Source organism: Cherax quadricarinatus, chromosome 86, assembly GCF_038502225.1.
Source record: "Cherax quadricarinatus isolate ZL_2023a chromosome 86, ASM3850222v1, whole genome shotgun sequence".
Classification (NCBI taxonomy): domain Eukaryota; kingdom Metazoa; phylum Arthropoda; class Malacostraca; order Decapoda; family Parastacidae; genus Cherax; species Cherax quadricarinatus.
In genome coordinates this window covers 11,934,250-12,176,350 of record NC_091377.1, presented here as the reverse complement: position 1 = coordinate 12,176,350, position 242,101 = coordinate 11,934,250, and the positions used below count along the sequence as shown (strand labels likewise).

General features: G+C 40.9%; 1 protein-coding gene across 13 annotated transcripts; it reads left to right on the top strand.

Annotated features, from left to right (window-relative positions):
• Positions 1-36,071: 36,071 nt before the first annotated feature.
• LOC128703016 (dnaJ homolog subfamily C member 8) lies at positions 36,072-214,116 on the top strand. 13 transcript variants are annotated; one of them, XM_053797563.2, is made up of 8 exons: positions 36,083-36,222; positions 53,690-53,800; positions 93,401-93,467; positions 99,368-99,425; positions 104,661-104,755; positions 116,242-116,481; positions 151,614-151,852; positions 213,017-214,116. In XM_053797563.2, the coding sequence occupies exons 2-7, from the start codon at positions 53,769-53,771 to the stop codon at positions 151,818-151,820; spliced, it is 699 nt and encodes a 232-aa protein (XP_053653538.1). In that variant the 5' UTR covers positions 36,083-36,222; positions 53,690-53,768; the 3' UTR covers positions 151,821-151,852; positions 213,017-214,116. The 13 variants fall into 13 exon arrangements, 9 of the variants coding, with proteins under 9 accessions (XP_053653535.1, XP_053653537.1, XP_053653533.1 ...); XM_053797564.2 differs by lacking the exon at positions 36,083-36,222 and adding an exon at positions 36,249-36,376; XR_008409189.2 differs by lacking the exons at positions 99,368-99,425; positions 151,614-151,852 and adding an exon at positions 178,935-179,420 and having other exon boundaries at positions 36,072-36,222; positions 53,690-53,848.
• Positions 214,117-242,101: the final 27,985 nt, after the last annotated feature.

The window sequence follows — 242,101 nt, the reverse complement described above, 5'->3', positions numbered from 1 at the left end:
ACACCATCCCAACACACACTACAATCCATACCCACAGCCTCCACCCAACATCGAGCTATAGAATCCCACAGTATGCCACCAGGTCTCCCACCCCCACAGGCCCCCCAAACCACAGTGTTGGAAAGGAAACTGAAGGTATGGTACACAAACGCTGATGGAATAACAAATAAGTGGGAGGAGTGGCACGAAAGAGTCAAAGAAGCATCACCGGACATCATAGCTCTTACAGAAACCAAGCTTACAGGTATGATAACAGATGCCATCTTTCCAACGGGATACCAAATCCTGAGGAAAGACAGAGGGAACAGGGGGGGGTGGAGGAGTGGCGTTGCTGATCAAAAATCGCTGGAATTTTGATGAGCTGGAGAGAGGAGATAGCGGAGAAGAAAGTGATTACATAGTGGGAACACTTCACTCTGGAGGTCCCAAGGTGGTAATAGCAGTGATGTATAACCCACCACAGAACAGCAGGAGGCCAAGGCAAGAGTATGACGAGAGCAATAGAGCGATGGTTGACACACTGGCTAGAGTGGCCAGAAGAGCTCATGCATGCAGGGCAAAGCTCCTGATCATGGGTGACTTTAACCACAAGGAGATCGATTGGGAGAACTTGGACCCACATGGGGGCCAAGATACATGGAGGGCTAAGATGATGGAGGTGGTACTGGAGAACTTCATGTACCAACACGTAAGGGACACTACAAGAGAGAGAGGAGAGGATGAACCAGCAAGGCTGGACTTAGTATTCACCTTCAGTAGTGCAGATATCGAGGACATCACATATGAAAGACCCCTTGGGGCCAGTGACCATGTGGTTTTAAGCTTCGAATACACAGTAGAGCTACAAGTGGAGGGAGAAGCAGGAAGGCCAGGACGAATGAAGCCAAACTACAAGAAAGGGGACTACACAGGAATGAGGAACTACCTGAACGGGGTTCAGTGGGACAGAGAACTGGCAGGGAAGCCAGTTAATGAGATGATGGAATATGTAGCAACAAAATGCAAGGAGGCTGAGGAGAGGTTTGTACCCAAGGGTAACAGGAGTAATGAAAAAGCCAGGATGAGCCCATGGTTTACCCAAAGGTGCAGGGAGGCAAAAACCAAGTGTGCTAGGGAATGGAAGAAATATAGAAGGCAAAGGACCCAGGAGAATAAGGAGAACAGTCGTAGAGCCAGAAACGAATATGCACAGATAAGAAGGGAGGCCCAAAGACAATATGAAAATGACATAGCAGCGAAAGCCAAATCTGACCCGAAACTGTTGTACAGCCACATCAGGAGGAAAACAACAGTCAAGGACCAGGTAATCAGGCTAAGGAAGGAAGGAGGAGAGACAACAGGAAATGACCGTGAAGTATGTGAAGAACTCAACAAGAGATTCAAAGAAGTGTTCACAGAGGAGACAGAAGGGACTCCAGAAAGACGGAGAGGTGGGGCACACCACCAAGTGCTGGACACAGTGCACACAACCGAGGAAGAAGTGAAGAGGCTTCTGAGTGAGCTAGATACCTCAAAGGCAATGGGGCCAGATAACATCTCCCCATGGGTATTGAGAGAGGGAGCAGAGGCACTATGTGTACCCCTAACAACAATATTCAATACATCTATCGAAACAGGGAGATTGCCTGAGGCATGGAAGACAGCAAATGTAGTCCCAATCTTTAAAAAAGGAGACAGACATGAAGCATTAAACTACAGACCAGTGTCACTGACATGTATAGTATGCAAAATCATGGAGAAGATTATCAGGAGAAGAGTGGTGGAACACCTAGAAAGGAATGATCTCATCAACAGCAGCCAGCATGGTTTCAGGGACGGGAAATCCTGTGTCACAAACCTACTGGAGTTCTATGACATGGTGACAGCAGTAAGACAAGAGAGAGAGGGGTGGGTGGATTGCATTTTCTTGGACTGCAAGAAGGCGTTTGACACAGTTCCACACAAGAGATTGGTGCAAAAACTGGAGGACCAAGCAGGGATAACAGGGAAGGCACTACAATGGATCAGGGAATACTTGTCAGGAAGACAGCAGCGAGTCATGGTACGTGGCGAGGTGTCAGAGTGGGCACCTGTGACCAGCGGGGTCCCGCAGGGGTCAGTCCTAGGACCAGTGCTGTTTCTGGTATTTGTGAACGACATGACGGAAGGAATAGACTCTGAGGTGTCCCTGTTTGCAGATGACGTGAAGTTGATGAGAAGAATACACTCGATCGAAGACCAGGCAGAACTACAAAGGGATCTGGACAGGCTGCAGACCTGGTCCAGCAATTGGCTCCTGGAGTTCAATCCCACCAAGTGCAAAGTCATGAAGATTGGGGAAGGGCAAAGAAGGCCGCAGACGGAGTACAGTCTAGGGGGTCAGAGACTACAAACCTCACTCAAGGAAAAAGATCTTGGGGTGAGTATAACACCAGGCACATCTCCTGAAGCGCACATCAACCAAATAACTGCTGCAGCATATGGGCGCCTAGCAAACCTCAGAACAGCATTCCGACATCTTAATAAGGAATCGTTCAGGACCCTGTACACCGTATACGTTAGGCCCATATTGGAGTATGCGGCACCAGTTTGGAACCCACACCTAGCCAAGCACGTAAAGAAACTAGAGAAAGTGCAAAGGTTTGCAACAAGACTAGTCCCAGAGCTAAGAGGTATGTCCTACGAGGAGAGGTTAAGGGAAATCAACCTGACGACACTGGAGGACAGGAGAGATAGGGGGGACATGGTAACGACATACAAAATACTGAGGGGAATTGACAAGGTGGACAAAGACAGGATGTTCCAGAGATTGGACACAGTAACAAGGGGACACAGTTGGAAGCTGAAGACACAGATGAATCACAGGGATGTTAGGAAGTATTTCTTCAGCCACAGAGTAGTCAGTAAGTGGAATAGTTTGGGAAGCGATGTAGTGGAGGCAGGATCCATACATAGCTTTAAGCAGAGGTATGATAAAGCTCACGGCTCGGGGAGAGTGACCTAGTAGCGATCAGTGAAGAGCCGGGGCCAGGAGCTCGGACTCGACCCCCGCAACCTCAACTAGGTGAGTACAACTAGGTGAGTACACCCACACACACACACACACACACACACACACACACACACACACACACACACACACACACACATGCACATATGTGGTAATGCTTTATTTACAGCTAGCAAAGTCAGGGTATTTCTCCAGAATGGTCTGCAATATACCACTGTGGATAAAATACTTAGCCATTTCTTGAACACTTCTGACTGAGTTGTTTCTAAATTCATTAATTTTATCGCACTCCAGTACATAATGACGCAGGGTGTGACAATAATCCATCTGGCAAAGTTTACATTTCGTTTGGTCTACATCTGGTGGTGGTGATTTAACCTGCCAAAGATACTTGTAACCCAGCCGGAGCCGGGCGGTAGTGACATCCAAGAGTCTGCTTATTTTGTTGGATGCACCATAGACATGTGGCTCCCTGCATGATAGAACGATGATAGATGGACTCACTGGTGTTAATCTCCCTAAGTCTTAAGTCAATAAAGTTCATTTGAAGTTCTTTTCGTATTATTGTTCTCAAAGCGTGAGGATTATTATCATTATTATTATTATTATTATTATTATTATTATTATTATTATTATTATTATTATTATTATTATTATTATTATTATTATTATTATTATTGTTGTTGTTGTTCTTCTTCTTCTTATTATTATTATTATCATTATTATATAGGAGAATTCCTTTTCCTGTTTTTGCTTTTGTTTACTGATGCACACCGTGACGGAATTGTGTTACAGGGCGTGTGAGGGAGGAACATTCAACCTTTTCTCCAACATGTGAGGGAGGAACATTCAACCTTTTCTCCAACATGTGAGGGAGGAACATTCAACCTTTTCTCCAACATGTGAGGGAGGAACATTCAACCTTTTCTCCAACATGTGAGGGAGGAACATTCAACCTTTTCTCCAACATGTGAGGGTGGAACATTCAACCTTTTCTCCAACATGTGAGGGTGGAACATTCAACCTTTTCTCCAACATGTGAGGGAGGAACATTCAACCTTTTCTCCAACATTGAGGGAGGAACATTCTCCAACATGTGAGGGAGGAACATTCAACCTTTTCTCCAACATGTGAGGGAGGAACATTCAACCTTTTCTCCAACATGTGAGGGAGGAACATTCAACCTTTTCTCCAACATGTGAGGGAGGAACATTCAACCTTTTCTCCAACATGTGAGGGAGGAACATTCAACCTTTTCTCCAACATGTGAGGGAGGAACATTCAACCTTTTCTCCAACATGTGAGGGAGGAACATTCAACCTTTTCTCCAACATGTGAGGGAGGAACATTCAACCTTTTCTCCAACATGTGAGGGTGGAACATTCAACCTTTTCTCCAACATGTGAGGGTGGAACATTCAACCTTTTCTCCAACATGTGAGGGAGGAACATTCAACCTTTTCTCCAACATGTGAGGGAGGAACATCCAACCTTTTCTCCAACATGTGAGGGTGGAACATTCAACCTTTTCTCCAACATGTGAGGGAGGAACATTCAACCTTTTCTCCAACATGTGAGGGAGGAACATTCAACCTTTTCTCCAACATGTGAGGGAGGAACATTCAACCTTTTCTCCAACATGTGAGGGAGGAACATTCAACCTTTTCTCCAACATGTGAGGGAGGAACATTCAACCTTTTCTCCAACATGTGAGGGAGGAACATTCAACCTTTTCTCCAACATGTGAAGGAGGAACATTCAACCTTTTCTCCAACATGTGAGGGAGGAACATTCAACCTTTTCTCCAACATGTGAGGGAGGAACATTCAACCTTTTCTCCAACATGTGAGGGAGGAACATTCAACCTTTTCTCCAACATGTGAGGGAGGAACATTCAACCTTTTCTCCAACATGTGAGGGAGGAACATTCAACCTTTTCTCCAACATGTGAGGGTGGAACATTCAACCTTTTCTCCAACATGTGAGGGAGGAACATTCAACCTTTTCTCCAACATGTGAGGGAGGAACATTCAACCTTTTCTCCAACATGTGAGGGTGGAACATTCAACCTTTTCTCCAACATGTGAGGGTGGAACATTCAACCTTTTCTCCAACATGTGAGGGAGGAACATTCAACCTTTTCTCCAACATGTGAGGGAGGAACATTCAACCTTTTCTCCAACATGTGAGGGTGGAACATTCAACCTTTTCTCCAACATGTGAGGGTGGAACATTCAACCTTTTCTCCAACATGTGAGGGAGGAACATTCAACCTTTTCTCCAACATGTGAGGGAGGAACATTCAACCTTTTCTCCAACATGTGAGGGAGGAACATTCAACCTTTTCTCCAACATGTGAGGGAGGAACATTCAACCTTTTCTCCAACATGTGAGGGAGGAACATTCAACCTTTTCTCCAACATGTGAGGGAGGAACATTCAACCTTTTCTCCAACATGTGAGGGAGGAACATTCAACCTTTTCTCCAACATGTGAGGGAGGAACATTCAACCTTTTCTCCAACATGTGAGGGAGGAACATTCAACCTTTTCTCCAACATGTGAGGGAGGAACATTCAACCTTTTCTCCAACATGTGAGGGAGGAACATTCAACCTTTTCTCCAACATGTGAGGGTGGAACATTCAACCTTTTCTCCAACATGTGATGGTGGACATTCAACCTTTTCTCCAACATGTGAGGGAGGAACATTCAACCTTTTCTCCAACATGTGAGGGAGGAACATTCAACCTTTTCTCCAACATGTGAGGGAGGAACATTCAACCTTTTCTCCAACATGTGAGGGAGGAACATTCAACCTTTTCTCCAACATGTGAGGGTGGAACATTCAACCTTTTCTCCAACATGTGAGGGTGGAACATTCAACCTTTTCTCCAACATGTGAGGGAGGAACATTCAACCTTTTCTCCAACATGTGAGGGAGGAACATTCAACCTTTTCTCCAACATGTGAGGGAGGAACATTCAACCTTTTCTCCAACATGTGAGGGAGGAACATTCAACCTTTTCTCCAACATGTGAGGGAGGAACATTCAACCTTTTCTCCAACATGTGAGGGAGGAACATTCAACCTTTTCTCCAACATGTGAGGGAGGAACATTCAACCTTTTCTCCAACATGTGAGGGAGGAACATTTAACCTTTTCTCCAACATGTGAGGGTGGAACATTCAACCTTTTCTCCAACATGTGAGGGTGGAACATTCAACCTTTTCTCCAACATGTGAGGGTGGAACATTCAACCTTTTCTCCAACATGTGAGGGAGGAACATTCAACCTTTTCTCCAACATGTGAGGGTGGAACATTCAACCTTTTCTCCAACATGTGAGGGTGGAACATTCAACCTTTTCTCCAACATGTGAGGGAGGAACATTCAACCTTTTCTCCAACATGTGAGGGAGGAACATTCAACCTTTTCTCCAACATGTGAGGGTGGAACATTCAACCTTTTCTCCAACATGTGAGGGAGGAACATTCAACCTTTTCTCCAACATGTGAGGGTGGAACATTCAACCTTTTCTCCAACATGTGAGGGAGGAACATTCAACCTTTTCTCCAACATGTGAGGGAGGAACATCCAACCTTTTCTCCAACATGTGAGGGAGGAACATCCAACCTTTTCTCCAACATGTGAGGGAGGAACATTCAACCTTTTCTCCAACATGTGAGGGAGGAACATTCAACCTTTTCTCCAACATGTGAGGGAGGAACATTCAACCTTTTCTCCAACATGTGAGGGAGGAACATTCAACCTTTCCAACATGTGAGGGAGGAACATCCCTTTTCTCCAACATGTGAGGGAGGAACATTCAACCTTTTCTCCAACATGTGAGGGAGGAACATTCAACCTTTTCTCCAACATGTGAGGGAGGAACATTCAACCTTTTCTCCAACATGTGAGGGAGGAACATTCAACCTTTTCTCCAACATGTGAGGGAGGAACATTCAACCTTTTCTCCAACATGTGAGGGAGGAACATTCAACCTTTTCTCCAACATGTGAGGGAGGAACATTCAACCTTTTCTCCAACATGTGAGGGAGGAACATTCAACCTTTTCTCCAACATGTGAGGGAGGAACATTCAACCTTTTCTCCAACATGTGAGGGAGGAACATTCAACCTTTTCTCCAACATGTGAGGGAGGAACATTCAACCTTTTCTCCAACATGTGAGGGAGGAACATTCAACCTTTTCTCCAACATGTGAGGGAGGAACATTCAACCTTTTCTCCAACATGTGAGGGAGTGAGGGTGGAACATTCAACCTTTTCTCCAACATGTGAGGGAGGAACATTCAACCTTTTCTCCAACATGTGAGGGAGGAACATTCAACCTTTTCTCCAACATGTGAGGGAGGAACATTCAACCTTTTCTCCAACATGTGAGGGAGGAACATTCAACCTTTTCTCCAACATGTGAGGGAGGAACATTCAACCTTTTCTCCAACATGTGAGGGAGGAACATTCAACCTTTTCTCCAACATGTGAGGGAGGAACATTCAACCTTTTCTCCAACATGTGAGGGAGGAACATTCAACCTTTTCTCCAACATGTGAGGGAGGAACATTCAACCTTTTCTCCAACATGTGAGGGAGGAACATTCAACCTTTTCTCCAACATGTGAGGGAGGAACATTCAACCTTTTCTCCAACATGTGAGGGAGGAACATTCAACCTTTTCTCCAACATGTGAGGGAGGAACATTCAACCTTTTCTCCAACATGTGAGGGAGGAACATTCAACCTTTTCTCCAACATGTGAGGGAGGAACATTCAACCTTTTCTCCAACATGTGAGGGTGGAACATTCAACCTTTTCTCCAACATGTGAGGGAGGAACATTCAACCTTTTCTCCAACATGTGAGGGAGGAACATTCAACCTTTTCTCCAACATGTGAGGGTGGAACATTCAACCTTTTCTCCAACATGTGAGGGTGGAACATTCAACCTTTTCTCCAACATGTGAGGGAGGAACATTCAACCTTTTCTCCAACATGTGAGGGAGGAACATTCAACCTTTTCTCCAACATGTGAGGGTGGAACATTCAACCTTTTCTCCAACATGTGAGGGAGTGGAACATTCAACCTTTTCTCCAACATGTGAGGGAACATTCAACCTTTTCTCCAACATGTGAGGGAGGAACATTCAACCTTTTCTCCAACATGTGAACATTCAACCTTTTCTCCAACATGTGAGGGAGGAACATTCAACCTTTTCTCCAACATGTGAGGGAGGAACATTCAACCTTTTCTCCAACATGTGAGGGAGGAACATTCAACCTTTTCTCCAACATGTGAGGGAGGAACATTCAACCTTTTCTCCAACATGTGAGGGAGGAACATTCAACCTTTTCTCCAACATGTGAGGGAGGAACATTCAACCTTTTCTCCAACATGTGAGGGAGGAACATTCAACCTTTTCTCCAACATGTGAGGGAGGAACATTCAACCTTTTCTCCAACATGTGAGGGAGGAACATTCAACCTTTTCTCCAACATGTGAGGGAGGAACATTCAACCTTTTCTCCAACATGTGAGGGTGGAACATTCAACCTTTTCTCCAACATGTGAGGGAGGAACATTCAACCTTTTCTCCAACATGTGAGGGAGGAACATTCAACCTTTTCTCCAACATGTGAGGGAGGAACATTCAACCTTTTCTCCAACATGTGAGGGAGGAACATTCAACCTTTTCTCCAACATGTGAGGGAGGAACATTCAACCTTTTCTCCAACATGTGAGGGAGGAACATTCAACCTTTTCTCCAACATGTGAGGGAGGAACATTTAACCTTTTCTCCAACATGTGAGGGTGGAACATTCAACCTTTTCTCCAACATGTGAGGGAGGAACATTCAACCTTTTCTCCAACATGTGAGGGTGGAACATTCAACCTTTTCTCCAACATGTGAGGGAGGAACATTCAACCTTTTCTCCAACATGTGAGGGAGGAACATTCAACCTTTTCTCCAACATGTGAGGGTGGAACATTCAACCTTTTCTCCAACATGTGAGGGAGGAACATTCAACCTTTTCTCCAACATGTGAGGGAGGAACATTCAACCTTTTCTCCAACATGTGAGGGAGGAACATTCAACCTTTTCTCCAACATGTGAGGGAGGAACATTCAACCTTTTCTCCAACATGTGAGGGAGGAACATTCAACCTTTTCTCCAACATGTGAGGGAGGAACATTCAACCTTTTCTCCAACATGTGAGGGAGGAACATTCAACCTTTTCTCCAACATGTGAGGGAGGAACATTCAACCTTTTCTCCAACATGTGAGGGAGGAACATTCAACCTTTTCTCCAACATGTGAGGGAGGAACATTCAACCTTTTCTCCAACATGTGAGGGAGGAACATTCAACCTTTTCTCCAACATGTGAGGGAGGAACATACAACCTTTTCTCAACCATTTTTTCTCCTACATGTGAGGGAGGAACTTTCAACCTTTTCTCCAACATGTGAGGGAGGAACATTCAACCTTTTCTCCAACATGTGAGGGAGGAACATTCAACCTTTTCTCCAACATGTGAGGGAGGAACATTCAACCTTTTCTCCAACATGTGAGGGAGGAACATTCAACCTTTTCTCCAACATGTGAGGGAGGAACATTCAACCTTTTCTCCAACATGTGAGGGTGGAACATTCAACCTTTTCTCCAACATGTGAGGGAGGAACATTCAACCTTTTCTCCAACATGTGAGGGAGGAACATTCAACCTTTTCTCCAACATGTGAGGGAGGAACATTCAACCTTTTCTCCAACATGTGAGGGAGGAACATTCAACCTTTTCTCCAACATGTGAGGGAGGAACATTCAACCTTTTCTCCAACATGTGAGGGAGGAACATTCAACCTTTTCTCCAACATGTGAGGGAGGAACATTCAACCTTTTCTCCAACATGTGAGGGAGGAACATTCAACCTTTTCTCCAACATGTGAGGGAGGAACATTCAACCTTTTCTCCAACATGTGAGGGTGGAACATTCAACCTTTTCTCCAACATGTGAGGGTGGAACATTCAACCTTTTCTCCAACATGTGAGGGAGGAACATTCAACCTTTTCTCCAACATGTGAGGGAGGAACATTCAACCTTTTCTCCAACATGGAACATTCAACCTTTTCTCCAACATGTGAGGGAGGAACATCCAACCTTTTCTCCAACATGGAACATTCAACCTTTTCTCCAACATGTGAGGGAGGAACATTCAACCTTTTCTCCAACATGTGAGGGAGGAACATTCAACCTTTTCTCCAACATGTGAGGGTGGAACATTCAACCTTTTCTCCAACATGTGAGGGAGGAACATTCAACCTTTTCTCCAACATGTGAGGGTGGAACATTCAACCTTTTCTCCCACATGTGAGGGTGGAACATTCAACCTTTTCTCCAACATGTGAGGAAGGAACATTCAACCTTTTCTCCAACATGTGAGGGAGGAACATCCAACCTTTTCTCCCACATGTGAGGGAGGAACATCCAACCTTTTCTCCAACATGTGAGGGAGGAACATCCAACCTTTTCTCCAACATGTGAGGGAGGAACATCCAACCTTTTCTCCAACATGTGAGGGAGGAACATCCAACCTTTTCTCCAACATGTGAGGGAGGAACATTCAACCTTTTCTCCAACATGTGAGGGAGGAACATCCAACCTTTTCTCCAACATGTGAGGGAGGAACATTCAACCTTTTCTCCAACATGTGAGGGAGGAACATTCAACCTTTTCTCCAACATGTGAGGGAGGAACATTCAACCTTTTCTCCAACATGTGAGGGAGGAACATTCAACCTTTTCTCCAACATGTGAGGGAGGAACATTCAACCTTTTCTCCAACATGTGAGGGAGGAACATTCAACCTTTTCTCCAACATGTGAGGGAGGAACATTCAACCTTTTCTCCAACATGTGAGGGAGGAACATTCAACCTTTTCTCCAACATGTGAGGGAGGAACATTCAACCTTTTCTCCAACATGTGAGGGTGGAACATTCAACCTTTTCTCCAACATGTGAGGGTGGAACATTCAACCTTTTCTCCAACATGTGAGGGACGAACATTCAACCTTTTCTCCAACATGTGAGGGTGGAACATTCAACCTTTTCTCCAACATGTGAGGGAGGAACATTCAACCTTTTCTCCAACATGTGAGGGAGGAACATCCAACCTTTTCTCCAACATGTGAGGGAGGAACATCCAACCTTTTCTCCAACATGTGAGGGAGGAACATCCAACCTTTTCTCCAACATGTGAGGGAGGAACATTCAACCTTTTCTCCAACATGTGAGGGAGGAACATCCAACCTTTTCTCCAACATGTGAGGGAGGAACATTCAACCTTTTCTCCAACATGTGAGGGAGGAACATTCAACCTTTTCTCCAACATGTGAGGGAGGAACATTCAACCTTTTCTCCAACATGTGAGGGAGGAACATTCAACCTTTTCTCCAACATGTGAGGGAGGAACATTCAACCTTTTCTCCAACATGTGAAGGAGGAACATTCAACCTTTTCTCCAACATGTGAGGGAGGAACATTCAACCTTTTCTCCAACATGTGAGGGAGGAACATTCAACCTTTTCTCCAACATGTGAGGGAGGAACATTCAACCTTTTCTCCAACATGTGAGGGAGGAACATTCAACCTTTTCTCCAACATGTGAGGGAGGAACATTCAACCTTTTCTCCAACATGTGAGGGTGGAACATTCAACCTTTTCTCCAACATGTGAGGGAGGAACATTCAACCTTTTCTCCAACATGTGAGGGAGGAACATTCAACCTTTTCTCCAACATGTGAGGGAGGAACATCCAACCTTTTCTCCAACATGTGAGGGAGGAACATCCAACCTTTTCTCCAACATGTGAGGGAGGAACATTCAACCTTTTCTCCAACATGTGAGGGAGGAACATCCAACCTTTTCTCCAACATGTGAGGGAGGAACATCCAACCTTTTCTCCAACATGTGAGGGAGGAACATCCAACCTTTTCTCCAACATGTGAGGGAGGAACATCCAACCTTTTCTCCAACATGTGAGGGAGGAACATCCAACCTTTTCTCCAACATGTGAGGGAGGAACATCCAACCTTTTCTCCAGCATGTGAGGGAGGAACATCCAACCTTTTCTCCATCATGTGAGGGAGGAACATCCAACCTTTTCTCCAGCATGTGAGGGAGGAACATCCAACCTTTTCTCCAACATGTGAGGGAGGAACATCCAACCTTTTCTCCAAAATGTGAGGGAGGAACATTCAACCTTTTCTCCAGCATGTGAGGGAGGAACATTCAACCTTTTCTCCAACATGTGAGGGAGGAACATTCAACCTTTTCTCCAACATGTGAGGGAGGAACATTCAACCTTTTCTCCAACATGTGAGGGAGGAACATTCAACCTTTTCTCCAACATGTGAGGGAGGAACATTCAACCTGTTCTCCAACATGTGAGGGAGGAACATTCAACCTTTTCTCCAACATGTGAGGGAGGAACATTCAACCTTTTCTCCAACATGTGAGGGAGGAACATTCAACCTTTTCTCCAACATGTGAGGGAGGAACATTCAACCTTTTCTCCAACATGTGAGGGAGGAACATTCAACCTGTTCTCCAACATGTGAGGGAGGAACATTCAACCTTTTCTCCAACATGTGAGGGTGGAACATTCAACCTTTTCTCCAACATGTCAGGGTGGAACATTCAACCTTTTCTCCAACATGTGAGGGTGGAACATTCAACCTTTTCTCCAAATTGTGAGGGTGGAACATTCAACCTTTTCTCCGACATGTGAGGGAGGAACATTCAACCTTTTCTCCAACATGTGAGGGAGGAACATTCAACCATTTCCCCAACATGTGAGGGTGGAACATTCAACCTTTTCTCCAACATGTGAGGGTGGAACATTCAACCTTTTCTCCAACATGTGAGGGTGGAACATTCAACCTTTTCTCCAACATGTGAGAGTGGAACATTCAACCTTTTCTCCAACATGTGAGGGAGGAACATTCAACCTTTTCTCCAACATGTGAGGGTGGAACATTCAACCTTTTCTCCAACATGTGAGAGTCGAACATTCAACCTTTTCTCCAACATGTGAGGGTGGAACATTCAACCTTTTCTCCAACATGTGAGGGAGGAACATTCAACCTTTTCTCCAACATGTGAGGGTGGAACATTCAACCTTTTCTCCAACATGTGAGGGAGGAACATTCAACCTTTTCTCCAACATGTGAGGGTGGAACATTCAACCTTTTCTCCAACATGTGAGGGTGGAACACTCAACCTTTTCTCCAACATATGAGGGTGGAACATTCAACCTTTTCTCCAACATGTGAGGGTGGAACATTCAACCTTTTCTCCAACATGTGAGGTTGGAACATTCAACCTTTTCTCCAACATGTGAGGGTGGAACATTCAACCTTTTCTCCAACATGTGAGGGTGGAACATTCAACCTTTTCTCCAACATGTGAGGGTGGAACATTCAATCTTTTCTCCAACATGTGAGGGTGGAACATTCAACCTTTTCTCCAACATGTGAGGGTGGAACATTCAACCTTTTTTCCAACATGTGAGGGTGGAACATTCAACCTTTTCTCCAACATGTGAGGGTGGAACACTCAACCTTCTCTCCAACATATGAGGGTGGAACATTCAACCTTTTCTATAACATGTGAGGGTGGAACATTCAACCTTTTCTCCAACATGTGAGGGTGGAACATTCAACCTTTTCTCCAACATGTGAGAGTGGAACATTCAACATTTTCTCCAACATGTGAAGGTGGAACATTCAACCTTTTCTCCAACATGTGAGGGTGGAACATTCAATCTTTTCTCCAACATGTGAGGGTGGAACATTCAACCTTTTCTCCAACATGTGAGGGTGGAACATTCAACCTTTTCTCCAACATGTGAGGGTGGAACATTCAACCTTTTCTCCAACATGTGAGGGAGGATCATCCAACCTTTTCTCCAACATGTGATTGTGGAACATTCAACTTTTTCTCCAACATGTGAGGGAGGAACATCCAACCTTTTCTCCAACATGTGAGGGTGGAACATTCAACCTTTTCTCCAACATGTGAGGGTGGAACATTCAACCTTTTCTCCAACATGTGAGGGAGGAACATTCAACCTTTTCTCCAACATGTGAGGGTGGAACATTCAACCTTTTCTCCAACATGTGAGGGAGGAACATCCAACCTTTTCTCCAACATGTGAGGGTGGAACATTCAACGTCTTCTCCAACATGTGAGGGTGGAACATTCAATCTTCTCTCCAACATGTGAGGGTGGAACACTCAACCTTTTCTCCAACATGTGAGGGTGGAACATTCAACCTTTTCTCCAACATGTGAGGGTGGAACATTCAACCTTTTCTCCAACATGTGAGGGAGGAACATTCAACCTTTTCTCCAACATGTGAGGGTGGAACATTCAACCTTTTCTCCAACATGTGATGGAGGAACATCCAACCTTTTCTCCCACATGTGAGGGTGGAACATTCAACCTTTTCTCCAACATGTGAGGGAGGAACATTCAACCTTTTCTCCAACATGTGAGGGAGGAACATCCAACCTTTTCTCCAACATGTGTGGGAGGAACATCCAACCTTTTCTCCAACATGAGAGGGTGGAACATTCAACCTTTTCTCCAAATTGTGAGGGTGGAACATTCAACCTTATCTCCAACATGTGAGGGAGGAACATTCAACCTTTTCTCCAACATGTGAGGGAGGAACATTCAACCTTTTCTCCAACATGTGAGGGAGGAATATTCAACCTTTTCACCAACATGTGAGGGAGGAACATTCAACCTTTTCTCCAACATGTGAGGGTGGAACATTCAACCTTTTCTCCAACATGTGAGGGAAGAACATTCAACCTTTTCTCCAACATGTGAGGGAGGAACATCCACCCTTTTCTCCAACATGTGATGGTGGAACATTCAACCTTTTCTCCAACATGTGAGGGAGGAACATTCAACCTTTTCTCCAACATGTGAGGGAGGAACATTCAACCTTTTCTCCAACATGTGAGGGAGGAACATTCAACCTTTTCTCCAACATGTGAGGGAGGAACATTCAACCTTTTCTCCAACATATAAGGGAGGAACATTCAACCTTTTCTCCAACATGTGAGGGAGGAACATTCAACCTTTTCTCCAACATGTGAGGGAGGAACATTCAACCTTTTCTCCAACATGTGAGGGAGGAACATTCAACCTTTTCTCCAACATGTGAGGGTGGAACATTCAACCTTTTCTCCAACATGTGAGGGTGGAACATTCAACCTTTTCTCCAACATGTGAGGGTGGAACACTCAACCTTTTCTCCAACATATGAGGGTGGAACATTCAACCTTTTCTCCAACATGTGACGGTGGAACATTCAACCTTTTCTCCAACATGTGAGGGTGGAACATTCAACCTTTTCTCCAACATGTGAGGGTGGAACATTCAACCTTTTCTCCAACATGTGAAGGTGGAACATTCAACCTTTTCTCCAACATGTGAGGGTGGAACATTCAATCTTTTCTCCAACATGTGAGGGTGGAACATTCAACCTTTTCTCCAACATGTGAGGGTGGAACATTCAACCTTTTCTCCAACATGTGAGGGTGGAACATTCAACCTTTTCTCCAACATGTGGGGGAGGAACATCCAACCTTTTCTCCAACATGTGAGGGTGGAACATTCAACTTTTTCTCCAACATGTGAGGGAGGAACATCCAACCTTTTCTCCAACATGTGAGGGAGGAACATCCAACCTTTTCTCCAACATGTGAGGGTGGAACATTCAACCTTCTCTCCAACATGTGAGGGTGGAACATTCAACCTTTTCTCCAACATGTGAGGGAGGAACATTCAACCTTTTCTCCAACATGTGAGGGTGGAACATTCAACCTTTTCTCCAACATGTGAGGGAGGAACATCCAACCTTTTCTCCAACATGTGAGGGTGGAACATTCAACCTCCTCTCCAACATGTGAGGGTGGAACATTCAATCTTCTCTCCAACATGTGAGGGTGGAACACTCAACCTTTTCTCCAACATGTGAGGGTGGAACATTCAATCTTTTCTCCAACATGTGAGGGTGGAACATTCAACCTTTTCTCCAACATGTGAGGGAGGAACATTCAACCTTTTCTCCAACAAGTGAGGGTGGAACATTCAACCTTTTCTCCAACATGTGAGGGAGGAACATCCAACCTTTTCTCCAACATGTGAGGGTGGAACATTCAACCTTTTCTCCAACATGTGAGGGAGGAACATTCAACCTTTTCTCCAACATGTGAGGGAGGAACATCCAACCTTTTCTCCAACATGTGAGGGAGGAACATCCAACCTTTTCTCCAACATGAGAGGGTGGAACATTCAACTTTTTCTCCAACATGTGAGGGTGGAACATTCAACCTTTTCTCCAACATGTGAGGGAGGAACATTCAACCTTTTCTCCAACAAGTGAGGGAGGAACATCCAACCTTTTCTCCAACATGTCAGGGAGGAATATTCAACCTTTTCACCAACATGTGAGGGAGGAACATTCAACCTTTTCTCCAACATGTGAGGGTGGAACATTCAACCTTTTCTCCAACATGTGAGGGTGGAACATTCAACCTTTTCTCCAACATGTGAGGGTGGAACATTCAACCTTTTCTCCAACATGTGAGGGAGGAACATCCAACCTTTTCTACAACATATAAGGGTGGAACATTCAACCTTTTCTCCAACATGTGAGAGAGGAACATCCAACCTTTTCTCCAACATGTGAGGGAGGAACATCCAACCTTTTCTCCAACATGTGAGGGTGGAACATTCAACCTTTTCTCCAACATGTGAGGGTGGAACATTCAACCTTTTCTCCAACATGTGAGGGAGGAATATTCAACCTTTTCTCCAACATCTGAGGGTGGAACATTCAACCTTTTCTCCAACATGTGAGGGAGGAACATCCAACCGTTTCTCCAACATGTGAGGGTGGAACATTCAACCTTTTCTCCAACATGTGAGGGTGGAACATTCATCCTTTTCTCCAACATGTGAGGGAGGAACATCCAACCTTTTCTCCAACATGTGAGGGAGGAATATTCAACCTTTTCTCCAACATGTGAGGGTGGAACATTCAACCTTTTCTCCAACATGTGAGGGTGGAACATTCAACCTTTTCTCCAACATGTGAGGGAGGAACATCCAACCGTTTCTCCAACATGTGAGGGAGGAACATTCAACCTTTTCTCCAACATGTGAGGGAGGAACATCCAACCGTTTCTCCAACATGTGAGGGTGGAACATTCAACCTTTTCTCCAACATGTGAGGGTGAAACATTCATCCTTTTCTCCAGCATGTGAGGGAGGAACATTCAACCTTTTCTCCAACATGTGAGGGAGGAACATTCAACCTTTTCTCCAACATGTGAGGGAAGAACATCCAACCTTTTCTCCAACATGTGAGGGAGGAACATCCAACCTTTTCTCCAACATGTGAGTGAGGAATATGCAACCTCTTCTCCACCATGTGAGGGAGGAGCATCCAACCTCTTCTCCATCACCACCACCACCTCCACCTCCTTCAACAACAATAACGACAACAACAGCGAATCATAACATATGTTAATCCTTCATTCAAAACTGGAATTAGCAAGAACTCAGACTTTGTAACTCAGGCTGCTGGAAGACTAGACCTTGTACTCAGACTGCTGGAAGACTAGACCTTGTACTCAGACTGCTGCAAGACTAGGCCTTGTACTCAAACTGCTGGAAGACTAGACCTTGTACTCAGACTGCTGGAAGACTAGACCTTGTACTCAGACTGCTGGAAGACTAGACCTTGTACTCAGACTGCTGGAAGACTAGACCTTGTACTCCAGACTGCTAGAAGACTAGACCTTGTACTCAGACTGCTGGAAGACTAGACCTTGTACTCAGACTGCTGGAAGACTAGACCTTGTACTCAGACTGCTGGAAGACTAGACCTTGTACTCAGACTGCTGGAAGACTAGACCTTGTACTCCAGACTGCTAGAAGACTAGACCTTGTACTCAGACCGCTGGAAGACTAGACCTTGTACTCAGACTGCTGGAAGACTAGACCTTGTACTCAGACTGCTGGAAGACTAGACCTTGTACTCAGACTGCTGGAAGACTAGACCTTGTACTCAGACTGCTGGAAGACTAGGCCTTGTACTCAAACTGCTGGAAGACTAGACCTTGTACTCAGACTGCTGGAAGACTAGACCTTGTACTCCAGACTGCTAGAAGACTAGACCTTGTACTTAGACTGCTGGAAGACTAGACCTTGTACTCAGACTGCTGGAATACTAGACCTTGTACTCAGACTGCTGGAAGACTAGACCTTGTACTCAGACTGCTGGAAGACAAGACCTTGTACTCAGACTGCTGGAAGACTAGACCTTGTACTCAGACTGCTGGAAGACTAGGCCTTGTACTCAAACTGCTGGAAGACTAGACCTTGTACTCAGACTGCTGGAAGACTAGACCTTGTACTCAGACTGCTGGAAGACTAGACCTTGTACTCAGACTGCTGGAAGACTAGACCTTGTACTCCAGACTGCTAGAAGACTAGACCTTGTACTCAGACTGCTGGAAGACAAGACCTTGTACTCAGACTGCTGGAAGACTAGACCTTGTACTCAGACTGCTGGAAGACTAGGCCTTGTACTCAAACTGCTGGAAGACTAGACCTTGTACTCAGACTGTTGGAAGACTAGACCTTGTACTCAGACTGCTGGAAGACTAGACCTTGTACTCAGACTGCTGGAAGACTAGACCTTGTACTCCAGACTGCTGGAAGACTAGACCTTGTACTCAGACTGCTGGAAGACTAGACCTTGTACTCGAGACTGCTGGAAGACTAGACCTTGTACTCAGACTGCTGGAAGACTAGACCTTGTACTCAGACTGCTGGAAGACTAGACCTTGTACTCAGACTGCTGGAAGACTAGACCTTGTACTCGAGACTGCTGGAAGACTAGACCTTGTACTCAGACTGCTGGAAGACTAGACCTTGTACTCGAGACTGCTGGAAGACTAGACCTTGTACTCAGACTGCTGGAAGACTAGACCTTGTACTCAGACTGCTGGAAGACTAGACCTTGTACTCAGACTGCTGGAAGACTAGACCTTGTACTCGAGACTGCTGGAAGACTAGACCTTGTACTCAGACTGCTGGAAGACTAGACCTTGTACTCAAACTGCTGGAAGACTAGACCTTGTACTCAGACTGCTGGAAGACTAGACCTTGTACTCAGACTGCTGGAAGACTAGACCTTGTACTCAGACTGCTGGAAGACTAGACCTTGTACTCAGACTGCTGGAAGACTAGACCTTGCACTCAGACTGCTGGAAGACTAGACCTTGTACTCAGACTGCTGGAAGACTAGACCTTGTACTCCAGACTGCTAGAAGACTAGACCTTGTACTCAGACTGCTGGAAGACTAGACCTTGTACTCAGACTGCTGGAAGACTAGACCTTGTACTCAGACTGCAGGAAGACTAGACCTTGTACTCAGACTGCTGGAAGACTAGACCTTGTACTCAGACTGCTGGAAGACTAGACCTTGTACTCCAGACTGCTAGAAGACTAGACCTTGTACTCAGACTGCTGGAAGACTAGACCTTGTACTCAGACAGCTGGAAGACTAGACCTTGTACTCAGACTGCTAGAAGACTAGACCTTGTACTCAGACTGCTGGAAGACTAGACCTTGTACTCCAGACTGCTGGAAGACTAGACCTTGTACTCCAGACTGCTAGAAGACTAGACCTTGTACTCAGACTGCTAGAAGACTAGACCTTGTACTCCAGACTGCTAGAAGACTAGACCTTGTACTCCAGACTGCTAGAAGACTAGACCTTGTACTCCAGACTGCTAGAAGACTAGACCTTGTACTCAGACTGCTGGAAGACTAGACCTTGTACTCAGGCTGCTGGAAGACTAGACCTTGTACTCCAGACTGCTGGAAGACTAGACCTTGTACTCCAGACTGCTAGAAGACTAGAACTTGTACTCCAGACTGCTGGAAGACTAGACCTTGTACTCCAGACTGCTAGAAGGCTAGACCTTGTACTCAGACTGCTGGAAGACTAGACCTTGTACTCCAGACTGCTGGAAGACTAGACCTTGTACTCCAGACTGCTGGAAGACTAGACCTTGTACTCCAGACTGCTAGAAGACTAGACCTTGTTCTCAGACTGCTGGAAGACTAGACCTTGTACTCCAGACTGCTGGAAGACTAGACCTTGTATTCCAGACTGCTGGAAGACTAGACCTTGTACTCCAGACTGCTGGAAGACTAGACCTTGTACTCCAGACTGCTGGAAGACTAGACCTTGTACTCCAGACTGCTAGAAGACTAGACCTTGTACTCCAGACTGCTAGAAGACTAGATCTTGTACTCCAGACTGCTGGAAGACTAGACCTTGTACTCCAGACTGCTAGAAGACTAGGCCTTGTACTCCAGACTGCTGGAAGACTAGACCTTGTACTCCAGACTGCTGGAAGACTAGACCTTGTACTCCAGACTGCTGGAAGACTAGACCTTGTACTCCAGACTGCTGGAAGACTAGACCTTGTACTCCAGACTGCTGGAAGACTAGACCTTGTACTCCAGACTGCTGGAAGACTAGACCTTGTACTCCAGACTGCTACAAGACTAGACCTTGTACTCAGACTGCTAGAAGACTAGACCTTGTACTCCAGACTGCTAGAAGACTAGGTCTTGTACTCCAGACTGCTGGAAGACTAGACCTTGTACTCCAGACTGCTAGAAGACTAGGCCTTGTACTCCAGACTGCTGCAAGACTAGACCTTGTACTCAGACTGCTAGAAGACTAGACCTTGTACTCCAGACTGCTAGAAGACTAGACCTTGTACTCAGACTGCTAGAAGACTAGACCTTGTACTCCAGACTGCTAGAAGACTAGACCTTGTACTCCAGACTGCTAGAAGACTAGACCTTGTACTCCAGACTGCTAGAAGACTAGACCTTGTACTCAGACTGCTGGAAGACTAGACCTTGTACTCAGACTGCTGGAAGACTAGGCCTTGTACTCAAACTGCTGGAAGACTAGACCTTGTACTCAGACTGCTGGAAGACTAGACCTTGTACTCAGACTGCTGGAAGACTAGACCTTGTACTCAGACTGCTGGAAGACTAGACCTTGTACTCCAGACTGCTGGAAGACTAGACCTTGTACTCAGACTGCTGGAAGACTAGACCTTGTACTCGAGACTGCTGGAAGACTAGACCTTGTACTCAGACTGCTGGAAGACTAGACCTTGTACTCAGACTGCTGGAAGACTAGACCTTGTACTCAGACTGCTGGAAGACTAGACCTTGTACTCCAGACTGCTAGAAGACTAGACCTTGTACTCAGACTGCTGGAAGACTAGACCTTGTACTCAGACAGCTGGAAGACTAGACCTTGTACTCAGACTGCTAGAAGACTAGACCTTGTACTCAGACTGCTGGAAGACTAGACCTTGTACTCCAGACTGCTGGAAGACTAGACCTTGTACTCCAGACTGCTAGAAGACTAGACCTTGTACTCAGACTGCTAGAAGACTAGACCTTGTACTCCAGACTGCTAGAAGACTAGACCTTGTACTCCAGACTGCTAGAAGACTAGACCTTGTACTCCAGACTGCTAGAAGACTAGACCTTGTACTCAGACTGCTGGAAGACTAGACCTTGTACTCAGGCTGCTGGAAGACTAGACCTTGTACTCCAGACTGCTGGAAGACTAGACCTTGTACTCCAGACTGATAGAAGACTAGAACTTGTACTCCAGACTGCTGGAAGACTAGACCTTGTACTCCAGACTGCTAGAAGGCTAGACCTTGTACTCAGACTGCTGGAAGACTAGACCTTGTACTCCAGACTGCTGGAAGACTAGACCTTGTACTCCAGACTGCTGGAAGACTAGACCTTGTACTCCAGACTGCTAGAAGACTAGACCTTGTTCTCAGACTGCTGGAAGACTAGACCTTGTACTCCAGACTGCTGGAAGACTAGACCTTGTATTCCAGACTGCTGGAAGACTAGACCTTGTACTCCAGACTGCTGGAAGACTAGACCTTGTACTCCAGACTGCTGGAAGACTAGACCTTGTACTCCAGACTGCTAGAAGACTAGACCTTGTACTCCAGACTGCTAGAAGACTAGATCTTGTACTCCAGACTGCTGGAAGACTAGACCTTGTACTCCAGACTGCTAGAAGACTAGGCCTTGTACTCCAGACTGCTGGAAGACTAGACCTTGTACTCCAGACTGCTGGAAGACTAGACCTTGTACTCCAGACTGCTGGAAGACTAGACCTTGTACTCCAGACTGTTGGAAGACTAGACCTTGTACTCCAGACTGCTGGAAGACTAGACCTTGTACTCCAGACTGCTGGAAGACTAGACCTTGTACTCCAGACTGCTACAAGACTAGACCTTGTACTCAGACTGCTAGAAGACTAGACCTTGTACTCCAGACTGCTAGAAGACTAGGCCTTGTACTCCAGACTGCTGGAAGACTAGACCTTGTACTCCAGACTGCTAGAAGACTAGGCCTTGTACTCCAGACTGCTGCAAGACTAGACCTTGTACTCAGACTGCTAGAAGACTAGACCTTGTACTCCAGACTGCTAGAAGACTAGACCTTGTACTCAGACTGCTAGAAGACTAGACCTTGTACTCCAGACTGCTAGAAGACTAGACCTTGTACTCCAGACTGCTAGAAGACTAGACCTTGTACTCCAGACTGCTAGAAGACTAGACCTTGTACTCAGACTGCTGGAAGACTAGACCTTGTACTCAGGCTGCTGGAAGACTAGACCTTGTACTCCAGACTGCTGGAAGACTAGACATTGTACTCCAGACTGCTAGAAGACTAGAACTTGTACTCCAGACTGCTGGAAGACTAGACCTTGTACTCCAGACTGCTAGAAGACTAGACCTTGTACTCAGTCTGCTGGAAGACTAGACCTTGTACTCCAGACTGCTGGAAGACTAGATCTTGTACTCCAGACTGCTGGAAGACTAGACCTTGTACTCCAGACTGCTAGAAGACTAGACCTTGTACTCAGACTGCTGGAAGACTAGACCTTGTACTCCAGACTGCTGGAAGACTAGACCTTGTACTCCAGACTGCTGGAAGACTAGACCTTGTACTCCAGACTGCTGGAAGACTAGACCTTGTACTCCAGACTGCTGGAAGACTAGACCTTGTACTCCAGACTGCTAGAAGACTAGACCTTGTACTCCAGACTGCTAGAAGACTAGACCTTGTACTCCAGACTGCTGGAAGACTAGACCTTGTACTCAGACTGCTGGAAGACTAGACCTTGTACTCCAGACTCCTGGAAGACTAGACCTTGTACTCCAGACTGCTGGAAGACTAGACCTTGTACTCCAGACTGCTGGAAGACTAGACCTTGTACTCCAGACTGCTAGAAGACTAGGCCTTGTACTCCAGACTGCTGGAAGACTAGACCTTGTACTCCAGACTGCTAGAAGACTAGGCCTTGTACTCCAGACTGCTAGAAGACTAGACCTTGTACTCCAGACTGCTAGAAGACTAGATCTTGTACTCCAGACTGCTGGAAGACTAGACCTTGTACTCCAGACTGCTAGAAGACTAGGCCTTGTACTCCAGACTGCTGGAAGACTAGACCTTGTACTCCAGACTGCTGGAAGACTAGACCTTGTACTCCAGACTGCTGGAAGACTAGACCTTGTACTCCAGACTGCTGGAAGACTAGACCTTGTACTCCAGACTGCTGGAAGACTAGACCTTGTACGACAGACTGCTGGAAGACTAGACCTTGTACTCCAGACTGCTACAAGACTAGACCTTGTACTCAGACTGCTAGAAGACTAGACCTTGTACTCCAGACTGCTAGAAGACTAGGCCTTGTACTCCAGACTGCTGGAAGACTAGACCTTGTACTCCAGACTGCTAGAAGACTAGGCCTTGTACTCCAGACTGCTGCAAGACTAGACCTTGTACTCCAGACTGCTGGAAGACTAGACCTTGTACTCCAGACTGCTGGAAGACTAGACCTTGTACTCCAGACTGCTGGAAGACTAGACCTTGTACTCCAGACTGCTGGAAGACTAGACCTTGTACTCCAGACTGCTACAAGACTAGACCTTGTACTCAGAGTGCTAGAAGACTAGACCTTGTACTCCAGACTGCTAGAAGACTAGGCCTTGTACTCCAGACTGCTGGAAGACTAGACCTTGTACTCCAGACTGCTAGAAGACTAGGCCTTGTACTCCAGACTGCTGCAAGACTAGACCTTGTACTCAGACTGCTAGAAGACTAGACCTTGTACTCCAGACTGCTGGAAGACTAGACCTTGTACTCCAGACTGCTGGAAGACTAGACCTTGTACTCCAGACTGCTAGAAGACTAGACCTTGTACTCAGACTGTTAGAAGACTAGACCTTGTACTCCAGACTGCTGGAAGACTAGACCTTGTACTCCAGACTGCTGGAAGACTAGACCTTGTACTCCAGACTGCTAGAAGACTAGACCTTGTACTCAGACTGCTGGAAGACTAGACCTTGTACTCCAGACTGCTAGAAGACTAGACCTTACACTCCAGACTGCTAGAAGACTAGACCTTGTACTCCAGAATGCTAGAAGACTAGACCTTGTACTCCAGACTGCTGGAAGACTAGACCTTGTACTCGAGACTGCTGGAAGACTAGACCTTGTACTCCAGACTGCTAGAAGACTAGACCTTGTACTCAGACTGCTGGAAGACTAGACCTTGTACTCCAGACTGCTAGAAGACTAGACCTTGTACTCCAAACTGCTAGAAGACTAGACCTTGTACTCCATACTGCTAGAAGACTAGACCTTGTACTCAGACTGCTGGAAGACTAGACCTTGTACTCCAGACTGCTGGAAGACTAGACCTTGTACTCCAGACTGCTAGAAGACTAGACCTTGTACTCCAGACTGCTAGAAGACTAGACCTTGTACTCCAGGCTGCTAGAAGACTAGACCTTGTACTCCAGACTGCTAGAAGACTAGGCCTTGTACTCAGACTGCTGGAAGAATAGACCTTGTACTCCAGACTGCTGGAAGACTAGACCTTGTACTCCAGACTGCTGGAAGACTAGACCTTGTACTCCAGACTGCTACAAGACTAGACCTTGTACTCAGACTGCTAGAAGACTAGGCCTTGTACTCCAGACTGCTGGAAAACTAGACCTTGTACTCCAGACTGCTGGAAGACTAGACCTTGTACTCCAGACTGCTGGAAGACTAGGCCTTGTACTCCAGACTGCTGGAAGACTAGACCTTGTACTCCAGACTGCTGGAAGACTAGACCTTGTACTCCAGACTGCTGGAAGACTAGGCCTTGTACCTGGAGTTTACCTGGAGAGAGTTCCGGGGGTCAACGCCCCCGCGGCCCGGTCTGTGACCAGGCCTCCTGGTGGATCAAGCCTGATCAACCAGGCTGTTGCTGCTGGCTGCACGCAAACCAACGTTCGAGCCACGGCCAGGCTGGTCAGGAACCGACTTTAGGTGCTTGTCCAGTGCCAGCTTGAAGACTGCCAGGGGTCTGTTGGTAATCCCCCTTATGTATGCTGGGAGGCAGTTGAACAGTCTCGGGCCCCTGACACTTATTGTATGGTCTCTTAACGTGCTAGTGACACCCCTGCTTTTCATTGGGGGGATGTTGCATCGTCTGCCAAGACTTTTGCTTTCGTAGTGAGTGATTTTCGTGTGCAAGTTCGGTACTAGTCCCTCTAGGATTTTCCAGGTGTATATAATCATGTATCTCTCCCTCCTGCGTTCCAGGGAATACAGGTTTAGGAACCTCAAGTGCTCCCAGTAATTGAGGTGTTTTATCTCCGTTATGCGTGCCGTGAAGGTTCTTTGTACATTTTCTAGGTCAGCAATTTCACCTGCCTTGAAAGGTGCTGTTAGTGTGCAGCAATATTCCAGCCTAGATAGAACAAGTGACCTGAAGAGTGTCATCATGGGCTTGGCCTCCCTAGTTTTGAAGGTTCTCATTATCCATCCTGTCATTTTTCTAGCAGATGCGATTAATACAATGTTATGGTCCTTGAAGGTGAGATCCTCCGACATGATCACTCCCAGGTCTTTGACGTTACTGTTTCGCTCTATTTTGTGGCCAGAATTTGTTTTGTACTCTGATGAAGATTTAATTTCCTCGTGTTTACCATATCTGAGTAATTGAAATTTCTCATCGTTGAACTTCATATTGTTTTCTGCAGCCCAGTGAAAGATTTGGTTGATGTCCGCCTGGAGCCTTGCAGTGTCTGCAATGGAAGACACTGTCATGCAGATTCGGGTGTCATCTGCAAAGGAAGACACGGTGCTGTGGCTGACATCCTTGTCTATGTCGGATATGAGGATGAGGAACAAGATGGGAGCGAGTACTGTGCCTTGTGGAACAGAGCTTTTCACCGTAGCTGCCTCGGACTTTACTCTGTTGACGACTACTCTCTGTGTTCGACTACTCTCTGTGTTCTGTTAGTGAGGAAATTATAGATCCATCGACCGACTTTTCCTGTTATTCCTTTAGCACGCATTTTGTGCGCTATTACGCCATGGTCACACTTGTCGAAGGCTTTTGCAAAGTCTGTATATATTACATCTGCATTCTTTTTATCTTCTAGTGCATTTAGGACCTTGTCGTAGTGATCCAATAGTTGAGACAGACAGGAGCGACCTGTTCTAAACCCATGTTGCCCTGGGTTGTGTAACTGATGGGTTTCTAGATGGGTGGTGATCTTGCTTCTTAGGACCCTTTCAAAGATTTTTATGATATGGGATGTTAGTGCTATCGGTCTGTAGTTCTTTACTGTTGCTTTACTGCCCCCTTTGTGGAGTGGGGCTATGTCTGTTGTTTTTAGTAACTGTGGGACGACCCCCGTGTCCATGCTCCCTCTCCATAGGATGGAAAAGGCTCGTGATAGGGGCTTCTTGCAGTTCTTGATGAACACGGAGTTCCATGAGTCTGGCCCTGGGGCAGAGTGCATGGGCATGTCATTTATCGCCTGTTCGAAGTCATTTGGCTGCTGGAATACTAGGCCTTGTACTCCAGACTGCTGGAAGACTAGACCTTGTACTCCACGCTGCTGGAAGACTAGGCCTTGTACTCAGACTGCTGGAAGACTAGGCCTTGTACTCAGACTGCTGGAGGACTAGACCTTGTACTCAGACTGCTGGAAGACTAGGCCTTGTACTCAGACTGCTGGAAGACTAGGCCTTGTACTCAGACTGCTGGAGGACTAGACCTTGTACTCAGACTGCTGGAAGACTAGGCCTTGTACTCAGACTGCTGGAAGACTAGACCTTGTACTCAGACTGCTGGAAGACTAGACCTTGTACTCAGACTGCTGGAAGACTAGACCTTGTACTCAGGCTGCTGGTGGACTAGATCTTGTTCTCAGACTGCTGGAAGACTAGGCCTTGTACTCAAACTGCTGGAAGACTAGACCTTGTACTCAGACTGCTGGAAGACTAGGTCTTGTACTCCAGACTGCTGGAAGACTAGACCTTGTACTCAAGACTGCTGGAAGACTAGGCCTTGTACTCCAGACTGCTGGAAGACTAGGCCTTGTACTCCAGACTGCTAGAAGACCAGACCTTGTACTCAGACTGCTGGAAGACTAGGCCTTGTACTCCAGACTGCTGGAAGACTAGGCCTTGTACACAGACTGCTGGAAGACTAGACCTTGTACTCAGACTGCTGGAAGACTAGGCCTTGTACTCCAGACTGCTAGAAGACCAGACCTTGTACTCAAACTGCTGGAAGACTAGGCCTTGTACTCCAGACTGCTGGAAGACTAGGCCTTGTACACAGACTGCTGGAAGACTAGACCTTGTACTCAGACTGCTGGAAGACTAGGCCTTGTACTCAGACTGCTGGAAGACTAGGCCTTGTAGTCAGACTGCTGGAGGACTAGACCTTGTACTCAGACTGCTGCAGGACTAGACCTTGTACTCAAACTGCTGGAAGACTAGGCCTTGTACTCAGATTGCTGGAAGACTGGACCTTGTACTCAGACTGCTTGAATACTAGGCCTTGTACTCAGACTGCTCGAAAACTAGTCCTTGTACTCAGATTGCTGAAAGACTAGACCTTGCACTCAGACTGCTGGAAGACTAGGCCTTGTACTCAGACTGCTGGAAGACTAGGCCTTGTACTCAGACTGCTGGAGGACTAGACCTTGTACTCAGACTGCTGGAAGACTAGACCTTGTACTCAGACTGCTGGAAGACTAGGCCTTGTATTCAGACTGCTGGAAGACTAGGCCTTCTACTCAGACTGCTGGAAGACTAGGCCTTGTACTCAGACTGCTGTAAGACTAGGCCTTGTACTCAGACTGCTGGAAGACTAGACCTTGTACTCAGACTGCTGCAGGACTAGACCTTGTACTCAGACTGCTGGAAGACTAGGCCTTGTACTCAGATTGCTGGAAGACTGGACCTTGTACTCAGACTGCTTGAATACTAGGCCTTGTACTCAGACTGCTCGAAGACTAGTCCTTGTACTCAGACTGCTCGAAGACTAGTCCTTGTACTCAGATTGCTGAAAGACTAGACCTTGCACTCAGACTGCTGGAAGACTAGGCCTTGTACTCAGATTGCTGGAAGACTGGACCTTGTACTCAGACTGCTTGAATACTAGGCCTTGTACTCAGACTGCTCGAAGACTAGTCCTTGTACTCAGACTGCTGGAGGACTAGACCTTGTACTCCAGACTGCTGGAAGACTAGGCCTTGTACTCAGACTGCTGGAAGACTAGGCCTTGTACTCAGACTGCTGGAAGACTAGGCCTTGTACTCAGACTGCTGAAAGACTAGACCTTGTACTCAGACTGCTGGAAGACTAGGCCTTGTACTCAGACTGCTGGAAGACTAGGCCTAGCATACACTCCCTGATGCCAGGGAGTGTATGGCAGAACTTCCGTAAACAGAGACGGAGGATCGAGCCTTCACCACGTCTTGTGCTGAATAACCGTCATGGGTTGAGCGCTTAACAATAATTAAAAGAAAAGTCAGTAAACAGACTCGGTAATGTCAAAGCTGGTATGGTGACCCGTAGCTGGGTTGGTAGCGCACTCAGTTCAAACATTGAGTGTTCGATCCCCTGTACGAGCGGGAATATTAGGACGTGTTTCCTTAAGGCACCTGCTGGCTGTCTATGTTCATCTAGCAGTAAGTAAGTACATGGATGTTAGTAACCTTACACTTCCTTTCCCTGTTCACCTAGCAGTAAAATAGGTACCTGAGTGTTAGTCGACTGGTGTGGGTCGCATCCTGGGGACAGTATTAACCTAAATTGCGGGAAATGCTCTACATAACCAGGGACTTTCTATATAGTATATCACTGATGTCAGCTATGGTCTGTATAAGTTGTATCATGTACTTGTAGAAATAAAAATTATTATTATTATTATTATTGTTGTTGTTGTTGTTATCAATTATTATTATTATTATTGTTATTATTACTATTATTATTATTATTATTATTGTTGTTGTTGTTGTTGTTGTTGTTGTTGTTGTTGTTGTTGTTGTTGTTGTTGCTAATTATTATTGTTAAATGTAAACTTTTGTTAATAAGTTAACAAAATAAATAATCTTGGGAAGCTTAACAACCTGGAGTACCTGGAGTTTACCTGGAGAGAGTTCCGGGGGTCAACGCCCCCGCGGCCCGGTCTGTGACCAGGCCTCCTGGTGGATCAGAGCCTGATCGACCAGGCTGTTACTGCTGGCTGCACGCAAACCAACGTACGAGCCACAGCCCGGCAGGTCAGGAACCGACTTTAGGTGCTTGTCCAGTGCCAGCTTGAAGACTGCCAGGGGTCTGTTGGTAATCCCCCTTATGTATGCTGGGAGGCAGTTGAACAGTCTCGGGCCCCTGACACTTATTGTATGGTCTCTTAACGTGCTAGTGACACCCCTGCTTTTCATTGGGGGGATGTTGCATCGTCTGCCAAGTCTTTTGCTATCGTAGTGAGTGATTTTCGTGTGCAAGTTCGGTACTAGTCCCTCTAGGATTTTCCAGGTGTATATAATCATGTATCTCTCCCTCCTGCGTTCCAGGGAATACAGGTTTAGGAACCTCAAGCGCTCCCAGTAATTGAAGTGTTTTATCTCCGTTATGCGCGCCGTGAAAGTTCTCTGTACATTTTCTAGGTCAGCAATTTCACCTGCCTTGAAAGGTGCTGTTAGTGTGCAGCAATATTCCAGCCTAGATAGAACAAGTGACCTGAAGAGTGTCATCATGGGCTTGGCCTCCCTAGTTTTGAAGGTTCTCATTATCCATCCTGTCATTTTTCTAGCAGATGCGATTGATACAATGTTATGGTCCTTGAAGGTGAGATCCTCCGACATGATCACTCCCAGGTCTTTGCCGTTGGTGTTTCGCTCTATTTTGTGGCCAGAATTTGTTTTGTACTCTGATGAAGATTTAATTTCCTCATGTTTACCATATCTGAGTAATTGAAATTTCTCATCGTTGAACTTCATATTGTTTTCTGCAGCCCAGTGAAAGATTTGGTTGATGTCCGCCTGGAGCCTTGCAGTGTCTGCAATGGAAGACACTGTCATGCAGATTCGGGTGTCATCTGCAAAGGAAGACACGGTGCTGTGGCTGACATCCTTGTCTATGTCGGATATGAGGATGAGGAACAAGATGGGAGCGAGTACTGTGCCTTGTGGAACAGAGCTTTTCACCGTAGCTGCCTCGGACTTTACTCTGTTGACGACTACTCTCTGTGTTCTGTTAGTGAGGAAATTATAGATCCATCGACCGACTTTTCCTGTTATTCCTTTAGCACGCATTTTGTGCGCTATTACGCCATGGTCACACTTGTCGAAGGCTTTTGCAAAGTCTGTATATTTTACATCTGCATTCTTTTTGTCTTCTAGTGCATTTAGGACCTTGTCGTAGTGATCCAATAGTTGAGACAGACAGGAGCGACCTGTTCTAAACCCATGTTACCCTGGGTTGTGTAACTGATGGGTTTCTAGATGGGTGGTGATCTTGCTTCTTAGGACCCTTTCAAAGATTTTTATGATATGGGATGTTAGTGCTATTGGTCTGTAGTTCTTTGCTGTTGCTTTACTGCCCCCTTTGTGGAGTGGGGCTATGTCTGTTGTTTTTAGTAACTGTGGGACGACCCCCGTGTCCATGCTCCCTCTCCATAGGATGGAAAAGGCTCGTGATAGGGGCTTCTTGCAGTTCTTGATGAACACAGAGTTCCATGAGTCTGGCCCTGGGGCAGAGTGCATGGGCATGTCATTTATCGCCTGTTCGAAGTCATTTGGCGTCAGGATAACATCGGACAGGCTTGTGTTAATCAAATTTTGTGGCTCTCTCATAAAAAATTCATTTTGATCTTCGACTCTCAGTCTGGTTAGCGGCTTGCTAAAAACTGAGTCATATTGGGACTTGAGTAGCTCACTCATTTCCTTGCTGTCATCTGTGTAGGACCCATCTTGTTTTTAGTAGGGGCCCAATACTGGACGTTGTTCTCGATTTTGATTTGGCATAGGAGAAGAAATACTTTGGGTTTCTTTCGATTTCATTTATGGCTTTTAGTTCTTCCCGCGATTCCTGACTCCTAAAGGATTCTTTTAGCTTAAGTTCGATGCTTGCTATTTCTCTGACCAGTGTCTCCCTACGCATTTCAGATATATTGACCTCTTTTAGCCGCTCTGTTATTCTTTTCCGTCGCCTGTAAAGGGAGCGCCTGTCTCTTTCTCTTTTACATCTACTCCTCCTTTTTCTTAGAGGAATAAGCCTTGTGCAAACATCGAGTGCCACCGAGTTAATCTGTTCTAGGCATAAGTTGGGGTCTGTGTTGCTTAGTATATCTTCCCAGCTTATATCGGTTAGGAATTGGTTTACTTGGTCCCACTTTATGTTTTTGTTATTGAAGTTGAATTTGGTGAATGCTTCCTCGTGACTAGTCTCATTATGTCGGTCTGGGGCTCCACGCATACATGTCTGAACCTCAATTATGTTGTGATCTGAGTATATTGTTTTTGATATGGTGACATTTCTTATCAGATCATCATTGTTAGTGTAGATGAGGTCTAGTGTATTCTCCAGTCTAGTAGGCTCTATTATTTGCTGGTTTAAATTGAATTTTGTGCAGAGATTTAAAAGCTCGTGTGAGTGTGAGTTTTCACCAGAGCTGCCTCCTGGTGTTATTACTGCAACAATATTATTTGCTATATTCCTCCATTTTAGGTGCCTTAAGTTGAAATCCCCCAGGAGCAAGATGTTGGGTGCAGGAGCTGGAAGATTTTCCAGACAGTGGTCAATTTTTAACAGCTGTTCCTGGAATTGCTGGGATGTTGCATCCGGAGGCTTGTAGACTACCACAATGACTAGGTTTTGGTTCTCGACCTTTACTGCTAAAACTTCCACTACATCATTTGAGGCATTAAGCAGTTCTGTGCAAACAAGTGACTCTGCAATGTACAGGCCAACCCCCCCCCCCTTTTGCTTGTTCACTCTGTCACATCTGTATAGGTTGTAACTTGGGATCCATATTTCGTTGTCCAAGTGATCCTTTATGTGGGTCTCAGTGAAAGCCGCGAACATTCCCTTTGCCTCTGCAAGCAGTCCACGGATGAAAGGTATTTTGTTGTTTGTTGCTGGCTTTAGACCCTGTATATTTGCAAAGAAGAATGTTATCGGACTGGTGGTATTGTTGGTACTGGGGGGATTTTTTTTTCCGGCATTAGTATCTGTATCTGTTGGTTTGGAGTGGAGGCCATCGACTGTGGTTCCACTCCAGGAATGACTGGATTTGGTGTACGATTTCTGCCGTTTCCTGCCAGTTTTTTTTCCTTCCTGGCACTAAAGAACCTCTCCCTCTTGAGTGGCTGTGGCTACCCAGGTTTTCCCATGGCCTGGATGTTTTGTATCTTTTTGTCCCCTTTAGATGGTATGCCTGGCAATTTAAGTTATAGCACAGTCTTTCCTGTACTGAAGAGGTACACAGTTCAGGGTGAAAAAGCTTACAGGAAGGGAGTTTGCATTTTCCTGTTGTCATATGGGCATGGCATTTTCTAGGGTGGTCATAGTTGCACGTCCCATCTGTTTTTCCAGATTTCCCATGCCAGCAGATACCAAGTGCATAGTATGTGCACAGGCTTGGTTTCCGTTTGCCTTGGGTTTCTGTGACTGTATTCCCTGTTGGTGTATGTTTCCCTGTCTTACTTCTATCCTCCCTAGCACCAACAATGGAGCTCCCACCAGTTGTTTTTGGAAATATATCCTCACTATTGCTATTGGAGTCCTCTTGTTTGCTATTTCCTGCGGTATTTCTAGTTTGCTATTAATATTGGTTTTATCTTATCTTTGACTACACTTGTTTCCCTACAATGGCTCCTGTCCCCTATGAGGTCATTTATATGTATTCCTTCCTGCGTATAGTTCCCGACTACCTGGACAAAATCTCCAGCTTCACCATTTCTGTCTCCCAGGACAGCATCTCCAGCTTCACCATTACTGTCTCCCAGGACAGCACCTCCAGCTTCACCATTACTGTCTCCCAGGACAGCACCTCCAGCTTCACCATTACTGTCTCCCAGGACAGCACCTCCAGCTTCACTATTACTGTCTCCCAGGACAGCACTATCAGCCCCACATTTACTGACTACCAGGACTTCATCTCCAGCCTTACAGTTTCTGACTACATGGCCAGTATCAAGGGCAGTACCATTCAGCCCAGACTTTTTATGTTCCCATCTGTTGTAGAAAGCTTCCAGGTTTTCTATGAAAGCAGCTTTGATGTTGTCCTCTTTTAATACCCTTGTGATTTTAGTCCACAGATTTATCTCATTTAGGCATACCCAAAAACATTTCCCTGTTTTAACACTGCTTGTAGCTAGTTCTTGGATATCTGCACAAGGGGCGTGACACCAATTTCCACACAAATGACAATTTATCCATGTGGAAGCCCGTTTGTTTGACTGACCACAGACTACACACAGCTTCATAATGATTTGAATGGTTGATTTACTGCAATTCTACTAGCAACCTCTTGAATATTCTATTAATAACCCCCTTAAATGAAGCTCTAGCTATTTGTATTTATTTATTCCCTGAATTATATTACAGTATTATAAGCTATAATTAATAATAATAATCTTTAATTAATGCTTATTGGTTGTAATAATATATATGTTTGTAAATGTCAAGTCATACCTCAGCAACAGAAGCCAATATGTGTACGCAAATGGGGCAAGCTCTTCCGTTCAACCAATTACAGTTGGTGTCCCACAGGGAAGTGTCCTTGGCCCTCTTCTCTTTCTCCTATACATAAATGACCTACCAAATGCTTCGCAATTACTCAAACCCACACTTTTTTCAGATGACACTACATACGTCTTCTCTCACCCGAGCCCAGTCACGCTAGCCAATACTGTAAATACCGAATTACAGAAAATATCTACCTGGATGAGGACTAACAAACTTACAATAAACATTGACAAAACCTACTTCATTCAGTTTGGTAACAGAGCTACAGATGTCCCTCTTAACATAATGATAAACGGATCACCTATCACAAAGCTAACAGAGGGAAAATTCTTAGGAATCCACCTTGATAATAGACTCAAATTTCATACACATATACAACAAATTTCTAAGAAAATTTCCAAGACTGTAGGCATACTATCGAAGATACGGTACTATGTTCCACAGTCAGCCCTCCTGGCCCTGTATCACTCTCTTATTTACCCCTATCTCACCTATGGAATTTGTGCATGGGGCTCAACAACAAGTAACCATCTCAGACCACTAATTACTCAACAAAAGGCTGCAGTTAGAATGATAACAAATTCTCACTACAGGCAGCACACTCCACCAATATTCAATACACTAAACCTACTCACCATACAAAACATCCATAATTATTACTGCACCTATTACATACATAGAACACTTAACTCTGATATTAACCCTCCCCTCAAACATCTCCTTGCCAACCTCAACAGAACACATGACCATAACACAAGGCACAGATCACTCTTTGATGTTCCTCGTGTCCATCTCACACTATGCAAAAACTCAATGCACATAAAAGGCCCTAAAATCTGGAATTCATTACCTGTAAATATAAAAGAAACACTGTCTGTTTATAAATTCAAGTCTCTTCTCAAAGATCACTTACTCACCCAAAACCAAATAAATACTGAATAACTGAACCTTATAAATTGTATATCCTAAATGTTACTCACAATTATATCACACAAATGTTAAACCTAAAACCCAATCTAACTTTGTTATTTTTTTAAATACACTACCTAACAGAATACTCCATCCTACTGAATGTACAACAATGCATGCAACCATATGACCTGTCTTTGTAATACTCATTTGTGCTTTATAGTTATCTGTTTACAATAATGTTTTATCACTGATTTCATCATTGCTTAGTTAATCTTAAGTTAATTTTAAGCCAGCCCGTAATGCTATGCATACAAGTGGCTTTGGCATGCTGCTCTTACCTGTATTTTTTTGTACCTCTGTATGTATGCTAAAATTATAAAATAAATAAATAAATAAATAAATGTGATGCATTGTATTGGCATCCCAAGAGAAATATAAATTTTAGCACTGATGGATTATCTTGGGTAAAATGTTAAATAAGTTAATTTAGGTAGAGGTACACATAAGTACAATTATTATATAAGGTGTAAATTACCTTAATAACCCCCAAAAAATGTGATTGGGGTCCTGTGTCGCTATTGATTAAATATATGTAAGATGAGTCAAATATTAGTTAATGTCTATGTAGGTAGTTTTATATGTGCTGTGAAATGTATATTTAAGGTTAAGATGAATGTATATACATGAAAAATGCAAACAAATCATGTATATGGGTATTGGGTGCATAATGAAGAATTAAACTAAAAAAAAAACTAAGGACTCCAGTGGAAATAAGTCACTGACTTTTTAGAGGGGTTATTTTAGGTAATTTACACACATGTTACCACATATGATAATTGTACATATGTGAAGTGTGGGTACATAAGTTACTAATGTTATATAGGTGGTCCCTGTGCTAGGGTTGTCACTACACTGATGCTCCCTCAACCAGAATCTGTAAACAAGGTGTGATGGCGTCCCCTATGTTCAAGCCCATCGGCTCGAATTCCGGTGGTGTCTCGGGCGAAGGCGACAACAAGTTTGATGTCTTCTACAAGGACGTTAGTATAGACTTCGTAGAGTGTTATAATGGGTGTGTAGAGGAGGTAGAAGGAGTTACTAATGTAAGAGATGTGATGTTCGGAAGTCACCGCTTGACACCTGACTTGTCTACACAAGAAAATAACTTCATTTCAATGGAAATATGTACCAAAGGTTGGAGATTAGTGTTTAATAACAGCTGTGGAGTTATTTATGTGTGAACTGCATCAGGAGTTGAATTGCTGGTATAGTGGAAATTCACAGCACTTAAGCATATATAAATAATAACACGATAAATGATAAACTATTTCTGTAGATAATGATTTATAATTGGTACGGAAAAGGTGATATTATTGACATAGTTTATAGAGAGCTCCTGGTTATGTAGAGCATTATAGTTGGTGGAAAACCCCAATGGAAATAAGCCACACTGACTTAATTGGCTTATCAGTAAGTAAATAAGTTTATTTAGTTACAGGTACACTTAAGTACAATTATCATTCATAGTTTATCATATGTGTAAATTACTTGTGATAACCCAAAAAAGCAAAACAAAGTAACATATTTCCATAACATCACTAGTGTGTTAATGAATAACTCTAATGGAAATAAGTAATTTTTTCTAACTTTTTGGGGTTATCCTAGGTAATCTACACATATGCTGCTATGTATGATCATTTATGTAAGTATTTAAGTGTACCTGTACCTGAATAAACTTACTTACCTGTGTGTGTACCTCTTTATATTAATACCTATGTACATTAATACTACCAATGTATACTTATGACAGTTATGGTTAAAGCATTCAAAATAAAAATTTATAAAAGTAGTCTGTAAAAAAACTATTTAATCTGAATGTCATTTATTTTATTGTATTTATAATAAATGATAATGAATTTTTGTTTAGGTATTGAATTCATTATTTTTTAACATTCTTGGAGTGCATACAATACACATTATGGACATATAAGAAAGAAATTTTCAAGTTAGGTTGTTTGTATGTGTGTGGGTATTTATTTTTTTATTAACACACTGGCCAATTCCCACCAAGGCAGGGTGGCCCGAAAAAGAAAAACTTTCACCATCATTCACTCCATCACTGTCTTGCCAGAAGGGTGCTTTACACTACAGTTTTTAAACTGCAACATTAACACCCCTCCTTCAGAGTGCAGGCACTGTACTTCCCATCTCCAGGACTCAAGTCCGGCCTGCCGGTTTCCCTGAATCCCTTCATAAATGTTACTTTGCTCACACTCCAACAGCATGTCAAGTATTAAAAACCATTTGTCTCCATTCACTCCTATCAAACGCGCTCACGCATGCCTGCTGGAAGTCCAAGCCCCTCGCACACAAAACCTCCTTTACCCCCTCCCTCCAACCTTTCCTAGGCCGACCCCTACCCCGCCTTCCTTCCACTACAGACTGTTACACTCTTGAAGTCATTCTGTTTCGCTCCATTCTCTCTACATGTCCGAACCACCTCAACAACCCTTCCTCAGCCCTCTGGACAACAGTTTTGGTAATCCCGCACCTCCTCCTAACTTCTAAACTACGAATTCTCTGCATTATATTCACACCACACATTGCCCTCAAACATGACATCTCCACTGCCTCCAGCCTTCTCCTCGCTGCAACATTCATCACCCATGCTTCACACCCATATAAGAGCATTGGTAAAACTATACTCTCATACATTCCCCTCTTTGCCTCCAAGGACAAAGTTCTTTGTCTCCACAGACTCCTAAGTGCACCCTCACCCTTTTCCCCTCATCAATTTTATGATTCACCTCATCTTTCATAGACCCATCCGCTGACGCGTCCACTTCCAAATATCTGAATACATTCACCTCCTCCATACTCTCTCCCTCCAATCTGATATCCAATCTTTCATCACCTAATCTTTTTGTTATCCTCATAACCTTACTCTTTCCTGTATTCACTTTTAATTTTCTTCTTTTGCATACCCTACCAAATTCATCCACCAACCTCTGCAACTTCTCTTCAGAATCTCCCAAGAGCACAGTGTCATCAGCAAAGAGCAACTGTGACAACTCCCACTTTATGTGTGATTCTTTATCTTTTAACTCGCCTCTTGCCAAGACCCTCGCATTTACTTCTCTTACAACCCCATCTATAAATATATTAAACAACCACGGTGACATCACACATCCTTGTCTAAGGCCTACTTTTACTGAGAAATAATCTCCCTTTTTCCTACATACTCTAACTTGATCCTCACTATCCTCGTAAAAACTCTTCACTGCTTTCAGTAACCTACCTCCTACACCATACACCTGCAACATCTGCCACATTGCCCCCCTATCCACTCTGTCATAAATGCCAAATCCATAAATGCCATAAAAACCTCTTTAGCCTTTTCTAAATACTGTTCACTTACATGTTTCACTGTAAACACCTGGTCCACACACACCCTACCTTTCCTAAAGCCTCCTTGTTCATCTGCTATCCTATTCTCTGTCTTACTCTTAATTCTTTCAATAATAACTCTACCATACACTTTGCCAGGTATGCTCAACAGACTTATCCCCCTATAATTTTTTGCACTCTCTTTTGTCCCCTTTGCCTTTATACAAAGGAACTATGCATGCTCTCTGCCAATCCCTAGGTACCTTACCCTCTTCCATACATTTATTAAATAATTGCACCAACCACTCCAAAACTATATCCCCACCTGCTTTTAACATTTCTATCTTTATCCCATCAATCCTGGCTGCCTTACCCCCTTTCATTTTACCTACTGCCTCACGAACTTCCCCCACACTCACAACTGGCTCTTCCTCACTCCTACAAGATGTTATTCCTCCTTGTCCTATAATACTAACAATAAGAAAGAAGGGATTGTGAATGTTAAACTTGAAGTCAGAGTGAGAGGGAAGGAGTGAGAGAATTTCAGTGGGGGAAGTAAATGATAAAGATAAAACGATGAAGATTTATTACTTTGTAAAGGTTACAATATGGAATTACAATTTTGGTTTGCGAAGCACAAAGAAAGCCACTGTCATGCTGGAGCATTTCGGGCAGGATTAAAATGACTATATCTGCTAGAACTAGAGCTAAATAATAGGCATTAGTATAATTATTATTATAATCAAAACCTAGTGCTAAACCTGTAAGGGGTCATACAACTCTGCAGGGTAGGATGTGCTGAGAAGTAATATGTGAAGGTCGAAGATCAGTGAGGGGTTAGGAGTGTGCAAGAGACAGAGTTAACAATGGTAATGGGGAGTTCTAAAAGGAAAGCATAATAAAAGTGAGTGTAATGAGGAAGTTGCTGACAAAAAAGTAAAAAAGGAACTGCAATAAATTCAAGATTTATGTTGATTACAATAAAGGTGGATGTGAGAAGTGGGTTATATTAAATGTTTATGCAAATAGAGAGAGAGTTCATCTTTCCTCTAGTGTCATCAATTTGAATTTTCTAATCTTTCCTCATTGAACATACCCCTTAGCTCAGGGACTTGTCTTGTTGCATACCTGTGCACTTTATCCAGTTTCTTGGTGTACTTCACCAGTTGTGGGTTCCACACTGGTGCTGCATACTCCACTATATGCCTTACATACATCGTATACAGTTTCATGAATGACTTCTTATTTTAGAGTTCTGAAAGCTAGTCTCTGATTTACCATAAGGATAGGTACTGAAACAGTTATTTGGTTGATGTGCACCTCAGGTGATATGCTTGGTGCAGTACTCACCTCAAGATCCTACTCCTTGGATGAGGTTTGCAGCGTATGCTCCCCAGAGCCTGTACTCTGTCTGGTCTTCTATGCCCTTCCCCATACTTCATAACTTTGCACTTGGTGGGGCTAAATTCCAGTAAGAACATAACATAAGAAAGAGGGAACACTGCAACAGGCCTACTGACCCATGCGGAGCAGGTCCATGTCCCCCCCGGATTAGACCAATGACCCACCCCCCGGATTATCCCAATGACCCACCCAGTCTGGTCATCCCCACTCAAGGATGGAGCACTGTACCAGACCCAGCAGCACAAAATAGTCAGGTCCAACTCACACCCACCCACACCCACTCGTGTATTTATCTAACCTATTTTTAAAACTACACAACGTTTTACCCTCAATAGCTGTACTCGGGAGCTTGTTCCACTCATCCACAACTCTATTACCAAACCAGTGCTTTCCTATATCCTTCCTGTGTCTGAATTTTTCCAACTTGAAACCATTGTTGCGAGTCCTGTCTTGGCTGGAAATTTTCAGCACACTATTTACATCCCCTTTATTTATTCCTGTTTTCCATTTATACACCTCGATCATATCCCCCCTAATTCTACACCTTTCAAGAGAGTGCAGATTCAGGGCCCTCAGTCTATCCTCATAGGGAAGATTTCTGATACATGGGATCATCTTTGTCATCCTCCTTTGTACGTTTTCCAGAGCATTTATATCCATTCTGTAATACGGTGACCAGAACTGAGCAGCATAGTCTAAATGAGGCCTAACCAAGGATATATAGAGTTGAAGAACAACCTGAGGACTTCTATTATTTATACTTCTAGATATGAAGCCAAGAATTCTGTTAGCTTTATTGCGAACACTAATGCACTGTTGTCTTGGTTTTAGATTACTGCTAACCAGAACTCCTAAATCCTTTATGCAATCGGTAGTATTAAGATCTACATTATTTAGTTTATATGTGGCATGGTTATTTAACTGTCCAACATTTAGAACTTTGCATTTGTCAATATTAAACTGCATCTGCCACTTCTCCGACCATTGCGTCAGTCTATTCAAATCATCCTGGAGTGCTCTAATGTCCTCATTAGAATGAATTGGATGGCCTATTTTGGTGTTGTCAGCAAATTTGCTTATGTCGCTATTTATTCCCTCATCTATGTCGTTTATGTAAATTGTGAACAACAACGGGCCCAACACTGACCCCTGAGGAACACCACTTGTGACGTGCCCCCATTCTGATTTCTCCCCATTTATGTAAACTCTCTGCTGTCTATTTGTCAGCCATGCCTCTACCCAGGAAAAAATTTCTCCTCCTATTCCATGTGCCCTAAGTTTCCTCAATAGCCTCTGGTGTGGAACTATATCGAAAGCCTTTCTGAAGTCCATGTTCACAATATCATATTCATTACCATGATCTACCTCCTCAAACACCTCAGTGAAAAAAGTTAGTAAATTCGTAAGACAGGAACGCCCCTTTGTAAAACCGTGTTGAGATTCATTAATCAATGTGCCTGTCAAGATGGCTACGAATTGCTTCGGCAATTATTGATTCCATAAATTTTCCCACTGTGGAGGTAAGGCTTATTGGTCTATAGTTTGAAGCCAAGGACCTGTCACCTGCCTTGTAAATAGGTACATATTACATTTGCCATTTTCCACTTATCAGGCACTATGCCAGTTTGTAGTGATATGTTAAAAAGATTAGCCAAAGATATGCTAAGTTCCTCGTTACATTCCTTTAACACCCTTGCAAACAGTTCATCAGGACCTGGGGATTTGTTAGGTTTTAGTTTCTCTATTTGTCTGAGGGCCATGTCACTAGTTACCGCAATCGTACATAGTTTATTATCATCCTGTTCTACGTAATCCATTATTTCAGGAATATCGCTAGTATTTTCCTGGGTGAAAACTGAGAGGAAGTAGGTATTTAGAATTTCACACACATCCTTATCACTGTCAGTGATATGACCAGAGTTACTCTTAAGTGGGCCAATCTTGTCCCTAATCTTACTTCTGTATACCTGAAAGAACCCCTTTGGGTTAGTCTTTGAATCCCTTGCGACCTTAGCCTCATAATCCCTTTTTGCTTTTCTTATTCCCTTTTTTATTTCTCTCTTTAATTGAATATATTGATTTCTTAACTGCCCATCCCCTCTTTTGATACGCCTATATATGCCTCTCTTTTGACCAGTGAGATGTTTTAATCTATTGTTCATCCATTTGGGATAATTTTTGTTAGATCTAATTTCCCTACTCGGAACAAAAGTTGTCTGGGCAGCTAGAACTGTGCTCAGACCAGACCTACAGCCTGTCCAAATTTTCTTGTATTTTTTTCCTGGTCCTCATCTGTCTACCATTAGTGCAAACACTGTTAGGTGCTATTGATATACTTAGTCTTAATAAATCATTATTTTTTATTACTAATCATGCAATTTGTTTATGGTGTTATTACTTGCCTAAATTTTGTGCTTAAAGTCAAATCTTACTATTTAAATTTTATTTAAGACCTTTTTTACTATCTTATTAACTTTATACTTTTTGTATTATTATTACTTGTTTATTATCTGTGCAATATGTAGAATAGTTCTTCTGCTACCTACACTTTGTACTGCTTGTATAAGCTCTCATATCACGTCCAGTGCAATATAATAGTTATCTTTATACTATTTATACATTGTTAAACTTGTATTAGTCATATGATTGCAAACATCGATTCTGATATTAACCTTTTATTAAATGACACATATGATCCTAACAACAGTTGCTTTTATTACACTGCTGGTCAGGCAAAGACATTGCTCAGTGCCAACAATAACATAACAGTATTCATTCAGTATTCATTCTTAGGTAGTAGGTTGGTAGACAGCAACCACCCAGGGAGGTACTACCGTCCTGCCAAGTGAGTGTAAAACGAAAGCCTGTGATTGTTTTACATGATGGTAGGATTGCTGATGTCTTTTCTCTGTCTCATAAATATGCAAGATTACAGGTATGTCTTGCTACTTCTACTTACACTTAGGTCACACTACACATACATGTACACATTTATTTATACACACTCATCTGAGTTTTCTTTGATTTTATCTTAATAGTTCTTGGTCTTATTACTTTTCCTTTTATATCCATGGGGAAGTGGAATAAGAATCTTTCCTCCGTAAGCCATGCGTGTTGTAAAAGTCAACTAAAATGCCGGGAACAATGGGCTAGTAACCCCTTTTCCTGTAAAGATTACTAAAAAGAATAATAAGAAGAAAATTGTCAAAGTGGGAAGTCTGAATGTGCGTGGATGTTGTGCAGATGATAAGAAAGAGATGATTGTGGATGTTATGAATGAGAAGAAGCTGGATGTCCTGGCTTTAAGTGAAACAAAGCTGAAGGGGGTGGGAGAGTTTCAGTGGAGAGGAATAAATGGGATTAGGTCAGGGGTTTCAAATAGAGTTAGAGCTAAAGAAGGAGTAGCAATAATGTTGAAGGATAAGCTATGGCAGGAAAAGAGGGACTATAAATGTATTAATTCAAGGATTATGTGGAGTAAAATAAAGATTGGATGTGAAAAGTGGGTTATAATAAGCGTGTATGCACCTGGAGAAGAGAGAAGTGTAGAGGAGAGAGAGAGAGATTTTGGGAAATGTTGAGTGAATGCGTGGGGAGTTTTGAATCAAGTGTGAGAGTAATGGTGGTTGGGGATTTCAATGCTAAAGTGGGTAAAAATGTTATGGAGGGAGTAGTAGGTAAATTTGGGGTGCCAGGGGTAAATGTAAATGGGGAGCCTTTAATTGAGCTATGTGTAGAAAGAGATTTGGTAATAAGTAATACATATTTTATGACAAAGAGGATAAATAAATATACAAGGTATGATGTAGCACGTAATGAAAGTAGTTTATTAGATTATGTATTGGTGGATAAAAGGTTGATGGGTAGGCTCCAGGATGTACATGTTTATAGAGGGGCAACTGATATATCGGATCATTATTTAGTTGTAGCTACAGTTAGAGTAAGAGGTAGATGGGAAAAGAGGAAGGTGGCAACAACAAGTAAGAGGGAGGTGAAAGTGTATAAACTAAGGGAGGAGGAAGTTCGGGTGAGATATAAGCGACTATTGGCAGAAAGGTGGGTTAGTGCAAAGATGAGTAGTGGGGGGGTTGAAGAGGGTTGGAATAGTTTTAAAAATGCAGTATTAGAATGTGGGGCAGAAGTTTGTGGTTATAGGAGGGTGGGGGCAGGAGGAAAGAGGAGTGATTGGTGGAATGATGAAGTAAAGGGTGTGATAAAAGAGAAAAAGATAGCTTATGAGAGGTTTTTACAAAGCAGAAGTGTTATAAGAAGAGCAGAGTATATGGAGAGTAAAAGAAAGGTAAAGAGAGTGGTGAGAGAGTGCAAAAGGAGAGCAGATGATAGAGTGGGAGAGGCACTGTCAAGAAATTTTAATGAAAATAAGAAAAAATTTTGGAGTGAGTTAAACAAGTTAAGAAAGCCTAGGGAAAGTATGGATTTGTCAGTTAAAAACAGAGTAGGGGAGTTAGTAGATGGGGAGATGGAGGTATTAGGTAGATGGCGAGAATATTTTGAGGAACTTTTAAATGTTAAGGAAGAAACAAAGGCAGTAATTTCATGCACTGGTCAGGGAGGTATACCATCTTTTAGGAGTGAAGAAGAGCAGAATGTAAGTGTGGGGGAGGTACGTGAGGCATTACGTAAAATGAAAGGGGGTAAAGCAGCTGGAACTGATGGGATCATGACAGAAATGTTAAAAGCAGGGGGGATATAGTGTTGGAGTTGTTGGTACTTTTGTTTAATAAATGTATGAAAGAGGGGAAGGTACCTAGGGATTGGCGGAGAGCATGTATAGTCCCTTTATATAAAGGGAAAGGGGACAAAAGAGACTGTAAAAATTATAGAGGAATAAGTTTACTGAGTATACCAGGAAAAGTATACGGTAGGGTTATAATTGAAAGAATTAGAGGTAAGACAGAATGTAGGATTGCAGATGAGCAAGGAGGTTTCAGAGTGGGTAGGAGATGTGTAGATCAAGTGTTTACATTGAAGCATATATGTGAACACTATTTAGATAAAGGTAGGGAAGTTTTTATTGCATTTATGGATTTAGAAAAGGCATATGATAGAGTGGATAGAGGAGCAATGTGGCAGATGTTGCAAGTATATGGAATAGGTGGTAAGTTATTAAATGCTGTAAAGAGTTTTTATGAGGATAGTGAGGCTCAGGTTAGGGTGTGTAGAAGAGAGGGAGACTACTTCCCGGTAAAAGTAGGTCTTAGACAGGGATGTGTAATGTCACCATGGTTGTTTAATATATTTATAGATGGGGTTGTAAAGGAAGTAAGTGCTAGGGTGTTCGGGAGAGGGGTGGGATTAAATTTTGGGGAATCAAATTCAAAATGGGAATTGACACAGTTACTTTTTGCTGATGATACTGTGCTTATGGGAGATTCTAAAGAAAAATTGCAAAGGTTAGTGGATGAGCTTGGGAATGTGTGTAAAGGTAGAAAGTTGAAAGTGAACATAGAAAAGAGTAAGGTGATGAGGGTGTCAAATGATTTAGATAAATAAAAATTGGATATCAAATTGGGGAGGAGGAGTATGGAAGAAGTGAATGTTTTCAGATACTACTTGGGAGTTGACGTGTCGGCGGATGGATTTATGAAGGATGAGGTTAATCATAGAATTGATGAGGGAAAAAAGGTGAGTGGTGCGTTGAGGTATATGTGGAGTCAAAAAACGTTATCTATGGAGGCAAAGAAAGAAATGTATGAAAGTATAGTAGTACCAACACTCTTATATGGGTGTGAAGCTTGGGTGGTAAATGCAGCAGCGAGGAGACGGTTGGAGGCAGTGGAGATGTCCTGTTTAAGGGCAATGTGTGGTGTAAATATTATGCAGAAAATTCGGAGTGTGGAAATTAGGAAAAGGTGTGGAGTTAATAAAATTATTAGTCAGAGGGCAGAAGAGGGGTTGTTGAGGTGGTTTGGTCATTTAGAGAGAATGGATCAAAGTAGAATGACATGGAAATCATATAAATCTATAGGGGAAGGAAGGCAGGGTAGGGGTCATCCTCAAAAGGGTTGGAGAGAGGGGGTAAAGGAGGTTTTGTGGGCAAGGGGCTTGGACTTCCAGCAAGCGTGCGTGAGCGTGTTAGATAGGAGTGAATGGAGACGAATGGTACTTGGGACCTGACGATCTGTTGGAGTGTGAGCAGGGTAATATTTAGTGAAGGGATTCAGGGAAACCGGTTATTTTCATATAGTCGGACTTGAGTCCTGGAAATGGGAAGTACAATGCCTGCACTTTAAAGGAGGGGTTTGGGATATTGGCAGTTTGGAGGGATATGTTGTGTATCTTTATATGTGTATGCTTCTAAACTGTTGTATTCTGAGCACCTCTGCCAAAAGTGATAATGTGTGAGTGTGGTGAAAGTGTTGAATGATGATGAAAGTATTTTCTTTTTGGGGATTTTCTTTCTTTTTTGGGTCACCCTGCCTCGGTGGGAGACGGCCGACTTGTTGAAAAAAAAAAAATTCATTTATAATGTCAGATCACTAAGCAAGCCCTCCAGGCACTACTGAATTCTTTAAATGTCAGTATGTCTATCATTACTCTCACTGAAGCATGGCTAAAACATGATGTTACAAACATCTATTCCATACCTGGCTACACAGTCATACACAATTGTAGGCCAGATCAATTAGGAGGTGGAACAGCTATATACTACTCTGATAAACTAAAATGGATAAATTCTACTTGCACAAGGGATGAGCATGGTGAATATACCTTTGCTAAATTTAAATCTAAAGACCTTACAAAGCCTCTAACAGTCAGAGCAATTTATAGAGTTCCTCACTCCAATATTTACTCTTTTAGTGAAAAACTAAGAAGCATAATAACTAGCACTGAAATGAATAAACACCACCTAATACTTACAGGGGACTTCAACATAAATCTCATCCATAACCATGACCCACAAGTGACTGAATTCACAAACACTATGAACAGCTGCTTGCTTCTACCAACAATAACTAAACCTACAAGAATCACTGATATAAATGCCTCATTACTAGACCATATCTGGACAAACACTATACCCCCGTTAAAAGCAGACAAAATCACAAATAACACCACTGACCACTATCCCATCTTTCTCATAACCAACTTGCGTAAAGTGCCCCAGGACACAACTAAAATCACATTCCGACTACATGACAAGTCATCTGTTAATAACTTTATTTCAGCATTTAGTGACATTGACTGGCAAAACAAGCTAGCAGACAACTTAAGTACATATTGATGAATGTGTTAATATTTAAAAAAAAAAAAAAAAAATCTATAACATGCATTGCCCAATAAAAACTAAGCAGATCACAGCAAAAAGACTAAACAGCCCCTGGCTTACAAACAACATCCTCAAATCTATTAATAAAAAACATCTATACAAAAAACAGTACAGAATGGGTCTAATAACAAAGGTTCTCACAAAACCTTACTCGTCAGTACTAACCGATCTAATAAGGAGGTCCAAAAACTGTATTATGAAAACAGATTTCATGATATAAAAGGTGATATGAAAAAGACCTGGAAAACCTTATCTGAAATTCTAGGATCAAAAACGCTGTCATGGAACAGGATGATTACCTTAACTAAACCAGACAAACCTCTCCTTCAGCCAACCGATACTGCCAACAAACTTAATGTCTTTTTCTCTACCGTAGGAACAAAACTAGCAAGTAAAATCCCAAGCACAAACATTCAACCAAAAGACTACTTCACTGGCAACTACCCAAATACTCAATTTTTAGCCCCAACAAACCCTACTGAAATCTCGCTTATCATCAAAACACTAAAGAACAAGACAGAAGTCCTAAATAACTTACCGCCACTCATGTATATAAAAGCTTCTCATGTGTTGTCACCAATTATTGCAACTCTTTTTAACAGATCCATTGAATCTTCCACCTTCCCATCCATACTCGAGACAGCAAGGGTCACCCTGATCCTTAAAGGAGGTGATCCAACTGAATTGAACAATTATGGGCTTATATCAAGCCTACCTCTACTATCTAAAATCTTCGAAAAATTAATTCACAAATAAGTCTACTCCTACTTCGTATTCCACAACATACCCAGCCCTTGTCAGTTTGGGTTCAGACCAAAAAACAGTACTAATGATGCTATTATTCATATGCTTGAACTAATATATTCTGCACTTAAGAAAAATGAATTTCCCCTGGGACTTGTCATAGACTTATGAAAAGCTTTTGATACTGTTGACCATGACCTTTTGCACTAAACACTCGAACATTATGAGGTCAGAGAACACTCTCATTTACCTAAAATCTTATCTTAACAATAAAAAGCAGTATGTATACACAAATGTGAGCCAGCTCCACTACACAACCTGTTCTTGTTGGAGTCTCACAGGGTTGCATTCTTGGCCCACTTCTCTTTCTCATTTACATCAGTGACCTACCAAATGCATCTAATCTCCTTAAACCCATTTTATTTGCAGATGACACAACTTATGTCTTTTCTCACCCAAACCCAACCATACTAACAGACACAGTAAATGCTGAACTCCTAAAAATATCTGCTTGGATGATTACCAACAAACTTACTCTCAATATAGACAAAACCTCCTTCATGCTTTTTGGAAACAGAGCTTCAAATGTACAGCTAAACATATTGATAAATGGTTCACCTATTTCAAGACAGGCAGAGGGTAAATTTCTAGGTCTCCACCTTGACTGCAGTCTCAAATTTCAGACATACATATAGCAAATTTCCAAGAAAGTCTCCAAAACAGTAGGCATCCTTTCAAAGATACAGTACTATGTACCCCAATTGGCTCTTCTAGCTTTGTACCACTCTCTCATTTACCCTTACCTCACCTATGGTATTTGTGCATGGGGCTCAGCAACAGCAAATCACTTTAAGCCTTTAACCCCTTCAGGGTCCAAGGCCCAAATCTGAAGTGGTGCCCCAGTGTCCAAGAATTTAAAAAAAAAAAATTGTTATTTTTTCTTATGAAATGGTAGAGAATCTTTTTGTGAAGGTATTAAAACAAAAAGTACGAAATTTGATGGAAAATTGATGAAATTATGCTCGCGAATTTTTATGTGTCAGCGATATTTACGAATCGGCGATTTTGACGACTTTGACTCCCATTTTAGGCCAATTACATTATTCCAGTCAACCAAATTCTTAGCTATTTCACTAGTATTACTTCTATTCTATCGATTGAGCACAAGAAATCGCCAAGTCAACTGTTTCAAGTACAAATTAAAGTGATCGGAAATTGTTAATTTGGCCAATTTAACACAAAGTTCAAAATACAGTGGACCCCCGCTTAACGATCACCTCCAAATGCGACCAATTATGTAAGTGTATTTATGTAAGTGCGTTTGTACGTGTATGTTTGGGGGTCTGAAATGGACTAATCTACTTCACAATATTCCTTATGGGAAAAAATTCGGTCAGTACTGGCACCTGAACATACTAATGGAATGAAAAAAGTTCGTTAACCGGGGGTCCACTGTATTCCAATTTCAAAATAGGGTCCAGAATAAACAATGCAGGTATTCCTGGAACTAAACTAACATTTCCTCTGTTCATTAGTTATATTTTGAGGCTTTACAAATAAATTCCATTTTGCTTTTTTATTCACATAATGAATTTTTATTCACACCAAAAAATAGAAGATTTACCATTATGCAATACTGTAATAATTGTATAAATATCATCACCATATTTGTGAATGTATATTAGACCCACCAGCTGGCGTGTATTAGACGTGTGAATTTGTTTGTTTACTCTTGAATATCGTCAAAAATTTAACATTTCTGCTACTTTGAGCTCAGTTTCAAGCCATTTCCAGTGCTTAAACCAATCAAAATCATCTCTATTTCTGTAATATGTCTTCCATTCTATCAAATGAGACCAAGAAATCGCAAATACAACTATAAAAAACATACGAAAAACAATGCAAAGTCGCTGTTTTAATCGAAAAATCATGATTTCAGTTTTTTTCTCTCATTATACACAGTGTGCTGCAGGATCTGTTTTATGTGGTGCACACATACCACATAGACGTATTCTCTCCTATCTAGGCCCAAATGTACCACTCACAGTTTATCAGAGTGAGCTGAGCTCATGACGTAGATCTACGGTTTGGACCCTGAACGTAAAGCCGTAGATCTACGGGACGGACCCTGAAAGGGTTAATAACCCAGCAAAAAGCTGCTGTGCGTTTGATTACTAACTCCTGCATTAGGCAACACACTCCATCTCTTTTCAAGAGTCTTAACTTGCTAAATATACACAACATCCACACTTATTATTGTGCCTACTACATACACAGAACACTATACTCTAATGTAAACCCTCCTCTCAAACTCCTCCTTGATAACTGTAACAGAATACACAACCATAATACAAGACACAGATCACTCTTTGATATCCCTCGTGTTCATCTCTCCCTATACAAGAATGCTACGCAAGTAAAAGGCCCGAAGATCTGGAATTCATTGCCAGAACACACTAAAGGACCACTGTCTGCAAACCAGTTTAAGGCACTAATAAGAAATCACCTCACCACCTAAAATTAACCAGACAAACCATACCTAATCACTTCTAGTTTCTCAAAAGCTACTCATATTGTACTGATGAAAGCTCAACCACTTACTATTTCAAAATTAGGATGCCTGTTTTTTCATTGTTTCAAATAGTAGTAGATTGTAATACTGTACATCATAATGTAAATTGTTCCATTGTAATAACAAATTTCATTGTTTTAAATAGTACTAGGCTGTAATACATCATATTGTAAATTGTTTTAAATTGTTACATTGTAATATTGTAATCTCTATTAACTGATTCAATAGTGTAATAACTCTCTACTAGACTTATCAGAACCATGTAGCAGTACCTGATAAATTATTCAGTTCTCCTGTACTCACTGTAACTCATCTAATGACCATATGAACTATGTATTATTGCCTTACTAATCTTAAGTTAATCTTTAAGTTTGCCCGAAATGCTCTGCATACAAAGGGGCTTTTGGCATGTACACCCAACTATTATATTCCTCTGTACAACCATGTAATTTGTCAAAATAAATATCTTAATCTTAATTGGTTTCATATCATTTGCAAACGGGCGCCTCTGACTGTCTCCTCCATCATGTCATTCACACATACAAAAAAATAGTACCAGCCCTAGTACTGATGCTTGTGGAACCCCACTCATCACATGTACCCACTCTTAATTGGTTTCATATCATTTGCAAACGGGCGCCTCTGACTGTCTCTTCCATCATGTCATTCAAACATACAAAAAAATAGTACCAGCCCTAGTACTGATGCTTGTGGAACCCCACTCATCACATGTACCCAATCTTAATTGGTTTCATATCATTTGCAAATGGGCGCCTCTGACTGTCTCTTCCATCATGTCATTCAAACATACAAAAAAATAGTACCAGCCCTAGTACTGATGCTTGTGGAACCCCACTCATCACATGTACCCACTCCGATACCTCTTCTTGAACAATCACTCGTTAGGTATGCTTTGATATATTGTAATGCTTTTGCCTTTATTCTTCCTTGCTCCTCTAGCTTTTGTACCAGTTTCTTATGTGGTACTCTGTCAAAAGCCTTCCTACATTCCAAGAAGATGCAATCTATCCCTCTCTTTCCTGCCTTACTTTTGTTACCTTATTATAGAACTCCAGTAGGATTGTGAGACCAGATTTACCCTTTCCTAAGCCATGCTGGTTGTCATGTATGAACTCCACCCCATTCTAGGTGCTCCACCACTTTTCTGAATCTTCTCCATAACCTTCAGTGCTATGCATGCCAGTGACATGAGTCTGTAGCTTAACTCTACCTATCTGTCTCCTTTTTTTAAAGATTGGAATCACATTTGCTGTTTTCTACACCTCCAGCAGTTGCTCTATGTCAATTTAGAAAGGATATAAAAAGCATAAGTTTGGTAATAGAGCTGTGGATAAGTACACTATCTTCACCAGATGCCAGATCAGCCTGGCTGTGATGATGTGTGTGTCAGCAGACCACCACCAGCAACATCTGGTTGATTGGGCAAGCACCAAATGAGCATAGCCTATGGCCAGGCTCTGGGAGTAGAAAAACTCTTAGAACTCATCAAAGGTAAAGGTGAATGGAACAGACTCCTATAGGCCTGCAGCAATGCTCCTTCTTAAGTGGGTGTGACTTGGACCTGCCTAGCATGGGCCAATAGGCCTGCTGCAGTGCTCCTCCTTTCTTATGTTCTTATGATTGACTTGTTGAAAATTTTTGCAAGTGGCACACACACTACCTCTGTTCCCTCTCTCAGGACCCATGGACAGATATTATCTGGCCCCACTGCCTTCCCGGTATCTGGCTCACACAATAACTTCTTCACTTCTTCCCAGTTGTATGTATTGTGTCCAGCACTTGGTGGTGCAGTCTGCTGCTGCTTTTCTGTGGTAGCTTTCCTGTCTCTTCTGAGAATACCTCACTAAATTTCTTGCTGAGTGTTAAGAGATGGTTCAGGGAGCCGACAAGTTGATGAATTAGACACACACACACATGCAACACTTGGTACCTTTATTGAGGAAATGTTTTGCCATGCAGTGGCTTCATCAGTGCTAAACAAAGAAGAATGGTGAAGATCAGTCCCTCAGCCTGGAGTCAATGTAATGAGATGTAACAGACTTCCTAGCCATTACTTGTGAGTGTGTGTGTGCGTTTATGTGTTCCCATGCGTTTATGTGCTTATGGGGAGTAGGGAGTGTGTGGGTGGGGTGGAGAGAGAGAGAGAAAAAATTTATATGAATGGTGGATATGGGAACAAATTGGCAGATATTGCAAATGTATAGAATAGGTGTAGTCCCTAAGGGTTTATTCCACACAATGAAAAATAATAGCTAATAATAATAATAATAATAATTTTTATGTGGATAGTGAGGTGCAGGTTAGGGTATACAGGAGAAAGGGGGAATATTTTTAAATAAAAGTAAGCCATTGACAGGGATGTGTGATGTCGCAATGGTTGTTTAACATATTTATAGATGGGGTTCTGAAAGAAGTGATTGCTAAGGTGTTGAGGTCAGGTAAGGGATTAAAATATATGTTTGATACAAAATGGAAGATATCACAGTTGCTTTTTTATGATGATGATGACACTTCTTTTGACAGATTTTGGAGAAGTTGCAACATTTGATGGAGGAATTTGGGAGGGTATGTAAAAGAAGGAAATTGAAAATGATCATAGGAAAGAGCAAGGTAGGAGTGGAGACAGAGAAGCTGTCTCCCACACCTTTTCTACTTTCCTCTCACAAATGCTCTCTCTCTCTCCCTCCCTCCCTCTGTCTTCCCTGTCTCCCAACATAAACAGGTAGTTAATAACAACAGAAAACCATTATCAGTCAGACACTGTAAAACTGTTAAAGATGAGCACATGACTACCAAGACAGAGGACACTAAGATGATTGCTATTGTTTGTTCAAGTATTATACAGTAAAATATGCTTAGCTTATTTTTTATTTTTGGGTGCATGGCTGTAGATCCACGACTGAATTCTCTTTACATTTCACTCTTCCTTTCCCAAATTGTCTGCAGTTCAGTGTTTTGGTATCCAAACTGGCAAGTCTGAGTGATACTTGATAATCCTGATACTGAATGAGGCTGGTCAAGCAAGCACTCGCTATACTATTCACTGTACGTTTTATTTTATGATTAACTCCTCTTTTTAATTTTCCAGCTTAAAGAAACTGAAAAGAGAGATTCTGTGTTAACGTCAAAGCAGCAGATTGATCGTCTCTTACGACCTGGAGCATCATATGCCAATCTCAATCCATTTGAAGTGTTGCAGGTAGATCCCAAGACTCCCATTGATGAAATCAAGAAAAAATTTAGGAGGGTATGTAAATCAACAGTATTTTAGTTTTACTTATAAGTCTGGAAAACTTATGATTGAGAAAAGGTACAGTATTTGGTAGTGAATAATTTAGTTGATTTTTGCTTTATTAATTTATATTATTTTCACACAGGCCGATTCCCACCAAGGCAGGGTGGCCCGAAAAAGAAAAACTTTGACCATCATTCACTCCATCACTGTCTTGCCAGAAGGGTGCTTTACACTACAGTTTTTAAACTGCAACATTAACACCCCTCCTTCAGAGTGCAGGCACTGTACTTCCCATCTCCAGGACTCAAGTCCGGCCTGCCGGTTTCCCTGAACCCCTTCATAAATGTTACTTTGCTCACACTCCAACAGCACGTCAAGTATTAGAAACCATTTGTCTCCATTCACTCCTATCAAACACGCTCACGCATGCCTGCTGGAAGTCCAAGCCCCTCGCACACAAAACCTCCTTTACCCCCTCCCTCCAACCTTTCCTAGGCCGACTCCTACCCCGCCTTCCTTCCACTACAGACTGATACACTCTTGAAGTCATTCTGTTTCGCTCCATTCTCTCTACATGTCCGAACCACCTCAACAACCCTTCCTCAGCCCTCTGGACAACAGTTTTGGTAATCCCGCACCTCCTCCTAACTTCCAAACTACGAATTCTCTGCATTATATTCACACCACACATTGCCCTCAGACATGACATCTCCACTGCCTCCAGCTTTAATACCCATAAAATAAGGTCAGCCTTTATTGGGCATTTTTATTGTTTATTTTTTGTGGTTACAGGAAAGTGGGTGCGGGAGGGAAGAGGAGCGATTGGTGGAATGATGATGTAGAGAGAGTAGTAAGGGAGAAGAAGTTAGCATATGAGAAGTTTTTACGAAGTAGAAGTGATGCAAGGAGGGAAGAGTATTTGGAGAAAAAGAGAGAGGTTAAGAGAGTGGTGAAGCAATGTAAAAAGAGACCAAATGAGAGAGTGGGTGAGATGTTATCAACAAATTTTGTTGAAAATAAGAAAAAGTTTTGGAGTGAGATTAACAAGTTAAGGAAGCCTAGAAAACAAATGGATTTGTCAGTTAAAAATAGGAGAGGAGAGTTATTAAATGGAGAGTTAGAGGTATTGGGAAGATGGAGGGAATATTTTGAGGAATTGTTAAATGTTGATGAAGATAGAGAAGCTGTGATTTCGTGTTTAGGGCAAGGAGGAATAACATCTTGTAGGAGTGAGGAAGAGCCAGTTGTGAGTGTGGGGGAAGTTCGTTAGGCAGTAGGTAAAATGAAAGGGGGTAAGGCAGCCGGGATTGATGAGATAAAGATAGAAAAGTTAAAAGCAGGTGGGGATATAGTTTTGGAGTGGTTGGTGCAATTATTTAATAAATGTATGGAAGAGGGTAAGGTACCTAGGGATTGGCAGAGAGCATGCATAGTTCCTTTGTATAAAGGCAAAGGGGACAAAAGAGAGTGCAAAAATTATAGGGGGATAAGTCTGCTGAGTATACCTGGTAAAGTGTATGGTAGAGTTATTATTGAAAGAATTAAGAGTAAGACGGAGAATAGGATAGCAGATGAACAAGGAGGCTTTAGGAAAGGTAGGGGGTGTGTGGACCAGGTGTTTACAGTGAAACATATAAGCGAACAGTATTTAGATAAGGCTAAATAGGTCTTTGTGGCATTTATGGATTTGGAAAAGGCGTATGACAAGGTGGATAGGGGGGCAATGTGGCAGATGTTGCAGGTGTATGGTGTAGGAGGTAGGTTACTGAGAGCAGTGAAGAGTTTTTACGAGGATAATGAGACTCAAGTTAGAGTATGTAGGAAAGAGGGAAATTATTTCCCAGTAAAAGAGGCCTTAGACAAGGATGTGTGATGTCACCGTGGTTGTTTAATATATTTGTAGATGGGGTTGTAAGAGAAGTAAATGCGAGTGTCTTGGCAAGAGGCGTGGAGTTAAAAGATAAAGAATCACACATAAAGTGGGAGTTGTCACAGTTGCTCTTTGCTGATGACACTGTGCTCTTGGGAGATTCTGAAGAGAAGTTGCAGAGATTGGTGGATGAATTTGGTAGGGTATGCAAAAGAAGAAAATTAAAAGTGAATACAGGAAAGAGTAAGGTTATGAGGATAACAAAAAGATTAGGTGATGAAAGACTGGATATCAGATTGGAGGGAGAGAGTATGGAGGAGGTGAATGTATTCAGATATTTGGGAGTGGACGTGTCAGCAGATGGGTCTATGAAAGATGAGGTGAATCATAGAATTGATGAGGGGAAAAGGGTGAGTGGTGCACTTAGAAGTCTGTGGAGGCAAAGAACTTTGTCCTTGGAGGCAAAAAGGGGAATGTATGAGAGTATAGTTTTACCAACGCTCTTATGCGAGTGTGAAGCATGGGTGATGAATGTTGTAGCGAAGAGAAGGCTGGAGGCAGTGGAGATGTCATGTCTGAGGGCAATGTGTGGTGTGAATATAATGCAGAGAATTCGTAGTTTGGAAGTTAGGAGGAGGTGCGGGATTACCAAAACTATTGTCCAGAGGGCTGAGGAAGGGTTGTTGAGGTGGTTCAGACATGTAGAGAGAATGGAGCGAAACAGAATGACTTCAAGAGTGTATCAGTCTGTAGTGGAAGGAAGGCGGGGTAGGGGTCGGCCTAGGAAAGGTTGGAGGGAGGGGGTAAAGGAGGTTTTGTGTGCGAGGGGCTTGGACTTCCAGCAGGCAAGCATGAGCGTGTTTGATAGGAGTGAATGGAGACAAATGGTTTTTAATACTTGACGTGCTGTTGGAGTGTGAGCAAAGTAACATTTATGAAGGGGTTCAGGGAAACCGGCAGGCCGGACTTGAGTCCTGGAGATGGGAAGTACAGTGCCTGCACTCTGAAGGAGGGGTGTTAATGTTGCAGTTTAAAAACTGTAGTGTAAAGCACCCTTCTGGCAAGACAGTGATGGAGTGAATGATGGTGAAAGTTTTTCTTTTTCGGGCCACCCTGCCTTGGTGGGAATCGGCCAGTGTGATAATAAAAATTAATAATAATAATTTTTTTTTAGCATATACAGTAATTAAAACTTTTGCATTTAATGCCAGGAGATAGCATTTACTTTTAGTTTTTCAACCTACAGTATTTCTAAAAAATTAAATGTCACAATACTGTGACTAAAACAATGCTTAGAAGAAAACTTAGATGACGTTTTGGTTCAACTTCTGTCCAAGTTGGACCAAAACATCATCATAAGTTTCTTTCTGTGCAGGATATTTGTGTAGAGTACTTGTAAGGTGCTCCCACACATGGTGGTGTCTGTTATAATTTCTTTATTCAGAACAGTATTATAGTTAGTATCTTCAGCTGACATGGTAGTGTACATTAAAAGTTTTCAGTTTCGTAACTATAGTTCTGTGTACATGATCATTGTCATCTCAAAGTTTAAAGTAAAAGAATTGAAACAAATGGGATATTTTCTGTAATTCTCACTGGTGCAAAATATGGATTGTACCATAATAGCAAATAATAAACAAAAAATGATCCTGATTGTGATCAGTGATTACACAGTGGATGAAAATATATGGACAGAAGGAGTTTGTAAACAAGTACATACAGTAAAATGTAGTAATCTCTACAAACTGCTTAGCGATCAAGTTAGTGCTGGCAGTGAGATTAGCAGAGATTACGTCACACCTTGTAGGGGTGATGGCAGATTTGCCTTCCCTTCAAGAACAATAGGGCACAGTACTGTGACTGCAACAGTGTGCTGGTTATTTGTATATTACCTTCCTTGTTCCAGCTGAGGAGGCTGTGTGATGTATCACAGTGGTACTGGTTCTTTGTCCTTCTTAATAGTGTTTTAAAAATTGTGAAGTTACATGTAAAGCAATTTCAGTACTTTACCTGTATACACTATAACCATTGATTATTTATATAAAAAACACAAAAATTTTGGATAAATTCTGTGTAAAAATTAATAGATGAAGTTTTAAAATCTGTGTTGGATTAATACAAATTTGTGTAATATCGCTTTAGAATTTTAATATACAACAGGAAATCTACTTGTTTGAATGTTGTAGGATATGTAGTATATCTACATAGGTTGTTGATTCCAAAAGTCATTGCTCCTGCAGCCTGGTCCCAAACCATGCCTCCTGGTTTCATGGCCTGATCCATTAGGCTGTGGGTACTAGCAGCATACTGTCCATTTGAAAATGTTGCTACTCGTGGGGTTGGAAATACTGCAAAAAAATTTCTGTATCTCTATGTACTGTACAATTTTTATACTGTTTTTACACGAAACATTTAGTGTAATGGTAATGTAATTTCAGCATCATATAAATTATGTTAAATAAAACACATTTTCTATGGTTTAATGTTTATTTGTATGAAATTGTATATTTCATTAAATTTTGACAACCCAGGATATATAGCTCAACCAAGTGTGTGTATAACAATACACTTTAAACAAACCAAGGTATGGGTGAAGCTTGAACTCATGGCAAGTGAGTCATAAAACATCAGGCTAGTGTATAAGTCACTGTCCCAGCTGACTTACACACTGGCCTGGAGTTTTACGACTCACTTTCCCGTGAGTTTGAGCCCCACCCGTACCATGGTTTGTTTGCGATCATGTTATTAAGATTTTGTGAGTTATAATACACTTTGTTGGGTGAATTTTAATAGGCCATCATGGTACAGTGGTTAGTGCACTGGCCTGCTAGTTTTAGAACTGACTTGCAATGGATTTCAACTCCATCTGTTCTGCGAGTTGTTTTCAATTATGCTATTATGATTTCATGAATTTGGTAGCAGTTTTGAAGGTACTTGGGCTAGTTTGCCACAGCTGTCTTGGTGGGAGATTTGTCATTAAAAATTAGCATTTGTGGTGACTGGTGCCTATGCTAACCTGCCTAGTGTATAGAGAGATACAACTAGGTAGATAATTTATGTTTGGCCAACTTGGTACAGTGGTTAGCGTACTAGCCAGCAAGTTTTAGGACAGGCTCGCTTTGGGCTTGAACCCCACTCATTCTGTAAGTTGTTTGCAGTCATATTTTGTGAGTGTTAAGGATGAATAGAAGTTGTTATTAATATTCAAGGTGTCTTTGTATTAATATTAATTATAATTAAATTACCAAAACTATTATCCAGAGGGCTGAGGAGGGGTTATTGAGAAGGCTTGTACTTGTAGAGAGGATGGAACGAAATAGAATGACTTCGAGAATGTATAAATCTGTAGTGGAGGGAAGGTGGGGTAGGGGTTGGCCTAAGAAAGATTGGAGGGAGGGGGTAAAGGAGGTTTTGTGTGCAAGGGGCTTGGACTTCCAGCAAGCATGAATGAGTGTGTTAGATAGGAACAAATGGAGACAAATGGTCTTTAGGACTTGACGTACTGTTGGAATGTAAGCAAGGTAACATTTATGAAGGGATTCAGAGAAACTGACAGGGAAGACTTGAGTTTTGGAGATGGAAAGTGCAGTGCCAGCACTCTGAAGGAGGGGTGGTAGTAAATAATTATTGTTTCTGATTTGGGCTTATTTTGTTGACAGTGTAAGAGAATATATGAGTGGAAGTGAGTTTTGGGTAAGAACCGACTAGTATTGGTTGGTAGGTCTATGGCAGAACCCCTTTATTATTGTAAGAACATAGAAAATAGAAAAATGATTCAGTAAGCATACTGACCCATTTTAGGCAGGTCCTCAAACCTAACCCTTCCCACTCATGTTTGTCTAACTCGTTTTTAAATGTAACCAAAGCACTAGCTTCAGTAACAATACTGTACTTGTCAATTCCACCTCATTCATTCATGTTTATATTATACATTCCTGAATCCTTCCTTCAGGAGCACTGTGCATGTTTACATTATACAGTGGAACCTCAGCTTACGAACGCCCCACCATGCGAATTTTTCAGAATATGAACCGTCATTCGGTTGATTTTTTTGCTTCTGGATATGAATGAAATTTCAAGATGCGAACTTACCCCTCGAGGGAGGTTCCTTAACTAGGATTTTTTTAGTGCATGAGCCATCTCCCACCGAGGTAGGGTAACCTAAAAAGAAAAACTTTTTTTTTTTACATGTAGTAATTTATTCAGAAGGAGTTAATAATCCTTTACCCCTGACAGTTTAGTCACCTCTTACGACATGCATGGCTTAAAGAGGAAGGATTCTTTTCTTCTACCCCATGGAGAAATTTAAGATTTACTCACTTTAAATCCATTGCATGATAGTAGCTCTCTTTGCACTGCAGCTCATTATTGTAACTACAGAATCTCAGTGTAAACTTGCAAAGAAATAAAAATTGTATTGTCGTGTGTTCTACTTGGCAGTTTGTTCCATTCATCCACTGTTAGGGATCTCATTAATAGATTTTGACTATTTTGGACAAAAATTGGCCAGACAAATGTTGGAAACTTTGGATAAAATAGACAAAAGTCTATAATTTCAGATTTTGTCTGTAGCGATAGTGTCTGGTTGTCTTCTAACTCATCGGACCAAGTCCAGTGAATCTAATGTGTGTCTGGTATGGGCCAGAGTGGCCACATCCAGGACCTCTCTGTTGTTCTCTGAATCATAGGCCTTCCACCAGTTTATTGTTTGTTTTCACTCACACACACACTTGTCATTCAGTCTCCAATTTTCCATGAATTTACAGTGTTTTGTGTAACTTTATTAACACAATAAGTAAAGTGCAATTAAGAATGCCTTCTTAAGCAAGTGGTGGTGGCAAGAGGAAATACGTAGCTCTCAGTGTTAAGCAGAAACTCGAACTAGTAAAGAAGTTTGAATCTGACGTCTCAGTGGTACGGATATGTGAGGAATATGGTGCTAGGAAACAAACGGTGTCTGATATTCATGGAAGCAAGGACAAACTTTCAGCCTATGCTCTAGTGCTGTAGTGCTAGTCAAAAATATGAAAACAGCCCATGATAAAAACCTTGAAGAAGCAGTGCACAAATGGCATGCTCATCAACATTCTGTTGGTGTTATTGTTCTGGGTATTGATTTTTGCTCTGCTGCTCAGAGGCTAGCAAAGTAAATGAGCAGCTTTCTACAGTATTTTCAATAGTAGAGCTTTACAGCTCATCTGACTCAGTTTACACCTCATCACTCCACTATATAAAGGTAAGTAACATTACTGTACATTATGAAGTGCTATAAAATTAGTATACAATACAGTACTATCTTAGCACTATAGGTTACAATATTTACGTTCTTAGTATCTGGTTGTCTTCTGAACCAAAGGGCTAAATCCAGAAAACTGGATGATCATGAAAAATTAGTTTCACAATTCAAATGGTTTGAACACTCCTACCCCGAATTAGTCCATTAATCAGAGGTTTCATGGAACCTGTATATTGCCAAACCAGCAGTTTCATACATCCTTTACAATTATGAATTTTCTTCTTCTTTTATCAAACTGGCCATATCCCAGCAAAGCAGGGTGGCCCAAATAGAAAAACGAAAATTAGTTATGAATTTTCCAATTTAAATCCATTGTTTTGAGTTCTCTCAGTTAGATGTCCTAAGTATCCAGGACTTAGTGGTTTTGAAGAGGCAGTGTTGCATTAACCATTTTATATTCATTGTGCAGGTTGACCCCTAGTTTTACAAACAAAAATTTGAGTATTAAAACTGCTTGCCTGCAAAAAATTTAAGGTAAATAAAAGGTCCTCCATACTAAAATGCATTCACATGAAATTCTGAAAAAACTGTTTTATCAAGATATTTGTGACTACTTTTAGTAGTCACAAATACATCTTGATATAAAATTATTTCTTTGTAAAGTATCCACTGCTTGTTGTATAAAATGTACATTAGCAGTCAGTATGGGGTGAAATCAATGGGTGGCACTTGTTGATGCCACTTGCTGCACATGATGTTACTAGCCACAACCTTCCAGACTTACAGTGCCTAATATTTCTAACTAACTGGGCACTCCTTTCTGCATTCACTGCTGGGCTCAGGAATGTACAGTGGTCCCTCGATAATAGTCGGGCTCGATAGTTGTCCTTTTCGGAAATCGTCGCGTTATTTTAGTCCAAACATAAGCTCGCAAATGGTTGGTTAACTCGCTAATCGTCGTTCGTCCTGGACACATACTCACGGCTCTGAGCCACGTCGGCCTCCCTTCCCAGTCAGTGTGCCACTGTTTACCAGTGAGCACACTTGTTCATACGAAATATTTCATATTCCTTTCATTTTAGTGCTTGCATGTGCTAAATAAGCTACCATGGCTACAAAGAAAGCTTCTAGTGCCAAGCCTTTGGTAAAGAAGGTGAGAAATACAATTGAATTTAAGAAAAACATCATTGAACAATATGAAAGTGGTGTACATGTGGCCAAACTGGCCAGGATGTATAACAAACCCCGTACAACCATATCTTCCATCGTGGTCAAGAAAAACGAAATCAAGGAAGCTGTTGTTGCAAACGGGGTAAATATGCTGACAAAAATGAGATCACCAGTACTCGAAGAGGTTGAGAAGTTATTATTGTTGTGGATAAACGAGAAACAATTATTACGTATTATTATTAACGCACTGGCCGATTCCCACCAAGGCAGGGTGGCCTGAAAAAGAAAAACTTTCACCATCATTCACTCATCACTGTCTTGCCAGAAGGGTGCTTTACACTACAGTTTTTAAACTGCAACATTAACACCCCTCCTTCAGAGTGCAGGCACTGTACTTCCCATCTCCAGGACTCAAGTCCGGCCAGCCGGTTTCCCTGAATCCCTTCATAAATGTTACTTTGCTCACACTCCAACAGCACGTCAAATGTTAAAAACCATTTGTCTCCATTCACTCCTATCAAACACGCTCACGTTTGCCCGCTGGAAGTCCAAGCCCCTCGCACACAAAACCTCCTTTACCCCCTCCCTCCAACCTTTCCTAGGCCGACCCCTACCCCGCCTTCCCTCCACTACAGACTGATACACTTTTGAAGTCATTCTGTTTCGCTCCATTCTCTCTACATGTCTGAACCACCTCAACAACCCTTTCTCAGCCCTCTGGACAATAGTTTTGGCAATCCCGCACCTCCTCCTAACTTCCAAACTACAAACTCTCTGCATTATATTCACACCACACATTGCCCTCAGACATGACATCTCCACTGCCTCCAGCCTTCTCTTCGCTGCAACATTCATCACCCATGCTTCACGCCCATATAAGAGCGTTGGTAAAACTATACTCTCATACATTCCCCTCTGCCTCCAAGGACAAAGTTCTTTGTCTCCACAGACTCCTAAGTGCACCGCTAACCCTTTTCCCCTCATCAATTCTATAATTCTCCTCATCTTTCATAGTCCCATCCGCAGACACGTCCACTCCCAAATATCTGAATACATTCACCTCCTCCATACTCTCTCCCTCCAATCTGATATCCAATCTTCCATCACCTAATCTTTGTGTTATCCTCATAACCTTAGTCTTTCCTGTATTCACTTTTAATTTTCTTCTTTTGCATACCCTACCAAATTCATCCACCAACCTCTGCAACTTCTCTTCAGAATCTCCCAAGAGCACAGTGTCATCAGCAAAGAGCAACTGTGACAACTCCCACTTTATGTGTGATTCTTTATCTTTTAACTCCATGCCTCTTGGCAAGACCCTCGCATTTACTTCTCTTACAACTCCATCTATAAATATATTAAACAACCACGGTGACATCAAACATCCTTGTCTAAGGCCTACTTTTACTGGGAAATAATCTCCCTCTTTCCTACATACTCTAACTTGAGCCTCACTATCCTCGTAAAAACTCTTCACTGCTTTCAGTAACCTACCTCCTACACCATACACCTGCAACATCTGCCACATTGCCCCCCTATCCACCCTGTCATATGCCTTTTCCAAATCCATAAATGCCACAAAAACCTCTTTAGCCTTATCTACATACTGTTCACTTATATGTCTCACTGTAAACACCTGGTCCACACACCCCCTACCTTTCCTAAAGCCTCCTTGTTCATCTGCTATCCTATTCTCCGTCTTATTCTTAATTCTTTCAATAATAACTCTACCATACACTTTACCAGGTATACTCAACAGACTTATCCCCCTATAATTTTTGCACTCTCTTTTGTCCCCTTTGCCTTTATACAAAGGAACTATGCATGCTCTCTGCCAATCCCTAGGTACCTTACAATTAGCAGGAGATAATCTTATGACGTCGATTATTTGTGAAAAGGCTAGACAGTTGCATGACGATCTGGTAAAGAAATTGCCTGCAACGAGTACTGATATTTGTGAATTTAAGGCCAGCAAAAGTTGGTTTGAGAGATTTAAGAACCGTAGTGGCATACACAGTGTGATAAGGCATGGTGAGGCTGCCAGTTCAGACAAAATTGCAGCTACAAAATTCATAAGTGAATTCAATGAGTACATAGAGGCTGAAGGACTGAAACCTGTAAAAGTGTTCAATTGTGACGAAACAGGCCTCTTTTGGAAGAAAATGCCAAAGAGGACCTACATTACTCAGGAGGAAAAGGGACTGCCAGGGCACAAGCCTATGAAAGACAGGCTGACGCTCATGTTCTCTGCTAATGCTAGTGGGGATTTCAAAGTGAAGCTGTTACTAGTGTACTATTCTGAAAATCCCAGAGTGTTAAAAAAAAAAAGTTACGAAGAGTAAATTGTGTGTTTTGGAGATCTAATAAAAAGCCATGGGTCACGAGAGAAATTTTCGTCGAGTGGTTCAATGAAGTGTTTGGCCCTAGTGTGAAGGAGTATCTCCTGGAAAAGAAATTGGATCTCAAGTGCATGCTAGTAATGGACAATGCACCTGCTCATCCTCCAAACTTGGATGACCTAATTCTGAAGGAGTTTGGGTTCATCACAGTAAAGTTCTTGTCCCCGAATACCACTTCTCTCCTCCAGCCAATGGACAAGCAGGTCATTTCAAACTTTAAAAAACTCTACACCAAAGCAATTTTTCAAAGGTGCTTTAATGTGACCTCAGACATTCACTTGACCCTAAGAGTGATTTAGAAAGAACACTTCAGTATCCTCCTTTGCATAAGCCTTACAGGTAAGGTTTGGGAGGGAGTGACTACCAGGACTTTGAATTCTGCTTGGAGAAAATTGTGGCCAGATTGTGTCCACAAGAGGGATATTGAAGGGTTTGTGGCTGACCCTGATGAGCCTATGTCAGTTGTGAACTCTATTATGGCACTGGGGAGTTCCATGGGGTTGGATGTGAGTTTGGAGGATGTGGAAGAGTTGGTGGAGAACCACAATGAAGAGCTAACCACTGAGGAGCTGCAAGAGCTTCAGCAGGAACAGCAACAGATCGCAGCTCAGAATCTTGCTGCAGAGGAGGAGGAGGAAGAGAGATGGAAGAAGGTGCTTTCTTCAGAAATTAAGGAGATTTTTGAAATGTGGGGTAGGATGGAAAGATTTATGGAGAAACATCACCCTGAGAAGGATGTTGCAAGCCATATCGGCAGCTTGTACCGTGACAGAGTCTTGGCCCATTTTAGGGAAGTTTTAAAGAGATGCCAGAAACAGAGCTCTCTGGACACTTTTTTTGTGAGACAGGACTCCAGTGACTCTCAAGTGCTGGTCCCAGTGGCATTAAGAAACAGAGAAGAAAAGTAACCCCAGAAAAGGACTTGGTACCTAAGGTGTTGATGGAATGGGATTCCCCTTCCAAACAGTAACTAATCCTATCTCTCTCCTCCTCCAGTCTTCCATACACTAAGAAGAATCGCCAATAAAGGTAAATGTTATCCTTTTAATGTTTCATTCATCATGTCCCATTGTATTGTTTATGTACTACAGGTCCTCCATCACAAATCTGGCATCAATGGGACCTGTCGTGTGCCGGATTACTGAGTTTGCCGAATTACAGAGTGGTTAAGTTAGAATACACTTAATAAAATTAACCAACTTGACTTGCACAGTTCATTGAACATCGGAAAAAATCGAACATTTCCGCTACTTTGAGCTCAATTTCAAGGTACTTTTCGTCATGAAAGCAATCAAAATCATGTCTATTTCTGTAATATATCTTCCATTCTATCAAATGAGTCCAAAAAATGAGAATACAACCATAAAAACCGTACGAAAATATACTGCAAAGAGGCGGCTAATGGCTGAGAAGTGAACTCCCTTATTTATCGTCTGTCTTTTTTATTTTTGTTGTATGTTAAGAAGCATCTTTCCATCATACATTGCCCAAGTTTCAATGAGATAGCCCAACAAACAACCGAGAAAAAAAAATATTTACCAAAAATCATATATGGCAAGCCCAAGCCAGGTACTGGAAATAAGTCACTTTGTCTGACTTTTCTGGGTTATCCTAGGTTCTCTATACATACACTACTATGTATGATAATCTGTGTAACTGTATTTGTGTATACCTGAATAAACTTATTTACTTCTAGTCTGTCAACTGAGTACAAGAAACCGCCCATTCACTTATTTCAACTACCCAATAAAGTGGTCAGAAATTGGCAATTTGGCCGATTTCACACAAATTTCAACAGATGCCAATTTCAAAATAGGGTCCAGAATAAACAATGCAGACATTCCTGTCACTAAAATAACATTTTCTCTGTTCATTAGTCACAGCTACAGGCCCCTCTTATATTACTCTTGCTTACCATTTGGAATTTTTATTCACAAAAAAAAAAAAATAAAAGATTTACTGTTATGCAGACTACTGCATAATAATTGTATAAATAATGTCAATCCATTCTTGACTCCGTACTGGAATTTAGACTGGCAGGCGGACAGGTATTTGTTTACTCTTGAGCTTCGCTAAAAAATAGAACATTTTCGCTACTGTGAGCGCAATTTCAAGGTACTTTTCGTCATGAAAGCAATCAAAATCATATCTATTTCTGTAATATATCTTTCATTCTGTCAAATGAGACCGAAAAAATGAGAATATAACCATAACAACCTTACAAAAAATACAGTGGTCCCCCGCTTTTCGTAGTTCCCGGCAATCGTAAAATTCGCCAATCATAGGGGTATTTTCGTATAAACATGGACTCGCTTTTCATAGGTTGACTCGCGAGTCATAGTTCGTCCGGGACGCGTACCCACAGCGTGAGCCAGGGCGGCAGCCAGTCTGGCATTGTTTACCAGTGAGCGAAGGTCCCCTCACGTGCTCCAGCGAAATATTTCATAATATTCCATTTATTTTAGTGCTTGCAAGTACTAAATAAGCTACCATGGCTCCAAAGAAAGCTCCTAGTGCCAAGCCTGTGGTAAAGAAGGTGAAAAATACGATTGAATTTAAGAAAACCATCATTGAACAATATGAAAGTGGTACAAGTGTGGCCGAACTGTCCAGGATGTATAAGAAACCCTACACAACCTTGTGTTCCATAGTGGCCAAGAAAAATGAAATAAAGGATGCTTTTGTTGCAAAGGGAGTAACTATGCTGACAAAAATGAGATCACCAGTACTGGAAGAGGTTGAGAAGTTATTATTGGTGTGGATAAATGAGAAACAATTAGCAGGAGATACTCTTATGACTTCGTTTATTTGTGAAAAGGCTAGGCAGTTGCATGAAGATTTGGTAAAGAAATTGCCTGCAAATAGTGGTGAAGTGAGTGAATTTAAGTCCAGCAAAGGCTGGTTTGAGAGATTTAAGAACCATACTGGCGTACACAGTGTGGTAAGGCATGGTGAGGCTGCCAGTTCGGACCACAAGGCGGCTGAAAAATATGTGCATGAATTCCAGGAGTACATAAACAGTGAAGGACTGAAACCTGAACAGGTGTTCAATTGTGACGAAACAGGCCTCTTTTGGAAGAAAATGCCAAAGAGGACCTTCATTACACAAGAGGAAAAGGCAATGCCAGGACACAAGCCTATGAAAGACAGGCTGGCGCTAATGTTCTGTGCTAATGCTAGTGGGGATTTCAAAGTGAAGCCATTACTAGTGTACCATTCTGAAAATCCCAGAGTGTTCAGGAAAAACAATGTTATGAAGAGTAAATTGTGTGTGTTTTGGAAATCTAATAGTAAGGCATGGGTCACGAGAGAAATTTTCGTCGAGTGGTTCAATGAAGTGTTTGGCCCTAGTGTGAAGGAGTATCTCCTGGAAAAGAAATTGGATCTCAAGTGCCTGCTAGTAATGGACAATGCACCTGCTCATCCTCCAAACTTGGATGACCTAATTTTCGAGGAGTTTGGGTTCATCACAGTAAAGTTCTTGCCCCCGAATACCACTCCTCTCCTCCAACCCATGGACCAGCAGGTTATTGCAAACTTTAAAAAACTCTACACAAAAGCAATGTTTCACAGGTGCTTGACTGTGACCACAGACACTCACTTGACCCTAAGGGAATTTTGGAGAGAACATCAAAATGGTATACAATACCGACAGGTTGTTAGGTAAGACACATATGCAACAGTTAGACAACTTTATTCCGAAACGTTTCGCCTACACAGTAGGCTTCTTCAGTCGAATACAGAAAGTAGGCAGGAACAGTAGAGATGTGAAGACGATGTAATCAGTCCATCACCCTTAAAGTCGTAGAATTTGAGGTTGTCAGTCCCTCGGCCTGGAAAAGTTCAGTTCCATAGTCAGGAACTATCTGAAGATCAAGCGACAGTGCGGAGACTTAAATACTGTCGGAAGGAGAGGTGCAGGGTAGTAGTAGTAGTAGTAGTAGTAGTAGTGAGAGGCAACTGAGAGGTCATGTCCCTCTCAGATCCAACCCTTCTCACTTGAAAAGCTTGTCCAAGGTGTTTTCTGTACCAAGATGCCACGTGTTGCAGTGTCTGACAAGATGAACATCAAAATGGTATACAATACCGACAGGTTGTTAGGTAAGACACATATGCAACAGTTAGACAACTTTATTCCGAAACGTTTCGCCTACACAGTAGGCTTCTTCAGTCGAATACAGAAAGTAGGCAGGAACCTGTCGGTATTGTATACCATTTTGATGTTCATCTTGTCAGACACTGCAACACGTGGCATCTTGGTACAGAAAACACCTTGGACAAGCTTTTCAAGTGAGAAGGGTTGGATCTGAGAGGGACATGACCTCTCAGTTGCCTCTCACTACTACTACTACTACTACTACTACTACCCTGCACCTCTCCTTCCGACAGTATTTAAGTCTCCGCACTGTCGCTTGATCTTCAGATAGTTCCTGACTATGGAACTGAACTTTTCCAGGCCGAGGGACTGACAACCTCAAATTCTACGACTTTAAGGGTGATGGACTGATTACATCGTCTTCACATCTCTACTGTTCCTGCCTACTTTCTGTATTCGACTGAAGAAGCCTACTGTGTAGGCGAAACGTTTCGGAATAAAGTTGTCTAACTGTTGCATATGTGTCTTACCTAACAATTTGGAGAGAACACTTCAGCATCCTCCACTGCATAACCCTTATAGGTATGGCTTGGGAGGGAGTGACTACCATGACTTTGAACTCTGCCTGGAGAAAATTGTGGCCAGATTGTGTCGACAAGAGGGATTTTGAAGGATTTGGGACTGACCCTAATGAGCCTATGTCTGTTGTAAAATCAATTGTGGCACTGGGGAGTTCCATGGGGTTGGATGTGAGTTTGGAGGATGTGGAAGAATTGGTGGAAGACCACAATGAAGAGCTCACCACTGAGGAGCTGCAAGAACTTCAGCAGGAAGAGCAACACATCACAGATCAGAATCTTGCTGCAGAGGAGGAGGAAGAGAGATGGAAGAAGGTGCCTTCTTCAGAAATTAAAGAGATTTTTACTATGTGGGGTAAGATGGAAAGCTTTATGGAGAAACATCACCCTAACAAGGTTGTTGCAAGCCAGGTTGGCAACATGTACAGTGACAAAGTCTTGGGCCATTTTAGGGAAGTGTTAAAGAGACGCCAGAAACAGAGCTCTCTCCACAGTTATTTTGTGAGACAGGACTCCAGTGACTCTCAAGGTGGTCCTAGTGGCATTAAGAAACAGAGAAGAGAAGCAACCCCAGAAAAGCAAATGGTACCTGAGGTGTTGATGGAAGGGGATTCCCCTTCCAAACTATAAACAATCCACTCTCTCTCCTCCTCCAGTCTCCCATACACTAAGAAGAATCTCCAATAAAGGTAAGTGTTATGCTGTTAATGTTTCATTCATCATTTCCCATTGTATTGTTTATGTACTACATGTATATTTCATGTTAAAAAATTTTTTGTTTTAATACTTCTGGGTGTCAGGAACGGATTAATTGTTATTATTTTTATTATCACACTGGCCGATTCCCACCAAGGCAGGGTGGCCCGAAAAAGAAAAACTTTCACCATCATTCACTCCATCACTGTCTTGCCAGAAGGGTGCTTTACACTACAGGTTTTAAACTGCAACATTAAACGGATTAATTGTATTTACATTATTTCTTATGGGGAAAATTGATTCGTAAATTGTAAATTTCGTTTATAGTAACGGTTCCAGGAACGGATTAATTACGAACAATGAGGGACCACTGTATACCGCTAAGCGGCCGCTATTGGCTGAGAAGTGAACTCCGCTATTTATGGTCTGATTTCTTTCACTTTTGGTGTACGTGAAGAAGTATCTTTCCATCATACATTGCCCAAGTTTGAATAAGATAACCCAACAAACAACTGAGAAAATAATAATAATAATATAATAATAATAATAATAATAATAATAATATATTTACTACACGTACATGTACAAGGTATACAGGCCTAGCTGACATCAGTGACATACTACTGTATAGAAAGGCACTTGTAATGCTGAGTATTTCAAGAAAATTAGGTCAGTGTCCCAGGATAACACCCACACTAGTCGACTAACACCCAGGTACCCATTTACTGATGGGTAAACATAGACAACAGGTGTAAAGAAACACACCTAATGTTTCTACCCAGGCTGGGAATCGAATATTTACCAAAAATCATATATGGCTAACCCAAGTCAGGTACTAAAAATAAGCCACATAGACTTTTTTTGGGTTATCCTAGGTTCCCTACACATATGCTGCTATGTGTGATAATCTATAGAGAGAAAATAACTTTTTTGTTTCATGTTTATGGTGGAGTACAAGTGTATATCACAGTTAGCCCTGTGCTACACTCCTTTTTCTCTAATATAACCCACCAAGACAAGGATAGGAGAATGATATTTGTATACCATATCCTCTTCATACCTCCGTCGAACTGCTCGGTGTTATGCCAAATATTATTTATTTTGGAGTATTTAACATGTTTTATGTTATTTATATTGTTTCTTATGTCATATTAGATCAATTGTGATAGGCAAATAAGCTGTAGTGTTGATATTAGCATAATAAAGCATATTCTCCTGCATCATGAGACTGAGCTCATGACAATTGACAGTGGCTTCAAAGCCACCTTATCATTAATGGATAATGTACTGTGTAGGTGCTTTACATAATGAGAAGCATTTCTTTTATTCATTGGAACCATGGCTAGGGCTAAAAGCAAACAGGTTATAACAATAAATGGAGAAAAAGAAATTAGAATAACTTGTGCAGCAGGTAGCGCCACCAAACAGTACCAGCAGGTTGGTGTCGTGATCCTGGAAATTTGAAATTATGCTAGCCAAAATTATTGCCGAATAACTGATTGCCGGATTTGTGATGGCGAACCTGTACATCTATATTTCATGTAAAAAATTTTTTTGTTTTAATACTTCTGGGTGTCAGGAATGGATTAATTGTATTTACATTATTTCTTATGGGGAAAATTGATTAAAAAAATCTTCTTTTTCGATAATCGTCGCACTTTCAGGAACGGATTAACGACGATAAATGAGGGACTACTGTATAATGTAAACATGCACAGTGTGCCTGAAAGATTCAGGTTTGTACAGTGGAACCTCGGCTCACGAATTTAATCCATTTCGTGGACTTGTTCATATCCTGATTTGTTCGTATGCTGGGTCAATTTTTCTCATTTGAATTAATTGAAATGCAATTAATTTGTTCCAGCTGAATTCCTGCCCTCAGGAGGCATGACAAAATAACCCTAATATCAACTCTGCGGCTTATTTATCTGTCATAATTCATCTAATATGGCATAATAAACAATATAAATAATATAGAAACCTGATATACACACTAGAATGAATAAAATATGTCATTACGTGGACGGCTGAGGAAGGAGGATTGTGGTTGCGAGAGTGGTTGTGCATACTCCCCATGAAAACGTCAGAGGTGTTATTATAAGAGAAAACGGAGTTTGTGAGGCTAACTGAATTAGATCTGGTGTACATACGACATTTACATACCTTGGAGAAGAAATGCAGAGCAGCATATCCTGTCAGGAGTTCACACTTTTCTTAAGAACTACAATGTACTATGTACAAGTTTTACGTTTATCTCACTACACTATGTATCTCCTGTGAGCTGTTTCTCCATCAACCATGTCAACAGCAGCTTTACTGTAATGCCCTTTGCTGGCACTATAGCCTTTATAGACTCCTTCTACTTCAGTATTGCACATATAGTAGATTATTGTTATTATTATTATTGTTATTATAATCATAGGGAAATGCTAAACCCATAGGTACATATAGTAGAGGGGCTAAGCTTGTACTCACTTGCCAAGTACTCAACCCTTGTACCTAGTCTGTGCTTATTAATCATTTATTTAATTCCATGCAAATCACCGTCTTTTTCTTCTCGGCACTGTCCTTTGCACTTGCTTTCTTAGGACCCATGGTTAGAAGAAAGAAATCTGGTGAATTAACTGCATGAGACGTAAGGAAATCACGAAAATTCCTTGCATCGCGAGGATAGCTCCGTAAGCACATGTGCACTGGTGAGCATTGTGGTGGTGTTGTTAAACTAAATTATACTCAGTATGTACATACTATTGTTATTATAATTATTATTATTGTACTATTGCGCATTATTATATATTATTATTATACAGTAGGGCTCCATTTATACGGCGGGTTGGGTTCCAGGCTGTCGCCAGAAAGCAGACATCACCGGAAGGCAGAACGCCATTTTTTCCATTTATAAATGCATAAAAATGCCAGACAACAGGTTTACACTAAATTATATTAAGTTAGTAATAGAACTAGGCATTAAAAACACACAAAGTAAAATACATTCACAGTACATTCATTACTTATCTTAAAGTATTTGTAATCTTAATGTAGGGAGAGAGGTGAGTAGTACAGTGGACCCCCGGTTAACGATATTTTTTCACTCCAGAAGTATGTTCAGGTGCCAGTACCGACCGAATTTCTTCCCATAAGAAATATTGTGAAGTAGATTAGTCCATTTCAGACCCCCAAACATACACGTACAAACGCACTTACATAAATACACTTACATAATTGGTCACATTCGGAGGTAATCGTTATGCGGGGGTCCACTGTACTTATTTGTAGGAAGTCAGGTGTAGGTAGCCCTGGCTCCCCGTCTCGTACTTAATATACGATATTTAAAACATCCCACACAGTTAAAATACACATACAGTACACTCACTATTTACCTTAAAATATGTGTAGTCTTAATATTGGAAGAGAGGTGAGTAGTATTTATTTGTAGGAAGTCAGTGTAGGTAGCCGGTAGGTGTAGCCCGCCTGGGCTACACCTACCGGCTACTTACACTGTGGCTCAGAGCCATATTATTAACATCAACATACCTTGTTCACTGAATTTAAATGTTTCTAACAATTACCTTTAGATGCCATCATAAATGAAGGGAGAGGTAATGAATAATTCATGCCGAAAATTGGAGTGGGGGAGTGGCTGGGCCAAACGCAGATTCATACACGTTTTCTCTGATGGCTGAGCAGAGAAAACGTAATGTTGTCCCTCCGCCCGGCTACCACACAGCTCCACAAGTATTATTATCAGAGCACATATAAAATATGCAATAAATGCCAGACAACAAGTTTGTACTAACTTATATTAAGTTAGCAATAGAAATAGGCATTAAAAACACAATGAAAGGTAAGATACACACAGAATGCACTTATTACTTACCTTAAAATATTAATATTAATGTGTGAAAGGTGAGTGGCAGGGTGTTTATTGAATAAAATCAGAATGGCACACCATCATTCTCTAACTTGGCACTTAAGGCAAGAGTCTTATAACTCCTTTTTTTATCACAGCTAAGCTTAGACGCTATCGTCAGTGAGAGCCAACTAGTTAACGAAAGAGTAAATGAGATAGAGAACGAGATACAGAGTTCAGACAATGTAAGAGCACAAACTGAACAGGTAGTGGGCGATCACTTGGTAAGGCGAAGTAAATGCATATTAATATGTGTGTACTTTTAGTTCATTCACGTACATTTGTAAGAGTTTGTAAAACATTTACCTCAATATTTTTTTTATTATAATAACCTCACAATACAAATACTCTTACATTGTGTACAAGTTGTACAAGTTAGTACAGAATAAACAAACAGCAACACACCATTTTTAGAGCGAATGAAGATTATTTTTTTTTTATTATTATCACACCGGCCGATTCCCACCAAGGCAGGGTGGCCCGAAAAAGAAAAACTTTCACCATCATTCACTCCATCACTGTCTTGCCAGAAGGGTACTTTACACTACAGTTTTTAAACTGCAACATTAACACCCCTCCTTCAGAGTGCAGGCACTGTACTTCCCTTCTCCAGGACTCAAGTCCGGCCTGCCGGTTTCCCTGAATCCCTTCATAAATGTTACTTTGCTCACACTCCAACAGCACGTCAAGTATTAAAAACCATTTGTCTCCATTCACTCCTATCAAACACGCTCACGCATGCCTGCTGGAAGTCCAAGCCCCTCGCACACAAAACCTCCTTTACCCCCTCCCTCCAACCCTTCCTAGGCCGACCCCTACCCCGCCTTCCTTCCACTACAGACTGATACACTCTTGAAGTCATTCTGTTTCGCTCCATTCTCTCTACATGTCCGAACCACCTCAACAACCCTTCCTCAGCCCTCTGGACAACAGTTTTGGTAATCCCGCACCTCCTCCTAACTTCCAAACTACGAATTCTCTGCATTATATTCACACCACACATTGCCCTCAGACATGACATCTCCACTGCCTCCAGCCTTCTCCTCGCTGCAACATTCATCACCCACGCTTCACACCCATATAAGAGCGTTGGTAAAACTATACTCTCATACATTCCCCTCTTTGCCTCCAAGGACAAAGTTCTTTGTCTCCACAGACTCCTAAGTGCACCACTCACTCTTTTTCCCTCATCAATTCTATGATTCACCTCATCTTTCATAGACCCATCCGCTGACACGTCCACTCCCAAATATCTGAATATGTTCACCTCCTCCATACTCTCTCCCTCCAATCTGATATTCAATCTTTCATCACCTAATCTTTTTGTTATCCTCATAACCTTACTCTTTCCTGTATTCACCTTTAATTTTCTTCTTTTGCACACCCTACCAAATTCATCCACCAATCTCTGCAACTTCTCTTCAGAATCTCCCAAGAGCACAGTGTCATCAGCAAAGAGCAGCTGTGACACCTCCCACTTTGTGTGTGATTCTTTATCTTTTAACTCCACGCCTCTTGCCAAGACCCTCGCATTTACTTCTCTTACAACCCCATCTATAAATATATTAAACAACCACGGTGACATCACACATCCTTGTCTAAGGCCTACTTTTACTGGGAAAAAATTTCCCTCTTTCCTACATACTCTAACTTGAGCCTCACTATCCTCGTAAAAACTCTTCACTGCTTTCAGTAACCTACCTCCTACACCATACACTTGCAACATCTGCCACATTGCCCCCCTATCCACCCTGTCATACGCCTTTTCCAAATCCATAAATGCCACAAAGACCTCTTTAGCCTTATCTAAATACTGTTCACTTATATGTTTCACTGTAAACACCTGGTCCACACACCCCCTACCTTTCCTAAAGCCTCCTTGTTCATCTGCTATCCTATTCTCCGTCTTACTCTTAATTCTTTCAATTATAACTCTACCATACACTTTACCAGGTACACTCAACAGACTTATCCCCCTATAATTTTTGCACTCTCTTTTATCCCCTTTGCCTTTATACTCAGTGGTCAGTCGTCAGTACTCAGTGGTCAGTCGTCACGTGAGGTCACAGACCCTGAGCTGCCTTGGGGATTAGTGTGGGCGGTTACAAAGCATGGCTTGCTTCTGCAGTGTTTTAAAAATTGAGGTTGGAGAGTTGAAGGAGGAGGTCTTGCTTCTCCAGGAGGAGATTAGGAGGCTGAAGGTCCACCTCAATGGGTCTGGGAGAGAGTGTGAGGTGGCTGGAGTTGTGGGGAATGAGGCTTCTAGCAGCGAGGTGCAGTCTGTCTCTCGCTGTGAGGAGGCTGTAGTTGGGGAGGCAGCAACGGCTACCAGCAGTGAGGTGCAGCCCAGCACCTGCTACAAGTGGCGAGTAGTTCACAGTAATGGAAGGCGCATCAGAGTAAGGAAAGTTAAGAGTGAAGATCTGAAGGTAGGAAATCGCTTCTCTGTTCTTCAGGATGAATGTACTTCAGTGGCCAGTGAAGGTAAGGGTACTACTGCCCCTGCTAATGGAGGTAAGCGCATTCTTGTGGTTGGTGACTCTCAGGTAAGATACATTGACCGTGCTTTTTGTAATAGGAATAAGAAGATGAGAGATAGAGTGTGCTTCCCTGGAGCTGGTGTTGGGGACATTGTCAACAGGCTGGATAATATCATGTCAGGTAATGGGAGCAAGCCCATTATCTGTCTCAGTGCTGGTGGAAATGATATTGGGAAGGGTAGGAGAGAAGAGCTGCTAGATAAGTACAGGTCAGCTATAGATTTCATTAAGTCTAAGGGAGGGATCCCAATCATATGTAGCATCTTGCCTAGAAGGGGAGTAGGAAATGAATGGTTGTCTAGGGCAATTGGTGTAAATTGCTGGCTAGACAGATACTGCAAGGAACTTGCAATCCCATTCATTGACAACTGGAACAACTTTTATGGCAAACATGATATGTATGCAAGGGATAGGGTACATCTCTCTGGGGCTGGGGTGGTAGCACTTGCAGACTCGATTGAGAAGGCCATTGGTGAAATGCCTATGATTTTAAACTGATGGAAGATAGAGGTATGGGTGTGTGTGGGAAACAAGCAGGTTGCAACACTTGGGTTGGAAACAGTAAATGTATAAAAGGCATTCAGCATGAAGTTATAAATAAAGACAATAGATCAGGTCAGCAAACAAAGGGGGACAGCAGAGGGCAGCAAGGGACTAGCTCCCTTAAGGTTTACTATACTAATAGCAGGAGTGTAAGAAATAAGATAGATGAGCTAAGATTAATTGCAAGTGCAGGAGACATAGATATTATTGCTATAACAGAGACCTGGCTCAATCTGAAAGATAGAGAGATGCCCTCTGAATGTCACATACAAGGCTATAAATTATTCCACACTGACAGGGTCAACAGGAAAGGTGGTGGAGTAGCGATGTATGTCAGAGACAATTTAAATTGTTGTGTTAGACAAGATATTAAATTAGAAGCGTCAGCCACTGAATCTGTTTGGTTACAGCTTCTCGAGGGCCGAGAAAAACTAATTTTGGGTGTGATTTACAGGGCCCCAAATCTTGATAGGGAGTGCAGTAAACTTCTATGGGACGAAATTCGTAAGGCATCTACATACGAAAATGTTGTGCTAATGGGAGATTTCAACTATAGACAGATTGACTGGAGCAATTTGACAGGAAATTTAGAGTCAGGTGACTTTCTTGATACGATCCAGGATTGTTTTTTAAAACAGTTTGTGACAGAGCCAACTAGGGGAAATAACCTCCTTGACTTGGTTCTTGCCAGTAGGGAAACACCAATTAATAATCTTGAGGTTAATGATGAGCTTGGGGAAAGTGATCACAAATCACTCAGTTTTAATATATCATGGAATTCCCCTAATAATGGCAATCAAGTCTCCGTCCCTGACTTTCGCTTGGCTGATTTCATAGGACTGAAAAATTACTTAGGTGGGCTGAACTGGAATGACCTGACTAAGGGTCAGGTAGGTGGTGATGGTTGCCGATATGATGCTTTCCAGGGCATAGTTCTAGCTGCTCAGTCAAATTATGTTCCAAATAGGGAAATCAGATCAAACAAAAATGATCCTAAATGGATGAACAATAGATTAAAATATCTGATTGGTCAAAAGAGAGGCATATATAGGCAAATCAAAAGAGGAGAGGGGCAATTGAGAAATCGATATATTCAGTTAAAGAGAGAAATAAAAAAGGGAATTAGAAAAGCAAAAAGAGATTATGAGGTTAAAGTTGCAAGAGAATCGAAGACTAACCCAAAAGGATTCTTTCAGGTATACAGAAGTAAGATCAGGGACAAGATAGGCCCACTCAAAAGTTCCTCGGGTCAGCTCACTGACAGTGATAAGGAAATGTGTAGAATTTTTAACACATACTTCCTCTCAGTTTTTACACAGGAGGATACCAGCGATATTCCAGTAATGATAAATTATGTAGAACAGGACGATAATAAACTGTGTACTATTAGGGTCACAAGTGACATGGTCCTTAGGCAAATAGATAAATTAAAACCTAACAAATCCCCAGGCCCTGATGAACTGTATGCAAGGGTTCTAAAGGAATGTAAAGAGGAGCTTAGCACACCTTTGGCTAATCTTTTCAACATATCACTACAAACTGGCATGGTGCCAGATAAGTGGAAAATGGCAAATGTGATACCTATTTTCAAAACAGGTGACAGGTCCTTAGCTTCGAACTATAGACCAATAAGCCTAACCTCCATAGTGGGAAAATTTATGGAATCAATAATTGCCGAGGCAGTTCGTAGCCACCTTGAAAAGCATAAATTAATCAACGAATCTCAGCATGGTTTTACAAAGGGGCGTTCCTGCCTTACGAATTTATTAACTTTTTTCACTAAGGTATTTGAGGAGGTAGATCATGGTAATGAATATGATATTGTGTATATGGACTTCAGTAAGGCTTTTGACAGGGTCCCACATCAGAGACTATTGAGGAAAATTAAAGCACATGGAATAGGAGGAGAAATTTTTTCCTGGATAGAGGCATGGTTGACAAATAGGCAGCAGAGAGTTTGCATAAATGGGGAGAAATCAGAGTGGGGAAGTGTCACGAGCGGTGTTCCACAGGGGTCAGTGTTGGGCCCCCTGCTGTTCACAATCTACATAAACGACATAGATGAGGGCATAAAGAGCGACATCGGCAAGTTTGCCGATGACACCAAAATAGGCCGTCGAATTCATTCTGACGAGGACATTCGAGCACTCCAGGAAGATTTGAATAGACTGATGCAGTGGTCGGAGAAGTGGCAGATGCAGTTTAATATAGACAAATGCAAAGTTCTAAATGTTGGACAGGACAATAACCATGCCACATATAAACTAAATAATGTAGATCTTAATATTACGGATTGCGAAAAAGATTTAGGAGTTCTGGTTAGCAGTAATCTGAAACCAAGACAACAGTGCATAAGTGTTCGCAATAAAGCTAATAGAATCCTTGGCTTCATATCAAGAAGCATAAATAATAGGAGTCCTCAGGTTGTTCTTCAACTCTATACATCCTTGGTTAGGCCTCATTTAGATTATGCTGCACAGTTTTGGTCACCTTATTACAGAATGGATATAAATTCTCTGGAAAATGTACAAAGGAGGATGACAAAGTTGATCCCATGTATCAGAAACCTTCCCTATGAGGATAGACTAAGGGCCCTGAATCTGCACTCTCTAGAAAGACGTAGAATTAGGGGGGATATGATTGAGGTGTATAAATGGAAGACAGGAATAAATAAAGGGGATGTAAATAGTGTGCTGAAAATATCTAGCCTAGACAGGACTCGCAGCAATGGTTTTAAGTTGGAAAAATTCAGATTCAGGAAGGATATAGGAAAGTACTGGTTTGGTAATAGAGTTGTGGATGAGTGGAACAAACTCCCAAGTACCGTTATAGAGGCCAGAACGTTGTGTAGCTTTAAAAATAGGTTGGATAAATACATGAGTGGATGTGGGTGGGTGTGAGTTAGACCTGATAGCTTGTGCTACCAGGTCGGTTGCCGTGTTCCTCCCTTAAGTCAATGTGACCTGACCTGACTAGGTTGGGTGCATTGGCTTAAGCCGGTAGGAGACTTGGACCTGCCTCGCATGGGCCAGTAGGCCTTCTGCAGTGTTCCTTCGTTCTTATGTTCTTATGTTCTTATACAAAGGAACTATGCATGCTCTCTGCCAATCCCTAGGTACCTTACCCTCTTCCATACATTTATTAAATAATTGCACCAACCACTCCAAAACTATATCCCCACCTGCTTTTAACATTTCTATCTTTATCCCATCAATCCCGGCTGCCTTACCCCCTTTCATTTTACCTACTGCCTCACGAACTTCCCCCACACTCACAACTGGCTCTTCCTCACTCCTACAAGATGTTATTCCTCCTTGCCCTATACACGAAATCACAGCTTCCCTATCTTCATCAACATTTAACAATTCCTCAAAATATTCCTTCCATCTTCCCAATACCTCTAACTCTCCATTTAATAACTCTCCTCTCCTATTTTTAACTGACAAATCCATTTGTTCTCTAGGCTTTCTTAACTTGTTAATCTCACTCCAAAACTTTTTCTTATTTTCAACAAAATTTGTTGATAACATCTCACCCACTCTCTCATTTGCTCTCTTTTTACATTGCTTCACCACTCTCTTAACCTCTCTCTTTTTCTCCATATACTCTTCCCTCCTTGCATCACTTCTACTTTGTAAAAACTTCTCATATGCTAACTTTTTCTCCCTTACTACTCTCTTTACATCATCATTCCACCAATCGCTCCTCTTCCCTCCTGCACCCACTTTCCTGTAACCACAAACTTCTGCTGAACACTCTAACACTACATTTTTAAACCTACCCCATACCTCTTCGACCCCATTGCCTATGCTCTCATTAGCCCATCTATCCTCCAATAGCTGTTTATATCTTACCCTAACTGCCTCCTCTTTTAGTTTATAAACCTTCACCTCTCTCTTCCCTGATGCTTCTATTCTCCTTGTATCCCATCTACCTTTTACTCTCAGTGTAGCTACAACTAGAAAGTGATCTGATATATCTGTGGCCCCTCTATAAACATGTACATCCTGAAGTCTACTCAACAGTCTTTTATCTACCAATACATAATCCAACAAACTACTGTCATTTCGCCCTACATCATATCGTGTATACTTATTTATCCTCTTTTTCTTAAAATATGTATTACCTATAACTAAACCCCTTTCTATACAAAGTTCAATCAAAGGGCTCCCATTATCATTTACACCTGGCACCCCAAACTTACCTACCACACCCTCTCTAAAAGTTTCTCCTACTTTAGCATTCAAGTCCCCTACCACAATTACTCTCTCACTTGGTTCAAAGGCTCCTATACATTCACTTAACATCTCCCATTATTATTATTATTATTTTTCTTTCTTTCAACACACCGGCCATATCCCACCAAGGTGGGGTGGCCCAAAAGGAAAAACGAAAGTTTCTCCTTTTACATTTAGTAATATGTACAGAAGGGGTTACTAGTCCCTTGCTCCCGGCATTTTAGTCGCCTCTTACAACACGCATGGCTTACGGAGGAAGAATTCTGTTCCACTTCCCCATGGAGATAAGAGGAAATAAACAAGAACAAGAACTAGAAAGAAAATAGAAGAAAACCCAAAGGGGTGTGTATATATATGCTTGTACATGTATGTGTAGAGTGACCTAAGTGTAAGCAGAAGTAGCAAGATGTACCTGAAATCTTGCATGTGTATGAGACAGAAAAGAAAAAGACACCAGCAATCCTACCATCGTGTAAAACACTTACAGGCTTCAGTTTTACACTCACTTGGCAGGACGGTAGTACCTCCCTTGGCGGTTGCTGTCTACCAACCTACTACCTAGCATTATTATTATTATCATAATATTATTATTATTATTATGATAAAAAACACTAAACCCACAAGGGTCGTGAATTGCTATATATAGAGTGAAGGCATATGAAAAGAATATTTTTCTACAGTTACCCTTCCCAGTTTGACTAGAGAAAACGTAATTCTTCCGACATAACCTACACAGCCGCTTTGTAAACAAATCTCATATTTAAGTCAATTTTTATTCTGTGAGTGTATGTACATGTATTATGTTTATATGCTATGTAGCGAGTTTCATATATAATTTTGAGGAAAATATCATAGATGGATTAATGAAAATGCCAATGTTAATGTAAAATAAGTCATTTAACCCCTTGAATGTCGCAACCCCCAATCATAAGAACATAAGAAAGGAGGAACACTGCAGCAGGTCTGTTGGCCCATACTAGGCAAGTCCTTTACAATTCATCCCACTAACAAAACATTTGCCCAACCCAATTTTCAATGCTACCCAAGAAATAAGCTCTGATGTGCAAGTCCCACTCAAATCCAACCCCTAACTCAAATCCAACTCCTGAAGTGTTTCCTGGTGTCGCAAAATTTAAAAAAAAAAATTATTTTTTCTTATGAAATGATAGAGAATGTTTTCCCGATTGTAATGACACCAAAAACACGAAATTTGATGGAAAACTGACGGAATTACGCTCTTGCAAAGTTAGCGACCTCGGCGTTATTTACAAATTAGCAAGTTCACGCACTTTGAGCCCTATTTTCGGCTAATTCCATTGTTCCAGTCGACCAAACTCATAGCTATTTCTTTAGAACTTCATTTTTTTCTATTGATTGAGTACAAAAAACTGCCCATTTACCAATTTCAACTACCCAATAATGTGGTCAGAAATTTGCAATTTGGCCAATTTCACGAAAACTAAAAAATATGACAATTTCAAAATAAGGTCCAGAATGAACGATGCAGACATTCCTGGCTCTAAAATAACATTTTCTTTGCTCATCAGTCATGTCTCCAAGCCCCTCTGATATTACTCTTGCTTTCTATTTTGAATTTTTATTCAAACAAAAAATAGAAGACTTACTATTATGCAGACTACTGCAATGCTGTAATAATTGTATAAATAACATCAACCCATTCATGACTGCATATTAGAATGGCTAGTTGGGCATTTATTGGACAATGACATCATTTGTTTACTTTTGAACATCGGCAAAAATCAAACATTTCCCCTACTTTGAGCTCCATTTCCAGGTTCTTTTTATAGTAAAATCAATCAAAATCACCAATATTTCTATAATATATTTACCATTCTATCAAATGAGACCAGGAAAAGGAGAATACAACCATAAATACTATACGAAAATAGACCACAAAGTCGGCATTTTAATTAAAAAAAACCGGTCGGAGTTTTTTTTCCTCATTATGCACTGCATGCTCCAGGATTTTTTTTATATGGTGCACACTGACCACACAGACCCATTCTCTCACATGTGGGCCTACCAGGTTTCTCCTGCTTGATTTGAAGCCGCTAGAATTTATGAGTATATATACGTCAAACACGGTACCTCGTAAGACGTATATATACGACCTCGACAGTCAAAGGGTTAATGTGCCGAAGAGTGATTATTATTATGTAGTATTGGCGTCATGAGTAGAGAGACTTAGTAATTTTAACCCTTTCAGAGTCCAGAGGCCAAATTTCAAAGTGTGCACTAGTGTTCAAGAATTTTCAAAAAATAATTTTATTTTTTCTTATGAAATATTAGAGAATCTTTTTCTGAAGGTAATAAAATAAAAAGTACAAAATTTGATGGAAAATTGACGAAATTATGCTCGCGAATTTTGATGTCAGTGATATTTACGCATCAGCGATTTTGCCGACTTTGACTCCCATTTTAGGCCAATTACATTATTCCAGTCAACCAAATTCTTAGCTATGTCACTAGTATTACTTCTGTTTTATAGACTGAGCACAAGAATTTGCCAAATCAAGTGTTTCAACTACCAAAAAAAGTGATCGAAAATTGGTAATTTGGCCAATTTAATGCAAAGTTCAAAATACTCCAATTTCAAAATAGGGCCCAGAAGAAACAATGCAGGTATTCCTGGCACTACACTAACATTTCCTCTGTTCATTAGCTACATTTTCAGGCTTTACTAATGAATTCCATTTTTATTTTTTATTCACATAATGAATTTTTATTCAAACCAAAAAATATAAGATTTACTGTTATGCAATATTGCAATAATTGTATAATAATATCACCACATTTGTGAACGTATATTAGACCCACCAGCAGGTGTGTATTAGACGTGTGAGGTCATTTGGTTACTCTTGAACATCGGCAAAAATTTAACATTTCCGCTACTTTGAGCTTAGTTTCAAGCCATTTCCAGTAATAAAACCAATCAAAATCATCTCTGTTTCTGTAATATATCTTCCATTCTATCAAAGTGAGACCAAGAAATCGCAAATACATGTACAACTATAAAAAACATACAAAAAACACTGCAAAGTCGCTGTTTTAATCGAAAATTGTCTCGGTTATTTTTCTCTCATTATGCACTATGTGCTGCAGGATTTGTTTTATGTGGTGCACACATACCACATAGATGTATTCTCTCACATCTAGGCCAAAATTTACCGCTCACAGCTTATCAGAGTGAGCTGAGCTCATGACGTAGATCTACGGTTTGGACCCTCAACGTAAAGCTGTATATCTACGGCACGGACCCTCAAAGGGTTAATGTGTACCTGCACACCAGCACAGTGTATAAGTATATTTAGGTACAGGTACACATAAGTATAATTATCAGAGCACACATAAAATACGCAGTAGCTTTAAAACACTTGAAATTTTGGAAAGTTTCCTGACATAATAGATGTGGTCATGAAGAATGTAAACAAACTGGGTGGGGCATGTTGTATTTGAAAGACCGCTTGCTGTATAGCAAATTTTGGTCATAATTTGACATCGCCGTATTAGCGGAATGCCGTAAAGCGGGGCCCTACTGTATAGTATTATATAGTTATTATATTATTCGTTATTATGTATTATTATCATTATTATTAGTACTTATGTGTTATTATAATAATTATTATTATTATTATTATTAATTTCGGGACCTGGAGCACAGATCCAATTCCCTAGATCAAGAGCCCCTCACCACGTACGTACTACTACTACTACTACTAATAATAATAATAATCATTATTATTGTAATAATAATAATACAATATAATAGTAATAATAATAACAGTAAGGAGAAACTTCAAAAGGCTGCCAGTAGTTGGCGCCACCATCAGCGAAACATCGGTAATCACTACTAGTACACTTTTCACCTGTCTAGACTTAAGTAGTCTATTAGTATTAGGTTAAGTCTGCCCAAAATGCCTCGGCATGATGGTGGCTTATTTTGCTCCAATCATATTATGATATGTAAACACATTGTAACCTTTGCAAAGAAATAAATATTTTATTTATTTAAGGAACCTCCCTCGAGGGGAAAGTTCGCATCCTGAAATTTCATTCATATCCAGAAGCAAAAAAAATCAACGTAATGACGGTTCATATTCTGAAAAATTTGCATGGTGGGGCGTTCGTAAGCCGAGGTTCCACTGTATAATGTAAACATGCACAGTGTTCCTGAAGGAAGGATTCAGGAAAGTATAATATAAACATGCATGTCGTGCCTGAAAAATTCAGGAATTTTAAGCTTGTAACTTTATTTTTTATTCATTCGTATGTTCTTATATGAGTATGTACTTCAGACTCTCTCTGTCCTTCTTTGAAGGAAAGGCAGAAATTCTGTTTGGTGTTTGTAAGAACACGACATAAATTTCTCATTTTGTTCGGAGCTTTCTGCTTGTCTTGAATATATTGGAGATGCCTATACACCACAGGTGTTTATTATAGGTGAAAATTAGTTTTTTCCTTTCGAGTTTTAATAGTTATGTAAACTGAACACTAACACTTTCTGTTGGTAACTGGACTTCTCACCATCACTCACATTTATCCAAAATTCTGTCGCACTTTCCCACAAATCCAGGACATGAAATATTTTGACTTGCGTATGTGGTTATATACTCATTCCTATTTGGTGAGTGTTTTTAACCCTTGAACTACATAGATCATAAATCTGCAATTCACTCTAAAATCTATATACCATATAAGTCATACATCTCCAGTGATCGCCAATTTTTTTAACATCCATTACTGTACGCTAACAGGCCAAAGACTAGGAGGTAATATTTCATTCCAGTAGGTGCTGCCACCTACCACCCAGAGTGAAGACTTTCCGTACATTCCTCGCATAGTTTAATGAGTTATACTGTGAACAGCATAAGACATGGCTACTGTAACATTAAGACTACTTATGTCATGTCATATTCATGTTATGAATTTCCCTACTCTCACAGCCTGACTTCAAGCCAAGCTTTTCTGTTCAACCAGGCAGTGTAAAATGCCTACTGAATAGTGAAATAATTTTATAGTTTATTCAGTTTAGATGGATAAATGATGATTTAACTGTACAAACTTTTTTTATAAGCTTACTCTTTGCAGGTAACACTGCAGATAGAGATGAACCCAATACAGTATAAAATCTGTGGAAGCAAATTTGTGTTTTTACATATTTGAAATAAGTAGGTCATTGAAAATCTGTCCCAAATTATTGATTTTTTAACCCCTAAACGGTCCAAATGTATATGTACGTTCTCTCGCGTAGTGCCCCAAATATTTTGAGAAAAAAAAAAACTTTTTTTTATAGGAAAAAAGAGCATGTGGTACCCAGGCATCCCCAATTTTTTTCATATGGCACACACTGAGTGCACACACCTAGGCGACTCAGGCCTATCGTGCCAATGCTGAATGACAAATGAAACATATACGTTTGGGGCACTACTCGAGAAAACGTATATATACGTTTGGACCGTTTAAGGGTTAAACAATAAAAGGACTAAATGAAAGAATATTTCAGGAATGCTTTCAGATATGCAGTAATTCAGATTTGTCATTATAAAACAGTATACTCAAAGTTGTAATAAACATACCTTCTGTTTATTATTGACAGTTGTTTATTACACTTTAATTCAAGTTCATAGATTATGTGACCTTGATGGGAGTAAGAAAATATATGCTGTTAAAGCTCTTGGACTGAGGGAAGGAGTTCATTTGGGTTACATTTGGTGCCTCTGTTGGAATAATACAGTAAGTATTAGTCCTGGATCTTTCCTATTAGATGCCTGGATAGACAAGATGGTAGACTGTTGGACTGTTAATTTACAGACCGCAGTTCAAGTCCCTCATCCACCTTTCTATTTATTCATAAAAAATGTGTATCAAAATAATCAGCAAATTACTTTTTTAGTTATACTACTGCTATTTTTTTAACATTCCAGCCGTCTCGAGGCAAGGTGACCTGAAAAAAGAAACACTTTCATAAAGTTTTTGTTCTTTTTACATTTAGTAGTTTATACAGGAGAAGGGGTTACTAGCCCCTACTACTATATATTCCTATTAGAAAGTAATGTTGAAGCTCATTTTAACACTTTCTTTTCATGGAGAAATGACACTTTTGGTAACTACCCGGGTGACACATGACACAGTGGAAAAGTTTAACAACTTTTGTACTATGCTTATTTGTATATTTAGGTTCGAATACTTTCCTTTCCGGAACCATTTTTTCCCCCCATAGGTTTAATATACTTCGTTGAATGCTGCCCTCGTAACCTTCTCAGATATTGGGACCAACCCCGAACGTTCACTGAGGTTTGCCTGTACTGTACTTCACTGTTATCAAGATCATCATGAACATAGGTGAGAGGGCAGTTGCTGTTTCTACTTTTCGCTTTTGTTACTTCAGTCTTCAGCTCTTCCAAGTGATCCTTTGATGATGGAGAGCTTTCCTTAAGCATTATTTGACTTCCAGTCATGTCATCAAAGCTTGGTTAGAGTGCTCTCTGAGGACTAAGCTTCCACACACATCTGTTTGGTTAATATTTACCGTAACTCTGGCTTATCAGATGTCTCTGAAATAAGCAATGTCCGCAGTTAAATTGATCCTAATAGCAGATATTAATCTGCAAAATGACCTTTCAGTTGATAGAGCTCTATGAGGTGTATGAATGACACTGCAAGCACAGATGAACCAACTTGTGTAACTCTGAATGGGAACCCGACCTGGTGTCATTAAGGTTATTACCCATGTGTAATCCAAACCTGTCAAGTCAAATATTACTTACTGACTCTTGTGATAACAGAGGAGGACCAGGATGAGTGTGGGATTGCGCTTCCATTGGTCTGTAAAACATGTTAATAATTTCAAGTTTAACGTTAACAGCATTTGTAAGCATTTTTCCATTCATATATCAGAAGTTTTATTTTGTAGTTGCCAGTGTAGCAAATGAATTTCTTGTAATTTCAGTTGTATGGCTATTACTGACAAAGTTTTGTCAGTGATGACACCCACATGCTTCTACATATGATGCAATTAATATTTTATTTGCTCTTTATTCTTCATCTGGCTTCTTAGTCCTTTCTTTTATTTCCATTATGACACTTATCTGTATTAAATTTGACCGTTATCTACTATTTTATCTTCTCATTATGAATAAAATCTTTGTGTCACCTAACAACATATTTACCTTCACTTGCCATAGTACTTATTCTTTTACACAAGTGATTTATATCAAAAACATCATAGCAAACACCAATCCTTGGGGCATCCCACTAATGACATTTTTCCCAATGAGAACATTTTTCTGCTTTCATATGTGCATTTTCCTCTCCTTCATTATTTTTAAAAGTGCTTTTCAGTCAGAAACCCCTAGTGTCATTTTTTAAATACTTGCACAGTGTTCTGCAATTTTCATTTGTCTGCTAGATTACTACCGGTAAAATACCACAAATTTTGAAAGCAGGTAGTTTAGTTTTTCAGCCTATTCTTTTAACATCTATTGAGCTATCCTGTATGATCCTAGATCTCTATTCTCTTGTCAGCATCTGATAGTAACTTCTGATAGTAACATCTGATAGTAACTTCTGATAGTAACATTCTTCCTTGAAAATTTCACTGTTATCCACTTTATTTGGCTAGCCGTTGGTCCAAGTCAGACCGAAGCATCACATAAGTTTTTTTCTCTTATGTGCAGGTTATTTGTGTATTGTTCCAGTCATGGTATTGTGACATTTTATTCTTTGAAGTGTCCTCCTTTGTAAATGCTCTCTATAATGTCATATTTGTGTATTATCTTGCACATTTCCTCCTCCACCTTAGTGGTTATTTTGTCATTCTTTCATTTTTGTATTTTGTCTTTCATATGGAGTGTGCTTGCTAGAAAATTTTCACTGTCTCTTCATTGTATTTTTTCTTCCCTCATTCCATTCATATTGGTATTCATTGCAATCATAGCAATATTCATTTTGATCATATTGGTATTCATTTCAATCATATCAGTATTCATTTCATTCATATCACTATTCATTTCAATCATATCAGTATTCATTTCATTCATATCAGTATTCATTTCATTCATATCACTATTCATTTCAATCATATCAGTATTCATTTCAATCATATCAGTATTCATTTCATTCATATCGGCATTCATGTCATTCATATCGGCATTCATTTCATTCATATCAGTACTCATTTCTAGCTTGTTTGGATCTCTGATAAATCTCTTGGCTGGCAGACTTTTTGTTTTGGTGACTAAGTTTTCTCTGTCACAGATCATTAGCAATGTTTGTTAAACTATACTTTATTACTTTGGGACATCACTAAGCTCTTCATTAGCTTACCTAAATACACCAACATAGAAATTGGCATGTATAACTTCATCTTGGAAGCATTCTTGCCCTATATTAGAATTGTGACCAGGAGGTAATGCTTCCATATATCAGAGAAGGTGCCAGAGTGCCAGCCTGCATTAAGATCCTTATAATCATGTACATGATGTGACCCAGCTGTATATAGAAACACTGTAAACAATGAACTGCTAAAGATATTTATATACTTGAATGATGACCAACAAACTCACTCTCGACATAGACAAAACATACTTAATGCTGTTTGGCAACAGAGCCTTAAATATCCAACTTAACATATTGTTAGGTGGTTCCCCTATATCAAGACACAAGGAGGGCAAAAAGCTGCTGTGCAGGTGATAACCAGCTCCTGTGCTAGACAGCACACCCCATCACTTTTCAAAAGACTCAACTTGCTAAATATACAAGACATACACTCTTATTATTGTGCCTACTACATAGTATACAGAACATTAAACTCCACTGTAAACCCTCCCCTATAACTACTCCTTGACAGTTACATCAGAATGCACAGTCACAATACAAGGCATAAGGCACTTTTTAACATCCCTTGAGTCACTCTCTCACTATGCAAGAACGCTATGCACATAAAGGGCCCGAAGCTCTGGAACTCGCTACCGGAACAGGTCAGGAATCCCCTGACAGCTTATAAATTTAGGACTTTGCTAAAAAAGTATCTTATCTCACAATATTAACCAAATCAACCAAAACATCTGCTAACTAGTTTTATTATGTGACCTCTAGGCTCTTAATTCTGCCAATCCATAAAATCATCATTTTTTTTATTTATTTAACAAATCAGCCAAAACATCTGCTAATTAGTTTTATTATGTGACCTCCTGGCTTTTAATTCTGCCAATCCATAAAATATTACCACCTGCACCATTACTTGTAAGGTAGATTTTGTGTGCAATTTCAAAATTATTTTACCAAACCCTACTCCACCTTACTACCTCTCACTTGTATTAAGTTTAAATAAGATTGTAAAACAGTTAACCACTACTATTTGTCTAGTTTAAAGTATAGTTACTATGTACTGTTATCCAGTTTTAATTAGTTACTATGTACCTGTATTAGGATTAGTTTGCCCAAAATGCCTCGGCATGATAGTGGCCATCTTTGTACTTAGCAAATCAAAATTGCAATTACACATTGCAACCTTTACAAAGAAATAAACTTTACTAAGTTAAGCTTAAGTTTGGCCAAAATGCTCTGCATAGCTATAAGCTTTCAACATACTCTCAAGTGTCACCCATTTCTGTATAAACAATGTTTCATGTTGAAATAAACTTGTACTCTATTGTACTGTATAAGACTGTATTACTGTAGTGAAGGTAGAAGTGAAGAAGGGGGGAAGGAATGGAAGGGATTGCCAAGAGGCTGGGAGAGAACATGCTCCAATTTATTGGGGGCAAAGCCACTCCATGAATTGAGAGAACTTTGCTCCTACTTTAGCTGGTGTCAGCTACAAGGTGGATTATGTGGTATTCAGGCACCAGTACCTGTAATGGAGGTGGTGGAGTGAAGGCTGACTTTGAAGTTTGCCAAGAGTTCCACTGTCATGAGAGATGAGAGTAGCTCTGCATCAGCTCCCTGTACGGAGAAGTACTCAGTCTTGTCCTGACCAAACATGAATGGAAGAAGTATATACCAGGCATAGCTCGAAGTGCAGGAGTGGCATGGCTGGCTGGCCGAGGTAAAAAAAAAAAGAAAAAAAGCTGCATTCATGGCTGACCGAGATTCAAAAAATATGAATAAATAGTTTAGAAAATTGATTAATAAGACACTTGTACAGCATTTGGGTATCTTTATGGTGAAAACGTTTTGCCAGCCAGTGGCTTCTTCAGTCCATTGCAAAGAAAGGTGAAAGATGAGGAGAGGTTTGAGGTAATCAGTCCCTGGAGTTGACATGTTCAGTCCATCAATCTTGATAAAAGTGCAGCATATTCACAGAGATGAGGCTTATATACTGCTGACAGATGAGGTGGAGCAATAGTAGGCAGAGTCACTAGTGGAAGTAGGTCATGCCTATAGGTTAGACAAGTTTTGAAGAAGTTCTTACATCAGGATCCCAAGATGTTGCTGTGTCTGACAGTGAATAATCTAAGGCAAAAGAAAAATTTTAGACATGGCTGTCTGAGGTGCAAAAGAATATGGAAGAGTAGGAGAACTCAGGCTGTTTGACAGCAAGGATATGGCTCTTTGGGCACATTGCACTGACCTCCCCGTAGATCAGTTGATGAGGATGAGTGAGTTTCATTAATGAGGTTGTCACTGAGGTTTGTTTATGATTGTGAGGGGGAATTTCACATATTACTCCGGTTCTAAATTATGAATAAAATCTTAGTGTTTAGAGATTTGTATACTGCACAGATATTGTCATTGTGTTTTGCTAGTGATATGGCATCATAATTTAATATTGATACATTTTTTGTTGTTACAAAGAACATTTTTAGTAAGATTTGCAGCACTACAGCTTTTAGAATCATGATGGGTACTTTAATGACTTTTGCTTATAGTATTAAATGATAATAGATTTAATTCTAGATCTTGTAGCCACACACAGGTAAGTACAAATAGGTGACTTGGCAAGGTTCTAGTTTGTGATCAAGGGGTAATTCCTGAGTCACATTGAAAATACTCGAGTAATCCTAGAATCCCTTCACTTTTGCCCGCTTTTTATGTCATTTAATTTACCAGCTAAAAGCTGCTATCATTTTTAATGCTCTGTCCTATATGTTTTATATTGCTGCATTCCTAACCTAGGATGCAACCTGCAACAGTCGGCTAGCATTTGGATACCAATTTACTATTAGGTGAACATGGGTGACGGGTGAAAGGAATATACAGTAGGACCCCCGTATCCACACGGGATACGTTTCAAGGACGTGCTTTGGATGCCAAAACTGCGGATAGTAATGAACCCTATATATAAATCTATACACACCTACTACAGTGGACCCCCGGTTTACGATATTATTTCATTCCAGAAGTATGTTCAGGTGCCAGTACTGAACGAATTTGTTCCCATAAGGAATATTGTGAATTAGATTAGTCCATTTCAGACCCCCATACATACATGTACAAACGCACTTACATAAATACACTTACATAATTGGTCGCATTGGGAGCTGATCATAAAGCGGGGGTCCACTGTATAAAGTTTAATTGATAAATTATGCAAAATAAGTGGAGAATTATCACTTTTTCGTGGCTTCTCTTTGGCTTTGAGGAACTTCCACCATCACTACTTTTGTACTTTGAGGCCATTATTAAGCAAAATTAAGGGTTATTTTTGGGTCACAGTAAACCCCAGATAACTGAAACCATGGATACCAGACCTGTGGATACAAGGGTCCTACTATACTCAACATCTCCACCTGTCTCAGGATCAAACATAGGTTCAATTTTTGGGAACCAAAGTGCTGAGCTATGAGCCATGTAATTTCAACAACTGTTGAAATCATTTAATAATTTTATTTATTTAAAATAATCACTGTGAAACTAAATCATTATCTCTTTTTTGTATATTTGCTGCAATACAATAATGGATTACAGATGCTGTAACATAACCAGTTAGATTTTCAGTGACTTGTTAATTATTCTTATACTGTACTGCACTTTGTATATGTAAAATACAGTTGTATAAATTTTTGTCTCTGATTTTTAAATGTACAGTGGAACCCCAAGTTTCAGCCAGAATTTGTTCCGGAAGGCTGTTTGAGTGCCCATTACCGAACGAATTTGTTCCCATAAGGAATAATGTAAATTAGATTAGTCTATTTCAGACCCCCAGAAATACACTTACAACAGCACTTACAATAATCGTTCGAGTTGGGAGGTGGCCGAAACTCGGGGTACCACTGTACGTATATGTACAGTACCATCGTATAAATTTTTGTCTCTGATTTTCAGATGTCCATTCTTGTCCATCCAGACAAAAACCAGGATGATTCAGAAAGAGCTCAGAAAGCATTTGATGGTAAGTAAAAATGTATTTTCTATAAAATTAAGCTTTCTTTTTATGACAAAGGGTATGATAAATTGAGATACCCACGAGTTAGCAAGCTATACGTCTACCTGTGTATATCCCAGTGCTTTTTTTGGAAGGAACTCCTCAGAGTTTGGTAGAATAATCTGCAGATGCTCCTTTCTGCACATTCCCTTGAGACTGGTTCTATTCTAGGCCCTTCAGAGGAGACTGGTTCTATTCTGGGCCCTTCAGAGGAGACTTGTTCTATTCTGAGCCCTTCAGAGGAGACTGGTTCTATTCTGAACCCTTCAGAGGCAACTGGTCCTATTCTGAGCCCTTCAGAGGAAACTGGTTCTATTCTGAGCCCTTCAGAGGAAACTGGTCCTATTCTGAACCCTTCAGAGGAGACTGGTTCTATTCTGAGCCATTCAGAGGAGACTAGTTCCATTCTGAACCCTTCAGAGGGAATGCTGGGTAAAGCACTCTTGATTCAAGGAATTGGAACTGTCTTCCCTTTCTTTGGATTAAGCCTAATTCTCTCTCCTTTCCCAGGCATGCATGTCTCCTGATGGTGTAGCATTTCTCCACAAATTTGAATAATAATATTCACTGTAGCTTACTACCATCTGCTCTCTCTGACAGACTGAGACTCAGACCTTTGATATATTTTACCTGCAGTAATTACACACTTGACTTGTACTGATGTGCTACAGCAGTGACTGACGTGCTACAACAGTGACTGACGTGCTACAACAGTGACTGACGTGCTACAACAGTGACTGACGTGCTACAGCAGCGACTGATGTGCTACAGCAGTGACTGACGTGCTACAGCAGTGACTGACATGCTACAGCAGCGACTGATGTGCTACAGCAGTGACTGATGTGGTACATCTGTGCCTTCCCTCCCCACTCTGCCTCTCACTCTCTCTACCTCAGTCTGTCTGCCATATCTCTCACCCTTGTCATGTAGTGCTGAATGACTCAACCAGGTTTAGCCCTCTCTGTGAGTGTATTTTATTGTGTTCTCCCACTGTACGTTTACAGGCTGTTCTCTTAATGCACTTTGTGCTGTTTTTATTTTATTTTTGAACATTAAGAATCTCAAAGAGTTTGGTTATTTACAGTTAAGATAATTGAGAAGCCCCCCTTATGCATAGTATTTTGGACATTATTTTAGATAATTATAATATTAATGATAATAATAATAAATATTGTACTGTTGTATTTTTTTATCAAAAAAGCTTACTTTTTTTTTTTTTTTTTTTAAAGTCCTGGCAGAAAAGCAGACTTAAACTAGAACTAAAACCTTTAATACTAAAAGAAGATACATGGTTGTGGAGCTGCATTTAGCTTTTGAATTTAGTACAAAGTAATAACAGGCATGATGGAAAAATATTTATACAGTACCTAAGTTGTGGTCACAATTTTACAACGAAATAAAAATGGTAATGTGATTTATTTTTGTACAAGTTAAAATTAATAATTGGATGGGCAGGATTATTATCATAATGCAGTAGAATGAAAAAAAGAATACACCTCTAATAATAATGATTTTAAAAAGTTACAAGATACAGTCAAAAAGTTAATATCTTTGGGCGGACTTAAAGAAAGACAGGGATACATGGCATAAGTAAGCCATGCATGTCATAAGAGGGGACTAAAATACAGGGAGAAAGTGGCTAGTAATCCCTTCTTCTGTATACATTACTAAATTTAAAAAGAGATACTTTCGTCTTTCTTTTTAGGTCGCCCTGCCTTGGTGGGATATGGCCAGTTTGTTGAAAAAAAAAAATTAAGAAATTTGCTTTAGCAAATTTAACAGAATAATGTGACTGGGATCGTTTTATCACATAGAGCTTGTTTTAGATTTGATGTTGATTAACTTCGTATATTGGGTACATGGTGGAGTATGAAGCTTAGCGGTGTATGCAGTGTGTATATCTTCATAATGGAAGTTGTTCTGTTACTGGAATATTGCTAATACTTTATGAAACTTTTTTGGCTAGTCAAAGTAAAATTTACAAACTACCAAATTCATTGTCATTTTGTAAATTTGAGTGTATTGTTAGGTGATAAATATATATAAAAGGGGTACCTTCTAAGTGGTACATTTTAACTAAAATATAATTATTAATAACAGTGCTGAAGCTAATATATATTTAAAATGAAATGACAGATGTAATTATTAATTAGCTAGTTATGGTATTTTTCCAGTGACTGGACATCCCACCAAGGCAAGGTGACCTAAGAAGAAAAACAAAAGTTTTTTAAATTTAGTAATTTATACAGAAGAGATTAGTTATGGTAATATTGTTAAGAAATTTCATTAAAAGTGCTATAGTATATACTAAATTTGCAACTATAAAATTAGTTGCTTTTGGGAATTAGTACCTATATGGACGTAAATATTTGACAGCGATAGATTGCAATGTACACTATAGTGTCATTATTAAGTATAGTAAGCCCTCTTAGAGGTGTTTTTTATTGTGAGGTTTTACTTTGTGTAAGCAAATTTTATAGCATAGTAATTTCTTGACATAATGCAGTTGAGCCTGAAGTAAAAATCCAAGTCAACCTGGGAATCTCGCTTCAAGCTAGTACCATACTTCAGTCACTCCATCTTATCTAAAATAAAGCTGTCAAGAAAAAGTCAATATAGAAACACTACAATTCTTTCAGAAAAGATTAGTTATTACCGGTATACAGTGGACCTTCGGCTAACGAACGCATCGCATAATGTTAAATCCACCTAACGAAGCGTTTGAGCGTAAAAAATTTGGCCCGCCTAATGATAAAAAGCTCGCCTAACGTGATTCGTCCCGAATCTGTCCGTCCAGCCTGAGCACCTCAGCTTCCCTGCCGTCATTGTTTACAAGCCAGGGTGGCTGGTTTCGTGCATACATTCAATACATTTTGTATTATTCCATTGTTTATAGTGCTTGTAACTGCTAAATAAGCCAAAAAAAAAAGCTTCTAGTGCCAACCCTGTGGTAAAAAGGGTGAGAAATACTATCGAAATACTATCATACCACGGTCAGCTGCTGCTGCACCACTGTCAGCTGTTGCTGCACCACCGTCAGCTGTACTACTTGAAGATGTGGAGAGACTGTTGTTGGTGTGGCTTAACGAGAAACAATTACCGAGAAACAATTTACCCCTAGAGGGTTAGCCCCCCAGGATAACCCAAGAAAGTCAGTGAGTCATCGAGGACTGTCTAACTTATTTCCATTGGGGTCCTTAATTTTGTCCCCCAGGATGCGACCCACACCAGTCGACTAACACCCAGGTGAACAGGGAAAAATGCCTGGAATTAGTGCTCATATTGGTGAATTTAAGGCCAGCAAAGGTTGGTTTGAGAGATTTAAATTAAGAATTATAGTGGCACATACACAGTGTGAGAAGGCATGGCGAAGCTGAAAAATTCCAACCCCAACAAGTTTTCAATTGTGACGAAACAAGCCTGTTCTGGAAGAAAATGCCAAATAGGACCTACATTACTCAGGAGGAAAAAGCACTCCCAGGACACAAGCCTGTGAAAGACAGGCTACCTTTCTTGTTTTGTTGTAATGCTAGTGGAGATTGCAAAGTGAAGCCTTTACTCATGTATCACTGAAAATCCCAACAGTGTCTCATCACTCATCAATACTCTTCAATAAAGGTAAGTGTCATTTTAACATTAAAATTAAAAGTGAATACAGGAAAGAGTAAGGTTATGAGGATAAAAAGATTAGGTGATGAAAGATTGGATATCAGATTAGAGGGAGAGAGTATGGAGGAGGTGAATGTATTCAGATATTTGGGAGTGGACGTGTCAGCGGATGGATCTATGAAAGATGAGGTGAATCATAGAATTGATGAGGGGAAAAGGGTGAGCGGTGCACTTAGGAGTCTGTGGAGACAAAGAACTTTGTCCTTGGAGGCAAAGAGGGGAATGTATGAGAGTATAGTTTTACCAATGCTCTTATATGGGTGTGAAGCATGGGTGATGAATGTTGCAGCGAGGAGAAGGCTGGAGGCAGTGGAGATGTCATGTCTGAGGGCAATGTGTGGTGTGAATATAATGCAGAGAATTCGTAGTTTGGAAGTTAAGAGGAGGTGCGGGATTACCAAAACTGTTGTCCAGAGGGCTGAGGAAGGGTTGTTGAGGTGGTTCGGACATGTAGAGAAAATGGAGCGAAACAGAATGACTTCGAGAGTGTATCAGCCTGTAGTGGAAAGAAGGCGGGGTAGGGGTCGGCCTAGGAAAGGTTGGAGGGAGGGGGTAAAGGAGGTTTTGTGTGCGAGGGGCTTGGACTTCCAGTGGGCATGCATGAGCGTGTTTGATAGGAGTGAATGGAGACAAACGGTTTTTAATACTTGACGTGCTGTTGGAGTGTGAGCAAAGTAACATTTATGAAGGGATTCAGGGAAACCGGCAGGCCGGACTTGAGTCCTGGAGATGGGAAGTACGTACAGTGCCTGCACTCTGAAGGAGGGGTGTTAATGTTGCAGTTTAAAACCTGTAGTGTAAAATACCCTTCTGGCAAGACAGTGATGGAGTGAATGATGGTGAAAGTTTTTCGTTTTCGGGCCACCCTGCCTTGGTGGGAATTGGCCAGTGTGTTAATAATAATAATAGTTATTGTGCATGTCTCATTGTTTTCTTTGTAGGGAAATGTATATTTCATGAAAAAAAAAATTATTTTTTTTAATACTTATGGCTGTCTGGAACGGATTAATTGGATTTCCATTGTTTCTTATGGGGAAAATTAATTTGGCTAACGATAATTTTGTCTAATGATGAGCTCTCAGGAACGGATTAATATCGTTAGCCGAGGGTCCACTGTATCAAGTTACAATAAAAGGCAGTGAAGGTGGTACTAGTGGCAATATATACTGTACAGTATAACATATATTATAATCTGAAGAAGACAGCAAATAATGGGTATATAATGAGCAGAAAGATGCAGTGTCCACCCCATGTGTACTCTTATAATGAGCACCAGGAATGATGTCTTAACACGGGTCTTAATCAAATGACAACACCACTCTTTGACTCCTGAAGAAAAGTAAATGATATATTAATGATTATGGCATTATGACTGAGGCATGGAAAGTCTTGTTATACAAAAGTGGTGTAACCATTGAGTTACTGGCAGAGATGTGTAGCTTGAGTTCTGATTCTGATGGACATGATGGGTCAGTTCCTGGGGTGACTCCATGTCAACCTACTGTTGTACAAGTTGGTACAAAGTCACTTTTCTTTAAAAAGAGTGGTTTTAATGATATGATCAGGTGGCACACTTTAATTGCTCCATACTTTTTTGAGAGAAGCATTTAACACATTACATATACAGACAATGCAAATTTGATTCATTTGACAAATGCATGATAGGAACATCAGTGTGCTGTAATTTAATTACATAGCATCAAGAAGTATAATAACTCATACTGAAACATATAAAATGTTTATTATCCTTTGAGTACAGTGTAAATAATTCAGTACCTGTAGGAAACAAAAAATATTTTTATATTTTTATTTATTTTGTCATAACCACTTATCAGCAAGGAAGGGTGGCCCAAGGAAACACATTCATTATCATTTATTCAATAGCTGCTTTGTAAAAAGTGTATAAGCATCACAATTCACATGACCTTCTGAACTGCTTCATCCCCACCCATCCCTCAGAATGCAGCCACTGTACTTCTTACCTCCAGAGTTCAAATTCACTTAACTAGTTTTCCCTGAATCCCTTTATAGGTATTACTATGTTCACACTCCAGCAGCACATAGAATCCCCAAAACCACTTGTCTCCACTCAGTCTTCTCTAACATGCTCACATATGCTTGCTGAATGCTCAAGCCTCTATCATTCAAAACCTCCTTCACTGTATTATAATATAATAAATATTTGGGTGCTGTGCAAGAGTTCATCAGCCTGTGCCACGAGGCCTAAGGACTTCAAGATCTTCACTTCATGGAAAGGTAATTTGTTCATAATTTTTATATTTCCATTTTGTAACCAATTTTACATTCTTCATACTTGGGCTGGCAGGGTTCCTCACCATGCATAGTTCTGCATAATCTATATCTGCTATTTTAATTGGAGAGATAATACATTCTCCTTTTGATATAGTCATGGACCCGGGTAGTTGTATATGACTTTGTGTCTGTTTATAAACATATATTTTGTAATGCATTTACAATAATTATTGGATTTTTTTCACACTGCCATTCTTGAGGTAACCACAAGATTTGTTTTTGGTTTATGTGGTAAAGCATGTCTTATTTACAGTATGATATTACTGTATATTATTGGTATCTAACCCTGACAAGTAGATGAGCAAGTCTGGAGACAGTAATGGAGAGGTAAATATGAGGTTATCAGTCCCTCAGCTTTGATAAGTGTAATTTCATGGTCTTGATCAGTGTGAAGCTGAAGCATGAGAATGTAGCCTTTTTTTACGCTGGAACCAGAAATGAGGTGTGGAAGTGGATATGGCATCACATGACGCAGAGCCTAATAGTTGGAGTAAAAATGTAAGAATTGAGAAGTACTGCAGCAGGCCTGTTGTCCATGCAAGGAAGGGCCTTCTCAACTCCAACTCTTCTCACTCAGTGGTTGAGCAGTAAGGTTGATGTCCTTTGTACCAAGACACCATAGAGTTGCTGTGTCAGACAAGTATTATATTGGATGATTAAGACACATACAACAATGGGGTATCTCTATTATTGGAAATGTTTGCCTGTTCAGCAGGTCTTCAGTCAAATACAGAAGTGACATAAATAATGGAGACAGCAGCAGCAGCAGCAATGGAGATGTAAATATTGCTCAAGGCTATGGAGCTGAATACCTATCAAGACTGAGGGATCTGACCACCTCAGTTACTACCACTTTAAAGATGAGTGATTGATCACCTCATACTTACCTCTATTGCTTCTGCTGTCTCCAATATTGAAGTCACTTTTGTACTTGGCTGAAAAAAAAGCCTGCTGAGTGGATCAGATATTTCGGTAGTAAAAATGCCCAACTGTTGGCCATGGGTTTTACTTAACTACTCTCTTACATTATGTTTGTGTTAACATGGCTGCTATGTGTTAGAGTAGCAAAACTGGAAAATGCCATAATCACATTTAACACAAAGAAATGAAACTATGACATGACTCCTGAGTCGTCATTGAAGCTAACACCTTAACCAATTTTAAAAATAGGTTAGATAAGTACATGAGTGGATGTAAATTGGACCTGGCCAGTAGATTTGCAGCAGTGCAGTGCTCCTTCCTTCTTTAATGGGTGTGACTTGGACCTGCCTAGCATGGGCCAGTGGGCCTGTTGCAGTGCTCCTATCTTAAGTTCTTATGATGCACATTATTACCTGTAGTGGCAGTATTAAGCCACAAGGTGAGAATAAGCACTGGCTGAGTGGCAGCCACAGTGAAGGTTAAAAAAAAGCACATAGGGTATCAGAAATAGACTACATATTTCAACTACAGGAGGGCCTTGCTTATATGGCATATTAGGTTCTGGGCTATTGCTGTAAAGTGAAACATAGCTTTTTTTCACTTTCAAATTAATATAGAAACCTGATAACATTTTTACACTATCATATACAGTGGAACCTCTACTTATGAGTGCCCCAATGTGAGAGTTTTTTAAGATACAAGCAGTTGCTCGGTCAATTTTTTGCTACCAGATGCGAGCGAAATTTCAAGATGCGAGCGGGCCTCAAGGGAGGTTCCTTGACGCTGGTGAGGGGCTCTTGCTTGTGATCTAGGGAATTGGATCTCATTTGTTTGTTGGACTTTCTTATTGAAACTTGGGCACTGTATGATGGAAAGATGCTTCTTAACGTACACCAAAATTGAAAGAAATCAGACCATAAATAACGGAGTTCACTTCTCAGTCATTAGCCGCCCCTTAGTGGATGCACACCCTTCAACAGGTTTGGTAGCTGACATTTAATATTTATATTTTTTTTTTTTTTCAACAAACTGGCTGTATCCCACCAAGGCAGGGTGGCCCAAAAAGAAAAACAAAAGTTTCTCTTTTAAATTTACTAATTTATACAAGAGAAGGGGTTACTAGCCCTTTGCCCCGGCATTTTAGTTGCCTCTTACAACATGCATAGCTTACGGAGGAAGAATTCTGTTCCACTCTCCCGTGGAGATAAGAGGAAATAAACAAGAACGAGAACTAGAAAGAAAAGAGCAGAAAACCCAGAGGGGTGTGTATATATATGCTTGTACATGTATGTGTAGTGTGACCTAAATGTAAGTAGAAGTAGCAAGACATACCTGAAATCTTGCATGTTCATGAGACAGAAAAAAAGACACCAGCAATCCTACCATCATGTAAAACAATTACAGGCTTTCGTTTTACACTCACTTGGCAGGACGGTAGTACCTCCCTGGGTGGTTGCTGTCTACCAGCCTACTACCTAAATACATGTATTATTATTATTATTATTATTATTATTATTATTATTATTATTATTATTATTATTACCATTTGGAATTTTTATTCACAAAAAAAATAGAAGATTTACTGTTATGCAGTCTACTGCATTATTGTAATAATAGTATAATAATATAATAATAATAATAATAATAATAATAATAATATATTTATAATAATAATACTTGTATAATAATAGTGTACTATAATAATTATAATAACAGGATGCTTCAAAAGGCCATCACTAGATGGCAGTGAATACCACAATAATGTGGGAGTGCTTATGGCTGCCTCCACTTGTCACACAATGACATATTTTATTCATTCTAGAGTATATATCAGGTTTCTATGTTATTTATATTGTTTATTATGTCATATTAGATGAATTGTGATAGATAAATAAGCCATAGAGATGATATTAGGGAAATATTGAAGTATTTTGTCATGCCTGGAATTCCACTGGAATGGATTAATTCCAATTTATTTAACCCTTTGACTGTTTCGGTCGTATATATACGTCTTACGAGCCAATGTGTTTGATGTATATACTCAAAAATTCTACCGGTTTGAACTCAAGCAGGAGAAAGCTGGTAGGCCCACATGTGAGAGAATGGGTCTGTGTGGTCAGTGTGTGCAGTTTAAAAAAAATCCTGCAGCAAGCCATGCATAATGAGAAAAAAAAAACTCCAACTGTGTTTTTGGATTAAAATGCTGACTTTGAGGTGTATTTTCATATAGTTTTTATGGTTATATTCTCGTTTTCGTAGTCACATTTGATAGAATGGAAAACATATTATAGAAATGGAGGTGATTTTGATTGGTTTTACTATGAAAAGGACCTTGAAATGGAGCTCATAGGAGGGGAAATGTTTGATTTTTGCCGATGTTCAAGAGTAAACAAATGACATTGTCCAATAAATGTCCAACTAGCCATTCTAATATGCAGTCATGAATGGGTTGACATTATTTATACAATTATTACAATATTGCAGTAGTCTGCATAACAGTAAATCTTCTATTTTTTGTTTGAATAAAAATTCAAAATAAAAAGCAAGAGTAATATCAGAGAGGCCTGGAGACATGACTGATGAACAAAGAAAATGTTATTTTAGATCCAGGAATGACTGCATTGTTCATTCTGAACCCTCTTTTGAAATTGGCATATTTTTTAATTTGCGTGAAAAACTTCGCGAGAGTGTAATTCCGTGAGTTTCCATCAAATTTCGTACTTTTGGTGTCATTACCATTGGGAAAAGATTCTCTATCATTTCATAATTTTGTTTTTTTTTTTTTTTTTTTTTTTTTTTTTTTTTTTTTTTTTTTTTTGGTGACACCAGGAGACACCTCAGGATTTGGGGTTGCGACAGTCAAAGGGTTAATTTAAATGAGGAAAATTGACTCAAACGAGCAAATCGAGATGTGAGCAAGGTCACGGAATGGATTAAACACGTAAGTAGAGGTTCCACTGTATTAAGTGAGCAATATAGCGAAGCCTAAAAAATGCATATACAGTACACAAATATATTTGTCCTTTGCTTATAGTGAGTAGTGAACATATTTATTGTAGGAAGTCTGAATAAATGAAGAATGATTAACAAAATGTTATAAAGTGAAGCACTGTGAAGTGGGGCCCACTTGTACAAGCAAGCACTGGTAAGATAAAAATATTGATGACTGGCTATGTCATGCTATTCAGGGCACAAAAACTTAATTTGTTACTAGTTATTACCATTACACAACCAGGAACACCTTTCTGGGATATGCCATGTAGGTCAAGCAAAATTGACACAAATGCAAAATTTCCTCAAAATATGCTCTAGAAGCTGCTAGTATCTATGCAGTATTGGTCACTACATTACCTCATTACACATTCACTCGCTGCACTCACCTTAGTTACCTGTTAACTTCAAAACCAAGTCTGGCCCTTCCTCAGGAAAATTGCCACAGATTTAATACATATTTCTATCAGCTCTTTTTCAAGTTACTTCCAGTCTGAAAGCAACTAAAATTGTCTCGATTTCAAATAATAAAAAACACCTCAAACTCGCTATTATTTTAAACCAAACACATGCACTGTGTGGGGCAGGGTTTTTTAACACGGTGCACACTCACCATGCAAACCTAATCTCTCATGTCTAGGCCAAAATTCACAGCTCACGGCATATTTGAGAGAGCTGTGCTCGAGACATAGATCCTCATGAGCGACACTGGCATCAGTGATGTAGATCTAAGTATGAGACAGTGAAAGGATTAATGATCCTTACATAATCAATAAACATTAAACATAACAAAGCCAGTGTTAGGTTGATAACAGCACTGCTTCAGAACATGTACAAATAGAAATCAGAGTACCATGGCAGAACAACTGGCAAATAACCTGTACTCAGAGATGAAATTTAACTATTACCAGTATGGTGTTATTATCTCTTGCTTGTTTACAGAAAAAACTTTATATATCAGAGGCTTTTGTTGCCCATACTAAAAGAATTAATATTAGCTGAGTAAGCACATCAGCAAATCAAGGGATTATAAAATATGAGGGAGATTTGTGTTTAAAACAGTAATCACAAAGAAAATAAATAAAAGCACTATGTCATGGATAGTATGTAAATTTATTATTTTTTTTTAAATTTTATTTGAAAAATAATGAGTAATTTTCATAAAGTGATTGGAAAGAAGATTCATTAACATGTTATGACATGGGTTATATTAAACATGCTTTTCATTGTATATTTTTTATTCTAAATCTACTAAGTAATTTTCAGAATTGACTAAAGCCTGGAGATGTCTGGAGAACGAAAGCACACGTCAGAAATGCTTGGATATAGTGGAAGAAGCCGAGGCCATAGTAACTAAGAGGGTAGGTTTCAGTAGTCTTTATGTATGGTTGAATTATTGTGCATGGTACTCCTTACACGGGGTGGTTGAAGACCTCTTGATCCAAGGAATTGGAGCTATTCTATCCTCAAGGGAGGTTCTGTGACATCAGTGAAGGACTATTTATCTAAGGAACTGGACTTATTAAGTTAGTTTTGTTGCCAAATAAACAATGAGCATATCTTAATCTTCAGGTGATTCATACGATCTAAATTATTTTGTCAAAAGTAAAGTAGAGGAGAGTGATGAGAGACTTGTCTCTCTGGGGCCATGAAACACAGAACCGTCACTGTGCTCAGTCAGGATATTACTCAGTGGTATGATAGCACCTGTCATCTGCAGTTGCCTTTCCCTCTCTTGAATCAAACCCCATCACTCGGATGCTGTACAACTCTGAACAGATTTAATGCTTCTCCTTGAATATACAGAGAGGTGTAATTTTTTTTTTTTTTTTTTTTTTTTTTCCAACAGCCATCTCCCACCAAAGCAGCATCACCCAGAGAAAGGAAACACACTCCCCTGAATATTATAACAATAAAATAATAATTATAGAATTTTTTTTTTTTTTTTTAACAAGTCGGCCATCTCTCACTGAGGCAGGGTGACCCATAAAAGAAAGAAAATCCCCAAAAAGAAAATACTTTCATCATCATTTAACACTTTCACCTCACTCACACATAAATTCAAATTCAAAGTTTGTTCTCTATAAGGATTACAATGCTGAGTTTACAGAATTTGGTTATTGTGTGGTTTACATGTAGTAAAATAATAATTACAGAGTGTACCACTAGAACACCTAGCATGGCTAGGCATTTTGGGCAGACTTAAATTAAATCTTAAGTTTAAAATATTACAAAATTATGAGGTAAGTTGGTATTATGGCTAAGTGACTAAATACTAGTTTGTGAGTATAGCAATGTGAATGGTTTTGTTTTGGCACTATACATAGTTTCAGTATTGGAGTATCACTGGCCAACTTATGACTAGTTAAGATTCATTATTTTGAGATTGAGATTGATATTTCTGTTTATGGTCAAATGGGTGAGTGAGTGTAAGTGTTAACCACCAGGTGGTATTCGTGTAATTAGTTGACAGGGTGTATCAGGGAGATAAGATGTTTTCTGATGGTAGTTTTGAAGGTGATGAATGTGTCTGCAGTTTTAGAATTTTCAGGTAGGGTGTTCCAGATTTTAGGGCCTTTGACATACATTGAATTTTTGTAAAGGTTTAGTCGGACACGGGGAATGTCATAGAGATGTTTGTGTCTGGTGTTGTGCCTGTGGGTTCTGTCGCAACTATCAAGAAAGCGTTTTAGGTCAAGGTTAATATTGGAATTTAAGGTCCTGTAGATGTAGATTGCACAGTAGTAAGTGTGGATGTACTGAACAGGGAGTAAGTGTAGATCTATGAAGAGTGGGGGGGGGGGGGTGTTGCCAGGGATGGGATTTAGTGATTTTTCTTACTGCGGCTTTTTGTTGGGTTATTATTGGCTTTAGGTGTGTTGCTGCAGTTGAACCCCAAGCACAGATAGCATAGGTGAGGTATGGATATATAAGTGAGTGGTATAGTGTGAGAAGGGCAGTTTGCGGCACGAGGTATCGTATCTTGGAGAGGATCCCAACCGTTTTGGATACTTTTTTGGTTATGTGTTAGATATGGGTGCTGAAGTTCAGGTTGTTGTCGAGGTATAGGCCTAGGAATTTGCCCTCATTATGCCTGGCAATTAGTGTTGTCGGTCTTAATGTTAATTTGCACATCTCCTGCTCTGCTACCAAACGTAATGTAGTAGGTTTTGTCAGTGTTAAGCGTAAGTTTATTGGCTGTCATCACTTTTTGCAGAGGTGCTTAGAACACAACAGTTTAGAAGCATATACATATAAAGATACACAACATATCCCTCCAAACTGCCAATATCCCGAACCCCTCCTTTAGAGTGCAGGCATTGTACTTCCCATTTCCAGGACTCAAGTCCGGCGTTATAAAAATAACCGGTTTCTCTGAATCCCTTCACTAAATATTACCCTGCTCACACTCCAACAGATCGTCAGGTCCCAAATACCATTCGTCTCCATTCACTCCTATCTAACATGCTCACGCACTCTTGCTGGAAGTCCAAGCCCCTCGCCCACAAAACCTCCTTTACCCCCTCCCTCCAACCTTTTCGAGGACAACCCCTACCCCGCCTTCCTTCCCCTACAGATTTATACGCTCTCCATGTCATTCTACTTTGATCCATTCTCTCTAAATGACCAAACCACCTCAACAACCCCTCTTCAGCCCTCTGACTAATACTTTTATTAACTCCACACCTTCTCCGAATTTTCTGCATAATATTTACACACATTGCCCTTAGAGAGGACATCTCCACTGCCTCCAACCGCCTTCTCGCTGCTGCATTCACAACCCAAGCTTCACACCCAATAAGAGTGTTGGTACTACTATACTTTCATACATTCCCTTCTTTGCCTCCATAGATAACGTTTTTTGTCTCCACATGTACCTCAATGCCCCACTCACCTTTTTTCCCTCATCAATTCTATGATTAACCTCATCCTTCATAAATCCATCTGCCGACACATCAACTCCCAAGTATCTGAAAACATTCACTTCTTCTATACTCCTCCTCCCCAGTGCCTCTCCCACTCTATCATCTGCTCTCCTTTTGCACTCTCTTACCACTCTTCACCTTTCTTTTACTCTCCATATACTCTACTCTTCTTATAACACTTCTGCTTTGTAAAAACCTCTCATAAGCTAACTTTTTCACTTTTATCACACCCTTTACTTCATCATTCCACCAATCACTCACTCCTCCTGCACCCACCCTCCTATAACCACAAACTTCTGCCCCACATTCTAATACTGCATTTTTAAAACTATTCCAACCCTCTTCAACCCCTCCCCCCCCCCACTACTCATACTTGCACCAGCAGACCTTTCTGCCAATAGTTGCTTATATCTCACTTGAACTTCCTCCTTCCTTAGTTTATACACTTTCACCTCCCTCTTGCTTGTTGTTGCCATTTTCCTCTTTTCCCCACCTACCTCTTACTCTAACTGTAGCTACAACTAAATAATGATCCGATATATCAGTTGCCCCTCTATAAATGTGTACATCCTGGAGCCTACCCATCAACCTTTTATCCACCAATACATACTCTAACAAACTACTTTGATTACGTGCTATATCATATCTTGTATATTTATTTATCCTCTTCTTCATAAAATATGTATTACTTATTACCAAACCTCTTTCTACACATAGCTCAATTAATTAAAGGCTCCCCATTTTCATTTACCCCTGGCACCCCAAAATTACCTACTACTCCCTCTCCAACATTTTTGCCCACTTTAGCATTGAAATCCCCAACCACCATTACTCTCACACTTGGTTCAAAACTCCCCACGCATTCACTCAACATTTCCCAAAATCTCTCTCTCTCTCTCTCTCTCTACACTTCTTTCTTCTCCAGGTGCATATACACTTACTATAACCCACTTTTCACATCCAACCTTTATTTTACTCCACATAATCCTTGAATTAATACATTTATAGTCCATCTTTTCCTGCCATAACTTATCCTTCAACATTATTGCTACTCCTTCTTTAGCTCTAACTCTATTTGAAACCCCTGACCTAATCCCATTTATTCCTCTCCACTGAAACTCTCCCAACCCCTTCAGCTTTGTTTCACTTAAAGCCAGGACATCCAGCTTCTTTTCATTCATAACATCCACAATCATCTCTTTCTTATCATTTGCACAACATCCACGCACATTCAGACTTCCCACTTTGACAATTTTCTTCTCATTCTTTTTAGTAATTTTTACAGGAAAAGGGGTTACTAGCCCATTGTTCCCGGCATTTTAGTTGACTTTTACAACACGCCTGGCTTACAGAGAAAAGATTCTGATTCCACTTCCCCATGGATATAAAAGGAAAAGTAATAAGACCAAGAACTATTAAAATCATAGAAAACTCAGATGAATGTGTATAAATAAACATGTACATGTATGTATAGTGTGACCTAAGTGTAAGTAGAAGTAGCAAGACGTACCTGTAATCTTGCATATTTATGAGACAGACAAAAGACACCAGCAATCCTACCATCATGTAAAACAATTACAGACTTTCGTTTCACACTCACTTGGCAGGACGGTAGTACCCCCCTGTGTGGTTGCTATCTACCAACCTACTACCTATAATACCTACTATAATACTACCTATATACTACCTACCTTTTTACATTAAGTAATTAATACAGCAGAAGGGATTACTAGCCTCTTGCTCCTGGCATTTTATTTGCCTCTTACAACATGAATGGCTTATCGAGGAAGGATTCTTTTTCATGTGAAACATGGGTTGTGAATGTTGCAGTGAGGAGGGTTCTAGAGGCAGTGGACATGTCATTTTAAAGGGCAATGTGTGGTGTGAATATTATGCAGAGAATTCATAGTTTGGAAATTAGGAGGAGGTGTGGGGTTACTAAAAGTATTATCTAAAGCAGGGGTTGGCAAACTTTTCATTGCAGGGGCCACATTCAGAAATTCACAATTTTCAAGGGCCACATAGTATATTAAGTAAATTAATATTTAAAATAACCTAAATAAAAGGTTTTTAAAGAAAAGTAATTAATTTTTTAAAGTAGAAACTTCACATGATCTTGGTAGGCCACATGAAAACCTCTGGCCGGCCACATGCAGCCCACGGGCCGTAGTTTGCCCACCATTGATCCAGAGGGCTGAGGAGAGGTTGTGAGATGGTTTGGACATTCAGAGTGGATGGAATAAAATATGATGACTTGGAGGGTGTATAAATCTGTAGTGGAGGGCAAGCAGGGAAGGGGGATGGAGGGAGGAGGCAAAGGAGGTTTTGTATGTAAGGGAAGTTTGGATATCCAACATGCATGTGTGAATGTATAAGATAGGAGTGAGTGTAGGCAAGTGGTTTTTGTGACTTTAATGTACTGTTGGAGTGTAACCAAGGTTAACATTTATAAAGGGATTTAGGGAAACCAGTTAGCCAGGCCAGAGTCCTGGAGGTGGGAAATACAGTGCTTGCACTCTGAAGGAGAGGTGGGGATGCTACAGATTAGAGGTGGATCTGAATTGTTGTATCTGTGCACCTCTAGCAAAACAGGGATGGGCTGAGTAATGGTGTAAGTGTTTCTTCCTTTTCAGATCACCCTACCTCTGTGGGAGATGGCTGGTGTGTTAAAAAATCAATTTTTTTTTTTTTTTAACAAGTCGGCTGTCTCCCATCGAGGCAGGGTGACCCAAAAAGAAAAAATCCCCAAAAAGAAAATACTTTCATCATCATTCAACACTTTCACCTCACTCACACATAATCACTGTTTTTGCAAAGGTGCTCAGGGCACAACAGTTTAGAAGCATATACATATAAAGAGACACAACATATCCCTCCAAACTGCTAATATCCCAAAACCCCTCCTTTAGGGTGCAGGCTTTGTACTTCCCATTTCTAGAACTCAAGTCCGGCTATATAAAAATAACTGGTTTCCCTGAATCCCTTCACTAAATATTACCCTGCTCACACTACAACAGCTCGTCAGGTCCCAAATACCATTCACTCCTATCGAACACGCTCGTGCACGCCTGCTGGAAGTCCAAGCCCCTCGCCCACAAAACCTCCCTTACCCCTTCCAACCTTTTCGAGGACAACCCCTACCCCGCCTTCCTTCCCCTACAGATTTAAATGCTCTCCATGTCATTCTACTTTGATCCATTCTCTCTAAATGACCAAACCACCTCAACAACCCCTCTTCAGCCCTCTGACTAATACTTTTATTAACTCCACACCTTTTCCTAATTTCCACTCTCCGAATTTTCTGCATAATATTTACACCACACATTGCCCTTAGACAGGACATCTCCATTGCCTCCAACCGCCTCCTCGCTGCTGCATTCACAACCCAAGCTTCACACCTGTATAAGAGTGTTGGTACTACTATACTTTCATACGTTCCCTTCTTTGCATCCATAGATAATGTTTTTTGTCTCCACATTTATCTCAACACACCACTCACCTTTTTTTTCCTAATCAAATCTATGATTAACCTCATCCTTCATAAATCCATCCACTGACACGTCAACTTCCAAGTATCTGAAAACATTCACTTCTTCCATACTCCCCCTCCCCAATTTGATATCCAATTTTTCTTTATCTAAATTTACATTTGATACCCTCATCACCTTAATCTTTTCTATGTTCACTTTCAACTTTCTACCTTTACACACACCCCCAACTTCGTCCACTAACCTTTGCAATTTTTCTTTAGAATCTCCCATAAGCATAGTATCATCAGCAAAAAGCAACTGTGTCAGTTCCCATTTTGTATTTGATTCCCCATAATTTAATCCCACCCCTCTCCTGAGCACCCTAGCATTTACTTCTTTTACAACCCCATCCATAAATATATTAAACAACCATGGTGACATTACACATCCCTGTCTAAGACCTACTTTTACTGGGAAGTAGTCTCCCTCTCTTCTACACACCCTAACCTGAGCCTCACTATCCTCATAAAAACTCTTTACAGCATTTAGTAACTTACCACCTATTCCATAAACTTGCAACATCTGCCACATTTCTCCTCTATCCACTCTATCATATGCCTTTTCTAAATCCATAAATCCAATAAAAACTTCCCTACCTTTATCTAAATACTGTTCACATATATGCTTCAATGTAAACACTTGATCTTCACATCCCCTACCCACTCTGAAAACTTGCTCATCCACAATCCTACATTCTGTCTTACCTCTAATTCTTTCAATCATAACCCTACCATACACTTTTCCTGGTATACTCAGTAAACTTATTCCTCTATAATTTTTATGATCTCTTTTGTCCTCCTTCCCTTTATATAAAGGGACTATACATGCTCTCTGCCAGTCTCTAGGTACCTTCCCCTCTTTCATACATTTATTAAACAAAAATACCAACCACTCCAACACTATATCCCCCCCTACTTTTAACATTTCTGTCATGATCCCATCAGTTCCAGCTGCTTTACCCCCTTTCATTCTACGTAATGCCTCACGCACCTCCCCCACACTCACATCCTGTTCTTCTTCACTCCTAAAAGATGGTATACCTCCCTGGCCAGTACATGAAATTACCACTTCCCTTTCTTCATTGACATTTAAAAGTTCCTCAAAATATTCTCACCATCTACCCAAAACCTCCATCTCCCCATCTACTAACTCCCCTACTCTTTTTAACTGACAAATCCATTCGTTCTCTAGGCTTTCTCAACTTGTTTAACTCCAAAAATTTTTCTTATTTTCATTAAAATTTCTTGACATTGCCTCTCCCACTCTATCATCTGCTCTCCTTTTCCACTCGCTCACCACTCTCTTTACCTTTCTTTTACTCTCCATATACTCTACTCTTCTTATAATACTTCTGCTTTGTAAAAACCTCTCATAGCTTACTTTTTCTCTTTTATCACACCCTTTACTTCATCATTCCACCAATCACTCCTCTTTCCACCTGCCCCCACCCTCCTATAACCACAAACTTCTGCCCCACATTCTAATACTGCATTTTTAAAACTATTCCAACCCTCTTCAACCCCCCCCCCCCCCCACTACTCATACTTGCACCAGCCCACCTTTCTGCCAATACGTAGTTGCTTATATCTCACCCGAACTTCCTCCTCCCTTAGTTTATACACTTTCACCTCCCTCTTACTTGTTGTCGCCATTTTCCTCTTTTCCCATCTACCTCTTACTCTAACTGTACCTACAACTAGATAATGATCCAATATATCAGTTGCCCCTCTATAAAAATGTACATCCTGGAGCCTACCCATCAACCTTTTATTCACCAATACATAATCTAACAAACTACTTTCATTACGTGCTATATCATACCTTGTATATTTATTTATCCTCTTCTTCATAAAATATGTATTACTTATTACCAAACCTCTTTCTACACATAGCTCAATTAAAGGCTTCCCATTTTCATTTACTCCTGGCACCCCAAATTTACCTACTACTCCCTCCACCATATTTTTGCCCACTTTAGCATTGAAATCCCCAACCACCATTACTCTCACACTTGGTTCAAAACTCCCCACGCATTCACTCAACATTTCCCAAAATCTTTCTCTCTCTCCTCTACACTTCTCTCTTCTCCAGGTGCATATACACTTACTATAACCCACTTTTCACATCCAACCTTTATTTTACTCCACATAATCCTTGAATTAATACATTTATAGCCCCTCTTTTCCTGCCATAACTTATCCTTCAACATTAGTGCTACTCCTTCTTTAGCTCTAACTCTATTTGAAACCCCTGACCTAACCCCATTTATTCCTCTCCACTGAAACTCTCCCACCCCCTTCAGCTTTGTTTCACTTAAAACCAGGACATCCTACCTCTTCTCATTCATAACATCCACAATCATCTCTTTCTTATCATTTGCACAACATCCACGCACATTCAGACTTCCCACTTTGACAATTTTCTTCTTCTTATTCTTTTTAGTAATTATTAAAGGAAAAGGGGTTACTAGCCCATTGTTCCCAGCATTTTAGTTGACTTTTACAACATGCACGGCTAACGGAGAAAAGATTCTTATTCCACTTCCCCCATGGATATAAAAGGAAAAGTAATAAGACCAAGAACTTTCTTTCTTTCAGCGCACCAACCATATCCCACTGAGGTGGGGTGGCCCAAAAGGAAAAACAAAAGTTTCGCCTTTTAAATTTAGTAATATATTCAGGAGAAGGGGTTACTAGCCCCTTGCTCCCGGCATTTTAGTCGCCTCTTACGACACGCATGGCTTACGGAGGAAGAATTCTGTTCCACTTCCCCATGGAGATTAGAGGAAATAGACAAGAACAAGAACTAGAAAGAAAATAGAAGAAAACCCAGAGGGGTATGTATATACTTTATGATTGTACATGTATGTGCAGTGTGACCTAAGTGTAAGTAGAAGTAGCAAGACGTACCTGTAATCTTGCATATTTATGAGACAGACAAAAGACACCAGCAATCCTACCATCATGTAAAACAATTACAGACTTTCGTTTCACACTCACTTGGCAGGATGGTAGTACCCCTCTGGGTGGCTGCTTTCTACAACCTACTACATATTAAAAAATCATATTCATTCTAAATAACAAATATATTATTCAGTAAAACACATTATTGTATTCTTGTGATTGAGAATGCTGTTGCTGTAGATTCTGGTGAATTTTTTTTTTGTTTTAGCCACTGCAAACATATCACTTACTAATCCATTATGTTATCCTTCACAAAAATTAGACACACTCCTATGTACACTTCGATATTCAATGTATATTTGCGAATGTTCAAATAATGTATTCCTGTAAAGTGTCAAATGTGCAGTGTTTTTGTACTTGCCTTATTAAAATTATGCTTTGCTAGGTATTTTGTCTGTTATATTATTGCCTTTGCACTTTCAGTACCACCAGCAATATTCTTGGGTGCCATTATTAATGTGCAGTGATTGGAAAAGTATGTACAGCGCTAGTCACAGCATTATGCCAGGTGAGCGCCCGGCATAATGCCGTGACGAAAATCAAAGGCCTGCCATACAGGGGGGTGTTTTTTCATCAGTGCATTATGTCGGGTAGCAGCTGTTAGCATGACGTCATGGCCTGCCGCCACACTCCACAGAGACTCCTCAGTGCTCATGTGGCTGCCGTGGTGAGAGGAAGTGTTGCACTTTTGTCTCTCATCCACCCCATCTTTTGTCCGGTGTTCCCTTTGGTTTTGGGGCTATACATGTTTGATTATGGATAAAAGGAAGTCTTTAACACCTGAAACTATAGCTCAAATCATAGGGCTTCACAAAGCTGGGCACCCCAGATGAAAGAAATAGTGGAGAATGTTGGTGTGTGTGAACGTTTAGTGAGGAACTGGGTGCAGCATTTCAAGGCTGGTGGCGGTGTCAAGTTACTGTCTGCCAAACCTCGGCCTGGCTCCTCAAAGAAGACATCATTTTCTCTCAGAGGTGTCTGTAAGAACTGTTAACAGATGTGTGTGTCAGAACTGGGCTACAGTAGTCACTGCCAGGTTAAGAATCCAATCCTCTCTAAGCCACAGAAGAAATGTAGGCTGGATTATGCCAAAAAAAACATCTTCACTGGAATCCTCAACAGTGGTCTGAAGTACTTTCGAGTGATGAAGCAACCGTCACCTGTAACCGTGCGGGACATGTACCAGCCCAGGGGTAGTGACCTGCTAGACCCACGCTACACCTGTGGGACCACCAAACACCCAGACTCGCTCATGGTTTGGGGTGTTTCAGTGCTCAGAGTGCTGGTGAACTCATTGTGCTTCCCAAAAACTGTATATAAACCAGTATAATTATGTACTTGGAGTTATTGTGTAACAATTTACCTGAGGCATTTGACAAGTGTGGGGCTACAGTTTTTATACAGGATGGTACACTGTGTCATACTGCCAAATCTGTAGTTCATTGGCTTAAGGACTGTGAAGTGAGGTTCTTTAATGACTGGCCAGGCTATTCTCCAGACCTAAACCACATTGAGAACCTCTGGTCAATAGTGGAACGAAGTTTACTTGGCAAGGATATTAGTTCCATCCCACAGCTGGAGGCTGCTCTACATGAGGCATGGAATATTATACCTCCTCAAACCCTCAAGGATTTGTGTGAGTGTCTTCCTACATGGCTGAGGGACATGATTAAGCATAAAGGACACAGCACCAAGTATTAAAACCTCAGTAAGTGTGCAAATATGTGTTATAATCTTTCATGGTATGTGTTTGTGTTTGGTACGTGTGTGGGGGAGGGGGCGGCATAATGCCATGACTAGCACTGTAGGTAAGTGAAGAAATGCCCTACAAATATTTTTTATTAGGTGTGCAGTATTATTTCACTCCAGACCTGAATGTACACTATCTATTAATGCACATGATTTAAGGCCACTGTGTTTAACCTGAGTGGGTATTGTTAATTTAAATTTTCTTCTTTGTTTCACTGGTTGCAAATTATTTTTTTATCTCTCTGGTTGTATCTGATACCCTGCTGTGTCAGAGAGTTGGTTTAGCTTGTATGCAAATGGTTAGGTAAGTGCTTAGCTAATTTACCAAATGAGTCACCAGTCATTGAAAGTTTACCAAACTCATGGCTCCCAAAGGGGCTGCAGCCTAATATTTGAGAATCACTAAGTTGAAGGCACTGAAAATAATATAGAGAAGACAACAGAGTTTAAGATTTACTCTGGTCATGGCTTCCAAGGGCCCATAGCCTAATGTTTGAGAATAATTAAGCCGAACTCAATGAAAAGAACATATACAAGTTTGCAAGACTACAGAGTTTCAATGTATGTTAATTATAAGGTAATAAGTAGATTAGATGTTTGTAACAAAGTCAACTAAAATGAATAAGTGTCTTATGGTAAAGTATTTATTAATTGTTACCAGTTAATTGTTTTCCTGTAGACTGAGGAGCGTAAGAAACAGTTGAAGCGTGAGGGCAAGGATACCCGGGTTGATGAAGATGACCCTGAAAAATTAAAGCGCGCTGTATATGTTCAAACGATGAAACTCTTTGCTGATATGGAGAGAAAACGTCGACAACAAGAAACTCGCGACCAAGAAGAAAGAAAAAGAAAGAGAGATTTAGAGATAGAAGAGGAAGAACAGAGGAAAGCAGAAAAGGAATGGCAAAAAAATTTTGAGGTAAATAATTTATTTGATAGCATTTCATTATGATAACCACAATATTCCTTTATATACTCTACTAGTTTCTCACAGTAAGTACGTATAAGGAAATATAATGTATCTTTTAGTCTTTAAAACAATTAGCAATGCATTAACGCATCTTCGCTGTTCATTTTTTCCCATGCATAATGCAGGAGATGTGAGCAAGTTGCCCTTTATTACATTTGTATCTCAGTAACTTTTCCTATTTTAATAGTTAAAAGTGACCAGAGTAATTACTAATGGATCATTTAATCAAACTTCACAGTGACCACTAAAAGGATTTGTCAGATGATATTCCCACTCTTATATATAGTGCCTGATTGAATAACAAAAAGGCACAATACCGTGACTGGAACACTGCACGTAATCCACACATAGGAGAAAGAAACTTAGGTTGATATTTTTGTCCAATTTAGACCATTAACTAATGGTCCAAGTTGGACCAAAAAGTTGTCATAAGTTTCTGCCATGTGCAGGATATTTGTGCATAGTGCCTGGTTGTATATTTCAGCACTGATGTATGCTTAACTCTTTCAGTGTCGAGACCCCTGATCTCTCTCTGTATCGAAAATTTTTCAAAAAAACAAATTATTTTTCTTATCAAATGATAGAGAGTCTTTTCCTGATGGTAATGACACCAAAAGTACGAAATTTGATGGAAAACTTGTGAAATTACGTTCTCGCGAAGTTAGCAATCTCGGCGATATTTACGCATAGGCGATTTTGCCCACTTTGAGCCCTATTTTCGGCCAATTCCATTGTTCCAGTTGAGTAAAATCATACCCAATTTGCTAGAACTCCATTCGTTCTATCAATTGAGTACAAGAAACCACCCATTTACCGATTTCAACTACCCAATAAAGTGGTCAGAAATTGGCAATTTGGCTAATTTCACACAGATTTCAAAAGATGCCAATTTCAATATAGAGTCCAGAATAAACAAGGCAGACATTCCTGGCACTAAAATAATATTTTCTCTGTTCATTAGTCATGTCTCCAGCCCCTCTTATATTACTCTTCTTTTCCATTTTGAATTTTTATTGTCACAAAAAATAGAAGATTTACTGTTATGCAGACTACTTCATTATTATAATAATTGTATAAATAATGTCAACTTTTTAGATTGGCCAGTTGAACACATACTGGACAGTGACATCATTTATTTACTCTTGAGCATCAAAAACCAAACATTTCTGCTACTTTGAGCTCAATTTCAAGGTGCTTTTCATTGTGAAACCAATCAACATCATCTCCATTACTGTAATATATCTTCCATTCTATCAAATGAGACCAAGAAAATGAGAATACAACCATAAATACCATACGAAAATGCACTGCAAAGTCACTGTTTTAAACCAAAAACACAGTCAGAGTTTTTTTTTTCTCTTTATGCACTGAGTTCAGTAGGATTTTTTTTATACTGTGCACACTGACCATGCAGACCCATTCTTTCATATGTAGGCCTACCAGCTTTCTTCCACCAGATTTGAAGGAGCTAGAATTTTGGCGTAGTATTACAGGACTGACACTGGCTCTCAAGCCATAATATTATGGGACCGACACTGAAAGGGTTAATTAGCTATGGTAGGTCCCTGACTTGTGATGTTACACTCTTACAATGTTGGTGCTTTGAAACCAATTACAGTGGAACCTTGATTTTCGTATGCTCTAGTCTGTATGTAAAACTATAGTTTTTTTTTTTTTTTTTTTTTTTTTTTTTTTTTTTTTTTTTTTTTTTTTCTCTCTCAACAAGTCGGCCGTCTCCCACCAAGGCAGGGTGACCCAAAAAAGAAAGAAAATCCCCAAAAAGAAAATACTTTCATCATCATTCAACACTTTCACCACACACACATTATCACTGTTTTTGCAGAGGTGCTCAGAATACAACAGTTTAGAAGCATATACATATAAAGATACACAACATATCCCTCCAAACTGCTAATATCCCAAACCCCTCCTTTAAAGTGCAGACATTGTACTTCCCATTTTCAGGACTCAAGTCCGGTTATATAAAATAACCGGTTTCCCTGAATCCCTTCACTAAATATTACCCTGCTCACACTCCAACAGATTGTCAGGTCCCAAATACCATTCGTCTCCATTCACTCCTATCTAACACGCTCACGCACGCTTGCTGGAAGTCCAAGCCCCTCGCCCACAAAACCTCCTTTACCCCCTCTCTCCAACCTTTTCGAGGACGACCCCTACCCCTCCTTCCTTTCCCTATAGATTTATATGCTTTCCATGTCATTGTACTTTGATCCATTCTCTCTAAATGACCAAACCACCTCAACAAACCCTCTTCAGCCCTCTTGACTAATACTTTTATTAATTCCACACCTTTTCCTAATTTCCACACTCCGAATTTTCTGCATAATATTTGCACCACACATTGCCCTTAGACAGGACATCTCCACTGCCTCCAACCGCCTCCTCGCTGCTATAACTATAGTTATTCTCTATAAAATGTACTTTTTGTTAATATTTCCCATAAGAAATAATGTAAATCCAATTAATCCGTTCCAGACACCCAAAAATATTACCAAAAAATACATTTTATAGAGAATACGAAAACTGATGTTCCACTGTAGTACATAAAAATGTTTCACTAATTTTTAAAATTAAAATATGAAAAGCTAGTTAAAATCTACAAGTTAGGCAACTTTACTTGAAACTGATGGCTCAAAAGCATTAATGACTTACAAACACTGACCAGCAGTTGTGATCATGGCAAATATTCAAAGAGTAAGTGTCAATAAATAGTTTTCTTGACTTTTTTTTTCACCAAATGCATTCATATTTTTCATTTGTTCATATTATGTGGAGAGCTTATGTTAGTTTATTAGTCAAGAACTGTAGAGTCAACGGTTATGATTGTTTAAGCTATATTCATTATTTTAAATTAATATTTTTCACCACATTCATTGATATTTTGTGTGTGTGTGTTATTCATATGTGGTGCACTTCCATTTGTTTGGTAAAGATTGGTCAAGAACATTATATACACTGTAATAAAAAAATTATTTTAAGATTGGCCAAGAATGTTAGTTTTTTTTTTTTTTTTCAACAAGTCGGCCGTCTCCCACCGAGGCAGGGTGACCCAAAAAGAAAGAAAATCCCCAAAAAGAAAATACTTTCATCATCATTCAACTCTTTCACCTCACTCACACATAATCACTGTTTTTGCAGAGGTGCCCAGAATACAACAGTTTAGAAGTTTTTTTTTTTTTTTTTTTTTTATCACACTGGCCGATTCCCACCAAGGCAGGGTGGCCCGAAAAAGAAAAACTTTCACCATCATTCACTCCATCACTGTCTTGCCAGAAGGGTGCTTTACACTACAGTTTTTAAACTGCAACATTAACACCCCTCCTTCAGAGTGCAGGCACTGTACTTCCCATCTCCAGGACTCAAGTCCGGCCTGCCGGTTTCCCTGAATCCCTTCATAAATGTTACTTTGCTCACACTCCAACAGCACGTCAAGTATTAAAAACCATTTGTCTCCATTCACTCCTATCAAACACGCTCACGCATGCCTGCTGGAAGTCCAAGCCCCTCGCACACAAAACCTCCTTTACCCCCTCCCTCCAACCCTTCCTAGGCCGACCCCTACCCCGCCTTCCTTCCACTACAGACTGATACACTCTTGAAGTTATTCTGTTTCGCTCCATTCTCTCTACATGTCCGAACCACCTCAACAACCCTTCCTCAGCCCTCTGGACAACAGTTTTGGTAATCCCGCACCTCCTCCTAACTTCCAAACTACGAATTCTCTGCATTATATTCACACCACACATTGCCCTCAGACATGACATCTCCACTGCCTCCAGCCTTCTCCTCGCTGCAACATTCATCACCCATGCTTCACACCCATATAAGAGCGTTGGTAAAACTATACTCTCATACATTCCCCTCTTTGCCTCCAAGGACAAAGTTCTCTGTCTCCACAGACTCCTAAGTGCACCACTCACTCTTTTTCCCTCATCAATTCTATGATTCACCTCATCTTTCATAGACCCATCCGCTGACACGTCCACTCCCAAATATCTGAATACGTTCACCTCCTCCATACTCTCTCCCTCCAATCTGATATTCAATCTTTCATCACCTAATCTTTTTGTTATCCTCATAACCTTACTCTTTCCTGTATTCACCTTTAATTTTCTTCTTTTGCACACCCTACCAAATTCAAGTTTAGAAGTATATACGTATAAAAATACATAATATATCCCTCCAAACTGCCAATATCTCAAACCCCTCCTTTAGAGTGCAGGCATTGTACTTCCCATTTCCAGGACTCAAGTCCATTTATATAAAATAACCGGTTTCCCTGAATCCCTTCACTAAATATTACCCTGCTCACACTCCAACAGCTCATCATGTCTCAAATACCATTTGTCTCCATTCACTCCTATCTAACACGCTCACGCACGCTTGCTGGAAGTCCAAATCCCTCGCCCACAACACCTCCTTTACCCCTCCCTCCAACCTTTTCGAGGATGACCCCTACCCTGCCTTCCTTCCCCTACAGATTTATACGCTCTCCATGACATTCTACTTTGATCCATTTTCTCTAAATGACCAAACCACTTCAACAAACCCTCTTCAGCCCTCTGACTAATACTTTTATTAACTCCACACCTTCTCTTAATTTCCACACTCTGAATTTTCTGCATATTTACACCACACATTGACCTTAGACAGGACATCTCCACTGCCTCCAACTGCCTCCTCGCTGCAGCATTTACAACCCAAGCTTCACACTCGTATAAGAGTGTTGGTACTACTATACTTTCATACATTCCCTTGTTTTCCTCCATAGATAACATTTTTTGCCTCCATATATACCTCAATGCACCACTCATCTTTTTTCCTTCATCAATTCTATGATTAACCTCATCCTTCATAAATCCATCCGCCGACACGTCAACTCCCAAATATCTGAAAACATTCACTTCTTCCATACTTCTCTACAATTTGATATCCAATTTTTCTTTATCTAAATCATTTGATACCCTCATCACCTTACTCTTTTCTATGTTCACTTTCAACTTTTTACCTTTACACACACTCCCATATTCATCCACTAACATTTGCAATTTTTCTTTAGAATCTCCCATAAGCACAGTATCATCAGCAAAAAGTAATTGTGACACTTCCCATTTTGTATTTAATTCCCCATAATTTAATCCCACCCCTCTCTCAAACACCCTAGCATTTACTTCTTTTACAACCCCAGCTATAAATATATTAAACAACCATGGTGACATTACACATCCCTGTCTAAGACTTACATTTACCGGGAAATAGTCTCCCTCTCTTCTACACACCCTAACCTGAGCCTCACTATCCTCATTAAAGCTCTTACAGCATTTAGTAACTTACCACCTATTCCATATACAGGAGGGCCCCGCTTTACGGCGTTTCACTTTACGGCGTTCTGCTAATACGGTCATTTCAAATTATGACCAAAACTCGCTTTACGGCTCCCCCACCTGACTTTCTAATATGGTCACCGCGCCCCACCCTGTTTGTTTACATTCTTCGTGAGCTCAGTAAGCACTAAATCTCTCCATTTTGTCTGGAAACTCCAAAATTTCAAATGTTTTTAAAAGTTATTTCATGTTTTATATATACTCTGATAATTATACTTATGTATACCTGTACTTAAATAAACTTACATACTGTGCTGGCATGCAGGTACACATTCAAATCAGTAAGAGTGTCTTATGTCTCCAGATGTCATATTAGTAATGATAATAATAATCATCGAGTCTCATTTAAATGTCGTATATTACGTTAAATACACATTTTCATTAATCCATCTATGATATTTTTTCAAAATTATATAATAAACACGATACATAACATAAAAACATGATAAATACACCCCACAATAGAATAAATAAACATAAATGTGAGATGTGGTAGCAGATGACTTGCACAAGTGACGCCATATTAGAAATTATAATAATAATAATCACCGAGTCTCATTAAATGTTGTATATTACGTTAATATACACATTTTCATTAATCCATCCATGATATTTTTTTCAAAATTATATAATAAACACGATACATAACATAAAAAGATGATAAATACACCTTACAATGGAATAAATAAACATAAATATGAGATGTGGTAGCCAGATAACTTGTACAAGTGATGCCAAGAATAACATTTTCTCTAATCTAACATAAGAGAAAATGTGTTACTGGGGGTAACTGTAGAAAATTATTCCTTTTGTATGTATGTAAGTAAGTTTATTCAGGTATACACAAATACAGTTACATAAATTATCATACATAACAACATATGTGTAGAGAACCTAGGATAACCCAAAAAAGTCAGAGTGACTTATTTCCATTGCCTTCACTCAGAGCATCATTTCTTCTCAAAATGATGTTACATGAGAATGGGAGTGTTCTTTATTTATTCTACCGTATCAATGTAGAGACAACCTGTACACAATGTAACTTGTACACAAACCAGACGTGTACACTTCGTTTACAAAACTTACGTTCGCCTGGTTTGTTTACATAACTCTGCGCCTGTCCTCTCTCATGCACTCATTCTTTCTCTCATTTATTCGTTTTATCTCATTTACTTACTCCTGACCCTACATTAAGACTACAAATATTTTAAGGTAAGTAATGAGTGAACTGTATATACATTTTATCGCTCTGGGATGCTTAAATGTAATAGAATATTATGTGTAGGTGGGTTGGCCTGGTATGGTAGCCCGGCTGACTACCATACATACCACACTTGATTTTTTACAATAAATACTACTCATCTCACCCTATATTTTAAGGTAAGTAATGAGTGAACTGTATATGCATTTTATCGCTCTGGGATGCTTAAATATCATAGAATTGTATGTGTGGGTGGGGTGGCCTGGTATGGTAGCCTGGCTGACTACCATACATACTACACTTGATTTCTTACAATAAATACTACTTGTCTCACCCTAGATTAAGACTATAAATATTTTAAGGTAAGTAATGAGTGCACTATGTGTGTATTGTACTTTTTTATTGTTTTTTGATGCCTGGTTCTATTGCTAACATAATATATGTTAGTGTAAACTTGTTATCTAGTGTTTGTATGCACTTGTAAGTGGAAAAAAAGGGTGTTCCACTTTACGGCGGTTTCCGCTTTACGGCGGTAGCCTGGAACCTAACCAGCCGTATAAGTGGGGCCTTCCTGTACTTGTAACATCTGCCACATTGCTTCCCTATCCACTCTATCATATGCCTTTTCTAAATCCATAAATACAATAAAAACTTCCCTACTTTTATCTAAATACTGCTCACATATATGCTTCAATGTAAACACTTGATCTACACATCCCCTACCCACTTTAAAACCTCCTTGCTCATCCGCAATTCTACATTCTGTCTTCCCTCTAATTCTTTCAATAATAACCCTACTGTACACTTTTCCTGGTATACTCAGTAAACTTATTCCTCTATAACTTTTACAATCACTTTTGTCCTCTTCCCTTTATATAAAGGGACTATACATGCTCTCTGTCAATCCCTAGGTACCTTCCCCTCTTTCATACTTTTTTTTTTTTTTTTTTTTTTTTTCAACAAGTCGGCCGTCTTCCACCGAGGCAGGGTGACCCAAAAAAGAAAGAAAATTCCCAAAAAGAAAATGCTTTCATCATCATTCAACACTTTCACCACACTCACACATAATCACTGTTTTTGCAGAGGTGCTCAGAATACAACAGTTTAGAAGCATATACGTATAAAGATACACAACATATCTCTCCAAACTGCCAGTATCCCAAACTCCTCCTTTAAAGTGCAGGCATTGTACTTCCCATTTCCAGGACTCAAGTCCGACTATATGAAAATAACCGGTTTCCCTGAATCCCTTCACTAAATATTACCCTGCTCACACTCCAACAGATCGTCACGTCCCAAATACCATTTGTCTCCATTCACTCCTATCTAACATGCTCACGCATGCTTGCTGGAAGTCGAAATCCCTCGCCCACAACACCTCCTTTACCCCTCCCTCCAACCTTTTCGAGGATGACCCCTACCCTGCCTTCCTTCCCCTACAGATTTATACGCTCTCCATGACATTCTACTTTGATCCATTTTCTCTAAATGACCAAACCACTTCAACAAACCCTCTTCAGCCCTCTGACTAATACTTTTATTAACTCCACACCTTCTCCTAATTTCCACACTCTGAATTTTCTGCATATTTACACCACACATTACCCTTAGACAGGATATCTCCACTGCCTCCAACCGCCTCCTCGCTGCAGCATATACAACCCAAGCTTCACACTCGTATAAGAGTGTTGGTACTACTATACTTTCATACATTCCCTTGTTTTCCTCCATAGATAACATTTTTTGCCTCCATATATACCTCAATGCACCACTCACCTTTTTTCCCTCATCAATTTTATGATTAACCTCATCCTTCATAAATCCATCCGCCGATACGTCAACTCCCAAGTATCTGAAAACATTCACTTCTTCCATACTCCTCCTCCCTAATTTGATATCCAATTTTTCTTTATCTAAATCATTTGATGCCCTCATCACCTTACTCTTTTCTATTTTCACTTTCAACTTTCTACCTTTACACACATTCCCAAACTCATCCACTAACCTTTGCAATTTTTCTTTAGAATCTCCCATAAGCACAGTATCATCAGCAAAAAGTAACTGTGTTAATTCCCATTTTGAATTTGATTCCCCGTAATTTAATCCCACCCCTCTCCCGAACACCCTAGCATTTACTTCTTTTACAACCCCATCTATAAATATATTAAACAACCATGGTGACATTACACATCCCTGTCTAAGACCTACTTTTACCGGGAAGTAGTCTCCCTCTCTTCTACACACCCTAACCTGAGCCTCACTATCCTCATAAAAACTCTTTACAGCATTTAGTAACTTACCACCTATTCCATATACTTGTAACATCTGCCACATTGCTTCCCTATCCACTCTATCATATGCCTTTTCTAAATCCATAAATACAATAAAACTTCCCTACCTTTATCTAAATACTGTTCACATATATGCTTCAATGTAAACACTTGATCTCCACATCCCCTACCCACTCTGAAACCTCCTTGCTCATCCGCAATCCTACATTCTGTCTTACCTCTAATTCTTTCAATTATAACCCTACCGTACACTTTTCCTGGTATACTCAATAAACTTATTCCTCTATAATTTTTACAATCTCTTTTGTCCCCTTTCCCTTTATATAAAGGGACTATACATGCTCTCTGCCAATCCCTAGGTACCTTCCCCTCTTTCATACATTTATTAAACAAAAGTACCAACCACTCCAACACTATATCCCCCCCTGCTTTTAACATTTCTGTCATGATCCCATCAGTTCCAGCTGCTTTACCCCCTTTCATTCTACGTAATGCCTCGCGTACCTCCCCCACACTTACATTCTGCTCTTCTTCACTCCTAAAAGATGGTATACCTCCCTGACCAGTGCATGAAATTACCGCCTCCCTTTCTTCCTCAACATTTAAAAGTTCCTCAAAATATTCTCGCCATCTACCTAATACCTCCCTCTCCCCATCTACTAACTCCCCTACTCTGTTTTTAACTGACAAATCCATACTTTCCCTAGGCTTTCTTAACTTGTTCATCTCACTCCAAATTTTTTTCTTATTTTCATTAAAATTTCTTGACAGTGCCTCTCTCACTCTATCATCTGCTCTCCTTTTGCACTCTCTCACCACTCTCTTCACCTTTCTTTTACTCTCCATATACTCTGCTTTTCTTAAAACACTTCTGCTTTGTAAAAACCTCTCATAAGCTAACTTTTTCTCTTTTATCACACCCTTTACTTCATCATTCCACCAATCACTCCTCTTTCCACCTGCCCCCACCCTCCTGTAACCACAAACTTCTGCCCCACATTCTAATACTGCATTTTTAAAACTATTCCAACCCTCTTCAACCCCCCCCCCCCCCCACTACTCATCTTTGCACTAGCCCACCTTTCTGCCAACAGTCGCTTATATCTCCCCTGAACTTCCTCCTCCCTTAGTTTATACACTTTCACCTCCCTCTTACTTGTTGTTGCCACCTTCCTCTTTTCCCATCTACCTCTTACTCTAACTGTAGCTACAACTAAATAATGATCCGATATATCAGTTGCCCCTCTATAAACATGTACATCCTGGAGCCTACCCATCAACCTTTTATCCACCAATACATAATCTAACAAACTACTTTCATTACGTGTTACATCATACCTTGTATATTTATTTATCCTCTTTTTCATAAAATATGTATTACTTATTAAACAAAAATACCAACCATTCCAACACTGTGTCCCCCCCCCCATCCCGTTTTAACATTTCTGTCATCATCCCGTCAGTTCCAGCTGCTTTACCCCCTTTTGTTCTACGTAATGGCTCACGCACTTCCCCCACACTCACATCCTGCTATTCTTCACTCCTAAAAGATGGTATACCTCCCTGGCCAGTGCATGAAATTACCGCCTCCCTTTCTTTGTCGACATTTAAAAGTTCCTCAAAATATTCACGCCATCTACCCAAAATCTCCATCTCCCCATCTACTAACTCCCCTACTCTGTTTTTAACTGACAAATCCATTTGTTCCCTAGGCTTTCTTAACTTGTTTAACTCACTCCAAAATTTGTTCTTATTTTCATTAAAATTTCTTGACAGTACCTCTCCCACTCTATCATCCGCTCTCCTTTTGCACTCTCTTCACCTTTCTTTTACTCTCCATATACTCTGCTCTTCTTATAACACTTCTGCTTTGTAAATACCTCTCATAAGCTACCTTTTTCTTCTTTATCACACCCTTTACTTCATCATTCCACCGATCACTCCTCTTTCCTCCTGCACCCACCCTCCTATAACCACAAACTTCTGCCCCACATTCTAATACTGCGTTTTTAAAACTATTCCAACCCTCTTTAACCCTCCTCCCCCACTACTCATACCTGCACCAGCCCACCTTTCTGCCAATAGTTGCTTATATTTCACCCGAACTTCCTCCTCCCTTAGTTTATACACTTTAACCTCCCTCTTACTTGTTGTTGCCATTTTCCTCTTATCCCATCTACCTCTTACTCTAACTGTAGCTACAAATAAATAATGATCCGATATATCAGTTGCCCCTCTATAAACGTGTACATCCTGGAGCCTACCCATCAACCTTTTATCCACCAATACATAATCTAACAAACTACTTTCGTTACATGCTACATCATACCTTGTATATTTATTTATCCTGTTTTTCATAAAATATGTATTACTTATTACCAAACCTCTTTCTACACATAGCTCAATTAAAGGCTCCCCATTTTCATTTACCCCTGGCACCCCAAATTTAACTACTACTCCCTCCACAACATTTTTACCCACTTTTATCATTAAAATCCCCAACCACAAGTACTCTTACACTTGGTTCAAAACTCCCCAAGCATTCTCTCAACATTTCCCAAAATCTCTCTCTCTCCTTCAGACTTCTCTCTTCCCCAGGTGTGTATACACTTACTATAACCCACTTCTTACATCCAACCTTTATTTTACTCCACATAATCCTTAAATTAATACATTTATAGTCCCTCTTTTCCTGCCATAGCTTACCCTTCAACATTATTGTTACTCCTTCTTTAGTTCTAACTCTATTAGAAACCCCTGACCTAATCCCATTTATTCCTCTCCACTGAAACTCACCCACCCCCTTCAGCTTTGTTTCACTTAAAGCCAGGACATCCAGCTTCTTCTCATTCATAACATCCACAATCATCTCTTTCTTATCATTTGCACAACATCCACGCACATTCAGACTTCCCACTTTGACAATTTTCTTCTTCTTATTCTTTTTAATAATTTTTACAGGAAAAGGGGTTACTAGCCCATTGTTCCCGGCATTTTAGTTGACTTTTGCAACACGCATGGCTTACGGAGGAAAGATTCTTATTCCACTTCCCCATGGATATAAAAGAAAAAGTAATTAGAAGAAGAACTAAGATAAAATCAAAGAAAACTCAGATGAGTGTGTATAAATGAACGTGTAGTGTTGCCTAAGTGTAAGTAGAAGTAGCAAGACGTACCTGTAATCTTGAATATTTATGAGACAGACAAAAGACACCAGCAATCCTTCCATTATATAAAACAATTACAGGCTTTCCTTTTACACTCACTTGGCAGAACGGTAGTACCCCCCGGGTGGTTGCTGTCTACCAACATACTACCTACAGAATGTTAGATACACTGGAATAATTTTTTCTGTATTTTGGAGGGCTGTGTGTGTTCATATGTAGTACATGGTTAGTGCATGAAACACCGCTCTGTTTCACCACCACCATCCCTCCTTCCTCCTTCCCTCCTTCTTTCCATCCCTCCCTCCCTCCCTCCTTCCCTCCCTCTTTCCATACCTCCCAGGCAAACAGTAACCACCTCACCATATATCCTGGCACCTCATTCCCTCACTTTAACTGTGAATGGTGTTGGAAAAGGGTTGGAGTGTATGGCATGCATATTTCAATGATGCAGAACAATTTAAAGGATTTTTCTGACATTCTTCATTTTTTAGCTGGACTTGAATCCTGGAGGTGGGAAGTACGTTGCCTGCACTTGAAAGGAGGGGTTTGAGATATTGGCTGTTTGGAGTGACATCTAAACTGTCATATCTGGGCACCTCTGCAAAGACTGTGATAATGTGTGAATGATGGTGAAAGTGTTTCTTTTTTTGGGTCACCCTGCCTCGGTAGGAGATGGCTGGCATATTGAAAAAAAAAAATAAGTTAATTATCAAACTTTTTATTGAAACTGCTGCTGCAATTGCATTTTATGGAGAAAGGGGTGCTAGAGGTGGAGTACAGTGTGGAACTGTAGTAATGTGGGTGTGGTGTGGGGGTAGAATACAATGTGGGAGAGGTGTGGAGGGCATAGTACATTTGTGAGAGGTGGAGTACCATGAAAAATGTAGTGCGGTATGGGGATGGTGTAGATGGGAACAGTGTGAGGGCGGAGTACAATGTTTTAGTGCAGTACAGTAAAGGGATGGAATATGGTGTGAGACTGGAATACAGTGGAAGGAAGAATCAACACAGGCGAGGTCACCTGTGTCAGCAGGTAAGGGGCATGAGACTGATACTGATGGTTACATATGGCAGCCATTGACCCCAGCTTACACTTGAACTGGGTGAGGTCATGGATGTCCAATCACATAACATAGCATCACACTGGTATTACAGACATTACCATAAATTAGTGCAGTAAATACATGATAACATCTTGTGACATCAGGTGATATTCTTCTGTTCTATTCACAGAAAGATTATCAAATATTTTTTTTTTAAACACACCAAGGAAGCGTAACCCAAAAAGGAAGAAACACTTTCACCATCATTCACTCTATCACCGTCTTGTCCAAGGCGTGCTGATACTGCAGTTCAGATACCCTTCCAGACTGCAGATATCCCCACCCCTCCTTGAGAGTGCCCCTCACCACAATAGCAAATAATAATAATAATAATAATAATAATAATAATAATGATAATAATAACAATAATAATAATAATAATAATAATGAGACTCCTCACTTAATGACCGAGTTAGGTTCCTAAGAGTAGGTTGGTAAGTGAATTGGTTGTTAAACAAGGGGCTGGCCTTTACTGAATTTGAAGCATGTTGTACTGGTAGTGTGTTTGTGTTGACCATCTTTGGATATTGTTTTAATGGCACCTTTGCACCATTTATAACATTTTTAGTGTGTTAAAAATAGAACTAGGCATTAAAAAGAATGAAAAAATGAAATATACAGTACACACATTACTTAACTTAAAATATTTGTAGTCCTAATGTAGGGTGAGAAGTGATTATTTATTGCAGAAAGAGGAAGAAGAAGAAGAAGGGCAAAGAATGGAAGAAGTACAAAGAAGTTCACTGTAAAGGGGTTAGCATACATGAACCAACCATAGTACTATGGCTTACAAGCCAGTGTTGGTGCCGTAGTACTACGCCAAAATTCTACCGGCTGCAAATCTAGTGGGAGAAAGCTGGTAGACCTAGATATGAGAGAATGGGTCTGAGAGGTCAGTGTGTACAGTATCAACAAAAATCCCGCAGCATGCAGTGCATAATGAGAAAAAAAACTCTGACTGTGTTTTTGGTTTAAAACATTGACTTTGTGTTGTATTTTCATATGGTATTTATAGCCATTTTCTTGGTTTCAATCAATAGAATGGAAGATATATTACAGAAATAGAGATGACTTTGAATAGTTATTGGACTAAAAGTACCTTGAAATTGAGCTCAAAGTAGCAGAAATGTTCGTTTATTGCCGATGTTCAATTGTAAATAAATCACACCACACATCCAATACACATCAGCTGGTGAGTCTAATAGTCTTTCACAAGAGCACTGATATTATTTATACCATTTTTACAATAATGCAGTAGTCTGCATAACAGTATATCTTCTATTTTTTGTGTGAATAAAAATTCAAAATGAAGAGCAAGCGTAATATAAGAGGGGCCTGGAAATGTAACTAATGAACAGAGAAGATGTTATTTTAGTGCTAGGAGTGACTGCATTGCTCATTCTGGCCCCTATTTTGAAATTGTCCTTACTTGAATTGTGTATGAAATTGGCCAAATTACCATTTTCTGACCACTTTATTGGGTAGTTGAAATTAGTAAATGAGTAGTTTCTTGTACTCAATCAGTAGAACAAATGGAGTTCTAGCGCAGTAGCTATGATTTTAGTCGTCTTGAACAATGGAATTGGCCGAAAATAGGGCTCAAAGTGGGCAAAATAGCCGATATGTAAATATCGCCAAGATCGTTAACTTCGCGAGAGCATAATTCCATAAGTTATCCATCAAATTTCTTACTTTTGGTGTCATTACCATTGGGAAAAGATTCTCTATCATTTCACGAGATTTTTTTTTTTTGACATAGCGAGTGTTTAGAATCGGGTCCCAACAGTGGAAAATTTAATACACATTTGTCTGTCTTTATACTCCCAGCATCTCTCTCCTCTCTCTTGTTTACTTGTTTTTTTTTTTTTTTTTTTTTTTAAACAAGTCGGCCGTCTCCCACCGAGGCAGGGTGACCCAAAAAAGAAAGAAAATCCCCAAAAAGAAAATACTTTCATCATCATTCAACACTTTCACCACACTCGCACATTATCACTGTTTTTGCAGAGGTGCTCAGAATACAACAGTCTAGAAGCATAAACATATAAAGATACACAACATATCCCTCCAAACTGCCAATATCCCAAACCCCTCCTTTAAAGTGCAGGCATTGTACTTCCCATTTCCAGGACTCAAGTCCGACTATATGAAAATAACCGGTTTCCCTGAATCCCTTCACTAAATATTACCCTGCTCACACTCCAACAGATCGTCAGGTCCCAAGTACCATTCGTCTCCATTCACTCCTATCTAACACGCTCACGCACGCTTGCTGGAAGTCCAAGCCCCTTACCCACAAAACCTCCTTTACCCCCCTCTCTCCAACCCTTTCGAGGACGACCCCTACCCCGCCTTCCTTCCCCTATAGATTTATATGCTTTCCATGTCATTCTACTGTGATCCATTCTCTCTAAATGACCAAACCACCTCAACAACCCCTCTTCTGCCCTCTGACTAATACTTTTATTAACTCCACACCTTCTCCTAATTTCCACACTCCGAATTTTCTGCATAATATTTACACCACACATTGCCCTTAAACAGGACATCTCCGCTGCCTCCAACCGTCTCCTCGCTGCTGCATTTACCACCCAAGCTTCACACCCATATAAGAGTGTTGGTACTACTATACTTTCATACATTCCCTTCTTTGCCTCCATAGATAACGTTTTTTGACTCCACATATACCTCAACGCACCACTCACCTTTTTTCCCTCATCAATTCTATGATTAACCTCATCCTTCATAAATCCATCCGCCGACACGTCAACTCCCAAGTATCTGAAAACATTCACTTCTTCCATACTCCTCCTCCCCAATTTGATATCCAATTTTTCTTTATCTAAATCATTTGACACCCTCATCACCTTACTCTTTTCTATGTTCACTTTCAACTTTCTACCTTTACACACATTCCCAAACTCATCCACTAACCTTTGCAATTTTTCTTTAGAATCTCCCATAAGCACAGTATCATCAGCAAAAAGTAACTGTGTCAATTCCCATTTTGAATTTGATTCCCCATAATTTAATCCCACCCCTCTCCCAAACACCCTAGCATTTACTTCCTTTACAACCCCATCTATAAATATATTAAACAACCATGGTGACATTACACATCCCTGTCTAAGACCTACTTTTACCGGGAAGTAGTCTCCCTCTCTTCTACACACCCTAACCTGAGCCTCACTATCCTCATAAAAACTCTTTACAGCATTTAATAACTTACCACCTATTCCATATACTTGCAACATCTGCCACATTGCTCCTCTATCCACTCTATCATATGCCTTTTCTAAATCCATAAATGCAATAAAAACTTCCCTATCTTTATCTAAATACTGTTCACATATATGCTTCAATGTAAACACCTGATCTACACATCCCCTACCCACTCTAAAACCTCCTTGCTCATCCGCAATCCTACATTCTGTCTTACCTCTAATTCTTTCAATTATAACCCTACCGTACACTTTTCCTGGTATACTCAGTAAGCTTATTCCTCTATAATTTTTACAGTCTCTTTTGTCCCCTTTCCCTTTATATAAAGGGACTATACATGCTCTCTGCCAATCCCTAGGTACCTTCCCCTCTTTCATACATTTATTAAACAAAAGTACCAACCACTCCAACACTATATCCCCCCCTGCTTTTAACATTTCTGTCATGATCCCATCAGTTCCAGCTGCTTTACCCCCTTTCATTTTACGTAATGCCTCACGTACCTCCCCCACACTTACATTCTGCTCTTCTTCACTCCTAAAAGATGGTATACCTCCCTGACCAGTGCATGAAATTACTGCCTCTGTTTCTTCCTTAACATTTAAAAGTTCCTCAAAATATTCTCGCCATCTACCCAATACCTCCATCTCCCCATCTACTAACTCCCCTACTCTGTTTTTAACTGACAAATCCATATTTTCCCTAGGCTTTCTTAACTTGTTTAACTCACTCCAAAATTTTTTCTTATTTTCATTAAAATTTCTTGACAGTGCCTCTCCCACTCTATCATCTGCTCTCCTTTTGCACTCTCTCACCACTCTCTTTACCTTTCTTTTACTCTCCATATACTCTGCTCTTCTTATAACACTTCTGCTTTGTAAAAACCTCTCATAAGCTACCTTTTTCTCTTTTATCACACCCTTTACTTCATCATTCCACCAATCACTCCTCTTTCCTCCTGCCCCCACCCTCCTATAACCACAAACTTCTGCCCCACATTCTAATACTGCATTTTTAAAACTATTCCAACCCTCTTCAACCCCCCCACTACTCATCTTTGCACTAGCCCACCTTTCTGCCAATAGTCGCTTATATCTCACCCGAACTTCCTCCTCCCTTAGTTTATACACTTTCACCTCCCTCTTACTTGTTGTTGCCACCTTCCTCTTTTCCCATCTACCTCTTACTCTAACTGTAGCTACAACTAAATAATGATCCGATATATCAGTTGCCCCTCTATAAACATGTACATCCTGGAGCCTACCCATCAACCTTTTATCCACCAATACATAATCTAATAAACTACTTTCATTACGTGCTACATCATACCTTGTATATTTATTTATCCTCTTTTTCATAAAATATGTATTACTTATTACCAAATTTCTTTCTACACATAGCTCAATTAAAGGCTCCCCATTTACATTTACCCCTGGCACCCCAAATTTACCTACTACTCCCTCCATAACATTTTTACCCACTTTAGCATTAAAATCCCCAACCACCATTACTCTCACACTTGATTCAAAACTCCCCACGCATTCACTCAACATTTCCCAAAATCTCTCTCTCTCCTCTACACTTCTCTCTTCTCCAGGTGCATACACGCTTATTATAACCCACTTTTCACATCCAATCTTTATTTTACTCCACATAATCCTTGAATTAATACATTTATAGTCCCTCTTTTCCTGCCATAGCTTATCCTTCAACATTATTGCTACTCCTTCTTTAGCTCTAACTCTATTTGAAACCCCTGACCTAATCCCATTTATTCCTCTCCACTGAAACTCTCCCACCCCCTTCAGCTTTGTTTCACTTAAAGCCAGGACATCCAGCTTCTTCTCATTCATAACATCCACAATCATCTCTTTCTTATCATCTGCACAACATCCACGCACATTCAGACTTCCCACTTTGACAATTTTCTTCTTCTTATTCTTTTTAGTAATCTTTACAGGAAAAGGGGTTACTAGCCCATTGTTCCCGGCATTTTAGTTGACTTTTACAACACGCATGGCTTACGGAGGAAAGATTCTTATTCCACTTCCCCATGGATATAAAAGGAAAATTAATAAGACCAAGAACTATTAAGATAAAATCAAAGAAAACTCAGATGAGTGTGTATAAATAAATGTGTACATGTATGTGTAGTGTGACCTAAGTGTAAGTAGAAGTACTTGTTCTATGATTAAATTCAGTGAACAAAGTATGTTGATGTTAATAATAAAAATAATTGCTCTGGGGCGCTCTAAATGACATATATTTTATGTAGGTGGGGCATCTAGACCAGCTACCCCACCTGTGCGACATTTAAATCGTCTATTATGTATACAGCTCTAATATACATTACTTAGGTTTGTATATTGTAAATACAGGTAATCGTTTTTATTTGTTTTGAATGAAGAAAAAGTCATCAGCATCATCATTGGAGTTATCAGCAGGGTTATCAGGAGCCGTACAGGACCCAGGTAAGGGAGATGACGGTGAGGAAATGGAAGGACTTGCAGGGCTAGGAGGCCTGGATGTAACTTTCCACGAGAATCCCATTATGCGCATGTTTACCTGAATAAACTGACTGGCTGACGTGTTTGGCTGGCTGGCCGGCTGGCCAACTTGTCCTTCAAGAACTATATACCAAGCAAACATAATTGCTTGAATGACAAAGCAAAATCAAGGACTAAGTTTGTTTGGGCACAGGTACACATAAATACAGTTTTCATACATAGAGTAAATTACTTAGGATAACCAAAAATAAAAAAGGCAAAGTTCTCTTCTGTGTTGTAGATATAAGGCATAAGTATGGCTATGGCAGCTGTGGCAAGCAATATGCATTTCTATTAGCTCAGAAGTGTGTAACGTGTGTAATGCATGTTCTGCTGGCTGGCTCTCTCTCTCTCTCTCTCTCTCTCTCTCTCTCTCTCTCTCTCTCTCTCTCTCTCTCGCTCCCCCTCTCTCTCTCCCCCTCTCTCTCTCTCTCTCTCCCTCTCTCTCCTCCCTCCCTCTCTCCCCCTCTCCCTCTCCCCCTCCCACTCCCCCTCTCCCCCCTCTCTCCCCTCCCCCCTCACTCCCCTCTCCCCCCTCTCGCCCCTCTCCCCCCCTCTCCCCCTTTCTCTCTCTCTCCCCCCCTCCCTCCCTCCCTCCCCCTCCCTCCCTCCCTCCCTCCCTCCCCCTCTCTCCCCCTCTCTCCCTCCCTCCCCCTCTCTCCCCCTCTCTCCCCCTCTCTCCCCCTCTCTCCCCCTCTCTCCCCCTCTCCCCCCCTCTCCCCCCCTTTCTCCCCCCCTCTCCCCCCCTTTCCCCCCTCTACCCCCATCTCTTCCCCCTCTCTCTCCCTCTCTCTATCTCTCTTTTTTTTTCAGGATTTGACAAGGTTAAGGATCCCTAGCTTTATTGACAGCTATTTACAGGTTAAGGATTCCTAACTTTATTGGCAAGCTAAGAGCTGTTACCTACATCAGCTCATTTGAAAGCATTTTTGTTGTTATGAGACATACAAGTAGGGAACAGGATGAAGTTGGAGCCATCTGTGGGCCAGCATTTTCATTTAATCAACTGACTTTATCTTGTTGACATCATTATGCTGTACGAATGTGTTCCATACTCGAGTCATCCTGGGTATATATGATCTCAGATGGAGTGATGTTCTGGAGAAGGGTACAGCCAGAGTGAAGTTGCTGCTTTCTGCCCGTCTTGTGGCATAAAAGCTTGTTTCACGCTGTCCTCGAAGTGGATCCAAGTGTGGTATTTTGACAATATTGGCCTTGTACATAACAGTAAGGCCACCCACATCCCTCCTATGTTGAAGGCTCTGCTGAAATGACAGATCTATCCAGGATGGGTCCAGGCGAGAGATGAGACGTCTTGCTCTGTTCTCTACTCTGTCAAGCAGTCGCAGATAAGAGGGGGGGCAGGCAAACCAAGAAAGTGGAGCATACTCAAGGTGCGAGCGTACTTGTGCCTCGTACAGGATCTTGCAACCCCTACTGTCAAGCAGATGGGAGATACGGCGAAGTGCTGTAAGCTTCCTGGCTGCCTTATTTGCAAGATTTACAACATGGTTCTTCATGGTTAGTTTGGAGTCAGATTTCACCCCAAGGATATCAACTTCTTCTCCAGGTGCCAACATCCTCCAATTCATCCTTACTACTGCACCAGCATTACCATCATGGTGCCTAGAGACGATCATCATTTGCATTTTCTCAGGTGCAAATGTTACTTGCCATCTATTTCCCCAAGCTGATATAGCTCTCAGCTAGTGATTGATGTAGCTTAGAGCAGCTGGCATTTCTTCTCTTGGATAAGTGAATGTCAGTGTACAGTCGTCTGCATATGCATGTGATTCTGGGATGAGATGAAAAAGGTCGTTGAAGTAGACATTCCATAACAATGGACCCAGCACGCTTCCTTGTGGAACACTTGCCCGAATAGGATGTCTTGCTGATTCCGTTCCATTGAGAACTACACTTAGAGATCTACCATGAAGGTAATCACTGAGGAGACATAGCGTAGAGCCTGCAATTCCCAGTGCTTGAAGTTTTGCTAAGAGGCCCTGGTGCCACACCCGGTCGAAAGCGCCAGCAATGTCCAGTGCTACCACACAGCTGACTTTGGATTCATCCAGTGACTGGTGCCACTTAGTGGAGAGGTTTAACAACAGATCAGCAGCAGAGTAACCTTTCCTGAAGCCGTATTGACGATCACAAAGTAGTGAGTGGTAGTCAAAAAACTCTGTCATTTGTCTTGAGATTATTGTCTCAAGTATCTTACCAGTGATTGACAGGAGTGACACTGGTCTGTAGTTGCTGATTTCTGCTCTGCTCTTCTTTTTGTGAACAGGGACTACATTTGCCTCTTTCCATAGAGAGGGCCATTTACATTGTACTAGGCAGTGCTGAAAGATGCGAGTTAGAGCTGCTGCTAGCTGGTCTGCACATCTTCTCAACAATCTTGGGCTCAAGTTGTCTGGGCCCACAGCCTTTTCTTGGTCAAGCGATTTAAGTAGGAAATGCACCTCCTCCTGCCTTATTGTCACCACTGACAGTTTTGACACAGTTCTTGCAGCTAGCCAAGGAGGGTCCCTTGCTGGATCAGGAACTTGCATTTTGGTAGCAAAGTGTTCAGCAAAGAGGTCCGCCTTCTCTTGACTACTAGTAGAGGTGGTCCCATCCTGTCGATTTAGAGGTGGAATAAGTTCATCAGGCAGATAACCTTGTCTGTCCTTGACCAGGGACCACCAGGTTTTGGAGCCTACCCTACCTGATGCTAACTTTCTTTTAGTGTCCACCTCCCATTTATCAATGGCCCACTTTTGAACATCACCCATATGCCTACAGGCTTGCATGTGCAAGTTCCTGTTATAGGTGGTAGGATGTCTCTTATACCTTCGCCATGCTTTGTACTTAGCAGTAGCAGCCTCTCTACAACGAAAGGTAAACCAAGGCTGATCTGTAGGCTTCGTCACATATTGCCGGTGAGGAATGTGTTCTTGTTGTAGATTAAGGATGTGTCCAGTGAAGGCTTTCACTTGGTTGTCAACATCCCCTTGGAGAAGAACATTCCAGTCGGTGGTGGGGGGCTCAGAGCAAAGGACTGGCCAATTACCTCTTTCCCATAGCCAGGTTGTGCGTGTGGACTCCTCACCTCGTTCTGTTTGGATCTTAAGTGTGGTAAAAACAGCCTTGTGGTCAGACGATCCAACGTAGCCGAGGGGTTGACAAGTGACTATGCCTTCTGCCAGATCACTCACTACTGGGTCAAGGGAGTAGCCAGAGATATGAATAGGGAAATCAACAGTTTCTCACGTCAAACACTGCAAGAAGGTCATCAGAGTCCCTCTGTATAAGGTGCTGGTTGAGGTCACCAACAATTATAATATGTTGACAGCTGTGTTGTAGCAGAAGGGAGTCAATATTTTCCATTAGGAAGTTGATAGGGTCTGCATGTTGCCACTGAGGTCTGTACATTGCACATGCTAGTACAGAGGTACTAGCGTTTATACAGAGCTTGAAGAACATCATTTCAAGATGTGTAGGGGTGGCAACATCAATGTGCTGGGCATGAACACTTTTAGAGAAGCACACAGCAACACCTCCTTGCCCTTGCCTGTCTCTTCTCATCCATGAGGTGTAGCCAGCAATTCTTGCAAAATATTCTGGAATCCTGTCATCCAAAAATGCTTCAACAACAGCTATCATGTCGGGACGTCGAGTGTTCACAAAACTATGTGTGAGCTCTCCCACATTAGTAATGAAACCTCTAATGTTGGCCGACAGGATGCTGATAGACTGGCTCCTCATGATGAAGTGGTCAGCTTGAGGTGGTGGCTGATTTTTGATACCGTCCTCATCTTATCAGTTAATACCTCCTTGAATCTAATGCGCGGTTGCTTGCTTGTCTCAGTCGTCTTCTGTGAAAGCTCCTTTCCATCAGCTTATTACTTTTTTTAGGTGCCTGCCCTTGAGAGAGGTAGGGTTCTGAGGCAGCTGCAGGGATGTAGGTCTGTGGTCTTGTATAAGGCACAATCCCACCTGCTGGACTGGGATAGGAGTAGCTAAGTGGGTGACGTGTGAGAGTGTTCACCAATTCAGAGATCGTGCTGGTTTGTTCTGAGAACAGGTCTCTAAACAGGTGGCCCTGTCTGTCAAGTTCCTTTTTCTTCTGACACTGGTCCTCCTTATGTCCTTTCTTGTAGCAGAAATTACACCTGGTATCTCGCAGGCAGTTGTTGGCAGTGTGCCCCTTCCGGTGACAGCGAGAGCACAGCCTAGGTGCCTGGGAGGGTGGACTAGGATTTGTTGCACCTCCTGTGTTTTGCAGATTTGTCCTCAGATTCTGCCGCTGGAACTGTGTTAGTGGAGGGTGAGACGGCTGTAGATGTCTTCCTCCTCCACGTCCTCCTCCACGTCCTCTGCCCCGTCCTCTACCAGTTCTGACAGATGTGTCCCTGCTGTTCGTACTTCGGTGCAGTAGGTGATCAGGTGCAGTGATAGTTCCCTGATCATTAACTGCACCGTTCTCTGGTGGAGAAACTCCTGGCTCAGAACTTGCTGACGAAGCACTGCTACCAGATTCTAGAATAGTGTCGGCAGGTGTGCTGACAGGTGTAGGATCAGAGATGGTGTGTACACTGTCAAGTAGACTGGCAGTGGCTGAAGCAGAGATGTCAGGTGTAGGAGAATTAACAGATCCAAGGCTTCCCTCGTTGCTGGGAAGAGGATTTGTTCCCTCTGTGGTGGTCAGAGGAATTGTTAGAATTCCCAAAGGTATAGTGTTTTGAACTCTGTCAGTCTGTGGGACCTTAGCGATGACAGAATTCCACCAGTTGTTTACCCCTGAGTTAAGCTCAGTGTGGGACTTCCAGTCTTTGTCAATAGTGTCACCATCAACTGAGCAGCTTACGTCACTTGATGCAGGCTTGCACTGGCCTTCTACAATAGCTTGTAGGTTATCTAATGATTTGAGGAGCTCATGAAGTGCTTCCCTGTGATGGATTATCTTAGCTGCAACTTTATAACACAGCCCAAGAGGGCAGTCTTGATCTTTGGACAGGAGTCCCTGAGGTAGGACTGCTGAACCTTCCTCCTGTAGCTCCAGGCTTGTATCCACATATACCACAGGATTATGGATATCCTTAAGTTTTCTGAAATTTTCAACCTGGCTGCAACAAAATTTTTCTGGAATGTAATCTGTGTGGCAGTAGTTGGAACAAGTAGGCTCCTTACATCTAAGAAGAATTTTGTCCCTTGTGGTATACCCACAAACACTGCAGTAACTACTGGGACAATAGCCAGATAGCGTAGATATTCTTGCTATTTTGCGGTGTGAAGTCATCCCAGAGGAGGCTTGTAGGTTTGAAGTTCACAGGAGAGAGAGTGGGTGGGTGGGGTGGAGTATCGTGGGTGGGGGTGTTTATAGCTGGGTGGGTAGTGAGGGCGGGCGGGAGTGGGCCACTAGCTGGAAGTGTTGCCTTCTCACTATCACTTAATAAACACTGTTTATGCTATCCACTTTTCCACTAAAGGAAGATGTTGCACAAATCACTATGTTGCATTGTACCAGCCACGTTGTTATAAAGCACCAGATGCTAGTACATAGCACAAAACACACATAATATTATAATATTAGATGCTCACTCTGAAGGCAATAGTGAAGTCACTGTCACTGTCCCCTCACTCACACCATGTCTTCACCATAATATCACTGATATTGCTTATATTCACTTCAGTGGAGGAGTTGGCTTACTTGTACTAATGTGTTGTAAGTAGTACTACGTCACTGAACAGTTTTTATCCTCACCAACCCTCGTATTTAAGTAATATTAAGAAAGTTTGTGGAGCACACTGTGACACGTCTTCACCCTCTCTCTCTCTCCCCATCTCTCTCTCTCCCCATCTCTCTCTCTCCCCATCTCTCTCTCTCCCTCTCTCTCTCTCCCTCTCTCTCTCCCCCTCTCTCTCTCCCCCTCTCTCTCTCCCCCTCTCTCTCTCCCCCTCTCTCCCCCTCTCTCTCTCCCCCTCTCTCTCCCCCTCTCTCTCTCTCCCCCTCTCTCTCTCTCCCTCTCTATCTCTCTCCTCTATCTCTCCCTCTCTCCCTCTCTCTCTCTCTCTCTCTCTCTCTCTCCCCTCCCTCTCCTCTCTCTCTCCCCCTCTCTCTCTCCCCCCTCTCTCCTCTCCCCTCTCTCTCTCCCCCTCTCTCCTCTCCCCTCTCTCCCCCTCTCTCTCTCTCTCTCCCCTCTCTCTCCCCCTCCCCCTCTCCCCCCTCTCCCCCTCTCTCCCCCTCTCCCCCTCTCTCTCTCTGTGTCTCTCTCTCCCCCTCTCTCTCTCCCCCTCCCCCTCTCCCCCTCTCCCCCCTCTCTCTCTCCCCCCTCCCCCTCTCTCTCTCCCCCCTCTCCCTCTCTCTCTCTCCTCTCTCCCCTCTCTCTCTCTCTCTCTCCCCCTCTCTCTCCCTCTCTCTCTCCCCCGCTCTCTCTCGCCCGCTCTCTCTCCCCCTCTCTCTCTCCCCTCTCTCTCTCTCTCCCCCTCTCTCTCTCTCTCTCTCTCTCTCCCCTCTCTCTCTCCCCCTCTCTCTCTCCCCTCTCTCTCTCTCTCTCCCCTCTCTCTCTCTCTCCCTCCTCTCTCCCCCTCTCTCTCTCTCTCTCTCTCCCCCTCTCTCTCACCCCCTCTCTCTCCCCCACTCTCCCCCTCTCCCCCTCTCTCCCCTCTCCCCCTCTCTCCCCCTCTCCCCCTCTCTCTCTCTCTCTCTCTCTCTCCCCCTCTCTCCCCCTCCCCTCTCTCTCTCCCCCCTCTCTCCCCCTCTCTCTCTCCGTCTCTCTCTCCCCGTCTCTCTCTCCCCGTCTCTCTCTCCCCTCTCTCTCTCCCCCTCTCTCCCCCTCTCTCTCCCCCTCCCCCTCTCTCTCTCTCTCCCCCTCTCTCTCTCTCTCTCTCTCCCCCTCCCCCCTCTCTCCCCCTCCCCCCTCTCTCCCCCCTCTCCCCCCTCCCCCCTCTCTCTCCCCCTCTCTCCCCTCTCTCTCTCTCTCTCTCTCCCCTCTCTCTCCCCCTCTCCCCCTCCTCTCCCCTCTCCCCTCTCTCTCTCTCTCTCTCTCTCTCTCTCTCCCCCTCTCTCTCTCTCTCTCTCTCTCTCTCTCTCTCTCTCTCTCTCTCTCTCTCTCTCTCTCTCTCTCTCTCTCTCTCTCTCTCTCTCTCATGTAATAGGGTTTGACAAGGTTGAAGGATCCCTACCTTTATTGACAGCTATTTACAGGTTAAGGATTCCCTAACTTTGATTGGCAAGCTAAGAGCTGTTACCTACATCAGCTCATTTGAAAGCATTTTTATTGTTATGAGACATTCAAGTAGGGAACAGGATGAAGTTGGAGCCATCTGTGGGCCAGCATTTTTATTTGATCAACTGACTTTATCTCGTTGACATCATTATGCTGTACGAATGTGTTCCATACTCGAGTCATCCTGGGTATGTATGATCTCAGGTGGAGTGATGTTCTGGAGAAGGTACAGCCAGAGTGAAGTTGCTGCTTTCTGCCCGTCTTGTGGCATAAAAGCTTGTTTCACGCTGTCCTCTAAGGGATCCAAGTGTGGTATTTTGACAATATTGGCCTTGTACATAACAGTAAGGCCACCCACATCCCTCCTATGTTGAAGGCTCTGCTGAAATGACAGATCTATCCAGGATGGGTCCAGGCGAGAGATGGGGACGTCTTGCTCTGTTCTCTACTCTGTCAAGCAGTCGCAGATGAGAGGGGGGCAGGCAAACCAAGAAAGTGGAGCATACTCAAGGTGTTAGCGTACTTGTGCCTCGTACAGGATCTTGCAACCCCTACTGTCAAGCAGATGCGAGATATGGCGAAGTGCTGTAAGCTTCCTGGCTGCCTTGTTTGCAAGATTTACAACATGGTTCTTCATGGTTAGTTTAGAGTCAAATTTCACCCTAAGGATATCAACTTCTTCTCCAGGTGCCAACATCCTCCCATTCATCCTTACTACTGCACCAGCATTACCATCATGGTGCCTAGAGACGATCATCATTTGCGTTTTCTCAGGTGCAAATGTTACTTGCCATCTATTTCCCCAAGCTGATATAGCTCTCAGCTGGTGATTGATGTAGCTTAGAGCAGCTGGCATTTCTTCTCTTGGATAAGTGAATGTCAGTGTACAGTCGTCTGCATATGCATGTGATTCTGGGATGAGATGTAGAAGGTCATTGAAGTAGACATTCCATAACAATGGCCCCAGCACGCTTCCTTGTGGAACAGTTGCCCCAATAGGATGCCTTGCTGATTCTGTTCCATTGAGGACTACACTTAGAGATCTACCATGAAGGTAATCACTGAGGAGACATAGCGTAGAGCCTGCAATTCCCAGTGCTTGAAGTTTTGCTAAGAGGCCCTGGTGCCACACCCGGTCGAAAGCGCCAGCAATGTCCAGTGCTACCACACAGCTGACTTTGGATTCATCCAGTGACTGGTGCCACTTATTGGAGAGGTTTAACAACAGATCAGCAGCAGAGTAACCTTTCCTGAAGCCATATTGACGATCACAAAGTAGTGAGTGGTAGTCAAAAAACTTTGTCATTTGTCTTGAGATTATTGTCTCAAGGATCTTACTAGTGATTGACATGAGTGACACTGGTCTGTAGTTGCTGATTTCTGCTCTGCTCTTCTTTTTGTGAACAGGGACTACATTTGCCTCTTTCCATAGAGAGGGCCATTTACACTGTACTAGGCAGTGCTGAAAGATGCGAGTTAGAGGTGCTGCTAGCTGGTCTGCACATCTTCTCAACAATTTTGGGCTCAACTTGTCTGGGCCACTGGCCTTCCTTCTTGGTCAAGCGATTTAAGAAGGAAATGCACCTCCTCCTGCCTTATTGTCACCACTGACAGTTTTGACACAGTTCTTGCAGCTAGCCAAGGAGGGTCCCTTGCTGGATCAGGAACTTGCATTTTGGTAGCAAAGTGTTCAGCAAAGAGGTCCGCATTCTCTTGACTACTAGTAGAGGTGGTCCCATCCTGTCGATTTAGAGGTGGAATAAGTTCATCAGGCAGATAACCTTGTCTGTCCTTGACCAGGGACCACCAGGTTTTGGAGGGGCCTACCCTACCTGATGCTAACTTTCTTTTAGTGCCCACCTCCCATTTAGCAATGGCCCACTTTTGAACATCACCCATATGCCTACAGGCTTGCATGTGCAAGTTCCTGTTATAGGTGGTAGGATGTCTCTTATACCTTCGCCATGCTTTGTACTTAGCAGTAGCAGCCTCTCTACAACGAAAGCCAAACCAAGGCTGATCTGTAGGCTTGTCACATATTGCGGTGAGGAATGTGTTCTTGTTGTAGATTAAGGATGTGTCCAGTGAAGGCTTTCACTTGGTTGTCAACATCCCCTTGGAGAAGAGCATTCCAATCGGTGGTGGCGAGCTCAGAGCAAAGGGCTGGCCAATTACCTCTTTCCCATAGCCAGGTTGTGCGTGTGGTCTCCTCACCTCGTTCTGTTTGGATCTTAAGTGTGGTAAAAACAGCCTTGTGGTCAGACGATCCAACGTAGCCGAGGGGTTGACAAGTGACTATGCCTTCTGCCAGATCACTCACTACTGGGTCGGGAGGGAGGCCAGAGATATGAGTAGGGAAATCAACAAAGTTTCTCATGTCAAACACTGCAAGAAGGTCATCAAAGTCCCTCTGTATAAGGTGCTGGTTGAGGTCACCAACAATTATAATATGTTGACAATTGTGTTGTAGCAGAAGGGAGTCAATATTTTCCATTAGGAAGTTGATAGGGTCACCATGTTGCCACTGAGGTCTGTACATTGCACATGCTAGTACAGAGGTACTAGTGTTTATACAGAGCTTGAAGAACATCATTTCAAGATGTGTAGGGGTGGCAACATCAATGTGCTGGGCATGAACACTTTTAGAGAAGCACACAGCAACACCTCCTTGCCCTTGCCTGTCTCTTCTCATCCATGAGGTGTAGCCAGCAATTCTTGCAAAATTTTCAGGAGTCCTGTCATCCAAAAATGTTTCAACAACAGCTATCATGTCGGGACGTCGAGTGTTCACAAAACTATGTGTGAGCTCTCCAACATTAGTAATGAAACCTCTAATGTTTGCCGACAGGATGCTGATAGACTGGCTCCTCATGATGAAGTGGTCAGCTTGAGGTGGTGGGTGTGTAGGGAATGTAAGGTGCCTGCCCTTGAGAGAGGTAGGGTACTGAGGCAGCTGCAGGGATGTAGGTCTGAGGTCTTGTATAAGGCACAATCCCACCCGCTGGGCTGGGATAGGAGTAGCTAAGTGGGTTACATGTGAGTGTTCACCAATTCAGAGATCCTGCTTGTTTGTTCTGAGAACAGGTCTCTAAACAGGTGGCCCTGTCTGTCAAGTTCCTTTTTCTTCCGACACTGGTCCTCCTGATGTGCTTTTCTTGTAGCAGTAATTACACCTGGTATCTCGCAGGCAGTTGTTGGCAGTGTGCCCCTTCCGGTGACATCGAGAGCACAGCCTAGGTGCCTGGGAGGGTGGACGAGAATTTGTTGCACCTCCTGTGTTTTGCAGATTTGTCCTCAGATTCTGCCGCTGGAACTGTATTAGTGGAGTGCGAGACGGCTGTAGATGTCTTCCTCCTCCACGTCCTCTTCCACGTCCTCTGCCCCGTCCTCTACCAGTTCTGACAGATGTGTCCCTGCTGTTCGTACTTTGGCGCAGTAGGTGATCAGGTGCAGTGATAGTTCCCTGATCATTAACTTCACCAATCTCTGGTAGAGAAACTCCTGGCTCAGAACTTGCTGATGAAGCACTGCTACCAGATTCTGGAATAGTGTCGGCAGGTGTGCTGACAGGTGTAGGATCAGAGATGGTATGTGCTCTGTCAAGTGGACTGGCAGTGGCTGAAGCAGAGATGTCAGGTGTAGGAGAATTAACAGATCCAAGGCTTCCCTCGTTGGTGGGAAGAGGATTTGTTCCCTCTGTGGTGGTCAGAGGAATTGTGTTAGAATTCCCAAAGGTAGTGTTTTGAACTCTGTCAGTCTGTGGGACCTTAGCGATGACAGAATTCCACCAGTTGTTTACCCCTGAGTTAAGCTCAGTGTGGGACTTCCAGTCCTTGTCAATAGTGTCACCATCAGCTGAGCAGCTTACGTCACTTGATGTAGGCTTGCACTGGCCTTCTACAATAGCTTGTAGGTTATCTAATGATTTGAGGAGCTCATGAAGTGCTTCCCTGTGATGGATTATCTTAGCTGCAACTTTACAAAACACTCTCTTCCTCTCTCTCTCTCTCTCTTCCTCTCTCTTCCTCTCTCTCTCTCTCTCTCTCTCTCTCTCTCTCTCTCTCTCTCTCTCTCTCTCTCTCTTCCTCTCTCTCTCTCTCTTCCTCTCTCTCTCTCTCTCTCTTCCTCTCTCTCTCTCTCTCTCTCTCTCTCTCTCTCTCTCTCTCTCTCTCTCTCTCTCTCTCTCTCTCTCTCTCTCTCTCTCTCTCTTCCTCTCTCTCTCTCTCTCTCTCTCTCTCTCTCTCTCTCTCTCTCTCTCTCTCTCTCTCTCTCTCTCTCTCTCTCTCTCTCTCTCTCTCTCTCTCTCTCTTCCTCTCTCTCTGACTCTCTCTCTCTCTCTCTCTCTCTCTCTCTCTCTCTCTCTCTCTCTCTCTCTCTCTCTCTCTCTCTCTCTCTCTCTCTCTCTACACAGGGTTTGACAAGGTTAAGGATCCCTAGCTTTATTGACAGCTATTTATGTGAGTGTGGACTCCTCACCTCGTTCTGTTGGGATCTTAAGTGTGGTAAAAACAGCCTTGTGGTCAGACGATCCAACATAGCCGAGGGGTTGACAAGTGACTATGCCTTCTGCCAGATCACTCACTACTGGGTCAAGGGAGGAGCCAGAGATATGAGTAGGGAAATCAACAAAGTTTCTCATGTCAAACACTGCAAGAAGGTCATCAAAGTCCCTCTGTATAAGATGCTGGTTGAGGTCACCAACAATTATAATATGTTGACAGTTGTGTTGTAGCAGAAGGGAGTCAATATTTTCCATTAGGAAGTTGATAGGGTCTGCGTATTGCCACTGAGGTCTGTACATTGCACATGCTAGTACAGAGGTACTAGTGTTTATACAGAGCTTGAAGAACATCATTTCAAGATGTGTAGGGGTGGCAACATCTATGTGCTGGGCATGAACACTTTTAGAGAAGCACACAGCAACACCACCTCCTTGCCCTTGCCTGTCTCTTCTCATTCATGAGGTGTAGCCAGCAATTCTTGCAAAATTTTCTGGAGTCCTGTCATCCAAAAATGTTTCAACAACAGCTATCATGTCGGGACGTCGAGTGTTCTCTTCCTCTCTCTCTCTTCCTCTCTCTCTCTTCCTCTCTCTCTCTCTCTTCCTCTCTCTCTCTCTCTCTCTCTCTCTCTCTCTCTCTCTCTCTCTCTCTCTCTCTCTCTCTCTCTCTCTCTCTCTCTCTCTCTCTCTCTCTCTCTCTCTCTCTCTCTCTCTCTCTCTCTCTCTCTCTCTCTCTCTCTCTCTCTCTCTCTCTCTCTCTCTCTCTCTCTCTCTCTGTCTCTCTCTCTCTCTCTCTCTCTCTCTCTCTACCTCTCTCTTCCTCTCTCTCTCTCTCTCTCTCTCTCTCTCTCTCTCTCTCTCTCTCTCTCTCTCTCTCTCTCTCTCTCTCTCTCTCTCTCTCTCTCTCTCTCTCTCTCTCTCTCTCTCTCTCTCTCTCTCTCTCTCTCCCTCTCTTCCTCTCTCTCTCTCTCTCTCTCTCTCTCTCTCTCTCTCTCTCTCTCTCTCTCTCTCTCTCTCTCTCTCTCTCTCTCTCTCTCTATCTCTCTTCCTCTCTCTCTTCCTCTCTCTCTCTTCCTCTCTCTCTCTCTCTTCCTCTCTCTCTCTCTTCCTCTCTCTCTCTCTCTTCCTCTCTCTCTCTCTCTTCCTCTCTCTCTCTCTTCCTCTCTCTCTTCCTCTCTCTCTCTCTTCCTCTCTCTCTCTCTTCCTCTCTCTCTTCCTCTCTCTCTCTCTTCCTCTCTCTCTCTCTTCCTCTCTCTCTCTCTTCCTCTCTCTCTCTCTTACTCTGTGTGTGTGTGTGTGTGTGTGTGTGTGTGTGTGTGTGTATGTCTGTCCCAGAGCTGCTCATGAACCAGAATCAAGGACTAAGTCAGTTTATTTAGGCACAGACACACATAAGTACAGTTATCATACATTGTGTAAATTACCTAGGATGACCCCAAAAAAAAGTCAAAGTGCTATATTATACTTATAGATATAAGGCATAATAAGCATTAATGTTGCAAATAATGCACATTTCGGCCACAGTTGTACCTTTCCACTTGTGCAGACATGACGATTCTCCAATGTGTGTAATACCTGTTCGGCTAGTTTACAATAATTGGTCTGTACATGCGTGTCCCATGTGATTCTCAGGTATGTTTGTTATTAACTTAGTTGATTCCTGAATACCAGTCAATACATGCAGTGTTTACATAAGCTGCTATGTATAATAATTTAACTGTTTTTTTGTGTATGTTTACTTGAATAAACAGACTGACTGACTTGGCTTAATGACTTACTGATTGGACTGACTTACTTATTGGACTGACTTACTGATTGGATTGACTGACTTACTGATTGGATTGACTGACTTACTGATTGGACTGATTGACTTACTGATTGGACTGATTGACCTGCTGATTGACTGTACTGACTGACTGTAGTGCACAAATAACCCACACTTTGAAGAGAGGAGCTTTTGACGACATTTCAGTCTGACTTGGACCATTTACAAAGTCACACATTGTAAATGGTCCAAATCAGACCGAAACGTCACCATAAGCTCCTCTCTTCTATGTGCGGGTTATTTGTGTATTGTTCCAGTCATGGTATTGTGCCTTCCTTTTTTGTTATCGGCTATAGTGACTTGGCTGACTGACTGATTTTAGTGACTTACTGACTTGACTGACTGACTGTAGCAAATACCAACCAATTAAAGGAATGAGATTGAGAAAGGGTGATGTGAGATGAGATGCTTGATGCTGAGACGCACTGCCATTTCCACAACCAAAGTTCTAGTACAGCTTAAAATACTGATTGGTTGGAGAGCTGGTCGTAAGTCCATGTGGTCGTTAAACAGGTAGGTCGTTAAGTGAGGAGTACCTGTACTACAGTTATGTCATAAAATAATAGTACAAGTTTATACAGTTTATGTTATTTATGCTCAAGCACTGCTCTGTGTCCTTGGAAGTCCAGGACACTCAAAACCACCCAACAAAGATTGTCATGTCATCTTGAGAGTCCAGTATCTCTTAATGAGTTGTCTTGTTCATCAGAGAGCATGGTAATTTAATTTCTGATGTCTTCTTTGAATCCCTGACATTTTACTTTGCCCACCCTTCTCTGTCAGTCCCACCTTTCTTGCAGAAATTCACCATGATTTCTTAACTGACCCCTCTCCTTTCAGTTGTTTTTCCCCTCAGTACCTTCCCCCAGTTTTCCCCAACCATCTTTCTCGTCTCTGCCATGTAGTGCCTAATAACCCTCATAGGTTTAGTGTTACATATATTTAATGCTTTGTTTTTCATATGCTTTGTTTGCTTTTGGTTATAATGTTCAAGGTAACTAATCCCTGATGTGAAAGTGTGCTAGATCACTTGGGAAAGCTGTTGACTAGAATGTCAATATTCAAGGTATCTTAAGTGTCATATGAAAGTGTGCTAGTGCTCTTAACCCTTAAAATGTCCAAACGTAGATCTACGTTTTTTCAACATTTGAAAATATGTAAAAAAGTAATTTTTTTTTTCTTTTTTACATTTGAAAGCGTTTAAAAAAAGCTTTTTTTTTTTTTTTTAATATATAAAAAACGTAGATCTACTTTTGGAGCGCTACACTTGTGAACGTAGATCTATGTTTGGACAGTTTAAGGGTTAAGAAAGTTATTGACTAGAAGGTGGTGGTAGTGGATGGAGTCTGCTTGTAAACTAAGCTCTAAGGGTACACACTGAGTTCATCAAGTTCCTTTGGACAAAATAATAAGGAAATATGATCAAGACTCATGAAATCATAACACGACTGCAGACAAACTATAAGTGGTTAATGCATTGGCCTGTAAGTTTTGGGACTCACTTTCTATGAGTTCAACCCCCACTCATTCCATTGTTTGAAATTAAGTCAATTCTACTCATCATGATTTTTTTTTCAACAAACCAGCTATATTCCACTGATGCAGGGTAACCTAAAAAGAAAAATCAGAGTTTTTCTTTTTAAATTTAGCAATTCAAACAGAAGAGGTTATTAGCCCTTTGCTCCCAGCATTTAAGTCACCTCTTACTAGACACATGGCTTACAGAGGAAGAATTCTGTTCCACTTCCTCATTGAGAATTCATCATAAATGTTGTGTTTATTTTCAGAAGATACATATAGTGTGGATTTGGAATTTTAGTTTCTATATGTACATAAAACGGCTGTGTATCTCGTTTAGAAGAACCAAAAAAAAATAAAAAATAAAATTATATACTGTATAAGGTTAGAGTTACATTACTTAAGAAGTTCATGTAAATATATAATGGTTGCCTAACTATGAGTAGCAGTAGTAATAGTGATGAGAAGAATGTTAGTATTAGTGTTAATAAAGCATAATGAATATAAGGTATGGGATACTGAACAGAAATTAAGCTAAAACTGAAATAGATATTATAAACATTGGAGTTGAACACTATGTTAATATTTGAATCTTAGTGAAGTAATGTTATAAGTGCTGCATACTGGGTATATTTTACTTGTAAAAGTTAGACTTTGGGAGAACTATTGGTACTGAGATTTGGAGACTGGCTTCAAACCATGTCATGTTCTTCTCCAGTGCTTCCTTGCCTGTCCATTTTCACCTGCCTCTTTTCCTGGGCCAGCCTGTGTTCTTTGCCTTTGACAGTCAGTTATGTATTTGCTCTTTGAAGATAGTTCACTGCCTTTGTTGCAGATACAATGTACCCTTCCTCTTCCCCTTTCCTCTCTCTCTCTTAGGAGGACCCTCTTTTCCTCTAGAATATTGATGCTGTCATGGAGGTGCAACACTTCCTCACCAAACAGGCCTTGGAAGACAACAAGAGTCTACTTTGCCCTCCATCTCCGAGAACCTGCCTGCTCTCCAGGCTGACATACTCTCACCTGCTCTCCAGGCTGACATACTCCCACCTGTTCTACAGGCTGACATACTCCCACCTGCTCTACAGGCTGACCTTCATGCATCTTTGCTTGCTTTGGATCCCATCAGTCATCGTACTTGGAATGCACTGGAGTGTGCCTTCACTAACCCACATGAGGTAATGTGGGTTCTCCATTCTTCCCTGTTCTCTAAGGCCTGCGTGGATGGAGGGTTCAAGCAGATGGGCCGGGATGCCAGCTCGAGCATCGAGATGTCGCTCGTCCTTCCTGGCTAAGGGTACCATGCTCTCAGGCATCGTTGAGCTGGGTAAGTGGAAGGTGATATGTTAGGAGGCTTGTGCCTCCATGCTTGTTTCCTCATGTCTCTATGGAAAAATTTGGGCCCATTTCTGAGGAGCTGACCAGTGTGTAGATCTTCACTTATTTACTCTCATACAATTGGGAGGACTTAATGTGGTTGGAGACTTTATAAATCTTGTCCCTACTTAGTCAGTATGATTCAGCAGAGATGGAGACAGTCTCACTTGATTGCTTTCTCTTTTGTTTTTTCTCTACCCATTTTTTCCCTATGGTGCCTCAACTGCTTTTAGCTTGAGCACACCAGTCTGTCTTGTGTCAGTAAGATTAGATGCTCCAACTGTAACAGGTTTTAATTCTTTAAGTCACTGTTGGGTCTTTCAACTGCCATATCTTATGTTACTTTTATTCCAGGAGCTGTCATATATACTCCCCCTCTACTCAGCGTAATGCCAAATACTTGCCACAATCAAGCAAGTGGTAGTGTCCTCCTTTTGCTCTCAGAGTGTGACAGTTGCTTTGTGTCATGATTTTCTCTTCAGGATGTTGTCCATTTGCCTTTCTTTCTCCTCCTTTCCCTGCTGCTAGGTTGCCAGCCTTCCTAGTGTCTGAAGGGTTGGTGGTAAATGTGGCATGAAACTGGTATGGTATGTTTCACTGCCTCTTCTTGTGGATGAAGATGACCCAACTTGTCCACCATTTCAACATCAGTACTGATGCTCTTTCACCTTTGTGTTCCTGTGCTCACAGTGTACACAGACTCTTCATTATTGGGACATTGCTGTGCCTGCCCCTCAACAGGACCTGGTATTGGATGTAGAGCCATTGGAGATCATGCCCTGCTTACTTGCCTACAGTTTCCCATTCAGTACCCATTTCCATTTTATGTGGCCCTTTGTGCCCTGGAGTGGTTATACTGACCTGCCTGGTCTCTTCCTCCCATGTTCTTTCTGTTTCTCTTCCCTTTAGCCACTTTAGTCTTCCTTCTGCCCTCTAAGGTTGCTACTGCTTCCTTTTGTTCCACTCTTCTGGGCAGTTTGTGTTTGTCTTTGGCTGGTACATTTCAAGGGAGACATTCATTTTCCTCACAGGTAGTTAGTTGTTCTGAGATTTGGCTGCATTCTAGCTACACATCTTGGGTGCTTGAGTATACTCTGCAACACACTTGGACTGAAAAATATTGGGAGGAGGAGGAGGAGGAGGCTACCATTTTGGTGAACGGCTGGCTTTATTCCAGTCAGCAGGATTGGGGTGGGATCATGGAGACTTTTAAGGAGCATAGTGTCCTTCATACCCAGTACATTCACAGCCTAATCATGGGTTTATGTGGTATTTGTCCATTACTTTAGCTGGCTCCTTATCTAGTGCTCATCGTAGGAAACTACCTCACCTTTTATAAGAGACACCCCCTTCCTACTGGGGTGGCTAATACCATCATTCTTTGACTTTCTCCTTACCCTGGGTGACTTTTGTAGTGGAGCAGATCATTACCTCCACTGAGGTGTTCAGAACCATTCATGGCTGATAATCATCTTCTGGTCCTCCTATGCTTAGGGGCCTTTCCTTCTTGTGGTCTGGGTCGCCTGGTGCTCACCTGCTGAAAGACGACAGTCAGATGGAAAAACTTTGGGAGAAGAGGCTTGCTTAGGTTACAGTCCCTTCTGGGATTATTGAGTAGCCTTCTTGGTACCCCTTTCTCCAGCTTAAACTCCTTCATGGGAAGGGGTGGCCTTGAAGCTGGTGAGGGGCTCTTGATCCAAGGAATTGGAGCTACCCATGCCTTCCTCGGATCAAACCTGATTTCTCAGGTGCTATATGACAATATGGGCTTAGTGCTTGCCCATAAATTTAATGATAGCACTTCTCTGTTATAATAATAAAAATCCAACTTGACGAGTGTTATTTCTGTTTAAGCCATGACACTGTCTTCTTTGTTTCCTTATTTTAATTGCCCATTTATGTAATTTCAACATTGTCAATTATGCATAAGTATGTTTACAAATGACCATTCATGGAGGCTGAGGGTACTAACTTCAAACACTGCCAGTCAGGTGTATGTACCTAACTAATCAGATAGGTAGGAAAATAATATGAAGGTGACTGCCACAGCTTAATTAGACTCTTAATCCTAGTTCATTCTTAATATCCTGAGTGACAAGTAATCATGAGCAGTGTTAATCTACCAACCATACATAATAACAATCAAAAGCAGATATTGTGGTATTTACTAAGCCTGAACACAGAGAACTGGTATATTTGTCTAATTTATTTTAAGAACTGTGTAATAGTAGATCAAGTTAAATATAATGACCACCAAATTATAGGCTCATGTATAGAACTGTAATACCTGGCCAGCATTCAAAATGTATAGAATTGTTCTGTCTAGTGAATATAGAAATAAAAGTTACAAAAAAATACTGAATCAAAATATAACTGAAAACAATTAATTCATATTTGATAAATTAAAATTTGAAAATTAATGAAGGATGCTGCTTGTCATAAATGAGTGGAATAAATTAATATATGGCATCACTGAAGCAAATACTTTGGATTGCTTTCCCTCGATGTCAGTGGAGGGCTCTTGATCCAAGGAAATGAAGCTAACCTCCCCTTGGATAGTGTCTGATTGCCTCCCATTGTCCAGGTGCTGTATGACTCCTATGGGTCAAGCTCTCCCCTACAAATATAATACAGTATATGGGGAAGTGGAGCAGAATTCTTCCTCCGTAAGCCATGCATATCGTAAGAGGCGACTAAAATGCCGGGAAAAGGGGGCTAGTAACCCCCTTCTCCTTTATAAATTACTAAATTTAAAAAGAGAAGCTTTTGTTTTTCTTTTCAGGTCACCTTGCCTTGGTGGGATATGGCATGTTTGTTGAAAAAAAAAGTAGGGTTATTTCAAGAAGAGTTGGACAGATGTGTGGAAATGGTTGGATGAGAGTTAGACCTAACTAGTATGGTCCAGTGGGTCTGTTGCAGTGCTCCTCTATTCTTGTTACGATAGATTAAAGTACTGACTCACGAAATCGTAATGACACGATTGCAAACAAACCATACCACAGGTGGGGATTGAACTCGTGGCGAGTGAGTCATAAAACTCTAGGCCAGTGTGTAAACCACTGGCCCAGTGGCTTACATGCTAGCCTGGAATTTTACAATTCATTCGCCACAAGTTCAAGCCCTGCCCATGGTATAGTTTATGAAAATACTGATTTGGCAATACAGTATAGATATGTCTAGCATGGTTCAGTAAGCCTACTGTAGTGCCCTAATGTTCTTGAATAGGAATTAAAATATTCGTTTGGTTGTAGTTGTAGATGAGGGAATGCCTTAAATTCTTTGATATGTACTCACTGGAGCAGAGGAGAGATGCCCAATAATTATTTACAGTATTTTATTAATGCATCGGCCGTGTCCCACCAAGGTAGGATGGCCTGAAAAAGAAAAACTTTCATCGTCATTCACTCCATCACTCTCTTGCCTGAGGTGCACTTACATTACAGTTATAAAACTGCAACATTAACACATGATAATATATACCTGGAAAGTACTTGAGATCCTGGTCTCAAATCTGCACGCTGCCATAACATACTGGAGTGAGAGATTCCGGAGGAAGTGCAAAATAAACCCAGTGAAAAGCAGAGGTATGGTGGGCACAATAAGGGAGCACTGTATCAACATCTGTGGCTCCAGGTTATTCAACATCTTACCAGAAGATATCAGAAACACTGCTGGAACAAGTGTAGAAGTCTTCAAGAGGAAGCTGGACAAGTATCTTCAATCATGTGCCAGATCAACCAGGCTGTGATGGATATGTGAGGCAGTGGTCCACCAGCAGCAACAGCCTGGTTGACCAGGCTATCACCAGACAAGCCTAGCCCATGGCCAAGCCCTGGGAGTAGAAAGACTCTTGAAACTCCTCAAAAGTACACGTATATCAAAGGAAGGTAATGTGCTGGTAAGCAGGACCTTCTTTTGTGAATAAGACACAAATGTGGTACTAGGATTTATATTAAGGAGACTTCACCAGCCAAAGGTATTATTAATCCAATACAGAGAACCAAAGATTATGCTGTATACATATACATCAGGTCAAAGTCTAGTGTTGTATGTGGGGGAAAGGGCTAAATGACAGCTATGTCTGGTTTGAGCTAAATGATAGCTGTGTCTGGTGACAGCATCTGAAATTATAAAAGTACCAGCATTCTGGGGGATGGCATTTTTCTCCCACCAAGGCAGTATAACCCAAAGAACAAAACATTTACCATCATTCATTTATTTGCCTTCTTTCCAAAGGTAAGCTGATTTTGACATCACAAACAGATTACCCTTCTGCCTGCTTTTTCAGCATCCAAGACTCAAGTCTGGCTAACCATTATCCCTGAATCCCTTCATAAAAGTTATCTTGCTCATGCTCCAACAGCACATCCTTTAAATAACCGCTTGTCTCCATTCACTCTTCTCTAACATGCTATTGGTAGTTGCAATAAGAGCAGATTCTAACAATGTCTATGATGCTGATCGGTTTCTTTGATGACTGATTTGGTGTATCTGCAGCCAGCAGTAACAGCCTGGTTGCTTAGACCCTTATCCACCACATGGCCTGGTCTCAGACCGGGCTGCGGGGGCATTCATCCCTGAAACCCTCTCCAGGTATCTCCAGGTAATGGTAGTGTCAGTGTATAGATGCATCATGTGTTCCTGGTTGAATTGTGCCAAGCTTCTTGAAGTCTTTCCAGTGTATAGTTTGTCACACTCCCCACATGGGATGGTATAGACGGTCTGTGTTTCTCTTTGGTACCAAGTCCAGTGATTCATTCTTTTCAGATATTTTAATTTTGTATGCAAAACAAATTAATTATACAGCTTTTATACTGTATCAGGTTTGTTTATCTGTGTTGTTATATAGAGAAAACAATCACAAAAAATAACATTGCATGTACTGTGCTGTTCTGTACAACAGTACATCATTATTCTGTCATTCAAGGTGAATAAATTAACAATTTCTTTTTACTATTTTATGGATGCTTTTGTACCTGTACAATATATTATGTGTGCAACAGACATTATATCAGTTATCTATATGTTATAGTACAGTATCCAAATCTTAGGTTATTTATGGTAAGGTTTAGAAGGAATTGTGTGGTCTTGGAGCTTGCAAGTCTTACACACTTGCTAAACTGAAATTTCGCTTCCTATTCTGAAAAGTAGGTTTAGCGCTTCATTTTTTATAATAATAATAATAATAATAATAATAATAATAATAATAATAATAATAATTTGGAAAGTCAAAGAACAATGTGGGATGTTCAAAAAAGATTTTTGTTGGTCAGAATGAAATTGCAGCTTCTGAGGTCAGAGATACACCATTTGGTTTTGGAATTGCAATCTTAGCTATGAAAATATTCATTAATTAATAAATATTTATTATGTATGATGTAGAAATAGTTTTCATATCTACCAATTAATGTTTTAATTTGTTATATACCCAGAAATAATAATCCTGTGGGTGTGGAAATTTAAAAAAAATATTTTCTTACAATTTGAAGATTCATTTTCTACATGCAATAAAAGAAAAATATAAATATTGGATGATGATCAAATTTATGGGGTGTTCAAGTTGATGAAAAATTATCACTTTGGCAACAGCAATATAAGTGCTCTGAAGATTATTTTTTTTTTTTCAACACACCGGCCATCTCCTACCGAGGCAGTGTGACCCAAAAAAGAAGCACTTTAAAAATCACTGTCCTTCAGAGTTTTACAATTTATTGATGCCTAATTATGTTTGGTTTTCAAATACAGTGGTACCTCAAGTTACGGACTTAATTCATTCCAGAAGGCTGTTCGAGTGCTGATATCGAATGAATTTGTTCCCATAAGGAATAATGTAAATTAGATTAGTCCATTTCAGACCCTCGAAAATACACTTACATAATTGTTCGAGTTGGGAGCTGTTCAGAACTCGAGGTACCACTGTATTTTTTTTTTTTTTTAATGTCTAGCACTAGTTTCTTATGATCTTAGAAATACTTCAGGGAGTTATAGTATTCAAAACTCTGGGATACATATTCCAACAAAACCCCACTTGGAATAAATAATATAAATTGGTATGTATGATGGTTTTTCTTATTTATTTATGATTGTTTTGGTTTTTAATTTTAACAGTGTACAAGGAAATTCTGTATGACAATTGTTTCAAGGTGTGATTCTCATCAAAACATGGAAATACAGTGGAACCTTGGTTTTTGTATGCCTTAGTCTGTATGTAAAACTATAGTTATTCTGTATAAAATGTATTTTTTTTTTAATATTTCCCATAAGAAATAATGTAAATCCAATTAATCCATTCCAGACACCCAAAAATATTAACAAAAAATACATTTTATAGAGAATAACTATAGTTTTACATACAGACTAAGGCATATGAAAACCAAGGTTCCACTGTACATCACATTGTTTGGATTTCTTGGGTTATCCTAAATACATGTACATAGTGTGCTTTATTGTTGAATTCCACTGTAGTATCACAAAATTGCAATAAACTTGGAACAAACAAGGCATTTTCCTGCCTACTTCACACACTTTCAAAGTGCAGTAGTACTCAAAATATGGAAATAAGTCACTGTTGGGTTGGACTTTATTGGGTTATCTAAGGATAAAAATCTACACACAGTAGTGTGCTTTTTGACTGAATTCCACTGTTAGTACCATAAACTTGTAATAAAATTAGAAGAAATAAGGCATACTCTTGCCAGTTCCACACCCTGTTTGCTGGGAGGGAAGCTGGTTGTGTCAAGACTGGTTGCATTATTTACGTCTGCTACTGAGGCAGCATTTCCCATGATGCATTGTATTGACCTGCCTGGTCTTAGATTTTTCCAGGTGCAGGGAAGTGATAGGCACCTTAAACTGTTAAGTTGAGTAGGCCAAGTTGAAGCCATAAAAATATTGTGTTCTAGTACGTCGAACACAGTCTGGCCGTCTGTACTAGTACAGTGAACCCCCGCATAACGATTACCTCCGAATGCGACCAATTATGTAAGTGTATTTATGTAAGTGCGTTTGTACGTGTATGTTTGGGGGTCTGAAATGGACTAATCTACTTCACAATATTCCTTATGGGAATAAATTCGGTCAGTACTGGCACCTGAACATACTTATGGAGTGAAAAAATATCGTTAACCAGGGGTCCACTGTACTGTACATCATATGCAATTTAAGGGTAAAGATAGTGAAAATATGTTAATTTGTAATAGGTATTTCTAATAATTCAGTTAAGGATGTTACAAGATATATGATTTAGTTAAATTGCTGTATATTTTACCTTTATTTATTTGTCTTCATATATATAAGATGTATATTTTTAGTGTTCTTTCTTTGGGAATAATTTATTTTTTGTTGTGTGGTACCTCTCAAGCTTTACATAACTTAGGGCCTCAGGATGCTATACAGTATCATAATCCAGCCCTACTTGGAGACATTTGCTATGGGGAAAGGGCTCTAGGACTCGACTCTACCGAGCTCCCTTCGTCAAATATTCCTCCCCACTCCAGGTCATGACAATCCCTGAGCTTCACTTGTGAGGGGTCGCTCAACGGACCCCATCTCCTCTTGGGAGTTACACCCACGGGCCATACTCCAAGTGACAGCACATACATTACCGGTAACTGAACTCTTACCTGTTTCCTTGCCACATCCTCAACTAGCACTACTCTTCACACTTTTCCTACTGACTCGTCATTCTTCTCAATCTCAATGACTGAATCAGCCTCTCACATCATGCCTGCATTATCAAGAGACAAAGACACCTAGCCACTCATTGCAGCTTTCTTCATATATGATCAGAGAACTATCCTAGGTAAACAATAAAATGGCACAGTACTGTGACTGGAACAATACACAAATGACCCGTATGTAGGAGAGAAAAGCTTACGATGCCATTTTGATCCTACTTGGATCATTTACCAAAACATCATTGTAAGCTTCTCTCTGCTATATGTGGGTTATTTGTGTACTATCCCAGGCACGTTAGCATGGGCCCCACTGTGACGACAAATGCAAGTATCCCAGACAAGTTCATATCTCATAGGTAGAGGTTCCAACCATTCTCAGTGGTTTTTCAGCATAGAAGTGGCACATTACATGATCACAAACTATTCTCGGGTAAGTTCTTTACCAAGTAGGAGTTCCAGTGTGGCTATGAGCATACAAACAAACAAACTTTATTCCATTTTGCAATATTACAAAATGTAGTTTACATGTAATAAAAATTGTTGAGCAGAAAAGTGAGGTAGCTAAGTGAACAGTAGTACAATTTTTACAATAGCATGGAGTCTACTGTAACCTTTAACTCGGCCAGTTACAAAATTGTATACATGTACAGAGCATACATTAGAGCATGTAGAGTATGCTTTAGAGCTCACAATGGTGCTTGTCCCTGGTCCTTTTATAACAGCCTGGTAACCTGGTGCTGTTGTAGACAGTGGCAGGAAGCTGGCCATTATGAAGGATTGGTGTTTTCCCAAATCATGGAAGATTAGCAGGCTCACTCAGTGACATGTAGCTGTGCAACACACAAGGTAACATACCCTGGCACAAAGCTTGGTAAATACTAAGTTTGGCCCTAGATTCTGAGACACACTTGGCAGATTGAGATGTTCTGTATTCTCAGCAGTACTCAGGGTTCAGGGCGACTGATAAATGAGACATTTGTACAGCATTTGGATATCTTTATTCTGGAAATGTTTTGCCAGTCAGTGGTTTCTTCAGTCCAGTGCAGAGAAAGGTGGAAGTTGAGGAGTTTGAGATAGTCAGTCTCTCAGCCTAGGGTCAATGTATTCACATCGACTCCAGACTGAGGGACTGATTACCTCAAACTCTTCCTCATCTTCCACTTCTTTCTTCATTGGACTGAAGAAATAACTGACTTGTTAAATGTTTCCAGAATAAAGATACCCATATGTTGCACAAGTGTCTCATTTATCAACTTGTGAGTTTTCTAAACCATTTATTCAAATTCAGAGGGCTGTTGCATTTGTAGTGGCCTTCCATTACTAGTTACATAACTCTTATGTTATAAGACATTAATTCCTTTAAAATAATTTGTCTCATCCATGTTTATGAGTCTTGGGGAAGTTTTCACCTTAAATTTAGAAGAGTTATATAAGTATACTTTGAACATTTTGTTTACATAAATAACCCGCACATAGAAGAGAGGGGCTTACAACGACGTTTCGGTCTGATTTGGACCATTTACAAAGTCACACTAACGAAAAGGAGAGGAGGGAGTATATATAGGCAGGAGGTGGTAGTGGTAGTAGTGGAGGTAGAAGGTAGTATGGAGGAGGAGGAGGAGCTAGTCAGATACTGAGAAAGAGGAGCACTGCAAGGGAGCTAGGTGCCCACAGAGGGTAAGAGTAAGAACGCATGTGCGGGTTATTTGTGCATTGTTCCAGTCATGGTATTGTGCCTTTTTTTTTGTTAACATTTGGTTTGTTTACAAATGTTGTTATGAATCTAAGAAAGTTTTTTTTTTTACCTCCGGACTATTGCATTTTTAAGAATTCGAACAAACTTCATATTGGTACAGAATTATGAGAAACAGGGTGAGAATGCACTTGCAGACTAGATTTGAAATGTGGACGTGTCAAACTTGCAGTATACAAGGAGCCAGCTTGTCCGCATATTGTACAGGTCCACATCCCTTTTTCCGAAATTCTGAAATTCGAAAAGTTCCAAACACCAAAGTTTTTTAGTGGAGTGCGGAGTGTCAGTCATCTCCGTGCCGGGTCATGCTGCCACGTGGCGGCTTTGAGAATCATTTTGAAATTCGAAACAATACAGGCCCCAAGGGTTTTGGATAAAGGGATGTGCACCTGTATCTGGTTTATTATCCAGGTGATTTTACACACCAGGTACTAAATATCTCCCCAACTTATAACAAAAATGTCTTTTTAGAGTTTCCTGTTTTCTTTTACGCTTTTGGCATTGCACTAACTAAGCAAGAACTCTAGTTAATAAAAGGCACGCATGATTAACCAGCTAGTTCTCAAACCACAGCGGATATACAGTGGAACCTCGGTACTCGAACAATTTGATATTAGAGCGCTTTGTTCGGTAAACTAATCACTCAGTAGTCGACCATTTGCTTGGCACTCAGCCAAAGAAACACGCTCTGCCAGAACTTTGCTGTAAACTATTTCATGTTTCTTTGCATTTTTATTTTTTTTTATTAACACACTGGCCAATTCCCACCAAGGCAGAGTGGCCCGAAAAAGAAAAACTTTCACCATCATTCACTCCATCACCGTCTTGCCAGAAGGGTGCTTTACACTACAGTTTTTAAACTGCAACATTAACACCCCTCCTTCAGAGTGCAGGCACTGTACTTCCCGTCTCCAGGACTCAAGTCCGGCCTGCCGGTTTCCCTGAACCCCTTCATAAATGTTACTTTGCTCACACTCCAACAGCACGTCAAGTATTAAAAACTATTTTTCTCCATTCACTCCTATCAAACACACTCACGCATGCCTGCTGGAAGTCCAAGCCCCTCGCACACAAAACCTCCTTTACCCCCTCCCTTCAACCTTTCCTAGGCCGACCCCTACCCCGCCTTCCTTCCACTACAGACTGATACACTCTTGAAGTCATTCTGTTTCGCTCCATTCTCTCTACATGTCCAAACCACCTCAACAACCCTTCGTCAGCCCTCTGGACAACAGTTTTGGTAATCCCGCACCTCTTCCTAACTTCCAAACTACGAATTCTCTGCATTATATTCACACCACACATTGCCCTCAGACATGACATCTCCGCTGCCTCCAGCCTTCGCCTCGCTGCAACATTCATCACCCATGCTTCACACCCATATAAGAGCGTTGGTAAAACTATACTCTCATACATTTCCCTCTTTGCCTCCAAGGACAGAGCTCTTTGTCTCCACAGACTCCTAAGTGCACCGCTCACCCTTTTCCCCTCATCAATTCTATGATTCACCTCATCTTTCATAGTCCCATCCACTGACACGTCCACTCCCAAATATCTGAATACATTCACCTCCTCCATCCTCTTCAAGGGGGGCTCCTTGGCGTGGTGAAGAGGCTCTTGGTCTGAGGAATTAGACCTGTCGGTCTCCTTCCCCAGACCGAACCTAATTACCCCCCCAATCCCCTGTTCCCTATCCCATCCTCCCCTTTTTCCTTTCCTTCTCCTCACCCCTCCCTTTTGCCCTTCCTTTTTGGCCTTTTTTTTTTTTTTTTTTTTTTTTTTTTTACCACAGGCACGCTAGTTCCTAGGTAGGGGAAAGGGTACCGGGGTCCATCCCATTCCGTTGAGGTTCTTGGCGGTGGCATAGTTTGCCGTGGAATCTGGATTGCCTGGGGATGTCCCGATCCCTCTCCGGTATCCCGGAGGGTGGCTTTGGGTGTCTCTCGGGCGACGGGTGTATCTCTGGAAGCCACCTTTCGGATTCCAGGGGTGGTGGCCGAAGGAGGTATGCTTTGTGGTGGATTTCCGGCCGCCCTCTCTTTTGTCCACTGAGGTAGCTCGGCAGATGTGAGGTTGCTATCCCGGATTGCCGGTTTACTGGCATGATGGGTAGGGTATGGCACGGGTTCCATGCTGCATCTGCGCTACTTGTGGTGCTGAGGTCCTCTTGGGCGCGGAGGGAGATTTCTGGCCCTTTCATTCCTCCTAGGAACTATCCCTCCCCGGTCCCCCCTTTTTTTATTCTTTTTTTTATTTTTATTTTCTTTTCTTCTTTCTTTTTTTTTTCTTAAAAACAAAAAGAAAGAAGTAACTTAACCATGGCAGCCCTAGTCCATGAACCTGCTACCCCCGGGCCCCTTCATGATACCGCACCCCGTTCTGACCCCGCCTCGTCTTTGGACCACTCTTCGGACACTCCTCATGCCTCTGTACCTCTTGCCGGTGCTGTTTCCTCACCCGCTTCAGGTACTGAGGCCTCGACTGACTCCTTCGATTTATCTGACCTTCGCTCTCCTCTGACTATGCTTCCGGCCTCTCCTCCTACGGTGCGGCAATTTTCGAATCGCCGACCCATTTCACGTCGGACCAACTCTGGTCCCACGCCTAAACGCCAGTGACAATTACCTGCTGAGGATACTTCTCCACCTTCTCGTTCTTCTCAGAAAAGATCGACACGTCCTTCACTACCTTTCCACACTCAGTTTCAGACTGCACAATCGACTAAATTCTTCACTTTACGACCGACTTCCTCTACTGCCTATCTTTCTGACCACAGTATTGGCAAGGCACTCCTACGCTATGTTGGTAAAGATATTTCTTTTCATTCTCTTAAGAGCGGTACGCGCATCATCACCGTACAGAATGCTACCCAGGCTCATGAGCTTTCTCGTCTTTCCCATATTGATACTGTTCCTGTCACTTTCGAAAAACATCATTCCCTCAATTCTTGTAGTGGTACCGTCATTCTGCCCCATACCATAGTTCAACAAAACTTCCAGACATGTGGCACTGACATTCTTGAACAGCTGGAACTCCAAGATCTCCCAATCCTCAAGGTAGACACTTACGTTCTTCCTGCCCACGGGCGGAGACGATACCCTAGCAATGTGGCTCGTTTAACTTTTGACAGCCGTGAACTCCCATCCTCAGTTTATGTAGCAGGACATCGGTTACAAGTTCGAAAGGTGATCCCTACACCGCAACAGTGTAGAAATTGCTGGCGATTTGGCCATCCAGCAAAATATTGCAGATCTATCGCCGAATGCCCAGTCTGTGGTGCCGATGACCATTCTAATACGTCTTGCAATCGACCTCCCTCTTGCCTTAATTGTCATGAGGCTCACCCTTCGTACTCTCGCCATTGTCAAGTCTACTTAAACGAACGGGAAATCCGTTACCTCAAAGAGGCAGAAGGTCTCCCTTATGCCATGGCAGTTTCTCATCTCCGCCTTCAAGGGAGACTACCTCGTGTTTCTTATTCCCGTGTTTCAAAACGTACCCCACTTCTGGTATCCCATCTTCTGCACCCACCTCTGTGGTTACCTCTCCCATAGTCACTCCTGTATCTAATTCTTTTGCTGTCCTCGGCTCAGACATCCCTACTTCAACGCCTCAGTCTGATCTCGCTTCTTCGTGTTCTCTCTCACAAGCCTCAGTAGCGATGAGATCTCGTATGACACCTCCTCCCAATCGTCCCTCTACTTCTCAAAGGTCATAAAAACGTTCGTTAACACCTCCTACCCATCTTCCACCTCCTCATTTTACCTTCCCTGTCTCTGTACCTGGTTCTCCCCCTCTCACTGGCTCTGTTACAAGTGTAGAGGTTCACCCTCCTCCTCGTACTGTACCTTCCTCCCCTGTTCCCTCCCAAGTTTCTTCCTCTTCTGCCACCTCCCAGGTTTCTGCCTCTTCTGTCCCCTTCCATGCTTCTTCAGTTCCCTCCACCTTTTCGCCCCCCCCCCCTACCTTGGTAGAGTCCAATACAGTTCCAATCTTTACTCATCCTCCCCCTACCATTTCCAATATTGTCTCCCATACGACGTCTCTGAATTCCGAAACACTTGAAGCAATCTCTGAATATATTGCAGAGACCAAACCATCAATGGACACTGATCCACCCTCTGCTCCTTCTCTCTCCTCTGCTCCATCTGTGCAACTCCTTTCTTCACAGCGCACCGTTCCTTCACTGCTTGAACGTTTTCCACTACCTCCGCATGTGGACTTTTCTAACCCCTCTAGTCCGTAGGAACCCTTACCTGCGAATTTCAGGTATCTTTATCATTGCCTATCATGGCCTATTTACAGTGGAATATACGCGGCCTCAGGGGCAATCGGGGTGAGCTTCAGATGTTACTCTCCCAGTTTTCCCCTGTTGGTGTTTGCTTACAGGAACCAAAATTACACTCTGCTGTTATCTCTCCCATCTCAGGCTATAATTTATTGTATTCTTCAGATCCTTTTCCTGATGGGACCTTTAATGAAAGTGCCCTTCTTCTACGCACTGATATTCCATACCATCAGCTATTTGTTCGTACTTCGCTGCATTACACAGCAGCCCGTATCCACTTGCATAGGTGGTATACGCTCTGTTCTTTATATCTCTCTCCTCGGGCATTATCTATTCCGGATATTGCTTTTCTTGTTTCGTTATTACCGCCACTGATTCTGTTACTTGGTGATTTTAATGCCCACCATTTCCTCTGGGGGGGTCTCACTGTGATTCCCATGGCATTCAGTTAGAGGCTTTTCTTGCCACCCACCCCCTCCATGTTTTAAATACAGGTACTCGCACCCATTTTGATCCTCGGACTCACACTCTCTCTTGCATCGATCTCTCAGTCTGCTCTTCCTCCGCCGCATTAGTCTTCACTTGGTCTGTTCTCCCGGACTTACATGACAGCGATCATTTCCCAATCATTCTTACTTCCCCTTCATATTCACCACCTCTTCGCATCCCACGCTGGCAATTTGATCAGGCAACCTTTACTCACACCTAACTGTTTTTAGAGAGGTTCCTTCTTCGTCCTCCATCGATGAGCTTTTACACCTCTTCTCGTCCTTTGTTTTAACCACAGCTTCTCATTCTATACACCAAACTTCAGGCAGGCATTCTCAGAAATGCGTGCCTTGGTGGTCTCCTGCTTGTGCTCGTGCAGTACGTTTGAAACGCGCTGCATGGGGCAGGTATCGGTACAGTAGAACCACAGAGAGACTTCTTGATTTTAAGCAGAAGCATGCGATTGCTCGCTGTGTCATCTGTGACGCTAAACGCACTTGCTGGCGAGATTATGTCTCCACCATCACCTCTGCTTCCTCTATGAGTGCAGTCTGGAAAAAAGTACGAAAACCGAGTGGTAAATATTCTCCTGACCCGGCTCCTGTTCTGCGGGTTGCCGGTGTTGAAATAGCAAACCCACTAGATGTTGCCAATGAAATTGGCAATCATCTGGTCTGTATTTCTCAGGGACTCCATCTATGCCCCTCATTTCTTTCCTCAAAGTCTGCCAGAGAGTTAGCACCCTTGGACTTTTCTTCTCTCAGAGAAGAACAGTATAATGTGCCTTTTACACTTCAAGAACTGGAGGCAACACTCTCAGCTTGCCGATCATCGGCAGCTGGGCCCGACGACATTCATATTCGTATGCTACAACATTTACATCAGTCAGCCCTTGCAGTCCTATTACGCCTTTACAATCTTATTTGGTCACAAGGAGTTCTTCCACAGCTGTGGAAATCCGCCATTGTTCTCCCTTTCCGCAAACCAGGCACTACGGGACATGAAACCTCCCACTATCGTCCCATTGCTCTTACCAGTGCAGTTTGCAAAGTGATGGAACGCCTAGTAAATAGACGTTTAGTGTGGTATTTAGAGACACACAACAGTCTCTCCACTCGTCAATATGGCTTTCGTAAGGGACGTTCTACCATAGACCCCTTACTACGCTTGGATACGTATGTTCGTAATGCCTTTGTGAATAACCACTCAGTTATTGCCATATTTTTTGACCTTGAGAAGGCATATGACACAACTTGGAGGTATAATATTTTAGCCCAAGCCCACTCCTTAGGCCTTCGAGGCAATCTACCATCCTTCCTTAAGAACTTTTTAACTGACAGGCATTTCCGTGTTCGGGTTAATACTGTGCTCTCCCTGGACTTTATCCAAGCTGAAGGTGTCCCCCAGGGATGTGTTCTAAGCACAACACTTTTTCTCCTTGCTATTAATGATTTGGCCTCTAGTCTTCCATCAAATATTTGGTCATCACTCTATGTTGATGACTTCGCTATTGCCTGTGCAGGCGCTGACTGTCACCTCATTACTGTTTCTCTCCGGCATGCAGTCGACTGTGTTTCCAATTGGGCCACCACACGTGGGTTTAAATTTTCCAGCACTAAAACCCACCAAATTACTTTCACTAGACGCTCTGTCATCTCCGATCATCCTTTGTACCTCTATGGCTCCCGTATCCCTGAACGTGATAGTCAAGTTTCTGGGCCTCCTCTTTGATCGTAGGTTATCCTGGAAACCTCACATTACCTCTCTGAAGGCAACTTGTCACAGCCGGCTGAACCTTCTTAAAACCCTTGCTCATCTTTCATGGGGAGCTGATCGTCGAAGCCTCCTTTGCCTACATTCCACCCTTATTTTATCGAAACTTGATTATGGTGACCAGATCTATTCAGCGGCATCTCCTGCTACTCTCTCTAGCCCTAACCCCATTCATCACCAAGGATTACGTTTATGCCTTGGTGCTTTTCGCTCTTCCCCTGTCGAGAGCCTCTATGCAGAAGCGAACGTTCCATCCTTATCCGATCGCCGTGATGCCCATTGCCTGCGCTACTATGTACTCTCTCATGATCTCCGCAATCCTTCCATTTATAGAATAGTCACTGATATTAGTAGACATTCTTTATTTGTTCGCCGCCCCTGTTTACTCCGTCCCTTCTCTCTTCGCCTTCATTCGCTCTTGTCTTCTCTTCAATTACCACCTTTCTATGTTCATGTATCATCTCACTTTTCCTTACCCCCTGGGAAGTTCCAGCTGTTCGAGTCTGTTCTTTCTCTCTCCCTTGCTCGAAAGCCCAACTGTCTACGATCGCTTCCCGCTCTTTTTCTTGACCACTTTCACTCTCATTCTCATGCCATTGCTGTGTACACAGATGGCTCTAAGTCTTCTGGCGGCGTAGGATTCGCAGCAGTGTTTCCAGACAGCGTCGTACGAGGGCATTTACTATCTTCGGCTAGTATTTTTACTGCTGAATTGTATGCCATCCTTGCAGCACTTATCCGTATTGCATCTATGCCTGTGTCATCATTTGTGGTTGTCTCAGACTCCCTTAGTGCTTTACAGGCTATACAGAAATTTGATACACCTCACCCCATAGTCCTCCGTATCCAACTTTGGCTACGCCGCATCTTTACCAAACATACCTCTTCAAGGGGGGCTCCTTGGCGTGGTGAAGAGGCTCTTGGTCTGAGGAATTAGCCCTGTCGGTCTTCTTCCTCAGACCGAACCTAATTACCCCCCATTCTCCCCTCCCCTATCCCATCCTCCCCATCCTCCCCTTTTTCCATTCCTCCTCCTCCTCCTCACCCCTCCCTTTTGCCCTTCCTCTTTTTAGCCTTCGTGATTTCTCCCACAGGCGTGCTAGTTCCTAGGTAGGGGAAAGGACACCGGGGTCGATCCCATTCCGTTGAGGTTTCTTGGCGGTGGCGTAGTTTGCCGTGGAATCTGGATTGCCTAGGGATGTCCCGATCCCTCTCCGGTATCCCGGAGTAGCTTTGGGTGTCTTTTGGGCGACGGGTGTATCTCTGGAAGCCACCTTTCGGATTCCGGGGGTGGTGGCTGAAGGAGGTATGCTTTGTGGCGGATATCCGGCCGCCCTCTCTTTTGTCCACCGAGGTAGCTCGGCAGATGTGAGGTTGCTATCCCGGATTGCTGGTTTACTGGCATGAAGGGTAGGGTATGGCACGGGTTCCATGCTGCATCTGCGCTACTAGCGGTGTCGAGTCCTCTTGGGCGCGGAGGGAGATTTCCGGCCCTTTCATTCCTCCTGGGAACTATTCCTCCCCGCTCCCCCCTTTTTTTATTCTTTTTTTTGTTTTTATTTTCTTTTCTTCTTTCTTTTTTTTTCTTAAAAACAAAAAGCAAAGGAGTAACCTAACCATGGCAGCCCTAGTCCATGAAACCACTACCCCCGGGCCCCTTCTTGATACCGCACCCCATTCTGACCCTGCCTTGTGTTTAGACCACTCTTCGGACACTCCTGATGCCCCTGTACCTCTTGCTGGTGCTGTTTCCTCACCCGCTTCAGGTACCGGGGCTTCGACTGACTCCTTCGATTTGTCTGAACTCCGCTCTCCTTTGACTATGCTTCCGGCTTCTCCCTCTACGGTACGGCAATTTTCGAATCGCCCACCCATTTCATGCCGGACCAACTCCGGTCCTACTCCTAAACGCCAACGTCAATCTCCTGATGATGCTCCGTCGTTACCTTCCCATTCTACTCGGAAACGACCGACACGTCAAGCACTCCCTCTCCACGCTCAGTTTCGGACCACACAATGGACTAAATTCTTTACTTTAAGACCAACTTCTTCTTCTGCCTACCTTTCTGACCATAGTATTGCCAAAGCGCTCCTGCGTCATGTTGGCAGAGATATTTCATTTCACGCTCTCAAGAGCGGTACGCGCATCGTCACTGTCCAGAATGCTACCCAAGCTCATGATCTTTCTCTCCTTTCGAATATCGATACTACTCCTATCACTATTGAAAAACATCTTTCTCTCAATTCTTGTAGTGGTACTGTCATTCTGCCCCATACCATAGTCCAACAGAATTTCCAGTCATGTGGCAATGACATTTTTGAACAGCTGGAACTCCAGGATCTCCCAATCCTCAAAGTAGACACTTATGTCCTTCCTGCCCGGGGGCGGAGACGTTACCCTTGCAATGTGGCTCGTTTAACTTTTGACAGCCGAGAACTCCCGTCCTCTGTATATGTCGCGGGACATCGGTTACAAGTTCGAAAGGTGATACCTACACCGCAACAATGTAGAAATTGCTGGCGTTTTGGTCACCCAGCGAAATATTGCAGATCTATGGCCGAATGCCCAGTCTGTGGTGCCGACAACCATTCTAATACATCTTGCAGTCAACCTCCATCTTGCCTTAATTGTAATGAAGCTCACCCTTCGTACTCCCGCCGTTGCCAGGTCTACTTAAATGAACGTGAAATCCGTTGCCTCAAAGAGGCAGAAGGTCTCCCTTATGCTATGGCAGTTACTCATCTCCGCCTCCAAGGGAGACTACCCCGTGTTTCTTATTCTCGTGTTTCCAAACATCCCCCCACTTCTGGGGTCCCATCTTCTGCAGCCTCCTCTGTTGTTACCCCTCCCATAGCCATTACGGCATCTAATCCTTTTGCTGTCCTTGGCTCTGACGTCCCGACTACAACTCAGTCTGTTCTCACATCTTCGCGTCCTTCCTCACAAGCCCCAGTATCGACAAGACCTCGTACGACACCTAATACCAATCGCCCCTCTACTCAGAAGTCCAAAAAATCCACATTGCTCAAATCTTCTTTGCCCCTTCCTTCCCTTCTTCCACCTCCACACGTTACCTTTCCAGTCTCTGTACCTAGTTCTTCCCCTCTCTCTGGCTCTATTACAAGTGTGGAGATTCACCCTCCTCCTCGTACTATGCCTTCCACCCCCGTCCCCTCCCAAGTTTCTCCCTCTTCTGTCACCTCCCAGGTTTCTACCTCTTCTGTCCCCCCCCACACTTCATCTCCAGTCCCTTACACTTTTCCCTCCCCCTCTACTTTGGTACAGTCCATTACTGTCCCAATCTTTACTCACCCTCCTCCTCCTATCTCCAATATGGTTTCCCATACATCTTTGAATTCAGAAACACTTGAAGCCATTTCAGAATATATTGCAGAGACTAAACCTTCAATGGACACTGATTCACTTCCTGTTCCTTCTCTTCCCTCTCCTCCATCTTCACAACCCCATTCTTCGCAACGCTCCGTTCCTTCGCTACTTGAACATCTTCCAATGCCACCACACGTTGACTTTTCTAACCCCTCTAGTCCGTAGGTGCCTTTACCTACAGATTCCTGATATTTTCTTCATCGCCAATCATGGCCTATTTACAGTGGAATATCCGCGGCCTCAGGGGTAATCGGGGTGAGCTTCAGATGTTGCTTTCCAGGTTTTCCCCTGTTGGTGCTTGCTTACAAGAACCAAAATTACACTCGGCTGTTTTCCAACCTATCTCAGGCTATAATTTATTGTATTCTTCGGATCCTTTCTCAGATGGGACCTTTAATGAAAGTGCCCTTCTTCTACGCAATGATATTCCGTACTGTCAACTATTTGTCCATACCTCGCTGCATTACACTGCAGCCCGTATCCACTTGAATAAGTGGTTTACAATATGTTCTTTATATCTCTCTCCTTCTCGAGCATTTTCTATCCCAGACTTTGCCTTTCTTGTTTCATCCTTACCACCACCACTTCTGTTACTTGGTGATTTTAATGCCCACCATTTCCTCTGGGGGGGGTCTCATTGTGACTCACGTGGCATTCAGTTGGAGGCTTTTCTTGCCTCTCACCCCCTCCATGTTTTAAATACGGGTACTCCCACCCATTTTGATCCTCGTACTCATACTCTCTCTTGCATCGATCTATCAGTCTGCTCTTCCTCCACAGCACTAGACTTCACCTGGTCTGTTCTACCAGACTTACATGACAGCGATCATTTTCCGATCATTCTTACTTCTCCTTCCTATTCACCACCTTCCCGTAGCCCTCGCTGGCAATTTGATCGGGCAAATTGGGATCTTTACTCACACCTCACTGCTTTTAGTGAGGTTCCTTCTTCATCCTCCATTGATGAGCTCCTACACATCTTCTCGACATCAGTTTATACCGCAGCTTCTCATTCTATACCCCACACCTCAGGCAGGCATTCTCAGAAGTGCGTGCCTTGGTGGTCTCCTGCTTGTGCTCGTGCAGTACGTTTGAAACGTGCTGCATGGGGCAGGTACCGGTACAATAGAACCGCTGAGAGACTTGTTGATTTTAAGCAGAAGCGTGCGATCGCTCGCCGTGTCATCCGTGAAGCTAAACGCACTTGTTGGCGAGACTATGTTTCCACCATCACCTCTGCTTCTTCTATGAGTGCAGTCTGGAAAAAAGTGAGGAAATTGAGTGGTAAATACTCTCCTGACCCGGCTCCTGTTCTACGGGTCACTGGTGTTGATATAGCAAACCCTCTCGACGTTGCCATTGAACTTGGCACACATCTGGTCCGTATTTCCCGAGGGCTCCATCTATGCCCCTCGTTTCTTTCCTCAAAGTCTGCCAGAGAGTTAGTACCCTTGGACTTTTCTTCTCTCGGAGAAGAACAGTATAATGTGCCTTTTACACTTCAAGAACTGGAGGCAACGCTCTCAGCTTGCCGATCATCGGCAGCTGGGCCTGATGACATTCATATTCGTATGTTACAACATTTACATCGGTCAGCCCTTGTAGTCCTCTTACACCTCTTCAATCTTATTTGGGCACAAGGAGTTCTTCCCCAGCTGTGGAAATCTGCCATTGTTCTCCCTTTCCGCAAACCGGGTACTACAGGACATGATGCCTCCCACTATCGCCCCATCGCTCTTACAAGTGCAGTTTGCAAAGTGATGGAACGCCTCGTAAATCGACGTTTAATGTGGTATTTAGAGACTCACAACAGTCTCTCCGCTAGTCAATATGGCTTTCGTAAGGGTCGTTCTACCATAGACCCCTTACTACGCTTGGATACGTATGTTCGTAATGCCTTTGCGAATAATCACTCAGTTATTGCCATATTTTTTGACCTTGAGAAGGCATATGACACAACTTGGAGGTATAATATTTTGGCCCAGGCCCATTCCTTAGGCCTCCGAGGCAATCTACCATCCTTCCTTAAGAACTTTTTAACTGACAGACATTTCCGTGTTCGAGTCAATAATGTTCTTTCCCCGGACTTCGTCCAAGCTGAAGGTGTCCCTCAGGGATGTGTTCTAAGCACAACACTTTTTCTCCTTGCTATAAATGATTTGGCCTCTGTTCTTCCACCCAATATTTGGTCATCACTCTATGTTGATGACTTCGCTATTGCTTGTGCAGGCGCTGACTGTCACCTTATTGCAGTTTCTCTCCAGCATGCGGTCGACCGTGTTTCCACTTGGGCCACCACACATGGGTTTAAATTTTCAAGTACCAAAACTCACCAAATTACTTTCACTAGACGCTCTGTTATCTCCGATCATCCTTTGTATCTCTATGGCTCCCGTATCCCCGAACGTGATACAGTCAGGTTTCTAGGCCTTCTCTTTGACCGTCGGTTAACCTGGAAACCTCACATTACCTCTCTGAAGGCAACTTGTCACAGCCGGCTAAACCTTCTTAAAACCCTTGCTCATCTTTCCTGGGGAGCTGATCGTCGAACTCTGCTTCGCCTACATTCAGCCCTCGTTTTATCGAAACTCGATTATGGTGACCAGATTTATTCCGCGGCCTCTCCTGCTACTCTCTCTAGCCTTAACTCTATCCATCACCAAGGCTTACGTTTGTGCCTTGGTGCTTTTCGCTCTTCCCCTGTTGAGAGCCTCTATACAGAAGCAAATGTTCCATCCTTGTCTGATCGCCGTGATGCCCATTGCCTTCGTTACTATGTACGCTCTCACGATCTACACAATCCTTCCATTTATAGAATGGTCACCGATATTAGTAGACATTCTTTATTCGTTCGCCGCCCCTGTTTGCTCCGTCCCTTTTCTCTTCGCCTACTTTCACTCTTGTCTTCCCTTCAGTTACCACCTTTATATGTTCATGTAGCATCTCACTTTTCCCTACCCCCCTGGGAAGTTCCAGCTGTTCGGGTCTGTTCTTTCTCACTCCCTTGCTCGAAAGCTCAACTGCCTACGGTGGCTTCCCGCTCTCTTTTTCTTGATCACTTCCACTCTCATTCTCATGCCACCGCTGTGTACACAGATGGCTCTAAGTCTTCAGACGGCGTCGGATTCGCAGCAGTGTTTCCGGACAGCGTCGTACGAGGGCATTTACTATCTTCAGCTAGCATTTTTACTGCTGAACTGTATGCCATTCTTGCAGCACTTATTCGTATCGCATCTATGCCTGTGTCATCATTTGTAGTAGTCTCAGACTCCCTTAGTGCTCTACAGGCTATACGAAAATTTGATACATCTCATCCCCTAGTTCTCCGTATCCAACTTTGGCTACGCCGTATCTCTACCAAACATAAAGATATTGTTTTTTGTTGGGTCCCTGGTCATGTCGACGTACAGGGCAATGAACAGGCAGACACTGCTGCGCGGTCAGCAGTATATGACCTACCAATTTCCTATCGAGGTGTTCCATTTCTAGACTATTTTGCTGCAATAGCTACCCACCTTCGCACCCGTTGGCAACAACGTTGGTCAACTCTGCTCGGTAACAAACTTCATTCTATTAAACCGAGCATAGGTTACTGGCCGTCTTCTTGTCATCAGTGCCGAGGTTGGGAGACCACTCTCTCCCGCCTTCGCATTGGCCACACTCGTCTTACTCATGGGTATCTCATGGAGAGGCACCCTGTTCCTCTCTGTGAGCAGTGTCAAGTTCCAGTATCGATTAGCCACATTCTGTTAGACTGCCCTCTCTATCAACGAGCACGCAGAATTTACCTCCAACGTCGTCTTCGTTCTCCTACTCTCTCTTTACCTTCCCTTCTTGCTGATGGACCCTCCTTTAATCCTGACTCTCTCATTGACTTCTTGACAACGACTGATTTACTCCACAAACTCTGATGATACTTTTCACACTCCCCTCAGCCCTTTCTGGTTCAGTCTCTTGCTGCCCTTTACCCTTTCACCATCCACTGCCCCGCTGTTATCCGTAACCTGTTGCTCATCCATCTCCCTTTTGCCACCTGATGCCCTCGCTTCCTTCCTGCCCTGCAGCGCTGTATAGTCCTTGTGGCTTAGCGCTTCTTTTTGATTATAATAATAATAATAATCTCCCGTCTTCGCATTGGCCATACTCGTCTTACTCATGGATATCTCATGGAGAGGCGTCTTGCTCCTCTCTGTGAGAATTGCCAAGCTCCATTATCAGTCAGCCACATTCTGTTGGACTGCCCACTTTATCAACGAGCACGCAGAATTTACCTCTGTCGTCGTCTTCGCCCCGCTGCTCTCTCTTTACCTTCCCTTCTCGCTGATGGACCCACCTTTCATCCGGACTCTCTCATTGACTTTTTGACAACGACTGACTTACTTCACAAATTCTGATACTTTCAGCCCTTTCTACTTGAATCTCTTGCTACCCTCTACCCCCGCACTATCCCCTGCCCCGCTGTTTTCTGTAACCTACTGATCATCCCTCCCTTCTGCCGCCCAATACCCTCGCTTCCTTCCCTACCCTGCAGCGCTGTATAGCCCTTGTGGCTTAGCGCTTCTTTTTTTATTATAATCACCTCCTCCATACTCTCTCCCTCCAATCTGATATTCAATCTTTCATCACCTAATCTTTTTGTTATCCTCATAACCTTACTCTTTCCTGTATTCACCTTTAATTTTCTTCTTTTGCACACCCTACCAAATCCATCCACCAATCTCTGCAACTTCTCTTCAGAATCTCCCAAGAGCACAGTGTCATCAGCAAAGAGCAACTGTGACAACTCCCACTTTATGTGTGATTCTTTATCTTTTAACTCCACGCCTCTTGCCAAGACCCTCGCATTTACTTCTCTTACAACCCCATCTATAAATACATTAAACAACCACGATGACATCACGCATCCTTGTCTAAGGCCTACTTTTACTGGGAAATAGTCTCCCTCTTTTTTACATACTCTAACTTGAGCCTCGCTATCCTTGTAAAAACTCTTCACTGCTTTCAGTAACCTACCTCCTACACCATACACCTGCAACATCTGCCACATTGCCCCCCTATCCACCCTGTCATACGCCTTTTCCAAATCCATAAATGCCACAAAGACCTCTTTAGCCTTATCTAAATACTGTTCACTTGTATGTTTCACTGTAAACACCTGGTCCACACACCCCCTACCTTTCTTAAAGCCTCCTTGTTCATCTGCTATCCTATTCTCCGTCTTACTCTTAATTCTTTCAATAATAACTCTACCATACACTTTACCAGGTATACTCAACAGACTTATCCCCCTATAATTTTTGCACTCTCTTTTGTCCCCTTTGCCTTTATACAAAGGAACTATGCATGCTCTCTGCCAATCCCTAGGTACCTTACCCTCTTCCATACATTTATTAAATAATTGCACCAACCACCATGGGGCCCAAGAGGATTAGTGATAACAGCCAACCAAAAAGAAAATTGGTTGGGAAAAATTCGTTCTGTACTTGAACAGATCGGAAAGCAAACAGCCTTCTGGAACCAATTACAGTAGACCCCTGGTTATCGTAATTAATCCATTCCAGAGAGTGTGACTAAAGCCGAATTCGACGATATCCAAATTCATTTTCCCCTTAAGAAATAATGTAAATCCAGTTAATTCATTCCAGACACCCAAAAGTATTAGCAAAAATTATTTTTTTATAGATAAAATATAGATTTACATACAGAAAAGAATGAGAAATCGAGTATAAAACAATATCACACCTTTATTGAAGACTCTTGTTGGTGTATGGAAGATGAGAGGAGGTGAGAGGGTTAGGGTGGTGTTCCTCCACAAATGTTTGCACCTCACTCCACTTTGCACAAATGTCCTTAATCTTTGAAGTAGGCACTTTCTTCCCTCTCTCTTTCTCCTCTGAAGCAATTTCTTCAGCTGGTGTACATAAGAACATAAAGCAGGAACACTGTAGCAGGCCTGTTGGCCCATACTAGACAGGTCCTTCACAAACCATCCCACTAACAGAATTGTATTTGCCCAACCCAGTTTTCAATGCTTTCCAAGCAATAAGCTTCGGTAATTCTATTCACTCATGCATAAGTCCCACTCAAATCAAATTGTGTGTGTGGGGAAGTGCCCTGGCTGGTGTGTGTGTGTGTGGGGAAGTACCCTGGCTGATGTACATAAGAAAGCAGGAACACTGCAGCAGACCTGTTGGCCCATACTAGGAAGGTCCTTCACAAACCATCCCTCTATCAGTTTATTTGCCCAACCCAATTTTCAGTGCTTCCCAAGCAATAACCTTCGATAATTCTATTCACTCATGTGCAAATCAAATCATGTGTGTGGGGAAGTACCCTGGCTGGTGTGTTCTTTCTTGAATTCTATCACGTTTATCACCGCCTTTACCAAAGGGCTGGCACTAGGCGCTTTCTTTTGGCCCATGGTGGCTTATTTAGCAGTTGCAAGCACTAGAACGAATGGGATATTATGAAATGTATCGTATGAACATGTAGAATCGTGCTCATTGGCTGATAAACAATGGCACACTAACTGTAAATGGTGTGTCGGGCCACTCGGACACGTTCGGGACAAATGACTATTACCGAGCTAAATGACAGTCACTGAGCCAATATTTTGATGAAAAAAGTTACAATTACCAAATATTACGAAATCCAACAACTGATATCCAGGGGTCCACTGTAAGTTCAAGTGCCGAGGTTCCACTGTACATTAACAGGTATAATTTGCCTGAAGTTTTAATGTCCTTTACTTGTGCTCCTTTCTCCTAAAATAAGAGACAAATTAATTGAAAAGGAAAAACATGTGATGATAGTATTTTGCCTCCATAGCAGTATTTACCAGGCAGGCAACTAACATGACATAATTTGACTTACTTTCAGAGATTAATGAGATTGAGTGATCATTGTTTATATCCAAATTTTGGGTGCTCAGATAGACAACTTGCCAGTACCATCCATAGTATAAACTATTAATGAAGAACCAAGTCAAAAGAAATTTAGTTGGCTACCAGTTGTATTGGCACTGTCCTGTGCTGTTATACTAGAAGAAATAGTTTTCTCTTTCTCAATATTTATACAAATGGTAGCTATTTGACAGCAAGAAACCCGGTTTTGTCTTTCTCAATATTTATACAAATGGTAGCTGTTTGAGAGCAGGAAGCCCAGTTTTGTACAAAGTGAAAATTTCTATTTTGCTAATTTAATGAAAATAAACTCAGATACTACTGTACTTAGAATATTTGATACAAGTGTGCACCTTTCGATGAAGGCATTGTTCAGAGAAAGGCACTTGTACATAGCTGTGTGTGTTGGCCTCACCAAGACACTACATTGAACCTAAGAGTATTTGGTCAAGTCATTTTGTCAGCCAAGTATCACCAAGCACATCTTACAGCACTGCAATTCACCAGGGAACTCTTGATACAAAATATACATTAATTTTGCAAGTCAGTATGAAAGTACAATGATTGTAACAGTTGTTAAAGATCACAGCAAGTGCTTTGATTCACATTTTTGTCAACTAATAGTACCAGCAGTAATGAACTTATATCATGCATTTACCACATGGTATAATGCCTTATGTGTTGTTATCCCAAAGTGGCATAACATATTTTAGTCAAGAATTCTGGACTTCTGCATTTATAATAATATTAAACACATTTTCAGTGGCCTCTATCACACAAGAAGCAATGGCCTGGGACAAACAGCTATACAAATACTCAAAAACAGAAGTACGCGACCACAGTTCTCTACAACAACAGCTGGACACTCATCAGCAGGACTTTTCATTAAAAAAAATTTGTCCAGATGATTGTTATGTGCATCATGGCAGAAAATGGAATACCACAGGAACAAGCTGTGCAGTTAAGGAATGCAATGAAGGAGTCTCAGTGTGGAGAGTGAATTTTGCTGACATTGTACAGAGTTTTGATTGGGTAACAGCAGTCCTGTAACATATTTTTTATCCTGTGTACTTCAGTGTGATCAAGGATGGTCATGTGTGAAGGATAAACACATTAACATTTCCAAAAACTTTCAATGTGGTGTGGAAGATATCACATTGCCAGTGGTGCCTTTGCTATGATAGGTCCTCCGGAAGACCTCTTGCACAAAACATTACAAAGGTCTTGCTGATGACCAACATACCCACAGGTCAGACTTTCCTGTATATGGCACCTGCACCCTTTCCCCTATACCCAGTCGTGTGTTATTCCTTCAGAATCAAAATTTTGAGGTATGTTCTCTGTGAGCCCTGTAAATCTGGTAGACATTGGAAAGCACCTGATTGACTGAAATAAGAATATATCGTACTCGTATATCTTTTTTTTTTTTTTTTTTACAAGTCGGCCGTCTCCCACCGAGGCAGGGGGTGACCCAAAAAAGAAAGAAAATCCCCAAAAAGAAAAAAATTTCATCATCATTCAACACTTTCACCTCACTCACACATAATCACTGTTTTTGCAGAGGTGCTCAGAACACAACAGCGTAGAAGCATATACCAATAAAGATACACAACATATCCCTCCAAACTGTTAATATCCTGAACCCCTCCTTTAGAGTGCAGGCATTGTACTTCCCATTTCCAGGACTCAAATCCGGTTATATAAAAATAACCGGTTTCCCTGAATCCCTTCACTAAATATTACCCTGCTCACACTCCAACAGATTGTCAGGTCCCAAATACCATTCGTCTCCATTCACTCCTATCTAACACGCTCATGCACGTAATACTTTATTTCAGCATGATACAATGTACAAAGGTGAATGACATTTGGGTGTACATGCAGAGAGTCCCTATATATGCAGAGCATTTTTGGCAAATTTAAAACTAACTTAAGATTAATAATTCGATAACAATATGAGTACAGTAGGACCCTGCTTTACGGCATTTCCCCTTACAGTGTTCCGCTAATACAGATATTTCAAATTATGACCAAAATTTGCTATACGGCTCTGCCCCACCTGATTTCTAGTATGGTCACCGTGCCCCACCTGGTTTGTTTACATTCTCCATGAGCACCATGTCTCCATTATGTCTGAAAACTTTCCAAAATTTCAAGTGTTTTAAAGTTATTTCATATTTTATATATAGTAAGTACTTAGATAATTATACTTACGTGTACCTGTACCTAAATAAACTTACACACTGTGCTGGCATGCACGTACACATTAAAATCACTAAGAGTGTCTTACTAGTCTTGAGGATGCCATATTCATAGTGATAATAATAATACAGCCTCTCCTCACTTAACAACGGAGTTCCATTCCTAACACCTTGTTAAACGAATTCGTCGCTAAGTGAGGAGTATACCATACATGTAATGGTAGTGAGTTTGTGTCAACCATCTTTGATGTTTTAATGTCACCTTTGCTCCATTTATAACATTTCTAGTATATTTTTAAATGTTTATGCAGTAATGTACTGTATATTGAAATAAACAGAATAGAGGAAATCAGCTCTATTATACATTATTTAGGTATGAATGCCAGTGAGAGAGCCTGTCGTAAGTCCAAGGCGTTGGTAAACGAGTACGTCACTAAGTAAGGAGAAACTGTAATACGCAATAATAATAATATAAACATTTATAATATAAACATTTTCTTTAATCCATCAATGATATTTTTCTCAAGGTTATGTAATAAACAGGCTACATAACATATACACATGATAAATACACCTCCACAATAGAATAAATTAATATGAGATGTTACGTGTATGAACCAAAACCAGACATGTTCGTCTGCTTGCTTACATAACTCCGCATCTCTCTCCTCTCTCATTTACTTATTCTCTCTCATTTATTCATTTTACCTCGTTTACTCCCCTCTCACCCTACATTAAGACTACAGATATTTTAAGATAAGTAATGAGTACTGTATGTGCATTTTATCGCTTTAGGCTGCTTTAACCCTTTCAGGGTCCGTCCCGTAGATCTACCAGCTTTACGTTCAGGGTCCGTCCCGTAGATCTACGGCTTTACGTTCAGGGTCCAAACCGTAGATCTACGCCATGAGCTCAGCTCACTCTGATAAACTGTGAGTGGTACATTTGGGCCTAGATATGAGAGAATACATCTATGTGGTATGTGTGCACCACATAAAACAAATCCTGCAGCACACTGTGTATAATGAGAGAAAAAGAAACCGAGACCATGATTTTCGATTAAAACAGCGACTTTGCAGTGTTTTTTCGTATGTTTTTTATAGTTGTATTTGTGATTTCTTGGTCTCATTTGATAGAATGGAAGACGTATTACAGAAATAGAGATGATTTTTATTGGTTTTAGCACTGGAAATGGCTTGAAACTGAGCTCAAAATAGCGGGAATGTTAAATTTTTGCCGATGTTCAAGAGTAAACAAACGACCTCACATGTCTAATACACACCAGCTGGTGGGTCTAATATACATTCACAAATGTGGTAATGATATTTATACAGTTATTACAATATTGCATAACAGTAAATCTTTTATTTTTTGGTGTGAATAAAAATTCATTATGTGAATAAAAAATCAAAGTGGAATTTATTTATAAAGCCTCAAAAGATAACTAATGAATGGAGGAAATGTTAGGTTAGTGCCAGGAATACATACATTGTTTATTCTGGACCCTATTTTGAAATTGGAATATTTTGAACTTTTTGTTAAATTGGCCATATTACCAATTTCCAATCACTTTATTTTGTAATTGAAACAGTTGACTTGGTGATTTCTTGTGCTCAATCGATAGAATAGAAGTAATACTAGTGAAACAGCTAAGAATTTGGTCGACTGGAATAATGTAATTGGCCTAAAATGGGAGTCAAAGTTGGCAAAATCACCGATTCGTAAATATCACTTGACACATCAAAATTCGTGAGAGTATAATTTCGTCAATTTTCCATCAAATTTTGTACTTTTTGTTTTATTACCTTCACAAAAAGATTCTCTACCATTTCATAAGAAAAAATAACAAATATTTTTTTTGAAAATTCTTGGACACTGGGGCACCACTTCAGATTTTGGCCTTGGACCCTGAAGGGGTTAAATATCGTAGTATATTACGTGTGGGTGTTGTGGCCTGGCTGGCTACCATACCTGACTTCTTACAATGGCTACTACTCACCTTTTGCCCTACATTAAGACTACAAATATTTTAAGGTAAGTAATGAGTGCACTGTGTATATTTTACTTTTTATTGTTTTTGATGTCTAGTTCTATTGCTAACTTAATATATCTTAGTGTAAACTTGTTATCTGCCATTTATATGCATTTATAAGTGGAAAAAATGCTGTTCTGCTTTCAAGCGATGTCCGCTTTCCGGTGGTAGCCTGGAACCTAACCTGCCGTGTAAGTGGGACCCTACTCTATACAGTGGACCTTCAGATATCGGGCGTTCCTGATATCTCCCAAATCAGATTTGGCCGCTTTTTTTTTTGCCAAAATTCTATCCTGGACTTCGGCTGTCAACTCGAGAATCGGCCATATTGGGCACATAATAATAAAATCACTCTTGGGCACATTAAATGTCTTATTTTAGGTTAATATAGACATTTTCATTAATCCATCTATGATATTTTCTCCAAAATTATACAAGGAACACGTTACATAGTAGTATATATAAAAACATGCAATGTTATATGTGATGTATCTTTAATAATAATCACTCTTGGGCACATTAAATGCCTTATTTTAGGTTAATATAATTTTCATTAATCCGTCTATGATGTTTCTTCAAAATTGTATAAGAAACAAGTTGTATAGCATATAAACATAAAATGTTTATATGCTATTGAGTGGTGAGTACCGGCAAATCGAGGAGGAGGAGGGTGGAGGGTAAAATTACGTTTTCTCTGGTTCAGCATTAGAGAAAACTGTGAATCTGGCGTTTGGCCCAGTCACTGCCCTTCATACTCGTTTGTTTACAATTCTCGGCATGAATTATTCATTACTTCAGTGCATTAGTGTTCCCAGTAAAGCTAACAGAATTCGTGGCTTCATATCTAGAAGTATAAATAATAGAAGTCCTCAGGTTGTTCTTCAACTCTATATATCCTTGGTTAGGCCTCATTTAGACTATGCTGCTCAGTTCTGGTCACCGTATTATAGAATGGATATAAATGCTCTGAAAAACGTACAGAGGAGGATGACAAAGATGATCCCATGTATCAGAAATCTTCCCTATGAGGATAGACTGAGGACCCTGAATCTGCACTCTCTCGAAAGGCGTAGAATTAGGGGGGATATGATCGAGGTGTATAAATGGAAAACAGGAATAAATAAAGGGGATGTAAATAGCGTGCTGAAAATTTCCAGCCAAGACAGGACTCGCAGCAATGGTTTCAAGTTGGAAAAATTCAGATTCAGAAAGGATATAGGAAAGCACTGGTTTGGTAATAGAGTTGTGGATGAGTGGAACAAACTCCCGAGTACAGTTATTCAGGCTAAAACGTTGTGTAGTTTTAAAAATAGGTTAGATAAATACATGAGTGGGTGTGGGTGGGTGTGAGTTGGACTTGACTAGCTTGCGCTGCCGGGTCTGGTGCAGTGCTCCATCCTTGAGTGGAGATGATCAGACTGGGTGGGTCATTGGGCTAATCCGGGGGTGGGGGGTCATTGGTCTAATCTGGGGGGGGAACGTGAACCTGCTCCGCATGGGTCAGTAGGCCTGCTGCAGTGTTCCTTCTTTCTTATGTTCTCCCTTTATTTATGATGGCATCTAAAGGTAGTTGTTAGAAATGATTAAACTCTGAACATGGTTTTTTGATGTAATAATATGGGTGTGTAGTGTAGCCCGGGGGAGCCTACATATATGTGCACCTACATGTACCGCTGCCTACACTGACTTCCTACAAATAAATGCTACTGACCCCTCCCCCTACATTAAGACTACAAATATTTTAAGGTAAGTAATGAATGTACTGTGGCAGTAAATGACAAAGTAGGGAAGTAACCCTAGAGAGGGGTTTGATACATTCAGTCCTTATGGAGAGGCATTCCCAACTCCGTCCCCCGTCCTCGCCTTCTTCAATACGCCAACAAGAGTATTCAATAAAGGTATGTAATATTCATTTATCATTAAAATTTGTGCTTTATATTTATTTCTCTTTGTTTTATGTATGTAAAACTAGAGTTAATCTTTAAAAAATGTCTTTTTTGTTAATATTTTTGGGTGTCTGGAATGGATTAATTGTAGTTACATTTATTCTTCTGGGAAATTTTACTTTAGTTTTCAGATTTAGGCTGACCTTCTGAAATGGATTACAGCTGATAACTGAGGGTTCACTATATGACTGTAAGGAATCTGCTAAATGTTGTCTGAAAATTGTCGCAGTTTAAAAACTGTAGTGTAAAGCACCTTTCTGGCAAGACAGTGATGGAGTGAATGATGGTGAAAGTTTTTCTTTTTCGGGCCACCCTGCCTTGGTGGGAATCGGCCAGTGTGATAATAAAAAAATAATTGTATACAGTGGACCCCCGCATAACGATTACCTCCAAATGCGACCAATTATGTAAGTGTATTTATGTAAGTGCGTTTGTACGTGTATGTTTGGGGGTCTGAAATGGACTAATCTACTTCACAATATTCCTTATGGGAATAAATTCGGTCAGTACTGGCACCTGAACATACTTATGGAGTGAAAAAATATCGTTAACCGGGGGTCCACTGTAGTTCACTAGACATTTGGCTTAGCGCTTCTTTTTGATTATAATAATAATAATCACTAGACATTTACATGAGAAAAGAGGTTAACTTGTTCTTAGTCATCTTCAGTAAAGTTTTATACTGTATTTTGTTTCTTCTCTCTACCAAGAACTAAACAAAATGTATTTTTTTTTTATTAAAGAGAAGCTATAAATTTTCATTCCAGTTAAGCTTGTCCCATTATCTGTTTTGTGTGTGGAGAGAGTAAGTGAGAGTGTGTGTGTGAGTGTGTGTGTGTGTGTGAGTGTGTGTGAGAGTGTGAGTGAGTGAGAACGTGTGTGTGTGTGTGAGAGAGAACGTGTGTGAGTGTGTGTGTGAGAGCGTGTGTTAGTGTGTGTGTGAGTGAGTGAGAGTGTGTGTGAGTGTGTGTGAGTGAGTGTGTGTGTGTGTGTGTGAGTGAGTGTGTGTGTGTGTGTGAGTGACAGTGTGTGTGAGTGAGTGTGTGTGTGTACTCACCTAATTGTACTCACCTAATTGTGGTTGCAGGGGTAGAGACTCAGCTCCTGGCCCCGCCTCTTCACTGATCGCTACTGGATCCTCTCTCTCTCTGCTTCCTGAGCTTTGTCATACCTCTTCTTAAAACTATGTATGGTTCCTGCCTCCACTACTTCACTTGCTAGGCTATTCCACTTGCTGACAACTCTATGACTGAAGAAATACTTCCTAACGTCCCTGTGACTCGTCTGAGTCTTCAGCTTCCAGTTGTGACCCCTTGTCCCTGTGTCCCCTCTCTGGAACATCCTATCTCTGTCCACCTTGTCTATTCCCCGCAGTATCTTGTATGTCGTTATCATGTCTCCCCTGACCCTTCTGTCCTCCAGTGTCGTCAGTCCGATTTCCCTTAACCTTTCCTCGTACGACATTCCCTTGAGCTCTGGGACTAGCCTTGTTGCAAACCTTTGTACTTTCTCTAACTTCTTGACGTGCTTGACCAGGTGTGGGTTCCAGACTGGTGCTGCATACTCCAGTATGGGCCTAACATACACAGTGTACAGTGTCTTGAACGATTCCTTATTAAGGTATCGGAACGCTATTCTCAGGTTTGCCAGGCGCCCATATGCTGCAGCGGTTATTTGGTTGATGTGTGCCTCCGGTGATGTGCTCGGTGTTATGGTCACCCCAAGGTCTTTCTCCCTGAGTGAGGTCTGTAGTCTTTGTCCACCTAGCCTATACTCTGTCTGCGGTCTTCTTTGCCCCTCCCCAATCTTCATGACTTTGCATTTGGCTGGATTGAATTCGAGAAGCCAGTTACTGGACCACATGTCCAGCCTCTCCAGGTCTGTTTGCAGTCCTGCCTCATCCTCGTCTGATTTAATTCTTCTCATCAACTTCACGTCATCTGCGAACAGGGACACTTCAGAGTCTATTTCTTCCATCATGTCGTTCACATATATCAAAAATAGCACTGGTCCTAGAACTGACCCCTGTGGGACCCCGCTCGTAACAGGCGCCCACTGTGATACCTCTTCACGTACCATGACTCGTTGCTGCCTCCCTGTCAGGTATTCCCTTATCCATTGCAGTGCCCTTCCTTTTACGTGTGCCTGATCCTCCAGCTTCTGCACTAATCTCTTGTGGGGAACTGTGTCAAAGGCCTTCCTGCAGTCTAGGAAAACGCAATCTACCCAACCCTCTCTCTCGTGTCTTACTTCTGTTACCTTGTCATAAAACTCCAGGAGGTTTGTGATACAAGATTTGCCTTCCATGAACCCATGCTGGTTTTCATTTATAATCTTGTTCCTTTCCAGGTGTTCGACCACTCTCCTCCTGATAATCTTCTCCATGACTTTGCACACAATACATGTCAGAGACACAGGTCTGTAGTTTAGTGCCTCATTTCTGTTTCCTTTCTTAAATATGGGGACTACATTAGCTGTCTTCCATTTCTTAGGTAGTTGCCCAGTTTCAAGGGATGTGTTGAAGATTGTGGTTAGAGGCACACACAGCATCTCTGCTCCTTCTCTAAGGACCCATGGGGAGATGTTGTCCGGTCCCATCGCCTTTGAGGTGTCAAGGTCACTTAAGAGCTTCTTCACCTCCTCCTCAGTTGTTCGTATGTCATCCAACACCTGTTGGTATATTCCCTCTTGATGTTCCCTTCTGTGCTGTCTTCCCACAGCCCTTCCTGTCTCTACTGTAAAAACTTCCTTAAATCTCCTGTTCAGCTCCTCACATACCTCCTGATCATTTCTTGTGAGTTCTCCACCTTCTGTCCTTAATCTGATCACCTGGTCTTTGACTGTTGTCTTCCTCCTGATGTGGCTATACAACAGTTTCGGGTCAGTCTTGATTCTCGATGCTATGTCATTTTCATACTGTCGCTGGGCCTCCCTCCTTACCTGTGCGTACTCATTCCTGGCTCTGCGACTGATCTCCCTATTTTCGTGTGTTCTCTGCCTTCTGTACTTTTTCCATTCTCTATTGCACTTTGTTTTTGCCTCCTTACACCGTCGGGTAAACCAGGGGCTTGTTCTGGTCTTCCCGTTGTTACTGTTGCCCTTGGGTGAGTGAGTGTGAGTGTGTGAGTGAGTGTGTGAGTGACAGTGAGTGTGAGTGAGTGTGTGTGAGTGAGTGTGTGTGTGTGTGTGTGTGTGTGTGTGTGTGTGTGTGTGTGTGTGTGTGTGTGTGTGTGTGTGTGTGTGTGTGTGAGTGTGTGTGTGTGTGAGTGACAGTGTGTGTGTGTGTGTGTGTGTGTGTGAGAGAGAGAGAGTGTGTGTGAGAGAGAGAGAGTGTGTGTGTGTGTGTGAGTGAGAGTGTGAGTGAGAGAGTGTGTGTGAGTGAGAGTGTGTGTGAGTGAGTGTGAGTGTGTGAGTGAGTGTGTGTGTGTGAGTGAGTGTGTGTGTGTGCGAGAGTAAGTGTGTGTGTGAGTGAGAGTGTGTGTGAGTGAGAGTGTGTTGTGTGAGTGAGAGCGTGTGGCTGAGTGTGTGTGAGTGTGTGTATAAGTGAGTGTGTATGAGTAAGTGTGTGTGTGTGTGTGTGTGTGTGTGTCTGTGCATGTGTGCGTGTGTGTGTGTGTGAGAGAGTGCGTGTACTCACCTAATTCACCTAATTGTGGTTGCAGGGGTTGAGACTCAGCTCCTGGCCCCGCCTCTTCACCGACCACTACTAGGTCCTCTCTCCCCCTGCTCCATGAGCTTCATCATGCCTCATCTTAAAACAATTTATAGTTCCTGCCTCCACTACATCGCTTGCCAAACTATTCCACTTCCTGAGTACAGTAGGGCCCCACTTATACGGCAGGTTAGGTTCCAGGCTGTCGCCGGAAAGCAGACATCGCCGGAAGGCAGAACGCCATTTTTTTCCATTTATAAATGCATATAAATGCCAGACAACAAGTTTACGCTAAATTATATTAGGTCAGTAAAATACATTCACAGTAAATTCATTACTTATCTTAAGGTATTTGTAATCTTAATGTAGGGAGAGAGGTGAGTAGTACTTATTTGTAGGAAGTCAGGTGCAGGTAGCCCAGGTGTAGGTAGCACTGGCTCCCCATCTCATACTTAATATACGATATTTAAAACATCCCAGAGAGGTAAAATACACATACAGTATACTCATTATTTACCTTAAAATATGTGTAGTCTTAATATAGGAAGAGAGGTGAGTAGTATTTATTTGTAGGAAGTCAGTGTAGGTAGCTGGTAGGTGTAGCCCGCCTGGGCTACACCTACCAGCTACCTACACTGTGGCCCAGAGCCATATTATTAACATCGACATACCGTGTTCACTGAATTTAATCATTTCTACCAACTACCTTTAGATGCCATCATAAACGAAGGTAGAAGTAATGTATAATTCATGCCGAAAATTGTAAACAAAAGCGGAGTGAGGGAGTGGCTGAGCCAAACGCAGATTCATACACGTTTTCTCTGATGGCTGAGCAGAGAAAACGTAATGTTGTCCCTCCACCCAGCTACCACACAGCTCCACAAGTATTATTATCAGAGCATATAAAATATGCAATAAATGCCAGACAACAAGTTTACACTAACTTATATTAAGTTATCAATAGAAATAGGCATTAAAAACACAATAAAAGGTAAGATACACATAGAGTACACTTATTACTTACCTTAAAATATTAATATTAATGTGTGAGAGGTGACTGGCAGGGTGTTTATTGAATAAAATCGAATGGCACACCATCATCCTCTAACTTGGCACTTAAAGCAAGAGGCTTATGACTTCTCTTTTTATCACAGTTAACCTTAGACGCCATCATCAATGAGAGCCAACTAGTTAACGAAAGAGTAAACGAGAGAGAGAACAAGATACAGAGTTGAGACAATGTAAGAACACAAACTGAACAGGTAGTGGACGATCACTTGGTCAGGCGAAATAAATGAGTATTAATGTGTGTGTACTTTTAGTTCATTCACGTAGGTTTGTAAGAGTTTGTAAAACATTTACCTCAATATTTTCTTATTATAATAATAATTACCTCACAATACAAATACTCTTACATTGTGTACAAGTTGTACAAGTTAGTTCAGAATAAACAAACAGCAACACACCATTTTTAGAGTGAATGAAGATAATAATATTAATAATAATAATAATATTATTATTATCATTATTATTATAAAAAGCACTAAACCCACAAGGGTCGTGAATAGCTATACATAGAGTAAAGGCATACAAAAAGAATATTTTTCTACAGTTACCCCCCCCCCCCCCAGTGTTTGACTAGAGAAAATGTAATTCTTCCGACACTACCTACACAGCTGCTTTGTAAACAAATCGCATATTTACATCAATTTTTATTCTGAGTGTATGTATCATGTTTATATGCTATGTAATGGGTTTCATATATAATTTTGAGGAAAATATCATAGATGGATTAATGAAAATGCCTATATTGATGTAAAATAAGTCATTTAGTGTGCCCAAGAGTGATTATTATTATGTAGTATTGGCGTCATGAGTAGAGAGAGACTTAGCGATTTTAATGTGTACCTGCACACCAGCACAGTGTGTAAGTATATTTAGGTACAGGTACACATAAGTATAATTATCAGAGCACATATAAAATATGCAGTAACTTTAAAACACTTGAAATTTTGGAAAGTTTCCTGACATAATAGATGTGGTCACAGAAAATGTAAACAAACTGGGTGGGGGCGCCGTATTTGAAAGACGCTTGCTGTATAGCAAATTTTGGTCATAATTTGACATCGCCATATTAGCGGAACGCCGTAAGGTGAAACGCCATAAAGCGGGGCCTTACTATACTCTATGACTGAAGAAATACTTCCTAACATCCCTTTGACTCATCTGAGTCTTCAGCTTCCAATTGTGACCCCTTGTTTCTGTGTCCCATCTCTGGAACATCCTGTCTCTGTCCACCTTGTCTATTCCACGCAGTATTTTGTATGTCGTTATCATGTCTCCCCTGACCCTCCTGTCCTCCAGTGTTGTCAGACCGATTTCCCTTAACCTTCCTTCATAGGACATTCCCCTTAGCTCTGGAAGTAGCCTTGTTACAAACCTTTGCACTTTCTCTAATTTCTTGACGTGTTTGACCAGGTGTGGGTTCCAAACTGGTGCTGCGTACTCTAGTATGGGCCTGACGTACATAGTGTATAAAGTCTTGAACAATTCCTTACTGAGGTACCGGAACGCCATTCTCAGGTTTGCCAAGCGCCCATATGCCGCAGCAGTTATCTGGTTAATGTGTGCTTCTGGCGATGTACTCGGTATTATACTCACTCCTAGGTCTTTCTCCTTGAGTGAGGTTTGCAGCCTTTGGCCACCTAGCCTATACTCTGTCTCTGGTCTTCTTTGCCCTCCTCCGATCTTCATGACTTTGCATTTGGCGGGGTTAAATTCTAGGAGCCAGTTTCTGGACCACACATCCAGCCTGTCCAGGTCGTTTACATATACCAAGAATAGCAGTGGTCCCAGGACTGACCCCTGTGGGACCCCGCTCGTCACTGGCGCCCACTGTGATACCTCATCACGGATCATGACTCGCTGTTGCCTCCCTGTTAGGTATTCTCTTGATCCATTGCAGTGTCCTTCCTGTTATATGTGCCTGTTCCTTTAGCTTCTGTACTAATGTCTTGTGAGGAACTGTGTCAAAGGCCTTCTTGCAGTCCAAGAAAATGCAGTCGACCCACCCCTCCCTCTCATTTCTTACTTCAGTTTTTACCTTGTCATAAAACTCTAGTAGGTTTGTGACACAGGATTTGCCTTCCATGAATCCATGCTGGCTGTCGTTTATAATCTTGTTTCGCTCCAGGTGCTCCACCACTCTCCTCCTGATAATCTTTTCCAAGACTTTGCATACTATACATGTCAGTGACACTGGTCTATAATTTAGTGCTTCATTTCTGTCTCCCTTCTTAAAGATGGGGACTACATTTGCCTTCTTCCATACTTCAGGTAGTTGCCCAGTTTCAAGGGAAGGGTTGAAGATTTTGGTGAGTGGCACACGTAGTGTCCCTGCTCCCTCTCTAAGGACCCACGGAGAGATGTCCGGTCCCACCCCCTTTGAGGTATCAAGGTCACTTAGGAGCTTCTCCACCTCCTCCTCAGTTGTGTGTAATTCATCCAACACTTGTTGGTATATCCCTTGTTGCTGTACGCCACTGTTTTGTCTTTCCGTTGCCCCTTCAGCCTCCATTGTAAATACTTCTTGAAATCTCATGTTGAGCTCCTCACTTACCTCATGGTCATTTCTTGTGAGCTCCCCACCTTCTTTCCTCAGCCTGATTACCTGGTCCTTGACTGTTGTCTTCCTCCTGATGTGGCTGTAGAGTAGTTTCGGGTCAGACTTGACTTTCGATGCTATGTCATTTTCATACTGCCGCTGCGCCTCCCTCCTTATCTGTGCATACTTGTTTCTGGCTTGTCGACTAATGTCTTTATTCTCCTGAGTCCTTTGCCTTCTGTAATTTTTCCATTCTCTAGAGCATTTAGTTTTTGCCTCCCTGCACCTTCGGGTAAACCAAGGGCTCGTTCTGTCCTTCCCATTATTTCTGTTACCCTTGGGAACAAACCTTTTCTCTGCCTCCTTGAATTTTGTTGTTACAAAGTCCATCATTTTGTTTACTGATTTTCCTACCAACTCCTGTTCCCACTGAACCTCCTGCAGGAAGGTCCTCATTCCTGTGTAGTCCCCCCTTTTATAGTTTAGCTTTTCCCTTTCTACTCCTGTTACCCTCTCCACTTTTAGCTCCATGATGTATTCAAAGCTCATAACTACATGGTCACTGGCTCCAAGGGGCCTTTCATATGTGATGTACTCAATGTCTGAGCTACTTAGGGTGAACACGAGGTCCAGTCTTGCTGGCTCATCCTCCCCTCTCTCTCTGATAGTATTCCTAACATGTTGGTGCATGAGATTTGCCAGCACCACATCCATCATCTTGGCTCTCCATGTTTCAGGACCCCCATGTGGCTCCAGGTTTTCCCAATCAATCTCCCTGTGATTGAAGTCACCCATGACCAGTAACTTCGCTCTACTTGAGTGGGCCCTTCTTGCCACCTCAGCTAGAGTGTCCACCATTGCTCTGTTGCACTCATCATATTCCTCTCTTGGCCTCCTGCAGTTCTGTGGTGGGTTATACATATCTGCAATGACTGCCTTCTGTTCCCCTGACTGAGCTATACCTACTATGTAATCCCTTTCTCCAATCTCATCCATACCTTCGATTTCTTGATAACCCCACCGGTTTTTTATTAGTAGTGCAACCCCTCCTCCCCTCCTGCTCCTTCTATCCTTCCTCAGGATCTGATATCCGGGTGGGAAGATTGCATCTGTTATTATCTCAGTGAGTTTCGTTTCTGTAACCGCTACGATGTCTGGGGACAACTCCTTGATTCTTTCATGCCACTCCTCACATTTATTCGTTATTCCATCCGTGGTCATGTACCAAACCTTCAACTTCTTTTCAATAACTGTGGTCTGGGGAGAGAGGTGGGTTAGGGGGAGCAGGGGCCTATAAGGGGTTGGTGTGGGGGTGGGGTCTGTGGTGTGGGGTGTGGAGGCAGAGGGCCTATGGGGGGTTTCAGTGGGGGTGGTGGTGAGGGGGATGGGGGAAGAGGGCCTATGGGGGGTTACAATGGGGGAGGGGGTTGTGGTGAGGGGGATGGCAATAGAGGGTACAGTGTGTGAGTTGCTGTGGGTTACTGTGAGGGTGGGGTTTGTGGTGAGGGGGATGGGGGGAGAGGGTACATTGTGTGGGTTACTGTGGGTTTCTGTGGGGGTGGGGTTTGAGCTGAGGGGATGTATGGGTTACTGTGGGGGTGGGGTTTATGCAGAGGGGGATGTGTGGGTTACTGTGGGTTTCTGTGGGGGTGGGGTTTGTGCTGAGGGGGATGGGGGCAGAGGGTGCAGTGAGTGGGTTTTGGGTTAGGTCGTTTGATTGCTTTGGGATTGCCATGGTTGTGTTCCTTCTGTGGGTGGTACTGGAGAGGGTTGTGTTTGTTCTTCCACGTGGGTCTGATTTCTCCTGCTTTCCACCATCCTTGCCTCCCATTCCTCCTTGCGACGTTGCATCCTCTCTTTCAGTGTCATCCTTTCTTCTTGTGTTCTGTCTCGGTTGAGGTGCACACTCCGGAACACTTGATTGTCCCTTAGGCGTGCTTTCTCCTGCAGGATCCGGTTTCGAGCTGACTTTGCCTTGAAAATCACTTTGACTGGATGCTTTTTTCCCCTCGCAAACCACCCAATTCTCCGAAAATTTGTCAGCTGAGTCATGTCGTCCTCTCCTATTGCTTTCATGATGCTTTCAATTGTTTTTTTCTCCTCCTGTTTCCTTGCCTCATAAGTTTCCCCATCTACTTCTTGGACAGCATAGACAAAAATGGCCCTCTCCCTTTCATCCTCCCACTGTGCTTCCCTGAGCATCCTCTGATTCAAATTAGTTCCTGCCATTGACGTGATGCTTCTTACTGTCTCTTCCCTATCTGGTGTCCCTCTGCTTATCTGTTCCTGGACATGGCAGTTGTCTGTTAGAGCCTCTGTGTATAGCTTAGCTCCTTCATTGACTTTAGTTCCCTCATTAGTTCTTGCTGTTCTCCCTGCCTTTTCCCAGGCCCCTCTTGGGTCCGATGGGGTCATCGCATACAGTATATCTCCTTTGTCCCCTACTGTCCCCTCATCGGTGACTGATGTAGTAGCTCTTGGTGTCATGGCTGTACTGTCCTTTGGTTTTTTAGGCTGTTTCAGACTTTAGTTCTTCTACTAAGCTCTGTATCTTAGCTTCAGCTGCTGTGATTTGTAATTCCCATTTCCTGCTCTTCTCAGCTATTTTCTCTTCCATTTTCTTGCTGATGTCTTCCAGCCTCCTCCCCCACTCCTCCTCTCTTTGTGGGAGCTCTGCCTCCCAGTCCTCCCAGTGTGTGTGTGTGTGTGTGTGTGTGTGTGTGTGTGTGTGTACACTCTCCTATTTGTACTCACCTATTTGTGGTTGCAGGGGTCGAGTCACAGCTCCTGGTCCCGCCTCTTCGCTGATTGTTACTAGGTTTTCTCTCTCCCTGCCCCATGAGCTCTATCATACCTCGCCTTAAAACTATGTATGGTTCCCGCCTCCACTACGTAACTTTCTAGGCTATTCCATGGCCTGACTACTCTATGACTGAAGAAATACTTCTTAACATCCCTTTGATTCATCCGAGTCTTCAACTTCCAATTGTGACCTCTTGTGTCTGTGTCCCTTCTCTGGAACATCCCGTCTTTGTCCACCTTGTCTATTCCGCGCAGTATTTTATATGTCGTTATCATGTCTCCCCTGACCCTCCTGTCCTCCAGTGTCGTCAGGACAATTTCCCTCAACCTTTCTTCGTAGGACAATCCCCGTAGCTCTGGGACTAGTCTTGTTGCAAACCTTTGCACTTTCTCTAATTTCTTGACGTGCTTGACTAGGTGTGGATTCCAAACTGGTGCTGCATACTCCAGTATGGGCCTGACGTAAATGGTATACAGAGTCTTAAACGAATCCTTACTGAGGTATCGGAACGCTATCCGTAGGTTTGCCAGGCGCCCGTATGCTGCAGCAGTTATCTGATTGATGTGCGCCTCAGGAGATATGCTCGGTGTTATACTCACCCCCAGATCTTTTTCCTTGAGTGAGGTTTGCAATCTTTGGCCATCTAAACTATATTGTGTCTGCGGTCTTCTTTGCCCTTCCCCAATCTTCATGACTTTGCATTTGGCAGGGTTAAATTCAAGGAGCCAGTTGCTGGACCAGGCTTGTAGCCTGTCCAGGTCTCTTTGTAGTCCTACCTGATCCTCATCCGATTTGATTCTTCTCATTAACTTCGCATCATCTGCAAACAAGGACACTTCTGAGTCTATGCCTTCCGTTATGTCGTTCACATATACCAAGAACAGCACAGGTCCTAGGACTGACCCCTGTGGAACCCCGCTTGTCACAGGCGCCCACTCTGACACCTCGTCGCGTACCATGACTCGTTATTGCCTCCCTGTCAGGTATTCTCTGATCCATTGCAGTGCCTTTCTTGTTATGTGTGCCTGATCCTCTAGCTTTTGCAGTAGCCTCTTGTGAGGAACTGTGTCGAAGGCCTTCTTGCAGTCCAAAAATATGCAGTCGATCCACCCCTCTCTCTCTTGTCTTACTTCTGTCACCTTGTCATAAAACTCTAGTAGGTTTGTGACACAGGATTTTCCTTCCCTGAAACCATGCTGGTTGTCAATTATACACTTGTTTCTTTCCAGGTGCTCCACCATTCTCCTCCTGATGATCTTCTCCATGACCTTGCATACTATACACGTTAGTGATACAGGTCTGTAGTTTAGTGCCTCATGTCTGTCTCCCTTTTTAAAAATTGGGACTACATTTGCCATTTTCCATACCTCAGGGAGTTGCCCAATTTCAAATGATGTATTGAAGATCTTTGTTAATGGCTCACACAATATCTCTGCTCCCTCTTTAAGGACCCATGGAGAGATGTTGTTTGGTCCCACCGCCTTTGAGGTGTCAAGTTTGCATAGCAGCTTCTTCACCTCCTCCTTGGTTATATGTACCTCATCCAGCACTTGCTGGTGTGCCCCCTGTTCTGATTTCATGGAGTCCTACTGGTTTCCACTGTAAATACCTCTTTAACCCTTTGACTGTCGCGGCCGTATATATACGTCTTACGAGGTACCGTGTTTGACGTATATATACTCATAAATTCTAGCGACTTCAAATCAAGCAGGAGAAAGCTGGTAGGCCCACATGTGAGAGAATGGGTCTGTGTGGTCAGTGTGCACCATATAAAAAAAAATCCTGGAGCACGCAGTGCATAATGAGAAAAAAAAAACTGACCGTTTTTTTAATTAAAATGCCGACTTTGTGGTCTATTTTCGCATAGTATTTATGGTTGTATTCTCGTTTTCTTGGTCTCATTTGATAGAATGGAAAACATATTATAGAAATATTGGTGATTTTGATTCATTTTACTATAAAAAGAACCTAGAAATGGAGCTCAAAGTAGGGGAAATGTTTGATTTTTGCCAATGTTCAAAAGTAAACAAATGATGCCATTGTCCAATAAATGTCCAACTAGCCATTCTAATATGCAGTCATGAATGGGTTGATGTTATTTATACAGTTATTACAGTATTGCAGTAGTCTGCATAATAGTAAGTCTTCTATTTTTTGTTTGAGTAAAAATTCAAAATAGAAAGCAAGAGTAATATCAGAGGGGCCTGGAGACATGACTGATGAGCAAAGAAAAATGTTATTTTAGAGCCAGGAATGTCTGCATTGTTCATTCTGGACCTTATTTTGAAATTGTCATATTTTTTTAGTTTTTGTGAAATTGGCCAAATTGCAAATTTCTGACCACATTATTAGGTAGTTGAAATCGGTAAATGGGCAGTTTCTTGTACTCAATCGATAGAAAAAATGGAGTTCTAAAGAAATAGCTATGAGTTTGGGCGACTGGAACAATGGAATTAGCCGAAAATAGGGCTGAAAGTGGGCGAAATCGCCGATTTGTAAACAGCGCCGAGGTCGCTAACTTCGCAAGAGCATAATTCCATCAGTTTTCCATCAAATTTCGTTTTTTTGGTGTCATTACAATCGGGAAAAGATTCTCTATCATTTCATAAGAAAAAAATAATTTTTTTTTTTTTAAATTTTGCAACACCAGGAGACACCTCAGGATTGGGGGTTGTGACAGTCAAAGGGTTAAATCTTGTGTTGAGCTCCTGACATACCTCTCAGTCGTTTCTTGTGAATTCCCCATTGAGCTCCTGACATACCTCTCAGTCGTTTCTTGTGAATTCCCCATCACCCTTCCTCAGTCTGATTACCTGGTCCTTGACTGTTGTTTTCCTCCTGATGTGGCTGTACAACAGCTTCGGGTCAGTCTTTACTTTTGATGCTATGTCATTTTCATATTGTCTCTGAGCCTCCCTTCTTATCTGTGCATATTCGTTTCTGGCTCTTCAGCTAATCTCTCTATTTTCCTGAGTTCTCTGTCTTCTGTACCTTTTCCATTCTCTAGTACACCTACTTTTTGCCTCCCTACACCTTTGGGTGAACCAAGGACTCGTTCTGTTCTTCCCATTATTTCTGTTTCCCTTGGGAACAAACCTCTCCTCTGCCTCCTTGCATTTTGTTGCCACATAGTCCATCATTTCTTGTATTGGTTTTCCTGTCAGTTCCCTCTCCCACTGAATGTCTTGAAGGAAGTTCCTCATGCCTGAGTAGTTCCCCCTTTTGTAGTTTGGTTTTCCCAGCCTATTCCTGCTACTCTCTCCACTTGGAGCTCAACTATGTAGTCAAAGCACAGAACCACATGATCACTAGCTCCCAGGGGCCTTTCATACATGATACCCTCGATGTCCGAACTACTCAGGGTGAATACAAGGTCCAGTCTTGCTGGTCCATCCTCTCCTCTCTCTCTGGTAGTGTCTCTAACATGTTGATGCATGAGGTTTTCCAGTACCACATCCATCATCTTGGCTCTCCATGTTTCGGGACCCCCATGGGGCTCCAGGTTTTCCCAGTCAATCTCCTTGTGATTGAAATCACCCATAACTAGTAACTTTGCTCCCCCCATGTGTGCTCTCCTGGCCACCTCGGCTAGTGTGTCGATCATTGCTCTGTTGCTTTCATCATATTCTTCTCTTGGCCTCCTGCAGTTCTGTGGTGGGTTGTACATTACTGCAATTATCACCTTATGTCCCTCAGACTGGATTGTTCCTGCTAAGTAGTCCCTTTTGCCCATGCCATCCATTCCTTCCATTTTCTCAAAACCCCACTGGTTTTTAATGAGCAGTGCAACTCCTCCTCCCCCTCTCCTCCCTCTGTCTTTCCTGAGGATTTGATATCCAGATGGAAAGATTGAATCTGTTATTATTCTGGTGAGTTTTGTTTCTGTGAGTGCTATTATGTCTGGGGATGTCTCCTTGATTCTTTCGTGCCACTCCTCATACTGTTTGTTATTCCATCTGCATTTGTATACCACACCTTCAACTTCTTTTCTAAGACTGTGGTCTGGGAGGTGTATTGGGGTTGGGGAAGTGGGAGACCTGGTAAGGAACTATGGGTTGTTGCTGTGGGGGTGGAGTTTGTAATGTAGTGGGTGGGGGCATTGGATGTGGAATGGGTGTTTTGATTTAGAGTGTTTGGTTGCACTGGGGTTGACCTAGTTGGGAGGCTTCTATAGAAAGTTGTGAGGGAGGCTGTATTTGATCTTCTTCCTGGGTCTGGGATCTCCTGTCTGTCTTCTCCATCCCCTCTCTTTCCTCCTTTCGCCTTTGTACCATCTCTCTCAGTTTCTGCCTTTCTTCTTGTGTTCTGTCGCGGTCGAGATACACCTTCCTGTATGCCGGCATGTCCCTTAATCGTGCTTTCTCCTGCAGGATCCTGTTCCGAGTCACTTCTGCCTTGAAGGTCACTTTCACTGGCCAGTTTCTTTTTTTTACAAACCCCCCTATTCTTTGAAAATTTTCCAGCTGGGTCATGTCGTCTTCTCCTATTGCTTTCATGATGCTTTCAATTGCTTATTTTTCCTTGTTTTCTTGCTTCATATGTTTCCCCTTCAACTTCCTGTAGCCCATACACAAAGACTGACCTCACCCTTTCATTCTCCCACTGCATATCCCTGTGTATCCCCTCATTTAATTTTGTTTCCTCCACTGCAGCTTTCCTTTCTTCAGTTTCACTAGCTAATGTACTTGGGCTCAGTGGCCTGTCATTTTCCCTTCTCGGCTTTCCTTGGGCTCTGTTGTTGTCTGTTAGGGCCTCCACATAAAGCTTAGCTCTTTCATGAAAACTTCCTTACCTTTATGTAAATACTATTTTTTTTTTTTAGCAAGTTGGCCGTCTCCCACCGAGGCAGGGTGACCCAAAAAGAAAGAAAATCCCCAAAAAGAAAATACTTTCATCATCATTCAACACTTTCACCTCACTCACACATAATCACTGTTTTTGCAGAGGTGCCCAGAATACAACAGTTTAGAAGTATATACATATAAAGATGCACATTATATCCCTCCAACCTCTCAAGGAAGGTTCCTTGATGTTGGTGAGGGGCTCTTGATTTAGGGAATTGGATCTGTGCTCCAGTTCCCAGAATTAAGCCTGAATGCCTTCCACATCCCCCCCCCAGGCGCTGTATAATCCTCCAGGTTTAGCGCTTCCCCCTTGATTATAATAATAATAATATATCCCTCCAAACTGCCAGTATCCCAAACCCCTCCTTTAAAGCACGGGCATTGTACTTCCCATTTCCAGGACTCAAGTCTGGCTATATAAAATAACCGGTTTCCCTGAATCCCTTCACTGAATATTACCCTGCTTACACTCCAACAGCTCGTCGTGTCCCAAATACCATTCGTCTCCATTCACTCCTATCTAACACGCTCACGCACGCTTGTTGGAAGCCCAAGCCCCTCGCCCACAAAACCTCCTTTACCCCCTCCCTCCAACCTTTTTGAGGATGACCCCTACCCCGCCTTCCTTCCCCTACAGATTTATACGCTCCCCTTGTCATTCTACTTTGATCCATTCTCTCTAAATGACCAAACCACCTCAACAACCCCTCTTCAGCACTCTGACTAATACTTTTATTAACTCCACACCTTCTCCTAATTTCCACACTCCGAATTTTCTGCATAATATTTACACCACACACATTGCCCTTAGACAGGACATCTCCACTGCCTTCAACCGCCTCCTCGCTGCAGCATTTACAACCCAAGCTTCACACCTATATAAGAGTGTTGGTACTACTATACTTTCATACATTCCCTTCTTTGCCTCCATAGATAACATTTTTTTATCTCCACATATACCTAAATGCACCACTCATCTTTTTTCCTTCATCAATTCTATGATTAACCTCATCCTTCATAGATCCATCCGCTGACACATCAGCTCCCAAATATCCGAAAACATTCACTTCTTCCATACTCCTCCTCCCCAATTTGATATCCAATTTTTCTTTATCTAAATCATTTGATACCCTCATCATGTTACCCTTTTCTATGTTCACTTTCAACTTTCTACCTTTACACACACTCCCAAATTCGTCCACTAACCTTTGCAATTTTTCTTTAGAATCTCCCATAAGCACAGTATCATCAGCAAAAAGTAACTGTAACACTTCCCATTTTGTATTTGATTCCCTATAATTTAATCCCACCCCTCTCCCCAACACCCTAGCATTTACTTCTTTTACGACCCCATCTATAAATATATTAACCCTTTCAGGGTCGACAGGCCCTCTCAGAGACCTGTTCTCAGGGTCGCCCAAATTTCAAAAAAAAAAAATTATTTTTTCCTATGAAAAGATAGAGAATCTTTTCCTGATCATAATGACACCAAAAGTATGAAATTTGATGGAAAACTTACGGAATTATGCTCTCGCGAAGTTAGCGGTCTCGACGATGTTTACGCATCGGCGATTTTGCCCACTTTGATCCCTATTTTCGGCCAATTCCACTGTACTAGTCGACAAAAATCATGAATATGTATTTCGCTAGAACTCTATTTTTTCTATCAAATGAGTGCAAGAAACCACCCATTTACTGATTTCAACTATCCAATACAGTGGTCAGAATTTAGCAATTTTGCCAATTTCACACAAATTTCAAAAGATGCCAATTTCCAAATAGGGTCCAGAATAAACAAGAAAGACATTCCTGGCACTAAAATGACATTTCCTCTGTTCATTAGTCACGTCCCAATGCCCCTCTTACATTCTTTTGCTTTCCACTTTGAATTTTTATTCTCACAAAAAATAGAAGATTTACTGTTATGCAGACTACTGCATTAGTGTAAAAAATGGTATAAATAATATCAGCGCACTTGTGAAAGAATAGTAGACTCACCAGTTGACGTGTATTGGACACTTAGCATGATTTGTTTACTTTTCAACTTTGTTAAAAATCGAACATTTCTGCTACTTTGAGCTCAATTTCAAGGTACTTTTCATTGTAAAATCAGTAGAAAATCATCTCAATATCTGTAATATGTCTTCCATTCTATAGAATAAGACCAGGAAAACTAGAATACAACAATAAATACTATACGAAAATACAGTGCAAAGTCGCTGTTTTAATCCAAAAACATGGTCAAAGTTTTTTTCTCATTACGCACTGTGTGCTGCAGGATTTTTTTTATACTGCGCGCACTGACTAAATAGACCCATTCTTTCATATGTAAGCTTACCAGCTTTCTCTCACTAGATTTGAGTGTGCTAGAATTTAGACGTACTAGTACGTCAAAAACCCTGGTGCATAAGCCGTACTAGTACGGCCAAAACCCTGAAAGGGTTAACCCTTTGACTGCCGCAGGCCCCTTTCTGAAACTATCATTCTATGTTGATAAGTTTTTTGGAAAAAAAAAAATTATTTGTTCTTAAGAAATGATAGAGAATCTTTTCCCAATGGTGATGACACCAAAAGTACGAAATTTGGTTGAAAACTCACGGAATTACGCTCCTGCGAAGTTAGTGGTCTCGCCAACATATACGCATTGGCAACTTCGCCGATATTTAGCCCTGATTTTGGCCAATTCCGTTGTTCCAGTTGACTAAAGTCATAGCTATTTCTTTAGAACTCCATTTTTTCTATCAGTCGAGTTCAAGAAACCGCCCGTTTACCGATTTGAACTACTCAGTAAAGTGGTCAGAAATTGGCAATTTGGCCAATTTCACGCAAATTAAAAGAATGCCAATTTCAAAATAGGGTCCAGAATATACAATGTAGATATTCTTGACACTAAAATAACACATCCTCTGTTCATTAGTCACGTCTCTAGGCCCCTCTTATATTACCATTGCTTTCTATTTTTATTTTTTATTCATACAAAAAAAAAAAATACAAAATTTACTGTTATGCAGACTACTGCATTATTGTAAAAATGGTATAAATAATATCAGTGCACTAGTGAAAGAATATTAGACTCCCCAGTTGAAGTGTATTGGACGTGTGGTGTGATTTGCTTACTCCTGAACATTGGTAAAAATCGAACATTTCCGCTACTTTGAGCTCAATTTCAAGGTCGTTTTCATCGTGAAAGTAATCAAAATCGTATCTATTTCTGTAATATGTTTTCCATTTTATCACCTGAGACCATGAAAACGAGAATAAAACGATAAGTATTATATGAAAATACACCTCAAACTCGGTGTTTTAATCCAAAAAAAGTCAGTTTTTTTTTTCCTCATTACGCACTGCGTGCTGCAGGATTTTTTTTTATGTGATGCACACTGACCACACAGACCCATTCTCTCACATGTGGGCCTACCAGCTTTCTCCTGCTTGATTTGAAGCCGCTAGAATTCACGCGTATAAATACATCAGAAACAGTGGCGCGTAAGACGTATATATACGACCAAAACAGTCAAAGGGTTAAACAACCATGGTGACATTACACATCCCTGTCTAAGACCTACTTTTACTGGGAAGTAGTCTCCCTCTCTTCTACACACCCTAACCTGAGCCTCACTGTCCTCATAAACACTCTTAACAGCATTTAGTAACTTACCACCTATTCCATATACTTGCAGCATCTGCCACATTGCTCCCCTATCCACTCTATCATATACCTTTTCTAAATCCATAAATGCAATAAAAACTTCTCTACCTTTATCTAAATACTGTTCCCATTCTAAAACCTTGCTCATCCGCAATTCTACATTCTGTCTTACCTCTGATTCTTTCAATAATAACCCTACCATACACTTTTCCTGGTATACTCAGTAAACTTATTCCTCTATAATTTTTACAATCTTTTTTGTCCCCCTTCCCTTTATATAAAGGGACTACACATGCTCTCTGCCAATTCCTAGGTACCTTCCCCTCTTTCATACATTTTTTAAACAAAAATACCAACCATTCCAACACTATATCCCCCCCTGCTTTTAGCATTTCTGTCATGATCCCATCAGTTCCAGCTGCTTTACCGCCGTTCATTCTACATAATGCCTCACACACCTCCCCCACACTCACATCCTGCTCTTCTTCACTCCTAAAAGATGGTATACCTCCCTGGCCAGTGCATGAAATTACCGCCTCCCTTTCTTTGTCGACATTTAAAAGTTCCTCAAAATATTCTCCCCATCTACTAACTCCCCTATTCTGTTTTTAACTGACAAATCCATTCGTTTCCTAGGCTTCCTTAACTTGTTTAACTCCAAAAAATTTTCTTATTTTCATTAAAATTTCTTGACAGAGCCTCTCCCAATCTATCATCTGCTCTCCTTTTGCACTCTCTCACCACTCTCTTCATGTTTATTTTACTCTCCATATACTCTACTCTTCTTATAACACTTCTGCTTTGTAAAAACTTATCATAAGCTATCTTTTTCTCTTTTATCACACCCTTTACTTCATCATTCCACCAATCACTCCTGTTTCCTCCTGCACCCACCCTCCTATAACCACAAACTTCTGACCCACATTCTAATACTGCATTTTTAAAACTTTTCCAACCCTCTTCAACCCCCCTTCCCCCCTCACTACTCATACTTGCACCAGCCCACCTTTCTGCCAATAGTTGCTCATATCTCACCCGAACTTCCTCTTTTAGTTTATACACTTTCACCTCCCTCTTACTTGTTGTTGCCATTTTCCTCTTGTCCCATCTACCTCTTATTGTAACTGTAGCTACAGCTAGATAATGATCCGATATATCAGTTGCCCCTCTATAAACATGTACATCCTGGAGCCTACCCATCAACCTTTTATCCACCAATACATAATCTAATAAACTACTTTCATTACGTGCTGTATCATACCTTGTATATGTATTTATCCTCTTTTTTTTCATAAAATATGTATTACATATTACCAAACCACCTCCTACACATAGCTCAATTAAAGGCTCCCCATTTTCATTTACCCCTGGCACCCCAAATTTACCTACTACTCCCTCCACAACATTTTTACCCACTTTAGCATCGAAATCCCCAACCACAAGTACTCTCACACTTGGTTCAAAACTCCCCATGCATTCACTCAGCATTTCCCAAAATCTCTCTCTCTCCTCTACACTTCTCTCTTCTCCAGGTGCCATATACACTTACTATAATGCACTTTTCACATCCAACCTTTATTTTACTCCACATAATCCTTGAATTAATGTATTTATAGTTCATCTTTTCCTGCCATAGTTTATCCTTCAACATTATTGCTACTCCTTCTTTAGCTCTAACTCTATTTGAAACCACTGACCTAATCCCATTTATTCCTCTCCATTGAAACTCTCCCACCCCCTTCAGCTTTGTTTCACTTAAAGCCAGGACATCCAGTTTCTTCTCACTCATAACATCCACAATCATCTCTTTCTTATCATCCGCACAACATCCACACACATTCAGACATCCCACTTTGACAGTTTTCTTTTTCTTATTCTTATTAGTAATTTTTACAGGAAAAGGGGTTACTAGCCCATTGTTCCTGGCATTTTAGATGACTTTTACAACACGCATGGCTTACGTAGGAAAGATTCTTATTCCACTTCCCCCATGGACATAAAAGGAAAAGTAATAACAAGAACTATTAAGATAAAGTCAAAGAAAACTCAGATGAGTGTGTATAAATAAATGTGTACATGTATGTTTAGTGTGACCTAAGTGTAAGTAGAAGTAGCAAGACGTACCTGTAATCTTGTATATTTATGAGACAGACAAAAGACACCAGCAATCCTAGTCTCATGTAAAACAATTACAGGCTTTCATTTTACACTCACTGGGTAGGAAGGTAGTACCTCCCTGGGTAGTTACTGTCTACCAACCTACTACCAATATTATTATTATTATTATTATATTATGAGAAGGTGTGGAGTTAAAAGTATTAGAGGGCTGAAGAGGGGTTGTTGAGGTGGTTTAGTCATTTAGAGAGAATGGATCAAAGTAGAATGACATGGAGAGCATATAAATCTGTAGGGGAAGGAAGGCTGGGTAGAGGTCGTCCTCGATAAGGTTGGAGGGAGGGGGTAAAGGAGGTTTTGTGGGCGAGGGGCTTGGGCTTCCAGCAAGCATGCGTGAGTGTGTTAGATAGGAGGGAATGGAGACGGATGGTATTTGGGACACGATGAGCTGTTGGAGTGTGAGCAGGGTAATATTTAGTGAAGGGATTCAGGGAAACCGGTTATTTTTATATAGCCGGACTTGAGTCCTGGAAATGGGAAGTACAGTGCCTGCACTTTAAAGGAGGGGTTTGGGATATTGGCAGTTTGGAGGGGTATGTTATATATGCTGATTATGTGTGAGTGAGGTGAAAGTGTTGAATGATGATGAAAGTATTTTCTTTTTGGGGATTTTCTTTCTTTTTGGGTCACCCTGCCTTGGTGGGAGACGGCTGACTTTTTGAAAAAAAAAAGTTAATTATATTATTGTCCTTAGCTTATAGCAAGTGGTGAATATGTTTACTGTAGGAAGTCTGAATAAATGAAGAATGGGCATAACTGAAAACTGCAGCATTAGCAAAACACTCTAAAGTGCAGCCTGCATTTACTTAATAAAAATAAACTTTGTTAAAAAAGTTTTAACTGAATTGCTAATGAGAGATATATTCATGTAATAAAATTGTCATTTAATATGGCAAAACATTGGTGTATCTGTTTTCCAAATCTGAATTTTTTTTTTAGTCCGTTTGAGTGACATATAAACTTCATATCTGAGCGCCTCAGCAAAGGCAGTGATTATGTATGAATAATGGTGAAAGTGTTGAATGATGACAAAAGTTTTTTCTTTCTGTTTTGGGTCACCCTGCCTTGGTGGGAAATGGCAGACATGTCAAAAAAATTAAATACATAAAAATATAAAAAATTTCCTGAATTTGTTTTCTTGCAGTACTGATGCTTTGAAACCTATATTTAAGGAGTTGGGATATTTGCAGTTTTGAACTGTAGTATCAAGAAGCCTGTGGCAAGAGAGTGATGGATTGAATGATGATGAAAATGTTTCTTCTTTTTTGGGTCATCGTACCTTGGTGGGAGATGGCCAGTGTGTTAAAAAAATTGTGATACAAGGTGATTTTGGCTGTAAATGATTGAAAGTATAGTTTGGAACTTCTGTGTCAACCTTTATTGAGTATGGATGTCTCACTTTGCCCTTGCCTTGAACATCAGTGATGAATTTCCTATATTCTCCTTGGGATGTTCATCCTCACCACTCAGCCTTCTGGGTAACTGGTTGGGGGTGCCATACATCTGCTCTTACAGGCTTAGGGAAAACCTGTTAACTGGGGGTAGGGTGTAGGTGTCTGGCTCTGGACATTTGTACAGTACATTTGAGTATTGGTGGTGTTGAAACATTAATTACCTCTTAAATGCTCCATTAATTGCTGGAAATGTTTGTAACTTAGTGTAATTGTAAGCTAGGCCACTGATATTGGTGAAGGACTAATGATCCAAGGAATTAGAGCTACTCTCTTCTTCCTCAGGTCAAGGTTGACTGCCTCTTATTCTCAAGGTGCTGAATGATCCATGTAAATTTATTGGATAGACCATGAAACAGATGGGGTTAGAACCCTTGGCAAGTGAGTCGTAGAACTCCAGGCCTGGAGCTTTATGATTCACTTGCCATTTGTTCAGTCCCTGCCCATTCTGTGATCTGTTATACAATTTTGTGACTCAAATTTAGCAGTTTTCTGCTAGATGTTATACAGCCTGTGTTATGGTGGGTCAAAAAATAAAGTTGAAAATTGATTTCTCCACAAGGCTGTCCATGAAAATTGAAAACTGTTTTCTCCACAAGGCTGTCCATGACCAGTAATGGTAAGTCCCTTCTTATGGTGAAACATGAAGCTCCTGATTATGGCCAAATTAGTCACCAGTCCTGAGCCCTGAACATCTTAATGAGGTTTCCATGGAGCCAAATAGCTGGAAGCTTCTCGCCATTGGCAGTGCCATGCTGTTTAGGCTTTTATATCTGAAAATTAAAAAAAATGTGATACACTGACCCGAGACTGACAAACAACTTTCACATAAAACAATAAGCAATTAAAAGTTCATACAACAGTTGCTCGTTATTTTCTCAGTTCACTGTCTTGCAGTTGTTGTCCTCTGAATAAATAAACAGGATAAATATTTTCTAAGCACTATTGACCTTAGTTCATACAATGTTCTGACAAGTCCAAGAGCAGGTAATGAAAAAATGGACTATCCTGATAGAATCTTTGTGTATATTGAACTCTGAAGCTCTATAATCTTGTAGTTTTAAATGTACTACATAGGCTTCCTGGTTATCATAATTCCCACTACGTACTTAATTGAGCAGAAATTTCTCTCCACATGATAAGCAAACCTTGCTTCCAGTCTAGAACATGAATTTACCCCCGGCAATATCGGCCAGCCAATAAACATCGGAGCTCATAAGATATCATCAGTTCATTATTGTACCACTCTGCCACAATTAATGACATCTGTGCAAAATTTGTTTGCAGTAGAAGTCCCAGAAACACTTGGCAAATTCTCAGTGGCAGTTCGTTTCTATTTCTACGTTTGATTTGTATTTACATTATCCTACATAGGAAACATGAAACTAGCTTCAGACTTCCCATTCATTTTAATGTAATTTTGAACACTATGTTTATAAATGTATTCCCCCCTCCCTCCCCCCCTCCAAAAAAAAAAGGTAATTGAAATAAAAAAATATTACATTGTGTAAACAGTATGCTACCTAGTGAATTAATAATATTCATTCTGCACAAATCTGATCTGTGCATGTATATACAGTGAACCTGCTACATGTATACAGTGGACCCCCGACATTCGATAAATCCGACATTCGATAAATCCGACATTCGATGCATTTTAACACAAAAATTTCGCCTCGACATTCGATGGAAAACCCGACATTCGATACGATTCGTACAAGACGTGTCCATGTGTGGCCTGAACTGCACTGTGTGTGCCAGTGTTTACAAGCCAGCCAGTATGCGCGCATCTAAGGATACATTCAGTACATTCCATATTATCCATATTATCACTGTTTTTGGTGCTTGTTTCTGCAAAATAAGTAACCATGGGCCCCAAGAAAGCTTCTAGTGCCAACCCTTCGAGAAAAAAGGTGCTAATGACTATTGAAATGAAGAAAGAGATGATTGCAAAGTACGAAAGTGAAGTGCGTGTGTTGGAGTGCATGATGATTTGGTAAAGAAATTGCCTGCAACTAGTGGTGATGTGAGTGAATTTAAGGCCAGCAAAGGTTCGTTTGAAAGATTTAAGAATCGTAGTGGCATACACAGTGTGGTAAGGCATGGTGAGGCTGCCAGTTCAAGTCCTAATGGAAGGGGAGTCCCCTTCTAAACACTAACACCATCCACACACTCCCCTCCTCCCATCCCATCAATCATCACCAGATCTTCATTAAAGGTAAGTGTCAATTATTCTATTATTAATCTATTGTTATTGTTATTGTAATTATTCTATTGCATTAAACTTAATATTTCATGTGGTAAAAAATTTTTTCATACTTTTGGGTGTCTTGCACAGATTAATTTGATTTCCATTATTTCTTATGGGGAAAATTAATTCAACTTTCGATATTTTCGACATTCGATGGCTCTTAGGAACGGATTAATATCGAATGTCGGGGGTCCACTGTATAGGTAATATTTGATTTGATGGTTGGGTCACTTTTGCAACACTTTGGTATCTTTATTGTGGAAACATGTCACCAACCAGTGGCTTCCTCAGTCCAGTACAGATGAATGATGGAAGATGAGGAGTATTTTGAGATAATCAGTCCCTCAGCCTTGAGTTGATGTGTTCAATCTATCAGTCTTGATCAAAGTGCATCATATGCATGGCCAAAATGCCTAGCCATGCTAGGTGTTCTAGTGGTACACTCTGTAATTATTATTTTACTACATGTAAACCACACAATAACCAAATTCTGTAAACTCAGCATTGTAATCCTTATAGAGAATAAACTTTGAATATACTGCAGGCAGGTGAGTTGAACAAGTCGTAGGTGGTGTCACCATGGACGAATCCACAGGTAGAAGTGGGTTATGTCTGTAGGTTAGACAAGCATAGACTTCCCTGTATCAAGATCCCAAGATGTTGCTGTGTTTGACAGGAATTATAGATAAATGGTTCAGAGAACCAACAAAGATACCCAACTGTTGCATAAGTATCTCAGTCATCAGATTATTGGTTCTGTGAATCATTTATCTACAAAATTTTATTTATACCTCAGACTTAGGGTAACTCAGTGTTTTTTAAATTACTGGATACCTCACCCACCATAGAAGTGACAAATGGTAGCTACCTCTGTCATGTTTTGATCTGTCTGATTTTTGATAAACAGACTTATTTTGAGGTAAAACAAGGACAGTCTTATGTATAGATGAAATGCATTAGGGCCAGTGCTTGGCCAGCACTATATTGTGATGGTGCATTTTCCTAGTTTTAAAGTTTCTGTAAGGATATGACTATAAGGCATGACTGTGGGCTGGTTTGGTGTAAAACTTAATTACTTTGCTCTTTGGCCACACAACTCTAGTCTCTTCTAACTATTTCTAGATGCTCATAACAATTTTGCTCTTTCCATTAAATTCAAAGCTGAATGGGAATCTCTCTGCTTCCTTTCCTGGAATTACATGTCCATTGCTTGGCTACAAGCTTTTCTTTTTCTGTTTATCGCACACCAACGCACAGTGGTATGTATATTCACTACTTTTCTTGTCATGCTCCCTCTGTCAAGAAATAGGGCCATATCCGTACTGGGACCCAGTTAGGAACTGAAATTCCAAAATCTAGCAAGACAGTATTTTTCTTTAAATGGCCTCAGTTAGTATCCCACATCTCCAGTTACTTCCTTTGGTTCATCTTGTGAAAATCAGTGTTAATGTGTTATAGCCATTTTGAAGGAAATGTGGAGGATTTTCCTCTTATGAGTTCTATTCACAATGCTTTCCGAATAGCATTCACTGAGGGCACACAAAGTGAAGCATTCTGGCAGTCTCACTGGTTCATCAAATACTGTAGTAACAGTGGCTGTGTAGTGAGTATCTACAGGTGCTCCTCAGCTTACAATGGGGTTACTTTCCAACAAAATCATCGTAAGTCAAATACAAATATGATAAATAAATAACTACTGTCACTGTATAAGTAAATAAAATAATTACTGTAACTAAATACCAGTATTGAAAAGTAAATAAATGAATGCAAGTTACGGACTTACTACCTTGATGTTGGGTAATTATCATAAGTCGAACCATCATAAGTCAAGGAGTACCTGTAGTCTTTTCTCACATTCCAGGCCACCCTATTGGAAGCACCTAGATATTATGTTCATTTGTTCATCTAGAGAACTGTAAGGACCTGTTCATTAAGTGATTGATTAAATGAAATCATTCCCTAAAGTATCCTTAAAAGCTGATGAAAATTATGCTAAATGAGCAGTTGCTAAAAAGAGAATTACTGAAGTAGCCACAATATTGGATTGGTCAGGACTGCAAATGTTTACATATATGCATGAGCGTGTTTGATAGGAGTGAATGGAGATGAATGGTATTTGGGACCTGACGATCTGTTGGAGTGTGAGCAGGGTAATATTTAGTGAAGGGATTCAGGGAAACCGGTTATTTTTATATAGCCGGACTTGTATCCTGGAAATGGGAAGTACAATGCCTGCACTCTAAAGGAGGTGTTTGGGATATTAGCAGTTTGGAGGGATATACAAATAACCCGCACATAAAAGAGAGAAGCTTACGACGACGTTTCGGTCCGACTTGGACCATTGACAAAGTCACAGTGTGACTTTGTCAGTGGTCCAAGTCGGACCGAAACGTCATCGTAAGCTTCTCTCTTTTATGTGCGGGTTATTTGTGTATCGTTCCAGTCACGGTATTGTGCCTTTTTTTTATTTTTGGAGGGATATGTTGTGTATCTTTATACGTATATGCTTCTAAACTGTTGTGTTCTGAGCGCCTCTGCAAAAACAGTGATTATGTGTGAGTGAGGTGAAAGTGTTGAATGATGATGAAAGTATTTTCTTTTTGGGGATTTTCTTTCTTTTTGGGTCACCCTGCCTCGGTGGGAGACGGCCGACTTGTTGAAAAAAAAAAATTTATGATGTTGCTTTAGAGCAGATGTTTAGTGTATGATATTGCTTTAGGGCAAATTTTTAGTGTATAATATTGCTTTAAGGCAGATGATTAGTGTATGATGTTGGTTTAGAGCAGATATTTAGTGTATGATGTTGCCAAGATATTGTTATTGTTACAAGTTTAGTGCTTAATTTTACTATTATAATAATTATCTCTTTATCCACAGTTATCCCTTTATTTACAAGTCTTTTATTTTTTTAATCTGTATTTTTCCCCACATTGGCTGTTCCCCACTAAGGATGAGTAACTCAGAGAAGGAAGTTTGTTCACCATCCCTCATTCAAATGGTGTCTTGCAAAGACATGTTCAGGCATCGCTCCCCAAATGACTTCCCAACCGCATCATCTCCACCCATTCTTCCCACCTCCAGAGCTCAAATTTAGCTGTATTATAAACCATGGAACAGGTGGGGTTTTACCCATGGTGAGCGAGTCATAAAACAACTCGCTTGCCATGGATTCAAACCCCACCCGTTCTGTGGTTTGTTTGCAATCATGTTGTTACAATTTCGTGAGTCATGTTGGCTGTATTATATTTGTGTATATACAAATAATCCCAAGTAAAGAATTCTACCCTTAGATTTTTGGTAATTTAATGCAAAATAGGTTGTGTTTAGCCCTTAGTTTTGATTGTAAGAATTATGATAATGCAGAATAGGGAGTAACCAGCCCCTCTTCCTTATACCTTGGTAATGTAGTTGCTTTTTGTGATACAGTTACAAAGGAAATACTCTACTGTATTCTAACTTGCTTGTCCCAAGGGGTTGAAGTGAGAAGTTACAAAAGCCTGAGAAATTGATTCCAGAAAGTAAAGTGATAAATTTTGAAAAATAGATTTAAATGCACACATCTGCCAGTTACATTCAATGCCAGAAGTCCTTATGTTGGTGGAGGACTTGTGTTTAGATGAAACTGTGAATGAGAGAGTGCTTCTTGGGGGTAACCCAGCCTGGAGAACAAGATCCCTGACTTGCATATACAAGTACTGGTAAATAGAAGCAAGTTGTACATACTAGTAGATAGCTGGAAAGGAGAATAAGGCCCCAAAGTTATATACAGTATACAGGTAGATAAATTGATGGTAAGGTATCAGAAAATCAAGGTTCAGAGTTGTACATACTGATATGGATAGCTGGAATGGTGAAGGATCAGAAAATCAAGGCTCCAGAATTGTACATACAGTGGACCCCCGGTTTACGATCAGCTCCCAATGCGACCAATTATGTAAGTGTATTTATGTAAGTGTGTTTGTACGTGTAGGTTTGGGGGTCTGAAATGGACTAATCTGATTCACAATATTCCTTATGGGAACAAGTTCGTTCAGTAATGGCACCTGAACATACTTCTGGAATGAAATAATATCGTAAGCCGGGGGTCCACTGTACTAGGTAGATGGAATGGTGAAGGATCAGAAAATTGAGTTACCAGAGATGTACATGTAGATGGAATGTTGAAGGGAGATAAAACAGCATAATCTCTTGTTCTTTTTCAACTAATAAGCCCATTTTTTTATTTTCTCCATTACAGGAATCGAGAGTAAACCGTGTTAATAGCTGGAAGGACTTCCAGAAGGGAAAATCTGCGAAAAAATTCAAAGGGTTCAAGCCCCCAAAGCATAAGGCCGAGGCAAGAGATTAGCAAGATATGTTAGGAACTTTCCTGTGTTAAGCTTTCGTTCTTGACTTGGTGGTGTGAATCCAAGAAAGTCATTACAAATATCAGTATCACCAACATACTGTTATGAGCTGCTCTTGGGTGTGACGTACATTATAAGTATTTAACATTAATATTAGTGAAGATTGTACTTTTCCAGTGTTCCAGTGGTGACTTTTTAATTCATTTTCATGGTTTACTATTATTAATGAAAGAGTCAATAAAGTATTGAACAAACACCATTGGGGAGAAATTGTTTTAATTATAAATTTTCACAAGGAACTTAATGATAATACGAAAATCAATAAACATTAATTTGTTGCGTTAGAGTCCACTCGCTCAATAAATTCTAATTACTGTACCATAATTAGAAATGGTATAGGAAATTTTCTTAGACCTTTTTTATACAAAAATGCTAGTTTAAATCGTGCGATGTTATTTGCCAATTTAAATTAGCAATTAATAACTTATCTGATACCTTCCAATAACAAAATATTTTGTGTGTGAAACATTCTCTTTTCATCGAAGATAATTCTTCGACGTTCTCAGCAGTTGGGAAGCTAAGACAGCAAGACATCTCGTTTTATCTTTCTTATGCAACCAAATTCTGTTTCATAATTGGCAAACTATGTATGTATAATAAATTTTGCTTGTTTTGTGAGACCAGTTGTTTTATAGTTTTATTTTATATTGAGCAAGACCACAGAAATATGCTTAGCATTTAAGGTCTTGTTTTGATTTTCCCCATTAACAAATTTTTTTGTACCTTAATATTGAAATAGCAGGTACAGTACCTACATTTGTGTACAGATATTTGAATTATCCAGTGCAAAATTGTAAAGATAACACAAAGGTATTTTTGTACATATATATATATATATATATACAGTATATATATACATAGGAAACTGTGTCATTTGATAATTGATTATGCGAAATTAATTAAAATTTGAGAAAGATTGAGTTATTCAAAAGTTATTATATTTGATTTACTCCTATAAGAACTTGTAAATATTTTTTTTACACATATGTTTTGGTTTGAGCATGGCAGTTAAATGTTTTAAAGTAGTGTTTAAGAAATCAGTTTCTCTGGATTTTATGAACTATTTATAAGACTAAACATCTGTTGTTAAACCTCCTATTACACTAGTTAATCTATCACTTTTTGCCCAGTAAGTTATTTGTTATCTTAGAGTACCTGTACACCTTTGCTGTCACCTTTACTGACTTCACAGACCACCTCACCTTCAGTCCCTATAGCCTAACGAGGAGCAGCTGACATGGGGAGGTGGCAGGCACTCTGCTTCATGGAAAACCCCACAGAAATTTGTTTTTCATATTGGTCTGATTCACTGAACCATTTATAAGAATCCTGCCATCTTTATTAAATGTTAAGGAGGAAGCAGTTGAAGGTATTAAATAGGAAACTAAGTGCAGTGACACTTAAACAGGAAACTTGATCTGTAGTATGGACAGTTTCAGAAAAGAAAATTGCTAGACAAACATATTGGTGTGGATAAAAGCAGGGGGTTAGAAATATTTGGTATTTGGAGTGACATCTAAACTGTTGCATTTACATGCCTCTGGCAAGACAGTGATAGTGTGAATGATGATGAAAGTGTTTCTTTTGCAGGTCACCCTGCCTTGGTGGGAGATGGCCAGCATGATTAAAAGCAAAAACAAAACAAGTAGAAAATCTCATTATGAGCCCTGAGCAAATCTCTGAATCCTGAGTTAGGAATTGGCTTAAGCTTGAAAAAATCCTGATTACAGTAATCATACATACACGAAGAACAGATATATAACATCACAAGCAACCTTTTGAAATAAAGTACATCAACCAGGAACTCAAACTTCTCTGTGGAGAACTAATATCAGGATTTAGAGACCCATCTGACTTAAGCTTTGTGGTTTGGAAAACAGTTGTCTAGGCAACTTACTCTTCCCTCAATTTTTTGCTAATGTGAGCTATAAGCTGTGACTATAACAACGTCAAAATGGAATACCATGACATTCTTTTCACAGTCTAGGTTGCACCAGATCAGATGCCCAGAGGATCAGTCTGTCATCTTTCCTTGCTAAGCCAGTGCTCATCTTAATCCAATGAAGGATCCGGGGAAGGGGGGGGACATGGACCTGCTCCGCATGGGTCAGTGGGCCTGTTGCAGTGTTCCTTCTTTCTTATGTTTTTCTTAAAAGGACAATCATTGCTTCCTAATAAATTTTGATATCTGAGTGATGAAACATCCAACCCTTCCCTCTAAATAAATGTCCTTAGTGCAAAGCATCAGAGGTCCTAGTGAACACTGAAGAGTCAAGTACCTTAAATAATGGGATGTTGATCACCCAGGGTGACAAGTTGAGAGGTGTGTTACCATAATGATGTAAGAAGATTGTTGTACTTGTATTCTTCATGCCCTCCATCCCCTCAAGGAAGGTTCCTTGATGCTGGTGAGGGGCTCTTGATCTAGGGAATTGAATCTGTGCTCCAGTTCCCTGATTTGCACCTGAATGCCTTCCATCCCCCCCCCCCTCAGGCACTGTATAATCCCAGTGGGTTTAGTGCTTCTCCTATAATAATAATCAAGCCCACCATGAGCTCCAGAACATTATTATTATTATTATTATTATTATGGGGAGCACTAAACCCATAGGGATTATACAGCACTTGGCCTAATTCAGGGAAATGAAGCACAGATCCAATTCCCTAGATCAGGAGCTCCTCACCAACATCAAGGAACCTTCCTAGAGGAGTCTAGAGGAACATAAGCAGCCAGTGCCAGAGACCCAGGCACTGGTGTATGCCAGTATTATACCCAGGAAGATACGAGTCTAGAGATAGTATTCAGACCTCAGGCAGGGTTAGTGAAGAGATTCCTCTGTAGTGTTTCTTGGCCATAGCTTGGACAGGAGAGAGATTCCTGTAAAGTTGTCAATAGCCAGAAGAAATACCACTTTTTGTGTAAGGTATGCATTCTATATTTTAAGAAAAAACTGATGACTCCATGAATAAGAATTTGCACAGTTTATAACTGTACTGATTGTAATAAGAGAATTTCCTGAGAAGGAAGGGGTATTTATTTTTTTTTTTTTTTAACAAGTCCGCCGTCTCCCACCGAGGCAGGGTGACCCAAAAAGAAAAAAATCTCCAAAAAGAAAATACTTTCATCATCATTCAACTCTTTCACCTCACTCACACATAATCACTGTTTTTGCAGAGGTGCTCAGAACACAACAGCTTAGAAGCATATACGTATAAAGATACACAACATATCCCTCCAAACTGCCAATATCCCGAACCCCTCCTTTAGAGTGCAGGCACTTTACTTCCCATTTCCAGGACTCAAGTCCAGCTATATAAAAATAACCGGTTTCCCTGAATCCCTTCACTAAATATTACCCTGCTCACACTCCAACAGATTGTCAGGTCCCAAATACCATTCGTCTCCATTCACTCCTATCTAACACGCTCACGCACGCCTGCTGGAAGTCCAAGCCCCTCGCCCACAAAACCTCCCTTACCCCTTCCAACTTTTTCGAGGACGACCCCTACCCCGCCTTCCTTCCCCTACAGATTTAAATGCTCTCCATGTCATTCTACTTTGAGGTATGTTTCCTATAAACAATAATTTGAAACACTGCTGAGTGACTGACAAGGCTAGAAGATCTTTCAAGATTATCCAAGCATATCCTTGGTAGTATGTCATTAATATGTTATGATCCCCATTTTTTAAGTACGCACACTAGTAAGTAACATCACTATAAGGAATCATCCTTTCAGTAAGATGCACCAGCTTTTAAAGATTAATTCATTTGAAAAGAAACACACTCAAATTATCACATAGAAAAAATACCCTATAATTTGCTAAATAAAATTGGCACAGAGACGTGATAACACCTGTGTTGATAGTTTGAAGCCAATCAAGAGAGATGTTCTTTAGCTCACACAAAACACTAGGAGCTTGAAAGAAGCAACAAACTCCCACAACCACTGTAGGCTTCTCTTTGTTGGAGATACCTACCATAATAAATAATTATTCTTTAATGTAAGCTAGGTATATGCTTATTTAAAACTCAGAATTGACAAGGAAGATATCGATGCCGGCTTGATGCTGAGTGATTAATTATGAGGTAGGCCTATGACTAAGCAATAATTTTTATAGAATCATATTGTCCGTGAACTGTGTGGTAGAAATGTAAGGTTGTGTTGTAAGACTATGAGAAACACTATTCTTCAAAGTTGATATATCAGTAAGTAATGGAAGAATTTTTTAGTGCTGCATCAACCACCAAATCAACAATATGCATGCTCATAGGAATTCACATCTCTGCTGAAGTTCTGTTTCAGCTAAGCACGCTAGACAACTTCTTCCTCTCACTCAAATGAAAGAAATGAAACCAAAATTATGAAAGTAAAAAAATTTCCTCAGGAGTATTGGGGATCACACTGTTATGGCTTAGTAATGGTTCGGTCCCCAATACTCCTTACATGATTTATTAATATCCGCCATTATGGAGGAGCAATTAGAATGGCTACATAATCAAGTAATGTTCTTCATACTTTTAGTGAAGTTTTTATAGAAGGGAAGTAGCAAAGGAACACTGGAGGTATACAGATGATTTTCTGGGCAAAAAAAGTGGTAATAGTCTCTATTTACTGGCATATTAGGTGGTCTATAAACAGGGTGCCATTCCTGTAAATGTTCATGGAATCTGACTACAAGATAGGTTTATAAAATTTTAGTCCAGTAGGTTCCCAACATTTTTTATATTGAAAGGTTACTGTGAAACAGGAAAAAAATCAAATTGTACAAAATTAAGTTGTAATAATGATAATGAATATACTGTATTAAGAGTTATTGGAGATATACTGTGTTCACTTTTTCTGTTTGCATACAAGTGAGCAATTTTCAAAGATGTTTACTGTATGTGACAGTTGCTTGTTTCTTTCACTACAAACCTTGATTAGTGAGATCTTAATTTTTATTTAAACCTTGTTATCTCTGAAATTTCTGGAGGCTCTAGGAAGGGTAGGGGATGTGTAGACCTAGTGTTTACAGTGAAACATATAGGTGAACAGTTTAGATAAGGGTAAAGAAGTTTTTGTTGCATTTATGGATTTAGAAAAGGCATATAATAGGGTGGATAGGGGGGCAGTGTGGCAGATATTGCAAATGTATGGAATAGGAGATAGGTTATTGCGAGCATTAAAGAGTTTTTATGAGGATAGGGAGGCTCAGGTTAGAGTATGTAGGAGAGAGGGAGATCATTTCCCAGTAAAAGTAGGCCTTAGACAGGGATGCATGATGTCACCATGGTGGTTCAATATATTTATAGATGGAGTAGTAAGAGAAGTGAATGCTCAGGTGTTGGCAAGAGGTGTGGGGTTAAAAGATAAATAATCTAACAGAAAGTGGGAGCTGTCACAGTTGCTTTTTGCTGATGACACTGTGCTTTTAGGAGATTCTGAAGGAAGTTGCAGAGGTTGATTGATGAGTTTGGTAGGGTATGTAAAAGAAGGAAGTTAAAAGTGAATATAGGAAAGAGTAAGGTGATGATAACAAAAAAAATTAGGTAATGGAAGATTGTATATCAGATTGGAGGGAGAGAATATTGAGGAGGTGAATGTGTTCAGATATTGGGAGTGGATGTGTCGGTAGATGGGTCTGTGAAGGATGAGGTGAATCATAGAATTGACGAGGGGAAAAAGGTGAGTGGTGCATTGAGGAGTCTGTGGAGACCAAAAACTTTATTCATGAAAACAAAGAGGGGAATGTATGAGTATAGTTATACCAGTGCTCTTGTATGGATGTGAGGCATGGGTTGTGAATGTTGCAACAAGGAGAAGGCTGGAGGCATTGGAGATGTCATGTCTGAGGGCAATGTGTGGTGTTAATATAATGGAGAGAATCCATAGTTTGGAGATTAGGAGGTGTGGAATTACCAAAACTGTTATCCAGAGGGATGAGGAGGGGTTATTGAGATGGTTTGGACGTGTAGAGAGGATGAAACGAAATAGAATGATTTCGAGAGTATACAAATCCGTAGTGGTGGGAAGGCGGGGTAGGGATCGGCGTAGGAAAGGTTGGAGGGAGGGGGTAAAGGAGGTTTTGTGTGCGAGGGGCTTGGACTTCCAGCAAGCGTGTTAGACAGGAGCGAATGGAGACAAATGGTTCTTAGGACTTGACTTGATGTGCTGTTGGAGTGTAAGCAAGGTAACATTTATGAAGGGATTCAGGAAAACCGGCAGGCCGGACTTGATTTTTGGAGATGGAAAGTACAGTGCCAGCACTCTGAAGGAGGGGTGTTAATGTTGCAGTTTTATAGCTGTAGTGTAGGCATGCCTCTGGCAAGACAGTGATGGAGTGAATGATGATGAAAGTTTTTCCTTTCAGGCCACCCTGCCTTGGTGGGAAATGGCCAATGTGTTAACAATAATAATACTGTTATTATTTTTTTATTATTATTAACACACTGGCCGATTCCCACCAAGGCAGGGTGGCCCGAAAAAGAAAAACTTTCACCATCATTCACTCCATCACTGTCTTGCCAGAAGGGTGTTTTACACTACAGTTTTTAAACTGCAACATTAACACCCCTCCTTCAGAGTGCAGGCACTGTACTTATTATTATTACAGTATTATTATTATTATTATTACTCTCATTTTTTTAGCATGCTGGCCGTCTTCCACCAAGGCGGGGTGACCCAAAAAAAGAAACTGTTTCACCATCATTCACATATAATCACTGACTATGCAGAGGCATACAGATACAACAGTTTGGATGTCACTCAGAACAGCATATATCCCAAACTCCTTTAAAGTGTAGATATTGTACTTCCCACCTCCAGAACTCAAGTTGTTACACACAAGGTATATTGACAAATGTGTAAAAAAGATAGTTATGCAACACGACATAACTTTATTATGGAAATGTTCCGCTACCAGGAGGTTTATCAGTCCAGCACATAGACACTAAACATACAAACACGTACCCATAGTATCATGCAGTTCACCTACAATGTAGATGGGATGCACAAAATGGTAGCGACCTGACAGTAATGTCCTGATGGGCTGCTGTTCATATGTTGGATTGCATGCAGCCAGCAGTAATAGCCTGGTTGATCAGGTCCTGATCCACTGTGAGGCCTGGTCATGGACTGGGCCTCAGAGGCATTGACCCCCGGACCACCCTCCAGGTAGACTTCTTGATATTTCTGTGCTTTTATGTATCTATTGGATTGATAAGCCCTGATGAACAAAACTTTTCCATAATGTTACCTCACAGTACATAAATGTCACTCCTTTATTATTTATATTTAATCAAGTTGTAAAGATACCTTTGAGGAGTATGAAGCTGAATTACTTGTAAAGATACTCTAGAAGAGTATGAAGCTGAATTTACTTGTAAAGATCCTCTAGAAGAGTATGAAGCTGAATTTACTTGTAAAGATCCTCTAGAAGAGTATGAAGCTGAATTACTTGTAAAGATACTCTAGAAGAGTATGAAGCTGAATTACTTGTAAAGATACTCTAGAAGAGTATGAAGCTGAATTTACTTGTAAAGATCCTCTAGAAGAGTATGAAGCTGAATTTACTTGTAAAGATACTCTAGAGGAGTATGAAGCTGAATTTACTTATACTCAATAGGAATACAAAGCTGGAGAAATTACAGTAAATAGTAATGTTGAAATGTGGGAGACTAGGATGAGGAGAAAGCAATGTAAACTAAATAAGTGAAGTAAGAGAAATAAGGAGTAATTTCTTCAGCATGAAAGTAGAGAAACAACCTGGGGAAGAAAGTAGTTGAGGTACATTACATATTGTACACAGTATGAAGAATGGTTATAATTATAACCTTAATTTTTAAAGAAGTGGAGGGGTAAGTCAGCAGAAAATCTTGATCAGATAACCAAAAGCTCCAGCAGCTGGTCATCATATGACTAAAACCAGCGACAGGAAACACTGTTTCCTGATGAATCTGACTTAACCTAATAGTCCAGTACAACTTCAAATTTAGATACGGGGAAACCTTCAGGGTTTGGAATGTATCACATTTGTTAATCAGTGATTAACCCTTTGACTGTCGCGGCGGTATATATACATCTTACGAGGTACCGTGTTTGACGTATATATACTCATAAATTCTAGCGGCTTCAAATCAAGCAGGAGAAACCTGGTAGGCCCACATGTGAGAGAATGGGTCTGTGTGGTCAGTGTGCACTATATAAAAAAATCCTGGAGCACGCAGTGCATAATGAGAAAACAAAAACTCCGACCGTTTTTTTTTTAATTAAAATGCCGACTTTGTGGTCTATTTTCGTATAGTATTTATGGTTGTATTCTCGTTTTCTTGGTCTCATTTGATAGAATGGAAAACATATTATAGAAATAGAGGTGATTTTGATTGATTTTACTATAAAAAGAACCTAGAAATGGAGCTCAAAGTAGGGGAAATGTTTGATTTTTGCCAATGTTCAAAAGTAAACAAATGATGCCATTGTCCAATAAATGTCCAACTAGCCATTCTAATATGCAGTCATGAATGGGTTGATGTTATTTATACAATTATTACAGTATTGCAGTAGTCTGCATAATAGTAAGTCTTCTATTTTTTGTTTGAATAAAAATTCAAAATAGAAAGCAAGAGTAATATCAGAGAGGCCTGGAGACATGACTGATGAACAACGAAAATGTTATTTTAGAGCCAGGAATGTCTGCATTGTTCATTCTGGACCTTATTTTGAAATTGTCATATTTTTTATTTTTCGTGAAATTGGCCAAATTGCAAATTTCTGACCACATTATTAGGTAGTTGAAATCGGTAAATGGGCAGTTTCTTGTACTCAATCGATAGAAAAAATGGAGTTCTAAAGAAATAGCTATGAGTTTGGGAGACTGGAACAATGGAATTAGCCGAAAATAGGGCTCAAAGTGGGCGAAATCGCCGATTTGTAAACAGAGCTGAGGTCGCTAACTTCACGAGAGCATAATTCCATCAGTTTTCCATCAAATTTCGCTTTTTTGGTGTCATTACAATCGGGAAAAGATTCTCTATCATTTCATAAGAAAAAATAATTTTTTTTTTTTAAATTTTGCGACACCAGGAGACACCTCAGGATTGGGGGTTGCAACAGTCAAAGGGTTAAGAGGCAAGGTCCAGGAGCTGGAACTTCATTCTCACAAAGAAAGGTGAGTATACATAAGTAATTCATTATAAATTGTGTGACTTGTTTTATTTAATAACATAATTTGTATGTACAGTATTAGAAGACATACACTGGTAAAGGAATATGGTTTAAAACCTCTATTTTAATGAATAAAAGTCTTTATTATTTTGAAGTCCAAAACAATAAAAAAATTATGGACTGTTTATAATATAAATTCCTTGAAATGTTACACATAGGGATGTGCCAAAGTATTGGTATCGGTATTGGTGTGTACTGTTGGTTAATTTTGATGGTATCGATATTGGCCTAAAATTGAGTACACAAATAACCTGCACATAGGAGAGAGGAGCTTACCACGACATAAGCTCCTCTCTCCTATATGCCGGTTATTTGTGTATTGTTCCAGTCAAGATATTGTGCCTTTTTGTTATTTAAAATTGGGTACATATACCATTATCAGTACTAGTGGGTAACAGCCAGTTTTGATGGTATCATCACCTGTATCAGTGGTTTGATAGTACGTATCAGTATCAGCCTAAAACTGAGTGGTCGGTATCAGCAGAGATATTGGTATCATCCCATTCTTAGTTATACAGTACAGTGTATTCAATGCAGTAGATTCGCTACCTTCAAACATTATTTTTCTTGTATGATTTAAAATACCATCATGTACACTCAGGTTCACATCTTCCACTGTACATGTCTTCTCACCTGCCAGTGGTAATTCCTCATCACAACTGCTATGAATTTCTGAAGAATCTTATATTTTTGTTAAGTGTTAAATATGGAAAGTAGTCACCAGTTCTATAGTTAAAAAAAAAAGTTTTTTGAAAAGAATAAATTATTCATATTGGAAATGATTATGTATTAAAATACATTACTGTTTTTTAGTGTACAAAATATACCACATACATAATCTTGTGTATTTCCACAAAAAAAATCAAAATTGAGTACAGGTATTTATCAGAATTTATTTACAAAAATTTCTTTGATAAGAAGACTGATTATGAGATAACCAAAATTGAGTACAGGTATTTATCAGAATTTATTTATAAAAAATCTTTTGATAAGAATGATTTTAAGATAAAGCTAATAAATTATACAATTGTATCAATATCTGATATGCCATTTCTCTTTCAGCTTGATTTTATTTTTATAATGTCCCCAAGGACTGATTCCTTGACATGGTGGTGATCACAACCAAGGACTGATTCCTTGACATGGTGGTGATCACAACCAAGGACTGATTCCTTGACATGGTGGTGATCACAACCAAGGACTGATTCTTTGACATGGTGGTGATCACAACCAAGGACTGATTCCTTGACATGGTGGTGATCACAACCAAGGACTGATTCCTTGACATGGTGGTGATCACAACCAAGGACTGATTCCTTGACATGGTGGTGATCACAACCAAGGACTGGTTCCTTGACATGGTGGTGATCACAACCAAGGACTGGTTCTTTGACATCGTGGTGATCACAACCAAGGACTGGTTCTTTGACATGGTGGTGATCACAACCAAGGACTGGTTCTTTGAAATGGTGGAGGATCGCAACCAAGGACTGATTCTTTGAAATGGTGATCCCCCACTATGTCAAAGAATCAATCCTTGACATGGTGAGGATCACAATCTTCATCAATTCCTATGGCCTAGTACCGTATAAGCTGAAAGTTTCCTTGCCAGAGGGGCTGTGGATTGCAAAGATTAATTACCATACATTTACCGTGCATGGAGATCCGTATACCTCTTGCTTCCACTCACCTGGAAGTTGGGTAGAAACAACTGCAACTGCAACAATTTTGTGGGCAACAACACTTCTCTTTTGGCCAGACAGAAGTGAAACGGGAAGATTGTCAACTCTTCTGAATCACTCACCTCGTTATACATCACTCCTTCAGTCTCAGGGTGGGTTTTGTAGTTACTTATTTTTATTTTGTAGTGCTCCATTTTCATTAATTACCAGGAGCAATGGGCTAGTAACCCCCTTTTCCTGAATTGCTTACTAAAACTAAAAAGAAGAAAACCTTTAAGTTGAGATGTTTGAATGTGTGTGGATGTAGTGTGAATGACAAGAAAGAGATGATTGTGGATGTTATGAATGAAAGGAAGCTGGATATTCTAGCTCTAAGTGAAACAAAGCTGAAGGGGGTAGGAAAGTTTCAATGGGGAGAAATAAATGGAATTAGGTCAGGGGTTTCTAATAGAGCTAAGGAAGGAGTAGCAATAATGTTGAAAGATCAGTTATGGCAGGAAAAAAAGGAATATAAATGTATAAATTCAAGGATTATGTGGAGTAAAATAAGGGTGGGATGTGAAAAGTGGGTTATAGTAAGTGTATATGCACCTGGAGAAGAAAGAAGTGTAGAGGAGAAAGAGATTTTGGGAGATGCTGAGTGAGTGCATGGAGAGTTTTGAACTTGTGGTGAGGGACCTAAATGCTAAAGTGGGTATAACTGTTGTGGAGGTAGTAGTAGGTAAGTTTGGGGTGCCAGGGAAAAATGAAAACAGGGGGCCTTTACTTGAATTATATATAGAAACAGGTTTGGTAATAAGTAATACATATTTTAAGAAAAAGAGGATATGTTCCTACTACACTACTGTGCAATACCTTGAACTTTCCCTCACTAGCTAATTTCAACTACCTTAAATAATATTCCTATAGTGATATTAATTGCTCAGACTTTATGCTATAAGGCAAATCCTACTCTCAGATTATTTTCATATCTTAGTGACTATATTGTGTGTGCAATTAGTGTGTATTTCAATTACATTATTGTTCAAGGCCCAAAACTATCTTTTGCTGCTACTACCAACTACCTCATATTTTTTTTACTTTTTATAGTAAAATAAATTGCTCAACTTATTATATATAACAAATCAGATCTTACTCCCAAATCAATATCATATCATAGTGACTATCTGCCAATTTAACTTTGTTTACCATTATTTAATTTAGTCCCTTATATATTTTCTCCTTTATTTTAGCTTTACATAACAACCTTAGTTCATATATTCACAATTGTTAAAATAATCAAGGTGCTATTCTCAGGTGCTAAAGTGTAATAAGTTCACTATTTTACCATTATATTCCCTAGCTCATTTATTTGATTACCACTTTATTTGTTCACCACAAATCCTTTTTAGTCCCTTTTATATTGTCTCCATTATTTTAGCTTTAAAGAACTACCTTCAGGTGCTATTTTATAGCTTTAGAATATTTACTTTGTCTTATACATAATTCTAACTATAGATTCACTATAAATCTTATGATAACAAGCATTGATCCTGATACCAACCTTTTATTGAATGACTTAAATGAATCAAACAGTAACTGTAATTACTACACAGCAGAACAATCAAAGGCACTTCTCAGAGCCAACAACAACATAACTGTCTTTAACTACAATATCAGATCTTTAAGTAAACATTACGATGACCTCATAGCATTACTAAATTCCCTGCATGCCAGTATATCCATCATTACTCTCACCGAAACCTGGCTAAAGCCTGATACTACAGATGTCTATTCCATTCCTGGTTACACAGCCATACACAACTGTAGGCCAGATCAACAAGGGGATGGCACAGCTATGTACTACTCAGACCAACTAGAATGTATCACTAATACTTGCACAAGGGATGAACATGGGGAATATATAATAGCTAAATTCAAATCCAAATACCTACAAAAACCTCTCACAGTGATAAACATCTACAGAGTACCACAGTCAAACATTAGCCGTTTTAGTGAAAACCTAGGAAGTATGATAACTGATGCACGCATGAACAAAGATCACTTACTACTCTCAAGTGACTTCAATATAAATCTCCTGCAAGACCAGGACCCACAAGTTACTGAATTCACAAACACTATGAGTAACTGCATGTTGCTACCAACAGTAACAAAACCTACAAGAGTTACAGAGACTAGTGTTTCCCTACTAGACCACATCTGGACCAACACCATATCTCCTTTAAAATCAGGCATAATCACAGATAATACCACAGATCACTACCCTACCTTCCTCATAACAAATCTTGGCAAATTACCCCAAGACACTACTAAAGTCACTTTCAGACTTCACAATGAGGCAGCCATTAATAACTTCACAGCAGCAGTGACAAACATTGACTGGCACACTGAGCTAGAAATCTATACAGATACACCTACCATCCGACTTACGACCGAGTTCGGTTCCGAGAAACCGGTCGTAAGTCGAAATGGTCGTAAGTCAAACTTTACTACTGAATATCAACAAAACATTTTTGTAATGACTTTATTTTATTGTTTTATTTTGGTATTTCATGTTTTACTTTACTTTTTATGTTGTTAGTACTGTATTTTATACTGTAAGGTTTAGGATAAACACTGTGTACAACACAAATAGTTGTTTATTTCCCAGAAATTTGGCATAAAAAACACGGTTGTAAGTCGAGTGGTCGTAAGTCGAGCAGGTCGTAAGTCAGATGGTAGGTGTATTGACGAATGTATTAATAATTTTCTAAAAAAGCCCCAATACCTCTATAACAAGCACTGCCCCCAAAAAACTAAACAGATGACAGCTAAGAGACTGAACAGTCCCTGGCTAACACCCAGCATCCTCAAATTCATAAATACAAAGCACCTATACGAAAAACAGTACCGAATGGGTCACATAACCAGAGACCAAACAAAACGTTACTCGTCAATCCTAACCAGCCTGATAAGAAGGGCTAAAAAATTGTATTATGAGAACAGATTATCCAACTTACGAGGTGATATAAAAAAGACCTGGAAAACCCTATCAGAAATTCTAGGAACAAAAAAGATATCACGAAATAGCAAAATTGAATTAAAGCCAGATGAACCCCAACTCCCACCAACTGAAACAGCAGACAGACTCAATAATTTCTTCTCCACTATAGGAAAAAACCTTGCCAATAAAATCCCAAGCTCAGATACTCCACCCAATGACTACCTCACTGGCAACTACCCGAACACACTGTTCCTAGCTCCGACTAACCCTACTGAAGTCTCCCTTATTATCAACTCATTAAAAAACAAGACAGGAGATTTAAATACCTTACCACCCTTTATATACAAAAAAGCATCACAAGTGCTATCACCAATTATTGCAATACTCTTTAACAAATCCATAGAATCCTCTACCTTTCCTACAGTTCTCAAAATAGCAAGGGTCACCCCAATCCATAAAGGAGGAGACCAAACAGACTTGAATAACTATAGGCCAATATCCAACTTACACCCTCTCTCTAAAATCTTCGAAAAATTAATTCATAAGCGAATCTATTCCTACCTCATCTCCCACAACATACTCAACCCCTGTCAATTTGGATTCAGGCCTAATAAAAATACTAATGATGTTATTATACACATACTAGAACACATATACACTTCAATAGAGAAAAAAGAAGTCCCACTGGGGATCTTCATTGACTTACATAAAGCTTTTGATACAGTTGACCACGACTTGCTCCATATAAAATTGTCGCACTATGGTATAAGAGGGCACTCCCTCAACTACCTAAAGTCTTACCTCAGCAACAGAAGCCAATATGTGTACACAAACACGGCAAACTCTTCCGCACAGCCAATTACAGTTGGAGTCCCACAGGGAAGTGCCCTAGGCCCTCTTCTCTTTCTCATATACATAAATGACCTACCAAATGCATCACAACTACTCAAACCCACACTATTTGCAGATGACACTACATACGTCTTCTCTCACCCGAGCCCAGTCACACTAGCCAATACTGTAAATACCGAATTACAGAAAATATCTACCTGGATGAGGACTAACAAACTTACACTAAACATTGACAAAACCTACTTCATTCAGTTTGGTAACAGAGCTACAGATGTCCCTCTTAACATAATGATAAACGGATCACCTATCACGAAACTCACAGAGGGGAAATTCTTAGGAATCCACCTTGATAATAGACTCAAATTTCAAACACACATACAACAAATTTCCCAAAAAATTTCCAAGACCGTAGGCATACTATCGAAGATACAGTACTATGTTCCACAGTCAGCCCTCCTGGCCCTATATCACTCACTTATTTACCCCTATCTCACCTATGAAATTTGTGCATGGGGCTCAACAACAATAAACCATCTCAGACCATTAATTACCCAACAAAAGGCTGCAGTCATAATGATAACAAATTCCCACTACAGGCAGCACACTCCACCAATATTCAGAACTCTAAACCTACTCACCGTACAAAACATCCATACTTATTACTGCACCTATTACATACATAGAACACTTAACTCTGATATTAACCCTCCCCTCAAACATCTCCTTGCCAACCTCAACAGAACACATGACCATAACACAAGGCACAGATCATTCTTTGATGTTCCTCGTGTCCACCTCACGCTAGGCAAAAACTCAATGCACATAAAAGGCCCTAAAATCTGGAATTCATTACCTGTGAATATAAAAGAAACACTGTCTGTTTATAAATTCAAGTCTCTTCTCAAAAATCACTTACTCACCCACAACTAAATAAATACTGAATAATTGTAGTATCTCATAAATGTCTAACCTGTGACCCAATCAAACTTTGTTATTTTTTAATTACATTACCTAACAGAATACTCCATTCTATTGAATGCACAGCAACACAGTAAGTGACCATATGACCTGTCTTTGTAATACTCATTTGTGCTAAATTGTTATGTTTACAATAATGTTTTTACCACTGAATATATCATTGCTTAGTTAATCTTAAGTTAATTTTAAGCCTGCCCATAATGCTCTGCATACAAGGGGCTTTGGCATGTTGCACTTTAATAACTGTATTCCTTTGTACTTCTCTGTATCATGTTCAAATTAATAAATAAATAAATAAATGAGTATACACCTACCATCCGACTTACGACCTGCTCAACTTACAACCACTCGACTTACGACCGTGTTTTTTGTGCCAAATTTCTGGGAAATAAACAACTATTTGTGTTGTACACAGTGTTTATCCTAAACCTTACAGTATAAAATACAGTACTAACAACATAAAAAGTAAAGTAAAACATGAAATACCAAAATAAAACAATAAAATAAAGTCATTACAAAAATGTTTTGTTGATATTCAGTAGTAAAGTTCGACTTACGACCATTTCAACTTACGACCTGTTTCTTGGAACCGAACTCGGTCGTAAGTCGGATGGTAGGTGTACAAGATATGATATAGCGTATAATGAATGTAACTTGTTAGATTATGTATTGGTGGATAAAAGGTTGATGGGTAGACTTCAGGATGTGCATGTTTATAGAGGGAATTTAAGTCCTGGAAATGGGAAGTACAATGCCTGTACTTTAAAGGAGGGGTTTGGTATATTGGCAGTTTGGAGGGACGTCTAAACTGTTGTATCTTAGTGCCTCTGCAAAGACAGTGATTATGTATGAATGATGGTGAAAGTATTGAATGATGATGAAATTTTTTTCTTTTTTTTTCTGGGTCACCCTGCCTTGGTGGGAAGTGGCTGACATGTTGAAAAAAAAAAACTGATATATTGGATCATTATTTAGTTGTATCTACAGTTAGAATAAGAGGTAGATGGAACTAAAGGAAAAGGGCAACAGCAAGTAAGAGAGAGGTGCAAACTTATAAGCTAAAGGAGGAGGAGGAAGTTAGGGTGAGATATAAGCAACTACAGTGGACCTTCGGGTAACGATTTTAATCCGTTCCAGAGAGTTTGTTGTTAGCCAATTTAATTTTCCCAATAAGAAATAATGGAAATCCAATTAATCCATTCCAGACACCCAAAAGTATTAAAAAAAAAAAATTCACATGAAATATACAATTTCCTACACAGAAAACAATGATACATGCAGAATAAATACTACATGCAGAATAAATACTACATGAAGAATAAATGACACTTATCTTTATTGAAGAGTTATTGATGAGTGATGAGATAGAGGAGGGGAGATGATGGAGGTGTATTATTGTTTGGAAGGGGAATCCCCTTCCATAAGTACTTTAGGTAACAAGTCCTTTTCTGGGGTTACTTCCCTTCTTTTTCTAATGCCACTGGGAACAATTTGACAGTCACTGGACCTCTGCCGCACCAAAAATCTGTCCATAGAGCTCTGTATCTGGTGTTCCTTTGAGATTTTCCTAAAATGGGCCACAACATTGTCATTGTAAAAGTCACCAGCACGGCTTGCAATAGCTGTGTCAGGGTGATGTTCTTCCATAAAGGCTTGCACCTTTGTCCACATTGTACAAATGCCTTTAATTGTTGAAGAAGGCAACTTCCTCCATCTCTCTCTCTCCCCTCCTCTGAAGCAATTTCCTCAGTTGTGGTCTCTTGCTGTTGCAGATGGTCTTGCAGCTCATCAGTGGTTAGTTCCTCATTGTCATCCTCCACCAACTCTTCCACATCCTCCCCACTAACCTCCAACCCCTTGGACTTCCCCAATGACACAATAGATTCCACAACTGGTATAGGCTCCTCAGGGTTAGCCCCAAACCCTTCAAAATCCCTCTCTTGTACACATTGTGGCCACAATTTCCTCCAAGCAGAGTTCAAAGTCCTGTTAGTCACTCCCTCCCAAGCCTTACCTATAATGTTTATGCAACTGAGGATACTAAAGTGATCTTTCCAAAACTCTCTTAGGGTCAATTCAGTGTCTGAGGTCACTTCAAAGCACTTTTGAAACATTGCTTTGGTGTACAGTTTTTTGAAATTTGAAATGACCTGCTGGTCCATGGGCTGGAGGAGAGGAGTGGTATTAGGAGGCAAAAACTTCACTTTGATAGAGCTCAATTCCTCCACAATTCGCTCTGGCAAGTCTGGATGATTACAGGAGCATTGTCTACTACCAGGAGGCACTTGAGGTCCAATTTATTTTCCAGGAGGTAATTTTTCACAGTGGGGCCAAACACATGATAGAACCAATCATGGAAAATGTCCCTAGTGACTCATGCCTTACTGTTTGCCTACCACATCACACACAAATTAGCCTTGACAACATTGTTTTTCTTGAACACTCTGGGAGTTTCAGAGTGATACACCAGTAGAGGCTTCACTTTGCAATCCCCACTAGCATTACTACAAAACATTAGAGTTAGCCTGTCTTTCATAGGCTTGTGTCCTGGCAGTGCTTTTTCCTCCTGTGTAATGTAGGTCTTTGGCATTTTCTTCCAAAACAGGCCTGTTTCATCACAATTAAACACTTGCTGGGGTTTTAATTTTTCAGTGTCTATGTACTCCTTGAATTCCTGCACATATTTTTCAGCCGCTTTTTGGTCACAACTGGCAGCTTCACCATGCCTTATCACACTGTGTATGCCACTACAATTCTTAAATCTCTCAAACCAACCTTTGCTGGCCTTAAATTCACTAACATAACCACTAGTTCCAGGCATTTTTTTAATTAAATCATCATGCAGCTGCCTTGCCTTTTCACATATGATTGACTGTGAAACACTATCTCCTGATAATTGTTTGTCATTGATCCACACCAATAACAGTCTCTCCACATCTTATAGTATTTGCAATCTCTGTTTTGTAAGCATACTTGCACCTTTTGCAACAGCAGCTTCCTTGATTGCCTTTCTGTTGACCAAGAGAGTAGCGATGGTTGATTGGGGTTTGTTGTACAACTGGGCCAGCTCGGAGCCACGCACTCCACTTTCACACTTTGTGATTATCTCTTTCTTCAATTTAATTGTACACCTCACCCTTTTTACCACAGGGTTGGCACTAGAAGCTTTCTTGGGGCCCATGGTGGCTTATTTAGCAGTTACAAGCACTAAAAACATTGGAATAATACAAAATGTATTGAATGTATGCGTGGAACTGTCCGCACTGGCTTGTAAACAATGGCACACTAGCTGAAGGCAGGGCAGCTGAGATGTGCTCAGGCCAGACGGACAGGCAGACACGTTCGGAACGATTGTCCTTAACTGGGTTTTTCATCATTGGCCAAGCCAATATTTTTACGCTAAAATGCATCTTTAGCTGATTTTATCGCTAGCCGATGTCATCGTTACCCAAGGGTCCACTGTATAGGGAGAAAGGTGGGATAATGAGAGTATAGGTAGTATGGGGGTTGAAGGGTGGGATAGTTTTAAAAAGGCAGTGTTAGAAGGGAGAGCAGAAGTTTGTTTTAGCTTTATATAACTACCCTAGCTTATACATTCACAATTGTTAAAATAATCAAGGTGCTATTCTCAGGTGCTAAAGTAGAACAAGTTCACAATTTTGGCATTATATTCCAAAGCTCATTTATTTTATAGTACTACCTACTATCATATTCCCAAGCTCCATTATTTGATCATCACTTTATTTGTACTAGTCCCTTTTATATTGTCTCCTTTATTTTAGCTTAAAAAAAAAAAAAAAAAAAAAAAAAAAAATACCTTAGCCCATTATTTTACATTTGTTAAATAATTCAGGTGCTATTTTTTAGCTTAAGACTATTTACTTTGTTTTATACTTAATTCTAACTATAGATTCACTACAAATCTTATGATTACAAGCATTGATCCAGATACCAACCTCTTATTTAATGACTTAAATGAATCAAACAGTTACTGTAATTACTACACTGCAGAACAATCAAAGGCACTTCTCAGTGCCAACAACAACATAACTATCTTTAACTACAATATCAGATCTTTAAGCAAGCATTACGATGACCTCATAGCATTACTAAATTCCTTACATGCCAATATGTCCATCATTACACTAACTGAAACCTGGCTAAAGCCTGATACTACAGATGTCTATACCATTCCTGGTTACACAGCCATACACAACTGTAGGCCAGACCAACAAGGGGGTGGCACAGCCATATACTACTCAGACCAACTAGAATGTATCACTAATACTTGCACAAGAGATGAACATGGGGAATATATAATAGCCAAATTCAAATCCAAATACCTACAAAAACCTCTCACATTGATAAACATCTACAGAGTTCCACAGTCAAACATTAGCCAATTTAGTCAAAACCTAGGAAGTATGATAACTGATGCACGCATGAACAAAGATCACTTACTACTCTCAGGTGACTTCAATATAAATCTCCTGCAAGACCAGGACCCACACGTTACTGAATTCACAAACACAATGAGTAACTGTATGTTGCTACCAACAGTAACAAAACCTACAAGAGTTACAGAGACTAGTGTTTCCCTACTTGACCACATCTGGACCAACACCATATCCCCTTTAAAATCAGGCATAATTACAGATAATACCACAGACCACTACCCTACTTTCCTCATAACAACTCTTGGTAAATTACCCCAAGACACTACTAAAGTCACCTTCAGACTTCACAATGAGGCAGCCATTAATAACTTCACAACAGCATTAGCAAACATTGATTGGCACACTGAGCTAGAAATCAATACAGATATTGACGAATGTATTAATAATTTTCTAAAAAAGACTCAATACCTCTATAACAAGCACTGCCCTAAAAAAACTAAGCAGATGACAGCTAAGAGACTGAACAGTCCCTGGCTAACACCCAGCATTCTCAAATCCATAAATACAAAACACCAATATGAAAAACAGTACAGAATGGGTCACATAACCAGAGACCAAACAAAACGTTACTCGTCAATCCTAACCAGCCTGATAAGAAGGGCAAAAAAATTGTATTATGAGAACAGATTATCCAACTTACGAGGTGATATAAAAAAGACCTGGAAAACCCTATCAGAAATTCTGGGAACAAAAAAGATATCACGAAATAGCGAAATAAAATTAGCAAAATCAGATGAACCCCAACTCCCACCAACAGAAACAGCAAACAGACTCAATGATTTCTTCTCCACTATAGGACAAAACCTTGCCAATAAAATCCCAAGCTCAGATACCCCACCAAATGACTACCTCACCGGCAACTACCCGAACACACTGTTCCTAGCTCCGACTAACCCATACGAAGTCTCCCTTATTATCAACGCACTAAAAAACAAGGCAGGAGATTTAAATACCTTACCACCCTTTATATACAAAAAAGTGTCACAAGTGCTATCACCAATTATTGCAACACTCTTTAACAAATCCATTGAATCCTCCACCTTCCCTACAGTACTCAAAATAGCAAGGGTCACCCCGATCCACAAAGGAGGAGACCAAACAGAGTTGAATAACTATAGGCCAATATCCAACTTACACCCTCTCTCAAAAATCTTCGAAAAATTAATTCATAAACGAATCTACTCCTACCTTATCTCCCAAAACATACTCAACCCCTGCCAATTTGGATTCAGGCCTAATAAAAATACTAATGATGCTATTATACACATGCTAGAACATATATACACTGCAATAGAGAAAAAAGAAGTCCCACTGGGGATCTTCATTGACTTACGTAAAGCTTTTGATACAGTTGACCATGACTTGCTCCACGTAAAATTATCACACTATGGTATAAGAGGGCACTCCCTCAACTACCTCAAGTCATACCTCAGCAACAGAAGCCAATATGTGTACGCAAATGGGGCAAACTCTTCTGCACAACCAAATACAGTTGGTGTCCCACAGGGAAGTGTCCTTGGCCCTCTTCTCTTTCTCCTATACATAAATGACCTACCAAATGCTTCTCAATTACTCAAACCCACACTATTTGCTGATGACACAACATACGTCTTCTCCCACCCGAGCCCAGTCAAGCTAGCCAATACTGTAAATACCGAATTACAGAAAATATCTACCTGGATGAGTACTAACAAACTTACACTAAACATTGACAAAACCTACTTCATTCAGTTTGGTAACAGAGCTACAGATGTCCCTCTTAACATAATGATAAACGGATCACCTATCACAAAGCTAACAGAGGGAAAATTCTTAGGAATCCACCTTGATAATAGACTCAAATTTCATACACATATACAACAAATTTCTAAGAAAATTTCCAAGACTGTAGGCATACTATCGAAGATACGGTACTATGCTCCACAGTCAGCCCTCCTGGCCCTATATCACTCTCTTATTTACCCCTATCTCACCTATGGAATTTGTGCATGGGGCTCAACAACAAGTAACCATCTCAGACCACTAATTACCCAACAAAAGGCTGCAGTTAGAATGATAACAAATTCTCACTACAGGCAGCACACTCCACCAATATTCAATACACTCAACCTACTCACCATACAAAACATCCATACTTATTACTGCACCTATTACATACATAGAACACTCAACTCTGATATTAACCCTCCCCTCAAACATCTCCTTGCCAACCTCAACAGAACACATGACCATAACACAAGGCACAGATCACTCTTTGATATTCCTCGTGTCCATCTCACGCTATGCAAAAACTCAATGCACATAAAAGGCCCTAAAATCTGGAATTCATTACCTGTTAATATAAAAGAAACACTACCTGTTTATAAATTCAAGTCTCTTCTCAAAGATCACTTACTCACCCAAAACCAAATAAATACTGAATAACTGAACCTTATAAATTGTATATCTTAAATGTTTCTCACAATTATATCACATAAATGTTAAACCTAAAACCCAATCTAACTTTATTATTTTTTAAATTCACTACCTAACAGAATACTCCATTCTACTGAATTTACAACAATGCATGCAACCATATGACCTGTCTTTGTAATACTCACTTGTGCTTTATAGTAATCAGTTTACATTAATGTTTTTCACTGATTTCATCATTGCTTAGTTAATCTTAAGTTAATTTTAAGCCAGCCCGTAATGCTATGCATAGTATAAGTGGCTTTGGCATGCTGCTCTTATCTGTATTTTTTTTTGTACCTCTGTAAGTGTGCTCAAATTATAAATAAATAAATAAATAAATAAATAAATAAATAAGAGGGTGGGTGCAGGAGGAAAGAGGGGTGATTGGTGGGAAGATGAGATAAAGGGTGTGATAAAATAGAATAAGGTCACGTACGAGAGATTTTTACAGAACAGAAGTAATATAAGAAGGGTGGAGTATACAGAGAGCAAAAGAGAGTGGTGAGCAAATGACAGAGTGCATGAGGTGCTGTCAACAAATTTTGCTGAGAATAGGAAAAAATTCTGGAGTGAAATAAACAGGTTAAGAAAGCCTAGGGAATAAATGGATTTGTCACTTAAAAACAGAGTAGGGAAGTTAGTAGATGGGGAGTTGGAAATGATGGGAAGATGGCAGGAATATTCTGAAGAACTTTTAAATGTTTATGAAGAAAGGGAGGCAGTAATTTCATGCACTGGCCAAAAGTGAAGAAGAGCCGGATGTGAGTGTGGGGGAGGTGTGTGAGGCATTATCAATAAATGGTTCACCCATTACAAGACACACTGAGGGCAAATTTCTAGGTCTCCGCCTTGACTGTAATCTTAATTTTCAGACACACATCCAGCATATAACTAAGAAAGTTTCCAAAACAGTAAGCATCCTTTCCAAGATACAATACTATTTACCCCAAAGGGTACTCCTTACTTTATATCACTCTGTAATATACCCTTACCTGTGCTTGGGGATCTACCATGGCCAATCACCTTAAAGCTTTAATAACCCAACAAAAAGCTGCAGTGCGGATGGTCACAAACTCTTGCACCAGACAATACACCCCACCACTCTTCAAAAGATTAAACTTACTTATGATACAAATTATACACACTTATTATTGTGCCTACTATATGTACAGAACATTAAACTCCAATATCAACCCTGCACTCAAACTTCTCCTAGACAGCTTCTGAAAGAATTAGAGGTAAGACAGTGAGCAGTATTGCAGATGAACAAGGAGGCTTTAGAATGGGTAAGGGATGTGTAGATTAAGTGTTTTACATTGAAGCATATAAGTGAATAATACAGTGGTACCTCGGCATACGAACAGCTCCCAACTCGAACAATTATGTAACAGTATTTTTGTAAGTGCTTTTGTACATGTATTTTTGGGGGGTCTGAAATGGATTTTTCTAATTTACATTATTCCTTATGGGAACAAATTCGTTCAGTATTGGCACTTGAACAGCCTTCTGGAACAAATTAAGTTTGTATCTCGAGGTACCGCTGTGTATTTAGATAAAGGTAGGGATGTTTTCATTGCATTTATGGATTTAGAACAGGCATATGGGTGGATAGGGGAGTAATGTGGCAGATGTTGCACGTGCATGGAATAGGTAGTAAGTTACTAAATGCTGTAAAGAGTTTTTACGAGGATAGTGAGGCTCAGGTTAGGGTGTGTAGGAGAGAGGGAGATTACTTTTCAGTAAAAGTAAGCCTTAGACAAGAGTGTGTAATGTCACCATGCTTAACATATTTATAGATGGAATTGTAAAAGAAGTAAATGCAAGGGTGTTGGTGAGAAGGGTGGGATTAAATTATGGAGAATCAAATACAAAGTGGGAGTTTTTCACAGTTACTTTTTGCCGATGATACTGTGCTTTAGGGAGATTCAAAAAGAAGTTGCAAAAGTTACTGGACGAGTTTGGGAGGGTGTGTAAAGAAAGTTGAAAGTGAACATAGATAAGAGTAAGGTGATGAGGGTATCAAACGAGTTAGGTAAAAAAAAATTTGGATATCACATTGGAGGGAGAGAGTATGGAAGGAGTGAATGTTTTCAGATATTTGGAAGTAGATTTGTCAGCAGATGGATTAATGAAGGATGAGGTTAACTATAGAATTGATAAAGGGGAAAAAAGGCGAGTAGTGCACTGAAGTGTCTGTGGAGACAAAAAAAAAAAAAATTATCTATGGAGGCAAAGAAAGGAATGTACAAGAGCATAGTGGTACCAACATTCTTATATGGATGTGAAGCATGGGTTGTGAATGTTGCAGTGAAGAGGAGGCTGGAGGCAGTGGAGATGTCATGTCTAAGGGCAATGTGTGGTGTAAACACAGCCTCTCCTCACTTAGCGATGTACAGTGGACCCTCGACCAACGATGGCATCGTATAACGTTAAATCCGACTAGCGATACATTTTAACGCAAAACTTTTGCCTCGACTAGCGCTAAAAAATTCGACCAAAGCAATTCGTTCCATTTGAGACACGTCCACTTGTGGTATGAGCGTGCCTCACTTGTCCCCTGGGTGCCAGTGTTTACAAGCCAGCCACCGCAGTCGCATCCAAACATACAATCGGAACATTTCATATTATCACAGCGTTTTTAGTGATTGCACCTGCAAAATAAGTCACCATGGCCCCCAAGAAAGCTTCTAGTGCCAACCCTGTGATGAAAAGGGTGGGAATTAGTATGGAAATTAAGAAAAATTTTGAAGGGTATGGGGCTAACCCTGAGATGCCTATGCCAGTTGTGGAATCCATTGTGCCTACTTCAAAGATTAAGGAAATGTGTGCAAAGTGGGTTGAACTGCAAACCTTTATGGATGAAAATCACCCTAACACAGCTATTGCAAGCCGTGCTGGTGACTATTACAATGACAATGTTATGGCCCATTTTAGACAAATCTTAAAGGAACGGGAGGTACAGAGCTCTATGGACAGATATGTTGTGCGACAGAGGTCCAGTGACTCTCAAGCTGGTCCTAGTGGCATTATAAGAAGAAGGGAAGTAACCCCGGAAAAGGACTTGACACCTCAAGTCCTAATGGAAGGGGATTCCCCTTCTAAACACTAACACCATCCACACTCTCCCTTCCTCCCATCCTATCAATCATCACCAGATCTTCAGTAAAGGTAAGTGTTATGTAATTGTACATGTCTTCTTCAGTTTGTGTGTATTAAAATTAATATTTCATGTGGTAAAATTTTTTTTTTTTTCAATACTTTGGGGTGTCAGGAACGGATTAATTTGATTTCCATTATTTCTTATGGGGAAAATTAACTCGACTAACAATAATTTCGACTAACGATGAGCTCTCAGGAACAGATTAATATCATTAGTCGAGGGTCCACTGTACTTGTTTACCGATGACTCGGATTTACGATGGGCTCTCTGGCCAGTATGCATACCTAAATAATGTATATTAGAGCCAATGTCCTCTATTCTATTTACTAGAATACACAGTACACCACTGTATAAACATTTAAAAATATATCAGAAATGTTATAAATGGTGCAAAGGTGACATTAAAACAATATCAAAGATGGTTGACACAAACCCATACAGTTATAGTATGCTCCTCACTTAGCAATGAATTCGTTTACCGACGTGGTCTTAGGAACGGAACCTCATAGTTAAGTGAGGAGAGGCTGTATTATGCAGAGAATTCATAGTGTGGAAATTAGGAGGAGGTGTAGGGTTACAAAAAGTATTATACTGAGGGCTGAAGAGGGGTTATTGAGGTAGTTTGGTCATTTAAAGAGGATGGAGCAAAACAGAATGACCTGAAGGGTGTATAAATCTGTAGTGGAGGGGAAGAGGGGTAGGGGACATCCTAGGAAAGGATGGAGGGAGGGGGTAAAAAAAACTTTGTGTGCAAAGGGCCTGGACATGCAGTAAGCACGTGTGAGCCTGTTAGATAGGACTGAATGAAGACGAATCGTTTTTGGGACCTGACGAGCTGTTGGAGTGTTAGCAGGGTAATATTTTGTGAAGGGATTCTGGAAAACTGGTTAGCTGGACTTGAGTCTTGGAGGTGAGAAGTACAATGCCTGCACTTTAAATGATAGTGAAAGTGTTTCTTTTTTGGATCATCCTGCCTTGGTGGGAGATGCCCAGCATGAAAAAAAAAAATGATTTACAATGGATATACAGCATTGGATATTCTGTAGCACTTACTACCTCTTTTAATCCACTCCATTGTTTGAAGATGGTGAGAAATACTTTCTATTTTTTCTGGCTCTCCTTTTTTTCTATTTATTCCTAAAATCTCTTGTTCTCTCTTTTGGAAATACCAATAAATCTTATTTATCTTTTTTTTTTGTATCTTTTTACAACCCTTTTTGTGATTATCATACTTCCTCTTTTCCTTTTGTCAACCAGTGAAGAATTTTTAGTGTTTTCAATTTTTTTGTGTCTTTTTTTTTTTTTTTTTTTTTTTTACTCTGGGAGCCATTTTGTAACACTGGCTCTTCCCTATTTTTTTTTCTTAACACTGGCCATCTTCCTATTTTATCTACTTTTATTTTTAGAGTATGGCACTGTGTAGCTAAGGCATATTTTAATTGTGGCCTAACATACATTGTTAGTTATTTTGTAGTTTCAGATTACATGCTAAACTTATATGAGTCATTATATAGTTTGCTAGTGTAAAATATGAGTCTCACAATTTTGCTTGTGATCATCTGGCGACAGTCTTTAGTTAACAGTAATTCCTAGATCTCTCTGACTTAATATTTTGTCATAATCTGTATTCTTCATGTGGCCTATTTGTACTTTCACTCATTTCCATTACAAGGCATTTTTTTTTTTCAACACATCGGCTGTCTCCCCTGAGGCAGGGTGACCCAAAAAGAAAGAAAAAACTTTCATCATCATTCAACACTTTGACCATCACTCATACATAATCACTGGTTTTGCAGAGGTGCTCAAATATGACAGTTTATAATAATGTCCCTCCAAACTGCCAATATCCCAAGCCCCTCCTTTAACCCTTTCACGGTCCCCAGGCCCTCTCCCAGACTTGTTCTCAGGGTCACCCGAATTTCAAAAAAAAAAAAAATTATTTTTTCATATGAAAAGATAATCTTTTCCCGATCATAATGACACCAAAAGTATGAAATTTGATGGAAAACTTATGGAATTATGCTCTCACAAAGTTAGCAGTCTCAACGATGTTTACTCATCGGCGATTTTGCCCACTTTGAGCCTTATTTTCGGCCAATTCCAGTGTACTAGTCAACAAAAATCATAACTATTTCACTAGAACTCCATTTTTTCTATCGAATGAGTACAAGAAACCACCCATTTACCAATTTCAACTATCCAATACAGTGGTCAGAATTTAGCAATTTTGCCAATTTCACACAAATTTCAAAAGATGCCAATTTCCAAATAGGGTCCAGAATAAACAAGAAAGACATTCCTGGCACTAAAATAACAATTCCTCTGTTCATTAGTCACGTCCCCATGCCCCTCTTACATTCTTTTGCTTTACACTTTGAATTTTTATTCTCACAAAAAATAGAAGATTTACTGTTATGCAGACTACTGCATTAGTGTAGAAATGGTATAAATAATATCGGTGCACTTGTGAAAGAATATTAGATGCACCAGTTGACGTGTATTGGACGCTTAGCATGATTTGTTTACTTTTGAAGTTTGGTAAAAATCGAACATTTCTGCTACTTTGAGCTCAATTTCAAGGTACTTTTCATTGTAAAACCAGTCAAAATCATGTCAATTTCTGTAATATGTCTTTCATTCTATAAAATGAGACCAGGAAAACTAGAATACAACAATAAATACCTTACGAAAATACAGTGCAAAGTTGCTGTTTTAATCCAAAAACACGGTCAAAGTTTTTTTTTTCTCATTACGCACTGTGTGCTGCAGGATTTTTTTTATACTGTGCACACTGACCACATAGACCCATTCTTTCATATGTAGGCCTACCAGCTTTCTCTCACTAGATTTGAGGGCGCTAGAATTTAGGCGTACTAGTACGTCAAAAACCTTGGTGCGTAAGCCGTACTAGTACGTCCGAAACCCTGAAAGGGTTAAAGTGCAGGCATTGTACTTCCCATTTCCAGGACTCAAGTCTGGCTAACCGGTTTCCTTGAATCCCTTCACAAAATATTACCCTGCTCACACTCCAACAGCTCATCAGGTCCCAAAAACCATTCACCTCCATTCACTCCTATCTACCATACTCAAGCATGCTTGCTGGAAGTCCAAGCCCCCTCACCCACAAAACCTCCTTTACCTCCTCC

Bases quoted from the DNA above. Each gene is read 5' to 3' on its own strand.
- LOC128703016 (XM_053797558.2), top strand. From the start codon at position 36,133: ATGGCGTCCCCTATGTTCAAGCCCATCGGCTCGAATTCCGGTGGTGTC. The intron at 93,468-104,660 runs GTAAGTAAAAAT...AGTAATTTTCAG, and splicing joins AGCTCAGAAAGCATTTGATG to AATTGACTAAAGCCTGGAGA. The intron at 104,756-116,241 runs GTAGGTTTCAGT...GTTTTCCTGTAG, and splicing joins AGGCCATAGTAACTAAGAGG to ACTGAGGAGCGTAAGAAACA.